Source organism: Camelina sativa, chromosome 16 (assembly GCF_030686135.1).
Source record: "Camelina sativa cultivar CO46 ecotype springtype chromosome 16, ASM3068613v1".
NCBI classification, from domain to species: domain Eukaryota; kingdom Viridiplantae; phylum Streptophyta; class Magnoliopsida; order Brassicales; family Brassicaceae; genus Camelina; species Camelina sativa.
Window position 1 is genome coordinate 27,512,844 of NC_141895.1, and position 259,608 is coordinate 27,772,451.

A 259,608-nucleotide genomic window follows, 5' to 3' on the forward strand; every position below is an offset into this window, starting at 1 on the left:
GATGAATAGAATTGCAAAATGTTGACGTTCAATCTCTCGTTGGGAAGGTGCTAACAACCTGCATAACTCTAAAGAACGTATTTAGTAGTTAACCGACAAACTTGAGATGGAGGGAGTGAAGCTTTAGTCGGATTTTACGGTCATGAAAAACTTACCATAGGAAGTTGTCTTTTCGATAAATTGAATTTTAAATATTTATGATATCTATTTCTTTTCTAGAAGATTACAACTTCTCCTTAGCTGGATTGATGATTTTTAAAATATATGCGATCATCGCAACACTAATGTATCAGATCCTATCAGAACTCCCCAGAAGTTTTCATGTTGCATATATTAAAAAATTCGCTTATTGAATTTACCTTTTTTAAAAAATAATCATAAATCTAAGGTTATTCGATTGAACATTTGTCGAAAATACTCTGTAATTGGAAATCTAATTCATTAAAGGATAAGTTTTTAAAAAATCAATCGATATGGATTGATTTCATTTTTTTTTTTGTCAAAGATTGACTTCATCTTCCAAACTTTAGTTTTAATCATATAGACTTCGGTTCAATGGTCTTCTCGGATGTCACGTTCAGCTGACCAGAGCAAAAAAATAAACAAAAAGAATATGTAACGTTTGAGCGGTAGCTAGTCTAGTCTACATGCATGGTTTTGTAAGTCGATCAACCTTATAATACGTTGGAGATTGTTGGTTAGTGACTCAGTATTTCCCCTTTACACCTCTGACCTCTATACTTGTATGCATTAATCTTTACTGCACCCGTTTTACAAAAAGATATTTATCGATCCGTGTCGTGAGTATCAATGAAGAATAATCTATTTTACAAGATTTAGCTAGCTAGAAAACTGGGTTTTTTAGATTGTCAATATTGGATGGATTTAAAGAATGGTTGTAACTTGTAAACGCTTTGGACTTCTTAAATGGTCGGTTTTGAATACGAGTGTTGGATACACTTTTTTTTTTTCTGTTAACACATGGGTAATCCTAAACCTACATAGGTCCAGACTAATCCCTTGGAGAAATGGCAACCTATGGGTCCCTTTCAGATATTCAAATGAGTAGAAAGCAAGGATCCATACCTATGTGGGTGTCCGAGAATTCGTGAGATAATTCCTTCCAGCAGGATTCGAACTCGGATTGTGTTTGTAATCAGAGCCCATCCTTACCATTAGGCCAGGAAGACCCGGACACGTTGGATACACTTTGTATAGTAGTAATTTGTATTTTATCTTTTCTTTTTTCATCGCCAACACTTATATACTCCTAGTAATTATGAAGCTTAAAAAGGCAGTCTTATCGTCAACACCTATCCACTCCATGAGTACTATCTGCTTGCCCAAATCAACACTGGCTGCCTTAGAAAAAATTTCACGCGGTTTCCTTTGGGGAAGCACATCAGAGAAGCGTAAGCTCCATTTGGTATCTTGGGAGAGAGTGTGTCAACCTAAGAATGAAGGGGGATTGGGGATTCGTACTGCTAAGGATATGAATGTTACTCTCCTTGGTAAGGTCGGATGGCGATTATTACGTGAGACTACTAGACTCTGGATGCAAGTACTACGTTCTAAGTATGAAGTAGGTTTGGTTCAAGACGGCTCATGGCTAGTTCCTAGGGGTACGTGGTCTCCTACTTGGAGAAGTGTGTGTAGGGGATTGAGGGAAGTGGTACTTACAGGTTTGAGTTGGGTTGTTGGTGATGGTAAACGAATCAGGTTTTGGAGGGATAAATGGCTCTTACCTAGGCCTTTGTTGGATGTAGTGTGCGGGGACCTGCCAGACAATTTAAGGGAGATGCGTGTTTGTGATGCTTGGATAACTAGTACGGGTTGGGCACTAAATTTAGTGGGTCCTTACCTGTCGGAGAATGCTTGTCTACAGCTTTATGCAGTGGTTATCAATAACTTAACGGGTGAGTCTGACCGAATGTCGTGGGGTGAGACGTCGAATGGGTGTTTCACTGTTAGTTCTGCTTATGCGATGCTGAGGAGAACAAATAAGCCGAGACAAGACCTGCATTGCTTCTTTCAGAATATTTGGCGGGTTAAGACCACTGAGCGAGTTCAGTGTTTCTTTTGGTTGGTCTCCCATCAAGTCTTGATGACAAATGTTGAACGAGTCTGGAGACATTTGAGTGATTCAAGTCTCTGTTCGGTTTGTAGTAGTGGTGAGGAAACAATCTTACACATGTTGCGTGACTGTCCTGCAATGACAGGGGTTTGGCAGAGGTTAGTGCAGCAAAGACTACTGTCCTCTTTCTTTGGAGCTTCTCTGTTGGAGTGGCTATATGGTAACTTGTCTGATAGTGTGGAACAAGATGGTTACTCTTGGGCGACACTCTTTGCTGGAGCAGTTTGGTGGGGTTGGAAGTGGCGGTGTGGTGATATTTATGGTGGTTTGGGCAAGTTCCGAGATAGAGTTTGTTTCTTGAAGGGCTTGGCGGAGGAGACCTATAAAGCTTTCATGGTTTCGGCCAGTGACAGGGCATAAGTGATTCGAGAGGAACGCTTAATAGCATGGTCTCCACCGCATGAAGGGTGGCTAAAAGTTGAAACAGATGGAGCTTCAAGGGGTAATCCGGGGATGGCAACAGCTGGAGGTGTTGTAAGGGATGGGGACGGTAACTGGATCACCGGATTTGCTTTGAATATAGGGTTTTGTTCTGCACCGCTTGCAGAACTTTGGGGTGTTTATTATGGCTTGGTGATTGCTTGGGAGAAGGGATGTACGCGGATGGAGCTTGAGGTGGACTCTGAGCTGGTGGTAGGTTTTTTGACAGCAGGGATTAATGATTCTCATCCCCTATCTTTCCTAGTACATTTGTGCTATGGCTTTATATCGAAGGACTGCTTGACTAATTATGCTTTTACTCTTCCTTCGGGCTTTCATTATTTGTTTGTTAGTCTTGAATGTGTTCAGGGGATTATTCTTGAGGATGCTGTTGGTTGCAGTAGATCAGGATCAATTCGATTGTAACTGTTTTTTTTTTACTTTTTTAATAATACGAGGAGAGCCTAATTAGTCTCCCCTTCTCCTACCAAAAAAAAGTAATTATGAAGCTTAAATTTACGATCAAATTAAGATGCATTAAACCAATTTTTTTTTTTTGAAAAGCAAACAAATATATACTTATTAAGCTTATTATATCAACATTAATTAATCGTTTTGATTGAAACCATAAAATATCTTTTAAAATAACATGATATGATTTTATATTACGATTTTATTAGATAATTTTTTTAATCTGTCTTTTAATCATTTTACGACAGGGATGGGATGACAAATTTGCAGACCTTTCTTTTTCCGACATTTTAGTATTTTTACAGTTATTAATAATGACAAAAACAAAAACGCCGTGTTCTAGCTAGAAACGGGTACGGTCCCACAAGCCACAATATGTCCGTTTTTGTCAAATTACTGTAATTGGACCATAATGTGTTCACACTGCATCTAAAAGACATCTTTATTAGTCATGTATATGTGTGTCCTTAAAATAAACTAAATAGTCTCTAAATTTTACAAAAAAATATCATTTTTGACACATTTTACATAAATTAAATATATATATATATGTTTTTTTTAATATATAATTAATAGGTTGATTTAGTTCTAAATTAAGAGTAAAATTAGAAAACCTACTTTCTGTGAAACAAGAATAAAACTCTTGAATAACAGATTTTATGAAATAGAAGGAGTATTAATTTTTTTTAAAGAATAACTTTTTTGGGATTTAAAGTGTTTTCCTAAAAACACTAATCTATTCTATTTCTAACCTTTAATTTTACATATTTCAAAATATTGTATTCTGGTTTTATTATTTTTAAATTTAGAAACATCTCATATAAATTACTAATAAGTGGTCTAAAACGGTTTGTGAGACATTTCTGGTTAAATGGGTCATGATTAAATGTTGATTGATACATATGTACTTATATCTTTTTTATATAGAGATAATTTGTGTTGAAACATTCGGGATTTACATGCATAAAATACGGTTTAAAACAAGTGACGAAATAATCACTACGCCGAACAAAGTTTAAAGTCATAGACCAAAAATCAAAACTACAGTGTCATCTTTGTCTCTGTATAAAAGATCTGCTAATATCCGTAAACTGATTCTAGCACAACAACAAAAAAAAGTTTCGATGACCGTGATTTGTTGTAAAAACAACGACGATTCATTTATTTGAGTGGTCACTCGTTTTAGTTTTTTTTTTGCCATCACTTGAGTGGTCTCTAGACTCCCTCGCGAAATCACAAAATAAGTGATTGAAAGGTAGAGACACGTATAGTGCGCTAGTTGCAATAACTAGGCAAGTGTCCGCCATATTATTATTACACGACGAGTTTGCTGAGTTTTTTTTTTTTTTTTGCGAGTATATTGAGATCTGCTATTTTTCGTTATGTGGAGACTGAAGATAGGAGAGGGAAATGGAGAAGATCCTTACTTGTTCAGCAGCAACAACTTCGTCGGACGTCAAACATGGGAGTTTGATCCCAAAGCGGGCACGCCGGAGGAGCGAGCAGCGGTAGAAGAAGCTCGTCGGAAATTTGTAGACAACCGTTCTCGTGTTAAAGGTTGCAGTGACCTCTTGTGGCGAATGCAAGTGAGTTTTATTTATTTATTCACCAGTGAGGTTTATTTGTTTTATCATTACAAAATGCCCTAAAATCTAATTAGATGATTGTGATATTGGCTATATTCATAATTTTATACACATGCTAGTTGGACTAGAACCACATAAAATCTTTTGGACTAAAAGTAGAATTGTCATCAAAACAATCTGATTTATATCGTAAAGGAAAACTGAGCTAGTGTTATTTAACAGTGTCGTTTAGGAAACATTAAAATGATTCGTGTTGACAATTTCAGTATGATGCTCTATGCATGAAAGAAAAAATTAAGCTATAAGAACAATTGAACAAAACACGAAAACTTTGTTTTCTTATAGAAAATATATATAACTGTTCATTCTTTTTGTTCTAAAAATTAATAGAATCTTCGATCTCTCTTTATAAAAGAAACACAGAAACAATTCATCATAATTAATTATTATGGCTCTAGGAAAACCAAATTAATTCAAATTGACCGAAAAGAGTTAATGGGCTTTAAAAGTTAATGGGCTATGTGCCATTACTCATACCATGCTTTTTTAGTTTCCTTTTTCTTTCCTACGCTGATTTTGACTGGTACTGTACTTTGTTGTACCGCACAGTTTTTGAAAGAGGCGAAATTCGAGCAAGTAATACCGCCGGTGAAGATTGACGACGGCGAAGGCATAACTCATCAGAATGCGACGGATGCGTTACGGAGAGGAGTCTCTTTCTTCTCGGCTTTGCAGGCTTCCGATGGTCACTGGCCTGGAGAAATCACCGGACCTCTCTTCTTCCTCCCTCCTTTGGTATGTTTCTTATTCTTCTTCGTTTTTCCTTTTCAATTCTTACTCTATTTTTATCGGCGAATACTCAGTTTGCGAATACTCAATTAGGGTTAGAATTCGAGTTTTAGGGCTTCTATTACGTGAGAAATTAAAGGGATAACGACGAAGGAGGAATCAATGAAACTGAGTAACTTTTGTTGCAGGTATTTTGTCTGTATATCACAGGACACCTCGAGAAGGTATTCGATGCAGAACATCGCAAAGAGATGCTTCGACATATCTATTGTCACCAGGTACTCTCAATTAATGCCTCTGTTTTTTTTCTTTTTCTTTCTGTAAAGAAGAGCCTTTTAACAAGGGAGATCAGAGTAACTGTGTAATTTTCAGAACGAAGATGGTGGTTGGGGATTACACATTGAGAGCAAGAGCATGATGTTCTGCACCGCGTTGAATTACATTTGCTTGCGTCTCCTCGGAGAAGGTCCCGACGGAGGACGAGATAACGCTTGCAAACGGGCCAGGGACTGGATTCTTGACCGTGGCGGTGTGACTTACATTCCATCCTGGGGAAAAATTTGGCTATCGGTAAGCTTTTGTGACCATATCCTCCTAGTTTTAACTAATAGATTACCTGCTACAATCAGCTTTTGATTTTTTTTGTTTGCAGATACTCGGAATCTATGATTGGTCTGGAACCAATCCTATGCCTCCGGAGATCTGGTTGCTGCCTTCTTTCCTTCCAATACACTTAGGTTTGTTTTCCGTTTCCTTTTTCTTTGTTTGTTGAGCTCTTACGAATTGGCTCATTTTGAAATAGTTATTTCCTATCTGTTGATTTTTTTTGGTTTTTGATTTATATAGGCAAAGTTTTGTGCTATTGCCGGATGGTTTACATGCCCATGTCATATCTCTATGGAAAGAGGTTTGTTGGTCCAATAACACCTCTTATTCTGCAACTGCGTGAAGAACTCCATTTGCAACCTTACAAATCTATCAACTGGAATAAATCAAGGCGTCTATACGCAAAGGTATGGTCTGCTATTTTTTTTATCTTGATCAATATATTTATTTCACAATAACATAAACATTACATCGTTCTTCTCGCAGGAAGACATGTATTTCCCACATCCTTTGGTTCAAGATTTGGTATGGGACGCTCTTTACGTCTTTGTGGAGCCATTCCTTACCCGTTGGCCGTTAAACAAGCTTGTCAGAGAAAAAGCTCTCCGGCGGGCAATGAAACACATACATTACGAAGACGAGAACAGTCATTATATCACCATCGGATGTGTTGAGAAGGTAAAACGTTGAGTGACCCTTTATCAAAACTATGCATATTCTTTCTAACTATCGTATGCTTCAATGCTAAAACTTTTGTTTTTTAGGTATTGTGCATGCTTGCTTGCTGGATTGAAAACCCGAATGGGGACTACTTCAAGAAGCATCTTGCTAGAATTCCAGATTACATGTGGGTCGCCGAAGATGGGATGAAAATGCAGGTACCAAAGGATTGAAAATCAGATATTAGGTGTAGTCTAGCAATGAGAATTTCTTATGAACTCTAATTTTATACAGAGCTTTGGAAGTCAACTATGGGATACAGGGTTTGCGGTTCAAGCTATACTTGCTAGTGATCTCTCTGATGAAACCGGTAATGTACTCAAGAAAGGACATGATTACATTAAGAAATCTCAGGTTTGATATCTTTTTCTTATTGTAGTAGTGTTTTCTCGAATTGCTCTAAAGAACAGGTGGATGTGTTTTCTTAAATCAAAGAACATTGCAGATTAGAGAAAACCCTTCTGGTGACTATGAGAGCATGTACCGCCACATTTCCAAAGGAGCATGGACTTTATCTGATCGAGATCATGGATGGCAAGTTTCAGACTGTACAGCTGAAGCTTTCAAGGTAATCTAACCAGTTACTGATGCAAAACAAGTTAGTTGTAGTTTCCTCGAGAGTAATGCCTCAAAGTACTTATTCTGTGTTGTAGTGTTGTCTGCTGCTATCCATGATGCCAGCTGAGGTTGTTGGCCAGAAAATGGATCCGGAACAACTATACGATTCTGTTAATCTCTTGCTGTCTTTTCAGGTTAGGGTGAATATCTAATGCCCCAAAAAAGTATTGGCTCTTAATAAATTTACAACCCATTACTTCATCTAATGTAGAGTGATAAGGGAGGTATGACTGCATGGGAGCCTGTCCGTGCATATGAATGGATTGAAGTAAGTGCTGAAAGAGATAAGGATGCTCGCATATTTTTTGCAAGTTTGGAAGTTCGTAGGAAAAGATTATCTGATGTTGAACCTTTGTAAATGGTGTTTCAGTTACTCAATCCCACAGAATTTCTGGCTAATCTTGTGGTTGAGCGTGAGTATGTGGAATGTACCTCATCTGTTATGAAAGCTCTGGTTCTGTTTAAGCAACTCTATCCGGATCACAAGACAAAAGAGATCAGCAGGTCCATAGAGAAAGCAGTGCAATTCCTAGAAAACGAACAAAGGCCAGATGGTTCATGGTACAGTGTACTACTTTAAAAACAGCTCAGACATATGGTTAAGAAGAAGCCTAACAAAATAATGTGTTTTCGAGTATAGGTACGGATTTTGGGGTGTTTGTTTCATTTACGCGACATGGTTTGGTCTTGGCGGCCTAGCAGCCGCTGGTAAAACGTATCAAAATAGCCAGGCTATTCGTAAAGGTGTTGAATTTTTGCTCACAACACAGAAAGATGATGGAGGTTGGGGCGAAAGCTATCTGTCATGCCCTGAACAGGTATTTACGGGGATCAAGACCTTAATTAGGACATAAACTTCACCAAAATTCTCGAATTAACTGCTGATCTTTCTAACATGATGTATGCAGAGATACATACCTTCAGAAGGGAAAAGTTCGAACCTGGTGCAAACCGCTTGGGCAATAATGGGGTTGATCAACGCTGGACAGGTTCAAATATTTCATTTTGCATCCACTTCTTTATCGATAAATTCAATGAAATTTCTTTGTTTTAATCTATAAAAAAAAAAACAGGCTGAGAGAGATCCAATACCACTTCACCGTGCTGCGAAACTTATCATCAATTCGCAAATGGAAAATGGAGATTTCCCACAACAGGTTTGACATCATCCTCTTTGCTAGAAATTTAGATTATATATGTTATCATAGTACATATTTGATTGAAAGAATGTTATTATCGCATTTGCAGGAAATAGTAGGAGTGTTCATGAAAAATTGCTTGACACACTATGCTACTTACAGAAACACATTCCCATTGTGGGCACTTGCTGAGTACCGAAAGGCTGTGTTCGTTACTCATCAGCATCTATAGAGTTTGTTTCAGTTAGTTTATATATGAACAAAAGAAGAAATAAATAATGTATAATGAGATCACTGCCTGCTCTAACCACGAAACGATCATCAAAATATTTCCATCGAGCTTCTTCGACGGCAGCTCTCCTCTGTGCCGGCGTCCGAATCAAACTCCCATGTCTTCCGATCGAGGAAGTTGCTGATGAACAAGTAGATCTCTTTAGAGATCTTAACTAAATTATTAATCTAAAAATTTGGCGTATTGTATGCATAAATAATATATGTGGGAAAAAGAAGAGAATTAGGAGAAAATTGAATATGATTCACGAGCACGTCCACTCATACATAATTCGTTTTGAAGTTTTATTTATTGCTTAAATCAAAGTATAATTAACTTTGGGTAATTCCCTTTAGACGACGAGGGTAAACTTGAAAACTTTTGGGAATTGAAGGTTAAATCGTAATATACTTGTAATGTCTTATTTAGAGCTGAGTTTTTGGATATTTTCTGTCATTTAAAGTTTCGATTATTTTCTTCTGTATAGTGTACATGATATAGGCAAATTGTTATCATTAATCTTTAGCAAATTGTATATATAGGCATGCAGAAAAAGAAAGTTTGTATATTTTTGTATATTTCATATTTTCGTTTTTACGATTTCTAAAGTTTACTGCCTCTCGTGTCATTTTTGCCTAAGCCTTAGCTCAGCCGCAGCGGATTAATGTTTTAGTGTGAAGCCTTGATGACTTTACTTGAAGTGCATGTTTTTGCTCTAAGCACTTGGTAGTATTAGTATGGCTCTTTGTGGTTAAGATGTTGCCAGGCTCTGAGCTACCGACTCCTAGAGGGACTCGCTAGAGTGAGTGAGCATTGCCTAACACATTAAGCTCGGCAATTCCGCAGCTCTTTGCTAAGCTCAGATTACCGGTGAAAGGACTACCATCTCGCTTTATGGGTGACTCGTGATCTTTATTGTTCTGTTTTCGTGTTGTTTCTTTTTCTAGCTCACTTTAGGGATTCTTTTTATCTTGTCCCAAATCATCTTTTTTAATGAGAATGATGATTTGGTTCAAGAATGTTGTATGTTTTCATGTTATTTATCATTTTTTGGTATGGGATCATGATTTGATTCGGGCTTCACACACCTCTCGTTCGCCTTCGACTCTCAATCGCTAGTCAAGGCTCTCAATTTGAATGCTCCAATCGAAGGATCTTCACGGGATTCAACATGATATTAATTCTATCTCTATTTAGAAATTTTCTTTCTTGTACCTTTAGTTTTATTCTCCGGAACTTGAATCGTCAAGCCGAGGAGCTTGCTCTCTCTCTTGTATGATTACATCTTACCTAATAGTATGTTTGTTCAAAAAAAAAAGGGATCATGATTTGGTTACCCATAATTGTGTATTCTACATTTTCTGTGAAATAAATATTTACATTCTTAGCAAAATATATATATATATATACTTTATTGTTCTGAAACATAAACATAACGTGTTCGGATAAATACACTGGTCACTAAATATGCATACACAATGTATACACGATCGATTGGATCATATATTTCATATAATCCCCCATGTATAATAACAACTTTACGCCATATTAGTTGTATTTTATTAAAACTTGTAGAATCGAAACCTAAATTAATTTTCCAACCTAGAATGCAAGTTGGCAACAAAACTCTTTGTACAAAATGATATATCAAAAATTTAAAACATTCGCAGTCGCAGCTTTATTAATTTTAGATTTGCAAAAAGTTGATTTGTTGGAAATAATTCACTGTAAATATGTGAATTCAATCGGTTTGGATTGAGATCAGCTTCCATATCAAGTCTACGCCAGATATTTCCCCTTTACCAGACATTTCTCTTGTTTTTGTTTAATTATAGTACAATGAGCATACGCTCTAAAATAGAACTAAAACACACATTCCACAAATTTTCAAAAATATCACTATTTAACACAACTAAAATATTTTAAATTAATTTTTTGAAATTTCTTTTTTTTTTTAGGTTTGGTTCTTTAATTGTACATTTAAAATATTGTTTCGAGAGGATATGTTTTAATATTTTGAATTTTGGGTTTAATTTTTAAAAAATAATTTTGAAATATAGTGCTATTTTTTAGTATTTTAGAAGATATTGGGCAAGATTTGGAAATAAAACAATGTTTAGTGCTATTTACTGAATCTCCCTATAAAGTTTGCTTCTTGGTTAACGAACGAGATTACTTTTCTTACTCAAAAAGAGCCGTGCCAACGTTAAGCGTAAACCCTAGCTAGATAGGGTCAAGAGAAGTCAATACATAGATGTATTATGGGGTTCGAAATCATGAGTTACTCAAGGTCATTTGATTTGGACGCCTCCTTTAGCCGTTGGTGGCTGCTGTAAAATCATTGCCTATTTGCCTCTGCCTTGGCAATGGACTATGGCTGACGTTCAAATTCGACTTATCACGAGCCATTTCGTCCAAGAAGCGAATAAGTTGCTCGTGGGCGAGAATCATCTCCTCCTCGTCTTTACAAATGATCTGAGCATGTGATATGGCTGGCCACGGCTTTGAATGCATGGAAGCCCTCCGCTTTGAATAAGGATGTTTTCTCCGCTGGCCGTTGCAGCAGCCTAGCTAGAATCCTCCTCGCCTCCGACGACTTCACATCTCCATCGCTAACGTTCAAAGTCCAAGTCATCGCCTCCTCGTCATGAGTCACTCATGAACGCCATCGACGGCTAGAGGTGCGGTAATTCGATTTCGACAGGATATTGGAATTTTCAGAAAAAAAACACTAGCTAGCTAAACCCGAACTATATTTTCCAATCATTGATTTGGGATGATCTTTTTAAGAAGATTACAACTTCCCCTAATTAGCTGGATTGATGATTTTCTTAATTATATTAAAATCATCGCTTATTGAATCTACCGTTTCTTAAAATCATCCTAAATCAAAGATTATTCGATTGAACATTTGCCGAAATCACTCATTTATTGGAAATCTGATATTTTGGAATCTACAAGTATATTAAAGGAAAAAGTTAAAAAAAAAAATCAATATGGATTGACTCATCTTCCAAACTTTGTTTTAAATCATATACTATAGAAAAAATGTGAGCCCCAATAAACAATTAAATGACTTCGATTCAATGGTCTTGAATGTCACGTTTTGCTGACCATGAGAAATTGAGAACAAAAATAAACAAAAAGAATATACAGTATATGTAACGTTTCAGTTTCAGTGGTAGCTAGTTTGCATGCATGGTGTTGTTTTGTAAGTCGATCAACCTTAACTTATAATAAGTAGGAGATAGCTGGTTGGTGATTTGTCAAGCAACTTAATCTCACCATGTGATTTTTTTTTTTTTTTTTAATTCATAGAACAGAAGAGAAGCATTTTCACTTGACACTTATCAGCCAAAGCCCATAAAGACGTTTCCCAAGTGTTTGTATAATTTGTGTGTCCAGCCTTGCGCCAGCACGTACCTTCTCTAGATACCATAGGCGATCGATATACAGTTAAATCATCTCGTTCAACATATTGAACGATAAGATAAATTGATATGTTACTGAACCCCCATACCTATATTACTTTTGTAAACTTCCATACCTGTATTATTTTGACCTCACCCACCTCTTTTACGAAAGGCGATTTGTACGCGACGTGACTCATGATGAGTATCAATGAAGAATAATCTATTTTACAAAATTTATCTAGAGAGAAGTGTACAAGCTAGAAACCTGGGTCTTAGAAACAATGAATGCATTTAAAGCCCTACGATAAGTATGGTTGTAAACGCTTTGGGTTTCAAATGTTCGGTTGTGAATATGAGCGTTGGATATACTTATAAAGTATATTTTGTATCTTTATCACCAACACTTATATAGTAATCAATTATGAAGTTTAAATTTAGGATCATGCATGATGTGTCAAAAAAATATAGACATACTGTATTAAGCTCATTGAGTTTATATTATTCGTTTTGGTAAAACCGTAACATATTTTTAGAACAACACGATATGAAATATATTGCATTTTTATGTACTAAAATTTTATAACATTTGTATATTTTTCTAGCTAGCAGGGATTGTACATGACCAAATTGCAGAGGTTTTTCTTAACACTTAATGACAAAAAAACAAAAACGCCGTATAAAAAGTTGGAACCAGTACGGTGGCACTTATTGCGATTGACAAAGTGAGTAATATATGTTTCACTATTGTTACGTTGGAACCAATACAGTCTGTTTTTGTCAAATTGCTATTATCTCATAACGATCATGTGCGCCCTCCATCTATATACGGACATCTGTCCACACTGCATCTAAGACGACGGTACGTGTGGCGTTTATGGTTAGGTCGGTCATGATTAATTGTTGATTATATTGATACATATAACTCCGATAGTCCAATTTCTATGTACTTGTATCCGTTTTTTTTTTAATAAGTTGGAACTAAGTTCCATTTTGGTCATTTGTGTAGTAACAGTTGGAACTAAATTACATAAAATACGGTTTAAATACTTAGACAAAAAATCAAAATACATGTGTCCTTTTGTTCTTGGGTATAAATAACTGTTAATGTTGCTAACTGGTTCTAAAGAATAAAAAGAGTTTGAGTAATCGTGATTTGATGTAAAAAACGATAATTTCATTTATTTGAGTGGTCTTTAGTCTCTACACTCCGATATTTATATGTGTGGTGTGTGGTCTCTAGGACTCCCTCGCGAAATCAAAACATAAGTGATTGAAAAGTGTATATATATTTTCATTAATGAAATGCATGATGAACGTCTAAACAGGTGTGGTCCATCCACCAGATCATTAATTACTTGAGTCTGATTTTGGGAGTACTATTTGAGTTCTGATATATATTTTGCTATGGGAACTGATCACTAAAATATATGGTCATATGGAACCTACGAGCTAGGTTTTAGATAATAAAACCTTTTTGAATTATCGAAGTCTTGTGATGAGTTCACTTATGTTTAATACTCCAAAAACCAAATAATACGATGTTACCGCAATAACACGTTGAGAAAAAAAAAAAAAAGAGAAGAAGTACTATAAACTTGTAATTAACTGTAATCTACTTTGAGTTGAAGAGTGTAAATTTGAGGCTTTATCTTTAATTCTGCTGTAAACTATACATATATTTAAGATGTATCATGTACACCTTTTACAATTTAGAAGAAAAAATACATTTGTCTAACCCAAAAAAAAATAAACGTTAGAGATAATAATTTAGTTAATAAAATAAGCGCCCAAATTATTATTATTATCCAGTTCCTCCTCGTCCTGGACCTCTATATAAACATACGTACATGAAACTCTCCAAAGCATAAACAATCGCAAAGGCAATTAAACATCGACGTCGCCAAGTACTCTCTTATCTCTATTATTCTCTCTCTCTATAACATGTTCATTACATAGGGTATCTTTAGTTTTAATATATAAAGACATATATAAGCATGTAAAACATATAGTGTGTATATATATATATATATATATATATATCAGTATATATATTGTATGCATGTCTAGGTACTGGATTATATATCATCGTTTGCATGAAATTCTAAACTCACTAACTATATATTTGGTATATGGATCATATACGTATATAGAGGATCATTCATTATGTGGAGGCTGAAGATAGGAGAGGGAAATGGAGAAGATCCTTACTTGTTCAGCAGCAACAACTTCGTCGGACGTCAAACATGGGAGTATGATCCCAAAACCGGCACGCGGGAGGAACGAGCCGCCGTAGGAGAAGCTCGTCAGAAATTTGTAGACAACCGTTCTCGTGTTAAAGGTTGCAGTGACCTCTTGTGGCGAATGCAAGTGAGTTTTTTAATTTATTCACCAATGACATTTATTTTTTTATTATCATGACAAAATTCCCTAAAATCTAATCAGCTAGATGTTTGTGATATTGGCTATATAACTTATTATTATTATATATAATTCATAATTTATACACACATGTAGGTTAAACTACAACCACATTAAGAAAAATATGGATTTTGGCTAAAAGTAGAATTGTTATCAAAACCAATCAGACTTATCGTAAACTGTAGTATGTTAGTGCCGTTTAGGAAACATTAAATTGAAGGGTAATTTCAGCATGATGCGCTATGAATTCATATAGAAAAATATATGTATAACATTTTGTTTTAAAAGAATCTTCGATTTTAGGCAAATCATTCAAAACAGAAGGACAAAAAAAACAATCAGATAATTCATACCTAATTATAATGGCTCTCGGAAAATCAATAAAATCGACCGAGAAAGAGAACAACCAATCTTAAAAGTTGACCAAAAAAAACGGAAAATTGAACAACCCCAGTGACGAGACGAAATCATAAAATGAAGTTATTTATACTTTTGGGCCCCTAAAAGTTAAGTTAATGGGCCATGTGCAATTACTCATACCTTGTTTGTTTCTTTCCTTTTTTTTCAACGAAAAGTTTCTATTTTTGATGTGAGTTGATTTTGACTACTGTACAGTTTCTGAGAGAGGCAAAGTTCGAGCAAGTGATCCCGCCAGTGAAGATCGACGACGGCGAAGCCATAACCCATGGAAACGCGACGGATGCGTTACGGAGAGGAGTTTCTTTCTTCTCGGCTTTGCAGGCCTCCGATGGTCACTGGCCTGGAGAAATCACCGGACCTCTCTTCTTCCTTCCTCCTTTGGTATGTTTCTTCTTCTTCTTCTTCGTTTTTTCTTTCAATTATTACTCTATGTCTATCGGAGGATGCTCAATTAGGGTTAGATTCAGAGATTTAGGGTTTCTAATTGATAGAGAAATTAATGGAGGGAGGAGGAATCAATGAAAACTTTTTGGCTGCAGGTATTTTGTTTGTATATCACAGGACACCTTGAGGAGATATTCGATGCTGAGCATCGCAAGGAGATGCTTCGACATATCTATTGTCACCAGGTACTCTCAATTGATGCCTCTGTTTTTTTTTTTTTTTTTTTCTGTAAAGAAGAGCCTTTTGACAAGGGTGATCAGAGTAACTGTGTAATTTGCAGAACGAAGATGGTGGATGGGGATTACACATTGAGAGCAAGAGCATGATGTTGTGCACCGCTTTGAATTACATTTGCGTGCGTCTCCTCGGAGAAGGTCCCAATGGAGGACGAGATAACGCTTGCAAACGGGCCAGGGACTGGATTCTTGACCGTGGTGGTGTGACTTATATTCCATCCTGGGGAAAAATTTGGCTCTCGGTAAGCTTTTGGGACCATATCCTCCTAATATCAACTGATAGAAAGGTTACAATCAGCTTTTGATTTGTTTTGTTTGCAGATACTCGGAATCTATGATTGGTATGGAACCAATCGTATGCCTCCGGAGATCTGGTTGCTGCCTTCTTTCCTTCCAATACACTTAGGTTTGTTTTCCGTTTCCTCTTTTTTCTTTTGATATTTTACTATTTGGCTCGTTTTGCAATAGTTATTTCCATCTGTTGATTTTGAGGTTTTTGATGTGTAGGCAAAGTTTTGTGCTACTGCCGGATGGTTTACATGCCCATGTCGTATCTATATGGGAAGAGGTTTGTTGGTCCAATAACACCTCTTATTATGCAACTGCGTAAAGAACTCCACTTGCAACCTTACGAATCAATCAACTGGAATAAAACACGGCGTCTTTACGCAAAGGTATGGTTGGCAGTTTTTTTAATCTTGATCAATGTCACGATTACATAAACATTACATCGTTTTTCCCGCAGGAAGACATGTATTTCCCACATCCTTTGGTTCAAGATTTGGTATGGGACGCTCTTTACCTCTTTTGGAGCCATTCCTTACCCGTTGGCCATTAAACAAGCTTGTCAGAGAAAAAGCTCTTCGGCGGGCAATGAAACACATACATTACGAAGACGAGAACAGTCATTATATCACCATCGGATGTGTTGAGAAGGTAAAACGTTGAGTGACCCTTTATCAAAACTATGCATATTCTTTCTAACAATCATATATGCTTGAATTCTAACTTTTGTTTTTTAGGTATTGTGCATGCTTGCTTGCTGGATTGAAAACCCCAATGGGGACTACTTCAAGAAGCATCTTGCTCGAATTCCAGATTACATGTGGGTCGCCGAAGATGGAATGAAAATGCAGGTACCAAAGAATTAAAAACCAGATATTAGGTGTAGTCTAACAATGTAAACTTCTTAAGAATTCTATATATGCAGAGCTTTGGAAGTCAACTATGGGATACAGGGTTCGCGGTTCAAGCTATACTTGCTAGTGATCTCTCTGATGAAACCGGTGGTGTACTCAAGAAAGGACATGACTACATTAAAAAATCTCAGGTTTGATATCTTCTATTATAGTAGTGTACCGTGAATTGCTCTAAAGAACAGGTGGATATGTTTTCTTAAATCAAAGAACATTGCAGGTTAGAGAAAACCCGTCTGGTGACTATGAGAGCATGTACCGCCACATTTCCCAAAGGAGCATGGACTTTATCTGATCGAGATCATGGATGGCAAGTTTCAGATTGTACAGCTGAAGCTTTCAAGGTAATCCAGCCAGTCACTGATGCAAAACAAGTTAGCCGTAGGTTCCTCGAGAGTTATGCCTCAAAAGTACTTCTTCTGTGTTGTAGTGTTGTCTGCTGCTCTCCATGATGCCAGCTGAGGTTGTTGGCCAGAAAATGGATCCCGAACAACTATTCGATTCTGTTAATCTCATGCTGTCTTTTCAGGTAAGGTTGAATCTTTAAGAACAATGTCCCAAAAAAGGTAGTAGAATTTACAACCCATGAATTCATCTGATGTAGAGTGATAATGTAGGTATGACTGCATGGGAGCCTGCCCGTGCATATGAGTGGATCGAAGTAAGAAGTGAAAGACATAAGGATGCTCGCATATTTTTTGCTAAATTAGAAGTTAGTCGGAAAAGATTCTCTGATGTTAAACCTTTGTAAATGGTGTTTCAGTTGCTCAATCCCACAGAATTTCTGGCCAATCTAGTGGCTGAGCGTGAGTATGTGGAATGTACCTCCTCTGTTATGCAAGCTCTGGTTCTGTTCAAGCAACTCTATCCGGATCACAAGACGAAAGAGATCAGCAGGTCCATCGAGAAAGCAGTGCAATTCCTAGAAAACGAACAGAGGCCAGATGGTTCATGGTATATTACTTTTAACACAACTCATACATATGGTTCAGAAGAAGCCTAACAAAATACAAAATGTGTGCTCGAGTCATGATAGGTATGGAAAGTGGGGCGTTTGTTTCATTTACGCCACATGGTTTGCTCTTGGCGGCCTAGCAGCCGCTGGTAAAACGTATCAAAACAGCCAGGCTATTCGTAAAGGTGTTGAATTTTTGCTCACAACACAGAAAGATGATGGAGGTTGGGGCGAAAGCTATCTGTCATGCCCTGAACAGGTATTTACGGGGATAAAGACCTTAATTAGTACGTAAATTTCATCAAAATTATCGAATTAAGTGCTGATCTTTCTAACATGATGTATGTGTAGAGATACATACCTTCAGAAGGGAAATGTTCCAACCTGGTACAAACAGCGTGGGCAATAATGGGATTGATCAGCGCTGGACAGGTTCAAATATTTCATTTTGCATACACTTCTTTTCGAGAAATACAACGAAATTTCTTTGGTTTAATCTATTAAAGAAAACAGGCTGAGAGAGATCCAATACCTCTTCACCGTGCTGCAAAACTTATCATCAATTCGCAAATGGAAAATGGAGACTTCCCACAACAGGTTAGATCTTTGCTAAAAACTTAGAACATATTATGTTTCATAGCTTCCATTATCTTCTTGGTACATAATTTTGATCTAGAAAACTGTTATAATCGCATTTGCAGGAAATAGTAGGAGTGTTCATGAAAAATTGTATGATACACTATGCTACCTACAGAAACACATTCCCATTGTGGGCTCTTGCTGAGTACCGAAAAGCTGCGTTCGTTACTACTCATCAACTTCTATAGTTTTTATGAACACAAGAAAATACAGTATTGTATTATAATAAGATAAGATTCATGTTATGTGTGGATGCATACTAAACTACGTCAAACACTTAAAAGTTGTGTTTATCGTGAATAATTATTTTACTTATTTCATACCTGAAAAAACCATTTTATTATTTATTTATGTTATGTAATCTTCTTACTTTAAAAAAAAAGTTAAAAGAAAAGAATTGATTATCATTGTACTTATTCAAATGAAAGTTTATCTAGCAAAGTAAAATGAACACAGGCTAATAAGTATATCATTTTACTTATTTTATTATCAATCTTTAAACAAATAATCATTTCGTTCCTCTTCTCTTGTTTTCGTTTCGAGAAAATTAGTAATTATCTCATCTTATAACGTCACTACTTTTCCTTTAACTCTAGTAATCATAATCGTCGTGGGCTCGATAAGACGATGAAAGATCATCTTTAAGCTTCATACTTGACCGTTGAACCATCCGTACAAGCGCCTCCACAACTTCCGACATGGGTGGTCGGAACTCTGGTTCCACCTGTACACATAATGCGATGATGTCGGCGAACCTTGACAATGACGTTGGTGGGTAAAGCCCGTGCAAAGCTGGATCCGCTATATTCGACAATGCGTCTATGTCGTGAAGCTGTGGTGTCGCCCACCGCACCAACGATCTTTCTGGCCTTGGTTTCTCTCTGTTTATAGCACAACCCAACCCATCAAAAAATAACAATTCTTTTAGATATGAAATATCAAACTCATAATCTAAAAATTGAGATTTGATTTAACATGAATGATATTATAGAAATAGAACTGACCCGTCAAATGGAACTCGACCGGTGAGAAGTTCTAACATGACGACACCAAAGCTGTAAACGTCACTCTTTGGTGTATAAGCAGAAGGGTTCTTGGCCTCTGGTGCATTGTATCCTTCTCCTAGCTTTTGACTCGTTCTCTGCCACACCATATAATGACCATTAAACTCAGTCCCAACTTTCTACAAAAAAAGAAGGGAAAAGCATAATGCTCACAAGATAGAATTTTGAGAGGCCGTAATCCGAGAGACGAGGGTTGAGATCTGCGTCTAGCAAAATGTTAGAAGACTTGATGTTCTTATGCATCACTGACGGTGAACATGCCTCGTGTAGGTACCTACACACAAAAACGACAATGTATAATTAATGATCACAAATAAAAGAGCGTTTGCGTTTAAGTTTTTTTTTTTGTTTGGATTTCAGGAACATACTCGACGGCTCGAGCGGTCCCCAAGGCGATTCTGACTCTTGTATTCCAAGTCAACGGTTTACTGAAAGAATCTGACAAATGAAGGAACTCATGGAGTGAGCCGTTTCTGAAGTATTCGTAGACTAACATGTTGTGACTTTGCTCTGAGCAATAACCTACGAGCTCTGCTATGTTCTGATGCCGAATCTTTGAGACGCTCATTACAATCGGCGTTATATCTTCTGATTTACTCGAATCGAACAATGTCGAATCGATCTTCTTAACAGCCAAAGTCTGCATAAAATAGAAAATTTGATCACATATCATGTTGATTGAGTTGTGATTGTTACTTGTATAACACGTTAAGTAAGGGGATTACCCGTCCATCCGAATACTTGGCTCTGTAAACACGTCCGATTGAGCCTTCACCGAGTAGATTTCCAGGTGAGAAATTGGCTGTTGCGCTTTGTAAATCAGAGAGCTCGAATTCCGTAGCGGAACGAGCCGAAGTGGTTCGTTTTGCGTTGAGCTTGTTGGCGAACTCGGTATCGTTGAAAGACATCACACGCGACGAAACTGAATGCTTTAGTCCCTTTGATCCTATCCCGTGGATATTATCGTCATCATCCGAATCTCCACCTTCAATATAAGCTCCTCTCGATCAGTTACTTGCAAAGCCAAATAGGTCAAAAAAAACATCTCGTATACCTTTGTAATCGTTGCCAAAATCGACACGTAGCTCTTGTGCAGATCCATGAGAGGAAAGAGACCTAAACTTTGGGGTTTGTTGACTCCTGTCTTCGTCGATGAAATGAGGAGAGATAGATGACTTTTTCTTGGAGACAAGCGCGATTAAAACGGCAATCAACACAAGAACTCCTAAGCTTGCTCCAGCGATCATCATTCCGGTCACAGCGGTTATACCTCCGCCGTCATTAGAACCTGAAGATTTTCGACCGTATTTAACACCCGGTGGTGGTGGTGGAGCAGTTTCAGTTGACCAGTCGTTGCCTCCAGTCCTTTATCAAACGCAAAAAAACAGAGAGAAATCAGTGGAACTCTTTTATATATCCTCTGTTTTTTTTTTCTTTTTATGTTGAATCTGTTTCTTGTGTAGAAAGCAACCTGTTTCACTTACAGTAAACTGTCTATATCCTTAAGCTCATTAGGTATCCATCCTTCGAACCGGTTGTCTTCGACGTTCCTGTAATCACACAAGAATAAACGAATGTTTTTTTGAGTATCGAGTATGGGAATTGTGTCAAAACCTAATTAGAGGGTTGTTTTTATGCTTACAAATCATCAACGGCAAGGTTCCTGAGAACGTTTATGTCGCCTGTGAAACGATTTTCCTGCAAGTGTCTTGCACAATAACAAGACAAGATCCAATTTTAGCTTCCGAGAAAGAAAAAAAAACTTAAATAATGATTTGTTTCTTATTCCATACAGTTTTTTGAGGCTTGTGAGATTAGCAAAACTCTGAGGTAATTTCCCAGAGAGTTGATTTAACGATAAGTCCCTGTATAAGTAAATTTGGTTGTGTAAGGTCTCAAATTAAATAATTTCTTAAAACATTTTCTGTTAAAAATATAACTAAAGGAATTGTACCTACAGAGTTTCGAGTTTTGACAGTTTCTGAAATATATCTGGTAGATCTCCATTGAGCTTGTTTTGTCCAAGGTTACTGCAATCAAATATAAATTAACAAGTGATAATAAACCCTAACTAACACCAACGATATACTTGATGAAGTTTATTTGCTTTCACTCACATGCTTTGGATACTTTTCATTTGAGATAAGGAGTAGGGCACGTTTCCATCGAGTTCGTTTTCAGAAAAGTCTCTGTATCAGTTAGAAGATTACGATTTGTTTCTTGGGTAATAAGTGATCAAAAAACAAATGTATGAACTTACAGATTAGCAAGGTTGGGTGGGAGTTGATAAGGTATGTTCCCTTTTAGATTGTTTTTGCTGAGATCACTGTACTATCACCAGATTTTAAAACCAAGACTGTTATTTCCTGATTTCTAGTTTTTTTAACTGATTTAAAAGAGACTATTAAATGAGAATCCTCACTAAGTTGTGAGAGATTTGAGGTTGCTTAGTAGATAACCGAGAGATCCACTTAGCTCCAAGCCTGATAACTGTCTGTCGGAGAGAGAAAAAAATGAAAGAAATAAGATAACTTGTGATACAAGTAAGGATCTGAGAGTAGGGTTTTAAAATATATTAGGGTTGTTATTATATACAATTCGGTGACGGAAGAGCCTTTGCATTTGACGCCTTCCCAAGAACCGTCGCAGGGATCACCTCCGCTAGATTTCCAGCCTTTGAGTTTCGACGGTGAATTTAAGCTCGTAAACATCACGTTCAAAGCGGAGACTGCCAAAACATTTTTGATTAATTCTTGATCGGTCTAATCTAGTAGTAATCACATATTAAAACATGTTTTTGTCTAATAAAAAAATTGAGATTTAAGCCTCAATTGTATTTTACCTTCTTGGTTATCGGTTTTTGCTTGAACTAAAGTGACGACAATAGCTAGAGAGACGATCAAGAGGTGTACGAACTTCTGCATCATCTAGATTTGCAAGAAAGATATAAATAAGGATTCGGGGTTAGGGTTATGCTTCCTGGTTTGATTCACGGACAAGACAACGAGGGTTTGAGAGGATGTGCCATTGTAATTAGATTTAGGGGTGGAGACATTTTTGAGGTTTGGTTCAGGGACAAGATATGATCATTCACGACCATTAACTTTCGCAGAACAATTGTTTACTAATTTTGATTTATTTTAGATCTTTGAGGGAGAACGATAGATGCGCAATGACGGTGAAAAAATGTGTGTGTGTGTGTTTAAATTTTTAACCAACCAATTATTAAAAAATAAATTTGTAATTTGTCAAACAATACTTGGGCTGATCTGAGCGTTAGGCTAATGTGTAGTCTCTCTCATATAGCCCAGACAAACCCACTTGTACGCTTAATGTGAGCCTCCTATAAAAATATTTTAAAGCTCAAAGCCAAGACATAGGTATACCATCAAATTAATACACATCTTCAAATCGAAGTTTAGGATTATTATTAACCCAAATACAATTTCTGTAAAATTCATTGCAGTAGAATTACAATATGAGGTATTGGTCATAAAATAACAATTTTGTAAGGGGGAATATCTTTGATCAAAAATTTCAATATGTACTAGTTTGAGAACCCCACACTTTTGTAGAAATATTGTTGACTGAAATATACATATCGAAAATTTTCTTCATTTTACTTTGGATCAAATTACTTAAATGTCTTAGTTTCTGATTCTTTTCTCAGCTAACTTTGCGTTTTTGACAAAAAGTTTATGGGTTTGCATTTGGCGGGAAAATTGTCGGTTTGTATTTTTTGCGGAAAATTTACGGGTTTGCATTTTTGACAAAATTTTACGGATTTGCACTTTGGCGGAAAAATTTACGGGTTTCGGTTTTTTGGTGGAAAATTTATGGATTTTTGCAAGAAATTTGCAGATTTGCGTTTTGGCAGGAAAATTGCGATTTTGTATTTTTAACGGAAAAATTTACGGGTTTTTGTTTTTGAAAAAAAAATTACGGATTTGCATTTTGGTGGGAAAATTGCAGTTTTGCATTTTTGACGGTAAATTTACAGGTTTGCGTTTTTAGCGGAAAAATTACGGATTTACATTTTGGCGGGAAAATTGCGGATTTGCGTTTTGGCGAGAAAATTGCGGATTTACGTTTTTGGCGGAGAATTATAAGTTCAAATTTTTTGCGGGAAAATTGTGGGTTTGGGATTTTGGGGAAAATTATAAGATGATGATGATGACATCATGTTGTTGACTATGATATATATGTTGATATGATGTTAATATGATTATGAAGGTATGATGATGATGATGATGATGATAGTATGACAATGTTGATGATGATGATAGTTACATGATGGTAGTATGATGATGATGATAGTATGATGATGTTGACTATGATATATATGTTGACATGATGATGATGATAGTATGATGATGTTGGTATTATGATGATGATGATAATAATATAATATGATGATGTTGATGATATTACGTTGATAATGAAAAAATTGATGGGTTAGTGATTAACTCATAAACCTATTAAAATCAAACTCATTTGATTCGTGAACTCATTTAATTTTTGAACTCATTAACTCATCAGCTTATTTAACTCATTAACTCATTATAGTCAAAATTTTCAACTCATTAAAATTTATGTGTTGAGTTGAATTAAATTGGCTCATTAATTTTGACTTTTTTTTACATCCGTAAGAAGATATAAAAAATTACACAATAACCTGATTTTACTTGAAACGCTCCAAACTAGTGCTTTTATACCCGATTTTGTTATACGCTACTCGTATGTTTTTGCAACATTTAGAGAGTTACACTTGGTCAAACCTTATTCAATTTATCTTGTACAATAGGATTGCATGTGTAATTGAAAACAGTTTCAGAGAAGGAAAATTTAATATTTCATTGGTACGTAGAACCAAACCATAATATATATATATATATATATATATTTATTATGTTAAATCTGCTAAGTCCTAAGAATTACTGATTTACTATAAATTTTAAATAAAATAATTTCTTATTCTTTTAGGAATAAGTAAATAATTAACTACGTAATTTCTGATATTAAACGTTGGAAATTATGTTATTGGTTGACAAAAATAAAAAGGCATTTAGTTGTTAAGAATACTTTGACTCGGAAGTCAGAATATTCAAATATCACATATATTTCAAATCTTCCCCAACGACATTACAAAATGACAAGTAGCCTTACCCTTACACCCCCATTGAAGTTTTCGACTGTCGAGTAGTATATATTATCCATATTTGCATGTCTGTGTTTAAAACTTAAAAATACTTGCAAAAAGACAAGTATCAATTATTTTAGTTATGATATGCTCATTTCATGAACGTTTGGAAAAAGAAAAAAGAAAAGGAAGTTTGTAGTGATTTTAAAGTGACTAGCGACAAAAGCAGTGAACACATCACCGTGTTAAGTTTTAACCATTAGTACAGATCGAAGCAATATAGATTAATTTTATATCAGTAGAGGTGGGTCTAGGTTTAGTAGTTAAATCTGCTTAATTTTCTATTTGTAATACAACAACTAGGAAGATGAACAACCAATTAATAAAAAAATAAACTATAAATAGCTATCAGTGTTATCAATCAATTACAGTCAGAGTAGTCTTGACTAAACTCTAAATGGTACAACCACACAAGAACCAAGCTCTAGTTAGCTAGTAATATATATATAGTCAATACTATATATCAACTTACATAACAAACAACTTTTTCTAAGTATCAAATTATTTATAATATATATATCAAAATATTTGCGTAGGTGATTTCTCTCGTAAAAATTAGACTTCAACTGATTATATCGCTACATATATAAATATTCAACAATAACAACATGTTTTTATATATTTTTTTGTAACTGGAATTGTTTTATGATGATGATCATAGGTAAACTGCAAGTAGCAAATAGAAGAATCTACTAAAAACATTTGACGGATAAATGACGAGTGCTTTAAAAATAATTTTGTGAAAGAAAGTTTTAATGGTCAATTTAAATGGAACATTAATTTAAAATACAAGGAGGTTGGTTTTATCTGCGTTGGCGGCTAGACGTATTTTGGTAGTGCACGCGATCATTCCAATGACACGAAATGCGTGTTGTCGAGATAGTGCACGCAATGACGCCAAATGCGTGTAGTCGAGGTACGTATATGTGTGTGAATTATAATACTATATGTGTGTGAATGTGATTTTCACATATTGAACGAGAGGAATTAAGTACAAAAGCTATATACGGTATATATATATATATATATATATATAAACATAAACTAATAATTGTGAAGAACATTTGTAGCTAGCATAGTAATGTGTTACTATTTGTTTATGTCGCCATCCATATCCAGTGCTGGCTTAAGGGGAGGGCAAAGGGGCGTGTGCCCAGGGGTCCATAATTTTTCAGTAAAAACTCGATTGAAGTACGTATGTTGTTGGCAAAAGAAAATGGAGTCGGGTAATGTACAAGTATTATATTGAGCAACGTTAATAAAGTAATCGAACAACACATCAGAGAGGTATGATTTGATTAATATTTCTATAGATATATAGTACATTGACTAATATTTCGATAGATATATAGTACATTATAGTATTATACGGTTGAACTATCCAAATGAACCATTTGATCATTTAGGCCTTCTTCGTTTGATCATTTAGCATTTTCATCCAAATGAACCATTTAAATGATACATTTGAATGTCAAATGATCCAACAAACAAAGCCAAAAATTGATTAATATGGGTGATGCATCTTAATGGAAATGTGTTTGTTTGGTTTATTTACATTTTCATCTAAATGGATTTGATTAGATAATGACTAAAATGCTCATATTTTGATCTGATAACTTTTTTAATCTTAACCATATTAATTTTATTTATTGATCTAAAATATATATATATATATATCAATATTATTATTTTTGACATTTATAAATTTTCATTCTCATAAAATATAATTTTTATAAGATTGAAAACATGTTATGACAATTTAGAAAAAATCAGCATCAATATAACAAACAAAAACTCCAAAAATCCCAATATCAATACCAAAAATAATTCCAACAGATTTTTACAATATAAAAGCTCACAAACCAAAATCTCCAAAAGATAACGCAATATTAAAACATGAAAAGCTTCATGATGACAAAGATAAATTTGAAAGAAACCTCCAATCTAATGTCATGCTAGAGGTCATTATAAAGCAGCTACAAGATTATTCCAGTACACCAAAAAGAAGTCTTCTCTACGTCACATTAGACACTCTCTAAACTACCATCAGCTCTCACCTAACCTCAAATTTTCCCATGAAGAAAACAGGACCACACAACACACACTATAGTGCTTTATGTATTCAAGATCTCACATAGAGAACCAAATCTAGTGGTTTGTTTTTCTGAGAGGTAGAGAGAGATCCATACAATTATGTTTTCAAATACAAAGACCCAAGGCAAAACATAATATCACATAAAATGAGGAAAGAAAAAAAAAACATATCCAACCGGAGAACTTGACCACACGAGTTGTATACCCATAATTGATAACGCATGAACTACGAAATTAGGGGTTTTATTTTTTAAATCTTGAGATAATCATTGTCAATAGGTTTAAACACATGAGAAGCCTCTTCCTCAATGAACTTCAACTGTCCTTTCGTAAGGTGTAAGTAAACCATCCAATCTCCGTCGTCCACTGAGCTTGGCATCGGCATAACGTATCCGGCGCTGCCACCCCATGGGAAATGGTAAGATCCAAAAACTGGCGAGCCCCACCCGAAATCCACTTGGGTCACAGGAAAACTCCTCCCGGAAGAAACCACAAAGGCGGGTCCATCGTCAGATCCGACGCTGTAGATTCTTGAAACCGAAGGTGTTGGGCGACGAGTCTCAACCCAATCGATCAAATTCAAAAAATGTTCTTTGGTCGCTGATCTCTCCAAGAATCTGTGAACCTCTTCGGCCACCCAAGACAGTGGCTTGTTAGTCAAGTCATCGATTCTCTGTCCACCAAATGGGATTGAGAGAACGTTTCCGAAGTAAGTATTGTTTTCTTGCTCCATAAGTCTCCTCCTTCCGTCCACGACGATCCCAAGTTTTGAGGTCTTGCACGGGACTGGATGATCTTTCGCTGTTTTCTCTGCCACGATTTTCCACAGAAACGCACTAAATGATTCAAGTTTTGTCCTTTTACCGTTGTTCGAGCTGCTGGCTAGAGTTTGGAGCTCGTCTAATGCATCCGCTTTTATGTAATAGATACGGCTCGTAAGGAGATTTTCTGGATTGGTAGTTTCTTGTGGAGGGGGCAAGGAGGTGACAGGCATATAAATTTGGTCTATAGATGAATCGATGACCAAAGGTCGTCGTGGGTTTAGCAGAGATCTTCGAAACGATGGTACACAAGAGATTGGTACGTCAGACCGTGATATCTCGGCCCACGATAAGAGAAACATGTTCATGGAATATGCGTCCGCTACACGATGATCAAATGTGCAGCCAACAACTATGCTTCCACATTTCAGTTGAGTTACCTGTTCAGACAATTAGACAAAAAGACGAGTTATATATATATATAATGTTGTTGTTGTAATGAACTAGTGTTGTCTTACGCTGAAAGTGTTACCTGAATCGCTATGACTCCATGTTTCTTGATGGGAACAAGCTTGGCAATACTTTCATCAGGATCATACAGGTTAAGCTCTCGAAGCTCCACGTCAGCACCGGCTTCCACAAAATCTACGCCACGATTGTTGCAGAGAATCTCCGGTTCTCCGGTAGTATTAGTGACGATCTCGCCGGCAAAGGCGTAGTAGGAGACGAGAGTCTCTGCCAAAGCCGTCTTGAGGGTTTCATGAGCCACTGTGTTGGTAATGTTAACTGATTTCTTGTAGCAGAAGCAAACGTTGACGTCGAGAGGAGGAAGGAGGAGGTCGAGGTTCGAGAGTGGGAGCCAGTGGTCCTGGAGGGGAAGAGCCGCTGTGATGACTTGATTCCTGGTGGTGGTCACGTGGAAGCCACGTGCTTGCTCCGCCGCTTCTCCCATTTGGGTTGTTGTTTTCGGAGAGAATGAAGAATGTAGTGTGGTGTGGGTTGTTGGAAGATGCTGTCTAGACGAGAATTTATAACAGAGTTTAGGAGTGAATTAGGTGAAACTTTCCAACATTTCGCTTGTTTATTAATTCGAAAAAAAACGAAATTCTCATATGAAGGCTATTTAGGTTAAAAGGTTAGCGATCTATTTGATTTTATCTATTGGCTTGGTTTATCTTCGTAACAATTCTAATTATATTTCTTTAACAAACAAAACAAAATCGATAATATTATCGAATGCCATGGACAATTTGGTTCGAAGTTTCAACCATTCATTAGTTTTGACTTTTTATTACTGCTGTTTTTCAACCAATCAATAGATCCTCTTCTCAAAATATTCTCAATCACCCTTACCAAAAATTTTGTTTTCTGTCACTTAAAAAAAAACAGTGTTTTTGAGTATTTAAACTTTTACAGTCATCTTTAACGATATCGATAGTCTTTTATTATTTCCCCTGCATCGACTATTCGACTTTACTTCTTATAATCTCATTTGTTACAAACAAACTGTTGATTATTTTCACTCAGTTCACGCATAATTAGATTTCTCTGAAATACAGTATATTATGATGATTTAATATAATATAATACATTTATACAACTCTATATATATTATTTCTCATTGTTAAGTTTTGTTGATTCATCACTATTTATACAATATATTGGATAAAAATATCCTACCATGTATATATAGATCATACAACAATATATGTATTGGTCATGCATTATAAAGACATACAACATAATTATGTATTAGCGAAGTGAGTCCTTTTCCATTTATTATGTATTAACGAGAGTTGTTATTGTTTTTTTTCGTCTTTTTGGTTGCTCTCATATATTAAAATAAACTAATGGAGTGAATCTTTTTTTTTTTTGTCAACGAATGAAGTGGTTCCTAATAATAGAATTTTAAATGTGAATTCTCTACAGTCTTTTATTATTTTCCGTCGTCAATCGACCATACTTCTTATAATCCCATTTATTAAAACAAACACTGTTGATTTTTCACACATTGTCACTTTCCAATTCACGCATAATTATATTTTCTATGGAATATATTTTATTATTATGATTTAATCTAATACATCTATTCAACTCTATATATTTTATATCTCAATAATTTTTGTTGTTGTTTTGACATCAAATATATCTCATAATAACGAGAGTCGTTATTGTTTTTTTTTTTGTCTTTTTTGTTGTACTCATATATTAAAATAAACTAATGGAGTGACTCTTTTTTTTTGTCAACTAATGAAGTGATTCCCAATAATAGAATTTTAAATGTGAATTCTCTACAGTCTTTTATTATTTTCCCTCAATCGACCATACTTCTCATTTATTAAAACAAAAACTGTTGATCTTTCACACGTTGTCACTTTCCAATTCACGCATAATTAGATTTTCTATGGAATATATTTTATTATTATGATTTAATCTAATACATCTATTCAACTCTATATATTTTATATCTCAATAATTTTTTTTTTGTTTTGACATCAAATATATCTCATAGTTTAGGTTTTTGATTCATCATTATTTTGTACAATACACTGGATAGAAATATCCTACCATGTATAGATCATACATTCATATATACAACAGCATATACTGGCCATATATTATGTATTAATGAATTTATATATTAAATATTTTGGCTAAAATATATACTGGTAGAGATATGGGCTCTGATTGGTAACGGCTGTTATTTTTGGCTGTAGAGACTTTGACTTTAAAATTTTAGCTGCTGAGATTTTGGCTGTAGATGCTTTGACTGTAAAAACTTTAACTATTAAAATCTGATTGTTTACTAGCAACTTTTAAATTTGTAGTTGTTTTTAAATTATTATTATATATTAATAATACAATTTAATAAATATAAATTATGCCAGAATTTAATTTATATACCAATTTAATAACAACAATAAATTTTATTAATGATAAATTAAAATTTTTAAAAATGTAAGTCAATCAAATATGTGATTTTTTGTTTGAAAATTCTGTTTTTTCTTTTGTTTTTGGTGATTGATTTCATTGATATTAATTGTTTTGTATGTTTTTTTAATTGAGTAGTTATATGAGTAGTCAAAAATCCATTAAATATTAATCAATACATTGTTTTGAATGTTACTCTCTTATGAATTTCATAAACTTTTTTACACTATTATTAATGATGATGATAAAAAAATAAAAGTTATTATTGAAATGGATCTTAAAAGAAAGAGAAAAAAATGAGAATTATTAATTTGTAAAAATATAATATGTAAAATATATATACAAATACTTTGGTGAGCTTTTAAATATATTGGGGAGAAAAAAAGAATGTTTTTGTAACTATTTAGTTTTAAAGTATGATTTTGACACTTTAAAAAAACGAGAAAACAAAGAAGGAAAAAAAAGAAGTAGCTTTCAAAACTTTTAAAAAAATAAAAGCAACAAAAGTCTGAGTGGCTAAAAAATGGCTGTAAATGCTTTAAATGATGTGGTAGACTTTGATCATTGATGGGTACAACATATACAGTTTATACGCTCAGATAATATCGAACATCTAAATGTTATCTCTTTCCATTTTAATTACTACTGATTAATGATTATATTGCTTCTTTGTATGGTGGTTGTACGTACTGTCAATCGTACGTAATTCTATATATTGTAATCTTAATTTGGCCTCAAGTCGATCGGCTGCCATACAAAGGATAAGATTGTGTGTGTTAGTGAACAATTAACGTGGTCTATTCTAGAGTCTAGACGACGATGACCATTTTGTAAATACATACTGCAGTTACCAATACAAGGCATTTATGATATACCTTTCTTAGACAACAACATGCTTATTAAACTATAAGCATTGTCCGTTAATACGTAGTAATAAATTATATAAACACCTCGAGAATTGATTGGTGGCAACTGGCAACTGGCAACTGGCAACTGGCAACAAAGATTCACACGACGTGTTTATATTTATACGGAGTATATTTTTTTCTGAATAATGCTAATTGATTGACATAATAAGTAAGTATAACAAAAAAAAAAAAAACCGTGATATCATTCATGATATGTTAACTCGGACGTGTACGAATGGCACTGTTTCCTACTAACACGTCATTTAAAATCTGATAGTTTAATATATAGATATATAGAGGACCAAGAATCATCTCCTTTTAAAAATAAAATAAAAATCATCTCCTTGTATATTTCTTTCTAATTAATATTAGCAAACAATCCCTTAAAAAAATTAATAATAATTTGATGTGTATGATTATGACCTATGAATGTTACTCCCTCCAATGGGATCATGGATACGTGAGTCCGAGTCGTGAGGTATCATGGATACGTGAGTCCGAGTCATGAGGTATCATGGATACGTGAGTTCGAGTAATGAGGTATCATGGATACATGATCATTCTTCATATACATGTTAGTATGTTACTCCCTCCAATGGGATCATGGATACGTGAGTCGTGCGTGAGGTATCGATTTCTGAACGAATAAAATTCAGCAGTTAAGGCCTTAAGGGACAACAGCTATTTCACGGTCAAATCCAACTCTCGTATTATTAGTTTATGGTAAGAAATCACCAGACAGAAAAAAAAAAAAATAAGGAGAAGTAATTATCATTACTAAAACAATAAATCACTAGATTAAAAAAAAAATACAAAAAAAAAATGTGTATATACTATATAGTAACGCAAAGTGGACGATGACATGTTCGATATTATTCTATGAATTCACATATCTGTTTTTAGATACACTGCAGCTAGCAGTCATATCAAATTAGGTCCATAATCAAAAACGAAATCATCATTAAAGGAGCGAATTTGAAACATCCAAATTGTAAAAATCAAAGTCTCCGGAAAACATTATATCGTTTTCACAATTTTTGATCAGTTGGTCAAATTGGTTGAACCATGGATTGTTTTAAAAATAATTTGGCAAAATAGCATTTATTTTAATCTCAGGAACACTAACATTTTTCTGCGCCATGTTTCATTTTTTCTTTTTGATTAGGAAAAGTGCTATTGGTGCAGAAAAAAAAAACAAAAAAAAGTAAGATAAAATGTTGACGATAGAAAACAAAAAGGCCCAATGGGTAGTATTCGTCGTTTTCTGGCCATGTTTCATATTTCTTTTTGATAAGGACATAAAAGTACTATTGGTGCAGGAAAAAAAAAAAAGTAAGATAAGATGTTGACGATAGAAAATAAAAAGGCCCAATGGGTAGTATTCGACGAAGAAAAATATCAATTTGTAAACCCATTATGCCATATTACTACCTATTGGGCCTTTATATACTAACGAGAAAACAAATTGGCCGACGTGTTATGTCGTGTTTATTTTAGAGACTATCACCAAGCCAACCAACCATGTATCATCGATCGTATAAATTGAGATTATATATCGTGTGCAAACAACTAATCTTTCATTAAGAAAAAAAGAAGAAGACAGAATCTACAAAATCTGAAGATATATATATATATATATGATCAGTTTCATTCTCCTCTGTTGCTGCTGTTTGCATCCTTGTTGTTTAAATCTTGTATATATTCATTCAGGGTCCATAGTCACCATCTCCGATCAAATTGCAGATATCCGAACATTCCACTAAGCTACAAACAAGAATCAGCTCCTCTTGTGTTAAGATCCATGCTTGCTAATTAAAGCAACACAACTATATTATATATATATAAGAAGAAAGTATTATATGTACCAGTAATTACGGCTACGAAACCCTTGCTTGAATACCACTAATGGCCTTTTCAATTACAAGACAGAAAAAAACAATATCAGTGATGAAAGAATATGACCAGAGAGAGAGTGAGAGAGAGATAGAGAGATATAGAGAGAGACTAGAGACCTTCTGATGTTGATGGGTCCTTCTCCGTCTCCACTGCGAATACAAGTGTTGACGCATTTAACGGTACACTTCTCTGCGTTCTTGGACTTGGGTCGTTGAATCCTCTGTTTCTTGCAGTCTTCACCTGATAGCGTCTGCGGTACGTTAGATAGCGTTTCTCCGTCTTGAGGCGGCGGAGGAAGCTCTGCTGAAGCTACAGACACCGAAGCTATCACAACCGCCGCAGCTATGGCCCCGATCGCCGCCGCCTTGGATATACGAAGCACCGCTGCTGATCTAGTTACCAGGCGGCTCTGACACTGAGTTCTTCTTCTACTTTTACTACTAGTCAAGCAATTCGTGCGACAGAGAGAAGGAGATGGACAATTTATTATCATTACTCTTTATCAATTCTCTGTTTCTTGCAGTTTTCTCATCATCAGATTAGATTCTCTCTCTTGTGTCAAGTGAACCATTACAAAGCTAGTGAGTGGTTCTTGTTCGAGACTCTATCTTGTTTACCCACGTGTCAGTATCTGGTGGCTTGGAATTTTACATTCTTCTCCAACTCCACGTAAGCCAGAATCTCCTGCTTACGTGGCTTTGAGATTCGTCTCTAAAATACATACCTTTCTCATTTTTTTTTTTCTCAATACAGTACAGTCACAAAAACTAACTCCAAATTTAACAAACATGCACGTATTAAGTATTAACATCAAAATCTAATGAAAGAACTAAATTATTATATGATCAAATAGTGTGAATACAACAGTTTCATCATCATCAATACAAATAACTAAAAAACAAGGGAGTGGAAGATATAATCTAAGGACAAGACTCTCTATCTTATCTTACTTTGCTTACAAAAAATAAACACGTTAACGTACTGTATATGTTACACTCTTGCCATTCCCAAATCAGAAATGGCAATTTTACAAAAATACAATAAATTACCAAAACAAACAAAAAAAAGTGAGCAAGTGTGTGTGCGTGTGTATGTATAGAATCAGAAGATCATCCAACCAAGCCACCTCATACCTTATACTCAACACTCTTATGAAGAAGACTGGCTTTCCTCTTCTTCTTCTCTCCTTCTGCCTCTTTGACACCCAAACTAACTGATAAATCTTCTGAAAGACGCGTTATAGGTTTTACGCTCCCATGTTAATCCCTGACAGTTGACTGTTAAATACCAAAATCTAAGCTAATTTCACAATCAAGTCTCTCTCTAAGTGGCTCTTCTCCTTTTTCTTCTTCCACGAGGCGTATGAAGATTTTCGGCTCTATATCTTTCTTGTTGTTACCTTTGGGAAAAGGGTGAAGGTTTCTGCAACGTTGACTATGATCTTTCTACATGTACAAGTTTTAATTAACCTGATCCCCCAGCGACTTCTGCAGCTCTTTGTCTCATCATTTCCATTACAGCTGCTCTACGCCGTGAATCTGATTGCTGCTGTAATCTTCTCAGATGCTCCTTCAGGTCCCTGAGCAGAGAAAGACAGAAAGATATATATATATATATATATATATATATTAACAATGATCATTAACACAAAATCATATGGACCAAAAATGTTTCAAGTCTAAAATGAAAGGTTGACGTAATTTCATGAACCATCATAACGTGTGTTTACCTGCAACGAGGTACATGGCACTCTGATTCCTTGCAGGCCCGAGCGTGGAGTTGAAGGAGATACCACATTTTCTTGCATAGAACACAACCTCCCGAAGCACGTACTTTGCACTGTATACCATGTCGGAATAGCCCCTTCACTTTCCGGCAATTAGGATATTGACACTGTGGCGAACGACATTGTGATGCATGTACAAGAAGATCAAGCATTTTCCTAAGCTGCAAATCCGAAAAGAAAAAAGAGCATGTTACCTTTTTTACTTTGAAACTTCAGGACCAAGTTAGAAGCACCACAAGCTTTAGAAAGTAACGGAAGAATAATATACCTGCAAGACTCGCAATTGCCTCGCTTCTTTGTTTTGAGCATTTTGATCAGCTAAAGATGGATGATTAGTCAACTTGTGAGGATGATTAACTCCACCATCTCTACTGTAACAAGAATTGCACACATCGTAGTCTGGACATACTTCACAGCGCCAGCCTTGACCAGTTTCAATGTCAAGATGACAAGCATTGCAGGTCGTGACAAACGCAGGAGCGGTTGGGTTATGTAGATGGTAAAGAACCATCATCGACGAATGTTTTGCCCGCCTTAATGTATCATACTGGTAATGGTTACCTTGACAAAGACTCAGAAATGCTTGCCTAGTGTCGAAAAACTCGCTTTCGAGTATCTCATCTTTGTCCCGCGTATCTGAAGGAATATCTGTAATTTCGACCTGCAAAATCAATACCACAAACATTCATACAACCGATTACAGACAAAGCTAAAGGAAAATATCCCCAACAAGCAAATGCAACTCACAGGATACAACGCATGCTTATCCTTAAAATTAACAGGATGCCTTTCCCTGTCTTCACGTCTCTGCTCAGCTTCATAACACCTGAAAAACGGAATAGCATTTTAGATTGCAGAGAATTTAATCGGTAATAAGGGCAAATAACCCATCCACAAAAAGTATCGGTTGGGATCTCTACATAGTCTTATTTGCAGTACAACAAAGAGAGGATTATAAGAATAGAAGGGACGAATTATTACTTATCACAAATCTGGAAGTGTTTGCACTGGCTGCAGACCCAACGATTTCCTGATACCATCAGCATACAGCAATGAGTGCAAGAAGGCTGCAAGTGGACCATGATAAAGTCTTCCTTCATTGGGTGAATGGTCTCACCGAGCTGGAAAAACAGGTAAATATAATTAACAAGAAAACAAATGAAAAAAAAAAAGAATACAAGGTCGCATATGCAAAGAAAATATTACTTTATGCATTAGCAGCAGATCCTTGGACGCATTCCCAGAAAGATCAGTCTGCCCAGAAGCTTTTAGCGCCCTTTTGGTAATGGTTTTCTTGAGCATCCCTTTCTTATTTCCCTTTCTGCCATCTTCTTCTTGACTCATTTGGTATATAAGATCCTCTGCTGCACCTGGCCAGTAGTCACCATCGAAATACGGGAGTCTGGCTGCTGTAACCTTAGCTTTACATTCACCAGTTTGCATAAAAAAATGGTCATAGAGATTTATAGTCTCTGCAACAATCCCTTCCTTTGAAGCTTTTCTCAACATTGCTAGGTACCTGCGAAGAACAAGATGAGAAGTTGGATGATGTAAAATATCATATGAAAACTAGCGAAGTTCATCCCAAAAAGGTAACTGAACTGACCACTCTCGTAGTTTATCAGATTTTGGCGTCTTCTGAATTTCTGGATGACAATACAAGATATAATCTTCGCCCTTTAGCGGCGGACAAGCCCATATGTAGCAGCTCGTGAAACCACGCAACTTGCAGTATTCTAGGTACCCGATCTAAAAACAGGATCAAACTATACTCTGTTAGATCTTCCATATAGTTTTGAAAATATAACACATATTTTGGTCAATAACAAGGTTTGAGAAGACTATGACTTACCAGAATTTCGTGGTAAACAAAAGTACGCAGAGCCTCCCCATTATAAGATCTGACCTCCGGTCTGAAGTACTTGACAGAATCCAAATACGAGAGATAAACTCGGCGTTGATTAGGAAAAGCGCATTCAGAACCAAATTCTTGGACGTACATCCCAAATAAGCATACTTCCACACCTTCAATCTTTTGGAACAACAGAACTACCTGGAAAAATAAAATGGCGTCGAGAGTGAAAAGGATATTCTTAAGAGACGAAGTCAGAAAACATAACGCATATATGCAGAAAAGACAACTACAATGCGCCTTGATCATCCTTACCTTGGACTTGTACGCAAATTCTGTTGGGTAATTATCCTCCCGAAAAATTTCAAGAAATCGAGGTTTGACTTCCAGCTTCTTGTCAACAGATGAAACAACTCGAATCACAAGGGACTCGGCAGTAGGAATCTGTCAGCATCAAGTCAAAGAAAAAACAATGCAGCTTCAATCTACTGTTTCTAACAAAATAATCAGTACAGGCTGTACAGCAAACAAATAGAAAAATAAAAAATAAAAAAGACATATATGAAATACATGAAAGACATAAAAACGTAAACAAACCACACCCCATGTATACCTCATCAAAACTTTTTCCTTGAGCCCTGGCTCTATCTGTTCTTTCCTGCTTCAGCCTCTTAAACAACCGCTGCTCTATATGGTCACTGAGAATTGTTCGCGGTAGGTCTTTAGCTCCAAGAACAGCACTCTGAGGTAAAGGCTTCCTCTTACTTTGCTCCACTTCTGCTATAAAGCAATATGGACAGGTATACTCAGCCTGCCCTCCGTCATTCCTTCTCCCATTAAATAAAGCACATATCTGATGTTGCCAGGCCTCACATTTATCACATTGGACCCACTGCAAAAATAAAAGATAGAAACAGAATACAGCATGAACTTAAATCCATACCAAAACGGGAGACAGACACAAAACAAGCCTACAGAGTGGATAGTTTTGTACCCATTCTTCAGTCTCTTCATCATTTTTCTTTTTCTCGAGTCTTGCCTTAGGTATAGGCGTCCCTTCAGCAAGTATAGTATCCCCACGGGATTCATTATAACATGGAATACAAAAGTAATGACGAGTGTCACCAGCTCCTACAGTGTAATACATAGCATTTCTCTTGATGCGGGCACCACAAGGGGTACAATAGATAGGTGGTGGCTCAAAGGTAAGCTTCTCCACTGCACATAGTTGGCAGGAATTCTCACTCATAGAATGCTCCATTGCCTGATTTTTTTCTGCTTTGGCTTTACTCTGCAAGCACATGATAGACAACAGCCATCAATAATCAAATATCTATTCAGATAAATATGGACAAGTGTTTAACAGAATAGCTCAATCAAGCCTCAAACTACAGATGAATCATCTAGTACCTATAAGAAGGGTGAACTAAACACAGAAGTCGCAAATTAAGAGATTACTACCAGGTACTCATGTTATTGTGTATTATGTAAACATCATAAGTTAAGAAAATCACAAACCTGGCCAACCCACTGACGGAGACCACGAATATGTTCTCTGACTTGTTCAGGAGTGAACAATTCAGTTAACGAAACACCCTTTATCTCTGGTTTTCCAGATTTTGATGTATGTTCAGTAGGCTCTGGCAGATTTTCTTTCTTAAGTAGCTCAGGTTCTTTCTCCATTTTTGTATTCTCTAGCCGAGGTGAGGTATCAGACAAATCAGGTTTAACAGGTTCACTGACAGGCCTTTGCTTGGGAATATTTTCAGTAATTCCAATTTTCTCCTCTTTGAAACTGGTTCGTGTCTGCGCTGAAACTTCAGAAACCTCAGCTTTCACTTCAAAGTACTTTGAAGATGCGCGTACATCACTGTGCCTATGATCTTTCCTTTCAACATACTGAGATGATTGTGCTTCTGTTACGGAAACAACTGAGCTTTTACAACTTTCTGTCTCAACGTCCACAGGTTGAGAAGACTGCTCCACCTTCAACCGTTTTAATGAAGGTTGCAAATGATCTGAAATATCAGCACCAGGCGAAGCACAAGATATTGCTCCAGCAGAGGTCTGCACTGCATCATTTGATATTTCACCTCCATTCACTGGCCTGGCTGCATCAGTTTCATTTTTTAAACGAGCAAGGGACCGTGCATTTGCTTGTTGCTGTAGGTAGGCCTTCACAGGAATACAGACAGGGCAGTTAGAGTCCTTACAATTTCGATGGTGATTAATCAATGTCTTGGTGGGGCGGCAACGGGGATATGAACATTGAGTGGCAGCACAACTGTCCATATGTTTCCAGAGCTTCTGAACCGTAACACAATTCCGATCAGGACACTTCCCTTCAGGCGCTTTGCAGTTGCGAGCATGGCGTAAAAACAGTAGCCATTTCTGTTGATTTCTGAATCTCGGATCTTGGTTTCCGTTTCCATATCTACAAGTGGTAGCAGTGGGATTTTGGGGATTAGGGGATTCTGACGTAGTGGAGATATGGTTTTGACCTATAATCGACCCTCCAGACATATTATTGGGCTGAGCTTCATCCGTTCCTGACATTCTTTGACGAAAGTCCTCCTGAATGTGCCGTTCGTTTAACATACTATTGGACATTTGTGTCTGTTCGTGTGACTGAGATTGCCACTGACCACGCAGCCCAGATTCTGATTTCACTCCAACAGAGAGGTTGCTAAAACCGTTAATAGAGTCTGAAGCCATACTCTGCGGATGCAACATTTGCTGTATCTGTTGGCTATTTTGAGGAACTGATGTGCTCATATCACTCTGACTTGTAACGGGGAGAATCTGAGAACCGGCATGACGGTCTTCTGCATTGTTCTGGTATTGATTCTGAAACTGAGAAAGCTGGAATTGCTCAGGAGTTTGGGAGTGGATAGACTCGCTAGGGTTCTCAATTCCTGGTTCGTGTTTAACGTGTGTAACCATGTCAGAAGCCACACGATTTTGCCCAAAAGCATCATGACTTATAAATCTCTGTTGCTGCTGGCTCTGCTGCTTTAATTGCCGTTGATGAAGAAACTGCTGCTGCTGTTGGTGAAACTGATTAGGTTGTTGCTGAAACCGATTAGGCTGTTGCTGAAACTGCTGCTGTTGATGTGACTGAAAAACATGGACAAAAGAAGATTACAAATCCGTATTCTCAGATTGAAATAGATTGATATTTCACTGATTGCATGCAAAGTGACTTTCATTGATTGCTTACCAAAGAAGAGCTAGTTCTAGACACAGACTGGAAATTTGCTGTATTGGCATTCTGAGAATTGGTCATCATTCCAACAGATGTTACAGCACCATACATATTTCCCGATCCAAAAGGTTCAGAATTGTTTGTGCCAAATCCTTCACCTGAAACGGTAAAATAACAAGAAAAATTATATATTCTGCTGGACATGCACAATCACAAGAAGTTATAGTGCATATGAAACAAGACAAGCGGAAAAAAGGATGGGAAATAAAGACTTTACCCTGCATTCCTGAACGCTGAAGGTTATCATATGCCTGCTGCGAACTTCTGGTAGAATTGGTGTACGATGTACCTGAATCTACGCTTTTTGCATTCCTTCCAACACCACCATTTATGGAGCTGTTAGACACATTTGACATTTTTTGTTGCATTCCAGGTCTAAGGCCAACACCCATTTGACTTCCATGGTTTTGTAGCATACGACTATTTTGGCCACCAATATCCTGCCTCAGTTGCTGTTGTTGTTGCTGTTGCTGCTGCTGAGGCTGAGGTACCATCATGGGCGCAGAAGAAAATCCAACACTATTGTTGGAAGCTTCAACACTCATATACGACTGGCCATTATTGCTATTGTTATTAGTAATACTGTTGACAAATCCAGGGGTAGGCATCATCTGACCAGTATTTCTTTGAGAGCTCATAGATGACATGTTCCCTCCAGAACCAAGACCAAAGTTACTCGACGAATGCTGGTATCCATTAGACATATTACCTGCAAAGACGAAGTCAAGGTGTTCAGAGGAAAAATGAGTAGAAAATTTCCTGGCCATATTTTATATATAAGTTGTAAAGAAAGAAGCTCCGAGCATACCACCAGAATGTAGCAGGTTTCCAGTGTTCATGTTAGTAGTTGTGATGTTACTACTTCCAGCCATAGAAGCATCAACGGAGGATGTAATCATCAAATTTGGATTCCCCCCACTGTGTTGTAATCCTGGAGTGGGTATCATTGTTCCAACCGAAGACGAATTAGTGTGTCGCTGATTGTAGTTATTCAACTGTCTGCCTTTGATTAGACTTGTCAGCCGAGGCTCAAGGGTTGACTGGTTCATGTAATCTTCCTGCAAACCAAATTGGAAGTGCCAAGCGTTAAAAAAATAAAATAAAATAAAGTACAATAGCCAACATGCTGGATCAAGTGGCAACATTTTAGATGCCAATGAAATACCTTTGAGTTAGCAATTTTAAACAGCCCCTCCTCTAAGCGTCTAGCAACGTCCATATACTTTGCCTTTGATGCATCATCAGCTGGAGATGGTTGCTTTTGCTGTAAAATGTTGAAACTGAAGAGAAACGATAGACGTACACAAATTTCGATTAGTGATAAACGAGGGAAAAGAGTCAATCCAATCAAAATATATTGTCAGCAAAGATCCAAACAAAACAAAACATTTTAAAAGAAGAAAAACCTAACAAACATGCGTTACAACTCTGGTTCCAAACTAGAATATGAGTTTATTTTTCTAGCTTTATTGATCAAATAATATGATTTATTTTATCAAACAGTAACACCCGATTCACTAGTTGTAATTTGTAAAAACGTTATTTTTTCTTTGAAATATAATTTAACATTAAATTAAAAAAAAAAAAAAAAAAAAAAACATACGTTATAACAAGAGTAAAGCGCATAGAACTGTCAATGGAAAGACACCAAAGTAAATATCATAGAGGGGAAAAAAAAAAAAAAAACTTACATCCTGATACGCATGGCCTGGCGAAGTTTTATGATATCACTGTCAACGGGAGAAACACGTGAAGGTCCTAAACCAGCAGGAGGAGCAGGAGCTGAACCACCACCAACTAAATTCTGCATCTGAGGGTTCCCATTCTGCTGGGACATGGTCCCTTGGTTAGGAACCTGACCAGATAGCTGTCCTGACATGTGTGCCTGAACATTCATTTGGTTTAAATCTTGAGTCTTCGTCGCCTTGTCCTAGTTCTTCTCGTAACTAACAGTAACAAGCACAGCATAACTTTCCCCTCCACCACAAGTCTCCAAATTTCATCTCCTGATTAGCACAGAGTTGAATGTCCTGCTAAACAAGTTTGGTGTAATCAGAGTCCAATCCAGTTGGGATAGTAGTATCAACAAACTTAGATACACTACGGAATCAGGTAAACAATGAGCAATGAAACACCCCAAGTGGCCCAAAGTTAATCGAAGAAATATCAAAAAAAAAAAAAAAAAAAAAAAAATTGAAAAACCCTAAAAAATTCCCACCCCCAACCTTTGAATTGATACACAAAGGAGAAAAATTTGACAAGGGGAGAGGCGCAGAACCCAGAGAGGAAATGGACGGAGACCAACCGGTTTGATGATCGAGTGTGTGTGCGCAATGAAACAAAGTCGGTGAACAGCCGATGCGGCACGTGTGAACTCAAAAAAACCAAAGCCAAGTTTAGAAAGTTTAGGATCAATCAAAGAGCAGGGTTTGACAAAATTCCCAGAAAGAAAGATGAGATGTAATTAAAAAGCGAATCAGTTTTCAGGTTTTTCCCAAATCGGGGGGGATTTTTCTGGGCTTAGTTAGAGGTTCGTCGAATTGGGGATTTTCTTCTTTGGACTCGCTCGATTTGGGGATTTTGATTGTCTTTTTTCTTTTTCTTTCCTTTCTAGGGATTCGTTGTTTTTCTAAAATAGTAACCCATAAAATAAAATAAAAATACACATTAAAATATTAATTTTGTTGTCTGAATACGATAATTGGCGCAACCAAAAGGCAAACAAAAAAAAAAAAATGAAAAATTGCGAGCACCAGATCGGACAATTTTGGATAACTAAAACTAGGGTCTTCTGAGTTATGCTCCTGTCCGTCCGATCAAATATGTCTTAATTTATAGTTTATCTGCTTTCAGTGTTTGACCAATTAAAGCTCTCTTCTTCCAAACCGGACAAAACCAAACACTTAACCGGAACTCATGTCGAAAACAAACTCCTTCCTTCAGGTTTGTACAAACAATTCAATTACACAGACAGAACAAAAAAGCTGGAATTACAAAAGAGTTTTTTTCACACGGATATATGATCTCAGCTTTATTTCTAACAGAAGCAACGCAAAATGTTTTCCCGGGGAAATAACTTTGAAGCAAAGACTTGTAGGATGGTTCATCGGTAGAGACTCTCTGACCTCAGATTCTCAGCAATCTCCGTCTCCCAACGATCTCCATTCTCCAGAAGTTTCTCTTTGTCATAGAGAAGTTCCTATGAAAGAAAGGGAACGTTACAGAAGTTCAGATTAATGTGTGACACAAGATTATTAGGTCTACAAAATGTGATAATCAGACCTCGTGTGTCTCAGTTGCGAATTCAAAGTTAGGTCCTTCGACAATTGCATCAACGGGGCAAGCTTCTTGGCAGAAACCACAGTAGATGCATTTTGTCATGTCGATATCGTACCTGTACAACTTTCAATCATCAACAATAGGGTAAACGAGAAAGCATATATATTGTTGATAAATGAGAACTAACGGAATAATGACCTAGTGGTTCTGCGGCTTCCATCCTCCCTCTCCTCTGCCTCAATTGTGATTGCTTGTGCTGGACATACCTGTTGAAAAAGACAGGTATCCCTCACCAAAAATCACAATCCGCGGTAGTTTTTTAATAGATCATTGTCAGCGGATATGAGCATTTCATCAGAACTCTAGCGACTCGACGGTACATCTTACTCAATACTCAAATAAATTTCCTAATTACTAGAATGAATTTCGTAGGCATTAACCTTTGATCCTGAGCTATGGCCCATATCAGAAGAACCAGTTTTACACAGCATAATGGGTTAACAACCTTGTTTAATAGATGCTAGCATACCCATTATCCTGAGATGCCTAGCTTTGGAAAGAAAGAGAACGCTAAATTAAATTAAGGCTCAGTATAGATCCCAAGAACTCACAGCTTCACAGAGTTTGCAGGCAATGCAGCGTTCTTCCCCAGTAGGATATCTTCGAAGAGCATGCTCACCACGGAAGCGAGGGCTCAGTGGACCCTTCTCAAATGGATAATTGATCTGCATACAAGATAGAGTTTCAGAGAATCGAACAGAATTGTAAATTTATTACAATCTAAGTTGTGAAGACTGGGAAAGATGTCACTCACAGTAACTTTGGGATCAAAGAAGTACTTGAGGGTCAGCGACAAACCGCGGACCATTTCAGTGAGAAACAGGGTATTTATGCTCCGCTCAAAGACTGAAAAGTTGCAAAATATCAGGAGGAGGAAGAGAAAAGTATGAGAAACAAAAAGAAAAAGAACTAAGTGTCTAGATCATATGGCTTACCAGTACTCCAGTCCTTGGAAATTTCCTTAGAAAGTTGCTCCGCTTCTATATCATCTGAATATAACATAGGCAAACCATAAGTCATATACGAATCAGAAACATTGTAATACAAGTTGAAAAGGGGTAAAGTTCAGCCTGAATCACCAAAAAAACACCTCAAACAAACAAGAGCAGAAAATATACCTTTGTTACTGCCATAAGAAATACCACGAGACTGCAATCCAGAAAGATGAGATCCCTGCCCGGAAAAAACCTATCCATGAAAAGAACCATAACATACACACCATAAGGAAGCTAATGAAAAGGTTAAACATTTCACAAGAAAAAAAACAGAATAACTAGCAAAAACGCTCTCAATCACAGGAATTAAGATCATCGAGACTCGCATGACAATGGTAACCCATAAGAGTAACGAAGCCCTCTAGATTATTTAATTTGCCTACATGATTCATCCAATCGATCAGGCGGATGGATACTCTACAATCTATAGGAATTTTACAGTTTCATTCCAGTTTCGATTGAGATGTAATCATGAATCCCATCAACAACAAAAAACGAAAAGACAGGTTCTTCTTTGATTCCCAAAACTCCAGGAGACATTCCACATTTCTATGCATCTCTTAAACAACTCCCCCCAGAAGTAAACGACACAGAGATCAGAGATATACACAAAAAAAATAAAAGAGAAAACAAGATTTATACAAGATGTCGAGCACGGAGAGTGCTCAGTGACCTGCGAGCCAGTATCGAAGCCATTGATGGAGCACCCAAATTCGATTTTAGGGTCCTTCTTCACTGTGCGATTTGACGAGCAAAATTGAAATCAGAATCCTCCGACAAAGAAGAGCCCTAAAAAATCCAATTTTTCTCCTGAATTTAATACATTATTACATTTTTGTCCCTGGTACAATATTTATTGGTTTTCTGACCCGGTGATATAACCGGGTTAGGAATCAACAGAATTATTCCCTTAACCGATAAAAACCTGAGGATACATAAAAAACATACAGTAATAGCTCAAGTTTGTTGTTACACTTGTTTTCATCACCATTGGTGATCGAAAAGAAAATTCTTTACAAAGAGATTCTGAAAAATATTTCAATTGAAGTTGGTGGATCGGTGTTTTGGTGCCATGTAGTAAGAGTCTCCACAATTAATGTGAGATTGCATCAACGGATTCCATCGATCAAATATTATCCGGCCACCACGACCAATCCTCCCCTGAAACCGGCTTGGAGGTTGACCCGGAGATGAATCTGGTGCTGGAGGAACGATCCCTGCAGCTGCCAGTTTATCTGGAACCAGCGGTTTCGTGAACAGCATGACTGGTTCATTAGGATCCTAAGGATATCAAAAAAAAAAAAAAAAAACAAAACCATTACAGATTACTTGATGAGTGATTAAGTATAGTAATTAGGGAGAATGTGTTGTAAGAACCAGTTTGTGAAGCCATCCGTGATGCGACTGTCGTCTTCTAACTTCTTGCTTGATTCCTCCCGGTTGAGATGCGTTCATATTTAAGTTGGTGAAACGAGAATTAGGGATAATGGCAGGTCGAGTTCGTACACGGGTGCTAGTGTAATCATCAGAGTCCATCAACTCATCGTCGCTTGAGCCAAATTTGTATGATGTTGTAGTGGGTTGAAATCCAGGCAGAGCCAAGCTATCTTCCAGGAGCTCTGTTTCATGCTGCAAAAAAACCCATAGAAGAAGATTTTAGACCCTGCAAGGCAATAAAAAGACAGCATATGTAAACAAGAGTTTTAGAGGAAGTAGTAGTAAGTACCCTGTATTGGAGTTGGATTCTCTGAAGGCTAACCTCACTGTCCATGACATCCCTCTTCTTCTCTTCTCTCTATGGAACGGCTAACATCAAATTAGTAACTTTGGAGAATGCAATCCGCTTGTTAAGATATGAAATGACGTCTAAAACTCTAAAACTGTCATAAAGAACACCTTAATGAGAGCCTCCAGAATGGTCTGTGCTTGGCCAAGATTGCGTCTAACCTGATAATAATGTATCCCATATATATTCAGAATTCAAGAGAAAATCATAAATGAACCCCTAAGAGATAATTAACAGCCAAAAAAATCAATGTTATCCAGGAAAAAAAAAAGAACACTAATGGAAGCCATTGTAAAGGCAAATTGCACATTGTTTTCAGGTGCAAGAAACATAAAGAGATTCAGGTGCCTCGCTCACCTGTCGAAGCTTTTCAAATGACTGCACATTGTTTTCTCTCCTCTGCATCTGAAGAAGAAGTAAAGCCTTATCAGTATTTTTCTGCCTCCAATTGGATATAAAAATCTATCACAAATTGCGTAGAAGAAGACAGCTTACCCTTCTTGTGTGGAGTCTATGAACTTTCTCCCTTGGCCTAAACACATTGTAGGGATTGGTATCATTGACCGGTGGAGGAGGCTGTTTCAAACAATGAAGCAAAACATCAACTAAATAATCGAGGTAAGATGACTTTCTGACATAGGCCTTGATCGTTTCAAATGGAAATAATTCAAATAATAATGCAAACCTGTAAACGCCGCAAGACAGGCTTCTGCCATCTTTTGCGCTAAGTTCATATAAAAAGAAAAAATGGAAAACGAGACATAGGCATTTGTATTATAATCCAAAGGTAGTCCATATGTGGAACTGATGCATCATTGACAAGGATTATGCACAGGTTTCAAGAACCCAATAATCTGTTGAGCCATCTTTATCTCACCCCGTCAAGTAAGATCATTAACCTATGCAACATAACGTCTATATCCAGAAAACTTGTAACAACAAAAGTTTTATCTCTAACCTTGTCTTTCCAGTAGTTGAAGATAGCCTGAAAGGTTCCATAGTTAATGGACAGAGATTGCAGCGCCTACAATAAGAAGACAAAAATAATCATTGAAATGTTCTGTGCTGTTTCTAAAATGAGTATAAACTGGATGAACAAGAGATATGATAATCCAAAAGACAATAGAACACAATAAAAGCAAAAGCATACATCAACAGCAGCATCAAACTGCAAAAGCACAGGAACCGGAGAACCGAGAGTAGGTGCAATAACTCCAGCTCTTTCCCGCGTCTTGTGATCCAAAACCTCTAGTTTAAAAATAATGCCCTCAAGCCTGTATCAGAAAATTTAACACATATATGTCGCTCATCAAAAAGAATGATTCTTCTTTTGGTATCTATCTCAGTAAGGGTTTGGTTTTTAGCATTTTTAGCAGAATCCAGTCATAAATTGTAGTGAACAGAGCAAACTAATTAAGCTACAATACAAAACTAAAAGACACGGAGAGACGGAATAACCCAATCTGCCCTCAACGATTAAATATATGAAACACAGTATCAGCATGATGCAGCTACAAGATAACAGAAAAAATACTGACGATACTAAATCCTAAAGAGGAGCAATAAAGATAGTTGGATAGGTTACTTTACCTTTCAGGTGAAAGTTCATTTTTATCGTTATCAAACTCATAAAGCCAATCTTCATCCTCATTGTCAAGATCATACTCCACAAATTCTCCAAGCTCAGACCGAGCTGCACAAAAATACAAACTTATATAGTTTCCACATAACAAAAAAAAGCCACCTTCGTAGCAAAGAATACAAAAGTGGTACCTCCTCTTGCACGAAGATAAGAAGCAGGTTGACCAAAAGTCGGAGAATAATCCCTTTCATAAGTATCCACAATAACAAACTGAGGTGTTGGTATTTCTGAAGCTGGTTTCTTGCTTGGCACTGGTGCAACCTGATAAATTTAAGTAACAACGGTTAAAAGTGATCGAATTCGGATGAAAAAAAAAAAGGTAGGAAAAGAAAATATAAAAATTCACCTCATTGTCAACCTCAACGGAAGCTATACGCAGCAACTGAGAATTTCTAGTAGTAGAAGTTGGAGTGTCGTCGTCTTCAAAGTCTTTAAAGGATTTTAAAATAGGAAGCTTCTTGTGTATATCCAATGGCCGTGGCCGGAAAGAGAGCCTACTCATTTCACCTTCTTCCTCACTATTCTACTTACAAGTGTGTGTGTACATATATGTATATATACAGAGATAGATAGATCGCTATGTTTGCTCAATTAATACAGGGGGAGGCAAAAAAACGTCTGTAATATTCAAAAATAGTTCAGAATCCTAAAAACTCGAAAGAGGAATAGACAAGGAAAATAAAATGGTTTCGACAAAATCAGCAAAGCAATCGAAAGAGGATTTTAGGGTTAGGGTTTCGTTCTGAATCCGGATGGAACGAGAGAAAACAGAAAAAATCAAATTCGATGATACCCCAAAATTGGCAAAAGCTCTTCCTCTTCCTCGTACAATCCCAGTTTCTAGGGTTTTTTTTGGCTCAGATGGGTAAAATTGCGGCGGCTACCCGAAAAGAAAACTCTTCCGTGATTTAACCCAGAAGGTCAAAATCGAAGCTTGGAAGGGAAATTATAAAAATTTAATGGAGGTCAGACGTGCTTGATTGATTCCGTCAGTAACATTAACATACAATACAAAGGAGGGAAAACACACTCTGGTAAATTCGGGTTCGATTTCTCAATTTTTATTTTTCTCTGTATTTAAAAAAAAAAAAAAAAAGGAAAAAAAATTATTAAAAATTCAAAACTTTATAAATTTAGTAACCATTAATATTTCTATTCTGAGCTTCTTCTTCTCATATCATATCATCCATCATATTAACTGCCTTTAAAATGTACAACATTGATTCCAGAAAAAAAAAAACTTCTTTCATTTTTCAAGTAGTTGTAATAATACCACACTGAAAAATCCACAGATTCTTTTTTTTTTTCTTTTTCTTTAAGAACAATCCACATAATATGCTATTTACAGAGAAAGACTTTGGATTCACTTGCTGTGAATTCAGTTTTTGGATTCGTGGTGAGCTATATGGAAGTTTTTGTTTTATGGTTTCGGTCAAACTGAATCAAGTGGATGTTCTTCGCCATTGTTTCTTGCTTTTCATCTGGCTTAACTTGAAAGGGCTCCAGCTTTTTCTGCGTTTTGAGGTTTCGCAGAAGAGACCAGAAGCAAGAGCTTGTTGAAGCCATAGCTCAAACTCTTCTTCGTCCTCATCCATCATCTCCACATCTAGATCCCATGGGAACCTACTTGAGTTTGATCTTTGTGTTGTCTTCTCTAAACCAACCATGTTCACATGAAAGCTTGGCCTATGTGTGTTCGGTCTACACGCCATTCCCTATAGTAATGATCAAATCAACAACACATGTTAATTAATGTATCTCAATCATTCATCTTCACATTGAGGTAATAATCCACAACCGAACCGGTAAGAGAACACTGACCTGACAAATGGCCCATTCTGAGACGTCAAAGATTTTGCTTTCCGCGCAAACAAAGGCACGTGGTATTTCAATCTTAAAAGGACCGAAAACAATAAAACGGTTGAGTTGAGGATACTGAGGCAAAACCACATTCATCATTACAAGCAACAATGTGAGAAAAATAAGCTTTTCTATTACCTTGTGTGCTCTCTCAAAGGGTAATGTCCCTTTGAGTTCGACCCATCCATCTCCATCTTTTGCTTGATGATATTGACCACAATCCTACATTTAACAAATTGAGATGATCTGAATGAGCGTTTTGAAATATCAAAAGATGCAAGACGAGGATGTTTTAAGAGTTCCTGAGTTGGTTGGATTCAAACCTGACACCATCTTGCCTTTGCTTTAGTCCTATTGGTGCATACCCATATGTGTGAAGTACCACATTTCGTACAGTGTATCCGCCTCGACTCTTCTGATCGATAATCAGGACCACTCTGCAGATAAACAAGAACACAAAAAATGGAATACAAGACCAGGCGCCAATAAATATCAAAGAGAAGCAAAAGTAAATACTGTAACTAAACCTTATGCGAAGAAGCATGAGATGTCTGGCAAACACTCCTAGTCCTAGATTCTTCTTTTCGTAATTGCTCATCGTAATCTCTCTTCTTTACGAAATCAGAAAGAACCTGAAAGAAGAAAATACAACCTTTTCATGTCTATATATCAAAATACCAAGAACATGAACATCAATATATACAAAATCTAAACTATACATCATTAACCACCTCGTAAGCACTTTGAAGTTTCTTGAATGATTCACTTGCCAATGGACTCCCCATATTTTTATCTGGATGAACCAGCATTGCCTAGAACATATAGCACACACTTCGTTAACCTTAGAGAAATTGCATTAACCTACTCATCATTGGAAATGAGGACAAACCTTCTTTCTATACTCTTTCTTAAGCACCGCAGCATCGATCTTTTTATGCCGAGGGAAACCCAGTGCTTCATAATGATTCAAACTATTCAGTATTCTCTTCATTTCATCAGCTGAACTTGTCTCTTCTATTTTGACTATTTTAACAGTAGAAATCTCCTTTACGCTATTAACAACAGTCGAAGGAGCAGTTGGTTCAGCAGACGACTTATTCTCGTGAACCTTTTTCTCGGTTTCTTCTTCGACAGGAGGAACTGAAGGATACTCAAATTCCTCTGAATAGTCTTCTTCTATAATTGTTTCTTTCGGTTTCTTTGGTTCCTCGTGTTGTGGTTTCTCACTTAAATTGTCACACCATTGAAGAAGACAATTTAATATATCATTGGACAAGAAAGCAAGATTTATTGAGAGGAAAAGACCAAGCCATCCAAGTCTGACTTTGACACAATACATCGCATATGAGGCCGCCATTAGGACCACCACACGGGCATGATTTAAGGAAAATAAATAGCCTGAATCAAACAAAAGTAGAGAAATCAACACCATGTAAATAGTAAAGATCAGGCATAACTCAATAAGTAGTTGTATTGTAACAGTGAACGAGCATAAAAGCAGACTAAGGGACATTGCCCTTCGAGAAAGACAATCCAGCAAACTAATCTTAAGTGGTTGTATTGTAGCAAAGAACGAGCATAAGAGCAGACTGATCAGGGAAATATAGAAACTTGCCTCCAACAATAAACAATGTTCCGGTGATCCAAAAGTTTGCATACATCCATAAAGTCAAAATTCCAAATAGTCCTACAATAAAGAGGCCAGGGGTGCAACCTAAGTTCAGAACAACAGCTGCAGCTGCCCCCTGCAATAATAAATTCAAAGCAATAAGTGAAACCCAACTCAATCAACCAAATCACCAATCTAATGCACACATTGAATAAAAATCTTGAGACCATCAATAGTGGGCAATAGCATCTAGGATTTCAGGAATAAAGATTAGTGGACCTGTTTAAAGATCTAAAATCCAGAAATAAAGATTTCAGGAAAGATAGAAAAAAACAGAAGAGATAATTACCATACTGAGGAGAACATAAAGCAAGCAAGACAAGGAAGTCAAGCTAAGGAAGCAACTCCACATAATGAGAAGCAAAGCAGCTGAACCCAATTTGGCGCTGCAATGGAAACCCCTAAAAATGCAGTCTTTCCAGTACACAAAAGACAAACGAAGTAACCCTAATAGCTTCCCACATCCACAACACACCAACGGCCAGTGACGCTCCACAACCCCTCCCATCTTCTCCCCAAAGCACCGCAGCGCAGAACAAGCATCCGAGCACATATTTTTCTGAGACTGCATCCATTTCCAACCTTGCTTAACCAACCCAATATCCTCCATCACCAAAAACAAAAAAAATTCAAATCCCTAGCCAAGCTTGATTCAACTCACAAAGACAGAAGCAGAGATTGATAGGCGTGAGAACAGAACCAAAGAGACACATCTCATCGACGAAACTAGCTTCTTAGCCAGAACTCCCAGCGAGGCTTCAGTAGCTTAATTCAACAGATTTGCCGCATAAACGTAACAGAGAAGATACACAACAACAACAAGACAGTATGTGACCAGAAGAAAATCCGGTCACGCTGATTCGTTCAACGCAAATCACTTCACATGCAAGTTTCCCCAAAAACAACTGATTAAAAAAAGGCAAAGCGAAGCTCCGTAATATCTGAGAGACAACAAGAACAAAAAAAGGAATCTTTCGTTTCCCCTTTTTCAGCAAAACTCAGTCTTTGCTTCATTCAAAGACATTCCCCAAATTACCCATCAAGGTCCCATTTTTAAAATACCGATCCATTGATCGGATCCACGAAAAATCTGACTAATCCCGGAGAATGAATTAGCTTCGTCGGAGAAACACTACCACCACCGACAAGTATTTCACCTTGAGAGAAAGAGGGAGAGTGATAAACAAAAAAAGAAAGAAAATGAGCTTCTTTAGTTAAAGTAGATTGGAAGGGAGGGGCACTGTAAAGATTAAAGCTTCAGAAAACCCTAAAAGAGCTCGTGAAAGAAAGAAAGAAAGAGAAAAAACAAAACTTGAAAAAGTTTCAAAAAGGTTCTTCGAGGAGAGAGAGACGACAAAGTTTCGCGTATATAGAGAGAGAGAGAGAGACAAGACAAGATCAATCCATCCATGGAGAAGAAGAAGGCAACAGTAATTTAATTAATTAAGTCGTTACTTATTAACATTAGCATTGGGTTTTAGCGAATTAATTAGGAGTTAGTTTTTGTTAATTGCTAAATGAACTTTACTTACTGGAGTTGTATTATATTTCTGGGTCCCATTTTACTTAAAAATCTCCTGCGGTTGGTCATACTATATACTACAATTGAAGCTAAAACCAGAGTTGGTTAAGTCCGGTTCAATTCTGTAAATATTGGATTGGATACTAAATTAATGCAATTTATCTTTATACAATTAACTGTATCAACATCTCTATAACAAACTTAACTCACTGTTTCTAGTTTATTGCATTGGTTTACGTAACGCTCTAAAATTTGACATTAATCTAAATTTCGGTTTGGATTTATCGATTCTAAAAAATATAATACGATTAGGAAAAAAAAGAATGTTCAATTCTTTTATTGGCAGAAACATGTGTTTTTTTTTCCTACTTAAAACTGTTACGAATAGATTTGTTTGTTTTCATTTGACATTATTTAGTAAAGCATGTTCTGTTACCTGTATCCAAAGCATCGTGCTTTGTAGTTTTGGGATTATGTGAATACAGCAAGATGCGAAACTAATTTAAATATATCAAATTATTCTCTTATCCGTATGCAGTCAAAATATATAACTTACTTACAGTTTGATTTAAATAATTAGGGAAGTTTTTATTTTTATTTGCATAAGAAGATTTCAATGTTATTTTAAGGACGGTCAATTGACTGACTTTATAATAACATTAGTCCTTATGAAAAAAAAAAAACAAAAAAAAACATAAATTTGTTGTTGTTGGTTTGGGTCTACATTATATCCACTAGAAGGAGTCATGTGGCGAAAAAATGCTTTATATAAATTTGTGGTGGGTGATATTTATTTGTGATTGGAATATATGAGAATGGTAGCTTACTTGTACCCTTACTCTCATTTGAATTTAATAGTAGTCTTATTGGTTTCGCATCACGACTTAGACGTGTCACTAACACATCGACTGATCAACAAATAGTTATTAATACAAACGACTTTGATTTGTAGTAATATACTCTAGTTGATAGTTTTCTAATGACCAAATCCTTATACATCCCCTATTAGTAAACTACAGACAAATGAGTCCAAGTTTGTTGATGTTTCCAGTAGTGGAAAAGCCATAATTAAAGGTCCGTTAACATATTTTACTAATCTGTCAAACAGCAGCGAGCGATTAGAAACGCTGTATCTAAACGCTAGCGTTTCTAATCAGCTACGAATTTTCGTTTCAATTTCCATGCTTCCCAATTGGGTCTGTGATAAACTAGTGGGCCTGTTTTAAGTAAACTATAATCTATAGGGGCCATCATAATAATAATGATTTAAAATATTGAAAATCCGACGTGGCATTATGAAGCGAAGTGAAAAAACTAAACCTGATCTGACGGATCTGCGTAACCCAGTTGTAGATAACGTTGGTAAGGAAGATATCCCGACCAAAGCCACACAACCTACGCCACGTGTCATAACCACAATCACTTATCGAATCACCGCTCTCTCATATTTGAAGCCACACATGATGCACTCTTGTGTTAGAGAGATCGAGAGATCGAGAGATTGAGAAGTTTGATCATCTTGTGAGAGAACCAATCAATAATGGCTGCTTCAGTAATGTTTTCATCGGTGACCTTGAAACCAGCTGGTTTCACCGTGGAGAAGACCTCGGCTAGAGGCTTACCCTCGCTCACAAGAGCTCGTCCCTCCTTCAAAATCGTCGCCAGTGGCGTCAAGAAGATCAAGACCGACAAACCCTTTGGTTAGTACTATTATGTAATTATTTATACACACATACTTTACCGTTCATGTATAGCTTATATCCGCTAAATCGATGTGTTTGTGTAGGAATTAACGGCAGCATGGACTTGAGGGACGGCGTCGACGCCTCCGGCAGGAAGGGCAAGGTTGGTTAATACATCTAAACCACGACGTCGTTCTATATTTTTTTGTATTGTTATTTGGTGAATCCTCTTTAAAGGATGTCGTTTGAACGCAGGGGTACGGTGTTTACAAATACGTCGACAAGTATGGAGCTAACGTCGATGGATACAGGTGAATAAATAATCTCCATATAACCCTTTTGTTAAAGAACCATGGAATAACTTTGTAGTAGTAGTAAGATGATGATGTATTTAAAATTTGGGTTGCAGTCCTATTTACAACGAGAACGAGTGGTCAGCGAGTGGTGATGTGTACAAGGGAGGAGTCACCGGATTGGCAATTTGGGCTGTGACTCTCGCCGGAATTCTTGCCGGAGGTGCTCTTCTTGTGTACAACACCAGTGCTTTGGCTCAGTAAACCTTAAGTTGTTAGACGCATGTGTACTCATGTTCTATAAATGTTTCTGTGTTATTGTTCTCCTCTTTAATCTTGTAAAACTCAGAAATACTTTTGAATTTATAAAAAACTTCTAGTGTTTATGTATATTCATCTTCCTGTGATTCTCATCCTCCAATTTTCGAAGATTTTGTTGCACAAGAATGATCTTGGATACAACATATATATTGGACAGAACCATTTGGTGTCATCATGAAACAAGAGATGAACATGATTTGGAAGATCTTGGTCTAAAATGTATTAGATCCCTAAGTCTTGGCTAAGTCATTGGAAATCGTCAAGCGAGTCTTCTTCTTCTTCATGATGCGAAGCCGGGGAAGAACTGCTGCTCACCAAAGGAGTTGATCGATGAACTTCTCCATCTAACATCAACAATCTCACTTTCTGCAACACCATTCCAAAAAAAGATAGCATAAAGAGAACGAATTCATGCAAAAAGCTTACGTTTCACATTTGTTAAAAAGGAAGGAATTAGAAATCTACAGAGATTGGTTAAGATTAAGAATAGAGGAAGCAAACCTTCACAATTTCTTCTTGAAGAGAAGGGTTTTCCCTTAAGTGTTGCAGTGCTTTCTCTCTTCCTTGCCCTAGCCTGAAACAATGACCCCAAACACAAAACCATATCTCATACACTCTATCCACTTCTGTCACATAATCAGAAGTCTTAAAAGGATTTCTGAGTTGTCACTGTAGAATCCAAACCTTTGGTCTTCATAGCTGTACCAAGAACCTTTCTTCACCACAACCTCCATTATTTCAGCACAATCAAGAACGCATCCCTACAATTTAGGCTTTAGTTAAAAAACGTAATCAACAACAACGATTATGCGTTGTCAGAGACAGAGAGACTGGTCATCCACAGACGCATACCAGTTTACTGACTCCTTCCCCAAACATAATCTCAAACTCTGCTTGCCTATACGGCCTTGACACCTGCAAAATAGTCAATAAATAGGCAAAATCACTTTAATGTCTAAAATAAGTTGACATTAGACTAAGGACATGTTTAGCCTTGATACTAACCTTGCTTTTCTGCACTCTTACACGAGCTCGAAGACCAATATCTTCATCCCCTTTGCTCTTTGAATTAAAAATGAGTTTAGTTCAAAATGACATAGAAATACACTGCAAAGTTAATAGAACTATTATGCTTACAGATTTGATCTTCCCAGCAGAACGAATTTCTAGCCGGACTGATGCAAAGAACTTCAACGCAATGCCTCCACTTGTCACCTCCGGATTCCCATAGTACACGCCAATCTTAATAGCAAGAGATTAGCACTGTTAGTTCGAGAACACAACATGCTTATACATGAAATCAATTTCATCAAAATGGATAGCATAAAGGGTGAGTGGTTAGTCATAATTTTCACCTTGTATCTAATTTGGTTTAGGAAAATAAGCGTACAACCAGCTTTAGAGGCGTTTCCTGACATTTTACGAAGAGCTTGACTCATAAGACGAGCTTGCAAACCCATTTGCTGCATTCCAATCTCACCCTAAGTACGAAACAGGAGAGGAAACAAATTAACCTCAGGGAGTTTCATACAATACAGAAAGTAGATGTTTGAAAGAGATGATGTCATACTTCAATCTCAGCTCGTGGAGTAAGTGCTGAAACAGAATCAACACAAATAAGGTCAACCGCACCTGAGCGACACATACGGTCTGCAGCTGTGTGAGTAATAAGAAGAAGAACATATTAGTTTCACAAATACATACTTTACATGGCAATTACTATCACAGTACGAGAATTTAGAATGTTTTACTTTCTAAAGCCATTTCGCCATTGTCTGGCTGGCACACTATCAAATTTTCTACATCAACCCCTAAAGCTTTAGAGTATGTTGGATCAAAGGCATGCTCTGCATCCACAAGCATTGCATTGCCTCCAAGCTTCTGCACAATTAGCAAATTATGTTTAAGCGACATACCCGAGATGGTATAAAAATCGAATTGTCTGGTCAGAGTATATACCTGCACTTCAGCAATAGCATGGAGTGCTAGCGTGGTCTTGCCACTACTTTCTGGTCCATATATCTGCAGTATCAAATTTCAAATAGAGGAAAAACTGAGACCAGCGTCACACATTCTATGATCAGAGCTCTGCAACATATCTAAGCAAGATCAATACCTCAACTACACGACCCTTGGGCAGGCCTCCGCCTAAGGCAAGATCAAGAGTTAATATACCACTCGGAAAAGTTTCCCTGCAATACAGCAGACCAACGTCAATATACACAATCATCTTATATTTTCGTAAAGTAAAAAATAACATGGTGTAATCAAGATGTCTAGTGCCATGATATTGGACTCGTTCTGTCACAACACTCTTGAGGAGAGGAAAGTTATACAATAAGTAAGAGAATCTCACACTAGTGCTCCACCAGCACTCCCCAATCTCGTTACACTTCCTTTACCAAATGAGCTGTTGATGTCATTCATAGCTGCCTCTAAAGCCTTTTGCTGTAAACAAGCCAAGAAAAGCAAAGTGAGTGAGACAGAGAACTCAAACAAGAAAAATATGTATGTGAGCTCAAAGAAGAGAAGACACAGAGCAATGTAACCCCAAAAGAAGTGCAAGAAACAGCCAAATGATAGATGAAACTAATCAAAAAAAAATATTTCTTTTAATCCATAAACAAGCGAAGAAGATACTAACTATATCTGTGAGTTACCCATAACTAAAGCTCAGAAATTTGGGGAGACAGTCTCCGAGCCACTGGCAAACTGAGAATTCCAGCTCAAAATGAATTACAACTCTAACACATAGTATAACCAAATCCAATCCCATGAATTAATGAATCAAAAAAAGTATACTGCAGATATGCTTAGGTTCAGCTATGGTAGACGTATTGTTGTTAAAGAGTGAATCAAAAAAAAAAGAAAAGAGAGAGAGGGAGAATTGAAAGATGAAATTACACGGTCGAGGAAGCGGGAATCGGCGTCGGGAGATAAAGCGCCGTTGATTCTATCATCGAATTCAGAACTGACGTTGTGGTTGAGTTTCCTCGCGGCGTTGACGGTGACCTGCGAATAGAGGCGGCGGGGGTAGCAAGAAGAGAGACTGAGCGGCGGCGAATACGAACATGGCGTGAATGGATAGAGCGGAGTAAGAGGAGTGAGGCAAGGATTTAGCTTCAGAGACAATTCTAGGCATGATTCCATTTTCCTGGGTTTAAGCAAAAGAGTCGAAAAGACGAGTAGAAGAAGAGGAAGAAGAAGAACCTCATATGTGGTATTTTCGAATTTTAAATTAAATAATTAATTTAACATTTTTTTTTTCTTAACTTTATATTATTGTAATAAATCTGAAGAATAAAAAATATATTCCATCCATATCTAAAATATGCTGGCTGAGAGTGTGTAATGTATGATATGTATCAATCACAAAGAATTCAATTTTAGAAGAAGAAAAGATGAATTTTGGCTCTTCAATTCTGAAGCTTCAAGCTGAAAATCCAAAAAAGGTCTTGTTCTTGATAATTCTAGGACAAAGCTCAATTACATCTCCTGCAATTTTTCTTGAAATCATATTCCATGAATGGAATTGAAAGATGCAACTCAAATAGTTTAGAATCTTGTCCTAGAAAACTACTCCAACTTCCTTCACTCTGGACAACAACACATACCAAATGCAATGATGTATTCATATTTCACCAAAACTGCACTTCAACAACACAAAAGAAACCATTTTATTCCCTTCAAATCGAGTGAGAGAAAGTGTATAAAAAGATATGCACTACTGGTTATTTGGTTACACTGAGCATTTTGCTGGAGTTATACATAAAGTTGTTGGGATCTTTTGTACATTTTATATTAGACTATATTATACATAATGAATCATGTAAGCTGTTCATCATCATTTCATTACTAGTTGCTTTGGCTCACCATAGCTGCAATATTCTACTCTCAAGTCATCAATTTTTTGTTTGGTGATGAAGCTCGATGATAAGGCAAATCAAAAGGGTATTGAAATTGGCTACACCATAAGAGGAATGAATGAGAGACACATGGAACTGGAACTCAGAAAGTGATGAGACAAACTATGTACCTTCATGTTATTCCCTTTAATCTTCATGTGGTTTTGCAACAACAACAAAAAACAACTGTTGATGGGGGGTGTCATGTGCAATTGATCATAAAATCTGCAAGCGAAAGGACAGTGATCAAACTCAAATTTAGTCTATAGTCCATCCTAATATAGACACAACACCAGATATAGAGAGACAAACACCCTTACACACACACATTGCACCATGCACTCAATAATCATCACACGTATATATAATAGAGAAAGAGAGAGAGAGAGAGAGAGAGCGAAACACAGAAGCAAGCTACCCATAACTAGAAGAACATTAAAGACAGTGTAGGATGTATCTGAAATCAGAAAGATCTTAAAGCTATACAAGTGAAATGATGGTATGGTATAGTAGATCATCAGTATATTACAAAGAAAGAATCAGATACTAGTATTAATCTGCTTATAAAAATAAAAATAACTTTGATGTTGGTAGCTTGCTTCTTTTTTATCCAATCTTTCTCTTGATCAAAGAACCCAAAAAAAAAAGAAAAAGAGAAAGCGAGCGTTGTGATTCTTTGATCAAAGATATCTCAGCTTTTCCGGCGTATATCATCCCGTGGCATCTTTTATCCAATCTTGATCAAACAAACAGCTTATGGCTAGCTGTCTCAATGACCCTTATTTAATGATGATAATCAAAAGAACACCTTATGTCACGTGACCTATGCATATACTATATATTTATGATTTCATACTTTCCAACGTCCAACTTTTTTTTTTTTTTTTTTTTTTAAAGTTTTGTATCCCAAATTCATAAGATGAAACTTTTTGGAATATTCCAGAGAGATCAATTAAACAAATACCATTTAAGAATAGATAAATTAAAAAAAAAGTACCTAGTAGTAGTAGGATTAGTAGACTTAACTAACCTGTGGAATTAGCCGTTTGAGAATCATTTTTTTGATCAGAGAGGCTCCGCCATTGGCTCCAACAGAACAGTGCGAAATACCGTAAACAACCCCGATAGAAGAAGACGGGTGAGATGCACGCGCCACCTGGGGTCGTTTTAAATAAACTGTTGGCAAACCCCTCATCGTGGCCCCCTCCCTAGTAAGTCAGTCGACTCTCCCCAAAAACAAACTCCACAACGCTCCAAAACAAACCATTGTCACTCACTCATCCATAAACCCCCTCTCTCTCTCTTCTCTCTCTCTGGTTTTGGATCTGGCCGTTGATTTTTTTTCCGGCACGGCGATAAGTTTTTTTTGTGCATGAACGAGGGTGATGGCTTCGGCATGTGTAAACAATGTTAGTGTTTCTCAGGAGTTTCCTACTACTTACGGATGTTTCAATCCACGAGCTTCTTTCAGCCGCGAAGACTCCATGGGCTCTGGATCGGCCGCATCTGACACTCAGAAGAAGCAGATTCCGCCGGAGGATCAAGTAGCTGGCGATTTCGAGTTTAGGTTGGAGGAGGATCCTGTCGGAATCCTCCCCGCTGACGAGCTTTTCTCCGACGGTAAACTCGTCACGAAGCAGCAACAGACGACGGTTGAGATCGGCGGCAGGTCGGAGATGGATAATAATAATAATATCTCCGGTGGTGGCGGCGATAATTGCACTTTTTCTCCAAAGGCACCACGGTGTTCGAGTAGGTGGAGAGACTTGTTAGGTCTCAAACGATTCTCTCACAACAGCAAAGCTCCGACGACTACTACTACTACTACGACGACGACGTTTCCTTCGAATCCGAGATCATCTACCTCTTCCTTGAAGCAATTCTTGCATCGGAGCTCTAGATCGTCGTCTTCACCCGGATCCTCTTCTTCTTCTTCTTCTTCTTCTTCAGATGCTTCGTTACTCATGAGCCTTCCTCTTCTCAAAGATTCCGATTGCGAATCTCTCTCCTTATCCTCTTCTCGTATGTCTCTCTCCTCTTCCTCCTCCGGCCACGACCACGAAGATCTCCCCAGACTCTCTCTCGATGCAGAGCGACATAACCTCAACCACAACCACAACATCACCGCGAATCCATTTGCTCCCGCTCGTAGCCTAAACCCAAACCCACCGAGAATGAGGTTAGTCAACCATTCATCAGCAGGAACCGGAGGAGGGAGAGTGGGACGCAGCCCGATGCGACGTTCGGGTGGAGGAGACACAACATCTCACAGAGGAGTCTCTGTGGACAGTCCAAGACTTAACTCATCAGGTAAAATCGTGTTCCAGAGCCTGGAACGAAGCTCGAGCAGTCCAAGCAGCTTCAACGGTGGAACAAGCGGGTACAGACACAGAGGAATGGAGAGATCGTACAGCTCAAACGTGAGGGTAACACCAGTTTTAAACGTTCCGGTTTGTTCAATCAGAGGTGGTTCAGTTGTCTTCGGTCAGTTTTTCACAAACGGCAATAACAACAACAGCAACAACAGAGCTTCTTCGTCTCATATCAATAGAGGTCGTAACTCAACGGATCGAAACTAAATTAACCCGGACCTTTTTCAAAAAATTTGGGAATTTTTCATCAAAATGGTAACAACAACGACACAATGTTCTTGATGCAATGCAACAGTAGCTAGCTAGTAGTAGTAATCATCCTTTTTTTTGTTTTTGTTTTTTTTTTTTTGGGTTTGTTACTTCCAACAAATCTTATTATTATGATTATTATTAACAGAGCTTTTTTTTATGAGATTAGTAAATCCAGTGTGTGTGTACTGTAAATAAAGAATCTGTCTGTCACTGGTTAAGTGTAATTGTTCTAGGGGTCTACTCTAGGGTTCATTTGACATTAAACACTCAAAAAAATGGAACTGGAATCTCCTAATTGTTGCTCGTTCTGCTTTGGGGGATTGAGAGAAAGAGAGAGAGAGAGAGAGTGAGGTTGACGCGTAAAACGAATGCGCGTGGGTCAGAGGAAAAAAAACAGATACTTTTTTTTTTTTATCTCATATGCTCTGTGTGTATTTGCGCTCTCCCCACGTTGAAGCTTATCTAAGCTGTCTCTTTCATGTGATTTTTTTCTTTCCGATAGTTTTATTTTGTCGTTTTCTGAGTTTCGGAAATGATGCAGTGTTCAGAGACTTTAACCACACATTTCTTTCTTTATTTATTGTTTGTTGTTTTGTTAATCAAAAGGAAGGTTCGTTTAAGCATATTAATGTTGGATCTCTTCTTATATTGGTCTTCGGTTTGTTGTTTGAACCACATCACATGTTTTTTGTGTCAGGATTTTTCACGATCTTTTTTTTATTATGAATTATGGTACGTGAAATGTACGAAAGATTACATTAAACTTTTATTATTATTATTTAAGCCAAAATGATAGATTGGACAAGCAAGAGAGATTGTACAAGTACAAGACTCCTCTTAATAAGCTTCTTTCACCTGTCTCTATCCTCTCTGTTCTTGTGTACTTTTTAGCTTCTTCTCTCTTTGGTCCCCTTTCTCCTCCTCTCATACTCTCACTTAAAACAACCCTTAACAGCATTTTTTTGTGGTATAATTCTAATCGAATTCCTTTTTGAGAGAAAAAAAAAAGTGAATATATCCGTCTTGAAAGTTACATCTATGCTGCGACTAGAGTATGCTAAGTTGCAACTAATGATTTGTAAAGTAGCGCACAAAAGAGATAAAAGTAAGCTAGTTTTGTTTGGTTTAAAGACAAAACTTTTGGCAGAGTTCCCGAAATGGGTTTAGGTTTGTGTATGGGATGTACTACTTAGATTTCTGGTCAAAGGCTCGGTCTTCTATACTTTTTCATTACTACAAGTAATTTACTTTTTTTCTTTTATAACATCATTAACTTTTATTATTAACACCCCCCCTTACAAGACACACACACCCCCATCACAATCGTCCACATAATAATAATGAAAAACATGGTCGTTATAGAAAGAAGATAGTGGTTAACCAACCAACGAAAGAAATTTGGTGGCCCATACGAGAAAAGCTTTGTAATCAATAGAGAGAGATGTATCTATATATACACACAATTGGAAAAATAATCTAAAAGGAACTACAAAAGAAAGCCTAGGAGATCCAATCATATAGGCTTCAATCACGTGACCAGCACAGAAGACACGTGACTCTCTGTTAACACACACACACAAATAATATATACGGGGTATCCTCCTCCTATCGATTTTGTCGTCAACCCACGTGACAAGATTTTTATTAAAACGTTAGGATATTATTTTATGTAAAAGCCTTTAACCAACAAAATAGAATTTAAAAAAAAAAACAAAAATAATAAGCAACCCGACATATTCACTTAAAAATTCTGTTTTACATGATTGGGTCGATGGACCCTGGTTCATCGAATTAGAGTTTGTAACGATATAAACAAAAGAAGAAAAAAAAAGATATTTTATTACTACTATAGTAAAAGAAAACAAATAAAAATGGAAAATTGGGTATTCGAAATTAAAAAAAAAAAGAACTGATCTAAGAAAAGCCCAATAGAGAAGCCCGATAACATCAAAACGATGAGCAAACTTGTACATTACATAGAGACACTTTATATTAAAAAAAAGCTCATCACCTCTTTGATTCTCTGCTACCAAACCCGAAGCAGTAAGCTCATCATAATGTAGTATCCGAGGATGTTTTGTCTGCGTTACGGTCATAGTATAAGAAAAACAGAAGTGAGATAAAATAATGAACCAGTAGTAGTACTATAGATATGAAGACGATGATGTAATGAAATTAACATACCTAGGGTGGTGGTGGTGGTGGTGGTGGAGTTGGCAGAGAGCATGTGATCGATGTTATCGATACGCCTTTGAATAGATTTAAGGACAAGATTAAGCGACGAAACTCTTTGTTTGACGCTTGTGATTCTCGATGCGTGTTGTACTATAAACGGCAACGGAGCGTTCTCCAGCAATTGATCTAGCTCTGTTTTTAATATATTCAACAAAATCATCAATTTGTAAAAAAAAAAAAAACTCTTTATCCAATACCACCAACTCGATCGAAGCAATTGAATTGATTTTGTGAAACATTCGGATTGCACGAATCGATTCACGAGTCTTAACACGGGTTAAACTTGCAAAAAATAGAAAATGTCGAGAGATAAGTTTTAGTGTACCTTGGACTAAGCGATCGAGGGAAGCGGAGAGTTTGTCTTGGCTATTGAGCGTATCGAGAGATTTAGAGTCAAAGTCTTTGATGACCGACTCCAGCATCGCTGATAAACCTCGAGCCATTGCTTCTCCTCCACCTTCTACGGCGTTGGAGCTTGTAGTAGTCATCGCATCAGCTGAATCGCGGCGGTCCGATTCTGGTTCCTGCTCCATTTTCCCGGCGTGGTTACGTTTTTTTTTTGGTTTGGGAATTTTTTAAGATCTTTTTAATTAAGTTAAAGGGAAGTTCAGAGAGAAATGACGGAAATATCCCTGAGAAGTTGAATTATTTTCAGTAAAATGATTTTTATTTTTAGGGTTTTCAATATGTTTGTATATATTTGCTTGTTTTAACAACGCCTTCTCTTTCTCTGATTCGATCCACAGCGACAAGAAGATGAGAGCCAAGGTTTGTCTTTGTTTTTTTTTTTTTTTTCCTTTTTTTCTTCTAAATCTTTCGTTACTATTCCTTAGGTTGCCTTGAGTGATTTGATCTGCTAGGGTTTATGTTTTCTCTCTTCATCTTTTGAGCATTGTTTGGAATTTGTAAAATTGCTGTGTATAGCGAATCACTCTAGTGAGATTGGAACCTTGCTTAGATGTAGATGTAGGTAGCACACCAAACTTTACTTATTTGTTAGGATTCGATTGTTATTTTGTATTCATGGAAAAAATGTTGGGAATTTTAATCAAGTTCGGTTCATGTCTGGAAATGTATGAGATTTTGGTTTCTAACAGTTGAATTTTGAGTGTCTCAACCTTGATCACCCTACTAATATGCACATTTTTATGGTTGATTCATCTCTTTTGGTCAATGTAGAAGCCAATTCTGCTTCCTAATTCTATGTGCATAATTTGGTTTTAATACTAAACGGTTTTTGCTACTTGATTTGCAGTGGAAGAAGAAGCGCATGAGGAGGCTTAAGAGGAAGAGACGAAAGATGAGACAGCGATCTAAGTAGACATCATCATTAGACTCTGTTTCTTGCTTCTCTCAAAACATTCTTCTTCTTTTTGTTTCCCATTTAAGTTTCAAGACTATTGTTTAAGATTTTAATGAATGATAATTTCAGACTTTCCTGCTTCATCAACATCTTACTCCTACTATTAAGCTTTTAGGATTCTTTCTCTTCATTTAGTTTCCATCTGTTAAATAGTTCTTATTGATCTGTGGTTCTACAACTGAAGCTTACATAAATCATCGTCCTCATAAAATTGTTACGAACAGTGAAAAAAATGTATACTAAAAAGTTTTACGAAGAAAAAAAAAGAGACTCATGAATCTTCTTCTCCTAACCATCAATCTAAATTGAACTGCATCACAATCCTATCTACTGCATTCTGTCCCACAACCTTACGCGATCGCAGCTCCTCAAGAACTTCCTTGGCCAGCTCCAATTCATCCTCATGAGCTATCCCTTCAACAATGATCGCATACGTTGTCTCATTCGGCATTCTCTTCTTCTCAACCATCATCTCAAACACCTCCATTGCCAAATCTGTCCTCCTTGTCTTGCACAACCCTAGAATCATCGCGTTAAAGTTATCTACTGAAGGTTTATATTTCTCACTCTCCTCCATTATCGACAGTACCTCCATCGCTCCTGTATACATCCCTTCCAGACATAATCCTCTTATCAGAGACGAGTAGGTGTGGGAATCAGGATCAAACCCGCACCTAGTCATCTCGTACAAGAGCTGAAACGCTGCAAAGGTGTTACCTTTCCTGCACAGACTCGTAATTACGCTCTTGTAGAAATCGTGCGTACAGCATTTCTGCTTGTTGCTTAAGCTCTGTATTATGTAGAATGCTTCCTGCACCTTGTTGTTATGCTCACATAAAGAACCTATGGCGTTGTAGGTTCCTTCGTTTGGTCTACAACGCCTGTAAATCATCTCATCTAGGCATTTCACCACAAGATCAACCTTCCCTTCCTTGCACAGACGCGCTATTACCGGGTTGTAGCTCGTGGCAGTGACTCTAAACTGATGATTTCCTACACTCATCTCCTTCAAAACTTCCATTGCCTGATCTGTTCTTCCATGGAAAGCTAACGAATTGATCAGTATGTTATAGGTAACCACAGAAGGAGCTCGATCTCCACCGTCCATCTCAGCCAAGAGCGAATTTGCTTCCTCCCACCTCCCATCACAGCACAAACACCTCAACAAAATGTTATAGCTCACAACATTAGCCTTAAACCCTTTAGCAGGTAACTCCCTAAAGAGCTTCATCGCATCGTCTGTTCTCCCTTCCTTAGAGAAACCAGTCAAGAGCACATTATAGCTAACCAAATTGGGTTCACCGCCTTTGGCAATGATCTCATCTAAGAGCTTGACAGCTTGATCAGTTCCTCGCTCTTTATAAGCAGCCTCAAGCAAGAAGGAATAAGTAAAAGCATTAGGAGCTAAACCTTTCTGCATCAACCTCTCGACGAACTGCAAGCTTTGGTTCAAGCTCCCGAGCATACAAAGACCACGAACCAAGGCATTGTAAGTAACGGTATTGGAAGGGTAACCATGATCCTCCATCTTCTCAACGAGCTGCATCGCGTAACCAACGTTACCTTTCTTACAAAGCTGGTTAACCAGATAAGTGTAAGCAGAGGCATCGGGTATAATCCCGGAGCTAACCATAAGCTCAATGACCCGAATGGCTTTCTTCAATCTATTAGCTTTGCAGAGATCGTACAAGAGCTGAGTAGAATGAGCTACATTGGGTTTACGCCCTTGCGTGACTAAACACTCGAGATGAGAGAAAGAATCGCTCAAACTCGGTTCGTCGCTTCTCGGGTCGTCAGAAAAAGACCCGGAACTGGAATCGGGTTTCCAACTGGATCCGGTAATGGTAAATGCGGAGTCTTTAGGGGATAACGTAATATGGGTGGAAGCTAAAACCCTAGTGACACCTTTATTGACAGAGGAGAAGTGGAGGAAACCGGTGGGGATGTGGGAAACAAAACCTAGGGCTTTTCTCGGCATCGAAGATTCCGGTGATGGATTCGCCGCCATGGATAAGACTGAGTTTAATAGAGTCGACATGGCTGCTTTATAATCAATCGGACAGCAATCAGAAAACTGAAAGATAAGAAATGGAAGAAGATTTCAGAACCCAGACAAGGGCAAGGATCATTATGTACTTTTTTCCCACTCTAATCTGAAATCAAATTTGGTCGAAGGCTTCTTCTCTTTTTTTTTTCTTGTGTTCTTTATTTTTTTTACATCCGAAAGGTTCTCTCTCTTCCTCCGCCTCTGTTTGTTTATCCACGCGATTACACCTGCTCGTTGACAACACGCTCTTTGCCTAAACGAGAAAGCTCTAGCGTGGGATGATAGGAAGAAGAACAAATGAATTCATTACTAACTAAAGTATAATGATAACTCGAAATGTTTTTTGGTAAAACAGAGAACGAAAAAAAAAAGGAAAGAGAATTATCAAAAAAACATTAACAAGGTTTCAAAACACAAAAGAGATCAACTAAGCGAAAGACAGAAACACAAACAAAACATCGGCTAAAGAGGAGTTTTGCAAAGCTAAAAAGACTTTTTTCTCTGTACAGAGAGACCAAACTTTTTCTCTGCTGCTTTTTTTACCTATAAGACACAAAAACAGTCTTGTCCATTTGAAGCACGAATAGAAACTTTGATACCATTCTCACTTCTTGCGGGTATCTGCATGATCTTCTTCTGCTTCATATACAGACTTCCCGATACAGAATCTTCACTTTTACTGCTTCAATCTTTGATACTATCAACCTAATAAGACTGGCTCGGTTTTCTGGCTTCCGTGCATAGACCCTTTGATAAACTCCAATAGTATTCTCTTCTGCTGCTCATCAATGTGTGGGAAACTTGCACGTAGAAGCTCAATTGGCATTTCGCGGGCAATAGCTTGTGTAGCTGCATCAGATATCTCCGTGGCAAAATGCGGTGGCAATTGTGAATTCAAACTCTGCATGATGCTCTCGTATTTGCTTATGCAGTACTTCATCACCAGATTAAAGAACTCGTTAAAGGAAGCGCGCCATAGAGCCATGACTGCGTTGTTGAAATTATTTGCCCTGATAAGTTCGGCAGCTCTGTCGAGTATTGATTTCAGTACCGTGGAAGCTCCGTCTCCAACCGGACTTCCTAAGGGACGGAGCGGTGGCTGCTCAGAAGAACAAGACACCGCTGCTAGACACACGCTTACCGATCCTAACTCCATGTTGTTAATGCACAAGTTTATAACTTTCGCAAGCTTGTTTGTGGTTTTAATGATATCGGCGTCAGATGAGAGGACTCCAAACAATGACCTTAAATGACGGAAAATGGCCATGCAAACTATCCGCATTAGGTCGCTGCCAGGGAAAATAAGCTGAAGATACCTTGTCAGTAGTTTCCGACCCTTTGGAAGAGAGACAATCCTTAGAAAGAGAAAATCATCATGAGACCGGCTTTCCCCATTCTTGGCAAGAGGATCAGCGAGCTGAAGTGAATCTGCGAGGCTCTCCAACAAAGATTGCCGTCTTTGTTTCAACTGGTGTCCTCCGTCCGGGAGTTGGTTAAACTCTAAGTAACGATCTATATCATCAACTTCAAGGAGGAGACAAAGACCATCCTCAATGTACACTCTAGCTGCAAGCATCGGTTCTTGATCAAGGGGCTTATCGGTAGCTTTATGCTCCGCATTACCAGGTTTAGTTGAATTTGGAGGGTCCATTTCAAGAAGTGGCCGAGGCCTGCGGATTGAAGAGAAAGGAACCCTACCAAGAGCTTCAACCTGAAGAAAAGCATGGGGCTCGTTGTTTGTCCGTGCACGCTGTTGGAGGTCCCTCAAATGATTTGGACAAAAATGATGTTTCAGTTTTGCACCCGCAGATTTCTTAGCAAGACAGGCTTGATGATAGTAATCATCAACGTAAGGATCATTGCTGTGTGTAGCAACAAGCTGCATTCTCAGTATATTCTCTATCTCATCAGCTGACATATATTTAGACCGGAACGGAGGCCACCCACTATATCTTCTCTGAACGCCACCATCATAACCCTGTTGGTGAAAACGCATGTTCTGTCTGTTCCCATGACCTGATCCTGGTCTTGCTTCCCTTGGATCAACAAACCCAAGGCTTCCATCATAATTTCCAGAGGATGATGATCGAGAAAGATGGGAGTTAAATAACTGAGGCTGTCCTCCAGACATATGCCCAAGAGGAGGCTGCATCGGATGTGGTAACCTACTCTGAGAACCCTGCATCTGTGGAGGCATCAAACCGTTTTGATGAGGCGGCTGTTGTAGCATCGCATTACCCATGATACCGGAACCATCCCCAGGATGAATATTTTGACGATTCATCCATTGACCTGGAGGGCGATTATTTAGAGGAAGAGCAGGACGAAACTGAGGCATGTTTCCAGCATGCTGCGGTGATCCATGATGCATACCAGGCAACTGAGGCTGCAAAGTTGGAAAAGAAGAGAAGTTTGGGGATCCCATTTGAGGCCCACCAGAATGATATGGTATATTAGGGTGTCCTAACCGCTGATCTGGTGATATGCTGCCTGGAGGAGGGTATGAAACAAAAGATGACTTCGGGACAAGAATTGGTTCGCTGGGTAGCTGTTTTTGATGCAGTTGACGTTGTGGTTCCGGATACAATGTTGTTCTGTCAGGATTTCTCTGCTCAACAAGGTCCAGAGATGAAAAAGGCTGTGCTGACCACACCTTGTCATCTTTAATGGCATCAGAGTCCAGTATTTTCCGGCCGTACCAACTTGGCAACTCCTCCCCATGGGTCCACTCAGCAGCTAAAGGATCTGAGAAAAAAACCATTGAAATGTTAAGCCACAAAGTAAAGCATTGCTTGCAAGACAGATGGAAAACCATGGAAATGAACTAAGAAACAGGGACAGGTCGTTCAAACATATGAATTAGGAGAATGGAATTAAAAACAGCTCACTCGAAATCATAAAGTTAAAAGTAAACTGAAAGACATAGAATTGAAATATAAAAACTCTAATCTCCTAAACCTAAATTATGTACATGGAGAACTAAGAAATTCTATCATATATTAAATCAATGTGAATACACAAAATTGAATTACTCAAGTATTCTTTCACAAGATTAATGCAGATAGGAACTCACTCTGTATTGATCGCCTATCAGTGATTGGCCCCGTATTTCTATAGACATCAGGCTCCCTATTCAACTGTAACAGCAAAGATAAAAAAAAATCTCAGGTCACAAGCTTCTTCAAAGCAATCCTACCAATTCGAAAATAGAACGATACAGAAAAAGGAAGTATAGGATGCAGGTGTGATCACATATCTTAGGTATTAACGCTAACTAACCTTTGAAAAAGTACTAGCAAGATCATCAACGTTGGACAGAGATCTAGAATTTTCAACCTGCAAAAATTGGGGAGAACGGTATGTCACTCCACTAAAAATAAAATAAAACCTGAAACTAAAAATCTAAGAAAAGCTTCTTTTATCTCTGGAGAGTTCCTCATGCTTGCATACAAAGAGTGAAGCTAGCTAAGAGGAAATAAGGTGGGAGATTTTTCACCTCTTCTTTATCAAATGAAAAGTCATCCCCTAATCCAGTGAAAGATAAAATCTCATCTTCCTCTTCCAATCCACCAAGCTCAACCTCCTCGACAACATCATTCCCAAAAAAGGCATACTGAGATGCATCAAACATTGTATTACCTGTACAAAAGAAACCCTTCCAATTAGTCAAAGCCTGAACTAGAGATGAAACTATGAGAGCCTTATGGAAAACAAATGCACAACAAGCTAAGAAGGAAAAAGACACAATAGAATGTTCGTTCACGAAAGAAATAGCAACCAATCCTTTAATCTTCTTCCTCTTCGTATGATAGAAACCAAAAGGAAAATTAATGAGGAAGGAGGTCTAACGAATCAACTAAGAAGCAATTCAGGTTTGATTCACTACTACAGAGTTGAAAGAAGTAAATCAAACTAGATCCAGATTCAAACAAACAAACAAACAAAAAAATCTGGAGAAGAAGAAATCGAATTCAAAAAAGAGAAGAATCAAAGCAGAATCGAGGAAAAAGGAGAAGAAGAGAGACCTGTAGGATTATCTCCAAATTTCTTAAGATCGTCGGTTACTGGAGCATGATTTATACTACTCCCAATTCCAAAAGCGTCCATAATCGCGCTACCAAGGAAACCAACTAATCTACCAAAAACCCTAATTAACCGCTTTCAAAAACTGAAGAATCAGATTGTAAAATAAGGATCCTATCGGAGAGAATCGATTCCTAAGCGATACACGCTACCCTAATTACCAGAAGAAAAGAAAAATCAAAATCAGAATCCGGACTCCCTAAACAACGCTTAGTAAGTAAAAGGATTGGCGATCAGCGCAACGAGGATGGTTCCGCCTCTAGTGAGAAACAATACATATCGGCTCCCGTGACGGAAGCAGAGAAACAGATACGAAGGAGAAGAAGAAGAAGCAACAGCCAGAACCCTAGAGAGAAGATATAGCGATTACCCCTTTTATTTTATTTTTTAATTTTGATGATTGCTTTGATCCAAACATTATATTGCTTCTTTTCTTTTCTTTTCTTTTTTTTTTGTCAACTCCGACCTTATTTATTTTTAAAAACGATAAGTCCGAAAATATTAAAGCCATTTTTAAAAATATTCAGATGATGACCAGATCCACTTAATAATAATCTGCAAATTAATGAAGTATATTTTCAGTTATTACAATAAAAAAAAAAATAGGCTGTCCATGGTCATGACCATTTAGAAATGGTTTTAATGGGCATGGACACTTTGTGGACCATTGTCTATTTGAGACTGTCCAACTTTGGTCCATGCAAAAGAATGTCCAGATGGACTAGCCCAAATGGTCCATGGACGGACCATTTGACAGCTCTACCAATTTGTAGGCCTGCCTCGTTCTCACTCAAGGCCGAGATCACCCTGCAGGTATGGTTAAATCCATGTATGTATATATTTCAATGTTAGCTTTGATACCTGTACATAGTTCATGACTGAGTATAGTCCACGATCTTGCTTTGTCTTTGTCTTATACTGAAATAGAAACTTATGGCTTGGCTTGTCAGTTTCAAGAAACGTTAACCAAACTTATGGCTAACTCTGGCCTTCGGTATCAAATTGCCAAGATCTAATATTTGAGTTCTCGTAGCTACTTACAGAGTAGTGTTTTTTCATTGTAATCGTACTCAGTTATATAGTAAACACTGTAATCTCCTCTTTGGTTCCAAACAGGGGAAGAGGTCCAGCTGGAAGACGTAGAATGTCATCTTACTGCTCTAGTTCTCCAAGCCCCGTAACCGTAAGGTATTCATCAAGATCTTGCTTTGTCTTATTCTGAAATAGATTCTTATATGGCGTGACACACTTTCAAGAAACGTTAGCCCTATATAGCTAAAATGGCCTTCGGTATCAAATTGCCAAGATTATAGACTAGTGTTTGTCCATTGTAATCGTACTCACTGTAATCTCCACTTTTGTTCTAAACAGGGAAAGCGGTCCCGCTGGAAGACGTACAAAGCCTCTTCCTACTCTAGTTCTCCAAGCCTTTTCAGCTAAAGAAATAAAGATATACCTTGCTTAGTTATGTATTGACGTCTACATTGTGTGAACGTATAGGCTCCTTAGAGGATTTAGGAAGAAGCTCCCTGTCAAGTAAATTGTAGGACGCTTAGTTTAGCCCATTCCTCTGTAGGAACACTTAGCTAATTATCTCATTCCTCTGCTTTGCTTCTTTGTTAGTTCTAAAAGCATTGGTTGAGACCTTCACATTACACTAGATATCTTTATGCAATTGGTGTCAAGTGGTGTATGCCTGGTCCCTAGCTACATTGATATCACAACTTTTCTATCGGTGGCTAACATTGAAAAACAATGTAAAAACGTATTGTCATTGTTATCTTGCATCTACACTAGTTCAGGAGCTTGTGATCAAACTTCAACATACAGGAAACTGGATCATCATTTCACTAGAAAATCTCGTATCAATGTTTTACTTTCAAATCTAGTTAAAAGAGAAAGAAACTAATTTATCTTGTGGGACTGTGCTACACGTAGGCCTTTGAGAGGAAGGAGCAGCAGCACCAACAGGGCAACAGGTAGCAGCAAAAGCTCACCGCCACTTCGCAAGAGCTAATAATTGTTTTCCTGCAATCTCCATTAAAAGGAAAAAAGAAAGTTTGAAGTGACCAAAATGAGACTCATGTTCTCATTTACTCTGCTTGGATCGTACGAATAAGACTGATCGGTCTAGTCAAGGTAGGGACTTGAAGTAGGGTCATGTAGTGATAGATTTGTGTAAGTTACTTTAAAGAACAACACATAACCTGTTGTCTAATCTCTCTACTTTTTGATTCAAACTGATTAACCAATTCTTGATTTGGTGAAAGTGAATCAGTGATCTGACAACAACAACCACCACCTTTGTCTTTTGTCTGTTTGCTTGGAGTTAATGTGGTTCATGATCTGATGGTAACAAGTCAGTACATTTAAATTCAATTTCTATGAATAACTCTCCTCGTATTCATATACATTTATAATAATAATAATAAAACATTTATTTCGTATTTTGTCTGAAGGGAATTGAAAGTGGAGGTGGGATCATTATGCATTTTAGCAGAAGATGAGATTGAAAGCAGTAGTGGGAATCATGCAATCTACACATTGGTTCTCTCTTTTTTTTTTTTTGAACAAAATTAAAATAAAATAAAAATTGAAGGGACCACACACTGTCCATAAGCACAACCACACATGACACCAAGTTTAAAGTCTTTTGCAGAACCTCTTCTCTTGTCTCCTAATGGGGCAACAATTTTAAAAATAAATAAATAAATCTTGAAGTTGTGTTATAATTATGAAAGTTATGTTTCGGTGATACGGCTAAGTAAGGTATTTTTTGAAGAGCAAGAAAGAGTGATGGCCCAACACATCTTTAATTGAGTCGGGACCTCTCAAACCTAACTCTTTTTCTCTTATTCTTATGCATCTATCTACCTATCTATCTATCTTCCCAAGATAATTTACCAATAAAAATCAGACGTAATAATTGTCATTTACATCCGATATTTGAGAGCCGATTTATTATTTGAGTAATTGGATGGGTACTTCATCTAGCTTTGAAAATGATATTACACCAATACATCCATCCAATGTATAGGTTGTCACTAAATGTTGAAAGTCATAATGGTCTATATGGTCTGATGAGTAATTTAATAGTTTTGACTTTTTGAGAGAAGACTTCATCAATAACCAAAATATGAAACTCCGTAAAAATCTTTAGATCACAATTCTTACTCTCGGTACTTATGATGATTGTGAGTTTCAATATCCATATGGTGCATTTGATAAGTGTAGTACGTTAGGTCACGAACTTCTCATGTATGGATGGACCATAGTACATGTGATATGTATGCACTAGTAAGCCCCAACAATTAATGAAACACATGTCTTTAATGGGAAGCTTTACACACATCCACTGAAGCCTCTTTTTGAATTGTTGTAAGATCTAGGTGTGTGAGATGATGTTGGAACAAAAGCATAATTAAAGTCACAATTATCAAAACTTTGATACACGAACAATCATGTATACGAACCGAAAGATATATGAGTATATATTTCAAAAGCATGAATTCAATCTTTACAACAAATTAAGTTATAGTGGTTCCTTTAAGGAAAGATGAAGGTTCTAGGTAAGGCACCCTTTAAGATTCTTGCAATGGTTATGGTTATTTCTTTTGAAATGTTGATATCACATGAATAATACCAACACCAACTTTAAGTTGAATCAAATAAGAAGAAAAGAAAAAAAAAAAAAAAAGGAAAGTGAGAATCAAAGTTATAATCAAAAGAGAAAAGAAAAGGATACCATACACCAAAGTCAAGGTGCAATGTCACTTGCTCTTCAATCAAAGAGGAAACTACAATTTAAGATTTCATTGTTTTCTTGTCAAGATGAAGACTTCATATCTTAAATTAGTACATTTGATCAATTGCACCAGACACCCATAGGCCATATAAGTTAATATATCGGCAATGTTGGTCGTCGTCATATAATGTATAACAAATTTGAATGAGCTAGGAGTACAATTAATATTGAAGAATGAAGCAAACACGTATCTAAGTTGTGTGCACCATGGCAAATTGGCAACTCTTTTACTTTACAAAATATACTTTTTATATATAAGATTGGCCTTTATAACACAAATTAAGATGGTGGAAACTTGAAAGCTTTAAAAAGACAAAGGCATATTTGTGTTTAACTTTTTTTTTATTGTGTAGGAAAGATTCAAAGAAAATATAACAAAGCAGCGAAAAAAATGTAAAGACGAAGAAGAAAAAAAATAGAGTAAAAGGGACATAAATTAAAGTAGGAATTAATTCTTGTGTGTTATTTTCTATCCGATATCATCTTCACAAGAACCTGTCTCCATCTCTCTTTCTTCACCTCTAGGTTCTCGTTATTTTATGGATACTTCAGTTTTTTTTTTAACTTCAATTGGAGGATAATTGAACCAATCCAATTGATTCAATTTTTAAGAGCCAAACTTTATCATTCTTTTTTCAAAAATCACACTACTGTTATTTATTATTGTATTGAAATTTAATACTATAATATCAGATTAATATCAAATAAACACATTTTTAAACAACTTAAATATATTATATATTCAATAAACTTAACATTAAATGACAAACTATCAGTATTAATTATTTACTGAAAATAAGTGGTTTCTATTAAATTTTTTTTTTTGTTTGATGATACATTTAAAAGAAGAAGAAGAAAAAAAGGGTCAAAGAAAGGGTCAAACAGAAGTAGCCACGATGTTACACCACGTGGCATCACATGGCGCCAAACTCGTACGAAATAAAAAAATATTACAAACAGAAAAATGGAAAAAAGTAAAGATTTCTTTTTTTACCCATTTTTAACGGACCGTACAAAAGACAATATTGTGGGTCCCAAAGTTACAAAAATGTTCGCCACGCTGGAATGATGATGACATGGCAATACGCATGACTTCTTACACGTGTCATATTTTGATTGCATGTCTTCGAAACAAAATTAACTCCCATCTTTTTTACGGTGGTATATGTCCTAAAATGCCCCTATAATTGCCCTAAATTCACGGTCCAAACCAATCTACACTATTTAATTGGTACGGTGATGAAGTTATAAGAAAAGAGAAAAAGAAAAAAACGAATCCGAGCGTTACTCCTAATAATAATACTAGTATGACCAACAAAAAACAAAATACTTAAAGAAACAATTCAATAACTTTTCCGCCAATTTCGATATACAATTTACCACTTCATCAAAATTATGATAACTGAAAAAGTAGTATATAATAAGAAGATGTGTTGTTTCAAAAAATTTCCACAATAACCGATACAAATTAAACAAGATTTGAATTCAATCACCCAAAATTCAAAGCATTAGGTAACTAATAATAAGAAAAATCCAGTTTCAGAAAGCGTGTTAAGCAAAAAATGAGAAGATTTAAACCAAAAAGGATAAACATAGCAAAAGTCAACATATATCAGCACACCCTAAGAAAAATGGTAAGTTTAACTATAAAAATCCCAGTATGTAAAATTTAGATTTACGTTTGAACAAAACAAAATAATTTAAAATGGAATTCTTTTTTGGAAAGAGATATATTTCTTTTTAACCTCTCTGCCATAAATCTCTCTCTTCACGTTCGTCGCATCGATGTGTATAAATAGGAAACAACCATTTGGTTGAGGTTCGTTTCGATTTGGTCTTCTTTCCTCTCACCAAATTAAAAACCAAAAAAAAAAAAAAAAAAGAACGAAAGGAAAAAAAAAGCAAAGCTCTCTCTCTCTATCTCTCTCTTGTTCACGCACATCAAAAAAGCCACCCAAAAAAACAAAAAACCGAAACGCATGCATTTCTAATTTTCCATCCTTCTCTTTAACTTCCTCTTCTCCTCTCCATCATCATCTCTAAACCTCTCTCTCTCTCTCTCTCTCCATTCTTCAATGGCCGTTGATGCTCACAATCTCTTCCTCTCTCCTCCTCAACTCTTCCCCAACAGGTCTGTGTGTAAATACAACGCTCTCCCTCTCTCTCTCAATCTCTATTTACTTACGATCTCATGTTTTTTTCAACTGAATCTTTTTTATTTTGTATTTGGCAGAGAGTTCATGATGAACAATAACACCACTATGGAACCAACCAGTGGCGGTTTCTGCAATAACAATCAAACCGGTTACGGCGTCGTTTCACCTTTCTCCGTTACCGACGATACAACAACAACCCCAACGCCTCCTTCCTTTCTTCATATGTACGGCAGCGGCGGCGCTGATACTACTACCCCGACCACCGCAGGTTACTACGCCGCCGATGGTACTACTACTGCCACTACTACTAGTCTGGACTGTGATTTCTTCCCTCTACAGACGAGAAAACGCTCCAGAGAGTCTTCTTCTACCAGATCGAATTATTATCATAATCATCATCATCTTCTTCTTCAGAACCAGAGATCATCATCATGCGTTAACGCTGCAACAAGTACAACTCCGTTTTCGTTTCTTGGCCAAGACATTGATATCTCTTCACACATGAATCAGCAACAACACGATATCGACAGATTCGTCTCCCTTCATGTAAGTTTCTTCCAAAGATTCGTCGCATTCAATAAGACTTTTGCTGCTGCTGCTGCTGCAATGTGTGCATCGATCATTGATTTTCTTGTGTTCTGCTGGATTGGGTTTCAGATGGAGAGAGTGAAGTATGAGATAGAAGAGAAGAGGAAGAGGCAGGCGAGGATGATCATTGAGGCAATAGAGCAAGGACTCGCTAAAAGGCTTCGAGTCAAAGAAGAAGAAAGAGAGAGGATCGTCAAGGTTAACTACGCTCTCGAGGAGCGTGTGAAGTCACTATCCATCGAAAACCAAATCTGGAGAGACCTTGCTCAGACCAACGAAGCCACCGCCAACCACCTCCGCACCAACCTCGACCAGGTTCTCGCGCAGGTTAATGACCTACGCTGCGCAGGAGGATCGGATGCTGATAATAACAACAACGAAGAGGACGATGCGCAGTCGTCGTGCTGCGGGAGCACTAAGGCGGCGGAGGGGAGGAAGTTGTGTAGGAACTGTGGGGAGGAGGAATCGTGTGTGTTGCTGTTACCGTGCAGACACTTGTGCTTGTGTGGAGTATGCGGGTCCAGTGTGCACACGTGTCCCATCTGTACATCTCCTAAAAACGCTAGCGTTCATGTTAACATGTCATCTTCTTGACCTGACCCCCCCCCCTTCTTCTTCTTTTTTTTTTGTTAAATGGAAATTATTTTTATTTCATTTTTTTCTATTTTTAAAAACAAATTGTAAGGATACATCAGTTGAATAGTTTTATTTTTTTTTAAGCTAAGGAATCAAAATCATGAAATCTAAACCTTCACTACAAAGAAAGAAAGAGATACATTATCTCAGACTCCCGAAATATCGTTTTTATGTTATTATTATCAATAAGGATAAAGGATAAATTAACCAACCCCATATTATTAAAAAAAAAAAAAGAATTATATTGGTAATATTTGACACATGTATCTCGAAAAACAATCATCCCAAAACTGCAGGAAAGAAATATTATTTTTTTTAAAAGTAAAGTAGTAACAAAAAAAAAAAAACGATAAAATGGGGGTGGGGAGAACAGTAGGAGTGGTAGGGTGTGAAAGACACGCGCCGGCAAAGATGCGTAGAGAAGAGTGGGAAAGAGACAGTGGAAGAGGTAAAAAGCTGACACGTCGGACGCGCGCAAATGTCGCTGTTGTTCGTCTTCCGTAACTCCCCTCCTGACACTTTCTCTCTCCCTCTCTCTCTTTTTTTGTTTTTTTTCAATTTCTCAATTTTTGTTTCCTAGCAACTTTTTTAATCAAGTTACGGAAATCAAAGATTCGATATATGTTTATATGATTATAACGTGAAATTAGAATTTTTTTTTTTTTTTTTAAATGATTCTAGGCTCCGACAAAAAAAAATGCATTGCTGTTTGGATTAGAAAATACTATGTGAATTTTGTATAACACTAAAAATTACATATCATTATCATTACATTTACAGATGAACATTCATTCTTATGTTACAAGTTTAGTATGACAAGACTATCAAAAATGTTATTACTAATATTTTAAAGTTGCTTTAACAGGTGTTTCTACATGATTAATCTGCTGAATAAATATTTTCAAGATATTTATATATATATATATATATATATATATAACTTTTATTTGAAAAGAAGATTTGCATATAAACAAACTAAAGAAAAGCGAAGAGGACACGAGAAAGTGATGTGAAGAGATCATGCCAACATTAAAGAGGATGGATATACTCGTCGCACGAATAAATTAAAAACTCCTAAAGCCAAAATTTTCTGTTTTAAATACTAGTACATGTTTTTTATTTTATTTTATTTTCGGTGCCTAGAGAAAATCAAAACGTGTAAATACTAGTATTATGTTAATCATATTATTCTAATTTAAGTGGTTTTCAGATTTCTATATCATTAGATTTGAGATGTAGACATCTTTGTGCATTCACAGGCGGATCAACCAATGGTGCTCGACTGCTCGTTCATTATTCTAAATCATCACATTTTGAAACGTTCAATATTATCATCTCTACTAATATTTTAAACCATTAATCTTTATTATTGTTTAGAAAACACACACCCCATATACTATTTTTCCAAGGCCGAAAGTGAAAAAAAAAAAAATCTTTAATTAACCTAAGGTTGGTAAAATCTTGCACTATATCGGATGTCATGAAAAGAAAAAACTCCCACTATCGGTTTTGTTAACATTATGTACACACACATTAACATAATGCTTCGACACAGAAATCTTGTAAAACATCGAGGAACATACATGTGAGGTGGTGAATGTGAAAAAATACATTAACTTAAGGCTCCCCTTTGTATGAACTTCATGCATCCGCAAGTAATCTGAGCCATCTTCTATCTCATTTCATTCCGACCATGAATCAAATAGGATCCATGTGTATATATGATCTAAAATTCGCATATCAATCATCTTTTCCAAGTAAAGATTCCAAGTCTTGCTCAACCTCATCCAAAAAGTACTGGTTATAACTATTCGCATTGGGTTCGGGCAATTTGGGACAAATAACTTTATCCAACGTTGAAGAGTATATATCTTTTAAAATTTGTAAATTTCTGAAACGGAGATAAAGAGTATATGAAGGGAAGGAACCAATCGTCACGTACACACTAAGCAACAAATCAAGCAAAAACAAAAGATAGAAAAGAGAGTGACGCTTGACCGATTGATGTTTGTTTTAAATTACTTTATTATTTGGAGACTTTTGAAGAATCTATAAGGACCATTTCCCTACGATTATGCTTTTATTTATTTATATCTAATATATAAGCGAAACAAACGAAGCAAAAGTGGAAGACTTGGTGTAAAGTGATGGGATATGCAAATGTTGTGGTGTTAGGGTTTGTGTCATGCAACTTGTCCACTTCTCATTTTAGATATTATTTTTTATTTTACACCCATTTTCTCCAATATTTCAGCTTTCGTGGGGTTGCTCTCTTTCTTTTTATATATATATATATTTTTTTATTTTACTTTTACATAAGGTTGAAATGATCGTTTCATTTTGATCTATTTTAGACTTTAGACGTGTTTTCATAAAGCAAATTAGAAATATTAGCTTAAGAAAATAAAGAATACCATTCATTTCAAATGGCAAATCCAAATATTTTGTGCATAGAGATAAGTAAATGATAATTCAAGATAACTCCTTATTGAATAATGAACAAATAAATTTGGAATATGTGTCATCAAACCGTAGAAACATAAATTGTCATGTGAATTCAATAATGCATACAACTATAATAACAAAGATACAAAGATTAAATAAAGGGAACATCATCTTTAGGAGTGCAACAAACACTAAACAAAACGATTATATTCCCATATACACGTAAGTGGCAATATACACGATATGATGTAAAAAGATAATAATAGATTACATCAAAAATGTCTTTGAGAATAATTAAAAGTAGAGAAATAGATGTGAGAGGAGGAGGGGTCATGATGGGGAACACCAAAACTTTATAGATTACCTTGTGAAAGGGGGCACTCATGAATTGGTAGCTTTTACCTTTTTTTGTTCTATGTCCTAAGAAAATAAATTTAAATTGAAATTTGATATGATTAATCTATTGTTGTATCTTATTGTTGGGAAATTGGGTCCTACTTATCATTTTTCACCCCTAAGCCATCAATTCGATTTGACTACAAAAACCTATGAATAAATGAGCCCAAATGGGAACAAAAACATTTTGTCACCTCTTTCTTTAACCTTTAACACGCTTGTCAAATGACGTGAATCGGAATCACAATCCCACAATACTAAAAGATAATTCAAATTTCAAAGTGAGGATTACCCCCAAACCAAATCCTTTAAGCATATGACTTTTGTGTTTGTTTGTTTGAAAACAAAAACTCATAACTATTTTTAGTGGCTGAAATTTCTGTAGCAAAGTCTAAAATTAGTGGATCACTATATTGTATTCGTTTCCAGTATATCTTTACAAGCTTCTTTATTTACTTTTCATTGAGAAAATTTAGTGGTGGTAAAGAGAGGATTTGGCAAAGACAAATTACAAAGGGATAAAATTTAAAATGATACCCAAAAAAAAAAGAACTACGAGAGCATATGTTTTTCCTTTTACGTGGGAATATCAGTGACCTACCATTAACCAATGCCAAAGAAAAATGCTATTTCTCTTTTTTTTTCCTCTTTTACGCCGAGTGGATTTGGTGTGAAGTCTTCTGAAAGTCACTGCAGAAAAAGCCACAAGAGATTTGTTTATTTCTCATCATTAGTACCATCCAATTCAAAAAGATTAATAATTTAAAGAGAGTTATAAAAAAGAAACTATCTACATGTAGTGTTAACAATCAGTCTTATCCCACTGAACCACAACACTGCAAAAGCTCATGTGAAAATTAGATTAAGACCTCAAAAAGAGTTTCACTTTCTTTCTCACAAGTCACAGCAATATGAATCATTATGATCACAATCGACCTGCACAGATGTTCCTCTAATTGGGTCTTGTGCAGAATAGATGTCAGATTCTATATAGATATTGTTATTATGTCACATAATTACTTAGAACTTGATTTTGATGATTCAAGAAGAGATATATAAAAGAGTAGTAATGTGGTTATAGAGGAGCATAGACCCATCTGAATACCTATAGAATATGGAAATATGATTGCTCTCTCTCTCACACACACACTCACACACTTTGATATCCCTACAACTATTAACTGTTCATGGATACCTTTTTTTCTCTATTGAACAGAGAAAAGTGTATAGGAAAGTGTTTTGTAATTGTTCTTTCTTGTCTATATTAGGCACCCATACATATCCCGAAGTGTAAAAAATAAATTAGATTTTAAAAGAAGAGAAAGAAAGCCAACTACCCAAATCATTTATGTAGTTTGGTTGGGGTTAGTGGGCAGATATCATATCCAAGATGGAATAGGTTTACATAAAGCATAATGTTATATTATCTATATATACATACGATATATAGTTTAATGTTAATGGTGCATACATGAAAGTCCTCTCTTTTCTCCATGTGGATAGTTATTAGGGAAATCAGATTGGACTATGTCAATTGGAATAAACAAGATATTTTGTTGGGAAAAGGTAACTAAAGTGCTGATGTGGGTATCAAGAAACAATACAAAAGATATGGGTATCAAAAGAAAAGAAAAGAGAAATGGAGAGAAATCAAAAGTTTTGTACAATGTCTATGATTTACTTTTTGAAAATAGCAATGTCTAACAGTAAGAAGCAAAAAAAAGAACAGACATGCATGAGGAGCTTCACGATGAAGATGGGCACCTTTATTCGTTTTAATCAATATACCAATTAATGACCAGAAAAGCAATACTTATTACTAACATAATCATGGAATTAGTTGGGATAATTAGATCAATTATGACAGATGCATTAAGGTGAGATCTAATACTACAACTATACAGAGAAAGGAGTACACATACTTGTGGAGAATGTATTTGGTTATTTTATTGATAACTGAATAAGATTGAAGGGTTTTGGAAATGCTGAAAACGATTTTTCAAAAGTAAAAGCAGAGAGAGAGAGAGAGAGATTTTATCAGATTGGACCAAACAACGAAGGGAAATAATATAAGAGAGATTTGCATGATGTGTTCTTCTGTCCAAAAACAGTACACATATAATTCACAGAAAAATGGTTGGGACTGTAGGACCACTGTTACAATAATGGACCATAGAATTTTGTCCCCAAGAAACCAAAAACCTCCATACATGAAAATGATACCCCTAAAGTTTTGATCTTTTATGTGTCAACTTGCTTATTATGCAATATGCATCATCATCCAAAAGTATCTAACTGGGGCTCCCTTTTGGTTTAAAAAAAAAATTCCTACGTCTTTGTCTAATGTACAGACAAGTTTCCCTGATCAATCAATTAAAACTGTGTCTTTCAGTATTTTACAAGAAGAAAATTCAAATATCAAAGAGTGTGGTTATAAGTCTTTGTCAGTAGTTTTCTGTAACTGAATGCAACATCAGCGTATTGATTCTAATTCGTGGTTGATACGTCGAGGAGATGTTAGCGGATTGATCCTCACGTTTGGTATGTGATTTGGCTTTGTCAAGGTAGAAAAGGAAAAGAGAACCAAAAAAAAATCAAAAATGGGGGGTGTTTAATTGATCTTGATGCTTCAATCAGCCTCAAGATCTTGTCTTTATGCTTTGAATTGTATACCCTTCATTTGGATGAGATGCCAAATGACAAGGACATGAATCCATTTACTTGTTAAAGTTTTAAGAAAGAATAAAAATTTAGAGAATCTGACTTTGGATTTTCTTTTGTGCCAATAGGTGTCTTTTTGATGGATTTCAAATTGATAGGTTTCGACTATATATAGGTTGGTTAACATGTTCAAACAAGACACGGAACCTCACTGAGAACAAAAACAGACAAGTAACTACGCAGTTTATCACGAGAAACCAAATGTCTAATAGTCGTTTATCCAACAAAGCAAAGCAAAATTGATGTATCAGCAGCCTATTACCATTCAACAGTAGACCATGAAAAAGAGAGTCTTGTTGTTTATCTCCAAAAACAATTTTAGAAAATGATGGCTTTCAATGTAGAGAAACAAAAACGGGGCCAGCATAAAAGAACGAGACAGGACTTGGTTGTTATAATGCACTGTGTATTTTACCATAAAACTGTAAAATGATAAATAAAGAGCTACTAATAATGAAAACACTGACCTTTTGTTTTTGAACATGAATGCACTCAGGACTAAAATGGGGAGGGATTGTGGAGTGCGACTTAATTGTCTTTCCCTTTGGCTCTTTTCCCATGATGCCTTCACAAGTCACATGAGTCCTGGACCCCCTTTCCCTGCATTCAAATAAATGTTCCGTCGTGTGTAAACACGAAGAAGATTCCGTTATCGTTTTCTCCAGAAAACCATCAAGAGAGTCGTGTACAGAGAGAAAAAAACAAGTGTATTATAATACGACCTGCATCCACAACCTCCACATGTACAAGATAGTTCACATCACATTCGCAGTACATGGTCAATAAGCCAGTCACATCTCCCATGGTACCATATCAGACGCTGTGACACGTTCTGGCTTTCATCAAGTTAGCACAATCAATCAAGAGATACTATTTACACTTCTGTTTGTTGGTGAAAAGTTAATATCTTAACAAGTACGTTTCTTTTCTTCACATGAGAAGATAATGATGACTCTGAAGAAATGATACAGTAAAATGCTTATAAGGTTTAGGCCCTATAAACTGAGTCTTATTTGCTGGAACATAATCAATGGGTTATATGCCTTGGGGGTACACATCTCGGGCTTTTCGTATAAGATTATATTGAAGACTGCAACTCATGAGATAGGATTGGCTTCTCTCCGACCACAGAGTGCAACAAATCTATCATGGAACAACATCAACGGGCATTTCTCGATCAAATTAGAACCAGCATAAGCTTCTTTGAGAAATACTGTACCCCTTGCTCCTTTGTTAGTAATGTAGAAGATCCCTTGATGCTTTATCAAGCAAAGTATTAGTCTTGATGGAAGCAGATACTCAGAGTGAAATGCATCCAACTGTGCGCAGGTCACTCTCTTCTCCATTGTTAAACTGATCAGTTCATGAAGCACGGCTACAACACGTTTCCTAGCTTTAGGATCTGCAGCATCAAATCTCCTCGCATTAAGATACGGAGATGGGAATTCCATTTTCTGCCACTTCTCAAATTCCTCTAAATAACTAGCGTTAGGCCTAAAACCAGGAGGAAAAGAAACCTTAAACGCATTTCTCCCCAAGAAGTTGCCATCCTTTGTGATCCTGACCTTCTTTCCTCTGTCCTCAATTGGCTCGAGGACTCCTTCACGGAGTAATCTATCCTCACGTGCAGTGACTGCCAGTGAAGAATCCCAATTCTCTAAAACAAGATTAACTTTACCATTGATAACCTTCAAAGAGAAGATTTCAGGGTACTTAGGGATCAATGTAGTCTTGAAATCTTGAGGCAAACCCATTGCAGGTTGAATAAACTCAACCTTCTCCAAAGGCACTCGACAATCAACAGACATCATCAACAACTTCCTAAGATTCTTAACCAGAATAGGTTCCATTGACTCTGTAGCTTCACCTTCCTCAGTTGCAATATTTTTAGCTTTCTCAGTCAGCGTAACAAAAGGAGGTTCTCTGTTTCCACCTCCAACAAAAAAGATGGAAGGGTACTTCTCAATGGCAGCCATTAAGTTCCACTTGTGAACAAAGCCAACATGCTTCTCAAGATCCCTAAGAAGAAGGCTTCCATGTTTCTGGGCCTGAATGATGGATTTCAGTTGAAGTATCAGAGCTGGTTTCTTCTTCAAGTCTATTGCTTTATCAAGCTCATCAACTCTATGATACACTTTCTTCTTGGGTCTCCATCCTCCTCCTCCTCCTCCACCCGACTTGTGTCTCACCTGAAACAATACCAAGTTTTCACTTTCTTCAAACATACTCGTTCTCCGGAACTGAATCAGACCGAATGAGATGGAACTTCTTCTTCTGTACAAAAACGGCTTAGACATTTTATCGAACAGCTTATGTGCACAAATCCCCAAAGAAGTGTAGTACAACACTTCTAGTTATATAAATTGGCAGATAAAAATATTACACACCAAAACAATTAAACTAAGAACAAACTCTTTCCAGAAAGAGTAGTAAGCACAGAGATTTCCCCAGAAAAAAATGTTCTCCGATACAAAATTTTGCCAGCTTAATTTCGTATGGCGAGAGGGAAAGTGAAAAAATCTACCGGGCCTCAACGGGTTATTTATAAGTCGGCCCATTAGCCCATATATATAATTAGTTTCGTTTCTTTTTCGGTGTCTTCAAACTTCTAAAACCGACCACTTCATCTGCACACGTGTGTGTAATGTGTATATAGGTGTCAAATATCATGTTACCGTTGTGACAAATTTCCAATTTCTTTGTAATCATATTTGACATAACATTCTCTTATGTGAGAAATCTAACGGCTAGTGCCACAAAACCCACACACTTTGGTGAAATAATTCAATGGCTGAAATATATAATCCTTTGTTGTTTTCTCTCTCTATCTAACTCTTGTTCTTGTTGAGAAGTCCTTGCAAAGAAATGTATAGATCTTTGTTCTCTGTCCCGAATATCTCATCCGCTTTCCTCAGGGTTTCCTAAGTAGCAATTGCGGAACATATTTAAAATCCATATGAAGCATTTATTTATATACTTGCAAATCAAGAATTCAAAACCACTTTTAATTTGTTTACCTCTCGGGTTTGCCTCTGAGCATTCAGTTCTTTGATGGTAGCCAAGAAGGCTTTGAATTTTTCATATGATAATCGGCTCCTGCATGATGATGAACAGATAATGAAATGTCTGCTTCCTAGTTTAAGGCTAAATTCGCAACATACTGAACCACCCAAGCAAGGGAGAAAAATATAGGATAAATTAAGAGGCAAACCTGACTTGACGGAAAAACTCCTTGCCATCGATACGAGGAGCTGCGCAAGTTTATGCATAACCCATCAGAGAAAGCAAACAAAAAATAAACAGATGAGTACGTAGCCCTATGAACTGAACCTACTAACCTTGAAGTGGGAGGCCACGAGGAGAAGAATTTGCAGCTGATGATCGTTGGCTTGATGTTGAGGGGTACCAACCAGAAGTTCTTGCCTTGGGAGATCCTGCAGTAGAATTAGTTTGTGGAGTGAGCCAGGGAGAAACAGAGAATCTTGGTCCTGTGTAAATGGGAACTGCTAACAAGTAAAAAAATAAAAATGATCAGCATTATTAATATAATTTGAGTAAAGTCATATATATATATTCTGAACTGGAATTGCATCCATAATCCAAAATTACCTTCCTCAACTGGATGATTGGTCATGTCCACGGATTTACTATAAGAATGGTGGAACCTTGTCCTTTGGTCTGCTTTGGCAAAGTACAGTGTGAGATATTTTCAGTGCTAAACAATCAAGTAAACTCATTCACTGTGTGCAATAAGAATTCCACTGGCATCTTTAGTACCTTTGTCCGACTGGTCATATGTCCTGATATCAACAGAATCTGTTTGCTGTAATAAAAAAAAAAAAAAAAAACAAAATGGATAATGCGAAATTACACAAGAAGAACGAATGTTTAGTACTAACAAAAATTGGTGAAACCAATATATCTTTACCGGAGGAGCAATCTCATCATCATTACTTAGGGATTGAATCAATTGCCTCTTGAAGGTCTCCAACTGGTGATAAAAAAAAATACACAAGGATTAGTTGTTTCTTTCTCAAGAAGTGCATGCCACGAGGGAACAGTTAAGTATTATTAGCTTATTCACCTTAGCCATTTCAAGATTCAGGTTCGTTACAGTGGTTACAAGCGAATCGCGTTCCTTTGTGAGATTCATCTTCATCAGAAAATATAAATTAAGAACGTTACATTAGAAATCAAATCCATAAGATCGAAAAAAAAAATGGAGGACAATAGATCTCTCTCTCACATTGTCATGGAGGACAATCTTAAATCTTGAATCAGCTTCTCGGATATCTCTCTCGTAACGATAAGCCTTGCTCTCGAGCTCGTGCGTACACATCTCCAAATCCTGGAGTTTCTGCCTCAGTTCGATTACCTCAGCTTCCAAATGAGACACCTTAGAGGCGATTGCCATGGACGTGATCTTCTTCGCGAGATTCAGCTGCTCGAAAGGATCCGTCGGGATTACCGATAGAATCTCATCGGAAAGCTCTAAATCCAATCTGACTACACCGGAGAGTCCTGACATCGTCACGACAATGTGAATCTTACGATTTCTGAATTTGCAGAGAAATCGAACAGTTTATCTTAAATCTGATGATTCGTCTTCTTCTCGTTGATTTGGCCGCAAGCTCTGTTTTTTTTTTCCTCCCACTTTTTTAAAAAATTGCCTTTTTCCCTCCTAAAAAGTCAAAGATGAACATTAATTCTGTATTTAACTATTTATTTACTCTTTTATAAAAAAAAACTAGTCAAAGATGAATATTCATTCCCAAAATAGAATATAAATAATGTTAGAATAACCTTTAGCTCGGCACTAGTTCGCAGTATTTCCCCATTTGGACCACACAGCTCACGAATAGAGTTCTGCATTTTACGGATACTTACCATTTTATGAAAATAGACATTGTTCATATCACCCACAGTCAGCTAATGAAGCTTAGCTTTCTGTTTTAGATAATCTTCCTCGAGCTCAGCAAGGTGACTCCACATAGAATAAGCATTTGTCTCCTCTTCAACCGCTTGTGGAGTCGGACTAGCCAGAGTTGCAATTTGCTTTTGACAAAGAGTCTCATGAGCCTCACGTGTCCGTTTTGATAGATCACCAAACTTCTCTTTATCCAAAGAACGCAAGCTTGGTTTTAAGTCTTTTAGCTTCTTGGAGAGACGATGCATAGCAGACGTAGAAGGGAATAGTGGGACCGTGCCATGCCAATGGTTGGCAATAACCTCATGAAATTGTGGAAGTTTAGCCATAGCATTAACGAATTTGAAAGGTCTGCGACCACCCGTTGCAACTGCCTCCAGGACAATGCGACCTCTGGCATGATCAGAACAACCACTAGCCTTAAAAACACTATATGTGGAAAGCAATATCCCCAATGCTCATTAATTAAAACACGATCCAACTTCTTACAAATCAGACCCTCATCTCTCTTGTTGCACCAAGTATAAAGAAATCTATAAAATAAAATTTATATAGCTAAAACTCTTATATTTGGCAATCCAAATTTCTTAAAGTTGTTAACAAATATTCTATTTTGTAATTTAACCAAATTGAATGTTAAATGTTTGGAAAATCAACCCAATTTTAGAGAATTTCTCATTTTGCATGATCAACGTATTAGGTAGTTTATCAAATGGTTTAATTTAGCATGACTCATCATGTCAACAAATATTACTTCATATATGAAAGTTAATCAAATGGTTTAAATGACCATGACTACATATGAAAATAAATCATATACCATTTGTTTCCTCTCAATGTATATACATCTCTCCGATAACATTACTATACTATGTGCTCTCTCTCTCTCTCTCTCTCTCTCCCATAGTCCCATATATATACATATATCGCTCACTTCTCCGTCCCTCTCTCTCTCTCTCTATATATATATATATATATCTTTCTCTCTGTGTGTTGTGTCTATAGAATCAAAGAAGATGAAGCCTCTGATTCGCCGTCTCTCGAGAATCGCCGACTCATCATCCTGCAACCGAGCTTGCAGCGGCGACATCCACCATCCGAAGTCTGTTTTCTTGGTTAAGCGAGCAACCGTGGACTCGAGTGTTCCATCCGGCCACGTACCCGTGAACGTTGGCGAAGAGAAGGAGCGGTTCGTGGTGAGTGCGGAGCTGCTGAACCACCCTGTTTTCGTGGGATTGCTGAATCGGTCAGCTCAGGAATACGGATACGCGCAGAAAGGAGTTCTTCATATCCCTTGTAACGTCTTCGTGTTCGAGCAAGTTGTGGAGTCACTCCGGTCTGGTGTGGCTGATGATAGATCGGGGCTCATTGCATCGTTGTGCGGTGAAGATTTATCTACAGAAACAGAGTAGTAGACATGTCTCTGTGTTCTGTTTGTTTTTTTTTTTTTTTTTAAATTTGTTCTTCGATCTTCTCTTCTTTTTTATTTGACTGATCGGAGAATATTTTGTTGATGCTTTTTAGAATGTGATATTTTTTTTTTTCTTTTCGATTTTATCTCCAATTTATCAATTTTAAGAATGAAAAAAAATAAGTAACAAAATGCATATTATTTTTCATGTACCGTACGGATCATTCATCATCAACTATATAATAATTACTTTCTATTCATTTTGAATATTTAAGTCAATGAATTAACTGATAAAATCGTTGTTGATACATGATATCGTCCCAACACCTAACATTTTAATTATTAAATTGGTTAAATAATGTGAGTCTTGCGTTCTTTATACAAAATATACATGCTTATTAGAATTATATATAACTAATTGAGAAAATAGTGAAATTTGCCCACACAAAAATAAAAATTATTTTAAAGTAGCAGCTATCTTGTACATAATAACGAACGACGACTAGAAGAATGTATTAAAAAATTGGTCTAGAACAAACCAAATGTCCCACATGGCCCCATATCTTCCTTGTACGGTTTGTACGGTTGGACTCGTTGTGGGGAACAATTTGCTGTACACAGCTTACAACATATATTAGGCCATCTGCATTCACGGAACCCTCTCTATGTTTTTAACAATTTAAAACTAGGGTTTAATGGAATAGTGGGCTTACATAAGTGGAGATGGATCTTGTGCAAGATTTGTTTTAGGCATGATCTTAATCCACGTGGCACCACTGAAATGGGTGAGAATTATGCAAGAGAAATAAAATAATGTTTGTGTGTTTTTTTGTAGGAATAATATTTGTGTGTTTTTTTGTAGGAATAATATTTTTGTGTTTTTCATTTATATCTTTCATGTTATTTTATTTCATAATAATTTGGAATTGTATTTTGTGTTGGTTTTTATTTCCTACTCAATTTTAATATAAATGTTATTTTTTAAAGTTTTCAAAATTGTAATATGTTTTAGATTATTATATTATTAAATTTTATAATCTTAAACATGTTCTTCCAATAACCAATTTTTTAAACAAAATATCTAAACTAATGATCTTACATTATTTTAATAATATTTTTACTCTAAGAACACCCAAAACAGTTCTCCCAATAGATAAGAGGATAATTTAATTGGAATACACAGTTTGTGGCGAACCGTATCTTTCGATACTAATAGGCACATGTAGGATTACGTTCTTTTTTTTTTTTTCAACCAAACATTAAACTAGAAAATAACTCCAAGATTAGTTGCCCAAACCAGAGGGTAAGAGTTTACAAAAGAAGTTTTAGGATGATCTCGGAATGTTTGACGTTCCGAGAATCGTAAGACTATGTTCTTTTGTTTAACTGATTCGAATTTTAAACTTCGTTGGTACGACTTACTATGAGTTTGTTCGAATAAATAAACCTGAAATAAACGAGAACATCCTCAAATATTCGAAGTTTAGGATTACAAGTTTATACGAGGTGGAATGAAGATAAATAATTCTTTGATTCTTTCTGTTGACAAAATTGCCACTCCAACAAAAGTATACTCAAAATTAGATTTAACAACTTCAACTGATGCGTTTTAGATTTAAGCATTGTATATAAAAGTTGAAAAGGGGGGGAGAGATCAAAAAGCTTTCTTTTTGGGTGTAAGGTTCTTAAGTTTCTTCTTCACCACGTTACTCTGTTTCTTCAATGGTCTTTTCTTTTCTGACTGCAACGCCTCCATTCTAACTCTCTCGTCTTCTTTTATATCTTGAAGAATCGAAAAGTTCTCTTTCAGTTTCTTGCTGAGCTTTTCCATGTCCATTTCCGGAACATCCCTAGCTTCTTCAGGCAAACTATCTCGTTTCCGTTTGTTGTTAAGTTTCCGAGACTCGTTCTTGAGCTCAAACGATTCCTTTACAAGAGAAAAATCTGCAAAAGCCTGTTGTGGAGTCACTGCAGAAAGAAATGTTTGGCTTTGAGAAGTGTTCATGTCGGAGATTGTTGCCGCCATTGTTGAGATCGCCGGATGATAATGTTTGCTCAAGAGACTGAGTTCCCAAAGCACTGTTGCTAGAGCCCCGCTTAGGTTAGGATCTGTTGCATATGGCTGGTATTTCTGCAATCCAGATTTCGCTAACAAATGAGTTATATTCCCAATTTAAATCTGTAAAAAGGGTAAAAAATTTGTGACTTACTGCGATTGAACCAGAAACAGAGCCGCCTCCAGCATCGTTCTCAAGAAGGTTTCTGCATTTCACATTCTTCTGAAGTAGAATTTTCAAGGTGACAAGCGCTATAAGAGAACAAAGATTGTAGAATGAGAGATCATATTTGAACTAAGGACATGTGATGTGTAATTCAACGAGTTTTGTAACGTTTATTACCAGACATAGACTCAGCACATCCAAAGCAAAGCGCGAATGTGGCTAAACGTTTCACAAACGCGGCTGCTTTTTGCATGTCTTGATGTCTGTCGTCACACAACATTATCTTCAGAGACTCAGCCAACACTACACCTGAATCCCTGTTAAACATCACAAAGTGTTATAGGCTAAACTGAATTCAGCTTATGTCGTTATAACAAAAGAGGAAAAAAGTTATAACAAACCTTCCAGGACGGTACTCGAGAATGAGGTTGTAGAGCTGGACAAAGAAGTCTTGCAAGTCAACATTCAAGGCATTTAAGTTGCTCCTCATCACTTTGAAGGCGACAAGGCAACACCTAAGGCGTTCAGATACAGTCAATAGTCTTGCGTTTTTCTGCTTTGAGTTGTTCGACACACTACTGCTAGAAGCAAGCTTCTTTAGATAGTTCATGAGATCCCCAATGTAGTCCAAGTCCAATTGTTGGGTGAATTTTGCCAACCCATCCAAGCATGGAGCAAGCAAAGGGTGTGCTCCAAAGGATCCCGGATTTGAAATTGGGTTTTCTTCTGAGCTGCAATTAGTCAAAATGATGTCTTGAAAAAAGAACTTAAAATAACATTGACACAGCCATAAAACCAGTTTATTTGTGACTGTGAAGCCAAATTCTACACATATATATTCTTTGGAATTTGATTAGAACATAAGCGTTATTTAGATCTTTTTTCGGAACAATTAGAAAACACAATTTTAATTAGCTTTAACAATAAATGAAAATACCTTTCGCCAGTTGTATACATTGTGTTTCTCAGAACACGGAAATAGGTCTCAAAAACAGCAGAAAGTGTCTCTGTCTGCATCTTTCGCCGCTCCTTAGCATCTGGTTCATAGGTAACTCCTTTGTAATCAGCACTAACCTAAGAACAAGTCATCAAAAAATTTCAATTCATATAGCAAACCAATAGCACAAACGGAACTAGTTTTAGATATTATGGTCATATAAATAGTTGTCAATGCAATGGAAAGCAAGATTAAAACATCAACTTTCCCACCAACAAATCTATTGCACAGAAGGAAAGTAAATTACTTCGTCTCTGATTTTAGACATCATATCTTTCTTCGATTTCTTCCTCTCATTTTCCTGCACTTGATTTTGCTCCTCCTGGTTTTTTCTTTTATTATTTTTCTTATATTTTTTATTATGCTCTTCCTCTTTGTTAGGCTTTCCAATATCCTCGTCAAAGCGAATGGACATGAACACCTAAGGACATATATAAAAATGGAAGCAAGGGTAAATGACAAAAACCCAAAGAGATAAGAAATATAACCAGATTGTTTCTGAGTTATTAGGCGCCTTGTATCAGTCTTACAAAATGATTCAAATGAAATCTGAACTTCGTGATCTAGTTTTTCCATCAGGAGCAATTCTAACGCTTTAACTTAGTGATATGGTGCAGAAAAGTGTGGTTCTTAGAATGTTGCCAGTCAATACCTCGATAGCATTAGGATGAAGTTGGCAGTTGTGAGCTTTGACTTGAGCAGCAATCAAGCGTACAGCCTGCACGGTCAGCTCACCACCATGTTTCCCTTCATTTGAGAAAAGAGACCTGACAGTAGAGCAACAGAGTCTCCTGCATACACAAACAGGCGCAACAAATGTATTAGATAGGAACGAAATGGATGCTGTTGCAGTACAATGACATGACTAATCACTCTGAAAAAGGGTTAACATAACCAGGACCTTACGACTTCATCTGGGGAGCTGATATTTCCGACAACAGCAGTTAACAGGTTATCACGGTAGTTGAAGTTAGGAACTGCGTCTAACAATGTACACATGCACCGAGTTGCAATTTGGTTATATACTGGCAGCTTTTCTAATATAATTAACTTCTGCAGGTATGACTGTCAAAGGACATCAGCAGAAAAGGAAAACGTATTACAAAATTATACTCAAAATTATATTCAGAGAAATTAAGAGTCAACTATAACTGAGATGCACACCTTGTACGCTTTTAATAAAGTCGACTCGTAGAACCGGGTTTTCTTCACTTCCTTTGAGACCTTCATCTCGAGCTCCTTTTCTGTAGGAAGTCTAATCCGATAGCTGGCACCACACGAAAATAAGAAGAGCTAAATACCAACATCACTAGGAGGGAGAATGAAGAGAATGTTTAGCAACTAAAATGAGGATAAATGTACATAGAAGATTGATAAAATTACCCAGGAATAATATCTTTAAATACAGCCAACAGAGATAGCAAGCCAAGTTTCACAATCTTCGTATTCTTATCCTTGCAGAGATCTAACATTTCCTTTAAAGATTTTATGTTTGCCTCTGGATCGGAAAGTAGTAGCATTCCCAATTCCGCGAGCCTATTTTGTTTATTTTCAATTGTCTCTTCAGCAGATAGTTCTTCTTTCACTTCTGCCTGATGAAGGAAGAAAATCACTCACACATTAAAAAAATGAATTGAGTATAGAAAACACTTCAAAGCACAGAATACCAAATTTCCAGATGAATTAATCTTTCATAATATGAATGATTAACTCCAAAAAGTTATTAAGAATTCTTTAGATGGAAAGTTATTAGCACAATCAAGATGCTGAAAGCTATCATAAATTATGCTCAGTGAAAAATCATGTCAAACATTGAATATTGAAACTTTTAGCAAAAAAAAAACAGAGAAACTCAAAACAGGCATTACCAGAACAGCGGCTTGGGGAGTTTCTTCCTCTTGTACAATCTCATTAGGTAGTTCCTTCTCTTGTTTCTTTGCCTCCTTTTTGCTCTTTTTAGCTTTTGCTCTCCTTTGAGATTTGTTCAGAATATTTTCATCTTCAAGAATATCCGCCTCTGCTTCATCTGTATTGGCTTCAGCTAGTTTTGACTTCTTTGCCTCTAAACCATATCAATATATACAAAACAGAAACACCATCATTAAGAATGGCAAAACTGAGCCAGAAAAAAAGATAGTTTTGATTCGTTTATTACCTGTTCTATATTGGAGTTTTCCATCTAAAGTCTTGATAGGGAGAACATCAACAGGATCAACAAGAATCTCGCCATTCCCTTTCTCTTCCTGATGTGTCTTCTTCTTTGATCGTTCTTCTTCGTACTTATCCTCCACTGTCTTAACTCTACCACCACATTGCCTACCAACAGCGTAACAAGATATCATCAACACAAACTATTTCATCAGATAGATAAATCTTAGATTGAGAAATCTATTAGCTAAGTCAGAGTGTGAGCAATCACCAACACAGAAGAAATCTGAAGTTAGAACTCAAACTAATTCAATCCTAATATACTCAAAAATCACCTAAATACAAACGAATCACACTAAGACCAAATTTAGAAAAGCACAAAAACGTCGTGAACGCACTTATCGATGGCGGCGGTGTCAATTCGAGAAACGAATCGAGCGTATTCAGTGTTCTGTTCGACGTATTTCAAATCCTCGTCGGAAAACTCGATATCCTCTTCGGGTACATCCGGAGGAAGCTGAGGTGGAGGTATAACCTTCTGTTTACGCCTACTTTTTCCCATTATCCACCGCTCAGAGGAAGCAACAGAGAAGAGGCACACTAACGAAAATTTGATAAGAACAAAATGATAACTGCCTGCACAGAATCGAAGTACCTAAAATTAGGGTTTAGGGTTTTTGTGAAGACAATAATATTATTTTTTTTTGCTTCCAAAAAAAAATAAACGTCCTCAATTATGGGCTTAGGCCTGTTTATGGATAAAACTAAGTTTATATGGGCCCAATAAGATCTTCTCTGTGGAGTAGTTCGGAACGATGTCGTATTGGGGAAAAAAAGAGCTTCAATAATGAAAACATGGATAAGTTAGTGGACTGACCCAAATATTAGATAGTGATTTTTGTTCACATAATTTGGGTATTGACGTACGAATATACACACTGTAGTCACATGAAGAAACTATGAAAAATTCACAAATTACATGCGATATTGTTTTTTTTTCTGCTTTTTTAATTTTAGTTTTTGGGGTTTTCCATGAAAAGCACAGGGATGAGAAAATAATATGCCAAAAATCAATTAATAGTGAGAAGGCAATAAGTCGACACGTTGAATATAAATGGTTTTCGTAAAGGAAATGACCAAAGTTCATAAATGTAGTAGCAAGAGCATTAATTGCAATTTTTATTAGATGTCACGATCCCCCATTAATTATATTTCGTTTCTATTAGGGGATGATGGCTTTCCTATTTTTCTCTTCTTCTTTTTCTTTTCTTCTTTCTTAGTATTTTCCTATCCATAGGCCAATATATTCTAACCCAAAAAAAAAAAAAAAAAAAGAAGATAAAACTGGACATGAAACTATACTATTTTCCCAGAGAAGAGGACACAAATAAACATTTAAAATATTTATAACGTATATTTAATTTCGTAACTGTAGAGAGGTACGAAAAGTATACGCTAGATTTAAGTTTTTGGATAATGACGAATGAGTATCATCAACCATATACTATAATATATTATGTGTAAATGCAACACACACACACAAAAATGTTAAATGCCAAAAAAACTGTACTACCTACGAAATATTGTTATTTCTGGTCCCACTCTAGTATAAATATAAATTCTATCATAAATATAACTCATCTACTCGTCGGGTAGTATATATACTATACAATATACATACACTAGAACCTCTATAAATTAATAATTGATAAATAAATAATCTTTATAAATTAGGTTTTAAGTTGGGACTAATGTAATTTTAAATATTATTCAATAAAATAATAAATTAATAATTTTTTTAAAAATCCCATATAAAAATATGGTCTCATCAATATCATAAATTAATAATCAAATAAACTAGTATATATATATATCTAAGAATATTTAGTGAAATATGAATAGATTGTTGTTTGTTTGTTCTTGAATTTGCATTCTTGTTGGAGAGTATCCCTAATCTTTCTGACTGCATCAAAAACTTCCGGTGTTGTCTTCTCAAATCGCATCCAAAAATTGTAGAGAGTTTTTGACGCGATAATTGATTCTTTATGTGTAACTGGTTCTAAAGGTATCGTCATATCTTCTTCAACTTCATCATCACCTTGAAAAATAGTAGCAGCAATTTCTTCTAAACTCTGAATTTCTGATAAAAAAACCATCTTCATAAATTAATATTTTATTAATTTATTGATAAATTAAAACTTTTATAAATTAATAAAATTTTATGGTCCCGACCTTATTAATTTATAGAGGTTCTACTGTATTGCATTTTTAATTTCCCATGCGTCGTTGACATTTTTATTATTAGTAGTATAAAATAAGTTATCGGATTTTTTTGGATATGTAGGATTTATTACATTACTTGAATATGTGAATATATAAGCACTTGAAGTTAATTAGGTCAGCATAAATTTGAATGGCCTTATGATCAAATTAAATACTCCCTCTGTCTCAGGAAGATTAAAGTTTAGGATTTTACACATATTAAGACAGAGGAAATATATAATTAATTTTTTTTTCTGATAATTTTTATTTTATTTATGATAATCTCATGATTTATTTTTCTAATACTTTTTCACTTGCCCACCTTCCCACTTTTCCACTTTCTTCTCAAGTGAAAAATTAACAAACATTTTGATCCATATACGTAAACCTTTCATATTCCTACTTTCCCACTTTCTTCTCAAATGAAGAATTAACAAAAAAAAGAAAAAAGTACAGACATGCAAACATTTCGACCCATATACGTGAACCTTTCATATTCCTCATTTATCACAATTTTTTAACTCCTAAACATCCAAACTGGAGTAACTAAAATTTTCAAACTTGGAGCCACAATTATTTGACTCAAAAACAAAAAAATTAGGAGGGAGCCAAAGTCACGTAACTCAAAAAAACTGAAAAAAATAAAATGGAGCCAAAACCAAAATAACTTAGTTCCATTAACCTTCTATATATATTGACATAGATTTACACCATTAGTCAAAATCATCAAAATGGCTTTTCATAGTTTTGATCTAAATTTACCACCTCAAAATAATGAGCAAAATATTTTGTTTGATTTGAATAGAAGTCCAAGAGAGTTTACTTCAGGTATTTTTATTAAATTATTTTAGTAAATTTATTTATAGATGTATATTGCTCAATCTTTTTTTTATATACATGTCATAAAGTATTTAATGTTTTTAGTAACTTTAAGGAGATATTTAATTTTGAAGACATTAATCATGTTATTTATTTTAGTAGGATTATGATTTTATTTATAACATATTTTGTTCTTTTTGAAATATTGTGACAGGAGAAACCATATTAGAAAATCCTCAAGAAGCTCATGTTCGTAGGAAAGAAATGACAGATGGTGAAAGATTAAAAGTTTACCATGCTTTGTTGGAAAGAAGCAACAATGGACCATTGAAGAGGACCCATACAAGGGAAGTTGCTAATTTACTGTCTGTACCGTTGCTAACTGTACAACGAATTTGGAAGCTGGCTAAAGATATTCCTAATGGTGAAGTTGTTGATGTCTCGCATAAGAGAAAGGGTAAATGTGGTGGGAAGAATATTGTGTTTGACCTTGATCGAATTGTTGATATTCCATTCAATCGACGGAAAACTTTACGGTCATTGGCGGCTGCTTTGAAAATTAGTCGGACGATGTTGTGGCGATGTCTAAAAAGAGGGCTCATTAAACGACATTCAAATGCCATCAAGCCACGTTTGACGGAAAACAACATGAGAGCTCGACTGCAATTTTGTCTTTCCATGCTCGACAGAACTACTTTGCTCGGTCATCCGAAGTTTGTTGATATGCATAATGTTGTGCATATCGATGAAAAATGGTTTTATATGACAAAAAGGTGAGAAAACTATTACTTGCATCCCAGTGAAGAAGAGCCATATCGTACATGTCAAAGTAAAAACTACATCGGCAAGATAATGTTTTTAGCTGCCATGGCTCGTCCAAGATTTGATAACAATGGAAATGAGACATTTTCAGGAAAAATAGGAGTTTTCCCGTTTGTTACAATGCAACCAGCTCAAAGACGTAGTAGAAATCGAGAGGCGGGTACTTTGGAGTTAAAGCCCATGACTTCCATCAAGAGAGAAAATATAAAAGATTTTCTCATTGGAAAAGTTCTTCCAACAATTCGTGAACGGTGTCCACAAGAAGATTTTGGGAAAACAATATTTATTCAAAAGGATAATGCAAGAACCCACGTTGATCCAAGGGATGAGGATTTTAGAGCAGCTTCTTCTCATCATGGTTTTTATATCCGTTTGATGTGTCAACCACCAAACTCACCCGACTTGAATATTTTAGATCTTGGATTTTTAAATGTCATTCAGACACTACAACACGAGGTGTGCCCAAAGACGATTGAAGAACTTGTTTCTGCGGTGGAAGTTACGTTTGATGAATATCCTCCATATCTGGTGAACCGGATTTTTGTGACATTGCAATCATGCATGCAAGAAATTATGAAAGTCCAAGGATCAAACAAGTATAAAATCCCACATATGAAGAAATCCAAACTTGTGATCCTATTTTAATTCCAGATGTACTAAATTATTTAGATAATTGAGTTGTTGTTTTTTTAAAAATTATTATCTTATCCATCTCGAGATCTATTTTATACTGTAAGATTTTGTTTTATCGGCAAATTTTAGTAGTTGACAAAAGGATTTTGTTTAAACTGAATTGATTACCATATTTTCTCAACGCACGTTCATAACAAGAAGAAGAGAAATAAGGGAAACTAAAGAAACAAAGGAGTAAAATAAACAAAAAAAACCATAGAAGTAGGAAACAGACGAGAGAAATTTAGAAACAAACCAAAATTACTAATAAAATCTAGGAAAATAAATCTTGAGCATAGCTAATATAGTGTCTTCGATTTCCTTCTCTGGATGGATCTCTCCTACATCTTTATAGAATAATTTATTCAAATCAAATGGACGCATGGCCATAGACTTGGAATCGTGAATCCGATAAACACTCCTCGATTCTCTTTGAAGCGGTTGAAAGTTCTTGGCTTCTTGTTCTTCTTCACTATGAATCTGTTGAATATTGTTTGAATTGCCTTCTTCTTCTTGCTTCACTTCTTTTTTAGCTTCTTCATGATTCATTTTTGTTTTGAGAGAGAGAGACAAAGGATTAATAAGAAGAGGAAAAAATGAAATGGTAACTAATTCTTTTACTGATGACAAAAATAAATAGTGACGACGGTCGTTTCAGTTTTTTTGTCCAAAAGTACACTCCTTACACGTTCTACAATATCATTAGTTATTAATTTTTTGTCTAAAAATTTATTAAAAATATTTAAAACATTAATTTTTGTGGGACAAAAAAAAATGCTCTAAAACTTCAATTTTTCTGATACAGAAGGAGTAGTATCTATCATACTTTAACCACACAAAAACTAGGACATTCAATCCTTCCCCAAAAAAAAAAAGAAGGAACAGTTGTCCCATTAAATAAGCGATTTTTAATTATTTTATAATCAATGTTTGTACAAATAAACCGATAGAAAAATTATCTTTTAATAGGTTGAAAAACTTGTTTGTTTGTTGAAGGCATTCATGCAAGCAAAGTGCAAACCAACTTCCTCATAATAGTAGTCATCAATTTTTAGGAAAATCATAACCACTCACATTTGGATCCAATTCCAAGTCCAAAAAAACCTATTATATCTACACTTTTTATATGAACAAAAATAATGAATTCTCTAAGTTTCTAACTACCTTCCCAACCAACCATAGGCTTAATTTGGGGTAATTTAAAAGTAGAGAACCAAGAATTGTAAAACTACTAACATTAGTCATTATTTTTGTTGTGAATCCCAATTTATTTTATTGTTCGAAATAAAGACTACCATTTGTAGTTGCATTTACAAAAATATCATTAACATCCTTCTCTAGTCTTTCCCCATTAAATTTTTTTCTCTTCTTTTTTTTTTTTTTTTTCTTTTTAAATCTATCATTTACAACACGGAAGACCCCCAAAAATAATGAAAAATGTTTCCAATTAAACCCCCCCCCCCCCAAAAGTTGGTTGTTTTAGATTGAAATGTTGAGATCAATCTTAGGCTTCTTCTCCTTGATCTTGGTCATAGAATTAGAATTTGCAGCAGGCAAAGAAACAATAACGGTATCACACCTCGGACATTTCGGGTTGTTCATCATCACCAAAACATACGACAAACATCCAGGACACCCAGCCGCCACCGGCGTCCGATCATGATCATCAGAAAGTACCGTATCGTCCGGCGATTGTCGTTTCTTGAACACAGCCGGAGGATATCTCTCCGCTCTCTCCAGAGCTGATTTCACCTTGTCGAGAGTGCAAACGCTCTGGAAGTTGCTACTACTATTAGTAGCGTTGTTGGGAGATAACGGCATAGGACGAGAAGAACGAGAAGAAGGGAGCAGCTTGAGTTCAAGCGTCGTGGTGTCGTCGAAGAGGTTTAACAAAGGCTTCGGAGGATTACTACTCGAATTCGGTGGGAAATTCAAATCTTGAAACGTCGGTACTGTTTGATTGGATTGTTCTGCGTTTGTTATCGACGATGAGCTCGTTGAGTTACATCGTTGCAAATACACTTTCCCTGACTGTTCACACACACAAAAAAATATCTAATCAGCCCAAAAAAATCGCGATTTACATAGGAGAAATCTAACGTTCGATTTCTCTAAAAATCTATAATTAAAAAAAAAAATGACGAACCTTCAAATCGAGGCGTTTTTCATAACCGGAAGGGACTTGAAGGTCGAGGTCAAGCTCAAGAGAGCGAACACCTGATGATCCTCCTCGTCCGCTTCCAAGGAGGTCGCGAGTCATGAGCGCAGTAGATTTGGCTCCGGGAGATTCTTTTACCACCGCTCGGTCGTCTTTGTAACCGCTAAGTAACCGTACGAGAGAGCTGACGTCAGCGGCCATATCAGAGGAATCTGTGAGAGAGAGAGAGAGAGAGAGAGAGAGAGTAATTGTTGGGAAGGGGGGGGGTGTAATTGTGTATTTGTTTGTTGTGTATACGAAGCGCTATAGTATTTAATGAGGGGGTTACACTTACATTTATCGTTGTACCATTATTATTGACTAGCAATTTTTAACACATTTAATGTTGGTGTTGTTGTTGATGATGATGATCTCTCTAATCTTCTTTCTTCCCCCCCCCCCCCTACTTCACGCACCACACGTTTTCTCACTATTCCTTTCCTTCCCTTCCTTACCATATTTTTTTTTCTGCGTTTTTATTTATGTATGTAATAGTACAACAAAATGGAGCGGTTTACATGTAATTCATCTTATAATTGGACTCCAAGTGTAATTTTTGCTTGAATGAAACGTTTGTTCAAATCAGTCTCGAAATATGCATTTATTATTCTGATAATAAACTTATTTATGTTCGTGTAGTAATTGTTTATAAGGAGGAGGAATCGTCGAATGGAGGAGAGGAATTATAGGAGAACGAGCCAAAGTGTTTTAAATGCGAGATAGAGAGAGATAGAGAGAGAGAGAGAGAGAGTTATTAAACGCATTAATTGCTAAGCGTCTCTCCATAATTACTTTTCAAACCTCCCTTTTTTACGACTTCTTCAATTAGTGATTTTAATGACTTCATTCTTTTTTCTTTTTTCTTTTTCTTTTGCCATCCGTGATTAATGAATGATGACTAATCCTGTAATTCATTATTGCGCAAGAAAAAAAATATTGAAATTATGAAAATGTTATTACTAGTATTATTATTCAATTGCTCTTTCGGGTTTCATTCCGCCGTGTTGTTGACTTTCAAAAACACTACTATTAGTAACACTTAGCTAATTTGTTTTATACCGACATTATTTTCCTGCTGTCAACATTTGCAAAAGTCATTAAGATAATACTCAAACCACAAAAAAAAGAAAGGAAAGAAGATATGGTGAGATATTAATTAATTGGCTTTTTTAGGAAATAGGAAGGTGTATGCATTTAAGAACAGAGAGACCCAAAGAGCTTCGAGCACAGTAGTAGTATTTAAAGATGAAGTTATTTAGGGTGACGAAGCGATGATGCCTCACAGACGATTTCTCATTTAATATAGTACTAGCTTTTCATTAACTTGCACACACACACAGACGAATAGTATAGCATGTGTGAAAGTAATGACATACTTTATCGGGATTGGTTCGATTGACGTCAAGAGTAGTTACTAAAATCATTAACAAAATGATACGTTTTTTGATTTGCATTAAGGTTTACCAAACTTTATATAAAAAATGAGATATTGAATAAATATAATTGTGGTTTCAAAATGTTTATTTTTGGAGGATAGGATACGTATTCCTAATAAGACGGCTGGCCCTAAATGTGTAACCGTACCACCACCAATATATACAGGGGTGAAATTAAATTTGGTAGTATTTATTTATATGGCAGTGAGACTGGTCTTGGGGTTTCAATGCTTTTTAATGGAAGATTGGTGGGGTTTTTCAATTGTAAGTTAAATGATACTACTATTTATAAGTGTAAATGCATATTGTAAACCTTAAATTCCCAGGCCATATTTAGTACTCATTCTGCAGTCGATTTTCTGTTTTTTATTTATTTACTTATGATGAAGTGGAAAATTTTAATGTTCTTTTTTACCAGAAATAAGGTACATACACCTAATGCTACACAAACAAAACTTCAAAAATTTGATATATCCAACTTAGATTATTCGGATACAATGTTTAAAATACGTTACCAAGAAACTATTCACCCCTAAATTAAAAGGAGTGGAGGTCTCATAAAACAATTTGTAAGTGGAACTTTTAAAAAAACTACTATCGACGTTTTAGATGATAAAAACATGTAACTCTGTGAATTGTATAGATTCGATGATTTTATTATTAGAAGTTACCCGAAATATACCAAACATGTGCAGCGTTAAAATATATAATTTGAAAAAAATGCACTCTATATATATTGGCTGTTTCACATAGTCAGGCCTGTTTAGAGTGTCTTGAGCCCAGTATCTAGAAAATCCGGCCCAACTATATTTTCTCGCTTGTTTATCGCGTCCCAGTGAAAATTGTTTAAAGTACTCCGTTAGTTCGTTTTGGAAATAAATAAGCTCTCAATTAGAGGAGAAACGAGAGGCCCTTTAGGGCTGGGCAAAATAACCGATAACCAAATAACCGACCGAAACCGAACCGAAAAAAACCAAACCGAACCGAACCGAAATTCTTCAAATACCCGAATGGTTAGTAAAAATCTATATCCAAACTAACCGAAACCGAACCGAACCGAACCGACAATTAAATGGTTAACCGAAATATCCGAAAACCTAGAAGATATCAAATATTATATACTTAATATTATGCAAACTATAAAATAAACTTAAAATATAAATTATTTCTAGATTCAAAACAATTAAATATTTTAAATAATCAATATATGTAAATGTTATTATTTTGAATTTACAAAGTTAAATACTATTTTGTAAAATTGAATCAATATTTTTCCCTTTTTTGTATTTTTGTTATTATATATTTGGTTAATTTTGGTTATATTCGGTTAGTTTTGGTTATATTTGGTTTATTTGGTTAATGTTAATATAATTTATGTTAGTTATGGTTATTTATTTAAATAACCAAACCGAAACCGAACCGAAAGAAACCGAACCGAACCGAACCAAAATTTTAAAAATATCCAAATGGTTATTATATTACTATATCCAAAATAACCGAAACCGAATACAACCGAACCGAAACCGAATGGTTAACCGAATGCCCAGACCTAGGCCCCTTAATAGATTTTTACTGTCACGCGTTCATAAGTCCTGTTACCACATGATATAAATACTAATTAATCTGATAATAAAACATATATAGTGATCTAGTAGTTGTGACGAATGGCTTGCGAAGTTATGAGACTACTAGGGGTTCAAGTATTTCTGTTGTAATATGGACTAATAATGGTTGACCATTAGACAAATTTATTTGGTATCAGAATCCATATGAGATTTGGACCGTGGTCCTTCGGTTATAAACAACACATTTGTGTTAAAATATACTATTTATATCCTCATTACAAATCCATGTGCGTCATGCATGCGTAATCATTGATTTCATCTGCCTACCTTTTTTAGGTTTTTTTTTGGTGTCGTGAGAGTTATCTATGCGTGATTTTTATGGCGTTATTTTATTCAAATTCGGAATTATTAGCTCTGTGCTTGGACCTAATGAGTGATTAGTTAGGTGATCAGGAAAAAAAAAGTAACCATCACTGTTAAGTAAATGTCCTACACCAACCCAAGGATGGATAATATTATTGTTTGATATCTCATTTTTTCCAAGATTAGGTGTCTTATTTGGTCTCTTAAATTGTCTAGTCCAAATGTCCAACATAAGCTTCTACTTAAAAAACTCTTTTTTAGGTGATACTTAGATGATTTTGATTTTGATTTTGATTTCATTGTGTTTTCCTTTTAAAACTTACTTGTTTTAAATTTATCTTTATAGTATAGCTTGTTATAAATTCTAAACTTCTAACTTTTCTGAAAGATTATATTTGTCATATTTTATCAAACGCAAAAACAAAGCATTTATTTACAAACGGCAAATTATATACTTTTAACTCACGACACTCGTCTAATTAAATCTTTTTTCAAAAAAAAACTAACTTCAAAGTCAGTACACTCAAAACTGATTTTGACGTTGTATTGCCAGTAGCAACAGGTGTGTGCTTTCTTCATAATTTTACAGAATTTAGTTTTAGAAATAAATAATATATTATACTTTTTAATGTCCATCGTTTCGATAAGGTCCATACTCCATATAGGGACGTTGAAATTTTTATTTCAATTTTGTTTCCACTCATTGTTGTCCTTTTTTTCTTAATAAAGGTTTCCCACTCATAGTTGTTTTGTTCACCAACCTTCTTCTGATTACAAAAAGAGACTTATAAAAACGCAAAACAAATATTTTTTTTTGTGTCGATCGTATGGACTTTTATCGATATAATTTCATAATTAGACAGTTTTTTTTTTTTTGGTCACCAATTAGACAGTTTAGAAATATTTCTTCTTTATATTCAAACGTATTTTCTACTTTATTCTTCTTAATAGTTGCTTATTAACGCAACAAAATTGGTGGGGGTTTTACTTCGACTTAATCAAATTCAATTATTTTAAATGCTTAATACTCCAAAAAATGCATGGAGCGTATATGTACTATATATAGTGGTGGATTGGATAGATCGTAATTACTATAATAGTTTTGGATGGTACAGAGAAAATAATTAAGTAATGAAAGGTTTGGTGAAATTAAGTAATTAACGTAGCCAAGTGCCAACAACAACACCAAACCCACCAAACATTTGTTTTAAAAAGTCAAAAAAGACGTAAGTCTTTGACCTCTTCCACTCTCGTTAGTCTTCCAGTTTGGTGAGTTCGTGCACTATGATCACATACACTCCTTACGCTTTTTGTTGTTTTCGGATGTGATTATAAATTACTTTATAAAGGTTTCTTATTATTTCTTCTGTCTCTCGTTTAAATGTTCTATTTAAGGATCAGAAAACGTCTATATTTTTTTCTTCTAAAAGATGACATAATTTTCATTTAAGTGATACAAGTTTATTTAATTAATGTCGACTGTTGACAAAAATATCAGTATATAGCCCATGGCATGACGTATGGAGTGACTGCGTTATTAGCAAAACAGCCTTATTAGTGGGAGTTCATTTTCTCGTGTTATACTACTGTATCTACATGATCGCGGGATCTCTATTATTCAAAAAGTTAGTAATACACAGATCAGTCTGATTAGAGGAGAGGAGACTCGCTGACAGACAAAATAATATATTCAATTCCGATGTATTACCTTAATCTAATTCTTAATTAAACAAGTTGTAGCTTTAGATTCTCATTTAGTCAAAAACACTACCTAATGTTTTGCCACTTTATAAACTCTTAGACTACTCCACATGTGTGATTGAAAATATTTATTTCGGCTGAAATTTTTTAGATTATTTCAATTAACACTTGTCGACATATAATTTGACATATCTATGTCAAATTTGATGAGTTTTATAAGAGACGCTAGTTTTTGGTGATAATAATGAATAAAAATGTATTTTTGATGTCAAAAACAGAAGAAAATACGTACTATTCATGAATTTACTTGTAAAACAAATGTGAAATATTCATGCATCGCTGTTAAAAGAAAATATAAGTTGTGCATGCATCATGTGGATGACAAATCAAGTAAAATATGAGAAAATGGAATCATACCAAATTATATCAACCATACCACAGAGACAACCTTTTCCCACTCAACAAATCTGATTTGACATTTATTAATTCCTCTGTTTACATTCATCTTTCTCATGTCAAGATCACTCTCTTACCTCTCCCATATATATATATAAATCAGAGAACCACTTATATTCGGTAAAAGTGAATCTCTCAATACTGAGTGATATATATATGTAGATACAAAGAAAGAGGAGAGAGGGAGTGGGAGAGAGAGATAGAGAGAGAGAGAGAGAATGGGGAAGGGAAGAGCACCTTGTTGTGACAAGACCAAAGTAAAGAGAGGCCCATGGAGCCCAGAAGAAGATTTGAAACTCATCTCTTTCATTCAAAAGTTTGGTCATGAGAACTGGAGATCTCTTCCCAAACAGTCTGGTATGTTGTTTGCTATATATATGTTGTGTTCATTTTTAAAATGGATCATAGAAATAGGCTTTGCTTTATGATTCTGAATGTGTGTATATATGCAAATGATCAGGGTTATTGAGGTGTGGGAAGAGTTGTCGTCTAAGGTGGATTAACTACCTCAGGCCAGATCTGAAGCGTGGCAACTTCACTGCAGAGGAGGAAGAAACAATCATCAAGCTCCACCAGAACTATGGGAACAAGTAAAATAACTAGGCTTATTAATTAGTATTGTGCTCATGGTGAACCAAAAAACAAAGTGAATTGATATATTGACATTAAGCTTTCTGCATTATGATCAGGTGGTCGAAAATAGCTTCCCAACTTCCAGGTAGAACAGATAACGAAATCAAGAATGTGTGGCACACCCATCTAAAGAAAAGATTGGTACAGAGCGATCTCACTGCAGATGAACCAGCTTCATCACCTTGTTCAAGTGATTATGTTTCTCGTGGGAACGAGAAGAAGTCTCGAGCAGAGGATTCTTTCAACAGAACAACTAATCATGAGTCATCATCGAGGACATCAGCTGTGTCTTCTGGTGGTTCCATTAACCATTCAAACCAAGAAGATGATCCAAAGATAGGCCTGACGTTTGAGTACATAGAAGAAGCTTATAGCGAGTTTAAAGACATTATTCAAGAGGTAGACAAATCGGATATGCTAGAGATCCCTTTCGATACAGATACTGACATTTGGAGTTACTTAGATGCTTCAAACTCATTTCAACAATGCGCTGCAAATGAGTTCAGCTCAGCTTCAAGAGCAGAAGAAGAGTCTGATGAGGATGAGGTTAAGAAATGGTTGAAGCACCTGGAAAGCGAACTCGGGTTAGAAGAAGATGACAGTCAACAACAGAGAACACAAGACAACAAAGAAGAATCATCATCACTACTGAAGACCAGTTGCTACGAGCTCATGATACATTAACTGAAACCAAAAGGCTTATTTTTTCACTTTATGAGTTTTATTTTCAATCCATGACCAAGAAAATATACTTTATTTTGGGAGATATATGAATATTTAATGGAAAGGTAGGTTTAGTAGATAAAAATGTATTCCATATTTTAAATGTACAGTATTTGGCATTTTTCAGTAGCCTGTAGATAAAAACAGAGCTGGTCAAAAGAAAAGATACAACTATAGTAATCTGAAAGATTCTTTCATAGAATCTTAAATTGACTGATAGCTTCTTTGTATTGAAAATTTGGTAGTCAAGTTATTTGAAGAAGAATATTGGGTAGGATTGGTATGAAATATCTCCATCATCTAACAAACAAAACAAGAAGACCAGTTGCTAGCTTTTTGCTGAATAGCAAAATTAATTTTGACGTTGAACTTATCAACGAGTTGAGTTAAGCAAGCAAAATTCTTTGTCCACAACACTAAATTAGATAGTTAATATCAAGAATGTTGCATCTATGAATGTTTTTGAAATCATATAAATCAGGCTTGTTTTGTAAATTTCGTACAAATATCAGGTCTAGTTTGTAATTATGTATAAATATCAGGTTCATTTTGCAATATTTCTTAAAACCTGGCAAAACGACGAAAGCTATCGACTTGATGATACAGTTTTGAGCGGGTCGGGTCGGGTCGGGTCATAGGCATGATCCAGCCGTTTTTTTTCTGCTATACAAGAATCGACTTCGATTTCGCCGTTTGGTGGGTTTGTATAATTGATCGGAATCAATGGAAGAGTCCGTCGTAGTCCGCCGTGAAACCGATGGAGACGGAGAAGCCGTCTTAGCCGTCTTTGCACAACTGAAAGTTCTCTGCACGGAGCTTCAAATCCTATCGCGAAACCCTAAAAGGAATCCGGGCACGATCCCTGCATTGCTCCACCTCCTTCGCCGTACTCCTCCTGCCACTCTCCAGTCCTTCTTCAAGTAATATATTCCTCACGTCTTCAAGTTTTCGCTGTTATATATTTCGCTTGTGGTATATCGTCGACTTGACTGTTCATCGTTTGGGAGGAATGTGTAATATAAGTGGGAACTGTTTTGTTTCAGCTACACTTTGTTTCCATTGCTTCTTCTGTTAGACGCCGCAGTTGCTTGCAGAAGTGAGAAGATAAATCAGCCTAAGAAATTTCCAACTACACCTTATACTTATAGAGTGAGTGATAAAGTGGTGGTAGGCGTAATCCATTGTCTTGAGGAACTTTTAAAGAAGGGTCACATTGGATCCATTGATCAGGTGAAGTGGTTTAATATTCTCACTTACCTTAGTTTGGATAACATAGATATTCTCAGCTTAGTTATAATAGAAAATTACTCCCACAGATGGTTGTAGTTATGAAGAAGTTAATTAGTGGTGCTGCTCTACCCCCATCTGTGGCTGCTGAAGAGTTTCGTGAAGGGATCATCAGATGTTTCCGCGCAATTATCTCTGGTCTGCTTCCATGCTCTGGTGATTTTTGCTCATGTCAGCGCACTGTTGGCTGGCCTCAACTGTCAGATACAAAAGATTATCAAGCTCAAGTTTCAGAGTCTTTTAAGTATGATCTAGACACCGGAGAGTGCTTGCTTGCATTTCTTCAGTCTCCGTCTGCTTTGGCTTCTGTGGGTCATTGGCTTTCCATTCTTCTCAAAGTAACTCCCTTTTCTCCCTATGCTTTACTTTCTTTTTTACTATGGAGTCTTGTAGTTGTATACATTCTAAAGTAAATTAATTTGGATTACTGCATACAGGTGGCTGATGCTGAGGCTTCTCGAGGAGATCGAGGAAGTGCAAACCTTCGAGTTGAAGCCTTCATCGCCTTACGGATACTTGTAGCTAAGGTAACTATTAAATTTCTAAAAAATTAATATGGAAACCTTTTTAAGGAAAAATATCTTCTGGACCATTTCTGACACTTATGGGTCCTAATGAGAACATGTTTCTTTTTGTAGATTGGTACTGCTGATGTGTTGGCCTTTTTTCTACCTGGTGTTGTTAGCCAAATTGCCAAAGTGTTGCATGTTTCGAGAGCAATGATAAGCGGTGCTGCCGGAAGTGTTGATGCATTGGACCAAGCAGTTAGAGGTTTAGCCGAGTTTCTTATGATAGTCCTTGAGGATCAAACTAATTCATTGGCTCTCGGCATTTCTGATGATGATACTAAGTCGCAGAAGCATGAATCTGCGCACTCAATTTTGGACGAACTTCGTTCTCTGACAACAAAATCTCAAGGGCAGAGCGACGAGCTGACAGAAATTACAAACCAAGACATTGTAACCATCAATGTACCTGCAAAACCCAATCTGAATCCGAGTCGGGACTCCTTTCATGTTGAACGTACAAAGGGATGGTTAGATAGCACTACTTCTCACGTGAATAAGCTGTTGTCTGAGACATTTCCCCATGTATGCTATTTTCAACACGTATATCCCAAATCCTTTGGAGCTGTTTTGTCTCAGTACTGATATCGTCGTAATTGGTTTCAGATTCTTATTCACCCAGCCGGAAAAATACGATGGGATTTTCTCGCAGCAATACGTGGATTGCTATCTAAGAGCTCTTGTTCGCTGAAGGGGGCTAGATTAGTGATGTTGGTAGGTTCATAACTAACAACAACACATCAGTTTGGATATTTGATATTCCATTCCAATGATTTTGCCACTGGATATATTTCTTATAATGATGCAGGAATGCGTATGTACTCTGGCTGTTGATGACTCCGATGAAGTTTCTGTAGCAGCTCAGGAATTTCTTGATGATTTATTCTCCAAACGTACAAATCACCACATAGAGAGTGATGTAATCAAGATCTTTAGCAGGTATTGTTCTCTTTGTTGTTATATTGTTTCTTTCTTTTGTATCCGGCTCTCTTAAAATGTATGTGTGTTTTATTCTTCTTCCGGGACTTGTTAATGACAACAGACTGCTTGAGAGGCTTCCAAAAGTGGTTCTGGGGAACGAGGAATTGCCTGCACTTTCAGTGGTGAAGCAGTTACTTGTCGTCACTTACTATTCTGGACCGCAATTTTTGGCCAATCATCTTCAGTCTCCCGTATGTATTCTTTCTCACGCTCATAGGTTTGATGCCACTTCTTTCTTCTATCAGCAAAAATTTAGTTCCAAAAACCAAACATGATCTGATAATGGCTTGCGATATATGATTAATTCTTCTTGGCATTATGTTATGTAGATAACAGCCAGCAGATTCCTGGATATATTTTCTCTCTGTCTGAGCCATAATTCAGCATTCACCGGTTCTCTTGAGAAACTCATCGCAGAAAGGCCTTCATCATCGACAGGTTACCTCCCTTCAATCACAGAATTAAAAGTGGGGAGTCAGGAGACTGGATACAACCGTACTGTTCCAAATTTCACTGAAGCAGATCAACTAAATTTGGAGACATCGTCGGCCACTAGCTATATGTTACCTCGCATGCCTCCATGGTTCTCTTACGTTGGTAGCCAGAAGCTCTATGAGATGCTTGCTGGAATCCTTAGACTTGTAAGATTATCCTTAATGGCAGGTCATTTCAAATTCCTCCGAAACCATTTTTTTTGTAAATTACTCTGCATTAAGTTTATAGATGAGGTGGTTACTGATAATAAATGACCTCGTTGAGTTTGTTTGCTAGGATTTGAAAATGAAGGGCATTTAGCAGTCATCCTGGATATTCCTCTGGGGGTTTTCCGTAAACTAGTTTCAGATATTCGTGCAAAGGAGTATAATGGAGAAGACTGGCAGTTAGTTGGCCAGGCGGCAACTGCTGCTTGTATACTGAATGAGCTGATTTTTGGTCTAACGGATCAAGCAACTGATGCTCTCTCAAGACTGCTTCGGAAGTCAAGAAAGGGAAGTGACAAACTTTCCTGGGAAATCTCATGGCATAAACGTGCAAAAAGTCATCTGATTGATTGCGTTGGTAAAATCTTGTACGAATACCATTCTTCTGAAGTGTGGGATCTCCCTGTGGACCAAAAGACAATTCCTGGGCAAACTGATTCCGATGTTCAACTTTTTAGTCCGCATTTCTTAAAAGACTGTGCAATGCTACACCAAGTTATAAGAGAAGGAGTAGGTGTATTTTCCTTGTGTCTTGGTAAAGATTTTTCCTTGTGTGTTGGGAAATATTTTGTTCCAAGTGGAGAGAGGGAGAGAGAATGGAGAAGGGAAGAGCACCTTGTTGTGACAAGACCGAAGTGAAGAGAGGTCCATGGAGCCGAGAAGAAGATTTGAAACTCATCTCTTCCATTCAAAAGTTTGGTCATAAGAACTGGAAATCTCTTCCCAAAAAATCTGGTATGTTGTTTGCTATGTACTGTGTTGATTTTAATGGATTTTAATGGATTTTAAAATCAAGCAAAGCCTTTTTAGTGGCTTTTCTTTATGATTCTGAATGTATATATTATGCATATGATCAGGGTTATTGCGGTGTGGGCATAGTTGTCGTATGAGGTGGATTAACTACCTCAAACCAGATCTGAAGCGTGGCAACTTCACTGCAGAAGATGAAGAAACAATCATCAAGCTCCACCAGAACTATGGGAACAAGTAAATCATTAGGCTTATCAATTAGTATTGTGATCATGGTGAACCAAAAAACAAAGTGAATTGACATTAAGCTTTCTGCATTATGATCAGGTGGTCAAAAATCGCTTCTCAGCTTCCAGGTAGAACAGATAATGAAATCAAGAATGTGTGGCGCACCCATCTAAAGAAAGGATTTTTTCAGAGCTCAGGAACCGATCTCACTGCACATGAACCAGCTTCATCACCTTGTTCAAGTGATTCTGTTTCTCGTGGGAACGAGGATAAGTCTCGAGCAGAAGATTCTTTGAACATAACAACTAACCATGAGTCGTCATCGAGGAATGGGATGTCTACATCTGTGTCATCGGGTGGTTCCTTTAATCATTCAAACCAAGAAGATGATCCAGCGAGTGGCCTTATGTTTGAGTACATGGAAGAAGATTATTGCGAGTTTAACGACGTTATTCAAGAGGTAGACAAACCCGATCGGCTGGAGGTCCCTTTCGATGCAGATCATGACATTTGGACATCTGTGCCATCGGGTGGTTCCATTAACCATTCAAACCAAGAAGATGATCCAACGATTAGCCTTATGTTTGAGTACATGGAAGAAGATTATAGCGAGTTTAACGACATTATTCAAGAGGTAGACAAACCGGATCTGCGAGAGATCCCTTTCGATACAGATCATGACGTTTGGAGTTACTTAGATGCTCCAAACTCGTTTCAACAATGCGCTGCAAATGAGTTCAGCGCAGCTTCAAGAGCAGAAGAAGAGTCTGATGAGGATGATATTAAGAAATGGTTGAAGAACCTGGAAAGTGAACTGGGGTTAGAAGAAGATGACGGCCAACGTACGAGCTCATGATACATTAAATGAAATTTTTGGTAGTCAAGTTCTTGTTGGGTAGGATTAGTTTGAAATCTCTTTTATCATCTAAAAACAACTGCCATCATAAAACTACAAAACAAGTAATTAACATGTATATTAACGAGTTCAGCAAGGAAGGTGCTTTGTAATTAAATAAACAAAATATCATGTTTATTTTGAAATTATATTTCCTAAATCCTGAACGTTAATGGAGATAGACAAACTAAAAAAACAAAAAGGTGGAAGCTTAGATCTTAGTACTGCCTTGTGAGAGATCGTATAGTTTACTTGGAATAGAAGATATTAGAGAAGAAGATAAAGCAACAATTTTTTTTTTTTTTTAACATTCAAGCTCTCTATCAGTTTGGACGTTGCTATCCGATGCCGTTTCACGTCTACTGAGTTAAAAAAAATTAGGTTTTTTATGTGATAAAAATGTTTGTAGGTTTATTTAACAATAACTGTAAAGATATGAGGTCTGTTTTGTAATTATGTAAACATATGAGGTTTATTTTGCATTATTTCTAAAAACCCTACCTAAAGGAGGAGCAAAAGTCCCGGTTTTATTTTCCGGCCAACGAGAAAGCTATTGACTTGTTACAGTTTAATCGGTCGGGTCTATTGCATCGGGTCGGGTCAGGTCATAGTCTCTACTCCAACGCTGACTTCAATTTCGCGGCTCCATCTCTCGCTCTCTGTTTGCTTACTCGAGTTTGGTGGTTTTGTATAACTAACTGATCGGACTCAATGGAAAAGTCCGTCGTAGTCCGCCGTGAAACCAATGGAGAAGACGTTGAGGGAGAAGCGGAAAGAGAAGCTGTCTTCGCACAACTGAAAGTTCTCTGCTTGGAGCTTCTAAACCTATCGCAAAACCCTCAAAAGGATCCGGCCACGATCCCTGCTTTGCTCCGCCTCCTCCGCCGTACTCCTCCTTCCACTCTTCAGTCCTTCTTCCAGTTAATATATTCCTCACGCAAGTCTTTTTTTTTTTTTTCTGTTTTCACTTTTCTTGCATCTGTTTATCTTCTGCACATGAGCTAACTCTTTCAATTTTTGCGTGTGGTCTACTGTCGACGGTTCATTGTTTGGGAGGAATGTCTAATACAAGAACTGTTTTGTTGTATGTACGTTTCAGCTACACTTTGTTTCCATTGCTTCTTCTGTTAGACGCCGCCGTTGCTTGCAGAAGCGAGAGGAAAAATCAGCCTGAGGAATTTCCAACTACACCTTATAGAGTGAGTGATAAAGTGGCGGAAGGTGTAATCTATTGTCTTGAGGAACTTTTAAAGACATGTTACATTGGATCCATTGATCAGGTGAAGTGGTTTAGAATTCTCCTTTACCTTTATTTGGATAACATTTTGTCAGCTTACTTATAATAAACTGTTTGTTGTAAAATTTATCCGATAGATGGTTGTAATTATGAAGAAGTTGACTAGTGGTGCTATTTTATCCCCATCTGAGGCTGCTGAAGAGTTTCGTGAAGGGATCATCAGATGTTTCCGCGCAATGATCTCTGGTCTGCTTCCATGCTCTTATGATTCTTGCTCATGTAAGCGCACTGTTGGCTGGCCTCAACTGTCAGATATAAGAGATTATCAAACTCAAGTTTCAGAGTCTTATAAGTATGATTTAGAAACCCGAGAGTGCTTGCTTGCATTTCTTCAGTCTCAGTCTGCTTTGGCTGCTGTGGGTCATTGGCTTTCTATTCTTCTCAAAGTAACACTCTTTTCTCCCTATGCTTTCCTTTCTTTTTTCCTATGGAGTCTTGTAGTTATATACATTCTAATTTAAATCAACTTTGATCACTGCATACAGGTGGCTGATGCTGAGGCTTCTCGAGGACACCGAGGAAGTGCTAACCTTCGAGTTGAAGCCTTTATGGCCTTACGGATACTTGTAGCTAAGGTTAATAAAATTAATTTGGAAACCGTTTTGAGGAAAAAAAAATCTTCTGGACCATTTCTGACACTTATGGGTCCTAATGAGAACATGTTTCTTTTTGTAGATTGGTACTGCTGATGTGTTGGCCTTTTTTCTACCTGGTGTTGTTAGCCAAATTGCCAAAGTGTTGCATGTTTCGAGAGCAATGATAAGCGGTGCTGCCGGAAGTGTTGATGCATTGGACCAAGCAGTTAGAGGTTTAGCCGAGTTTCTTATGATAGTCCTTGAGGATCAAACTAATTCATTGGCTCTTGGCATTTCTGATGATGATACTAAGTCGCAGAAGCATGAATCTGCGCACTCAATTTTGGACGAACTTCGTTCTCTGACAACAAAATCTCAAGGGCAGAGCGACGAGCTGACAGAAATTACAAACCAAGACATTGTAACCATCGATGTACCTAAAAAATCCAATCTGAATCCGAGTCGGGACTCCTTTCATGTTGAACGTACAAAGGAATGGTTAGATAGCACTACGTCTCACGTGAATAAGCTGCTGTGTGAGACATTTCCCCATGTATGCTATTTTCAACACTTATATCCCAAATCCTTTGGAGCTGTTTTGTCTCAGTACTGATATCGTCGTAATTGGTTTCAGATTCTTATTCACCCAGCCGGAAAAATACGATGGGGTTTTCTCGCAGCAATACGTGGATTGCTATCTAAGAGCTCTTGTTCGCTGAAGGGGGCTAGATTAGTGATGTTGGTAGGTTCATAACTAACAACAACACATCAGTTTGGATATTTGATATTCCATTCCGATGATTTTGCCACTAGATATATTTCTTATAATGATGCAGGAATGCGTATGTACTGTGGCTGTTGATGACTCCAATGAAGTTTCTGTAGCAGCTCAGGAATTTCTTGATCATTTATTCTCCAAACGTACAAATCACCACATAGAGAGTGATGTAATCAAGATCTTTAGCAGGTATTGTTCTCTTTGTTGTTATATTGTTTCTTTCTTTTGTATCCGGCTCTCTTAAAATGTATGTGTGTTTTATTCTTCTTCCGGGACTTGTTAATGACAACAGACTGCTTGAGAGGCTTCCAAAAGTGGTTCTGGGGAATGAGGAATTGCCTGCACTTTCAGTGGTGAAGCAGTTACTTGTCGTCACTTACTATTCTGGTCCGCAGTTTTTGGCGAATCATCTTCAGTCTCCCGTATGTATTCTTTCTCACGCTCATAGGTTTGATGCCACTTCTTTCTTCTATCAGCAAAAATTTAGTTCCAAAAAATTAAACATGATCTGATAATGGCTTGCGATATATGATTAATTCTTCTTGGCATTATGTTATGTAGATAACAGCCAGCAGATTCCTGGATATATTTTCTCTCTGTCTGAGCCATAATTCAGCATTCACCGGTTCTCTTGAGAAACTCATCGCAGAAAGGCCTTCATCATCGACAGGTTACCTCCCTTCAATAAGAGAGTTAAATGTGGGGTTTCGGGAGACTAGATACAACCGTACTGTTCCAAATATTACTGAATCAGATCAAGTAAAATTGGAGATATCGTCGGCCACTAGCTATATGTTACCTCGCATGCCTCCATGGTTCTCTTATGTTGGTAGCCAGAAGCTCTATGAGATGTTTGCTGGAATCCTTAGACTTGTAGGATTATCCTTAATGGCAGGTCATTTCAAATTCCTCTGAAACCATTTTTTTTGGAAATTACTCTGCATTTTGTTTATAGATGAGGTGGTTACTGATACTGAATGACCTTGTTGTGTTTGTGTTTGCTAGGATTTGAAAATGAAGGGCATTTAGCAGTCATCCTGGATATCCCTCTGGGGGTTTTCCGTAAACTGGTTTCAGATATTCGTGCAAAAGAGTATATTGGAGAAGACTGGCAATCTTGGTGTAATCGAACTGGTTCAGGACAGTTAGTTCGCCAGGCGGCAACTGCTGCTTGTATCCTGAATGAGATGATTTTTGGTCTAACGGATCAAGCAACTGATGCTCTCTCAAGACTGCTTCGGAAGTCAAGAAAGGGAAGTGACAAACTTTCTTGGGAAATCTCATGGAATAAACGTGCAAAAAGTCATCTGATTGATTGCGTTGGTAAAATCTTGCACGAATACCAATCTTCTGAAGTGTGGGATCTCCCTGTGGACCAAAAGACAATTCCAGGGGAAACTGATTCCGATGTTCAACATTTTAGTCTGCATTTCTTAAGAGACTGTGCAATGCTACACCAAGTTATAATAGAAGGAGTAGGTGTATTTTCCTTGTGTCTTGGGAAAGATTTTGCTTCAAGTGGATTTCTTCACTCTTCGCTTTACCTTCTGCTTGAGAGTCTTACCTGCTCCAGTTTCCAAGTTAGAAATGCTTCAGATGCTGTCTTACGTCTTCTTGCTGCAACCTCTGGCCATCCCACAGTGAGAATTTACGATAATGTAATTGGAGTATTCAATCACATCATAGTGTTTCCTTAAATCAAAACCTTGCTGTTTGTTTGACAGGTTGGGCATCTGGTTGTTGCAAATGCGGATTATGTTGTTGACTCTATTTGTCGTCAGCTGCGCCACCTGGATCTTAATCCTCATGTCCCAAATGTTCTTGCTGCTATGCTTTCTTATATCGGAGTTGCTCATGATATATTGCCTTTATTGGAGGAACCGGTAAGGCCACTTGCAGTGAACCGTTTTTTTCCTTTCTTTCATTATAAATTATCTGCCTTTGTTTGATGTTCGCACCCTCCGAATCATGATCAGTGCGTTAAGAACTTTTTATTTCTGTTTTGGGGGATCTGCAGATGCGATTGGTTTCTCAGGAACTAGAAATTGTTGGTAGACAACAGCATCCAAATCTAACTTCACCCTTCTTGAAGGTAGATTCAATCCTTCGATTTTTTCTCTTGTAGTCTTTTAAAATCATTTGTTTTCTTGGTCTAAGAAACATCACAACCTTTGTTGGTACTCCTGGCAGGCTGTTGGTGAGATTGTAAAAGCATCAAAGAACGAGGCTTGCCTATTACCAGACCGAGCCAAGTCTTATAGTGTTCATGTTAAGACCAAAGCATCTGATGCGATAACATCAAGGCAAGAGAGAGGTTCGGATTCTGACAATAAAGTTGATGACGAGGACGAATGGGAAAACATACTGCTTGAACTGAATCGTTCTAAACGATACAGACGCACAGTTGGATCCATCGCCTCTTCGTGTTTAGTTGCAGCCACGCCTCTCCTTGCATCATCAAACCAAGTCTCATGCTTGGTTTCCCTCAGTATAATCGAGGTATTGGATTAGTTTTTTTGTTGATCTCGATCTCTTTCTCTGACATTTCCGCAACTGAACTTAATCCGTAACCTTCCAATCATACAGGAAGGAGTAGTGGCGCTGGCTGAAGTAGAGGAAGCTTACCGAGCTGATACAGAAACCAAAGAAACAATTGAAGAAGTCATTGAGTTTGCTTCACTCTTTCAGCTTAAAGACTACATGAATGCTACAAACGATGGAGCAGACGAAAACCGCCTTTTACCCGCTATCAACAAAATCTGGCCTTTCTGTGTTGCTTGCATACGTAACAGAAATCCCGTGGTACAATCTCTATCTCTCTTCCTATTTTATCTACAGATCTATCTAACGGTTTATAAAACCTTTATCCACAGGCTGTGCGCAGATGCTTAACTGTGATAACCCGAATCATTCAGACATCCGGAGGAGATTTTTTCTCACGTCGTTTCCGCAATGATGGCCCGGATTTTTGGAAGCTTTTAACAACATCTCCATTCCACATTATGACGGCCAAGAACCTCCGGGAAGACAACAAAACGGCTCTCCGGCTTCCTTACAGAACCGTTTCCGAGTCGTCTTCTTCGATTGCTGAAGGTTCCAGCTTGAAAGTGCAGGCTGCACTTCTCGACATGATTGCAGAGCTTTCTAGAGACAAACGCAGTGCTTCAGCGTTAGATGCAGTCTTGAAAAAAGTTGCGGGACTGGTCGTTGGGATCGCCTGCAGCGGCGTAACTGGCTTAAGAGAAGCGGCTTTGAATGCATTGAGAGGTTTGGCTTGTATCGATCCTGATCTCATTTGGATTCTGTTAGCTGATGTGTACTATTCTCTCAAGAAGAGAGATTTGCCTCGTCCACCGTCTCCAGAGTTTCCAGATATGTCTAGGGTTTTGCCTTCACCGCTGCCGGAAGATTGTCGGACAAAGTTTCTGTACGTAGAGTATGGTGGTCGGAGCTATGGTTTTGAGTTGGAGTTTATCTCCGTTGAGACCATCTTCAAGAAAATGCAGTCTCTGGTCTTTGTAGACCAAATGCATTGTTAATAAATTTGCTTGTAAATACTTTTTTCTGAAAACATATGAAACTAAGGATTAATTATTTAATTGAAATTCTGAGGAAGAAAAATACATTTGTTTACTACTAATTAGGCACTAGAAGGGGTTTAATTTGTATTGGGTAAAATATTGAGGGCGAGATGCAAAATAAATAAAAATAGGGGTTTAAATGAAAATTTTAGCATCGAGACCCGACCCGGGAAATCTAAATCCTGATCTCGGGGCCCAAATAAATAAATACGTCGCTCGGTCCCTTGCGAGCCCGTTCGTTCTCTAGTCGGAACAAAAAATCATGGGAAGCGAACGGAGCCTCAAGGAGAAGAAGAGAAGCAGAGGTCGGAGCCAAGATGATTCGTCGTCTTCCGATTGTATGGTTCTTCTTCTTTCCAATCGTTTTCTTATTTTGGGATTTAAGTCATAGCTATTCATTCGTGTTCCCGATTCTGAATTTTGTAGTTTGAGTCGGTGAAATTGTGACTTATTGTTATGTTTGTGGAGGAGGACATGATCTGAGACTGTATATGTTGAAATTGTGTTGTTTATTTATGGACAGACGAAGGGAGAGTAGTTAAAAGGCATCGAGGAACAGAGAAAGATGATGAAAGGGCAAGCAGGAGAAGCGAGAAAAAAAAGAAGAAGGAGAAGGAAAAGAAATCTCACAAATCGAGTTCATGTATGTTGTTACTTCTTTATCCATTTCTGATTTCTCACATGATGACGGTAGTCAACTTCTAGTCATAGCATGTGATGGATGGCCACAATTACCTTGTTTATATGTTTAGTCCAGTTAAGTTTGTGGTATGATAATAAGATTCATGTCTTTGCTTCTTCATCTTGTTGGCTGGTTTGAGTTGTTACTTTGTTGTTGCTGCTGATATCTAATGAGTGATAGTTCTACTCATGTGAGCAGCTGACTCTTCTTTTTCTTGTACGAAACATCAATTTAGCTACCTGTTGGTTAGGGGCGAGCAAGAAAGTATGTTGTTTTGAATAAAACTAAACTGCTATTTATCTCTCATCAGCATGACCTGTATTATGTATCTAAATTGATGTATCTTATATATCATGTATCTTTGCTTTTCTGTATGATCTGTATTTCTTGCTGCTGACATACATTGTTTTATTCTTTTTTTACAGCAAAGTCTAAGGATGATAAGCATAAAAAGAAACACGCCGAAGGTGACCACAAGCTAGTGAGCTCTCTCTCTCTCTCTCTCTCTCTCTCTCTCTCTCTCTCTCTCTCTCTTACAACATATACAAACATCTGATTGTATATTTCGCTCCAACTATATTTTTGTTGGACACTCTGTATGTGTAGGTCTCTTTCTTTTGTTTGGCCATGATTTAATTAAAAAAGTCTCCGTGCCCTATTGTGTAATGTTGGACGGATGATCCTAATTGAGATTCTGATAAAATGTTGTTCTTTTTCGTCTTCTTTTTCCAGAAAGAGGGCATTCCAGAGCTATCAATGGAGGACTACTTCTCGAAGAATAACGAGTTTGCTACATGGCTGAAAGAAGAAAAGCGTACGTACTTTAATGATCTCACAACCGAAGCTGCACGAGAATTGTTCTCACGTTTTGTCAAGAGATGGAACAGAGGGAAACTTGAGTCTCGATACTATGAGGGAATCTCCACTGCCCCACGAACAGCTCACAACTGGATGATCAAGCGTAGGTGAAAAAGCAATACCTTCCTCTTTGGTTACCTCTCTTCTTCCTTCTTATGTATATGCAGCTTGATGGTACCAGAGATACCTCTTTCTAGTTGCTCTACTTAGACCTCTTGTTGCAGTACTTCTTAGATTGCTGTTGAGAGACTTGTTTGTAGTCAAAGCCAGTTTTCAGACGAAGAAAAGACATAACATACCGTTTACAAAAAGTTGCTGAAGAACTATCTTATGTAAAACTAAAACGGTTTAGGTTTACCGCTTTTAGTTGTTCTCTTATTTCTGTTATTGCACTTTTCGAGATTTTGATTTAACGCGGATCGTGTATGTTATTTACCGGCGTTTACAAAGAGATACTTTAAAATGAGTGAATAAAGAGATTCTAAATTGGGTCATTGAGTCTTCACAAATTCCAAAAGTTTTACAGAAGCAAGAACCATAAACTATGTGCAACCAGCCCGCAAAAAAGAGAAAGTGTTGAAATGAAAAATCCGGGTTTGTTGAACGGTTAAGTGAAAGTTTACTCGACTTCAGCCAAGTAGTCATCGATTTCTGCCGGTGTTAGTACCCTGCATATAACATTCTCTTTTCAGATATCGATGGCAATAACAAATATTCTTTTTATTATATTAGTTTGCAGTCTTGAACGTTTACCTGAAAACTTTGTCAGCACCGATTTTGCCAATCTCAATGTTTTTGCTCGAGATTTCTCCCTCGAAACTGTGATAACAAAGAAAGACACAAAGAGGTTTGAGGCTTTTGTAAAATTCTGAAATATAGAAAGAAACTAGTGTTGGTTAAAGTTCTCACCCTTCCTTCAATGTCAATATTGCCGTGTGAATGGCATCATCAAGTTCCATATCTTCTGTGTACCTGATCAGAGTAAAAGATGTCATGACATGGTTCCAAGATCATAAACTCATCATCACAAATGGTAAAATATTACCACCTCTTCTCAAGAAACGTCTTTGCATTCGAAACATTCTTTCCCATTGCCGAAGCTTTCCATGAGAAATATGATCCAGATGGATCCACCTAGTGAAAAATGAAAATCATGAAACATGATGCTATTGATTTATGGATTTTACTTAAACTTTTTTTTAGGATGGTTATATTTTGTTTAATGTGCTGGATACCTGATACAGTTGTGGACCCTTATCATCATACCCAGCCACCAGTAGAGAAACTCCAAACGGCCTAACACCACTATTAACAGGAAAAAAGGAGACAAAAATTAGAAGCCCATTTCAGTAGTCTAGTTTATGGATACAGAATTTCTTTAACAACAATATCTCATGCCTAAATCGATCTTAAAAACTAAGGTTAAAAGAGCAAAGACAAATGCTCTAAAGTTGAAATCTCTAAGCTAGTAACTCCTTTAGCCCTGTTGAGCATATGGGAAATAGTAACCATAAGTAGATTGTAATATACACACTTGACATAGTACTTACCCCGACTGAGTGAACTCTTGCATCACCGTGGCAGTTTCCCTTACAAGTTGAGTAACGGGGATGGGTTCCTGCAACAATAAAACCCCCTTAAAAGTTGAATCACCTGAGCTATAACAGGGTTATGAATATGCAAACTTATATCAACTGGAATTATCAATCCAAACCAGCAAGTATTGAACATTTGTTACTAGATACTCCCAAGAAAAAAAAGAGAAGATATTAAGATTACTTTGTACAGTCGGAGATATTGCTCGGCCTGCTTCCTACTCTTTCGCACAAGAACTCGGAAATCAGGACCCATACCACTACATAAAACGCAATAACCAAAGTTAGCATTGAAATGATGAGGGCACTAAGGGCACACGCACCTAATGAGAGATACTAAGTACCCAAAACAAAATATAAAAAACTCCAATCATCATGCTATGAAACCAAATGCACCATTAAAAAAAGAAGTAGGGATAAGCTGTGGAGAAGAACCTGTAAACAGTTCCAATGTTGGGAGTCAAATGCTGAATCTTTTGAACCTGAAACAGACATCAGATAAACACCAGTGTCATAGGAACTACGCAACCTAGGAGGGAAGTAACACAAGGGAAAGCAGGCAGAGAAGGAAGAGATTATCAAACTTACAGAGGCTTCATCAACAAGAATAGAGGGAAGTTTCTTTTCTGTTGCAATGACAACTCCGTTTGAAGCTGCAGAAAGAACCCACCACACCACAGTGATGATTATATATATACATATATAAGTAGCTTAAAATCTATCTTATAGAAACTTCCAAGAAAAGAGACCTTTAAGTCCCAGAGATGTTTGGCCAGAACCAACAGCTGTTAGGGCATGTTCAATCTGAACCAGCTTCCCTGATGGGCTGTTTCATAAATAAACCAGAAGCTAAATCAAAACCCAGAGGAAAACAGATCCAAATTACTCTGAAAAATGAGATGCATTTTTTTGAAGGATAGACTTAAGTTTATTAAACCTGAATGTGGTGAGAGAAAACGAGTACTGACTGTCACCCATTGCAAAGCAAAGCTACCTTAAGCAAATCTGTAGGTTAAAAATCCAAAAATAAATGTCAATCTTCTAACCAGATTTTGCTAAATAAATAAAAAAAAGTTCAAAGTAAAACCCAATTAGTAAAATAACTTAAATGAAACGAAATTACGTCTGAGCAAGCAAGTACACTGCAGCCATTAAATCTGACATTATACTTAGGAAAAAAAAAACGACAAGATAACTGTCCGAATTAAGAATCGTAAGGGAGGAGGAAACAAAATCAAAATTCAACCCATCAGCTCTCTCTAGACGGAAACTGACAATTAAGATTGAAGAAAAGAAACCCATCAAATCAAGTAAGATAAGATAAAGCATACCTTTTGATAATTTATGTATGGATCGAACAACGAAATGGACGCAAGAGGATGAAGGATGAACCCAAAAGTGAAAAAATTTAAGCTTTCGAAGGATTTCTTGCACAAAGGGTTGTAGTGAGAGAGAGTTAGAAGAAGAAGAATTATGAAACGGCGGCGTTTTACGACTTTATAATTAACTAATTATTGTATGTCTAAAAGTTGTTAATTACGACCGTGTTTTGCTCTCTCTCTCTCTTTCTCTCGGTCGGTCGGTGATTAAATAACAAACCTGTGTCAAATCTATCTCTCCGTATAAAAGGGCTTACTATTATGTTTGATTTCTGTTCTTACAGCGAGCGATTTGCTTTCCCAATACTAATAAAATTTGATTTTCGTTAGGGTCTTTTTTTTTTCAAAAATGTTGAGAGGGGGGGGGGGGGGGGGGGCTACAAATATGATGAGGAAGGTTAATATGATAAAGAAGGCTACTCCGGAGGAGGCTGGGGCTCGAACATTTGTATATTGGGACATCAAACGGTTTCCGGTTCCCCCTGGCTTTGATGCTCGTCGGATCCGTCCTTGCCTTGCACACTTTTTGGAGAGATATGGCTACTGTGGTCCTCTCACCATCAACGCCGTTGGCATACTAACGAACGTCCATGATGACATCCTTGAAGCTCTCTCTTCCACCGGTGTCAATCTTCGTTACGCCCCCTTCGGTTAGTACATCTTCTCATACCTTTCTACCGTAGTAAATAATGGTGGATGGTGAATAGACAGAGAGCTTGAAGTCTTTAGTTTCTTCTGAAACAGGTACCGCCAGCCTCATGGGGCTTATGCATGACTGCATTTATGATAATCCACCCCCAGCTAATATTTTGTCCATATCCAATCCGATGGCTTTCCCTTACGCTAAGAGTGGATTCAACTTGTTTGGGCCTTTTTCATATTCTTCTCTTGAGGAAGACGCCATCAGCTGGATTAAATTAATTCTGTCAGGTATGGTTTTGTTTTTTTTTTATTTTTTTTCCCCTGTCGAGTTGATGAAAATAACTTATCTGTTGCTGAATAACTAACCAGTTTTATTTTTTCAGAGTCAGCTGCACTTGAGGAGAAGGAGGAGGAGAATACGTGCACTGAAACTGATGGAAGCTGGTCTTGCTTATTATGCCGAGATGATTGGTGCGAGTATCTCGGTGGGAGGCTTTAAAAGTTTCTGCCGTCATCTCTCTTCTCTCGAACATTTAGATGAGGTAACAAACCCCATAAATACTTGTTTCCTTTCTCACTCACCTCTTCTTTTGTTTGCCTAAATCTGATGACCCCCATGTTATTTTTTTTCCCACTGGTTGTGCAGAAGTCCACTTTCCCCTCTTTCCAATCACCTGACTATGTGGACTTATCCAGGGAGGAGGATAAGCATCCTCCCACCCTTGTCAGGAATGAACCAAAGGCAAGTTTTCATATCTCTGATAACGCCGCTGATGTTTCTAAATTTTTAAGCTTCAATAACCTCTTACCAGAAGTTTCTTTCTCACTTATGAAGATGGCTTCTCCGGAGGAGGCTTTGGCCGAAACTTTTGTCTTTTGGGACATCAAACAGTTTCCAGTTCCCTCCCGCTTTGATGCTCTTCAGGTCCGCCCGTGCATTACACGGTTCTTGGAGACATATGGCTACTCTGGTCCTCTTACCATCACTGCTGTTGGCGATCTATCACGCATCCCTGATCACACCTTTCAAGCGCTCTCTTCCACTGGAATCCGTCTTTCTCATGCCAAGAACAAGAAAGATTGATTTCTTTTTTCATCCTTATACCTTTTTACATTAATGGACGACTCAAGTCTTTAGTTTCTTATGAAACAGGCGTCAATTCGGTTATGTCTCGGTGGATTTCGGAGAACTCACCCCCAGCTAATATTTTGGGCATATGCGACCCGACTGGCTTCCCTTTACCTCAGAGTGGATACAACATTTTCCGGCCGTTTTCATATTCTTCTCCTCAACAAGACGCCATCCTCTGGGAAACCTTGTTAAAATAACCAGCAAATCTGTTGCTGAACTAAATATTCAGGGGCACTGCATGAAGGATAGACGATTTTATTAAACCTGAACGTGGTGAGAGAAAGCGAGTACTGACTGTCACCCATTGCAGCAAAGTTACCTTAAGCAATCTGTAAAAGTCCAAATTAACTGATGTCACCAGATTTGCAGCATTTGCTAAACCTTAATCCATAAAGACACAATGACCCACACACTCACTATAAAGTTAAGACCAAACACAATTAGTTTAACAACTTAAGTGGAACGAAATTACGTCTGAGCAAGTACACTGAAGCTATTAAATCTGACAAATACTTTAATACTTAGAATGAAAAAAAGGGACAGATGAAAACGACAAGGTAACTATCCGAATTTAGAATCGTAAGGGAATTAAATCGAATCCAACGATCAGCTCTCTCGCTCAAACTGGACGCAAGAGAGAGAGATGAACCAAAGTGAAGATTTTCAGCTTTAGGTTTCTTGCACAATAAGTTGCAGTGAGAAACTTCAAAGAGAAGCACAAAAAAACCGAAACGGCGACGTTTTCCAACTTCACACTTACTGTAAATTACAAAAATACTCCAATATTTAAGATCTAATTACATTTTCGACCACATTATTTATTTACTACCCTACTCTCGCTTCCGTGCCAGACTCAAGAGTCTTGAGAAAAAACTATTCCACTTCTTCTTCTTCTTCTTCTTCTTGTAGCAGTTTCTTAGTTCCGGAAATTGAATGGAAGAAGCATCTGGATACGCGTTTCAGTGCTTGATTTGCTGATTCTTGGCGAAAATTTTGCTCCTTTAATTTCTCCACTTTGTTTATTCAGTCTGGTGGTTCTGTTAATCTCTCGGGATCGAAAACCTTCTAAATGCTTTCAACGAGGAAGAGAGATGTCTTAACGGTTTTCAGATTCTTGTTTATTACTAATTCAAGCTTCATCAGAAACGCAAGTTTCAGAATTCCTTTACCCGCTACTTTTACCACCAAGTGTTCGACGTTATGCCTGAACGAACCTGAAGAATGCACTGAGGATTCTGAGCTCTCGGTTGTATCGTCTAATCACAGAAATATTAGTCCTTTACAAGTTCTAAGAAGATGGGGTTGTGATGATGATGAAATATCAAAGCTTTTTGCTCGCAGGCCTGCTTTGCAGAGAGCCAATGTTGCTCAGCTGGAGTTTAAGTTAAGTCTTCTTAAGCCACTGGGGATCACGTCCTCAGACCTTGTCAAGATTGTTAATTTTCGTCCGAGGTTCTTTAGCTGCCGTATTCACCTTGTCCTTGATGAAAGGATAAACTACTTCATGGAGTTTTTGGGGTCAAAAGAGGTGTTGCGCAGAGTCATTATCAGGAACCCGTCACTCATGTTGTATGACCTCGATGACAAGATCAAACCTGCTATAGAGTCTTACAAAGAGTTGGGCTTTAGTCAACAGGATCTTGTCGCAATGTTGATATCTCGACCCACGTTGATCCCAAGAACAAACTTTAACAAAGACAAGTTTGGGTACATTCAGAAAACTGGGGTCACAAGTGAATCCAAGATGTTTAAATATGTTGCAACACTCATCGGAGTCTCGAGGATGGAGACAATCCAAGAGAAACTTGGAAACTTGGAAAAGTTTGGCTTCTCGGAAGATGAGATTTGGCATCTTTGTGGAAAATGCCCAATTCTTCTCACCCTCTCAGTTGAGAAAGTTCAGAGAAACATGACTTTCGTCATAGCCTCGATGAAACTTCCAGCTCATTCGGTGTTTAAGCACCCCTTTTTGCTTCTCCTTAACCTCGAGACTCAACTAAAACCTCGTGCGGATCTTGTTAAGAGAGTCTTGGAAATGAGTCTAAAGCCACTAATAAAAGAAGTGAACATTTTCACAGCGCTGAGGATGAGCGAGAAACGGTTCTTGAAGGTTTATGTAATGTGTCATCCACAAGATATTGCAGACGAGCTGATGGAGTTGTATGAGAAATCCAAAAACATGAAACGTTTGGCTGAGAAATCCAAGAAATTCATCCGTACAGGATTCCCCTTTTGAATCTCTCTCTTTTCATTTTTTCTTTCTTTCTTAGTTTCTCTGAATTTGTTGATTACAGATGTAACATTGTGTGAAATTTTCGATCTTCCCAATCTTGTAGAAGGTCCACATTGCAAATTATGGTGTTCTTTATATAATGGTAAATCATTTGGTTTGGTTTGATGCGGTTTTTATTGAGGTTATTTTGCTTTTGGTTAGCATTGTGTTTCGGGGTTTATTTGGATATAACAAATTAAATCAGTTGGTTTTCCTTTACGGTTTGGATTTGGTTAGTTTAGATTAATTAAACCGGAATAGAAAAGTATTGAAACACACAAAACGCGACGAACCACGTTTTGCGAAACGGCCGAAGACGCCCTAGACTCGACGTGTCTCTCTTCCTGACCCCGTTCGTGGCGGCAGTGACAAAATCTCTCTCTCTCTCTTTTATTTTTTTTTTTAATAATAAAAACGTTTCCAAAGCTGCAACCTTTTTGCGTTTTTTAGTAGTTGAAGAGAATCAATCTGACCTGACATCAAAAATTTTGGCGTCTTTCTAAGCCAACACAACACATCTCTCTCTCTCTCTCAGTTGAGTTGCATTGTATTTGAGAATTGAGGTAATATTATTATGGCCTCGATCCTTTTCTCCAGAAGTTTCTTGGCTGCTACTCACCGCCTGATTACTCCTCCTCTGTCTTCTCTTCTTCCCCAAACGACCGCCGCCTTTCTCACTGTAAGTCGAAATCGATTTTGATTCGCGATCCATTCTCAATTGTTCATTCGTTTCATAGCTGCTTTAGCTTCTATGGGTTCTGGTCGTTCATCGGATTGTCAAAAGTTTGAATTTTTACTGATAAATCGGAAATTAAGGAGTGAAAATTATGTAAATTGCTCAACTTGGTTCTCTGTATATGAAATCTGACTCTTTTGCCTTTCTTGTGTGTATGTGATGGTAATTGCAGAAGAGAGCATTCTACTCTCATCAATTAGGCGTTGCTTCTACAGCCTATAAATCAACCACATGGGCTCGTCGAGCCATGGCTTATACTAGAGTTGGTACAAAAGCCTGTTACTCTACCTCATCCATATCAACCAGTGAACCTGTTGTTTCTGTTGATTGGCTTCATGCTAATCTTAGAGAGCCTGATTTGAAGGTGACTGACTGCCCTTTGGTGACTGTTTGACTTCTTGAATACTTTTTTCTGTCATACTCAAACTTACCTGTTCTCAATCATGCTCAGGTTTTGGATGCTTCGTGGTACATGCCAGATGAACAGAGAAATCCGATCCAAGAATATCAGGTGAGAGTATGAGCAAATATATTATTGAGAAGCTCTTGGATTTCACAAGTGTTTGTGTTGTCTTCGTTCTCGATTAGCGCAAGCACTCTTAAGTAGTAGAGTTAGTACACTACTTGATACTGACGGACTTACACTGATCCTCTCCTATAGGTTGCTCATATTCCCCGCGCTCTCTTCTTTGATTTGGATGGAATATCAGATCGAAGAACTAGTGTAAGTATCACCATCTTTTCTTTTATGGAAGATGTACCCGTGTTCTTTACTTTGAAGTTCTCACTTCACACTGATATCGACTTTATGAATAAGTGTCGATATATATATATATATATTATCTTCCTTTGCTGGCATTTTCAAGATAGTGTGTATACAGCATATAGCTGTTTCTTTAGTAAGATCAAATGAGAAGTCTTCATTATTAACATATGTTATCATGAGTTTTCATTAAGACATCCTTTTGGCTCGATCTTATTTGTAACACAGTCATCTTAAGTATTGTATGATATATCAACTACTTGTTACAGCTGCCACATATGTTGCCCTCTGAGGAAGCTTTTGCTGCGGGTTGTTCTGCACTTGGAATTGATAACAAAGATGGAGTGGTTGTTTATGATGGAAAGGGGGTCTTTAGTGCAGCCCGAGTATGGTGGTGAGTTATGGTTCTCATTTGTTCTTCAAATCTTTTTGCTTTGTTTGGTGTCTTTTTCAGTTTTTGTTAAAATTGATATGTGCTTCTTTTCTTTACCCTTAAATAGGATGTTCCGAGTTTTTGGACATGACAAAGTTTGGGTACTCGATGGAGGTCTACCAAGATGGCGTGCGTCAGGTTATGATGTTGAATCTAGTGCATCAGGTGATGCTATTTTGAAAGCTAGTGCCGCAATTGAGGCCATAGAGAAAATCTATCAAGGACAAACCGTAAGTTGTTCTTTTGGATAATGGTTCTGTAGTTCGTATTTCTGTAGATACATGATGAGGTTTTAGCAGATAAGATATGTTTTTTCGTCATATCAATATTTTCTCTCGTGATTGTACAGGTTAGTCCAATAACCTTTCAGACAAAGTTCCAGCCACATCTAGTGTGGACACTTGATCAGGTTAGCATTTCCTGAATGGTTTTGTCTTGGCTTTAATGTTATATGATTTGATTATTTCTTCTATCATTTTCTGTCTATTGTACCATAAATTTGAATCTTCTTCGTAAGAGAATCCTAAAGATGACTCAACTTCAAGTTCTTTAATTTGGTCTATATTAATACCCCATCTTTCAGAATTGTGATTGTGACAATATTTAATATACTAGAAGTTTCAGTATGCTGGCAGATTGATGTCTGTAGATACCTGGTTTTGAGTTTGCGTTTGTGTTCTAATAACTTGTTCAGATTCTTACTTTATGTCATAACTCTCTTTGGTGAATTTACAGGTCAAGAACAATATGGAGGACCCGACTTTCCAACACATAGACGCTCGTTCCAAAGCCAGGTACTATGACTTGCCAAGTTATTACTTGTGTGGAATGATGATTTAGTACACTTCTTATTCCCTTGGTACTAAGTTCTTACTCGATGTAGCTTTTGATATTTTACGGGTTTTTTTCGCAGATTTGATGGTACTGCTCCAGAACCCCGTAAAGGAATAAGAAGTGGGCATATACCTGGAAGCAAATGTGTCCCTTACCCTCAGGTAAACCACGCTAGAGAATTTGTTTCCATACCTCACTTCCCCTGCATCTTGTCCCCAGCGTTAAAGTGATAAAAGTTTCTTCTTTTCTGCAGATGTTTGATTCTTCGCAAACACTGTTACCAGCAGAAGAGCTAAAAAAACGATTTGAACAAGAAGGTAAACTATTTCATCATCATCTCCACTTGAAGAATGCTTCACAATCTTATTTTATATATATATGATCTCGCCTTTTTGTTGTAGATGTCTCATTGGACAAGCCTATTATGGCCTCTTGTGGGACCGGCGTATCAGCTTGCATCCTGGCAATGGTAACTCCATTTCTTATTTGAGATTATATGTAAACGGAGAGGAGACTGACTTAGTGACTTTCTCTGTTAGGGGCTTCACCGGTTGGGGAAAACCGACGTGCCGGTCTATGATGGGTCGTGGACTGAATGGGCGACACAACCAGATTTGCCCATAGAGGGTGATGAATCTTCTTCATGAAAGTCTCCACGGTAAAGACTAGCGACAAGATTACAAGCCACAGAAGAAAATAATTATGATGTTTAACTTGAGGAAATGGCGTGAAGTAATCAAAAATCCAATTGCTGGCTTTAAATTTGCCTCAACCCTCAACTAGAAGAGGACTGTATTTATAGAACTTGGTTTTTTCTTTTTCTTTTTTTGTTCTGGATCCATCTTCCGAATAAAATCAAGAAACAGAATATTGTTTATGATTCTCAAACAGAGATTTTGAGGCCATAATTAGGGCTGGGCAAAATAACCGATAACCAAATAACCGACCGAAACCGAACCGAAAAAAACTAAACCGAACCGAACCGAAATTCTTCAAATACCCGAATGGTTAGTAAAAATCTATATCCAAACTAACCGAAACCGAACCGAACCGAACCGACAATTAAATGGTTAACCGAAATATCCGAAAACCTAGAAGATATCAAATATTATATACTTAATATTATGCAAAACTATAAAATAAACTTAAAATATAAATTATTTCTAGATTCAAAACAATTAAATATTTTAAATAATCAATATATGTAAATGTTATTATTTTGAATTTACAAAGTTAAATACTATTTTGTAAAATTGAATCAATATTTTTCCCTTTTTTGTATTTTTGTTATTGTATATTTGGTTAATTTTGGTTATATTCGGTTAGTTTTGGTTATATTTGGTTTATTTGGTTAATGTTAATATAATTTATGTTAGTTATGGTTATTTATTTAAATAACCAAACCGAAACCGAACCGAAAGAAACCGAACCGAACTAAACCGAAATTTCATAAATATCCAAATGGTTACTATATTACTATATCCAAAATAACCGAAACCGAATACAACCGAACCGAAACCGAATGGTTAACCGAATGCCCAGGCCTAGCCATAATAAACAAGTTTTTTTAGCATATGCTTTACATAACAACAACACATTGGAGTAACTAGTAATTGCAAGTGAACCGAAAAGTTACGATATCACAGGGGATCAAAATGTCTAGCATTATATAAGGTACCAGTTAGAAGATTGCAAGAAGACCGCGTGGCCTAATGGATAAGGCGCTCGCCTCCGGAGCGGGAGATTGTGGGTTCGAGTCCCACCGTGGTCGTTTCATTTTTTTATTCAATATTAGTTATGTTTGGTTTTCAAAAAATTCTAGCAACTAATTTTTCAAAATTTATAAGTTTAATATTTCGTATTGATTAAAGTTTCCTACAGAGGTGAATTATTTTGAAGAAAAAAAGAAAAAAACACTAAATGAAATGTCCACACAAGAAATTGATTAAAAAATAAGATTGTTTTGCAGAATTAAGAAATGAATTGTATATCTAAAAAACAAAAACAAACTGATGAGATATTTTGTATAGAATAATTAAATTCAACTATGAGATATTTTTGATGAGATATTTTGTACACAAGAATCACAATTTTTTTATTTATTTGATGAGATATTTTCCACCTCTTTAATGGTCAAATCCAACCTTGTTTGTTTTTTCTTTAAGAGATTTCCGAAATCTTCACATTTCATCCTATTGTTATGACCTACCTCATGCAATTTTTGATATTTCAAAATTTCATCATCTAGTCAACTAATAATTTGATATATACCAACATAATTTGATCCTTTGTGAAAGCGATTATATCAAAGTGGTTGTGTTAAAAAGTTATATTTTACATCAATTTGATCATTTGATTCTTAGATATTACGATTTATTTTTATAATAGAAACGATAAATCATTAAGTTGATCTGAAGTTTTTAATTTGATGATGTGGAGCCATTCATCAAAACAGTATATCCTAAAAAGTAACTGAATGTTAAATTATAAATATAATAAAAGAATAAAAGTATCAAATAGAAGAAAAAAAAATAATGTTTAAATTATGCATACATGAGTTCACCAAAAGGTAATATTGTAATGCAATCTCTTTTTTTTGTTTTGTATGTAAACAATTTTTACCATTTGATTAACGGAACCTTTATAATAGTTCCCTCGTACACAAGCCAACGTAATATAAACGTTCTAGTGTACTATAATAATTAAAAAAAAAAAAAAAAAGAACGATCATAACAGCTCCATGATTGAAATTTTCTAGTGTACTATAATATACGTTATAATTATTTTATGGTGTATAATAAAATATATGATTAATTTAATACATACGATAAAGTCTACATGGCCAAGACGAAGCTTTATGTGGCAGTTCTTTAGAATACTAGAGTCATTTGGTTGATCACGTTATCTAAGCCAAAAGGACTCTGTTTTGATCATAATCATCTGTTGGATTTACGCTTCTTTATGTGTTCTCGAATTTGTTTCATAAAGAACCGTCTAATAACAGGTACTTCACACCGAGGAGGCTCATCACTAGTGGAGTCAACCAATTGATTTGTTATTGATGTTCCATGTAAGTCCAATGCTTTCATTGTGTTGGTACCGGCGAGCTCAGGAGACGTAGTGACATTAATGCAACCACGAAGATACAAGTACTTAAGTTGTGCCAGTTTTTTTAGCGTTGGAGGAAGGTTCATGAGCCTGTCACAGCCAGACATATTGAGATGAAAAAGCTCTGACTTTTCACCTACTGTTGAAGGCACTGCTTCTATTGCTGTTCTGTTCAGATTCAACCATTGTATGTTTGTTCCGACTTCTGGGAATGTTGTTACGTTAGGACAGTTTGCAAGGCTGAGATCAGTGAGAGACTTCAGGTTCTTCATGCTGTCTGGGAGATTCATCAGTCTCTTGCAGCCGGAGAGATGTAGCTCTCTGAGACGAGAAAGACGTTCGATTTGTTGAATAGTTGTCTCGTTCAGAAGCAACTTCTCGACAGTCTCTGAGATATATGGAAACTCTTCCAGGCTAGAGCATCCGTTCAGACGAAGAAACCTGAGGGATTTTAAGTTGATGTTGTTTGGGAGGCTCCTTAGTTTCTTGCAGTTGCTCAGTTTTAGGTGGACGAGGTTGTTGAGTTGTCTAAGGGAGGACTCGGGGATTTCAACCAAGTTATCACAATTGGAGAGTTTCAGACTCTCAAGATTAGTCGCCTTCGAAAGGTCTGGAAACTCGGTAAGGTTTCTGCAGCTTGTGAGGTTTAGGCTCCGTAAGTTTGCAAGTTCCTGCATCGTAATAACATAGAGAAGAAGCATCAGCAAGATTAAATCAAGAGGAGAAGAAGAGAGCTCCTTTGGGTACCACATCAAAATGGTACCTGAGTTCCACTCCAGACTGTTTCTATCGAGCTTTGTGAGAGGTTGAGTTCAACTAGAGAAGTCATACAAAACTGAGATGGCAATGATTTAAGATTATAAGCATCCCACCGAAGATACCGCAGCGTAGGGAGGTAGTCTAGGCCATCTAACATCCTTGTTCTGCTCTGTCCAATGCTGGAATTGGTATAAAATTTAAGTAGTTTGAGATTTGGCATCCTCCTAAAGATTTCAGGGGTTATGTTGAGCTCATTTCCATTAGACATGTCCAGAAATATTCTTTCCACCTCAATTGCTTCATCTCCCTAGAGATAAAATAAATATTCAAATTTCGTGATCCAAGAATGGGACATAAGATTGAGCTTAATAAAAGATGATTAGCGTACCGCGTTGGTGGAGAAAACGTGATTGATATCTTCAAAATCCCACAGCATTAAACGTTTCCATGGCCTTTCATCTCTGCCTTCACATATGATATCCACAGCCATGTCCTGGAGCAAGTCATGGACCCATAGTCGATTTGTGTTTGACCGGCTAATCATACACTTCTCCATCAGAGCTGTAATACTCGGTCTGGTGGGCAACGCTCTGCGCCTGGAAGACACGAAAAACAGGTCTAATACTTTTCTAACTCTGTCCATATTCACTCCGTTGAAACAGAGCGCAATGTAAAGAAAGATCTTCTTTTCTAGGTCATCCAATGCCTCATAACTTGCTCTTAACGCCTTCAACAGTGAGTTATCGCTATTCTTTCTCAGCAAATCCAGTTTGTCTTCCCAGAATTCCAGCTCCCGGCGATATAGAGATCCTCCTACGAGTTGAAGTGCTAATGGAAGACCACCAAGCTGCTTCACAACATCTATTGAAAGCTCTCTATAATCTTCACATGGACGAGGTTGCTTGAAAGCATGCCCACTAAAGAGCTGAAGTGCTTGGGTGCTCCTCAAAGGCATCACTTCATAGGTACGACGTTCCACGTCATGCAGGTCTAAAACACGCCTGTCTCGAGTGGTGATAATGATTCTGCTTCCTGGTCCAAACCACTCAGGACTTCCAGCCAGTTCTTTTAGCTGTTGTATATCGTCAACATCATCAAGAACAAGAAGAATCTTTTTGACACATAATCGTTCCTTCATCACATCAGAATCTCTATTCCATGTATTCATGTCCGATCCTTCTTGCGGAAGATTTCTGACAAGATTTTCTCACGTAAATGCGATGGACCATATCGTTTAAAGTCTCTTTTCACATTCTCTAACAAGGAAGCACCATCGAACTCGCTCAAGAAGACTTTGTAGACATATTTTGCGATGGTGGTTTTGCCTATACCACCCATTCCCCAAATTCCGATCATTCGGACATCATTAGGGTCTACGCTCATCAACGGATATATACTTCTCATGTGTGTACGCATTCCTATCAATTCACCAGTAGCATCATTGGAAGACATTGGTGAGAACAATCTGTCTGAAAGATCTTGAACAAGCTCCTCGATAAGCTTCGACTCCTCGTTCCTAAATCAAGATAAACAGACCCTCACAGTTCAGTTCTCAAACAATGAAATTTGTATGTAAAGTTCACTAGAAGGACTCTAAATTAGCTTGCTCACCAGTTCCTGGAATCCCAGCCAGAGATCAATCCTACTTTGGCCATGGCATTTCTCCATGTTTTCACTGTGTTTGTTTCAGGTCTCTTGTCGTGTTCAGCAAAGGCCTTGGCGAAATTCCCAGATTGTTTCTTCACATGTGAAGGGTCAACACCGAAGAAAACGGGGATGAGTTCGAGGCGTTTCTTCTCGACGTAATCTGTGATGTGCACAAGCTCTTGCAAACACCAGCGAGAAGTCGCGTATTTCTCGGAGAGCACAACGACTGCAAATCTTGACTGCTCAATCGCTTCCAAGAGCGCCGGGCTGATGAAATTCCCACGCTGGAGTTCTGTATCGTCACGGAAAGTGTGGATCCCCTTGTCGGTGAGAGCTTTGTAGAGATGGCTGAGGAATCCTTTGCGTACATCTGTTCCCCTGAAGCTGAGGAACACATGGTACTTCCACAAGGACCGGGACGAGGATGAAGCCAATGTTTCCGCCGCCGGAGAAACACCTGTGAAAGTCACAGGATGTTGAAGCTGCGTTGCTTTTTCTTTTCTTTGAAGAAAGTGAAGGAGACGCCGTAGTCCCAAGCAGACGACGAGGAAAGAAAAAACACCGAAGAAAACAACCACAGCCGTACAAAGATGAAGAAGAGAAAATAGTACTATAGTCGTTCAAGTGACTCACTTATTCATAAAGTCAGATTTCAGATACGGACAGGAGAGGGACCACACGGACATTGACTCTTTGACCGACACGATTAGTTTATGGATCGTTGAAATTTTATTACCCTGTGATTAGCAAAAGCTCAACTGCTCAGAAGTTAAATAACGTAACTGTCTCAATAATAACAGAAGCAACAATCTTAAAAGCGAATGGAATTTGATCTTTTAACACTTACAAAACAGAATCTTATACGTCCAAGACTTCTCGAACAAGACTTAGTGAGGTAAAGTCTTATATGCCACTAATTAAAAAAAAAAAAATCAGCGTTGCCACTATATAATTAGTATGCCCTCATAATATGTTATTCCCTCTTTAACTTTAATGAAATGATTTTATTTTATTTTGTTTTTTAAATATAATCTGAAAAATATGAAAATAAAGAAATAAAAAATCAAATCTCTCTTCCCTCTCCCCCAGTTCCACGATTCTTCTCCGATAATTTCTTCCCTTTTTCAATTCCTTCGATTCCTCTCTCAGCAAAGTGAAACCGATCGAACATAACTCGTCCTCTCTTTGTAAACTGACCCATGTTTTGCTCCTCTCTTACTTAGCTGCTCAACCTCCTCTTTCCTTCCTCCTCTGGTCGTAATGCTCCGAGACGCAGCTCCTCAAGTCGTGGGACGTCGGAAAACTTGGTAAGCTCGCCTACTCCAGCTCTTCTGACGTCGCCGCATCCTAACGCCGCGTGTGGGTTTAGGTTGGCCTCTTTTCCTTATTGTTAGAGAATTTGGGGGAAGTTAAATTAGGGATTTGATATGAAAAGTAGGTTATTTGGAAAAAATGTACAATTGGTTTGATTGTGATGAATTGTGTGTAAATAAGAATTGTGTTTGAATTTATTGTGTTTTATTTTTAGGAGGCAATGAAAAGCATACACATAAACGTTCATTTTGATTATGGAGGGCATTATTCAGAGGAGCATGAATGGATTGCAAAAAATGGTTTATACGCTATATCACTTAAGACCTCTTCTTTGGAGCAAATAACTTTCTCGGTGTTAGTTGATAAGATAAGGAGGAAGATTGGGATAGATGAAACGAAGGGTATGTTGAAATTGAGCTATAGTCTATCTAATGCTCGGAGTGAGTGGTATATTGTAGATGACGAGGACGTTTTGTCTATCTAACATCAGTGGATAAAGAAGGACTTAAACCTGTGTTGCATGTAGAGTTATTTAGCAATTTGGAAGCAAACCAGAGGGTTGCGCAACTTTCAAGAGTAGAGCGAGTAAGTTCAGTTGGTTTGAATTATGGGGAGCTGGTTTCATATGGCAAAGCTGTTGATGTAGAAAATGCTGGCATTCTAACTATTTTCAACCGTGTGAACAACAAAATGAGCCGATTATTGAGGAGGTGTTGGAGAGTTTTGTTAATGAAGAGATTATTGTTAATGAAGAGTGTGAGAATGTAGGACAAATAAATGAATCTGTGGCTGATGTTTCAGATTCAGATATGGATGATAGGCATGAGTATGTAGAGCTCCCATCTAATGTCGAAAAAAGTCAGTTTAAAGAATGGGAAGATGGTACAGGTCTTGAAATAAATCAAGAATTTTGCTCTAAGGAGGCTGTGCAAGATCTGGTTCATAGAGCTGAAAATAAGAACTGCTTTAATATTAAAACATTTAAGTCGGATGCGGACCGTCTTATGCTAAGATGCAAGCAAGCTTCAAAAGGTTGTAAGTGGTATTTACATGTTGCAAGAGTTAAGAATTCTGACTATTTTAGTGTCAGAGTACACAGAAAGATGCACACATGCTCTCGATGTGTCGCGAGTACAAGCATTGGTAAACAAAAAGGGTCAACACGATTAGTAGCATCTATTTTGCATGATGACTATCCAGGTCAATTCGACACCCCTACTCCTAAAAATATCATGAACATCGTGCAAAGAAGACTTGGTTTTCAGTTGTCATACTCTACTGTCTTGAGAGGTAAGAAACATGTTAGTGATATAGACAAGTATCCTTGTGTTCATGTGATTGCCGCAACCAGGAACCTGATGAGGAAGGAAGGAAGAAATATGAATATCCAAATCCATGAGTTATGCTCGATTTATTATTTGATAGAGACTTGGGCATTGGAATCTTATAGAACGATATTTTTAGTGTCGCATGAGTCGAGTTGGAGTGTTCCTGAAGAAAAACGTCAAATGTTCGCCTTACCTCCAGAGTACACTCCTAAAAATGGAAGAACTCAAGAAAAGCGTTTTTTATCTTCGGGAGAACGTTATCGGAAGAAGAGGAACAAGTCTCGGCCTGACATAAACTTGGACAATTGGTTGCAGCCTCCTAAAACCTCTTAATCTGTGTCTTTGCATTGTACTTCGATTTTTTGTATTATGGTAGAAGTAAAACTTAATCTGTACTCGTGTTTGGATTCTCTTGTATTCGGTACAACCAGGTTCTAATAGGTACAACTATGACTTAATCTGTACTCGTGTTTCGATTCTCTATTTTTGGGTACAACCAGGTTCTACTAGGTACAACTATGACTTAATGACAAAGTAGTTGTTAAGTAAAATTATGATTACAAAACAATAAATTAGTTACAATAATAATAACACTTGTACAAGAATACCAATCTGATCCAAAACTTATAAAATAATTCAAATTATGTATTTCAGTAAAACATCTTCCATTTAAACACTCTTAATAATATAAGGAACAATTTCTACAACTTAACCTATTTTATCCAAATGATTATGGAAATTATAATTTTTGAAAATTTATCTTATCCAAACCTTTTAGATGATAATTAATGATATGAAGTAATGTGTCCAACTACATCAGAGTATACATTATTCAAGTCCAACCACAAATACACCAATATCTCTAAAGTCCAACTATAGCGAGCATAATACAACTGTACACCCAGGTACAACTATGACTAAATTACGCCGCCATTTATCAAAGAACCCTACACACCTACACGTGCGCTGTTATTTTATTAGAAAAACGTTGGATATTTTTTTTTTGTTTTTTTTGTTTTTCTTCCAAGTGTTCTGTTTATTCTAAAATCATGATGTATTTGTTCTCAGTTGTACTAATGTTCTCAGTTGTACAAATGTTCTCAGTTGTACCAATGTTCTCAGTTTTACCTAGTTGTACTGCGACCTAGTTGTACCGCGACCTAGTTGTACCGTTTACTCAATTCAACCAAAGTACACACAACTTGCAACAAGTATTCAACGAAAGTACAATACCAATCAGATCAGTTCCTACAACAACATCAGTTTTAACCATAAGACCAAATACTGCGACATAGTTGTACCGTTTACTCAAATCTACCAAAGTACACACAACCTGCAACAAGTATTCAACGAAAGTACAACTGAACGATTAATTCTGTGGGAGGTGATGGTTCTGTGAGAGGATTACTTTCGTTTAGAGCTTCTCCTATTTCTTCAACTGCTCTTTCTGTCGAATCATATACTCTACCACCGTCTCTTACAATAGTCATTGCTAACAACAAAAAGAAACCAAAACAAAACAAATTACATTATGAAAAATACCAAAGAACAACCAAAACACAACATGATAAATCGCCACTAATATGATTACCTAAGACTGAATATGATAGAAACTAACTGTTAAGATGCTAATTTCGACAAAGAAGATGAAAGTAGGCAACCGATCTTACAAAGAAGTTGAAGAACACAGTCGGACCTCGTCGAGGAGAAGGGTCGACGGAATAGATAACTAGCCGAGAGAAGAGTTAACGCTGGACCTTGTCGATTCGCGTTTACTTGTCGGAAAATGGACAAACTTGTTGGAAAAGGGGTTCTGTCAGAATTGGGAGGGGAAACGGAAAAGAGAGGAACACAAGTCGAGGGTCGGCGATGGAGAAATCCTCTCCTCTCTTCTCTGTTACAATTAGGATAATTTGGTGGGGCTCAATTTAGATTTTGGATAAATGGGTCAGATTATAGGTCATATTCCAATTGGGTCAAATAAGTTGGTTGGGTATGTAATTTTGTTTTTTAATAAAAGGTTTTTAGACTCTTTCTTTATTTTTCGTTTAAAAAATATTGTTAAATGAAATAAAAAATAGAAAGGTGGCATTTTTGATCAACTTTTGCGAGATAGTGGCTTTCAAGCCATTCTTCGGACTTCAGTTCACTCGGAGAATAGATAATATACAAAAGCACATAACTGTACAAATTCACTATTAACAAACTTCAATCAATTTCAGTCTACTCCAATCACAGTGCTTCCCATGAATAATTCAGAAACTGCAACACTAGCGTGGGCTTCAATGTGTAATAACAACCGCATCAAAATGAAGATCCTCTTAAGTTCCGAGCAATGAGAAATCATCATTTTCGCAATTGTAGAGGCAAGTCAAAGCAACCACACCAAAGGTCCCATGACTGATCTAGGCGATCCTGTGGTAAGCAGAAAAAGGTACATCAGTGATTTCATTGAAATCAGTATCGTTACACTAGCTTTAACCTAAGACCAAGGAAGTGGAACAACAATCCAGCTACTTATCACTATCAACCTCTTCACCAGCAGTGTGTTCGCAGACTAAACTAAGAATGGTAGCAAAAAGACCACAAAGTTTTAAATCTCACATGAACAACCGACAACATACACAGTCTAACCACCCAACCTCAAAGTTAAGGACCATTATCACCAATGCTTTTCAACCTTCAAAGTCTGCGAACCTTCAGAGGCAATAATACCGAAGACTTTTCTTAATCAAGTAATGACAAATGACATCCGTACCTAATAGCATACTCCATTCTTTGAACAAAAGCAATCCACAGCACAAGATAAAGGCCTGAGATCTGCACATGTTCAAGTCCGGAAATCACAAGAGTTCGGTCAGATCCCGGTTAAGTGTTAAGACTTGCGTCAAGTAATACATGAACCAACGAGAAAACAAGGCAACTAAGATCCGCAAGAGTGAAACAGAATAGACACTTCAATGACCTTTTAACTTCATCCTGTGTCGAAGCTTGTAAGCCTCTCGGAGTCGTGTCTTCCTACACAAAATGTTGAGCAATTAAGCCAATCAGGCACAAAGCTTATATTTTCAATATATATCGTCTCAGTAAATCCGTAAACAACACTCACTTGTATAGCCCCTTCCAGCAAAACATATCACTCACTTACAGGAAAAATATCTCTCACAAGTACTTTACCAAACAGTTGGTATGGCAACACGTCATAATTCAGAAGAACAAAAAGCTTCCATCATTACGTTGCGTTTTCTTAACATATAGGAAACACATCCTTCTTCAGGAATAAAATCAACTTCAGTGAACATCAAAGACCTTCCCATGGAAACTTCACAAACTGCAAACCCAACATAGGCTTCAATGTGTGACAGAGCAATTAAGGTTCAAGAGATGATGAGAATTGAGAAAACATCACTTCCCCAATCGTTGACTAAAAGTAACCAGAATGGAGGTACATTATCTTGATAGACAGAAAGTTTTGACCTGCAAGCCAATACGTCCAAGGAAGAAAGGATCTAGGATTTGGAGGTAACAATCTAACAACATTAGTAATCAACATCTTTACCAGAAGTAGGGAGGTGATGTTTTCAGTTTACACTAACCACCTGAGATCATTCGTAAGAAGATTCCATAAAATTAAGCCTCACCTGAAATCCAACAACATTATGTATCACCAAAACAAAATCAATTGTTGACTTCATCATCAAATGTCAGATGTCAGACGTAAAGACCATTATCATCAAAACCAAGATGCTCTTCACCTTCTATGAGCCTATGACATCAAAATAACAAACTGAAGAGGATACGAGGACCACAACTCCTCAAAAATATTTGCACGTGTTCCCCAGAATCACAAGATTCATTCCAACCAAATTCTGACAATACCAAGAAATCTAATGTCCTGTGTAAGTACCTAGAAATTAACTAAACAACTCATTCTGGCAGACTAGCCTTTTCATGACAAAAATACTGAGGTATCTGATGAAACCTAAAATCCACGTAGTGTACAATAAAAAAGCTGAAAATCTTCAAAAATTCCGAACATTAACCAGATATTGCTGCGAAACTGAGAATCATCATCAAAAGTACAGAAGACTAAAATCCATAGAACAAGTATGGTAACCACACCTTCAGAGAAGTCAACCTACAGAGCTTCAACCATCCTGCACAACTAATCCCCAGAGGCAGAGACCATGAAATAGAAGAGTCACCAAAACAAAAAGGTCTTATACAAAACCGATGAGTGATACTGAAAGAACCTTCGATGTTACCTTGTCTTGCTGGAGAAGAGACCCAACTCATAGGTTAATATACTGGATCCTCAAAATCTGTAGCACATTTCCACTCAGAGAGAAGCAAAAGACTATGAAATCAAAATTAATAGCATCAACTCTGAGAAAATAAATAGCCTCGTAAAAGCAGAAACAAGGAAGAAAGGATGGGAACCCGTCAATTAGTATGGAGGTTGAAGCTCCCTTTTCTTGAATACCCAGTAAACTACAACAGTCAGAAGTAATTCACAAATCAACAGAGATGCGATAATCAGATGCCAAAGAACTCATAACATCTGACCTGAATCTACTTCACAAATTCATGATGTACAGATACGAGTGTAGGCAAGCAGGCCAAAACAGAACTACCACTTTGCAAAATCAAACCCGGATGCAACGATAATGACTTCATCTCAAGTAGAAGCGATTAGTACCAACTATAGAAAACATGCAGCAAACTACAAGCACAAGCAGATAAGGAGGGGAAGATATCTGAGCACGTCTTCATCAAATATAGTGGTCATCAAAACAGAAAAAGGCAAAACACACCAGAGGTTAAAAACCTACTGCAAATTCAACCTTCGATGTCAAAAAAATCAAAAGGGAGTCGGGCTCCTTCGAATCCTCAACACACCAAAAAGCCAAAAGAAACTCCCCACTGTCACAGTCCATGGCTCAGTAAGCGAAACACACTTCAAAATCCAGGAATTGTGAATCAAAAGATTGCAGAAGATCTAAGAAGGAAAGAAGAACGAAAACCTGACTACCAACATGTCTAGCTTTCTGCATAAGAGGAGCTCAGACTGGACGCTGTTCAATTCAAAAACTAAATCCATCAACTAAAACCTGAATCAACGACAGATGGAAGCACCAAATTCTCCCGGCAAGCTGTAAACGTAATTAGCGAAACTCCCGATGCAGAAATACAGGGTAATCCAATAACAGCAGACGTTACTTCTAACCTGAAACATCCAATAACAAACTCTATGGAAACAGAATGCTGATATATACTCAAGGGAGAGAAGAAGGAAATCCTAAATAAACACAGGTCCACCCTTCTGCATCAGAGAGCTCAGACTTTTAGCAGAAATAAAAGACAATCAAAACAAAATCTACTTACAAAGCAAAAGTATTAGAACAAACTCGTTCGGAAGGGAATTTAAGAGCATCTTTCATATGAATGTGTGCAAACAGCAGAGGAACAGAGAATGATTGATGTAGAAAATCTGGAAAACAGAATAAGACACAGAGGACATATCAAACCTAACCAACAATAACCAAAATTAAATAAATCAACCAATAGCAGAAAAGTTTATATATAATAAGTAACCAGAAACTCGTTTGGGAGGACTCTATGATCATCTTTAATCTGAGTTTGTATACGGACATATAATAAAGTGAGTTGTGAAAGAAAAACTGGGAAACACAGACAAAGGGGGAAAATCATACCTCACGAATAATACCCAATTTTAAATAAAACAATCTATAGGTAAAAAGGTGTATAGATGTGAAAGAACCAGAAACACGATATTATTATACGGCACCCATCCTTCTCTCCCAAAATGACTTGAACTTCTACGATCTAAATCGAAAATTCTCCAAAAATAAGAAAAGAAAAAACATCAAGTAATTGGGAAATAAGATACCCTAAAAATAAAACAAAGGGGGATAAAAACCGCCAGAGAGGTAACAGGGAACAACGAGATCAAAGACATCTTTCAAGCGCAATATACCTATAACGAAGCGGAGCATTTCACATATAAAACACCGTCAAAAGCATACGAGAGTATGATCAAACACATAACATATATGTAGAATGAGAGATAATACGAACATAAATAAAGGGGAAAAGAACCAGTTTTTCTCCTTTAGAACCTCACTACCTATAACAGAAGACAGACACTTAGTATAAAACATAAATGCCAATATCACTAGGGAGATGAAACAGACATTACTGTTAATGCAGGTCCAGCCTTCTGTATCAGGGAGGTCAGAATTAGCAGAGCTAAAATACAGAATAACATTCAATAAGAAAACTATTGAAAAAGGATAAAGTATATGAACAAACTCGTTTGGAAGGGAATTTAAGATCATCTTTCATATAAATGTGTGTTACAGCAGAGAAACAGAGAAGCGATTGATGTAGAAAATCTGAAAAAACACAATAAGACACAGAGGGCAGATCAAACCTAACCAAAAATAACTAAAATTAAATAAATCAACCAATTGTAAAAAGGAGTATATATGCGAAGGAACCAGAAACTCGTTTGGGAGGAATCTATGATCTATGCTCATCTTTAGTCTGAGTGTGTGAATTACGAAATGGAATGAAGTTATTGGTGAAGAAAATCTGGGAAACACAGAAACAAGAGGACAATTCATATCTCACCAACAATAACGATTATAGAATTAAACAATCCACAGGGAAATAGGTGTGCATAGATGCGAAGGAACCAGAAATACGATATTATATGCAACACATCCTTATCCAAAAAAAACAAAGTAACAGAGAAATAAGAGACCATTAAAAACAAAGGGGGATAAGGAACCGCCAGAGAGGTAATAGGGAAGCACAAGATCAAAGACATCTTTCAAGCTCAAAATATACACCTATAAAGAAGGGAACATTTCACTTAAAAAAAAAAAACACCGTCACATGCATATGAGAGAATGATCAAACACTAAACATATAAGACAACGGAACGAAACCAGTAAGTAGCCTGACGTTTCTCTCTTTTAGAACCTCCACTACCTATATCAAAAGAAGGGGTCTTAAGCATAACACATAAATGCCAGCATCACTACGCGACACTACTGTTAACCTGAAACATCCAATAACAAATCCAAATGATCTTGAAGAATCCCAAGTGGCGCAGTCTATAACTCAGGAAACAAAAATTCAAAATCAAGGTAGTATATGAAATCAAACAGATTACAGAAATATACCCAAGGGAAAGAGGAACGAAAACCTCAATAAATCACATGTCAAACCTTCTGGATCAGAGAGCTCAGACTTAGCAGGCCTAAAAGACATATAAGCATTCAAAAACTAGTTACAAAAAAAAAGCACAAAGAATATGAATGTATATGTGTGTAGGGAATTTTAAGATCATCTTTCATATGAATGAATGTGTGTGGGCAGCAGAGAATCAGAGAGGCGTTGATGTAGAAAATCTGGAAAACAAATTAAGACAAACAGAGGACAGAACCAACAATATTCAAAATTAAATAAATCAACCAATAGCAGAAAGGTGTAGTATAGATGCGAAGTAACCAGAAACACGAAAATAAACGCAAGCCATCCTTCCCTTGACAATGCCTTCAACCTCAAAGATCTAAACCAAAAAGTTCACCAACAAAAATCAGAGGGAAAACAAGAGTAATATAACAACCCTGAAAAGGAAACAAAGGTAAATAGAAAACCGCCCACGAAGTAACACATCAGGGAGCGACGACACATCCTTCCAAGATCAACTGAGACGGAATAGAACAGAGGAAATCGTGATTATAACAAGTAAGTTCAAAAGCACGAGAAAACAGAAGAAACCAAAAGACAGGTGAGAAAAAAAGATTCAACAGAGCAATCCCGTTGCCTCCACGATCTGCATCAAAGAGAGAAAGAGAGAGAAAGAGAGAGAGAGAGATGTCGCTTATCTAGAAACGAAGAAGAGGAAAGAAACAAAACAAAAAAAAGGTTTAGGAACTAAGAATTGAGGAAGGAGGAACAATATCCAACAGCGTGACAAGGATCAATCAAAACATCACCGATCGATCTAAGACTTCTCCTCAATCACCAATCGAACAATAGTATTATCATCCACAATCTAAATCATCAACAACATGAATTAGAAAAAGTGGAAAATTCAGAAGCGAGAACGAATCGGATCAAAATACGATTGAAGACTTAGCGTAGAGAAAACGCGTGACAAAGGATCCAAAAATTTATATCACGGCGGATCATAGAATCATACACAATCTACCAAAAAAAAACATAACGAGAAGACAAAATCAATTTAGAAATCATAACACTAGGCCTAGGAGTTGAAAGTTTCAGGAATCGAAAGCGATGATCATCGGATCATAATTCGCTACGAAAAAATAAAACAAAAACCAGAGGAAGAACACCATCGAAACCATCCATCACCGACTGATCAAAGCATCGATCCACAATCTAAAAATAACAGAGCGAAAAAAAGTAAATCCACCGATGCAATTTTAGGAACCAAACCCTAGAAAATATCAATCATCAATGAAAAGTGAAAACCCAGAAGTAGGAACGACGATGATCGATTCAGAAAATCTCAAAGACGCGTGCGTTTAGAAGAATCGTCCATCAACAGCGTAGAGAGACGTAACAGAGAGGAGAGACCAACACAAGAATGAAAGATGTGGTTCGGAGAAAAGAGGGGATCACCACTATTTATAGATAAAAGTATAAAAGCTATTGACGGTCGTGATTTTATCGCGTTAGGTTTCAGCGGTCAAGATTATAGTTATAAAGTCGGTCGTCAACCAACTTTGACTCCCTTGTCTAGCTGGCGTTCTTTGACTTTTCCTTTTTTTTATTGTCTTTTTTTCTTATTTCCTTTTACGCCTGGATGTTCGATGACTTTATTGGTTAAATTTGAACCGTTTGATTCATGATCCATCATCTAGCTACTTTTTTCTATTTCCTCTCTTTCCATTTTTATATTCTTTGCTATTATTTTTATTTCTTTTCTACTATCATGGCCGGTCCAGCTAAATTTATGTTTGGGCCTTTGGTGTCTAACAACAATTAATTATTTCACAAGCAATTATTTTTCTTTTTTCTTTTGGGTAAACTAAATATAGTTTTTGGCCACTATGGTTGTTGTTACACAATCCAACAACATATCTTAATGAATGAACCTCTTCTAGGAAAGGGTGATCAATCAATACAATAAAAGTCCTTTGTTTTTCACCATGTGATGACACATCAGCTTTAACATTCAAACTCGTGTTAACATATCGATTAAAATCAATAGCCAACAAAAACATTTGAATTAATACAATTAAGATTTCTAAACCAATAAAAAAACTATGTGACACTAGACATATCAATTAGGCCCAGAGCCCGAAAGTTGGTCCGGCCTGACCCGGTTTTAAAAACACTGAGCTCGGACTTAAATATATGTCCAAAAAATTGGGCTTTTTGGACTCAGCCCGTTCGGGCTTAAGAGTTTTAGGACTTAGTCCAATGGGGCTCGGACCGGCCCGAAAAGCCCGAGAGCCCGAAGGCTGGTCCGGCCTGACCCGACTTTGAAAAACACTAAGCTCGGACTTAAATATATGTCCAGAAAATTGGGCTTTTTGGACTAAGTCCGTTCGGGCTTAAGAGTTTGACTTAACCCAATGGGCTCGGACCGGCTCGAAAAGCCATTATACAAATATAATTTTTTTTTTGTTTTAACAAGATTGTTTCATTGCAATATTTGATTGTAAATAAAGTTTAAAACTCTAATCTTAGTTTTCATATTTACTTAATACCCTTACTTAATATTTTTAAAATCTTTATTTGTGATATTTATATGAATTATATATATATATATATATTTTGGTTAAAGTATAAATATTTATTTGGTTTTAAATTATTTATTTGTTTTATATTAAGTTGGTTTAGAGAGAGGGAGAAAGGGAGAGAGAGAGAGAGAGAGAGAGAGATGTGAAGATGAAGGAAGAAGAGAATAGAGACATAGAGATATCAATTTCTCAAGTAAGTCCCTCCCTAACCACACAATTGTCGTCTGATATACAAAATATTAATAAAATTCACGAAAGAGCAACTTAGGCATGACAAAGTTCATTAACTTCTTTTAGAATCGCAGGTCTAATTGAGGTAAAGATGTCGTTTGTGTAAATTGACTCACCTCTTTTTTGCTGACTTAGGTCTTGAATGAAGATGATATTGAGCAAAATGATGCTTTGGACTAGAACGTTTTTTTTTCAAGGTTTAGTACAAAAATGCTACTTACTACTACTCTAGAACTCTCTATGTGAAAATTATCATTATTATTTCCCTTTCGATCTTAGTAAATTTCAAAAGCTTCATCTTTGATTTGTAGCAAACAACCGATGATACATTGGAATCATGGTTATGTAGTTGCAATATCTAAAATGGTTGGAGGCGTGCTTCAATATATGAGTTATGGACAAAATGAAACAACTAACATATGCCATGTAGAGAACACCATTAAAAACAGAATCGCCACCTTCATATGAGAAAGTGATTCAAAATGTTTGGTTCAAACCTTTGGTTCTCCTAAGCATGGCCAAGACTTCAAAGCTTTATAAAGGATATCTTGTGGAGAAGTTGACAATGATTTAAACGAAACACTTTATTCTAAAATCGTCAAACTAACTAATCAACGTCCACTAATAATACTTACATAGGAAAATCTTATCCCGATTTATCATGTTGTATTGGAAAATTGAACTAAATTGGATGGCTTCATTATAAAAATACGAATACAAAAAAAAATATTATTAATTACTACAACAAAACTTTATTAATTATGATATATTTGATTCCAAACAACATAAAAACAAATAGTATTCCACAAAATACAAAATAAAATAAATAAATAAATAATAATCTAAAACAACCCGTGACGTAGCGCGGGTACCAACCTAGTGTTCTCAATTTTCACTGACTATTTGAGAACATTGGTACACTGACTATTTGAGAACATTGGTAAGAAAAATCCATAAAATTAAGCCTCACCTGAGATCCAACAACTTACCGAACAAAATCAATTGAGGACTTCATTATCAAAGGTCTCTACAGTTGAAATATTAAAGGTTACCTTGTCTCGCTGGATCCTCAAAAGTAAATATACTACTGGATCCTCAAAATCTGTAGCCTCTTTCCCCTCAGTGAGCATGCAACGCAACGAAAATCAATAGCATCAACTTTTCGAAAAAAAATAGCCTCTTAAAAGCAGAAACAAGTCAACTGGTGTGGAGATGGAAGCTCCAGGTTCGTCCCTATTGAGGCTTTGAGAGATAAGCTTGAAATTTTCAGTATTTTGCTTTCTATGAAATCTACACTGGGAGTATCAAACACAGAAAAGCCACCCCACAAGCACATGACGTACAGATACAAGGGAGTGTAGGCAAGCAGGCCGAAACAGAACTTCCACTTTACAACATCAAACAAAAGCGATTAGCATCAACTAAAGAAAAGATTGCAAACTGCAAAATCAGACAGGCATAAGCAAATTATAAGGACATGGCATAAATATAATGGTAACCAAAACATATAAAGGCATTAAACACCACATCCACATGCATATAAGAAAGAAAAACTGCAATCAAAATTCAATCATCGATGCCAAAAAAAATCAAAAAGGGAGTCTGGCTCCTTCACATCCTCAACACACCTACCTATTTGAAGAAAGGAAATTCATAAATGTAAAAGCTAACATCACAAGCATTATATTATATCATTGGGACTAAAAAAGAAAACTAGGAATCAGATGTAGCACACCAAAATGGATAAACAAGGAAGAGAGACCAAGTAACCTTAAAAGACTTAACAAAAAAACAGGCATAAGAAGAAATGCGAATTACACTAGGTTAGCTAGATGAGAGGAAACATTATTACTGTTGACGAGAAACATCCAATGAAAAGTTACACTTATTCGTGTGAAGCTTAAAAAACTTGTTATGCCCATATTCGATTGGTGGGCCTTGGGCCAAATTGCTTTTTTTTTTATAAAAAAAAGCCCAATCAAAAGAAGAAGATTGGGATTATTGCGCCGCCGGCATTGTCTCTCGATCGTTTAAAACCTACCCCTCGAATCCTCGATTCATACCTCTCTCATAAGCTAGCTTTGCGTTGCTCTGATTTCGCCTTCGCTTCTCTCAGTCAGTCTCAGGTTTGTCTCGAACCTCAAAATAATATGTTTAGGACAAGTCTAACTGTACCCTTCTTGTGTTAGTGATAGATGATGATTTATGTATAAATTGGATTGAGTTGATGATGAAGATGGGTGGTGTAGAAAGAAATAAATAAATCTTACTTAAAAAAATCAGGGACTCTGTTCAAAATTATCATCGAATTGGCTTTGTTAGATACAGTAATAATTTATATATGATTTCCCGTCTGTTTGTTTGTTTGTTTGATGAATTGATTTTTATCCTTCTTGTTAAAAAAAATGGGTACGGTAAAAATGATTCTGTCAACGAAGAAGAGGGATAAATATTTTCAGTTAACGATTGAAGAGTGCTCGTACAAAAAAAGTAGATGCACTATGGAAGATGATCAGCACTTCATCACCATCATCATCATCTTCATCTATCCCCAGAACTGCGGAAGAATTAGCTTTCCTGAGTGCAAGGAGGGAGAGAGCAAAGAGGAGGCGTGCAAATATGAAAGCCTTGAAGGGGGACCTTGATGCTATCACGCTTGATATGGGAAGCAACAAGACCTCGTTGCTTGACTCTGCAGGAGATTCGAATGAGAATGAGACTCAGGTTTGCAACCAACGAGATCCCCCTCTCCTCTTCTCTTTTCTTCTCATGTTGCAAAATTAACTTATGGGTTTTTTTCTTCTTCTTCTTCTTCTTCTTCTTCTTGTGTCTAGGCAAATAGGATGCAAGGTGTCGTACATCCTCACAGATCCGGTGATGGGACAGGTAAAAAAAACAGACATCATCATCTTTACAACAAACTCTTCAGTTTTTTTTTTTACTTTACTTTTATGATATGATGCTGCAATTTTTTTTGCTTAGTCCCTACCTTTTATTATTAGTAGTATGCCTCTTGACAGTCTACAACCTCTCTCATACAGGTGCTGACCCATCTTCTGAAGAATCAGAGCGCAGCACAGACACACATGCAAGCCCCTCTAGCGGCTATGAACCGAAATCATAAGCTTGCTTACTAGCGCGATGAAGGGGAATCATATTAATATAACATTAAAAAACTGTGTTTTCTGTTATTATTATTTTATCTGTCAAACAAAAAGCTTGCAACTCGCGGTGCTCATGTCTGCTGACTATTATGGTGTTCTGAACAAAATTGCCATATCTTTGTCATATTAACCAAGCTTCACGTTTCTTTTTATTACAACAAACCCATTCTTCAGAACAGACAACACCTAGCAAGCTTTTTTTTACCAAGTCCTGATTTCTTTCTCATTGGGTTCTCAAGTCTTGTCAAAAAATTTAACTGGAGACCGCTGTGTTTAACGATCTTGTGTTATCTTGTTTAGACATATGGTTTAGAGAGAGAGTTGGGTGAACTGAAATACGAATAGTATTGTTGTAGCTATGATCTTTTAAGTCTTTCCCATTTTGATGTGCCTAAATATAGTAACATTGAATCAAATTCAAACGCAGTATAGAAACAACTAGTGATGCATCTGCAGAATACATTCAAGAACAAACGGACATCATCGATTTGTGATGAAAGCAGATGGATTGAAAAGGAGGAGCCACTCTGTTGCCATTAAAGCTGTTCGGGGGAGTACTCAAGGGACCTCCTATATCAGAGACCAAAACCACATACAGTGGAGAGACAACACTGCAGAGAAACAAAGCTGCCTGCCTATTCACACACTAAGAAAAGTTGATTATCTATGAATGTCTGTTGTCCGTATCGTCGGTTCAGCAAGCCGTTAGTTGTGTTTTCAACAAGCATTGCACATATATCTATATAAGATATGTATCCAACATGCATATATGTAAACAATATATAATAAAAGTTACCTGATAACCCCGATGGCAACACACATCAGCCGTTGTTTCCAGTCAAGCTTTGTAGTCGAAGCGAATTAACCGAGGTAACTCAACAACAATGATTACCTGACAAATGAATACATACCTGAAGATATGAGCAAGAGTTCAACATGGTATCAGAGCTCAACTTGATAGATAGCCTAGGAGCCTGTGCCTGTTAAAGCAAGAAACAAAAAAAAGTGAAGAAGTCAGAACAAGAGTTACCAAAGAAAAAACCAGAAAAGAAAACCAGAGAGATGGCGATAAACCTGCAATTATCTCAACTTGTTGTAGTCTTTGATGGCCAGAATTACGAGTTCTGGTCTGCAAAGATTGAAAACTACACTCATGAATAAAGATCTCTGGGATGTTGTCAAAGATGGAGTACCAAGCCGAACCTACATACAACTCCTAGAGCAGAAAAAGGAAAAGATACTGTAAATTGGAAGGGTCGCTTAAAACCAAAGACATTGCTGCCCTTCAACTCATTCAGCATGCTGTAGCAGACATCGTTTTTGATGAAGTCCTCTCTGAAACTTTAGCAGATCAAGCCTGGAAACTCTTGGAGCAATCCTACCAAGGTAATGAGAAAGTCAAAACTGTTAAACTTCAATCCCTAAGAAGAGAGTTTGAAATCTGAAAATGAAAGAAGGAGAAAAAGTCAAAGCAATATCTGATAGGATCCAAGCTGTAGCAAATGAAATGAGAGCATTAGGAGAAGGCAAAACTAACTTTGATTTAGTTGTCAAAATGCTTGCTTCTATGCCTAAAAGCTATGCTTCCTTATCTTCTCTAAAGGAAGAAACTAAAAGATCTAAAAGACTGTCACTTACGCTGAACTAATTGGCTCCTTGGAAGCACACGGGAATAGAGCTGAATGCAACAGAAACTCAAACCTGAAATAGCAGCTACGGCATTTATTACGAGAGAGACGACATTGACTGTGAGCTGAAACTGGACGAATTAGTGAATGTTGGCACAGACTGATCGCCCCCAGCGAACAACCTACAAATTAAAAGTCACACAAGTTAAAGGTTGAAATATATAATCGAACAAATGAAGTACCTTGACACCAGCATTTTGACAACTATGAGTCTATGAAGAACCATATAAACTCATAAATCAAAATAAAACTGTAAATCATATTACCTTGGGCGTCATCAGACTTATGCCATGTCTAAGGAACTGACCCTCACATAAGAGGAGTAATGACCAAAATATGCAATATTCCCAAGATGCTCCAGAATGGCAGAAATACCAGTAGAAACCAGAAGAAACAAACTGATAACAAGGTAGGATGTTAAGACATGAAAATCTCAAGATGATTTTATGGAACCAAAAGCTGGTCACTTACTTGGGAATCTTGGTTACTAGTGCTCGTGTAAGGGGAGCAATTCCAGCTCCAAAGGGAACTCGACATGTTTGGATATATCTTCGAAATAGTATGCCCATCATTACAACATATACCATGTCTGTCTGTCAACAGAAGCTGTTCAGCAAACAGATATGACAAGAGGCACTCTTTGATGATAGTATCTAAACCCCAAACAAAGACAAAAACATATGTTTAAATTATTAAATAATGTACTCTTCCCCATATATAACCACGCCGGGTCCATAAGCAAGCTGCAAAATGAAGTCATCGATCATCAGAAAACATTATTCACAAGAAATATCTTAAGATTAAGTTTCAATCAAAGATCTGAAGTATGCTCTGCACCTTAAAACAGGAAATTGGTTTCCAAAATGGGACGGAAACCTGTAAAGACAAAACAAAGCAGAGTTATGTTACAAAAAAACATATCGAAAGTAATTTAATCGATGATAAGACAGAAGATGAGTTGTGGCATACGTATCAGGAGAACTGTTGTCAATAAGAAGCTTCTGGAGCTCAAGTGAAATCTTTAAAGCCTCTCATGATTTGGTATCTGAATCAAAAATCATCAAGATCTTTGTAACCAATGTGAGAATCATTCAAGTTTAAAAGGTTTAGGGTGTCAAAAATTGAACAAACCTTAGCATTCTGCAAACTAGGAACCAAGAGAGAGTAGTGATCTGCTGCGTTGTCTGGCTCCAAGCCATATTTTATTAACCTGAAACATATTAACATGTAACTAGAAGGAAAATAGAAACACAGAACCAAATAAAAAAATTGAGAAACAAATAAAAGAGATGTGCTTAGAGCAAATGAACCCATGAGAACGCTTGAGAACAATCAGTGAAAGCCATCAATGATTGATAAAAGCATCATCCTAAAACCTGAAATAACAAAATAGACAAGTAAATATCAACATATAATGAGAAGAAGGAAAAACAGAGAACCAAAGTGAAAGTTCTGAAGCAAATTGAGATGCGAATAGAACAGAGGAACCTGTGGCCAGATGATCATATCATAATTCGCTTCTGAAATACCTGCAAGACGAAGAAATAAACGTAAGGACTAAAACAAAAGCAAAAAACAAAGACAAAAAAAAAGTAAAAGAAGTGTAAAGAGGAAGAACAGAAGAACGAAAGCTACTTGGACTGAAGAATAGACGGAGGAGGACTGGATGAGAGATCACATTATTTATAGAGATAAAATAATCTGTAAAACTAATGGACGGTCATAATTTCATCTCATCTGATGTTTTAACGGTTAGGATTAAAAGTCACAAAGTCGGTAGTCAAAATAACTTGACTCTTTTGTCCACCTGGCGCTCCAGCACTAACTTTTCCATTTTTTCCTATTTCCTTTTCCTATTTTAGATTTTCTTCATATTCCTTCTTTTTAATCGTTGGTTTTGTTGTCTACTGGTTGAAAATACAAAAGAGATATATGACCGTTGCGACGATATAACAATCTATCTAAATCAGCTCAGTTAAATACAAACCAAAAAACAAAATTCATCAAATTAATTGATCAGCAATTATAATTTATTTTTAAATGACAAATTTTCGCTTTTAATTTATATACAAAAGTCAATTACAAAATAGCAGAATGTAATTAAAGACATTCCCTCAAATTATACAATTCATATTAAAAAAAATGTTGGGTAAATCAATTATCATAAAATACAACAAAAAAAGCCAACAAAAGGGTATAAAATTGTTTGATGAAGTCATCACCATCTATTATCTCAATTGCTAAAAATATTCAAAGTCAATGTAATCAGGATCATCACCACCGCCGTTAGACTTACTGCAACCACCACCACCACCTTTATTATTCTTCTTTCCGCCGCCGCCTCCGTCGATAGCTGCCATAGACTCTTTATCCTTGCTTGCGTAACACGTAAAATCAACAGGTTCCGGTACATGCGGCGGCGTTGCACCACGAATCAGCGCCCAGTTCACACCTTCAAAAAACGAATGCTGCTTGATCTCCGTCGCGCCTCGTTTGTAAGCGATCCGTTTTTGCGGCTCTTTAACTAATAACCCTTTGATCAGATCTCTCGAAGCCGAGCTCACATGAGGAACCTCAGGGAATCTAAGAGCTTGTCCGATCACGTTGTGAAGCGTCGCACGGTTCCCTTGTCCTTTAAACGGCGTCGCTCCGTAAAGAAGCTCGTAGATAAATATTCCTAAGGTCCACCAATCTACGGCGCTTCCGTGTCCTTCTCCACGGATGATCTCCGGTGCTAAGTACTCGTGTGTTCCCACGAATGACATTGATTTAACGTTCGTTGGCTCCGCCATGAGTTCCGGCAGTGATCCGTTAACGAAGAGTCCAAAATCCGATTTGGCCTTTCGGTTCTTCTTCGATGACTGTAGAATCCGCGGGAAGAATGTGGACGGTTGGATACATCCTTGCACCGCCGCGTCCTCGTCTATGAGACCGACGGGTCGACCGCTTCCGCTTCCTCCGCCGGCGGCGTGAACAGAGGAGGACTTGACGAGAGTTGGACTGACGGAGCATCGGAGGGATAAATCGAAATCGGAGAGCATAATGTGCCCGTCGTCTCTGACTAGAACATTCTCTGGCTTCAAGTCACGGTACACGATACCGAGCATGTGCAAGTACTCCAATGCCAAAAGCACTTCAGATGCAAAGAATCTGTAAGAGACCAAAATAAAAGAGTTTGTTGATTCATTGATGTCAATAGATATATAATTAGAATTGTCTTTTGTTAGAATCATTTTAATCAATTTTGATTTCCCTGACCTCGCGGCGTCTTCTGTGAAACATTTGTTTGGTTGCTTCTGTCTCAAGGAATAGAGATTACCTCCGCTACAAAACTCCATGACTAAGCAGTAGAATTTATCAGTCTCGAAGTGTGAGTATAAAGTTGGCAAGAACGGGTGATCAAGCTGAGACAAGATCTCTCTCTCTGTTTGAGCTCGCAACAGCTTGTTCCTGCTAGCCAAGGAAGCCTTGTCCATCACTTTCATGGCGAAATAGGTGTTGGATCCTCTTAGCTCGACTAGGTATACACTACCGATGTCTCCATAACCTAGCCGTTTTAGAAGCCGGAAATCGCTGATACCTAGCTGGACTCCTTTGGAGGTCAACATATTCACAGTATCCCACCTTATGTCACCACCTGTGTGTGGCTTAGAAGGATTAGAAGAAGTGCTCTCAATGCTGTTGCTTCTTGAACTCATATTGCTATTGTTGTTACTGTTGTTTTGTTTAGTGTTTAAGTTTGATTGTGACTCGGTCATGTTGGAACCAGGTGAGGATGGGATTTTGGGACTAGGGATTGGACGGTGGTGATTGCTGAACCCAACCGGCTCTGGTTTTATAAGACTCTCCATCTTCGTGTGATCAAACGATGGCTTCTGCATCTCTTTGCGTGGTTGTGGAGTTTGATGAACGATATCTAACGGTGGATAATTCGAATTTGTTGTATGATTAGCTGATTCTTTTGGACCCAAGGACGAGACATGATGATTTGACTGCACAAGAACAAGAAAAACAAAAAAAAAAAAAGATCTCAAACTACAAGTAGATATGCAAACTCCATTAAGTATACTCAGAGAGCAGCCTCGTATATATACCTCTAAGGAGTCAAGAAGCTTCTTTCCAGGCTTGGTTAACATCGCCAGCGAGAAAGCAAGGCGAGTCACACCTAGAGATCAAAGAAACCTGTTTGAATGTTGAAAATATAATAAAAGCTTTTGGTTAGAAAGAAAGGGTCAAAATGTGTTAAAGAGTTCCTTGATCATCCAAATGGGGACATTACTTGGTGTCACGAATGTTAAATCCCTTCCTCATCATGTCTTGTGCATAGAATCTAGCAAAAGGGTTGGTCTGCACGTCGAGGTACGTACGTAATATTCTTTATAATTTTGTTATTGTTTGTAGTTTTGGCAGGAAAATAACTTGAAAGAAATGGAGCAGAGAAAGATTGCAGCATTTTACCTTCCGTGTCTGAAATTTTCGGAAGCCATAGGATGACTTGGAGCAAATTTCACAAGGAAAAGAGAAATAAATAACCCTATATATCTGATTAGTTTTTAGATTTATAATTGTGTGTGTTTCTTTTTTTCTTTTTTGTTAAATTTTGTTGGATGAACAGAAGAAGAGTTTTCTAGGAATAAAGAAAAGAGGGTGGAAAAAGACAAAGTGATTAATTAAGAAAAGAGAGGAAAAGAAACGGACGGAGAAAAAGTAAATATCAATTTCTGAGTTCCAAACAAAGTGGAGAATTGGTGGAGGATGAAAAGGTCTGAGAATTTCAAGACAAAGGAAATTGTGATGTCCCCCTTTTTTATCTCCAACCAAGAAACTTCATTCAATTCTCTCTTCTTCTTTTTTCTTTTTTTTTTTTTTTTTTTTTTTATTGTTTCCTTTATGATCAATCAATCAATATACACTTCCAAAATGGCTAAATCATATCACATTGGTTCCATAAAGTCAATATACCTTCAATTCATACATATATGGAAAACCCTTGGATTGTTATTTGAGTAAAACATTACTATATAACACAAACATAATTACCCATAAATACTAATCTTAGAAAACTCTTATCTCCTTGACAAAAAAAAAAAAAACTCTTATCTACATTTGTTTTTTTTTTCTAAACAATTTATTTTGACAAAGGAAAAAAAAAACTTTCTGATTGTCAAGGAATCCATCATTTATCAATCAGCTAGTTTTAAAAGGATGTTTATCAGTTTGTTTATGTAAAGAGTGTTCAACTTTTCTAAGATGAAAGATTTAATTCAATAACTAAGTAAGTAGTTTTACTTCGGGGGCCTTGTATTATTGGGCCTGCTTTAGCATATTCCAAGTAAATATGATTCACCCACCAACCAAATCAGCTCAGAGTAAGACTCTGTTGTTGTTGTTGTTGTTTCCGGCGATGAATCAGATGGAAGCGCCGCCGCTTCACCCCTTGGTAGAGCCGTTGTCGTATCTGTTGGGAACTTGGAGAGGACAAGGCGAAGGTGAGTATCCGACCATACCTTCCTTCCGATTCGGAGAAGAGCTCCGTTTCTCACATTCCGGCAAGGTAAACCGATCAGATCTCGTTTCATCATCATTTTTTTTGCTAGATCGAATTCGAATCTAACTGAGCTGAGGCCAGAGAGAGAGAGAGAGAGAGAGAGACGACTTTATCCTCGAACTTGTTGTCTATGTAGCCCGTGATAGCGTATACGCAGAAGACATGGAAGTTGGAAACAGGAGCTCCGATGCACGCAGAGAGTGGTTACTTTCGTCCAAAGCCAGATGGTTCCATCGAAGTCGTCATAGCTCAGAGCACAGGTCTCGTCGAGGTCCAGGTAATATATATATAAAATCCCAACTCTTCCAAAATCATGATCTTTATTATGTTTCTGATTATGATTTGATCTCAGAAAGGAACATACAAAAATGGATCAATCTTGCTCAAAAGTGATATTGTGGGAAACGCATCAAAGGTTTTTAAGATGGAATTCCCCCTAGTTACCAATTCCTCTATAATAATGAACTTTGCATTTCTAATTGAGATTTGTTTTGTTTTGTTTTCTTCTTCTCTGACGACAGGTGAAGGAGATAAGTAGAGCATTTGAATTGGTTGATGGAGGAAAACTAGCTTACGTGGTTCACATGAGTACTACCACTATTAACCATCTTCAACCACATCTCAAAGCCATACTCCATAAGATCTAAATTTCATAGTTACTTCCTATGTAGGGATCACGCTGTTTAGTTCTGCAAGTTGTAACAACATTTTGATACTCTCTTTTGTAAGATCAAAATTTCCTTGCAAGTGGGAATCAAAAGAAAAAGGAACAAGATTGGAGTATTAAATGGGCTTTTCTTGATAACAGTTAATAGACCCATTAACGTCCATCTATTAAGGCCTCATAACATACGTTTTTAGCCCATTAGTACGCATCAATTTAAGAATTTTTCACTTCACTAATCACACTACACAAAAATTAAACTTTCAATATATAGCAAGTTCGTCCGCGTATGCTGTTTTCTCCTAAACTATTGGCACACACATTTTATGAACTAAGTCATGAAACACACCCCCAAGTTATTGTCGATGCAAAGTCAACAAATTAATTAAAGTAAGATTAATTTTCTAGACACAACAAATTAAATTATTGTAGATGCAATCTTATAAACTTATTTATACATACGTAATCACACATATAACAACAGATATTTATTTAATACATAAGAAATAAGATAAAAGACGGGAAGAAAAAAGGGCTGAAAAACAAAAAGAATAATATATAGATGTGAAGCAGACACGTTCAGGCCACGGCAATTACAAAACGTGGCACCTTGTAATTCTCTTACGCTCCACAAATTTGGATTATTGTATTAAATAGTTTCATTTGGTTTTTCATTTTCTTGGCTAATTTGGCTTCTTATGTTTGTGGTGTTGACATATATTGTACTTGATCCCGAAGCAACAATATCTAAGTGTGTATATACAAATGAATAGGGCCACTTGATGACACCTAATGAAACAAATTAAAAAAATAATAAAAATAAAAATCAGATTGCAATAATGGAAGCATATCAAATTATCAATAGTATGAGATCTCAATCTCCAATCTAAAATAACATTTTTAAAAATAATCCAACAACAACTGTACCGTATAGGAATTGTTCATCTCTTTTCATCAAAGAAAGAATATATCTAATTTTGTTTACACAAGAGCAAATTAATAATATCTATATATGGTTGAGAAAACTTTAAAAAGTAGGTGGTAAAAACTCTTCGAGTAAAAAAAGTTTTTTTTTTTTTTTTTTTAATTTGTGGTGTTGCTCGGACTCAAGTATACATACATGGAGAGAGACCGAGTCAAGTTCATTTTTGTTCAACTATCTATAATATTATTCTATGCTTTTATTGTATGTCCGACCACAAGAACTGGTCCTAACTTTCATTTTTTTTTTCTTCCATAGAATATAAATATATTCATACTGAAGAAATTATACTTATATTAGAAATAAAATTGAGTTAGTTAATGCTAAATTAAGATTCTTACTTTTATTCAACTTTTTTGGAAGAAGCACTTTGAAGAGAGTTGTGTAAGAATAGATTCTCCAGATGGAAAAGTTGGCAAGAAAAAGAAAAAGATGTTTTTAATTTTTTTTTTTTTGCCTTTGTCGCTTAATCCAACGGTCACTCTTCGTTTATATCAAGAATCCATGACGTGGAAAATTCTCTTCCGTCCATCTGCACCTCTTCCCAACCTCTTTTTTTTTTTTTTTTCCATTCTGTTTTATATATTTGTAACCGAAATAAATAAGAAGGAAGGATTGCAAAAGAAAAAGAAAAATAGAAACAAAAGGTGGAAAATAAAACTCTCTGTTCTTCTTTCTTCTTCTTCTTCTTCGTAAGCCATTACCATTTCTTGTCTCTCTGTTCCGTATCTGTACTTTTTTTTACAAAAATATAAATATACACATATCTTTTGCTGATGTCGTCTTCTTGATAAAAATCTTTTCTAAAGTTTTTTTTTCTAGTTAAATAATTCTTGAGAAATTACAAAAAAACAAAAAACTTACTTTGTAAAACTTTGTTTCTTCATCTGTGTTCTGATTTTTTTTTTTTCCTGTTTCTTACTCAAACACATAAATTTCGTCTTGTACTACTAGTTCGTCTTCGATGACTTCTCATGTTCCAAAATATCCTCGTAAATGTACTCTATCTTTCCCACGCACGCACACACGTGTTTAATCAATCTGTCTGTGTTCTTCTTACAAGTCTTTTTAACTTTTGCGTTTGACCTTTTTTTTTATCTCAATCCTTTATGTGTGTGTATTTACTATTTATATATATAGTGCTCTGTTTCTTATGATTATACTCATATGTCTTATCTTCAACACTACTATATTATATCATTTTTACGCCTGGTTGTTAGTTTTTTTCGGTACGACTAAATATTCAGACATCAGTTCACGTTTGAAACCTGTCTCTTCTTCTTCACATCGATAAGAAAATAAAAGGCATCAATAGATTTTTAATATTTGTTTCTACTCAAAATCCATACATATATATTGTCTTGTGTACTGATTGGTTTCTTGGTGGCTTTCTGAATCTGATCCCTTTGGTAACGTAATTTGTTTATTTGTTTTCAGCTGCTATTGAAGATATGGTGAAGAATCTTAGAGTGGATCCTCTTGCTAAAGTCACTGCTTCCACCACTTCCATGGTAAATTAAGTTTCTCTCTTCTCTGTTCTTTTTTTACAGATGATTGATTCTTTTTTTGGGGGTATAATTAATTAAGGATGATCACCAGTATGTGTTTCTTCTTGTTTTGCAACATTAAAGGTTTCTGCAAAAGAGAAAAGGAATCAGTCAGAGCCGTATTATGAAACTCTTGAGACATATCAAGGCCTGCCTTGTCCTTATGGTGGCTACTACGGATTCTACTATCCAGGTTTTGTTTCCTTTTTACACATCTCATAACATATAAGATAAATTCAAATATGTTTTTGGATGGTCATAAGTCTCAGTAACTTGTGTTTTTATATTCAGGTGTTGATGGTTCTGTTGGAGAAGCAAAGGATAACGGATACTATGGTTATGGAACAGATGTTCAGTACCCGGTAATCAAAACCTTCCTTGTCGAGAGAGAATTTGAGGAGTCTGAGATATTTTTAATGACAATTTTCTTGATCTCGATTGTAAGGTGATGCAAGGGGAAAATGGATCTTTGATCTACTTGATGCCAGGGTTTCAATCTTATGATGCTAGCCAAGCTTATATGCCTATAAGTCCGGTTGGTGTATCGAGTCAGGCGCTTCACTCGCCCATGTATGCAGCTCAGGGTTATTATCAGAACCAATTTGGTTATGGAGATGTTTCATCTCCGACCTATCTATGGGACCCTGTTGGAGACAAGTATGTGTATGGCGTTGCTTCAAATACCCAACCCTTGAAACAGAACATATCTTCTTCAAGTCATAACCATAACAATTATTACTCAAGGAGCAAGAACTCCTTCACCGGTCATAGCATGGGAGATCGTCCCAAAACACCTCGAAAAGTAAACATTTGTCTTCTTCAATTCTTCTCTCTTTTCACATTTTCGAGAAGCTATTACTGATCTTATTCTTTGGCTTTTGGTCGGGGTTAATAGGCGTTACAGAACTGCTATGCTCCACCCCCACTGCATAATCAAGAAAGAGGTGGCTTTGCATACCCGATGGACCCGGTAAAGAAGAAGTCTGGTGCTTTAAATCGTGACGAAACGGACAAGGCGAAAGCGAGGAACAGAGAAAATGGTAACAGCACGAATGACCTAGCAAGTGGTCAAGATCATATTACCAATGGAGAATGTGAGTCTTGTACGTTGGATGCTGAAGGGAATGAAATAAGCAACTGTGTTGGTTCTGTGATCAGAAGGGATCAATATAACCTCCCTAGCTTTCAGACCAAATACGAGGAAGCCATATTTTTTGTGATCAAATCTTATAGCGAAGACGACATACACAAGAGCATCAAGTACAATGTCTGGTCTAGTACTCTCAATGGGAACAAGAAGTTAGACAGTGCGTATCAAGAATCTCAGAAGAAGATTGCAGAGAAAAGTGTAAAGTGCCCGGTTTTCCTATTCTTCTCGGTATGTAAATAGCATTCGTTTTTTTGGGTGATATCAGTATGCATTTTTGATACATCTCCTTGGTCTCTGATCGGTTTTATTGGGTTCAGGTGAATGCAAGTGGGCAATTCTGCGGTGTTGCTGAAATGGTTGGGCGAGTGGATTATGAGAAAAGCATGGAGTTTTGGCAGCAAGATAAGTGGACTGGTTATTTTCCAGTCAAGTGGCACATGATCAAAGATGTTCCAAATCCGCAATTACGACATATAATACTTGAGAACAATGAGAACAAGCCTGTAACCAATAGCAGAGACACACAAGAGGTAAAACTATTTTTTAAGGCTCAAGAAACTGAGTTATTGTCAAGAAGTTATCTGATACTGTTCAAAAAATTTCATCATATATAGGTGAGGTTGCCGCAAGGAAACGAAGTGTTGAACATTTTCAAGAGCTATACAGCAAAGACATCTATATTAGATGATTTCGATTTTTATGAAAACAGAGAGAAGGTTATGGTACAGAAGAAGCTAAGGTTCCCTCCCGTATTAAAGGTCCTGAGTTTCTCCTCTATATATTATCTCCCAATCATTCTCTTTACTTGTATGTATCCTTACGAGAATGATCTTACGCCTTTCATTACAGAAGAAAGAAGAAGAACTGGTTGCTGATTTCAAAAAAATGGAGATATCCAATACAGCCAAAGAGGGAAACACGGATTTAACCGGGACTGTGAACTAACCAAACTAGTAAAATCTGTTAGTGTTTTTTGGTTTGGTTTTCTCAAGGATCAATATAAACCGTCCGATTGTGTCGGATTGATTTGATTTGATAACAAGCGAGTGCCGTCGTGTTCTATTGTTTTGTTGTATGTTGTAATGTTGGGTTTTTCTTCTCTTTTTGGTTTTGTGGGTTTGTGCTTATGATATGTTTTGCAATATGTAATCATTGGCAATGATAGGGTTTGGTTTTAAATACTGAAATAAGAAAATCGAGGGACAAAAATAAAGAGGTTTAGACATGAAATGCGTTCTCTACCGTTATTAACATACCCAACAAAAATCATTGCGGGCTCGGGGATTGTCCACGTCCACCACGTGGGGCTCGACCACCACGAGTCAGCAATCGTCCACCTCCTCGAAGGTTTACAGTTCGACCGCGACCTCTGATGGCTGGATTAGGAGCTCTAGCGGTTCCTCCAAGACTGGCTATTCTTTCTTTTCTTTTCAGTATTGCTCTTTCAGCTAGTGTCACCATAGTTGAACTTTCACCACCTGGTGACGCAGCTCTTTTGGTTTCTTCTGTGTCTGGAGCTCCGCTTAAAGTAATAGCAGAAGCTTGAGTAGAGGAAGTGGGTGGAGCGGTAGATGCAGGGGAGGTTGTAGCTGCTGTGGTCTCTGGTTTGAGATCAGTCTCTGGCACTTCTTGTTGATCATTAGCATAGTTAGGTTTATCAGAGGCTTCGTCAGCTGCATCACCTCCTTCATCGGTCTTATCATCTTCAAGCGGTGTCTCAGTGGTTGTTTCAGCTTCTTCTATTGCAGTCTCCATCCTGGTAGGTGACTGTGTGGGGGTAGCTAGCGTCTCAGGTTGCACTTCTTCTTTCTCTGGACTCCTCATCATGTTTGCTATATCTGTAGCCTCATCCACATCTTCAAGTGTGTCTAGATCGAGCTCTCCTTCCTCCTTATCGGATTCCATATCTGTAAGAAGCTCTTGGTTCTCTTGTTCGGTCTGATCCCTAGACTCTTCTTCAGTAAGGATGGTTTCTATCTCAGTTGGATTTTCTTCCACTGGTTCATCAGCTTTATCCTGCACTTCAGCTTCATTTTCTTGTAGTGCTTCCAGTGATTCCTCCTCTGCATTCTCGGCTTCTGTTTCTTCATTGTCACCATCAGCGGCAGTAGTAGCATCCATCGATTCTTCTATGGCTGGCTCTTTTGCAAGGTTTTGACCTTCGGAAGCATCAGGTTGTGACTCAGATACTTTTGTCTTCTTCGACGCAGGTGGTGCAATCTCAGGACTGGTTTCCCCTCGAATCAGACTCTCTAGTTGTGGCTCAGGAACCAACGACTCAGCCTGGCGTTTACGGACAGGTCGTACAGATGTGGTCACTTGGCTTTCTGTTTCATGGGCTGCAGACTGTTTTCCATCATCACCAGCTCCTTCAGCTTCTGGCATATCAACATCAACTTGGGGAGATTCCTCGGGTTTGACAAGTTGAGGACGAATAATCCTCCTACTACTACCTGGTCTACGGACCTCAGTGCTTGGTTTCTGCAAAGTCGATCTCTTTTCTTTGTTGTCTGTCGCTACTTTGGGTGGCTGCTGGGTTGTTGCCACCGGAGCTTTTAAAGGTGTCGAAGAAGGGGCTCTCGCAATGGCCGAAGACTCAACTGCGCCAAAGATTAATTTCGTCAGTGTAAAATAAAAATATCACAATTTGGGAGTCGTTTGGGTGTGCTTTTGATTACCAGCAGCAGAAGTGCCAGAGGAAGGTTCAGTCACCATATCAGTAGGCTTTGTGCTGACTTGAGAATTGATGGCAATAGACCGAGCCACACGTTCGAAGTACTCTACAGCTGACACGTAAGCGGCAGCTTTGTCATTCAATATGCTTCCAGATAGAACCTGGACAGCTGCAGTACCCTATGGAAAAACAAAAGCGTTTAGAACAAACTGGTAAAATAATCATAAATCTGACCTAACATAATACACATATGTTTATGTACATCCAAATGACATAAAACATGTTACCTCAGGAAGATTGCCATCCGCTTGCTTCAATTTTTCCAATTCTTCAGAGAGATGGGCCAATGCTGTTTGATACCTCTCGAGCTTAGCAAACTCTTCGTCCACTTTGGTTTTCTCCTGATAAACAGATGGTAGGGAATACATGAACTAAAACGTTATTGGGTGAAGGATTTCAAAGTGAAGAATATGGTATATAGTTTCCATTGATTCCTACAAGAAGAGAGTAACAAGACACACAAAAGTGAGGATGGAAAGTATTCGAACCTTTTTAATTTTGGTCAAGGAATCCCCAACTTCCTTCTCAACAGACTTGCGTTCTGTTCTCTCTTTAGTTAACTCCTCATCCTTTTTCTTCAAATCTTCAGTTTTTTTCTTCACCTCCTCTTTCAGTGTATGAACATACTTATCCATAAACTGCAGTAAAATTTCAAGTGTGTAAGAATACACAGAAACACCAAAAAAACAGAAATGCGGGAGCCACATTCAGATACAAAATTTTTAATACCTGAATTCTATGCTCTTTTTCCTCTCTCTCCTTAACGGCCTGCTCCACCATAGCATCAGTTGTTGTTCTCTTTCCAGCTTTCGGCAGCAATAGAAAACATGAGCAGATACATACATAACTTATCCAATCGGATTTAGAAAGAAAGAATAACTAGTTACCTTCTTTGGCTTCGTCCAACTGTTTAGAGAGTGACTGGTTTACTTTGTTCAAATCCTCCTTCTCTTTTTCGTATTTTCTCTTCATGACATAATAAAACATCGCTATTAGAAAAGGTGAAAAATCTATGAGTCGGTAAACAAAAAAACAAAAAATAAAGAATTCGAACCTTGGTCGTATTTAAAGAAGAATAAGCTCTCTTGAACTTTTCTAACTCTTGTTTCTGCTTGTTGAACTCTGACTGCAAAGTAGCCTAACAAAAAGTAACAGAGACAGATAAGTAAATCTACATGGGGTAGTGCTTCTTCACATGTAAAAACTAAAATGAGCTCAGCGAGATTCTCATTCTACCTGTGCTTGCTGAACGTCATCTAACCTCTTCTCTCTCTCACTCAGATCTTTTTTGCAATTTGTTAGCTCCTTCTCCAATAGAGATATCTTGTTCTGCTTCTCTAACAGAAGTTTTTTGAAATCTTCAACATGAGCATCTTTTACTTTCATTTTCTCCTAAAAATCATATTATGGCGTCAAAAAGGATATGAGAACTTAAAACGAAAAGCACAGTGGGACGCTCAAGAATCGAACAAATTATTTAAACATCTGCATAACTCAAACACTATTAACAAATGATTCATCAGATATTCATCAGCCAAAATGACAATTGTCTACACTAGAGTTCTAACTAAGTAACCTTCAGCAGACGGTGGTAACATTCATGCATTGACATTGTAACTAATTTCAAGACAGCAAAATATAGTGAACTTTGGGATATCACACCCTTCGAGAAAGCCTCACTATAGCAGAAATTTCGACAACGCCATATAATCTGGCATTACCTCTAATTGCCGCACTTCATCTTTGAGGCGATTGTAGTCAGCAACATCTATGTTTCTATATGTCTCCCGCAACTTCGCAAAGCAACAAATTGTAAGTACAAACCAGTAACAAAAAGTAATTGAAAATATGAGCCCATAATATATGACGCAAGAAGTTTATAATGACTTGCCTCATCAACCCTCTTTTTTTGAAGATCTGTCTCCATTCTTAGCCTTTCCATCTCTTTCATACACAATTCCAACTCTGTTTGCTTTTTCTTTAAGAGGTTTTCAAAATCTTCTGATTCCATCCTAGCCTTTTGAGCTACCTCACGCAATCTCTGATGTTTTAAAAAAAATTATCAGCTTTCTCTAACAACACTAACAGAATCAGGTGGTGGAAGGTAGTTCAGTCATTCGAGTGACATGAAGGAAAAGAAATCTATGTGAAGGTTCCATTACGAACCTGACACTCCTCAAAATTGTGTTTGTTTTCCTCCCTGAGTTGCATGTTGCTTTCACGGAGCAAGCTCATCTCACTAACCTGCGAGGAGAGCTTTGAAGTCAGAAAACAATAATAGTTTCAACCCAAACAATATATCAGGAATCCAAAAGACAAATTCCAAGTTGGAAATATTGACTTTGACCAGATAAAAAAAACTCAACTAAGAGGAACTGAAGCAGCAAGATCATTAGTTCTTATGTTATATTGTTATCTGATATCAAATAACCCAACATTACCTGAAGCTGAAGAGATTTGATTCCATCCTCAGTCAACAATGAGGCTCTTGTACTGGCGCGCTCAGCATTAAGTGATTCCCGGGCAGATTCTGCCATCTTCAAGGCACTCTCAAGCTAGACAATAACAAGTTGCAAAAAAAAATTTCATACCGCAGCCAAAACTATGTAAAAGTAGAGGAGGTTTTCCCTTTTCATGTGTGTATGGTTGTTACTCAAAAAAGGATATGGTGGCCAAATAATGGATAAGATTGGAGACATCAACTCACTTGCGATTGCAACCGTAGTTTCTCCTGTCTCATTAGTGAGATCTCAGTTTCAGCCTGTCAAATAGGATGTACATGACTTAGATAATCCACCGTATAGAGAAGGGGCAGAAAGAAAGAAACAGCAATCCGACAAAGAATTCTCTTACTATTTCTTTGGTTCTGCGTAGATAGTTAACTACACTTTGCAAACCCGAATCTTCAGGTTGATCTGTGTTAGTGCTCCCAGATGATATTTTTCCAGAACGACTGTCCTTCTCAGCGGAGTTGAGATGCTTAGCCTCAAGTCTACTATGAAGTAATTTGTTCTGATGTATAGAGAAATTAAGAAAAGTGAGTACTTGTAGCAGAACCACATGCCAAAGTAAGCATTGTTGAGCATAAACAGATGGGAAAAAACTATCCTTAACACATTAAATAATGTCAAAAAGATAATCAACGAGAGGTGCTTTTGTCATGCATAGAAAAAAATAAGGCTGCTCAAAATATAATCGTAAGAGATCGGGAGCAGACGCCACCTGTTCATTGAGTTCATGATACTTTTTCTCAGCCAGATTCTTTTGCTGCTCTAGCATCAATTTCTGTTCACTCCACTTGGCATTAAGCTCAGACTGATAAACGCCAAGAAATTGAATCGAAGTGTCACAAATCAGCTATTATTATAGAAATATTCAAAATCACAAATTTAATGAAGTTTTGTAAGGTAGAAGTTACAATTTCAATTCCCCGTGCATCAGCTAGTTTACGTAGTTCAGATGCCTCCTCTTGAAGGGCTGCTAAAGCTTGTGATGTTTTTGTAAGCTCCTGAATAGTTTCAGACTGCAGAATAACCTGTACTCCAAAAAAAAGTAGGAAAAAAAAAAAGAGAGATCGTTGTAATATTATGGAAAGAAAGAAAGAACAGAATCAGTAGATGGCAGTAAGACCTTATGCTATGACAAAACTAACTAACAACCATTTCATGTAATATAAAACTCAATTTAGAAATATCTGATGACAAAGGTGCAGTAAAATAGAGAATCCAGAAGACCACTGTTTCATGAAATTGAAAAACAGGATAAATAAAAAAATCTGGTCAGTATCTAGATAGGATGAATAATAAAATCTAGTCAGTTTCTAGAACCATCCAATAAAAACCAACGCCAACAAGAATATGCACGATGGTCAAATGTTTCTTCAAATAGAGAGCTTTAACCAACCTGTCTTTCGTAATTTCTCTGAGCAACACGCCATTTCTCATGTTCCATCTCAAGGTCATTCTTCAAAGTGGACATTTGGATATTCAATGCTTCCATTTGGGAACTGCAGTCAATCGCACACCATCAATTTAAGAATGAACATGCGTCTGTGTGTCCACGAGAAAACAAGATACTTGCTCTACATAACAGAGTACTTACTTTTTAACTAAGCTTTCTTCTCTCAGACTTGCAATTTCAGCCGATGCTGATACAAGAGCATCTTCTTTTCCTGCAGCAGCAGTGGCTAGTTGCTCGGACTTCTGTATACAGTCATTTTCAAGTTCTGACACCCTCTCTCTAAGAGCAACAAGCTCTGCTTCCAACGATCTTTGTCTCTTTTCAGCCTACAAACAGCCATCAGTTGTAAAATAAACCTACACCAGATCTAATTCTATCGCAGATCCACAAGTGATCATTGTTTCATCCAAACACAACGAACAATACCTCAAGTCTGAAGTTCTCATGGGCAGATTCCATCTGCTTTAACGCAGTTTCATTCACCTGAGCTATACTCTTGTACTGCAAGATGGTTCGCAAGGTCAGTTCCCAGTCACAATGAAATCAAAACCAACTTTTTCATTTCAAGAAGTACCTGGAGCATGTGGCTTTTGCTAGATTCTACGTCTCCACTTAATTTTTCAATTTCGTCCTTCGCGATACGCAATTCTACAGACATCTAGAGGAAATAATCACCACACCCAGAAAAAAAAATTAACAGACCACCTTACACAAACAAATATTGGATTGCTATGCCACAAGTAAAAGGTAAACTCAAAACAATAGCTGAAACAGAAGCCTCAAATCTACATGATAGAATTCATCAAACAGATCCTAAATCCTGCATGAGTCACATGTAATACTTCTAGGAATATAACATGAGCAGCCTTTTTACAAATAGATTGCAACCAGGAAATCGGAACAATACCATAATTACAAAACTTAAAAGTCACATTTCAGAAATTTAAAACTGCAAAGAAATTGACTTCACTGACCTCATTATCCGAAAGAGAAATAATCCCACCATTGTCCATATCAAGAACCTAAGTGAGAAAATAAATCGTTACAAACTAGTAATAGCAAATTCCATCCAGGACTCTGCAGTTCGCAGTTATCCCACAATTCAAAAATTAGAAAAATCAAAAATATTTACCTTAGGATCTGACGCTCTTATCTTCTTCTCCAAATCAGAAAGTCTAGCCTAATTTCGCACATGCAAAGTAAATATCAATTATAATCAGCCAAAAATGATCATGCCAATATGTGAATGGACGGCCCACAGCCGTAAAATAAAGTGGAATGACAATGTCGTGATTTTCTGGTAATTGGTTTGGGCCTATTCACAAGTGGTAAAACTAATTGCCACCAACACAAACTACATGCAAAGACTCCCTTCACAAAAGTACCACCAATGAACAGGAAATGTTGACCTGGGAAAGCTATTAGGGTATGCAACCTAGGAGCCGAACAGAGTAAACGCAGACAGATGCTGGTGATTTTCATGCAGTACGGAATTGATTCATGTATTCATGAGTCTTAAGTTATTAAGAAAGGTGAAATAGACTTGAAACAGTACCTCAGCCACAGAAGCCCTGGACTCTGCTACTGAGACCGCCTTTAAGGAATTAGCCAATTCTTTTCCCATTTCTTCTACCTGCATTACAGCTTTTTTCAAAGTTTGATTGCTGTCCGAAGTAATGTTCCGCGCACTACTCCTTTCTTCTTGCAATTCTTTCTTAGCTTCAGCCCATTCTCTCTGTGAAAATAACGGTAAAAAAATCTGTTAACTTCTACTCGTATGCATGATAATTTTGAAGAAATCTAAAGAATGTGACAGCAAAAGATTAATCAAATATGCTATAAACCTCAGGTTGCTTGATAATAATCAGTCAACTTCTACTCATTTATACATGATAATTTTGAAGAAAACTAACGATTGTGACAGCAAAAGAATCATCAAATATGCAATTAACCTCAAGTTGCTTGATATGCTCCTCTTGTTTCCTTCTCTCGGCAGCTCTTGCTTCCTGTATTGGTAAAGTTATTTCATTTTTAATCGGTATCACCTTCCAGTATATAATTATTAAACAAAAATCAAAGGTGATTTTCTTACCTCACGAACTTCCTCTGTACTTTGTACAGTATCCAAGGTAGCCTGCACAAAAACAGGTCAAGAAAAGAAAAAGAAAAAAGAGTACACAAGATAATATTTGCACTACTCTCATGTTTCCAACCTGAAGACGGTAAACTCTCTGAGATAGAGCAGAAACTTCATCAGAAGCTCTTTTTTCAGCATTTGATAACACCTCTTTTTCTTGTTTGAGAACCGAGACCTATAGATGACTGTTAGTATTGAAGCAAGGAAATCATTAATTAAACAGAGTGATTGATGTACAACCTCCATAGACAATTTTCTGGAAATCTCTTCCGCTGCGTGCAGAGACTCGGAACTCTCGCGCAATTTCCGCTGGTGGTCAATGATTAACTGTGTGAACTCTATGTTTCTTGCCAAAACGCTGTTCATTTCTTCTCTCTACGATGAACACAGATAAGGTAAGAACTTTGAAGAACGCACAAGCTGCTGATGATATGAATTTATGAAAAAGATCACCTTGCGTTCAGATTCTTTCATGATTCCTTCTAGTTTTTCCTTAGCAAAATTTGCCTCCATCGCCACCTTATCTCGTTCAGACCTTACTGCAATTATCTCACTCCTAAAATCCAAAGGAGAAACATGAAAACAACGCAGTTGATAATATTACGACACAGTAATAACAGGAAATAATGACAAAAATAAATAGCTACAGTTTGAGTTTCATGGATGTATATGCTATATTAGATATAACCATTGTTCATGTTGTTTCTCTATGTTTCAAGGTGTATGATTATACTTCATGTAAGTTATATAGGATAACTACACTGGTATTGCAAAATAAACTCAGATAGTATATTCAGCAATCCACCGGCATGTGCAATAACGTTTCACTCTTCACTTCTGATACACTAGTGTTTCCACACTTTATTTCTTTTAATTGAATAGTGTTGGTTTGGGTTCTCAACTTGACTATCCAACAAAATGTGTTACATGTCCAACAAAATGTGTTACATGTCCAACAAAATGGGTTACATGTTCAGCGGCACCCTAGCTTATCTACACAAAAAGTAATAACTTATCCAGTAAGTGAAATATAAAGGCCAAGAGGATGATAATATGTACCTAGCCTTTGCAAACTCTTCCTCGAGACTCCGGATGCGTTCAAAAGCTTTTTCTTGGGCTCTTTTAGTAGCTTCCTGGAACAACCAATCCAGTCAATAAGGCGAGTCCAAACAACTACTTTGAAACTCTTTGAAACAAAGAAGAGGAATGAAAGATTTAGTAATCCATCATACCTCTGAATCCTCAAGCAGATGTAAGAAGTTCTTCCTTCCTGGCACTACAGCTACAAAAACACATCTCTGTCAGCCATTTTAAAGCAAATGTGCGACTGAAATTATGTATTCGATTTTCTGAGCAAAGCATGTAACAGCCTGCAAAGCCTCTTTACTAACACGATAAGATTTACAGAAAGCCACATAATATTTGTGCATACAGCATTATTTTTAATTACTGACAATTGAGATATACGAAAACAAGACAAAAATTTGGTATCTGTTCCAAATGCAGATGCTTTCCAACCTAACTTTTAATAGCTAAGAAAATCCTAATAAACTAACTTTTCGTTTGAATATGAGAACAGCATCAACTATAGTCAAAGATTTCTTACATCCCCACTAAACCTTGACATCTGGGGTAAAATTTGAAATGGCTTAATTCACAAACTGGTGAACATAGCCACGAAGCCAATTATTGAGGGTATTTAAGAATACGTAGTGCAGTAAGCTCATAATGATGCATAGAAGTAGAACCTGGAGACAACTCTGAAGAACGAGAATCAGATGAATGAAGTTTCTGCTCCTCTTCATATAATCGCTTATACATTGCAACCTGAAAAAGAACAAAATATACAATATCAATTATTGAAAAGAAATCCAACCTCAATCTACCAAGTGCTGTAACAGAGAAAATATTTAAAGGGTAGAAATGCTTACAGATGTGTGAAGTGATTCAATCATCTGTCCCTGCTCTTCAGCTCGTTTTAGTATGGTGGCTACCTTGGCAGAAGCTTCATAAGTCCTATCCTTCAGGTCTATCTCAAACTTTTCCTGGCATTCCAAAACTTCTTTTAAAACTTCAACCGTACCATAGAAACTATGCAAAAAAAATCCTCCTTACCTTCAGCTCCATTTCCCTACTTTCAATCTCCTCTGAAAGACTACGAGCAAGACTTCTCAGCTTAACATTCTGCTCAACTAATCCATTTATATCTCTGAACTTTAACTGAAATTTGTCCCAACATGAGGAAGAGCATTAATCATCCACAACTTATTTTGCAAAGTAAAATCTAACACAAACATGACGTCGAGATAAAGAAACAAACTTACAAGATGCTCTGAAATGATTTTGTCAGCTTCAGATTCCCTATCCATCTCAACATCAGATAGCAGAGGATAATCTTCGTCATCATCATCATCCCTGGCAGCTCCACATCGAAGTTGAACGTCACGACACTCCTTAAGTAGTATTGTAACCTAAATAGTGGAAACAAACACAACGTATCAATTGACTAGGCATGCAACCAACCAGGTGCACATCAGTCGGATAAAAGCTCAACTATTAACATAGCAAGTCATGTTAGTCAAGAAACTGAAGACCACCAAAAACATAATGAGCAGCGAAGAATAGATCGTCAAATTACCTGTTTCTGAAGGTCAGATATATCTTTCTGGAATAGTTTGTTTTCACGTTCCCGTCTCCTCAAGTCAGCCTATCAAACAGATAAATGTATAAGAACAGCACAAGAACGCATTTTGAACAACCACAATAATAATGCCAGCCATGTACCTTTAGCTCCAAAATGAACTTCTCCATCTTTGATTGTTCAGAGACAGAATCCTGAAGTTTTTGATTAACTAGACTATACGCTTCAACCATCCTCTCATACTCCCCTGAGAACAAAAACAGATTGCACATACGTAGGTTAGAAAATGAAAGACATCTTTGGAGAGTAAAAGATATGGCTCTAGAAGCACATAATTGGATCATACCTCTTTCTTCTTGGATAAATCCGGCTTTCTCTTCTAATTCAGATAACACCTACAAAGCAGGATACCAAGAATACATTAAAAGGAAACGAAAAATGATATGCTCAAGTCATTAGTGAACTGTGGTTGAAATTAATAGTGAAACATAGAGAGATATAGACAAAACAAAAGTGGAAAAGACTGGCACCTAAATGTTTAACAACGACCTAGTAAGTAGTAATAACAAGATAAGTAAATCATACCCGTTGAAGTATCATCTCAGCTTCCTTTCGACCTAATTGCTCATGCCTCAAGGCATCAACAGCCTCTTGATACTTCTCATAAATTTTGGCAAGCTACAAGATAAAAAGAGGGATTTATACACCACCAACAGAGTTGAAAAACTTTAAACTGAAGGGATATACTAAGACTAAAACTCACACTCCATCCATCACGTAAGAGTGAAGCTGCTAGTGCAGTTCCTGACACACCAGCAGGAACCTTCGAAATTACTGCCTGGCTTTCCTCTATCATGTTGCTGGTCCCACAATCGTCACCGCGTCTGGACCAAAGGTAGGTCAGGAGAAAGATATGAGAATTTTATATGTTGTGTACACACTAGGACAATCAAAATATTACAATATTTGAGTAAAAGTATAATCTACTTCGACAGAGCAAATACTCTTCCAAAAGCACTTCATTGTAAACCCCTAAAAAGTTTTAAACTACGTAGTATTTCTAGCAACAGCTAGAAATTAAAAACCTTAGTGACTGCTGTATTTTTAGTGTTAGAAGACCCACATTTTGGTAAGAGCCTCTTCCTAAGAGGTTATCAACATAAGTTGCAAACAAAATAAGCTGTCTGGAAAATGGATCTCTTGAAAGAAACAATATCACTTATCCCCACTTTTACTCAGTTTTTGCTCGTTTAGTAAGCAACTGCAGCAAATCTGACTAGCGAGTATACAATAATAGAGGCATACCTTGTGAAACTGCTGAAAGGTATCAGATTCAGCTCATCTACTTTCCTACTTTTCTCAATTTCTGTTTCACACTTCTCAAGTTTTTGTTTAAGGTCTTCGTTCTCCTGATTTGCAAAGAAGGAAATAAACTATATCACTAGAAAATAAATTTTAAAATGCACCGAAGAAAGACCATGTAGATCCAAAAGGTAAATCATAGAAACCACTTCTCAATAAAAAAAAAATAAAAAAAAACTTAAAGAAATTTTGAGATCACAGAAAATTTTACTTCTCCTAGATTCTGAAAGCTGAATCAACTAATAACTTTTAGAAAACAATCAAAGAAAATCAATATATCATACTAGCAATTGGGTCTACACACAACACCTTCAGTATAAGTTGAAAAGGATGCTGCCAAAGAAGTTACCAGAGCTAGGCAATAATAATTGATAAAGCAAAAAAAACTGAAGGGTCTTACTACCTTCTCTAACAGCTGTTTTGTAGACACCTCTTTCTCAAGTCTATCTTTGTAACTATTCTCGACTTGGCTCAAGCGTTCCTGCGTAGTCATAATTAGAAACTCAACATGGTAACACAAAAGTTAGAACCCTATGCTCTGATTAGTAATGGCAAACTTACCTCTAAAGCCTTAATAACACCCTCAAGTTCGCCAGCCTTTCTAGACCATTCCTCCGAACTTTCCTTGTACAGCTCAACAAGCTTGTTCGCCTATATAACAGCTTGTGGGTTAGATTGGAAAAACAACACCTATGAAAGTCTATTTCTGAAACTATGAAATGCCACAACAATATTTATGACATACTTATCTCTCCAGTCAGCTAGAAAATATGAAAAGAGGTTCAATGTTTGAAACCATTAGATTTGAAAACTTACAGTGTGAAGTTCAGCATTGTATTGCTCTTCAGTGGTCGTTGCTACGTCTTTACAAGAGCTGAGGTCCTTTGGATACAAAGAAAAAAAAAATAAATCCCATAGCGGATAAAACAATAAGATATAAGACGAAATATTATTATGAGCCATAATTACCTCTTGTAATGAGCTAATTTTGGTTTCCAGCTCTCTCAATCTTTCCTTATGCCAATTTAATGAACTAGAACACTCATTATAATTTTTTTCAGCCTGACAGAAAATTGAATGACACTAAAGTAACTGAACTGCACATAAGAAAAGAAAACAGAAAGAAGTATTAGAAAAAAATAGAATATTGGCCTTACATCTACAAGCTTTCCTGACATGTCAGCTTCAAGATCCGAATGCCTTCTACGGAGTTCAGCGTAACTGTCGACTTTGGCTGTCAACTCCTCATCTAGCCATTTGGCATGCCTTTCCGTGAGTTCTTTCTCCTGTTTCCATCAGAAACCATATGTTATAAACATTGTAAGAGGATCATCACATATTATTACATGACGCTTTAGAGATTAAGGTAAGACTCAAAGTAATTTGGCCTAAACAAAAGGATAATAAGCACTATATAAGAACTCCAAAAGCACAAGCAAGCTACAATCAAATCTTAAAATGCAATCAATAATCTGACCTGAGATAGACGACTGCACATAGCCTGAGAACGTGCCAATTCTGCGTTGGCTTCAGCTAGTCGGGCCTCCTTCTCTGAACTAGTGTCCGTCAGCTTAACCTGAGAAATAGGACAAGAATTAGGGTTACAAGGTTGAAAAGGTGTATACATGTGGTAACAATATAGGGAAGCACTCACAATTTTATCTAAGTAGCTCTTGATGGTGGAATTCTTCTCACTAATCTCGGCATCTTTCTGCTCCAGTAAATCCATCAGTTGCCTCTTAGACTTATGAAGCTCTGACATCTCCGTCGTTATCCTCTCCACCTCTCCATCCTTCTCAATCTGCATCGAAACCATAAGACCAGTATAACTATTAGGGATTCCAAAAGGAAAAACAAATACACTCCAACACATAAAGGAACAACGACGCACCGATTGCAAATGAAGCTGGTGCTTCTGCGCTTGAGACTGAGCAAGCTCAGCTAAACGATCGTCTAAATCAGACTGAAGCTTGGCGTTCTGAGATTCGAGGGAAGAGAAATCCTGAGATAGCGAGAGGTACTTCTGCTCGAGAAGCGAACAGGTCTGCTCCGCCGTGATGGAAGCAGCATCAGCCTTAGCACGTACACTATCCAAATCGGCGTATATCTTGCGTATGTACTCGTCGGCTCTCTCCGCAACCACCGACGCGGCGTCGCTAGATAGCCGCGCCAGCTCTTCGTCTGGCATAAACAAGGGCATAATTTCGTGCCCTAGTTTCAGAAAATAACCGCGATTATATACCTAATGTTCTTCGGTTTCCCCCGACGAATTAGAGACGACGATTTGAATTTCACTTTTTGCGCCGGCGATTTTGGGTGAGAATGGAAGATGAGACAAAGATTGAAGTGCTAAACTTAAAAGACTAAGATCCATCAAAAATATTTACAAATTACAATGTAAATATCAAACAGTAATCTCTGTTACTATTCTAAAGGGTTTATGAGTGAGAAATAAATCAAGAACTAAGTGTTTGAAATCTTTTTTTCCATCAAAAAAAAGAATTTTATTTATGAATTCATAAAGTCAATATACATTTGGTCATATTGACTATATGTTTGGAATCTCTAAACTTGTTTTTTAGGGTAATAAAATTTAAAATATATCCAAAACTGATGATATGAAATCAAAAATTCAAGTATCATAATAATAATAAAAAATTACCATTGAAACTATCAAAAAAATTAGAAAACTTGATTTTAAACAATATATATTAAATTATGAAATCCGAAAAAATAGAAAAAAATATAATAAAAATAAATAAAAATTCAATCCCCTGACGTAGCGCGTCCAACCTAGTTGCTTATAATTACATCATGGCTATTGATGCAGCCCACATCATATAGGGTGTTGAAGCAATGGTGAAGAAAGCAATACTGATAGGGATCAATTATCCTGGAACTGAAGGAGAGCTACTGGGCTGTATCAATGACGTTACGCGGACGCACAAATCACTTGTAGAACTGTTCGGATTCTTGGAGGAGAACATCACTGAGCTGATTGATACTGAAAAGTCTAAAATCCAACCCACTGGCAAGAACATTCGACAGGCGTTTTCGGATCTTGTTGAATCAGCAAAATCTGGTGATTTCCTCTTTGTTCATTACAGTGGACACGGTACGAGGTTGCCGCCGGAGACCGGTGAAGACGATGATACTGAGTTTGACGAGTGTATTGTTCCCTCCGATCACAATTACATCACCGGTACGTAACTGAAAAGATACGTTAGTACGTTTTGTCTTATTACAGGTTTATAAATTTCATTTTCATCTAATCTCTTTGTGTGTTATGGTTGGTTCTGTTGTCAGATGATGATATCAGAGAAATTGTGGATAAGGTGCCCAAAGGCTGCTCCTTTACGTTCGTCTCCGACTCTTGTCATACTGGTGGTCTCATCGACTCAGCCAAGGAGCAAATAGGAGAGAGCTTTAAAAAGAAGCCCAAGAAAGTATTCAAATGCCCCTTTGGACTTTTTAGTTCCAAACGTGTTGTAGTAAAAGAAGAAACATCTACCAAGGCAGAACAGAGAGACGGTACTGAAAACAGAACCAATACCAGAAACAGATTTCTACCACTTGAGACTTCAATCAATATGTTGAAGCAGGCTACAGGGAAAGATGATATCGAAGTGGGGAACATTAGGGCGACGCTTTTCGATGTGTTTGGAGATGATGCATCCCCAAAAGTGAAAAAGTTCATCAAGGTGATTCTAAGCAACTTGCAGGAGAGCATTGGTGAGGGTTTAATGTTGGGAAATATTGGAAAGCTAGCAACAGATTTTCTGACTGAGAAGCTGAATGATGAAGATTTTTTGAAACCCGAGATCCAAACACAAGTCGGGAGCAAGAAAGAGGTCTATGCAGGGGCGTGTAATGGGGAGCTTGGGAACAACGGTATTCTACTTAGTGGGTGCCAAACTGATCAGTTTTCTGCAGATGTAGGGTCCAAAGTAAAAGCTTATGGAGCATTCACTAATTCCATACATACTATACTTGCTGAGACAAAGGGTAAGATCAGTTACAAAGATCTGGTTTTGAAGTCCAGGAAGTTACTTGACAAACAAGGATATCCTCAACGACCCGGGTTGTATTGCAGTGATTGTTACGTGAATGCTTCATTCATATGTTGAAAAAGAACTGTCGTCGTGTTTGTACTTTCCTTTTACAGCATTTGGACTTTGGTGCTGAACAAGTATTTGTGTAATTTTTTTTTTTTTGTATTTTTGTAACTTACATATATTGTTTGTTGTAAGTTTTGTTTGAATGGAAAGTGTTTTCAGTTTGAATCGTATCAGCCTCAAGGTACACATGACACATCGTTTGAGTAAAAAGTTGTATCGATCTGATACTCATCGCATAAGGTGATTAGTGTTCAGGCGGATTTCATTCATTGGCTTTCCTATAACTGTGTGTATAGATTCATATCATATGCTGGACTTCAAGTACTCCAAAAAAACATCCATCATGGAACAGGATCATAATGATATACTTTCACTTGGCCTTACAAATCATCATCACTTTTGCAAACTTGAGTTATTACAAGTACTGAAGTACATGCAGTTCTTTTATTCGATCTCATCTTTTCACAGATTAGCATAAGATGATGACTAGTTTATAAGCTCATTGATGGTCACTTTTGCTGCTTGAAAGACTAAATTGTAAAAGAATCTTAATACATGGTTATCAAAACGTTTTAATACTTAATTACCAAAACTTATATTGTCCAGCCGTCTTAGCTCAGTGGTAGAGCGCGTGGCTTTTAACCACGTGGCCGTGGGTTCGATCCCCACAGACGGCGCTTTATCTTATATTTTTTAAATAAATAAGTCGACAATGTTCACGTGCCGGGCAACGTCATTAAAGAAACATAAAGTCTAGTCCACTAACAACGACCCAATAATGTTTAGTAGTCTATTTATATATTGAAGGGTATATTTAATGATTAGTTTTGATCACAAATCTCAACGAAGAATCGTTAGATCCAGCGGAAGTTTTATCAGACTAAGAAAACTCTTAAAGGTTGCAAGAATGGTGAAGAGAGCGGTAGTGATAGGAATCAACTACCCAGGCACCGCGGAGGAGTTACAAGGCTGCGTCAACGACGCCCGTCGGATGCATAAGTGCCTCCTTGACCGGTTCGGATTCGCTGAGGAAGATATCACGATGCTGATCGACACCGACAAATCTTACACTCAACCCACCGGAAAGAACATCCGTCAGGCTTTGTCGGAGCTCGTAACGCCAGCAAAGTCCGGTGACGTGTTATTCGTTCATTACAGTGGACACGGCACGAGGGTCCCACCGGAAACAGGGGAAGAAGATGATACAGGTTTTGACGAGTGTATCGTTCCTTCCGACTTAAACCCAATCCCTGGTAAGTAGATCGATACTGTATTCGGTAATTAGTATTTTTTTATGGGATGATTTCTTGGTTACATACATACATGATGTAAAAACAGAGTGCTCTGTTTAGGGCTAGTTTTGAATATCTTGATATGTACGCTGATAGAAGTGATGGGGATTGTTTTTTTTTTGTTTGGTTGATATCGACGCTGTTTTGTGTGTTGCATTGCAGATGATGATTTCAGGAGTTTAGTGGAACAAGTTCCAGAGGGGTGTCAGATAACGATTGTATCAGATTCTTGTCACAGCGGCGGACTCATCGATGAAGCTAAGGAACAGATCGGGGAGAGTACCACGACGAAGCCAGATCCAGAACAAAAAGTTTCTTCTTTTGAGTTCGACTTTGGGAACTGTTTGCATAGCGTTTTTGTGAAATTGCTTGCCTTTTGTGGAATCGGAAGTTCACATGTAGAAACGGACGAGATCGCAGAAGAAGTAGGAGACAGTGATGGAGTTGTCAAATCAAGGTATCTGCCGTTGGAGAGGTTCATCGCACTTCTCAAACAACAAACTGGGCAAGACAATATCGAGATTGGGAAAATCAGACCGACCCTTTTCGATGCCTTTGGTGAAGATTCGAGCCCCAAGATAAAGAAGTTCATGAAAGTGATTCTCACCAAGCTAAGGGAAGGAAATGATCAAAGTACGTTACTTGGTAAGATAGAAGAAAGTGCTCGAGGGTATATAGAAGATAAGCTGAACGATGAAGACTACGTGAAACCCGCAATGGAGGCACATGTGAAGAGCGACCGTGAGATTTATGGAGGAGGATCATCAAGCAACGGATTGTATCCAGAACGAGGGATTCTGTTGAGTGGATGTCAAACAGATGAGACATCAGCAGATGTTAAGAAGAAAGGAGAAGCGTTTGGCGCGTTTAGCAACGCTATCCAAATGGTTTTGTCGGAGACCGGTAAAGATAAGATTACGAACAAGGAAATGGTGTTGAGGGTAAGAGAGATTCTGAAGAAACAGAGGTTTACTCAGAGACCAGGATTGTACTGTAATGACCGTTTTGTGAATGCTCCATTTATATGCTAATTAACTATGGTGTGTTGATTGATTAGAGGTTCTTCTTTCACTCAAGACTCTGTGGATTCTAGTAGTGGACATGATAAAAAAAAACAAAGGTATGTAATCTTATGAAGTAACTATTGGTTTATTGAAATGAATTTATTTATTTTCAAAAAAAAAAGAAATGAATTTATTTTCTGAATTATGTTTATTTGTAATAATATCCATCATCTACGCTACTTAATATCCTTGTCATTAAATAATAATAAATTGAACAGTGTATTTTGTTTTGTTCGTTCTAGTGTGAACATCAGCAAGTGGTAATAAATTCCCATATCTTTTTAATAGTTTAGAATAATGTTTTAACTTTTAAAAGCAAGGAAGATAATCTACTTTTGTGTCGAAAAAATATAATTAGCTTGATTAGCAGAAATATAAAACGTGTACATTTATTCGAAACAGGGATAAGGTTGGGTTTAAATATTTGTATTGTTAGAATCAATAAATAAATGTAAGCATTTTTCGTGAAGATAATTTAGATAAAAACTAGTTTGTGTGCAAGTTCCATCAGACTTCTGATACAAGGAATCTATAACTAAGACCTAGGAGACTTTGTCTAGTTGACTAAAGATAGAAGAATCAAGCCATAATAATTGGCCGATTAGCTCAGCAAAGCGACGTGCTTACTGCTTATAACGTGAGATTGTTTGCGCTCTCAAGAAACAGATTAAACTATGAATAATAACAAATTAACAATTATCCTTTTCTTAACATTTTAAAATGATAGTCCGGCAAAATTATGACTATTTCTTATAAGCTAACGAAGTTTCGTAAGTTTTCAAGTAGAAATTGTTACTTATATAGTTATATCTGACGTTTGTGTTCAAGTTAGGTTGTTTGATATATGGTTATTCAAATTTATAAACTTGATTACAAGGAATATGCAACCAAAATGAATATAAATTATTTACATTCGTATACAAATTTGTATTAACTTTGACTAATAAAATATCAATTATCTGAAATTTTACAAAGATATTGATAAAATCAGAGCTTATAATTTTCTAATATCTTCTCGAATTATTATTATTATTATTATTTTAAAAAATGTTATGTCATACAAAAACGGAAAAAGTCATACAAAAAAAACAATAGGGGTCATCCTAATATATTAGTTGGGAAGTACAAATATAAAACTAACCTTAAAATGTGTAAAAAATTACATTCAATTGCCAATAGAAAAATTTAATTAAGATTAAATAATTAATTAAATAAATATTTCTAATTAAAAAAACGAAAATAGGGGAAACATCAAATAAAATAAATTGTAGAAAGGAAAAAAAAATCTGTTAGAATCAAAACTAATTTGTACTTAAGAAAAACTAACAAATAAGATTTTTTTTACATGTTAGTTATATATTTTTACTAACTTCCCAACTATAGTAAAGATTTCATAAAAGTTTAAATAATTATTTTTATTACATGCAAATATTTTATTGACAGGTTTTCAATAAACATTTTTAAGATACAAAAATTATAATATAAGCAACAACTTTTTAATCACAAATCATTATAAATAACAAAATAAATTATTATAAATTTTTATCCAAAAAAGTTCATTCCGCGGGATAGTACCTAGTTAGTTAAATAATAAAGATGATTATAAAAACCCATGAAGGATGAATCATCTCAGGATCAGAAAAGGATTGTCAAGCATAGTTTTGAAATATCATCAATGGCCAAGAAAGCTTTACTGATTGGGATCAACTACGTGGGAACGAAGGCAGAGCTACGAGGCTGCGTCAACGACGTCCGTCGGATGCATATAAGCCTCGTCGAACGGTATGGATTCTCCGAGAAGAACATCAAAATGTTGATCGATACTGATAGTTCTTCGATCAAACCGACCGGTAAGAACATCAGACAGGCGTTGCTGGATCTCGTTGAACCGGCTAAACCGGGTGATGTTCTCTTCGTCCATTACAGTGGACACGGAACTAGGTTGCCCGCGGAAACTGGAGAAGAGGATGATACTGGTTACGATGAGTGTATTGTTCCTTCCGACATGAATCTCATCACCGGTAAGTTAAAAAAAAAAGACTACGCACGTTGACTTTTATTTTTTTCATGTTTACGTAAGAATTTGAACTTTTGCTTTACCAATTTAATTTGTTTGATTTTTGCTTTTTTCACGTTTACGTTCATTATATTTTCTTAAGTCACAATTTTAAGCATGTTCACCAAGTGGTTTAACTGTAAAACCAAAACATAAATAGCAAACATAAGGACCTTTAGTGTGGTATTTGCGTTTGAACTTTAATAACCTAAAATTATGAAACAAAAGAAAATATTTGATATTAGAAATATGAAAATTTACTTTTTGATTTTTTGCTCTCATGTTAACACAAAACCGGAAATTTATGTGTTGAAAAATGGTGGATTATGTGAAAATTTTGGGGGTTATTGTGCTAATTAATATATATATATGTGATTAGGTTTTGAATTAAGATGCTAAGATTTTGCTAACCTTTTGATATTGATATCTGATTATTAATATTTTTATGGGGACTCTGTTTACAGATGATGATTTCAGGGATCTTGTGGATATGGTGCCAAAGGATTGTCCCATTACAATCATATCTGACTCTTGTCACAGTGGCGGTCTAATAGATGAAGCCAAAGAGCAGATAGGAGAGAGCACGAAGAAGAAGGATAAAGACTCTGGAGACTGTTCAAAGATCAACAAGGAGACAGAAGCAGAGATAAATGAAGTGGGAAGCAGATCTCTGCCATTGGAGACTTTGATTGATATGCTGAAGCAAGAAACAGGCAACGATAATATCGAAGTCGGGAAGATCAGAACAACCCTTTTCGAGATGTTTGGAGAAGATTCAAGCCCAAAGGTGAAGAAGTTCATGAATGTGATTTTAAGCAACCTACAAGAGACTGTTACTACTAGTCAAGCTGTTTCAGGTGAGATATTGGGATCGATTGAGAATCTAGCTCAAGAGATTCTTGAGCAGAAGCTTAACGACGATGTGAAACCCGGGATCCAAGAGGTGTATGCAGGTCCTATCAATGGTGCACTTCCTGATAACGGTATACTGATCAGTGGTTGCCAAACTGATCAAACTTCTGCAGACGCAAGCCCACCAGGTCACCCTGAATTGGCTTATGGAGCACTCACTAATGCTATACAGATCATACTTAAGGAGACTAAAGGTAAGATTAGCAACAAAGATCTTGTGTTGAAGGCTAGGAAGCTTCTCAAGAAACAGGGATTTGATCAACGACCGGGACTGTATTGCAATGACGCTTATGTTGATGCTCAGTTTATATGTTGATGCTCAGTTTATATGTTGATAAACAATTTGGGGAGGTTTTTCGTTGTTTGTTGATTTGGTTTCGTGTGGAATAAGTTAAATGATCTGTGTGTTTGTTGTAACATTGTTTTGAATATTTATATGTCAAGTATTGTTTGTTTGTTCATTGGTTATGAAGTTTTCCCAATTCTTTTGTTTGGAAACCAATGAGGTAACATATCAAGCCACCCAAAAAGAAAAAAATAATAAATAAATCACAAAAAGACTACAGAGCTGCTTCTCAGGCATTGGTTATGGAGTTCTATATTTGACAAATATTTTCACTGATTGGCTGATAGCTATTGTTTTTGACAAATATATTCCCTGATTTTTGTAAAACCTAGCTTCATCCATACGATTGTATTGGCAATAAAAAAAGCGATGTGCGACGAATGCGATGATTAATTTGATCATCAAATTTATTAATGTTATAGATGATATATAAGGTGGGATTGTTTGCGGCTTCAGGAGTGGCTATAAACAACAACAAGCGACATTTGCGTAAGTTATTTGGGTAATGTATGTGCGATGCGTAAAATTCTTGCCATTCTCATTCTCACAATCTATACAAGTTTTGTACGTCTTAGCTTTGGTTGGAAATAAGGACAAGCCATAGACGTTTCTTCTTCTTCTTCTTCAAACGGCTATATTTTGATTATTCCTTGATTATATTGAATGATTGATTTCAACAAAAAGACTATTAGACTAATAATTTATTCAAACATACTATATTTGGAAACGAAATTATGACTAATAAAAAAAAATTATACACCATTCAACAAATTTATTAGAGTCTCTTTTGTCTTTTTGGAAACATTATTAATTAAATTAATATATAGTTCTAATTTTAGTGGAAAGGAAACTTTATGACTAATTAAATTCAACAAAATATTTATTAGAGGTTCTTTTGTCTTTTTGGCAACCTTATCAAGGCTTCTTTAATTTTAAAGTAATAAACATTAGTATAAAGGCATGAAGGACCAAATGTAACGCCCACAATCAAAACAAAAACAAAAAAAAATTGTTACGCAGCAGACCTTTTGAGATATCAACATAAAAAAAATGGCGAAGAAAGCTGTGTTGATTGGAATCAATTACCCTGGAACCAAGGCGGAGCTACGGGGTTGCGTCAACGATGTTCGGAGGGTGCACAAATGCCTTGTCGACCGGTTCGGATTCTCCGAGGGAAACATCACTCAGCTGATCGATACTGACGAGTCTTTCACCAAACCTACCGGGAAGAACATCAGACAGGCGTTGTTGAATCTAGTTGAATCGGCTAAATCCGGCGATGTACTCGTCGTCCATTACAGTGGACATGGGACGAGGTTGCCGGCGGAGACTGGCGAAGATGATGATACTGGTTATGATGAATGTATTGTCCCTTGTGATATGAATCTTATCACCGGTAATTATATTTGATGTTGTCCTTTTTTTTTTACTTGTCCTGTTTTTGTTGGAAGATATACTATTATTTGGTTAATATGTAGCGTCAGATTCACTCTTCTATTGGTGATTCTATTGGCAGATGATGAATTCAGGGATCTTGTGGAGAAGGTACCAAAGGACGCACACATGACAATCATCTCAGACTCTTGTCACAGTGGTGGCCTCATCGATGAAGCTAAAGAGCAGATAGGAGATAGCACGAAGAAGAATCCAAAGAAAGAATCTGGAGGCTCTTCAAGATTTGGATTCAAAGGCTTCTTGCGTGAAGCCGTGGAAGATGCACTGGAAACTCGAGGGATCCACACTCCTCACCACAAAGATGAGAAAGAAGAAAGCAAGACCAAAGAGATTGAACTAGAAGATGGGGCAAAAGTCCATGTCGTAAACAAATCTCTGCCTCTACAAACTCTAATCGATATCCTCAAGCAAGATACAGGTAACGATAGTCTCGAAGTTGGGAAAATCAGACCAACCCTTTTCAATGTGTTTGGAGAAGATGCATCCCCAAAGGTTAAAAAGTTCATGAAAGTGCTTCTAACAAAGCTGCAAGAAGGTAAAAGTGAAGGTGGGATACTGGGAATGATTGGGAAACTAGCTCAAGAGTTTGTTGAGTACAAACTAAACGATGATGAAGAATATGTGACACCCGCGACGCAGACACCTGTTGGGAACAAGAAAGAGGTCTATGCAGGTGCAAGCGATGGTTCTCTTGCGGATAACGGTATTTTGATTAGCGGTTGCCAAACTGACCAAACGTCTGCAGACGCGAGTCCTATGGATCATCCTGAAATGGCCTATGGAGCATTTACCAATGCTGTACAGATCATACTTGAGGAGACAAAGGGTAAGATTACATACAAGGAACTTGTTTTGAAGGCAAGGACGCTTCTTAAGAAACAGGGGTTTTCTCAACGACCAGGACTATATTGCAGTGATAGTTTTGTGAATGCTCCTTTTATTTGTTGAACATTGAATATTGGTTGTAATTTTCCTAAAAGCATTCATGTTGAAGAAATTATGTGATTTGTTGTTGTAATTGTAACTATGGCAATTGTATGGCAAGTGTTCGTTGTTCCTTGGCTTTGTTTAATCTCGAAAATTCTAAGCGAGAGACTCCTCTTTAACCAGAGATTTTGGAGTAGGTGTAAAAGAATGGGGTCTAAATTCGAAAGAAGATAATAGTTGGAGGGTGATTGGTGAAAATAAGATATAATAAGGAAACTGGAAGGAAAAAACAAATGGCAATCATGTGAAACCGACTTTGTAATTTCAATATCGACCGCTGAAAACATGTCTGATCACATCCTGACCGTCAATTGCCTTTGCGCGTCATCTATAAATAAAGAAAGCTTCCCCCTCCTCTGCCTTGCTGTGGTCGACTGTATTGGTTCGTGCAATTACAATTGGGGATTTCTGATTTGAAGTGATGGACAATAAAGCCTGCATCACACAACTCAAGGAAGGATATATCAAGGGAGATCAGACGAAACACATATTACCCAAGTTCTTCTTCACACATGAACTACAAAAGGCCGGAGAAGTTCAAGTGGTGCAAGTTCCGTCATGCGACAACTCAGCCGATCTCTTCACCAAATCATTACCGACATCAACGTTCAAGAAGCTCGTGCACCAGATTGGGATGCAGAGACTTAGAGACTTCTAGGGATGCTTAGAACAGGGGGAGCAATGTGTGTTGTACTCTTTTTCCTTCACCATGGTTTTGTCCCAATGGGTTTTCCTGGTAAAGTTTTAATAAGGCAGCACCCCGAGCGTATTGCGCTGATCCATTAACATCGACACGGTTATATCATCCAAGGGGGAGTGTTGTAAAACACTTGGAGTGGATTTCCATAACCGGCCCATTACATGTCTTGGTGTGTACGGCCCATGGTCGAAGGCCCATTACCTATTTCCTATTCCTAGTCGGTTTATGTTTAAGCCTTTGCTTTACTATATATATGTAACATTAATCAAGTTATGAATAAGAATAAGAAGAGAAAACCTCCTTCGAGTTTCTCTACATTCTACGACAATTGGAGTTTCTGTCCGAATTCAAGTATTATGTAAGTCTTTTTTTTTAATTCTTATTGTATATGCAAAGATTATTATGTCTCCGAGTTTGGAATCGTCTCTATGAATGACACTACCTCATCTAATTGTCTTGTTTTTTTTTGTTGTTGTTGTCAGGGCTTTAAAAGAATTAAGGGGTCAAATTAGGGGGACTATGGACATGAGTTTTTTGTGAGAGGCCAACCTGAGCTTTTGGTGAAGATGATGCTCCAAACTGGGAAGAGGAGGCTTGATCAATTTACAGCCAAACGTAGAGCCAAGGAAAAGAAAGCCAAAGCTAAAGAAGCTAAAGCGGAAGTAGAGCGTCGCTTGCTACACTTGAGAATCTGATTATAAAATATCATGTCGTTTTTTTTTAATATGATACAATTAAGCTATATTGTATCAATAATAAAAATTTTGGAATTTTTCTTTTCTTTATGTTCTTGCACATCTCTCTCTCTCTACATGGTTGCCTTGTCTTCTTCCTCTGCATAAAATACTCCTCTCGCCTTTTTCGCAACCCTTGATTCCGAAGATGAATCATCTTCTTCACGTTTCCTTCTCAGACCTGAGAATCACTTAAATGGCCCCACTTTTAACATACACTACACCTTGGTGGAAGCCAGGGGTAGGAGTATTTGACCACAAGCATACAGCTCACCTTCCTCCTCCCCCACCATAACAAACTCCAGAGGTAGATCCTTAGTTAAATCTGCTTCAACTAAAATTTGGGCCTCATCAAAACTAACACACGCCTCCGTGGGTGTACCAACCGCACTAGCCAGGAACTCCAACCTTGTGTCTGCTTATCTTTCTTTGTTGTGGTGGTTATTTACTCTAGATGTCCATAGAACTGCGCACTACAAAGGAAGAAATGGAAACATTGAGAGAAGATGTGGAGTCTAGCAAAAGCCACATCCTTCAGGTACTCCAACCCCGTGTATGTTCTCCTCTGTTGTTCCACAGACCTGAAGCATGGCTTTTGCTAGACTCCACATCTTCTCTCAACTCGATGAAAAACTACAGGATTCTGTATCTGAACGATCAAATATGGAGAAGTACATCATGGAGCTAAAGGTACTTGGTATTTTCATAGTGGTTGTTCAAGATGCATACTCCATTAGTCCATTTTTGTTGGATCTTATACATTTTTTCTGGTAGGCTAACTTGAAGAGACATGAACGTGAAAACAGTTTATCTCAGAAAGATATATCTGACCTACAAAAGCAGGTAAATTTGAAAATCTCTTCTCCTCCTCTGTTTACCATATTATGACTTTATATGCGTGTTTGTTGTTGTCCTCAGTTTTCTTGACTAACATGGTTTGCAATGTTAATAGTTTAGTTTTTAGCTCACGGATATATGCCTAGTTGGCTGCCTAAAGGGTTGATATTTTGTCTGTGAATGCACGATTTAGGTTACGATACTACTGAAGGAGTGTCGTGATGTCCAACTTCGCTGTGGAGCTGCCAGGGATAATGAAGAAGTTGATCCTCATCATTTCAATGTTGAGATAGATATGGAGTCTGAAGTTGAGCAGGTCATTTCGGAGCATTTTGTAAGTTTATTTCGTTTTCCTAGCGCTGTATTGCTCAACATTTTTAAACATTTTGTGTAGGAAGTTAAAAGGTTATTATTGCCTTGCTTTTCGGTTGTTTATGTATTATTACTTGACGCAAGTCTTAATACTTACTTGAGATCTGACCAAACTCTTGTGATTTCCGGACTTGAACTTATGCAGATCTCAGGCCTTTATATTGCGCTGTGGATTGGTTTTGCTCATATTTCATTCAAAGAAGGGAGTATGCTATTAGGTATGGATGTCAAAAGTTCAATGATCCATAAACTAATCATGTCGGTCAAAAGTCAATGCCCGTGTGGTCTCTCCCAGTCCGTATCACGAAAAAACATATCTTTCCTGCTACGAACTACAAAACCATTATCCAAAATAACAACTAACGGTTTGTCCTTGATAGATTTTCACTATAGCCTCACGGAAATCTTGATCTTTGTTCCTCAGATGATTGTTGGGCTGAACTTGCTTTTATGACAACAAGGTATTAAACACTTCTTTTTGATTCTTGTTCTGCAGTTTTACTTGACGTTATCTTCCAGAAGGTGACAAAATCATCTTGGAAACTGCTAAGCTACTGAGGGAAGACTACCTTGTTCAAAAAACGTTTACACCGTACCGTAAGATTGCTTTGTTGGCTCCCTTCGTTTTTTTGTTGGTCTTGATACAGATACATTTGTTGGCTCACTATAGCCTCACATTTTGTCGTAACATAACTCTGCTTTGTTTTGTCTTTGCAGGTATGTTATAAACATTTTCTCAATAATTACAGTACATGTGATGACTAACTTGAGAAACTGTTATAAACTTTGCTCTGTCCACCATACATGGAATCAACTTGAGAAAAGCTTTTTCATATATATATATAATAATTACAATACATGTGATGTGACATTATTTTATTGGCTAATTGACTTGTCATGGTTAACAGAGAAAGGATAACGCTAGTAATTTGTGTGGACTAGTCGTCTAGTCGTGTAAAAAATAACGTGACAAAATCAATGCCACGTCAGATCCTACATTCCAACTACTACATCAAATCAATGAATAAAGAAATAACCTTTAAGCCCAAAATAAAATTATTATACGAACGAGCGATCACTTTTACTTTTTGTCGGAATAAGAAGCTCTTCTTCTTCTTCAAATCGCTGACAGAAACATAAACCGATCAGATTCAGAGTTTTTTTTTTTTTTTTTAAATTCATCAGATCTTTGTCAATGGCGAAAAAGGCGGTGCTTATCGGAATCAATTACCCAGGAACCAAGGCGGAGTTACGGGGATGCGTCAACGATGTTCGTCGTATGTACAAATGCCTCGTCGAACGGTACGGCTTCTCCGAGGAGGACATCACCGTCCTCATCGACACCGATGAATCTTATACACAGCCCACTGGCAAAAACATCCGCCGTGCTCTTAAGGATCTCGTCGGATCTGCTGATTCTGGCGACGTTCTTGTCGTTCATTACAGTGGACACGGTACGAGGTTGCCCGCTGAGACTGGTGAAGACGATGACACTGGCTACGACGAGTGTATTGTTCCTTGCGATATGAATCTCATTACTGGTCAGTTTTTTTTTTTTAAATCTAAATTGTTCTTTCTGATTGATCTGTAGTTTGATGTTCTGATCTCCGATCCGATGATAAAGAACGAAGCTTTTTTGGTAGAAAAGTTAACATTTTGTGTACAAGTGTTAGATCTTGTTTTGGAGATTGATCAAAACTAAAGTTAGAGAATATGGAATGAGAATATACATAGGTTTGTGTTTTAGGAACATGGTATCTGATATAATAGTTTTCCTGTTTGCAGATGATGATTTCAGGGATCTTGTTGACCAAGTTCCTCAAGGTTGCAGATTGACAATAGTTTCAGATTCTTGTCACAGTGGTGGCTTAATCGATGAAGCCAAGGAGCAGATTGGAGAGAGCACTAAGAAAGAGGACGAGGAGGAGGAAGAAGAGTCTTCTTCGAAATTTGGGTTCAGGAAATTCTTGCGCAGCAAAGTTGAAGGCGCCATTGAGTCTCGAGGGTTTCACATTGGAGGGAGCAAGAAGCATGAAGACGAGTCTGAAGAAATCGAGACTAAGGAGATTGAGCTAGAGGATGGAGAAAGGATTCATGCCAAAGACAAATCTCTTCCTCTGCAGACTTTGATCGATATCCTCAAGCAGCAAACAGGAAATGATAATATCGAAGTTGGGAAAATCAGGCCAAGTCTTTTTGATGCGTTTGGTGATGACTCGAGCCCGAAAGTGAAGAAGTTCATGAAAGTGATCTTGGGTAAGCTTCAATCAGGAAATGGAGAAGAAGGTGGGCTTATGGGTATGCTTGGGAAGTTGGCTTCAGGTTTTCTTGAGGGGAAGCTTAACGATGAAGACTATGTGAAACCCGCGATGCAGACTCATGTTGGGAGTAAAGAAGAGGTTTATGCCGGTGGTTCCAGAGGTTCGGTTCCGCTTCCAGACAGCGGCATACTGATCAGCGGTTGTCAAACTGATCAGACCTCTGCGGATGCCACTCCAGCGGGGAAACCAACTGAGGCTTATGGAGCGATGAGCAATGCCATACAGAAGATTTTGGAGGAGACAGACGGTGAGATATCAAACAGAGAAATGGTTACAAGGGCAAGGAAGTCACTGAAGAAGCAAGGTTTTACTCAGCAGCCAGGTTTGTATTGTCATGATGGCTATGCAAATGCTCCCTTTATCTGTTAAAAAATCAGAGGTTTTATTTTATTATTGACGCTTTTTTTTACAACGACCGTTGCTTGATGATTCTTCTGGTCGGGAAATAAGCCTGGTTCTTTATACTATTTGAGGGCATTTGTGTAATTTATAAGTTATTTGTGTTGTGTTTTGTGAAACACTGAAAAGTTTATTCTTGTTTTACTGAATTATGGTTTCTGAATTTATTTTGTTGTTATTCTTTTCTTGTTGATATTCTGTGTATTCTGATTTCTGCACACCTTTAAGAAAAACGAAAACATAGGAATGAATCTTGTTAATTCATAATAATATTACATCTATGTATCTTCTTCCAAATTTGTCATGTGAATATACACAAAAATGAAAGTCAGTATCTTTTTCCTCTCTTTCTTTTAAATAAAGAAAATACAAATAGGCATGCGAACTTGGTTGGGGAGAATTGAGGGGGGGGGGGGGGGGGGGGGGGGGGGTATCTGTTCTTATAAAAATGGTTTCAGTCTTAATCATCAATCTCTTGAACCCATGCTAAATCTGCAAAATACAAAACAAAACGACATGAAGCAACAATCGTCAAAATAATCAATACTCTATTTCTTGTCGGATTTAACCATAAAAAAAGATTGCAATACCTTGTAATACAGTTTCAACAGCTGCATTAGGTATAGAGAGGCCAACTATCCGCTGATTGTCCGTCGTAGTCTCTATGCGTATAACTCGAACTCTCTTGTGGCTATGACGGGACTGCAAAAGATCCGAATACAGTTTTAAGTTTCAATGCCAACAGTGAAAGAGTCTCAGAATTTTTGAGAAGGTTATTTTACTTGTTTCGAGAGAGCTTTCTCTATGGTTCCCCAGATGGGAAGAATGAGGCCACCCACAACGTTTACTTCCTGTACTCTTCGCCCAACTGTGCAATACTCGCCCAGCTTACACTTGGGTCCATGCATACACTGTACTCAGATAGAAACTCATTTAGTGCACAACACTTTATCAATGAAAATGACTCATTTAGTACTCATTTAGTGCCATGACGCTTAAACTTTGACACGCCAGGATGATTCTGTGCTAATCTTTTCTGCTTCGGTTCGATGTACTCTGAACTTTCTTTTGGACTGAGGAAGCTTACCTGTTTAGAAGAAACTTCGTACTCGTCTTCCCAACCAGTCCGAGCCTTCTCCAGAGATGAGAGTTTTCGGTATTTAGTTTTCAACTCTGAAAGAGACATCTCCCTGGAAAGAATAAAACAACAGTTAAGACCAGTTTCTAAGTCAGATATATGAAATGTGAAGGTTCTGCCAACGGTGAACATACCTGATTGACTCTCCTACAGCAGGACGAACAATCTTAAACAACCCGGAAGCCGCACTAGAAATCCAAGATAAACCCCAGCAATGAGATTTTGATACTTTTCTTGATATTTTAATATTTGTATGTTATGAAGGGTTCACATTTGGACAAGTAAATATCCAAAGATTAGCGAGGATGATGATTTACCTCTCAAATGCTAATATGAAGTGTCGTTTTCCTAACCATTCCCTTTTAGATTCATAAAAGCCATCATTAGCAGAACCAAGTCCGTCCCTTCTCTTCCCCTCTAGCATTGAACTTGCAGACTGGGACACAGATCAAATCAAGCTTTTGATTTATTGTAGTCAAATACAACTAATTATTAACAAGAGTGAAAGATATTGAAGTACCTCCCATGTAACACCACGATCCAGAGTAAAAGTAAAGAGCATAGTTGAGGCACCAGACATTTGATCAACATGGACGGTCTGAAAAATTCAACATATTAGTAGCACAGATACACTAAGAATCACTAATCAAGCAAGAGAAATTATCAACCTTTGGAGTGCTCAGCAGCTCAACACTATTAGCTTTCATATCCACAATTCCTGAATCAAAACTTCCTTCGATCCGAGCATTATGTACAAGAACGTCTAATATACTAGTAAACAATTCAAACAACCTGCACAGTACAAGCAGAAAGCGTTAAACGGAACGGAAGATGCTTTGTAAAAGGGAAGGTAAGTTAAATAGTGCAAAGCGTAAATTTTCATTTGACTCATAATAATACCTATTCTGGATATCAGGTGGCAATCCCAAGAGACGATTCAGAAATCGTCCAACATCATGCATGTCAGAATCAATAATGCGTCCTGAAAACTTTCCAACATCTTTCCCATTGGCTGTATCATCATTGATGAAGTAAAGTAAAAACGAGATTACTAGAAATAGAATTAGAATTCAGCACGAAAAAAGTGAACTTACTAGAAAAGCTTACCTAGAACACTGTCCCTAACAATTCCAACCGCAACAAGGGCAGCCCTTGCTTTGGTCAAAAACTCTTTAATTGTTTCGGGTTCATCAACCGAGCATCCAGGAGGAACAACAGGTAGTTTCTCCTGATAATTAAGCCATAATAAATTTAACGCATTATCCATTATCACAGTTCCTAAATATTAAAGAAGCAAAATTAATGAGGAAGACCTGCTCCATTATTCCTCTATACATCACCATCAAGGACTTTTTACCAAAGTTGCTATCATAATTGTAGGCACTCAAAGAAGGCCCGGAGGGTCCAGCCCTGCAATACACCACACCATACTTTGAGACAAAACACTTGGCAAGGTTTAAAGCTATAACAAGCCAAAAGACCAGCAACTAAGAAATAGTTTAGAGAGGAGCATGACTTTCCTGCGGTCTCCCTGTGTTAAAGCACCAAGAGTTTCTAGTCTCTTTGCAACTATAGAGGCAAAGCGGCGTTCCCCACCGAGATTTGTGAAGAGTAACCTAACAGGGCCAAAATAAAGAATTTATCAACTTCAACAACATACTTTTCAAATTGAAAAGGTAAGAACTTTTGCAATTTGACAGATAGAAAATCAAACACACAAACACTGTCATTCAACCTATATTCAGGAGCCGATGTCTGATTCGACCGGTGAGTTCTTCCAAATTGTTGAATTGCACGATCAGCACTCCAGGGAAGCTCTAAAGTCAAGTGAACCCTTCTTTTCTGCAGACAAATGCAAAAAAGAAGAATTCAAATAAACTAATACACCAAAAGCTGAAACGTCAAGTCCTTTAAGGCCATCTTTGACAATGTACTTAGATCTACAGAACAATACAAATACGCAGAAAGACAAAATCTTATTTAGTAAGAGAATTAATAAACTCGACACACCTGATTTATTGCCCTTCTATCTGCTTGTAACGAAACACCAGCTGAACCAGCTTCAGAAATAATGGCAACAAACTTTTTACCATCCATAAATAGTTGTTTCTCGTTCATGTTGACCATTTCCATTGTGATATCCTTTCTAGAGCCAAGAAACACAAGGATGAAAAGTAAATTGCTAGTGCTGAGTAAAATAAAGTACTACAAGAATTGGACAGAGAGTTTTAAAGCTTACGTGTTTCTTGCTTGATACGTAACGCCTTTCCCATTAGATGCTCTTACAAGCATACCTCGCCTGCCTGTTATTTCTGCAACTTTGTCAGGGCCTCCAAGCTTGCATTAGACATAAACAGCAGCAGCAGTTTAGGCACATTATGAAGTTTCCGAAGTTAATTTAACCAAAAAAAAATTAAGCCTTGGAATCATACTACAATCAACGCACCCCTAAAAGCCAAAACTTAAATAAATGATTCATAGATACGGCTAGCGTTATACCATAAGAAGAGAGGAGACTCATGTATAACCATGAGCTGCTTCATACATTAGAAATAACAGACATGCATTGATGTGATGATGGTTACCTGATCGACAATGTCATCTAAAGGATTGTTTGGAAGATTCAGGGCACGGATAATCTCTATGATCTTTAATTTTCGTTCCAACGCTGCTTCATACCTAAGAAGAAACAACATGGATAACCATTCTCAAAAAGAATCTAATACTTTGCTCTATACGAGACACATGTTGCTAATCCAGTGTATAGACCTTTTCTGCAATTCCGCAATGTAGAGACGTCTTGCTTGAATGTACTCCTCTGTCTTTTCCTTGCAAGAATAGCATATCCACGCTTCAGATGGCAAGTCTGTAACTGGAGGAACCACACAGTCCGGATGAAAAAGCTTGTCACATTCGGAACAATGGAGCAACTTCTTCCTTTCCTAGTTTCATTACAAAATAAGTTATTAGAATCCCGTAACCTTAACAGAAATCAAGCTATCCAAGTTAAAGCAACGTACATCTTCTCCACTGCATATCTGACATATCTGGAACTCATCATCAGAATCATTAGAATCGTCAGCAGAGTCAGCTGCATTAAAAACACTACTAATTAGGAGAATGTACGCACGTTGAGGATATAAGATTCGATTTATTAAAGAAATAGCCAGTACGATGCAAATACAGCAACTAGGAGATCTGAGGATAATTGCGTTACCAAAGCACTTTCCAATTACGGAGATCTACTGTAACACATAAGGGAAAAGTTAATAAGCTTATTAGCTGCTAGGTATATTTCCAGCTTAAGAGATACGTTTTGCAGTGCTTAAAGAACTAAATTCAAAACTTCCCATCTTATACTTTTGTCACTACAGCCTAAGCATCAAGATTGTGTCTGTTCAAGTAGGTACCAGAAGACATTTTTCACTAGGAAACCCACCTTCAGACTCCAAATCACTTTCATCATCACTATCTGGTTTCCACTTTGCCATCTTTCTTACTCTTCCTCTAATTGAAACACCAGGTGAAGCTGAATGTCTCTTTCTCTGAAGTTCTTTAACACTATCATCCTCTGTAAAAGTTCAAAAGAAGCATACTATGAACAGGATATAACAAGCCACCAGTAAAAGCAAAAGTTCTTACAGAGAGAATTAAGTTACCTGACAGAGGTTCAGGCTGCTCCGGCAATGGATAATTCTCTTCCACAAATTTCAACAAGAGCTCTCGAGGTCCCGAGACAAAATCATCAAGCTCAAGACCCTATGGCAAGATAAAAAGGGGCAAAGACTATCAATCATGCAGATATTGCTTAGAAGGAATCATAAAAGGATACTTGAAAAGTAGTATGAGGAGAAACACACATATTTAGTTACAGCCTCTTCGGTTCGAGCCTCTCCGGTACTCTGAAGGCCAATAACAACACACTTATTTGCCGACAAGGCTTTCTTCGCTAATCTCACAGTTACAGGGACTTTAGCTGACATACATAAGTGTCTAAAGAAACGCTGCAGTAACATCCAGGAAATAGATCGATTAACCAACAACAGTAGTAACACCGTCTAACTATTGTCTCTGATAAGGTTATACCTGGTGGCTTGACCAGTATAATCTCCACAACTGACTAGAATTTGGTTTCTCGTTAGGGAGAAAAGCACTTGCTGACAACAACTCTATCCGTAGCTCCGCCCAAAATTCTGCAGACTTATTGTACATTGCCTACAGAAGAAAGCAAGTAATACAGCAAAAAGCCCTGCTTTTTAATTTTTCGACAGGAATCACTAAACTACAAACAGGGGAACACTCGACATAATGAACTTGCTTGCCAAAAAGTACCAAAGCACCATTGGAAATTCATTATCACAATAAAGCCTGCTGAAATTTATGTAAGAGCTTGGTTCAAGCTATATGGCATTTACTTGATAGTAGAGCTAAATGATCAATATAGATCTGAGAAACTTTCAAGCAATATAATAGTAAATAGAAGAAAAATTTACCTCCATTCCTTCTTCTAAACGAGCTTCAACAATCTCAAACTCAGCCCCTTTGTAGCTCAGGGTTCGGCATACATACATCCCCCTATTACATAGAAGGGATGTTAGAATAAATTATGAGCAATACGAATGGCTTAGAAGTATGACACAGGCTTGTAAAACCTCGCTTTCATGTCCATTGCAACCAATTCCAACGCTCCTGTCCCACCTTTATCAAGGGCACCTGCACAAGGGTTCTGTTAAAGTTCCATCCCAAGTTATGCAGTGCATAAAGCAGAGTAAAAGAAGCAAAGTAACTATTAGAATTCAGTGAATGCGGTCAAATTTATCAAACTCATTTAATGGAATATTTTGTATATGCTCTAGACAGAAATTAAAACTTGACACTTAAATAATTTACATAAAGAGAAATAGAACGTACTAATTCAAATGCCACAACAATATATTCAACAGTGGATAGAAAAGAAAACAAACCTAAAAATTTGTTGAAATCACTGAAACTTGTTCCAGCTCCCCAAAGACCAAGCCTGACCATATAACCCATGTTTCGTGGTTCTGATGCACCAGTAGCAGAGCAATAAAGAACACGTGCTTGGGGGATCTTATCCTGCATTTCCAAAATTCATAATTTAGAGTCAACTAAAAGAGACTAACCACAGCTAAACTATATTATCTGCAACTGAGAAGAAGTACACTTCAAAAGACAAATCGATATATCTAATCTCTCACTCTTCATAGCCAAGAGCAATATTGAACGCAACATTGATGAGAAAGTGAAGTCAGGCATTCAGTTTTAAGTAGCAGACCTGAATGTCAACAACTGCCTGCCCGATGCGTGTCGGCTGACTCCCAGCTTCAGGTACCAAATTTTTCGCTTTATGGCACTACGAAAGAAAATGATAAAAATTAGTAGCTGCATAACGATAATGTTATAATGATAGAGCTTGGCTCAAAATTGATAGAACCAGTGATCAAGCAATCTACACGACAGGTCATGCTCAAATTGTTCATGGAATTTAATATACATTATTCATGGAATTGCTACCTCATCAAAGATCAAGAGACCATCAAATTCTGGTCCACACCATTGAACAAGCTGCTGTAAACGAGAACGGCCCTTCTCAGAGGAAGCAATGAGGCTATTGTATGTCAAGAATACCACTCCTTCTTTAACACCAACATTTTTTGAGTCAAGCTTCGAATAAGGTAGCTTGTTCAAAGGATTCACTGCACGTAAAATATATCGTCATTTAGTTGCAGACAAAACACAGAAATGATCACCAGACTGGACATTTATTCACTTGTCAACTTATCCGTCGACATGGTTCCGTGTTTATCCATGTCTTAATATTCTATAAAGTTTCCAGGCTCAACCCTATAAGAGGCTAACGAGACTGAGAATCACAAATCCAATTGGACTACTCTAAAGTTACAGTCCAACTTTAATTTAACTGAAATTCATGAACTGCACAAACATCAACTATCCATAACATTCTCTAGGCATGACAGTAAAGTATATAAGTTCTCTATAAATACATCTATACTCCATATCTTAATATTACAGCATGAGTCAATTTATACATTCAGCAAAATCAGAATTTTCTTCTGGTCTAGTCTACTCTATACCATCCACTTTCAAAAAATTTCTATTCAACCATGAGCCAAAAAAAACTTGATATGTAAACCATACGAAGAACTTGTGACCCAAGAAAATAAGCGAATTACAAACTTAATTTACAGCCAAAACAAGATAATACCTCCAACGGATGTGGCACCCACATCATCCAAGTCCCTTCTTGCATCATACTTCAAGTCTGAGCCAATAGAAATCCACCTATGTAAATCATAGAGGAGCAAATACAATTAGAAGTCATCTCATCCTACTTCAAGTTATCTAAGGGACCAAAAAAAGGGACATTGTAGACACAATTATGCAAATGTAGTATAATCATAAGCAGATTGAATTGATTTATCAACATTTTATTAAGGATACAATTGGCGCAGAAGTATCTTCCTACAAGACTTACAAAGCTTTCCTCCTTCCATGTTTCCAATTTTCCCAAATCAACCCGGCAATTGTTCGCCCTTTCCCCACACCAGCACCATCTCCAACAAAAAAGCCTGCTCTGGTACCATCAGCAAGGTGCTGGAGATGCCTCTATAATAAAAAAAACCACCATTGTCATACAAGTACAAGACACGTTTGAGGCCATTAACAAACTTTATGGCATTTAAAAGCAACCTGACAAGCGTAAACTAATGTCTCAATCTGCAAGCACGATAAAGCCTTTGACCTTTCGAGCTCTTCCTTGATTTTGAGATCGTAAGTGGGCTCTGGGGGTTGCACTGCAGATAGAGATGATGTCTCCACAATTGGATCAGGATGAGGAGGTCCGATTGAAAGTTTTGGGGGACGCTTCACAAAGAAACTAATTAGTGTCATCAAAAAACATTTTAATGGCGAAAAGATAACCAAAACGAGTGATCAAGATGAGTCACTCACATAATCCATAAACGTTTCTCCTGCCGTTCCACCTTCATCTTCTTCTCTCTCCACTTCAATAGCTTCCTAGTTTTGGGCCAACGGATGAAGAAGGAAGTTTGACATGTAAAGTTAGTTATGAATCCAACACTAGAGTGTCAAAATATACCCAAAAACCATAGCCAGAGAGTGTCAGATCCACAATTCTACCACCAGAAGATAGAACTGAAACATTACTGATTAACTCATACGTAAAACAACCAACAACACAGCATAATTCAAAACCTATGTCTAACATATATAACGATCAAAATTGGTAGGAAAAAAACCTCATTGACTTCTTCGGGAGGAGGCGGAGGAGGAACGGGCGGGGCAGCAGGAGTAGGAGGGTTAGGATGAGAATGAGGAGCAGTTAAAGAACGATTAAGCTTGGAGACATCAACAGCGAGCTCGACATGGCACTGCGGACAAGAGAAGCGAGTGAGTCCATGTGGCACATTGAGGATAGCCTGACAGTTAGCGCAAGGCAATTGCATCTTGGTCGGATCGATTCCATGTGCAGGAACGGGAGGCCTAGGTAAATTGAGAGGAGGCTTAAGCTGCTGTTGAATCTGAGGCGGAAGCGTCTGAATCGGCTGCGGTTGAGGCGGTGGAGGTGGTTGTTGAGACTGCGGAAACTGCGGCCGTGCCCTAGAAAGAAGCTCCGGCGGCAACATTTGGGGAAGTTGACAAGTGGGACAAGAGAACTCAACAACGCCGGTCTTCACCCTAAGAATCACGCGACAGCCAGCGCACCGAACCTGAACATCGCCTCTTAATACACCACCGGCGGCGGCGGAATGCGGCGGAGCGGGAAGCGGCGGAGGCGGTTGAACAGGCGACTGCGTCATGACCCGCGGCGATTGATCTTGGAGAGATTCGTGAAGGGATCTTGTGGGCGTTGAGGAGAAGAGGGGAGAGATGATTGAGAGATGAAGAAGAAGAAAGTATCAAATTCACTGTAAGTAATGAATTTCGTCAGAGCGCGAAAGGTTTCTTCTTCTTCTTCGACTCCTTTTTTTTTTCCCTTCTCGTTTTTTTTTTTTTTTATTGTTTCAGATTTTCTCCCTTTTATTTTCCTTTTTTCTATTGTTTTTTTTTTTTGGATCATCTAATTTACCAAAGGGGAACTGTACAGTCGGAAGAAACAAAACCACCTCCGTAACCCGGTTGGGTAATGGGAAGTGATGCGGTTGATGGACCACGTGACTTGCCAGCTCATCGTTTGGGCTTATAATCTTATCAATATGACCATATTTTATATACGTTTTGGGTTTCTAACTTACGAGACTACTTCTGAGTTGGGCCAAGCACAACACTACAAAGCGCTGCTTCTAAATTCCATGGACATATTCATGACTTTTTTCTTTTCTTCAATTCGTTAGTTTACTAATTTGTTTTACATCAAAATTTGAATTACATATGAGAGGGTTAATAACTTAATACTGTTGTATATGCAAAACATAAGGCATAACTTGTATACTATATTGGCTTATGAATCTAAAACAAATAAACAATGACAGAACAAAATAGTTGAGTTATGAATAGTTTACTCTATATATTAATTCTTTGGCTAGATGATGTGATATAAGCAATACTTAAAATGATTAACAAACTTGTACAAAACCATCTCTTTAACTAATAGGTACTTGGTTTTGCAAAAGTTTACAAAACGATTTGCGTCAAAACATTTAGGAACGGTCTTATTAAGAGTCTTAAGCACTAATTTTACAAAAGGTTATTGCCTCTTCATTTATAAGATTGATGCCACTTATTTATACCGAACCCAATGAATGCGTTACCTACCAACAAGTGTCCAGGCATTGTATGGTTCGTTCTTCTCATTTACTATAACCACCAACCCCAATAAATGATACTAGTACCTTATGATTGGAATGAGGATTTTGCGTATATATAGGATGACACAAATTCTCTATACAAATTAATTACTTCTATACAGTTAGCAATTTTATGCTGTAGAATGAGATTTGATCCTTTGGTAAAGAAATTGTTGAACAACTAAAAAATAAAGACTGTCCTACGTATTGGTGTAGTGTCATTGAGCTTAAAGTTAGATAAACAAAATGATAATCACGTGATTAATATTTGATTTTACATTAATATAATAAGTTTACATATCATATCATGCAACAATCACCCTATCGGTGATATCGTTTTTGCTCCGCTGATCTTTGCACTCTTCCTCATCCATAGTGTCGCATAGATCACTCCCTCTAGTCTCTGGCAATCCCACCGCAAACAACCCCATCAAACCTATAGCAAGACCGAACAATCCAAACGACCAAACCCCGTTTTTCCGACCAGCCGCTACCATGATAGGGCTGAAAACCCCTCCAAGCACCAACGCCTGCCTAGCCATTGCAATTGCTGAGTTTCTCACACATGTCGGAAACAACTCGATTGTGTAGATCATCTCCATGTTAAAAGCCGAACAAGCGCTAAAGTAGGAAATTAGCTCTAGTGCCAATTGTAACGCCCCGTGGTTCCGGATTCTCATATTCTGTAACGCAAATATGAGAACGCTAGAGATCCCTCCTAACGCCGTAAATCCGATAAGCGCGTTTCTCCTGCTGAGTTTATCGACGAGGAAAAGCGTGATGAGGTTCGCCGGTAAATCCATCAACGCATTAAACGCGGCACTTAAATAGATGTTGAAATCGAGATTCGATAACGCTAAAGGCATCCCGTAATAGACCAAACCAATACCGAACGCAATGGCCATTACCGCGGATAATCTCTTAAGCGCCCATCTCTTCTCCACCAACGCCTTCATGGTCGTGAAGATGTTAACATTACTAGGCTTCTGCTCCTCCTCTTCGAATGGTAAGCTCGAAAAGCTCATGGATATTGCACCACCAATGTTTACATCAGTAGACGACGGAATCGAAGCAACCCTTTTGAGAATCGAAATAGCTTCTTCTCTACGACCTCTAACGAAGAGCCACCTTGGAGACTCACAGACCAAAAACCGAACAAGAACGCAGTAGATTATTGTCGGAATCGACGTCCATATGTAGAGAATCCTCCACGAGCTTCCTCTGTTTATGTAAGCCATCAGGGGAAGAGACAAGAAACCAAGCATGAATCCGAAAAAGCTCATGACTCCGACTCGTCCTCGCCATTTCTTCCCAACCAATTCAGTCGAAAGCACAAGCGCACACGTACCTATCGTCGCTCGACCAAACCCGTTAACGAATCGTAGAACAGCGTAAACCCAAATGTTGGGTGAGAAAACCGTTAGCATCGTTGATATCGCCATCACGAGACACGACAGAAAGAGCATGTTTTTACGACCCAAGGAAGAATCAGCAAGTGTTGAGAGAACCAAACCTCCGATTAAACATCCGACGAAGAAAGAACTCTCCGGTAAGCCTTTGACGAACGAGCCGGCGCATTGGAGATTCCATTCGGATATGACAGAGACGTGAGGAGAGAAATCCCAAGACCATGCGGTTTTGGGGAGGATACAGATGTTGGAGATGGCTTCGTGGCAGATCGAGTTCGAGTCGGTGCAGTGCCACGTGGGTTCCGAGTCTGTGAAGACAGAGATGAAAGTTTGTTGCGCGTCAAAGACGCCGGAGAATGAGACTAAAGCCGCTTGAAGAAACTGAGCCCACCCAAAGCTTCCTATGTATCGCTCGATGGTGTCGTCGAGAGATCTCGGTGGTGGCGAGTTCGAATCATTCAGTAGCCGCTGAGTTGTTTCAGCCATGTTGCACGTACGACAGTTTTCTTCCTCTATTTTTTTTTTTCTTTTTTGTTGTTGTTGTTTGTTGTCTTGCGGTAGCATTTGAGACGGCGAGTCTTCCGTCCTCCTTTTTATAATAGGAAATCACGAAGTGTTTTGACTTTTCCACATGGCAATAAAATGTGGTGTAAATTGTATACAGTGTATATTAAAAAGTGTTTCATGTCTAGCCGTTAAGTTCTTGACTCAATATGGACATAATGGAAATATAAACTCATGTAAAAAAAATACTAAGATTTCTGTGCTAAATTAATTTTAATGCGTACTAACTTATAACTAGACAAATTTTGGCAAAAACAGACATGCATGTAGTAATTTCGCTTTGCATACGTTACGTTACCTATGTAAATTTGTACATTCATCACCAAATTTTATTTTTATTTTTTAATATATGTGGCGATTTAGAGAGTGATGACGATGACATTATTATCTTGTGGATAATCATGCCAACGTTACTATGAATCTTTTGGTCTATATATATAGGAATGACAATATCTTCTTCTTTTTTAGGCAGAATGAAAATATCTAGAGTTTGTTAGATTTTTAGTATATTTTCAAAACATAATTATAAAACTAGTACATGTACTATTTACAAAGAAGGGTGAGTGTGAGATGGAAGACTATAGAAATAGAGAATAAGATAGAACATAGTGTTTTGGTGAAAATTACTTATTAAACCCGGCTGGGGAGAGAAAACGAGATTTTTTTTTTCGCTCAGTTTTTTTTCCTTCTTTTTTGTTTTCCCCTTCCATCTAAAACCTAAAATATTAGTCAATAATTTTTTTTAAAACCAAATTCCAGATAGAAAAAAAATCTATGTCTTTTTCTCTATTATTTGATATGCATTTTGTTTGATGAATTTATTTGTTAATGTTAAATATTTTTTACAAATTTTGTATCCGTACACCTTATCAAGTGTACAGATGTAATCTGTACAATGGTTGTTTAATATTTAAGAGTACAAATGTCTGTACACATTATCAAGTGTACATATGTAATTTGTTTAATTTGTACATTTATCAATTGTACATATGTAATTTGTTTAATCCGTATATTTAATAATGTGTACAGACAACTGTACACTTAAATAAGGTGTACTGATATCTGTACACTTAAAAATAATGTAAGAATAATATAATATTTTTAAAAAATATTAAACAAAATTCATATCAAATTGTGAAGAACAAAATATAGATATTTTTGGTATCTAAGAAGTTTTCAAAAAAAATTATATTAACAATTATTTGAAAAATCAAGAAAATAGGAGAAAAAAGGAGTAGTGGCAAGTTATGTAAATATCAAATGTTTTTGAGAGCTACAGAGTCTTATAAACAGTCGCAAACAATAGTCAATGTACTACTTTGCCAACTATGAATAGTAAACGTATTAGTTTTCAAATTAAGTTTAAAAAATATATGTTTTTTCCTATTATCTCAAATATCTAATTCACTTTTATATTTATATCAGCCCTTGCTATACATGACCGTATGCTGGTATCTCTTTTGGGGGTATATCCAGGATTTGTTTTTTTGTTCATCAACAGCATCCACGAAATGTTTTACCATATTATATAATCCATTGTAGCGTTTAAATTCTCAAGAGTATCATAAGTTCATAACATATAGTTTTGGGTAAATTTCTAGACCTTTGGAATATTGACTATACATAAACAGGCGTTGACTATATTTTTCTTTCTACATTTATTTGTTGTTCTATAGTATTATAACTAAAAAAAAAACAAGAGTTCTACTTCACTCAAATTAAAGCAAATCTTCTGTCTGACTAACCCGTTTGATCGATGTCTCGTAGCCAGACAAAATAATATTCGTATTCCCTTTATCTCTTTTATTTTTGGTGACAAAAACCCATCCAATATGATAAAAGTATAACCACGATCGTAACGTGGCCATGGCAGTGACAAGTGAGGCCAAGTCACATAAATAAATCAAATAATCACACTTGGATCGAGGCGAAGACTCTCGACGATATCGACAAGCAAACAAGAAAAATCGATTCTGTTAATACGATCGCAAACGCACTGTTTAGTTAACTACTGATCTCAAATTCTCAATTAAGTAGTAGTACACAAAAAGAACAATAGTAATAAAATAAGTTACGAGAAGACTTTGGCAAAAGGGTTTCGTGGTGTAGTTGGTTATCACGTCAGTCTAACACACTGAAGGTCTCCGGTTCGAACCCGGGCGAAGCCATTCTCAGGTTTTTTTTTATTAGCACAGATATATTAAAAAAAAAGAAGAATTAAGTTACGAAAAAAAAAAAAAAAAGTTAGCAAAAACAGTTACTTGTTGTGAATCTAGAGAGTTGAAGGATGAAATCTCTTGTTCTTATTAATGAATGTCGAATAGAGGTTACATATATAGTGGAATACAAAGGCCAAAGCCCAAACCGACATAGGACATAAGCTAATAGACTAATGGGTCTAAAGGCCATGACACATGGTATGGACCGTACATGGGCCGTAAGGCCATGTCCTAATGGACTGTGAACGGGCCGGTCTATAGAGTCCACTAAGTGTTTTACAACACTCCCCTTAGACGAGATGACCGTGCCTATGCTGGATGGGATCGATGCAATGTGCTTAGGGGATGCTGTCTCATTAAAACCTTACCAGGAAAACCCAATGGGACAAAACCTTGGTGAAGGAAAAAGAGTACAGCACACATTGCTCCCCCTGATCCAAACATCACTCCAAGTCCTTAAGCCTCCGCATTCCAATCTTGTGCGTGAGCTTCTTGAACGTTGTTGTCGGCAATGCTTTGGTGAAGAGATCGGCTGGGTTGTCGCATGACTGTACTTGCACCACTTGAACTTCTCCGGCCTTTTGTAGTTCATGTGTGAAGAAGAACTTTGGCAGTATGTGCTTCGTCCGATCTCCCTTGATGTATCCTTCCTTGAGCTGTGCGATGCAGGTCGTATTGTCCTCGTAGATTACGGTTGCTTCCTTGCTGTCTTCTAAGCCGCTATCCGTCCGAATATGCCGAGTCATGGACCGCAACCAAACACACTCACGGCTGGCTTCATGGATGGCTAGGATCTCCGCGTGATTTGACGATGTGGCCACAAGAGTTTGCTTCATTGAACGCCAAGAGATCGCCGTACCACCGTGTGTAAACACATAACCTGTTTGTGACTTACCATTGTGTGGATCGGATAGATAACCTGCATCAGCAAACCAACTAAACTTTCTTTGTTATGGTTAGTATAAAATAAACCAAAATCTACCGTCCCTCGCAGGTACCGCAGGACGTGTTTAATACCATTCCAGTACCGTATAGTCGGACAAGAACTATATCTTGCTAGGAGGTTCACAGCAAAGCATATGTCCGGCCTAGTGTGGCTAGCCAGGAACATTAACGCTCCTATAGCACTGAGGTAAGGCACTTCAGGACCAAGAACTTCTTCATTGGCCTTCTTAGGAGCAAATGGATCTTTATCCAAGTCTAAGCTTCTAACAACCATTGGGCTAGTCAATGGGTGAGCTTGCTCCATATTAAATCTCTTGAGTACTTTTTCTGTGTATGCCTTTTGATGCACAAGGATCCCATTATTTCTGTACTCAAGCTGCAATCCCAAACAGAATTTTGTCTTGCCTAGGTCTTTCATCTCAAATTCTTTCTTGAGGTATTCTACAGTTTGGGCGATTTCCCCAGAGGTACCGAGGATGTTTAAATCATCCACGTAGACTGCTATTATCACAAATCCTTTGTTTGCAAACTTCTTTATGAATATACATGGACTGATTGGGTCATTCTTATAGTCTTTCTTAGCTAAATAATCACTTAGTCTGTTATACCACACTCGACCACTTTGTTTCAGTCCATAAAGCGATTTGTCTAGCCTTATGCAGTACTGGTCTCGAGAACCACTTTTACCTTTATGTTCTATACCCTCTGGTAATCTCATATAAATCTCATTATCCAGTGGACCATATAAATAGGCGGTTACAACATCCATTAACCGTAAATCCAAATTTTCTCTTATGGCCAGACTTATTAGATATCTAAAAGTCGTTGCATCCATCACAGGAGAGTATGTCTCCTCATAATCTATGCCGGGTCTTTGAGAGAATCCTTGTGCTACAAGCCGTGCTTTATATCTCACTATCTCATTTTTCTCATTTCTCTTCCTTACAAAGACCCACTTGTGTCCAACTGGTTTAATGGTAGGTGTTGTCCTTAAGATCGGACCAAACACACTTCTCTTCTTTAAAGAGTTTAACTCCACATCAATGGCTTCTTTCCATTTAAGCCAATCTTTATTTTGAGTGCACTCTAATATAGATGTGGGTTCTAGATCCTCATTTATCTCAAGTGCTACCTTGTATATAAATATTTTATCAATGTCGACATTTTTCCGGTTCCATTGTATTCCAGACATTATGTAATTGATTGATATCTCATTGTTATCAATTCTTTCAGGTTCTTGAGGTTCAGCGTCCTGAACTTCACCTGGTACATTAATTATTTCCGCGGCCATGTCTGGTTTTTCTGTAATTCCCTGAACCTCGGTCTGTTTTGCACCTTTAGACTTTCGAGGATTTTTATCTTTGGAACCTAACGGTCTACCTCGTTTCAAACGTGGTTTAGACTCTGTAGCAACTTGTTTATTGTGTTCCTTCTGAACATCAATACGTATTGGTGCATTGCAAACTGGTATGTACGATTTTGTTACTCTCTTTGGGTTAGCAAAGGAATCTGGCAATTGATTAGCTAGCTGTTGTAAATGTATAATCTTTTGAACCTCTGCATCACATGCTAGAGTTCGAGGATCTTGCCAATTTAAGGATGTTTGATTTCATGTCAATTCCTTGACCAGCTTGCTGGTCTCACCACCTAACATAGGGAATTCAAACTCAACGAATTGACAGTCCGCGTATCTGGCCTTAAATAGATCTCCTGTCAATGGCTCAAGATACTTTATAATGGTGGGAGACTCATATCCAACATATATTCCCATCCTCCTTTGAGGTCCCATCTTAGTTCTCTGTGGTGGAGCAACGGGTGTATAAACGGCACAACCAAATGTTTTGAGATGGGATAAGTCTGGCTCAAGACCCGATAATAGTTGGGATGGTGAATATATGTGTTCACTAGATGGCCTGATGCGTATGAGTTCTGCTGCATGTAAGACCGCGTGTCCCCAAGCCGACACAGGAAGCTTCGATCTCATTAACAATGGTCGAGCTATCAATTGTATACGTTTAATGAAGGATTCAGCTAATCCGTTTTGTGTATGGACATGTGCCACATGATGTTCCACACTCACCCCCATGGACATACAGTAATCATTAAACGCTTGGGATGTAAATTCACTAGCATTATCTAGACGTATAGTCTTAAGTGGAAAGTCTGGAAAGTGTGCTCTTAATCGTATGATTTGAGCCAACAGCCTAGCAAATGCTAGGTTCCTTGTGGATAACAAGCAAACGTGATACCATCTGGTTGATGCATCGATCATAACCATGAAATATCTAAACGACCCACATGGTGGGTGTATTGGTCCACATATATCACCTTGTATCCTTTCCAGAAAATGTAAAATCTCTTTTGTGACTTTTACTGGTGACGGTCTTGTGATTAGTTTCCCTTGTGCACATGCTACACAAGTGAGATTTTTAGGGAAAACCTTTTTCTCTTTAAGATTGTGCCCATTTGAACTCTTAATCACTTTACGCATCATGTTCGAACCCGGGTGGCCTAACCGGTCATGCCATAGAGTACTTTACGCATCATGTTCGAACCCGGGTGGCCTAACCGGTCATGCCATAGAGTGAATTGTTCAGTGAACATTTTGTGCTTTGCCAAGTTAGTTTCTATCATGTTTATCTTAGCATGGTATAAACCAGTGGCTAGTGCAGGTATAGTCTCTAGGACCTTCTTTTGGCCATTTACATTTTCTGTAATGTATAGGAATTCTTTAGTTCCTTCACCCTTGGTTTCAACATGATAACCATTTAGTCTTATATCTTTAAAGCTCAATAAGTTTCTCTTAGAGCTGGGTGAGTACAAGGCATCACTTAGTTCAATGTGTGTGCCGTTAGGCAACAAAACGTGAGCCTGATCGTAGCCTTCAATCAAATTAGCTATACCCGCAATTGTACTAACATTTGCACTTTTCATTATAAGATTTATGAAATATCTTTTGTCTCTTAGTATAGTGTGGTTGGATCCACTGTCCACTACTAGTTCACTCATGTCCTTGGCCATTTCTATAAATAGGACATAATTTTGTATTTTAATAAGACAATTATAAAATAAAACCATTGCATTTAAATTTAAATAATCATCCAATACAATAAAGGAAAATAAAGCATAAAAGCATTGAAATTAAACCAAAATAAAACGAAAATCAATCATCAATGGCAATCGGAAGTCTCTAGCAAGTCGTCATTCTCATGATCGAAGTCTCCTTCATCATCGATGTACGCATAGTTGGCTTCCGGATTTTTCTTTAGAACTTCTTGGTATGCATCAATGAGATGTTTGGGAGTTCTGCAAGTCTTGGACCAGTGGTTTGACATACCACATCTGTGGCAGACCGATTTGGCCTTGGTGTGTGGTTTAAAGGACACACGGCCCCTACCACCACGTCCGCGGCCTCCTCGGCCAGCCTGTCCGCCACGGCCACCACGTCCTCTGCCACCACGACCTTGGCCGTAGTGTCTTTCTTTGTGGACGTAGTTGGTCTCATGAGGCTCTTTTGGCTCCTTAGACTCTACTGCAGTTTTCTTTCCCAAATCAACTTTATTTGCTTCCGGTAATGGGGCTGTACCAGGAGGTCTCATAGCACTGTTCATCAGCAACAACTCATCATTCTGCTCAGCTAGCAGTAAACATTCGATGAGTGCCCCATAGTCAGCAAAACCTTGATGTCGATATTGTTGCTGAAGAACTCTATTGTTAGGGCTGAAAGTAGACAAGGTCTTTTCTATCAGCTCCCTTTCAGTCACCTCTTTTCCACATAACCTAAGGAGTGAGACAATCCTAAAAAGCTCAGAGTTATACTCCTCCACGGATTTGTAATCCTGGATCCTTAGGTTCTTCCAATCAAACTCGGCCTTTGGAAGGAGCACCGTCTTTTGGTGCCCGTAACGGCGTTTAAGCTGTGTCCAAAGGACGAGAGGATTGTCTATGAAGAGGTACTGGCTTTTGAGACTCTCTGCAATATGATGGTGCATATGTTGGAGACACTTATTCTTTCTCTTGTCAGTGCTCTCAACTTCCTCATCAATGCAACCGGCTAGGCCGTTTGACCTTAGATGGATTTCGGTGTCTTTCACCCATTCCAAGTAGTTCTTTCCAGAAGCTTGCAAGATGGGATAGTCTAGGCTCTTGAGGTTTGCCATCTGCATATAAGATAGACAATCGATAGTTAGCATGCGATATTTGAGATCGAATCATGCAACACATATTGATTCAGGTCATACGGTATTTAAGACCGAACCATGCCTTAGGCCATGTGGTATTTGAGACCGAAACATGCCTTGCCTATTATAGATTTCGTTTGGTTTAAATTCATGCATGCAAAGACAACAAAAGCAAATATGTATGCATGCAACAATTTCCTTATTTCTAGATAGGATTTCCTTTTTCTTAAATTTCCTTTTCTTTCTAGGATTTAGTAAATTTGTTTTAAGGGTTTTAGATAATTACTATAATTAATTAGGAATTTATCCTAACCAATGTTTTAATTTCCGATTTCAAAAGTTTTAGTTTTAGAAAATTAACAATTTACTAAAAGCTTAATCGGATTCACCCTTAACACAAGTCTATCAAATTCGGATTTTGAGTTTTAACAATCCTAGAGATTAAATTCATGCAGCCGAAATTTACATGAACAAGTTATGCTTAAATAGATCCTATCTTATACATGATCCGATTTCAGTATGATGCATGAATGATTCAAGTTTCAATATCCTAGAATAACTTTAAACAACAAAATATTTCTAGGTTCTTATGCATCACAACAAGCAACAAACAACCAAATTTAATTCATAATATAATTGGTTTTAATTCTCAAGAAATCTAACAACCTAAACACCAACCGATTTTTAAGTTTTAGGTTTTAGAGATCTTAAACTTTGTTGGTTGTGTACTTGTTTGTTTTAGTGGTTCTATATGTTTAAGTCCAAATTCGGTTCATAGGGTTTTAAGAGGGTTTCAGATTTGTTTTACCTTTCACCGGTTTGGATCTGACTGGATGTGAACCGGGAGCTAACAGACCTCGGTTGTACCTCTCTCTCGTTCACGGACCATGAACAGAACCACGAATAGCTTCCGCGAACAGCTACCACGAACCACGAACAGCTTCCCACGAACTGCTCCTTGTACTTCTCTCGTCCGGAATCACGTACCGCTTGCACACGAACTCACCCCCGAACACGGACCACGAACCTCGATCAAGTTATCGATAGAAACTTGATCACGAGCTTAAGGTATGCTCGTGAACAAAGAGATCTTCGAACAGAAAGATGTTTAGTCTCGGATGGAAGTAAGAACAGAAAGCGGTTTAGGGTTTTGGGAGAGAGAAGAGGATCAGCGGCTGCCTTAGGGTTTTAGGGTTTTAGAAGCGGCGGCTGCTTTTAGGGTTTTAGGGTAAGAGGCTATCGTGCTGATAACGTGTTGTGAAACTAGAGAGTTGAAGGATGAAATCTCTTGTTCTTATTAATGAATGTCGAATAGAGGTTACATATATAGTGGAATACAAAGGCCAAAGCCCAAACCGACATAGGACATAAGTTAATAGACTAATGGGCCTAAAGGCCATGACACATGGTATAGACCGTACATGGACCGTAAGGCCATGTCCTAATGGACTGTGAACGGACCGGTCTATAGAGTCCACTAAGTGTTTTACAACATTACTGACGAAACAAAATATACGATGGATAAAGCAAGTGTGGAAGTGGAACCTTTTATTTTTAAAAATGTTTGTTTTCTTTTCGTTCATACAAACGTGATGTGATTATACACTGTTTTGTTTTATTTTATTTTCTTTGGCATGGGCAAAGATCAATAAAATTGTCCGAAGACAAATTGATTATGTGGGGACACGTGCCCATTCCTTACCTGCTGGCACAGTAGTCTGATCCTTAATACTTGTTGGGCCATGATGGAATTTATGGACTGAGAACAAAGTTTCTTTCAAGTCACCACGGTAGTTCTTATAGATGACACCCGTTACAATACGCTTCAGCATACATAGTCCTCTTAAGTACATCCCTCTCGTAGCAGCTCAGCAGGCTTTGTCATACTGCATCATCACGTAGCAACACGAATCAGGTAAATTCCTTATCCTATCAAAGTTCCTTTGCTTATCTTGAACAGAGGTTTCATCATTCATGTTTTATGCCTTTGAACTCTAGATGTGTGTAAATATTCTTTTTATAGGAATATTTGGAGTTAGAAGCCTATTCTTTATTTAATTAGATAGTTAATGCACTAGTCCTTATATCAATTTATATCTATAAAAATTTACATAAGCTATATGAGAGTTACAAAATGCAATAAATACATAACAATATATTTTAATATTTATTATGTTTCTAATTGTTATTAGTCATTCATTACAATACTAATAATATTATGGAAGTTATAGAAGTGTCAATATATAACAGAAGTAAACAATTTCAATTAAATGAAATTTAGTACCTTAAAGATGGATATGATTATTAATATGAGAGTTACAAAAGATGTGATAAAATATGAAATTTACTAAAATATGTAAGAAGATTCACCAAAAATACATTTATTAGTTGTTTTGAGTATTAATTTTTTAGTTGATATAATTATAAATATATGATAGAAATTTCAACCTAATCAACTTAATATGAGAGTTACAAAATATGTGATAGAATATGAAATTTAATAAAATATGTGAGAATGTTCATAAATAAATACATTTTTTTTTCAAATATAAATAGTTACTATGACTAATAATATATGATAGGAATTTTAAGCAAAACAAATTGTAATTATATATATATATATACACATTCATTTCTTTCTTTAAATGACACATACTTTAGTTATTTCTCTCTAAATATTATATTCAGATATATATATATATATATATATTTAAATATACTTTAGTTTGTTTTAGTTAGAATCAAATTGAAAAATAATGTAATATTCATATCATGTTAATTATTTCTATTAAAGTTAAGAAATAAAAGACAAAATCATTATTTTGGACAATATTCTACATAAAGAAAATAATGGAATAATCATATCATGTTAACTATTTATATTAAAGTTAAGAAATAAAAGAGAAAATCATTATTTTGGACAATATGCTACATAAATTAAAGAATAAATTGAACATCTTATAATGTATAATATCAAATTATATTTTGTCTTAAATATAAATAATATAATGTATGTCATATAAAGTCATTTGAAAAACATATCATGTTAATTATTTCTATTAAAGTTAAAAAATAAAAGAGAAAATCATTATTTTGGACAACATACATAATTAAAGAATAAATCAAACATCTTATAATATAATATCAACTTATATCTTGTCTCATAATTAGAAAAATATACTTAAAATATTAAAGAGAAAATAATACATGTTACAAAACTAAAGTCTCAAATGAAAACTTTTTAGAGTTTGTCAAAAAAGACCTTACTTTATTATATAAGATATAGATTTTTTTTTTGAACAACTATTATATAAGATATAGATATACACAAAAATTATAACTAAGTAGAGATCATGGATTATTATTTGAATAATGTTATCTTCTCGATTGTTCTCACATTTTCTATCTCTCTCAATATTTTGTTTCTCATACAAAGCGCTGTAGACCGTTTTTTTGGTGGTCGTAAGCAGCTGCCTCCATGCCCACGAGGATTTCCAATCATTGGGAACTTAGTAGGAATGCTCAAGAACCGACCAACCTCCAAATGGATAGTTCGTGTAATGAACGATATGAAGACGGATATAGCCTGCTTCCGGTTTGGTCGTGTTCATGTCATTGCCATAACATCTGATATAATTGCTCGAGAAGTCGTTAGAGAGAAAGACGCAGTTTTTGCGGACAGGCCAGACTCTTATTCTGCCGAGTATATTAGTGGCGGGTAAGTATAACGAATTTTATAACAAACTAGATAACAACTCCTATTATGTGTAGAATTAAATAATTATTAAATAATTTTACTGTAATTTCTATTTATAAAATCTATTATACTTATCAGTAAAAATACTATTTGGAATATAAAATTTAGTTTGTGTAGTATATATTTTTAGTTTTATATGAATATGAAAATTTTTGTATAATCATATGAATTATAATAATATCAATCATATGAACAAAAAAAAAATCATTTTAAAGATTTATGAAAGTGTAATTAAGCGATATAATTAAGTTAGAAATAGATTTTACAAAACTCCTATCACTTAGTTTAGTCCAAGTTTTTTTTGCTTCAGCGGGGGTAGAGCAGTTTGGTAGCTCTAATATAAGAATTTAATTTCTTTTATTATTTACTTTTTCTTGGACAAATACAATGTTTGTAAATATAAATATTATTAAAACTGAAGACAAATTAAAAAATAGTCTATCCGCATGTTACGTCAACATTTTTCAGAGAATGTTTCTTTATTAATATATAGATGATCTGAAATGGTCAATATAAAAAATTGTCCAAGTTACATAACAATTTATTTTTAGAAAAGCTTATAATTCTCTTGACTCGACAAAATATTATTATTTAACTAAATTAAGAAAACGTGTTAGTTTAATAAAGGTGAAAAACAAAACACTATCATTTTCCTCTGATCATCTTTCCCAGATTATGATTTCTTGTCAATTGAGGGTCAAATTGTCTCCCGGAAACAAATTTTGTGAGTTATTACTATTTTGAAATGGCGGCAAGTGATTTGATTAAACCTTTCATAATTTCTTAAATAATGCATATATAAATTGGATCCACCCATGTGTAAACGCTATAAAGTTCTTAGGTACAATGGGGTAGTGTTCGACGAGTACGGAGAGAGGCAAAAGAAGATGAAGAAAGTGATGTCGTCAGAGTTAATGTCTACAAAGGCTTTAAACTTATTACTCAAAGTAAGAAACTTAGAATCCGACAACCTCCTCGCCTATGTCCTTAACCTATACAACAAAAGTGAGTCCAAGACAAGAAACGGAGTTGTGGTGAACGTGAGGGAGATCGTGTGCACTCACACACACAATGTGAAGATGAGACTCTTGTTTGGTCGGAGAAATTTGAAGGAGGCGACGATTGACGGGAGTCTCGGACTTATAGAGAAAGAACATTTTGACGCCATTTTCAAGGCTCTCGATTGTTTCTTTAGCTTCTACATAGCCGATTACTACCCTTTCTTTAGAGGATGGAACCTCCAGGGAGAGGAGACTGAGTTAAGAGAAGCCGTTGATGTTATTGCTAATTACAATAAGATGATTATCGATGAGAAGATAGAGTTGTGGAGAGGGGAGAATAAAAACTGCGATAATGCGAAGATCAAGGATTGGCTCGACATCCTCTTCACCCTTAAAGATGCGAATGGGAACCCGTTGCTTACCCCGCAAGAAATCACGCATCTCTCTGTGGTTTGTGATCATAGAAATATACTCACTATATATACCAGTTAGTTTTGTAAATATATATTTATTGATAAGTACTTATGGTTTCTTTGCGTTTTTAGCAGGATCTTGATGTAGTAGGGATTGATAATTCAGTGAATGTAATTGAGTGGACACTTGCGGAAATGTTGAACCAGAGAGAGATTCTAGATAAAGCGGTGGAAGAGATCGATATGGTTGTCGGAAAAGATCGACTTGTTCAAGAATCTGACGTACCAAATCTAAACTACGTCAAAGCTTGTTGCAGAGAAACCTTCAGACTTCACCCTACCAATCCTTTCCTCGTCCCTCACATGGCACGGCACGACACAACTCTCGCTGGATATTTCATCCCAAAAGGTATCTCATTTTTTTTCTCTATCCCCCAAAATTTATGCAATTGGTTAGAGGCGTATTAATTTGTCTTCAACCAGAGCCGGCCCAAGACAGAAGCTGTAAGCATCAGCTTGCGGTGGAAAATTATATAGCTCTATAATCGGCTCTATTTTGTAGAAAGTTTGTTTAGCCTAGTGGTATAAGTAGTGGAAGATGTTATGAGTTGTTTAGCTCTGTCTTCAACTCCTATATATACCACATATACTAATATATTTTCCATAATATTTATTCCATTACTATTTTGGATAGAAAATAAATAGATTATGAGTATACAAAATTTCTTATTATCCATCACTCCTTCAATTAATTATGTAATTATTTGATTGTTTATTTAATTCAATATAAATATTGATGTTGCAGGCAGTCATATTCTAGTGAGTCGTCCTGGTGTTGGTCGAAACCCTAAGACATGGGATGAGCCACTCATCTACAGGCCCGAGCGCCACATAACCGGCAAGGAAGTGATGTTGACTGAACCAGACTTACGACTTGTTTCATTTGGAACTGGTAGGCGCGGCTGCGTTGGAGCGAAGCTTGGAACCTCCATGATTGTTACGTTGTTGGGTAGGCTTCTCCAAGGGTTCGACTGGACCATTCCTCCTGGTACGACGGACAAAATCGAGCTAGTCGAGTCGAAAGAAAACTTGTTCATGGCTAATCCTTTGATGGCTTGTGTGAAGCCCAGATTAGATGCCGTCATGTACCCGAAACTCCGGACCGGACCAGTTTGATCCCACCGGTTAACTGTTAGTGTTATTTGACTAAACTCCCGAGTTTGTAGGATTCGTGGCAGTTGAATTGTTCTCCCATATTTCTTAGTTGTAGAAAATCCTCTGTATGATAATTAAGGAGGTGCAGTTTTTTCTTGAGTTTGGCTATTTAAAGCCCTATGAAATAAGAACCAAGATACGGTTTTGCTCTGTTTTCAACATTAACGGCGCCGAATTTATTGTTATTGTCATGTGATGTATGGATTAAATTTGAATTAGTTAACACCGGTTGTATATTATGCGGCCATCTGATGGAAACCACTGCACATATCTTTTTTTCAGTGTCCTTTTTCACAACGAATCTGGGAGGCACTAGCCAAGAAGCTGCTACTCAACAAATACACCGTAGGCTGGCAAGAGATCATGGCATTGCTTGGAAGCGAAGAGCTCCACAAGACCACAAAGCTTATTACCGGTTACGCTTTTCAAAACACAAGACATTCCATTTGGCCGGAGAGAAATGCTCGTCGACATGGAGACCAACCTGCTACAGAGGAGAGGCTAATAAAGCTCATTGATAAAAATATCCGCAACAGACTTAGCACAGCATCCAAACATGGTTTGCTGCAAGATTCTACTAAAACTGTTTTAACTGTTTCAATTATTTCTCCAAACTGTTTTAAGAGGGTTCTAACAAAAGCTTTGTAAAACCTTTATGTTTTTTTTTTAATCTAATTTAACATTATAGTCAAAAAAAAAAAATTGAATTAGTTTTCGTGATGTTGTCGTTTGTTTCGTTGGTCTCTGAACTGAACATGACAAAAATTTAATGGCATGCTTTTGATAATATTTTTTTTTTTTTGAAAAAATGTAAAATTGTATTCAACCAAAAAACGTTTGTACAATAAATGCTTCAGCGTTTGAAAAATGAAATACCGAACAAGTCTGAAACAGTATACTGATTGTCTTAGCAAGAGGATGGACGAACGTGAACTCTTGTAGAGAACCAGAGATGCAGGCCTTCATCGTATCGATGATCGTGTAACCTCAAGATTGAGGTGAGACGATTGCGTACATTTTTGTCAAGGAGCTTTATGATTTGAGCCTGCGGGGAAGGGGCCTCTCCATGTCGTCGAGCGTTCCTCTCACGCCAGAGATGATAGACAGTTGCTTGGAAAACATACTTGAAGAGAAAACGTGGGAGAGGTGATAAAGTCGGGGAGGTAAGCAGCGTGAGCAGAAAGCTCCAGTCTGTTGAGTAGTGAGTCGAGAGCAGTGACTGTGTGAGTTCTCTCCAAATAACTGCAGAGTAAGGACACGAGAAAAATAGGTGATCCCTTGTCTCTTCCGCGCCGGAACAGAGGACACATGTGACCTGTTGCCCCGATGACCAGTGTTTTATGCGATCGCCAGTGTCTAAACGGTTATGAATTGCCAGCCAGAGGATAAACGAATACTTAGGGGTGGAGTAAGAGTACCATACCCCTTTGTACCAATCGACCTTTGCGTGACAGCTGCGAACATTATGCCATGTATGTCGAGAGGAGAAGGTTTTGGAGAACCTGTCACCCTGAGATCGCCATAACAGGGTGTCAGCAGCATTTGGTTGTCGAGTAGAGCGACGTGTAATAGCCTGAAGGGTGTTTTCTATATCATTTAAGACAGCAAACCGATGATGACGAGGCCTGTGCGTGGTTATGGCCTCTTGGACCGTTGCACCCTGCGTAATGCCCAAATCAATGAATCCTCTCGGTCCCACTAGGTCAATTAAACGTCCCGTTGGCGACCATATATCATACCAGAATGATGTTGAAGCCCCGTTATTAACCTCCACCTTAAACATTGTTTTTGCCATTTCCCGATACATTGTTAACTAACCAAAAGGATTCCTTCGGTATTAGATATGTCCAAATCCATTTTACCCAGAGGGTATCTTGTTTCTAGAGGATTCGCCATATTAACTTCAAACAACTGACCTTATTAGCATCAATAAGGGATTTCAGACCCAAACTTCCCTCTTGCTTCGGTTTATAAATTTCAGTCCAAGCTATCTTTGCCTTCTTGGGGTTAAGGTCCGGTCCTGACCACAAGAAAGCAGCACACATTTTCTCTATGTCCCGGAGACACCCTACAGGTAGACGATAGGCATCAACAAGGGATTTCAGACCCAAACCTCCCTCTTGCTTTTGATTATTAGTTTTATAAATAAAGGATTGATAATAAATTTGTGATGATGCGGTAATCTAATTCTTATGCTGGTATAAAAAACCAATGAGAATTACAAAAGAAAGTTTATATATAATTCCTTCCAAAAGAAAGTTTATATATATATATATATATATATTTTCCCGGCACATAGGGTTCCCTTTTATATAGTCAAATCAATACAGTAAAAGAACACGTGTTTTTTGTTTTAAATCATGTGTTGACACCTCATTAAAAATATCTATCCTATCAAATTATAACATTAATACACCTCACCTGATTTTACTCCTACGTGGACTAAACAAAAGAGAAACGAATGAGAGAATATTTCTGCCAGAAGGTCTGCAACTGCAAATATTTCGGATCAACACGGTTCGGGTTTCTCGGTTCTCGAATTTACGGGTAATGAAAAATGTTGCCGAACTAACCGTTAAAAAATTTCGGTTTGGTTCGAATAGGTTTTCGGGTTTTTTGAGTAATGGAAAAAGCTTCTGATTTTGAACCGAATCAACCATGAAGACGATTAGATGATGAAGACCTCGACTGTTGGATGATGAAAACGATGACAGAGCGATGATTGTTTTTGATGAATCGGTAACCTGTTTGGTTATGCATAACATAACCCAACCGAATGCATACCCGAACTACTTGCAGAGATCTTTCCAATTGCAATCGATCAATAACCAAACCCGAACCGATTTGTCCAATTCTCGGTTCGGTTCAGTTCGGAAAAATCGGTTCAGGTAAAAGTCACAGGGCGAGGTGTTGACAGTTCAAATATTTATCCATTAAAATTATAACAATAATACATATCACCTTAATATATGTTACTTGTCAACATTTCAATTATATGAAATATTCCAAAAAAAACAAATAGCGATATTTCGATATTTGGGCATTATTCTTCTTTCCTCTGTGTGTTCTAAAATATGTAAGAGACATGATGATAAAGATCAATCAAACATTCCAGCTATCTCTATCTTTTACAATAGATCTTTCGTTTCGTTTCCCAAATCCCAGTTAGATATTTGCTTCGAAAATCTGCCTTCAAATTTTTGTAAAATTAAATTCTATTATTTTGTATAGATTTGTATTTTAGACCTGCAAGGAGAAAGCTTATGTGAGATGAAGAACAAAGAAGAAGCTCATGATGAAGAAGAAGATGACAAAGAAGTGTTTTGTCAATGACAAGTGTTAATGGACCGTAAGATTGGTCAAATTCTAAATAAAGAAATGTGTTGTGTTAATCATAGTAGCTTCTATTTTGCGGTGTAGAACATATGCAACAGAAGTTCAGTTATAGCTATGAAAAAAAATTTCTAAAAATGTGTAATTGAAAGATTGTTGGGTATAAGTTGGTCTGTCTGGATAATTTGCCGAATCACCATAAATTTCTTTAATAAAGAATACAAAAATGAAGTAGGAGTAAAATTTTCATGTAAAATTAATAAGGCAATAAAATAAACCAAGTGAGAGCTCGAGGCACACATTGAATTGGTATAAGATTGTGACTTTTCTGGAGAGGTATGTTGTTTTCTTTGGGACAACATAATCATTTTTGTTATAACATATTTTTGTGTGGTTGTGAACTTATCTGGTTGTTTATATAATTATTTTTCAGTTATTACATTATCAATATGATTTTCACGAAAAGAAAAACAATTTATTTTCAAAAAATCTCTATACATAACAAAGAATTCATAAAGTATCTATTTTTTATAAGGGAAAATTAAATTAAGAATTTATTTAAATATGTATAATGATAACTATATATTAATTCAGTTACTTTATAAATTTTAAAATGCGAAAAATATACAATAAAATTTGAACAAAAGAACAATACTAAATTTCAATTCTTCAAGCTTTTTAATTGTTCAATCTTATTTATGAATTATGAATTATTATTCGTGTGGACATACATCAGTCAAAAACAAAAAACAAATACAGCAAATCAAAACCACACAATAAATCATATACAAAACAATTCACAAATAAGATGCTAAAGATATAATAAATTTCTAATCCAACACAAACATATAAAAATACAAAAAAAAAAACCACAAAGAAACGTACAAAAATCCTTCCGCACGACATAGCGCCGATACTATCCTAGCAACGAAAGTAATAAACATTTCATGAATGAATCAGACCATAACGTTGTTAAAAAAAAAGAATCAGACCATAAACGTACATAAAAGGCCCAGCCCAGTATTTTCCCGCCGTTTAATTTCGGTAAAGTAAGCTTCAAGAAACGGGTGGAGTGCAAAAATGGAGATATTAAACTTGGAAACTGAGATTAGCATAAGAAGAGAGTATCTAATTCCATCTTTGTTCACAAAGTCATTCTTTTTTCTTCTTTTTTTAAGAATGAAATGATATATTTATATCCATCTCATAAGATCTTCAGTGTATATAATATATAGTTTCATTTTTTCTAGGTTTCGGTACTCATGAGTCATGAGGGTCTATAGTAAAATATGAAGTCCCCATCTGGCCGCGTAAAAACTAGATAACAATTAGTGGTTGACATAAAAAAAAATTAATGATCGTTGCCGCGTAGAATGAAAATAAATAAAACTTAAATGACAGTGAAGCAATAAAATGTTTTATTGGGTGTCTTGAAGAGTAGTCTTCTTTAAATATTCCAGCAAAGAAGGGGGAACAAAAAAAAAAGATTCTATCATTATCAAGAAAAAAACATATTTCTGAATTCGAATTCGAAGAAAGAAGAAGAAGAAAGGAGATGACTATGGGAAATTTCTTAAAGAGATTTGGAAGTGGAAAAAGCAAAAGCAGTCGGAGTATGAGTATAGGAACGACGTCGTCTCAATCTAATGAACCATCACCGTCGGATGCTTCAAGTTCAATCTCCGTTGCCGACGACAAGACCAACGCCGCCAAGAAGAAGTACGCTCTCATCCCTGATCGCTTCTCTTCCCTCGACCAGGTTCTTGTTTTTTTTTTTTTCCTTTTGTTCTGTTTTTTTTTTGTGTTGACTTGACTTTTGGTTCACAATGGTTTCTGCTTCTTTGATGTTCTTCAAAAGGCTAATACAAGAGGCGTATGATTTTTTATTTTTCTCTTTACTCCTACATTGGGACATATTTTGATTTGGTACATTTTCTAGTAGATATGTAAAAATTTCTTTAAAAACCATAATTAGTGAGGAGTTTGTTCTTGAGTGTGATAATTATGGAATGGTGTGGTGGTTTTAAAAGGTATCAAAAGCTCTAAGAGAAGCTGGTCTTGAATCATCCAATCTCATTCTCGGAGTTGATTTCACTAAGAGCAACGAGTGGACTGGTAAGTAGCTACAATAAATACAAACTTAAATTGTAAGTTCACATATTTTGATCAAAAATGTATAAAAGTGTGGTTAACGTGTTCTGTTTCAGGGAAAACTTCTTTTGATGGAAAGTGTCTGCACGCGCTCGGGGAAACACCAAATCCATACGAAAAGGCGATCTTTGTAATCGGCCAAACGTTGGCTCCTTTCGACGAAGACAATCTCATCCCTTGTTTCGGCTTTGGCGATTGTGAGTGTTTTTGTTTGTTTTTCCCCTGAAAATATCATCTTCGATCTCTGTTTCTGAGACTCTGTTTTCTTGCATTATCCAGCAACAACTCACGATGAGGAAGTGTTCGGTTTCCATAGCGACAATTCTCCATGTCATGGCTTCGAAGAGGTCTTAGCATGTTACAGGAGAATTGCACCCGTCTTGCGTCTTTCAGGTCTTTCTTTGAAAATCTATATATACCTTCCATAGCTTTATTACCAAGTCACACAAGCTTCCGTGTTCAAAAGGGCCAACGTCGTATGGACCGCTCATTGATGCTGCCGTTGACATTGTGGAGAAGAACGGTGGACAGTTCCATGTTCTTGTGATCGTCGCGGATGGACAGGTAAAGTTAAAAGCTTTACAAAGAAAAAAGTAAACAAAATACGACACCAATCTTAAAAGGGTACATTCTGAATGCTAAAGGTAACGAGAGGTACAGATATGGCCGAGGGAGAACTCAGTCAACAAGAGAAAACAACCATCGACGCTATTGTAAATGCAAGGTAAAACAAATGCCGATTCAGTTTTATTCATTTTTTCGCAACTCGGTTTTGTGGAATCCAAACAGACCATTTTCGCACCTCCTTTTTCTATCTACAGCTCGTATGCTTTATCGATTGTTTTAGTCGGTGTTGGAGACGGACCATGGGAAGACATGAGGAAGTTCGATGATAAGATCCCTAAGCGTGAATTCGACAACTTTCAGGTATCTTCCCGGTTTCTGTGTTATTTTCCATCTATATGCTCTGCTTCGAGTATCTTCTTGATCTTTATCTTCTCTTCTCTATGCGTAGTTTGTGAATTTCACAGAGATCATGATGAGAAACTCACCAGAGTCTGCCAAAGAAACTGCCTTTGCTCTTGCTGCTCTAATGGAGATTCCCTTTCAGTATCAAGCAGCCATCGAACTCCGCTTACTCGGGTACTTCCATAAGTTTTCACTTCTCAACATAAATAGAACTTTTGTCTTATTGCTTCTTTTTGTTTGTCTAATTGCTTCTGCTGGTCCTTTCTAATTCTGCACCTGTCTATAAAGGAACCCGACGGGCTCAGCTAAGACAGTAGTTCCGAGACCCCCACCAATTCCGTACACGCCTCTAACTAATGCTGAACTACCATCAACTGCATCACCTACATCACCTGAACAAACCCAGGTCTCATAAGTTGCATACTTTACTAATTTTCTGACTTGCCGAATCAACTTCAGTCTCACTCATATGGTATTCCGTTTAACAGAGTTGCCCGATTTGTCTGACTAACCGAAAAGACTTGGCTTTCAGCTGCGGCCACATGGTTAGTTTCACCAAGGAATTTTAACTGCTTGCTTTAAGTTTACTCAAACCAATGCCCATCCATAAATAAACCAGTTTTTAACTTACCTTTGCAATTTCCTTTTGCAGACTTGTGGAGATTGCGGATCCAAAATATCAAGTTGCCCCATCTGCCGAGTACGGATCACTAGCCGGCTACGGCTTTACACATGATGAATGCCCACAAACTGATTTACTGCTCACGGTGTTACACGTGATAAATGCCGACAAGCTTTATTTATGCACATAAGAAACGGTTGCACATACTGTCCTTCCCCTTTGTAAAATCTACAGTTTGGTTTGCCAACTGTCTCTGACAATGTTCCACAATCAGCATGTACAATGCAATTTCGTATGTACTGTAAAACAATAACCTTGCAAGTAAGAATGAAGAAGCAATGTACAAAACATGGGTTTTACACAGTTTTATTCATCATAGCAAAATGTTTGTAGTGACTGAAGTGGCAGCAGTTGGCATAGCACAAAAGCTGTGTCGCTAGATGCTAGTTACAAAATAAAAAAAAACATTACAGCCAGGAAACATGCCATCTTTGCATCAACGAACGAAAGATTCAAGTGAGGGTCATCCACTAACACTGACTCTTCAAAGAATTCATCCTTACTGAGCTTTGGTTGTCACCGTGTCATCTAGCTTTGGCACTGGTTGGATTCTTTGGTAAGGCTTCCTGGTAAGAGTCTCTCCCCTTAAAGCAGCCACGTATCTGTCGTTTGTATCCTGCTTCTGTTTCAACTCACCGAGATACTCAGCTAGCCTCTCTTGGTTTACTTTACCCATCATCTGCAGAAAAGTGTTGTTCATCAGCAGAAGATAACACAAAAAAGATAGAAGCTTACAAAAACCAAAAGTAGTGTCAATAAAGGATTTTCATATGCGGTTCATGTTTAACAATCAGCCTAAGGTTGACATACGACTAAACTTCAACTGAATCGACATTGTGAAGCAGAGCAAGAACAGAAAAACAGAACCCGCAAATGCCTAACTCATCAATCCACCACAACAACTCTAGGGACTCAATCCCATAGGAGGTTTGCAAAGTAGCAGATAACAATTGATTTTAGATCTTCACATAACAAAAGCACGAGATACAACAATCATCAAGATGTTCCACTCATACTCCAACAAAAGTTCCACACATCAAGGTAAGCTCAAGTGACTATGTATGAACAAATTGTAACCAATCAAGCTCAAGAATCTAGCCATCCTATGAGCCTCAATAGAAGAAGACCAACTACATATTTCTAATTTCAAACATCTATCAGGTTCATGAAACATCTTTAAGATCCGATGATTAGCGGATACATTTAACAGGTCAGGAATCGCATCAACGACCAATCAAAAATGCTTAAAGAGAAGAGCACAATCACAGGGAACAATCAGGAAAGGTCTTCGGTAGAGAGATACATACGAGGGTGTCGGGGCGAGCGGATTTACGGAGGCGGGCTTCGAGCTCCGGGTTACTGGAATTGGTGACCTGCATAACACCATAGCCAATCACGCCGGGAATGACACCGCACAAAGTAGCGAACGTGAAGAAGAAGGATCTGGAATCTCGCGTCTTCATCACTAGCCATCTCCATGTGTTGCTCTTCTCATACATGAACGACATCTCTCCTTCTCTCTCTCTCTCCGACTCACCGTTTTTTTCTCGCCGGGGGTTTTCTTAGGGTTGTAGATTTCGTGGTCTCAACACATTACAGGTAGGCACTTTTGCGTATATGCAAAAAACCTCCCATATTTCTATATATTTATTTCTGGGCCCCAAATATTCTTAATATTCGGATCTTACACCTGATAATTTTGATATTATATTTAGTCCCCTCTAATTTTTTTAGTTATGTCAGAAACACACAAGGTTTGTGTTTGTATCAAGAACACCCTATATTTTTGGGGAGTTTGCGAACATATTAATTTGTGGAAAAGAAAAAAATATGAGATAAATGTCCAAAAATATTAGTAAAGAATTTTACTTACGCAAAATATCCCATACTTTCATTTTACTAGCATCTGTGATATGTTTGGAAAATATTATCTTTTTATCACAGACAATAATATCATCTCATATGTTTTGAATTTATTTTCTGTTGATTGACCGGATGATAACCAATTCATCAGTGAATTTTTTCGTAATAGCAGTTCGTTGATTACAGTCAACTTAATCCGCTTTTCAAGAAAAGAAAATAGAGGCATAGAGTAATTGAAGGATGGTCAAGTAATTGTAAACCCATATCAACTCCAACCAAATGTAAAGTAATTAGTTTTTTTTTCTAAATTACTTTAGGAAATTATATATTCTTGATTTATAAAACAGTTTCAGTTTCTTTTTCCCCAACAAACGATTTTTTCTTTCTTTCTTAGTCTTCTTCTCATCATCACGTTTGAAGAATGCTCATGATCATCGAATCAAGAAGAAGAAAAAGATGGATCCAAAGTTATTGTTTTGCTTACCACAAGGAGATGCATTGTTCAATCCCCTTAATACCATGTTTATTCAAATGGCTTGCATTCTCGTCTTCTCACAGTTGTTCTATCTCCTTCTTAAACCGTGTGGCCAAGCTGGTCCTGTTGCCCAGATTCTCGTAAGAATATTTTATTTCTTGCGTTACAAGAAAGACTCAGTTTTTAGGGCTGTGAAAAATTTCTAACAATATTTTATGTTTTGTTACCCATCTTTGGGTTTTTTTTTAGGCTGGGATTGTGTTGAGTCCTGTTCTGCTCTCTAGAATACCTACAGTGAAGGAATTCTTCCTCCAAAAAAACGCAGCAGATTATTACTCTTTCTTCTCTTTCGCTTTGCGAACATCTTTCATGTTCTTGATCGGTCTTGAAGTCGACCTACATTTCATGAAAAGAAATTTCAAGAAAGCAGCAGTGATTACCTGCAGCTCATTCTTGGCGTGCGGCCTCCTGAGTTTCGCTTTCTTATGGTTATTCATCCCTATGTTTGAGATCAAAGAAGATTACTTTACGCTTTTCTTGGTTCTTCTCATTACCGTCTCTAACACGGCATCTCCTGTTGTATTCCGTTCAATAGCCGACTGGAAACTAAACACATCTGAGATCGGACGGCTAACAATCTCATGTGCGCTGTTCATCGAATTAACAGACGTCGTTCTCTACACTGTAATCATTGCGTTCATCTCTGGATCTATGATAGGTGATCTCGTCCTATTTGTTTTCGGGACTGGATTCCTAATTTTGCTCAACAGGTTCTTAGCTCCATGGCTTCCAAAGAGGAACCCTAAAGAGAAGTACCTCTCAAAGGCTGAAACTTTGGTTTTCTTCATCTTCCTTCTCATCATCGGTATAACAATCGAATCCTACGATGTCAATTCCTCGGTTTCGGTTTTCGCCATCGGCATAATGTTTCCTCGACAAGGAAAGACTCACAGAACGTTGATTCAACGGCTTAGTTACCCGATCCACGAGTTTGTTCTCCCGGTTTACTTTGGCTACATCGGCTTCAGATTCAGCATCATCGCGTTAACCACACGCTATTACATCGGTCTAGTTATTATAGTGATTGTAACCTTAGCTGGGAAATTTATTGGTGTAATAAGCGCTTGTATGTACCTCAAGATCCCCAAGAAACATTGGTTTTTCTTACCCGCCATTCTCTCTGTTAAAGGCCATGTGGGTCTTCTTCTTCTCGACTCAAACTATTCCGAAAAGGTACGTCTACATAATGTTCTAGAGTCTCATATTTTTTTTTTCAAGAAAATATAAGAGTTACCATAACAAATATTGAACATAGCTTACAATATTATTGAACTGATTCATCTTCATGACAATATCAATTATCCTTCAAAAACTTATTGTTCTTTTTGTGACAATGTTTGTCTGAATCTACCTGTAGAAATGGTGGACCACAACAATCCATGATATGATGGTGGCTGCTTTGGTGATCACGACGCTAGTAAGCGGTGTTCTGGCGTCTTTCTTGCTTAAAGGAAGAGAGAAAGACTTTGCTTACGAGAAGACTTCGCTTGAGTCTCACGACACCAACGAGGAATTACGCGTTTTATCCTGCGTATACGGAGCCCGTCAAGCTCGCGGTGCGATCTCTCTTGTCTCGGCCTTGAGCGGTTCTCGCGGAGCTTCGAAGCCGTTCTCGCCTCTGCTTATGCACCTTGTACCGCTTCCCAAGAAAAGAAAATCTGAATTGATGTATCATGAGCACGACGAAGATGGAGCCAATGCGAATGGAGATGACGAATTCGGGACCAACGATGGTTTAGAGATCAACGATTCGATTGATTCGTTTGCTAAAGACAGCAAAATCTTGATCCAACAGGTGAAACTCGTGACGCAGATGCTTAACATGCACGCAGAGATCTGTAATGCAACAGAGGATCTTCGCGTTTCGATTGTATTTCTTCCGTTTCATAAACACCAGAGGATTGATGGGAAGACTACAAACGATGGAGAACTTTTAAGACAGATGAACCGGAATGTTCTAAGGCACGCTCCGTGTTCGATCGGTATTTTCGTGGACCGAAACATAACGGGATTTCAGCAGCCGCACGGGTTTGACTCGGTACAACACGTTGCGGCATTGTTCTTTGGTGGTCCGGATGATCGCGAGGCTCTTGCTCTGTGCAAATGGCTCTCGAACAACGCCCTAATTCATCTCACAGTTATACAGTTCGTGTCGGAGGATTCAAAGGCAGAGACTCCGGTTGGAAATGCGACAACACGAGATAATAACGAGGTTTTTTTGGATGTAATGGGAAGGGATCAAACTGAACAAGAAACAGATCGGAGCTTCTTAGAAGAATTCTATAACAGGTACCTTATTTATACATTGTTTTGTCACTACTCTGTTTTGTGTACTTTGTTTCTGATAAGAGCTCCGTTTCCCGCCGCTACTTTGTTTCGTTGTCTCTGGTCTGAGTTTAAGGAAACTGTAATTTACAGAGTTAAAAATTGAGTTTCCATCAAAGAAACGACTTTTGATATTATTTTTTGACTGTACAACAGATTTGTAACGACGGGAGAAGTGGGGTTCATAGAGAAGCGTGTGAGCAATGGACCGCATACGCTGACGATTCTAAGAGAGATCGGAGAGATGTATTCACTGTTTGTGGTCGGAAAGAGCAGAGGAGATTGTCCTATGACGCTGAGGATGAAAGATTGGGAAGAGTGTCCGGAGCTAGGAACTGTCGGTGATTTCTTGGCTTCATCTTTAGATGTAAATGCGTCTGTATTAGTAGTTCAAAGACAAAGATATTCACACGATAGCTTTTTAGATGATTAGCAAACGTTTTTAGTTTATGGAAATTTTATTATCAGAACCTAAACCTAAAAAACAAAATGATTCAGTTTATGAAGAATTTAAGACATGCCATTGTAGGTGTCACATATGAATTACTCTGAAAATTTAACAGATGGCTTGATTAACCGGAGCTTAACGGTATTACCGGAATTAAATGGTTCTGTTCAGAGACAATTATATATGGAAATTGAGTAAAAGAATATATAGGTTTCTGAAACTCTGTTTTCAGCAACTATGGCTACTCTTCAAGGCTTGGTCTCTCTGCTCTTGTGCTTCCATTGTATCACATAGACTTGACCCTTTGGTCTCAGGAAGAAGCAAAACGAATAACCCTACACCTGACATCGTAAATCCAAAAACTGCAAAAGATAGTGACGGAAGATTTCTTCCAACCGAAGCAATGATTGGACAACAAGCTCCTCCAACCACAAGCGCTTGTCTAAGCATCGTTGTTGCGCTATTTCTCACGCATGTAGGGAATAGCTCAACCATATAAACCGCCATTAAATTGAATCCAATCCTAGCGCAAAAGAAAGAACCGAGTTCGAGAGCGAATGCGATTTTTGTTCTCCCCAAAAGGCTCATAACGAAACATAGCACTCCTGATGCACCTCCAATTAAGCAATTTACAAGCATAGAGCTTCTCCTGCTAAATTTCTCTAGCAAGATCGGTGTGATAACAAACGTCGGTAACTCCACCATTGCGTTTAGGGCTTCGCTCAGATAGATGTTCACTTTTATGTCTCTAACCGCTAATGGAACTCCATAGTACGACATTCCCAACCCAAACATTATGATCATAACAAGTACGATTCTTCGAAAAGCCCATTTCCTGATGAACAAGTCCTTGATAGAAGAGCTTGAAGTTAGTTCTAATGTTTCTTTTGGAGGTAACCTAGAAAACGCGGATTCCAAGTAACCTCTCTTTGCAGGTGAAATTCTTTTGAGCACTTCAATGGCTTCATCATTCTTCCCTTCCAAATGGAGCCAGCGCGGCGACTCTAGGGCAAAAAAATAGATGAAAATACTGTGGATTCCTGCAGGAACGGATGTGCATAGATAGAGAACTTTCCAGGAATCGTGTCGGACAAGGTAAGCGATTCCAGATAGCGACATGAACCCTAACACAAACAGAGTAAAAGGAATCATAGTAGCTCGCGGTCTCCATTTAGTGGAAACTCGCTCACTTATCAGAACTAACGCGTATGTACCAGTCTGGGAACGGGCGAATCCGATCACGAACTTTAAGAAAGAGTAGATCCATATGTTGGAGGATAAAGAAATCGAGATTCCAGTGAGTGACATTGCGAAAGTCGAGAAAAAAAGAAGTTGCTTCCGTCCCAAGGTACCGTCTGGGATCATAGCCAAGAAGATTCCTCCAACTATAGAACCCACATAAAAAGTTGAACTAGGTAGACTTCTGAGAAGGGAGCTCGAGCACTCGAGATCGAACTCGGAAATGACTGATTTACCCTTGAAACCACCGTCGTCCCACTCCCAAGCTGACCGGGGAATCTTACAGATATCGGTAGTTGCCGGATTGCAGATCGTGTGGTCGAGACAGTGCCACGTAGGATATGCATCTGTGAAGACGGTGATGAATATCTGGTGGGAATCGAAGGTTAAGGCGAGTCCAACAAGAACTATCTGTAAGAACTGCGAGAATCCGAAATCAGACAAGCTTTGTTCGAGGATCTTGCCGAAAGTTAGAGGCGACGAAGTGTCTTCATCTTCTTCAAGGTGTGTCAACAATGGTGCTGACGAATCCGCCATTGTTGCTTACTTTAATCGATCTTGTTGAGGTCGTGAGAATTATTACATCAAAAATTAAAACAATCAAACTAGTGGTACTTGACTCATATATAATCTGAAAACCAACATCTCGCATTTAGTGTGTGGTCAAGAGATCTGATCTCTATAATGATCGATCAGTGATTGAGATTTGTATTTTATTTTGTCTTTTCGAACAACTGTTTAAGATTTGTATCTTTGTGGCCCTTCACCTTTTAAGTATTAAATAGCCAATAATTGAAGCACAATATGAATAAAATACATATTTGCTGATGTAAGTACGTGCGACTTACCACCACCATGGATACTTCTGCTTATAAATTAATAGTGGGCCATTAAGTAAAGCCCAGTATAAGGTTAGCTCAGACTCAAATTGTAAAGCCCGGTTTGTTATACCTCGCACGTGTGTCCCACGTCGACAGGTACGTTGTGTTTCCACTTGTTGCAGAGCATGGGTGAGAGACATGACCACTTGTCACTTGAGTCTTAACGTCTCGCCAAGAAATTATGTAATTTTTCTTTTTTTTTTTGAAGATTATACAACGAATAAAGCAAGGGGACTATGAAATCGAATAGTGTTATTATAAGCTTGGATTATAAGATTTCTATATCTGCATCTACCGCTACCATTCTCACTGGTGACTTGCCACCTTGTGTTAGATATATATATTGTTAAAATGAATATGCATCTCGAATAATTGAAACAAAAGAATATGCACATTCGAACGCAGTGAATTGTGCTTATTATACATTTTTTTAATATATAATTAGGGTTATGTAGTTATTTTTTGTATGAGTTAAATCTGTTAACCACTAAATCAATAATCAATATTAACAAATACTCTTATATAATTGTATGCATAACTTTATGAATCCAAATTTATATGAGATATATGGAAATTTTTGTGGTCAATATTTTGGTTTCTCACGACGAATTGAACTATTGAAGAGTTCGAATCCCAAAGACATCCGGAGAATAAAAGGGGGATAAAGACTGAAAACAAAAGATAAAAACTGTATTTGATATAATCTTTTGTAATGGGGACTTTATTAAAAGACACAACATTTGACAAAAAGAAAACTACAACAGTATTAAAAATTCATTAATCGACAGTAATATCACTGGTTGTAGTGTCATTTTCCAAGAAAGATCATACCTAGAGATCGTAATTACAACTACATTAAAACTGATTAGCATAGATATCCTCAAAAGACAAGACAAAGATCATATGGTAATCGAGTTAATATGATATTCAAATTTAAAGGACCAAAAAAGTGTGTGAATTGATCGAAGACTCAAAAGGAGAGCCCATAATGTACAAAAAGAAACTGCACGGATCGGATCTATTCACATGACTCGGATTTCATTCCATGTTATTAGCTTGCTAGTCGTTGTTCCACATTTCCTTTCCACGTATGACTAATAATAGATACATTGTCTCTTCAAGTTAGATAGACAACATTTTTGCCGAAAAAAGATAGAAAGAAAAGCATTTGTAACATAACTCTTGATAATTCATACGACAAAAATAAAACCATATTATAGTCTTTAGATTCAAAAAACTACAGTCATATAAAAATTTAATTTTGTTCACGTATATATACAACTGAATGGTGAATATATAATATATAAATAAATTTCTCATCAAGCGGAATCGTAGAATACACGGTCTTTAGATGTGTAGTAACATTTAGTAATAGATTCCATTAGTTAACTGAATTATTCAGGAATTCTTAAAATCCAAATTAAGTTTTGTTTATTGTCAATATTTAATTTGGACTAACTATAAGCTTCTTTCCATGTAATTAAAATTATAATGTTAAACTTCTGGGACCGCTATACTGATAAAATGTCCCTTTTGTCTCTCTCTCTACACACATATACATCTCTATATATACAAATATGCCAATAATCTCTTTCCATTACAAAACCATTCTATTAGATATTCCAAAAAAAAAAAAAAAAAAAAGAAAGAACTCACAAACATCCCACTTATATATCATCATCACTCTTTGATAACAATGAGCAACTCAAAATCATACTGGAGAAAGCAAAGATGGGGAACGCCGCCACAAGCCCTAACACCGTTAATGGAAGGACCAGATCCAGATATGCAAGACGAAAGAACCAAGAAGGAGAGCTCATGGGAAGCGATTAGGGAATGGTTCAAGGTTCATAAGGGCATATCTGGAAATATGTCATCTCCGTCGGTCCAACCACTTTGCAACAGTTATGACGTCCCGGCCAAGGGACAAGACTTGAGGCTCTTGCTCGGGGTCTTGGGTTGTCCTCTTGCTCCAATATCCGTTCTCGTCTCCGACCTATTTCCTGATGATCCTCTTCTTGGTTCTTTCCAAATCAAGAATGTCCCATTTGTGAGTATTACTATTTAATCTATCTTTTGGTTTATATTTCTATTTATTTACAATGCACAACTTTTATTTGTGTTTCTCTAATTAATATTTTCTTTAAATATATAACACAATCTAAAAAATATAATAGATTAAGTATATATATATGACATTTATATATAGTTGAGTGGAAATCTTATACGGTCGGTTAATTCTTTGAACTGGAGAAAAAGTCGTTTGAATAGATGTCTTTGAGATAAGATTGGTTGAAAAAATGCTCAAAGGTACGATAATGTTTTTTTGGGGCCAAAAAACATGTGAAATAACCATGTCAAACTCTTAAAATTAAACATCAAAGGTAAACCAATATTATTCTTTCCCATTTGATTATGCAAACTGCAAAATACTTAGTATGATGTTAGGTATATATTCATCATTTAGATTGGTAGTTAATGATACATACATATAAAATACAGGAGACGTCGACAGCGCATTATATAATACAACAATACTTAGCGGCGACGGGATGTCTAAAGAAAGCGAAGGCGGCCAAGAACATGTACGCGACAGGGATAATGAAAATGAGTTGCTGTGAGACGGAGATCGCCGCCGGAAAAAGCGTGAAGACACTAGGCGGCGGTGGAAACGGTCGGAGCGGAGATAGTGGTTGCTTTGTATTGTGGCAGATGCAGCCTGGAATGTGGTCTCTCGAGCTTGTACTCGGTGGTACTAAACTCATATCCGGGTCAGACGGTAAAACCGTTTGGCGCCATACGCCATGGCTCGGCACTCACGCAGCTAAAGGCCCTCAACGTCCACTTCGACGCCTAATCCAGGTAATAATTTCATATTTTAAAACCACAAAACCTAACTTTAGTTTTAGAAAAAAAAAACAATTAAACTATGATTTAGAAGCAAATAATTGCATAATGCTTGGCAAAAGGAGACAGATGACGTAACGAGATTGTCCGAGAGATAAGGACGTGGAAGGAAAAAGAGTGGTCGCTGTCCAATAAGAAACCAAAGCTAATGAGAAAAAGAAATTAAAAATATACTAACCTGACAAGTGATGGAGAAGCTGTCTCCTCTTTTTTCTTGCTTTCTCTTGAAACTTCAAAATCAAACCAAACCCCTCGTTCCATTTACCCACCACTCTTGACTCTTCCACCACCGCACGTGGTCTCTCCTTTCCTGTCACGTGACGTCATCTGTTTCCTGAGTCGTTAGATTTGGTTTCTTGTTCTTTAACTCTTTAAGATTAATCCGTACTTACTATTTACGAAATGTGTTGCTAATGTTGAAATTTTACTTCCTTATTTAGTAAGGTATGAGGTTTTTGTCCTAGATTATTATTGTTGGGGGGGGGGGTTATATTTATATTTCTAATAGTATTATAAAAAGATGGTGAAACTAAATTGTAGTGAATATATGATAGTAATACTAGTATGAATGAAACCGTATGTAATGAATATGCTTCATCATGAATACGATCTTACATTCAAAGTGGGGGGAACTTCTTGGGATTATCAAAGTTTGTCTTTCGCTTTATCTTTTTTTTTTTGTTTCTTTTAAATCTTTTGCTTTATTGTTCTTGTCGTTCAGACACCAACGAATATTTGCGGGACACATTTTTCTTGAATATATTTTAAATTAGTAGTAATTACTATAAATATTGTGAATATTAATTCACAAAGACACGTTTGTTTTTGTGATTGGGCTACAGGGCTTGGACCCAAAAACGACAGCAAGCCTATTCGCCAAAGCCCAATGCTTAGGCGAGCGAAGAATCGGCGATGATGACTGTTTCGTCCTCAAAGTATCCGCGGATCGTGACTCGTTGATTGAACGGAACGACGCCGGAGCTCCGGCCGAAGTTATACGCCACGCACTGTACGGATACTTCTGCCAAAAAAGCGGTCTCTTGGTGTATTTAGAGGACTCGCACCTCACTAGGGTTATCACGATCTCGCCTGAAGACGAGGCGGTTTACTGGGAGACGACAATCGGAACTAGCATCGGAGATTACCGTGACGTCGACGGAGTAGCCATCGCGCATTGCGGACGCGCCGTGGCGACGGTGTTCCGATTCGGGGAGACGTCGTTGCAAAATAGCAGGACGAGGATGGAGGAGATTTGGAGGATAGACGACGTCGTTTTCGATGTGCCGGGTCTCTCGTTGGACTCCTTTATTCCTCCCGCGGATATTTTTGAAGATACTAATTATAATAATTATAACATTAACATCAATGTTAATTCTCGATAATTATTATTTTGGACTTACTTAATATTGGTGGGTTAGTTAGTGATGGTATATGTATGTACATGTTTTGTTTTATAAAAAAAAAAATCTAAAAAAACATGTTTTTTTTTTTTTTTTGTAATTTGGGTTTGTAACTTGTAACTTTGTAATATAATGACGAACTCTAATATTGGTTTAACAAAAATCCATGTGTTTCTGTGATCAAAAAAGAAAAGATAATGGCTTATATATACAATATACTACTGTGTGACCAGAAAAAAAGAGAGACTTATTTGTACTTCTTTCAAAATGATTCTACTTTTTTTGGTTGTTCTTTACATTTCTAGAGAATTGTATTGATACTAATTAAGGTGTATAATTACCGAATTGGGAAAATCAATCCATGTGTATTTTTCTTTTCTTTTTATGGCTGTACAGTCACACACTAATCTGACTACTACTAGGTCGACAGTCACCAAATCAACCATATTTACAAAACAAAAAAAAAAACAAAAAAGTAAAAAGAAGAAAGAGGAATAATATGTAATTTGGCTTAATGCCTTAATCTTTTGTTGTTATCGAAGTCTTTTATTAAAGATTCTGTGTGGGTTACATAATTTAGGCCCAAAAACATTTTGATATTTCTAGTTGGGCCTGGTCCTGGTGAACAAGTAATCAAAAATAGCAAAAGAATATAATAAATACAAATTTTGGTAAGAATTAGGGGAGTGTGTGAAAAAATTCAGGCGAAAACATTTTTAAAATATATAGTGGTGAAAAGAGGAAAAAACAACCTAAGATAGTAGCAAAAAGGAAATTAGAAGCCGTTAAAAAAAGAAAATAGCAAATACTCTCAAATTGTAAATAGGAACTAGGAAATCGGAAAAGGAAAAGCTGAAGTTTAATCTAAACCATTGAAATCTCACATAAGATCAAATCACGACCGTCAATTTCTTCTATAACCTTATCTATAAATACTGACACCTACTCTTTCTTTATTGTCACCTAGCCACATCTTCTTATCTTCTTTGTTGTTTCCCTCTGCGAAGTGCTAACGCGTTAGCTAGTGACGGGGTGATGATTCTTCTAACCGCGTGCGTCTTTGAGATTTTTCTGAATCGATCATTGTTCCTATTTCTGGGTTCTCATTGGTAATTGATTTTTTTTTTTTTTTTAGGGTTTGGATTCTAAAATTGCATCAGTGTCTTCTTTTCCTGGTGTTTTTGTTTTCTTACTAACACGTTTCTTCTGTCTTCTTCGCAGGTGTTTTTGGGAGAGTATTATAACCTAATTATCGCTTTCGACTCTGAAATTTCTAGGGTTTGATTTTCTAAATTGGGTTTGTCTTCTCGTCATGTTGATCTGAGAAATTTTTCACTTTTCTATTCATGTTATTCACTTGTCGTTTTATTATTGTTTTAGATTATGGAGGATGCTATCTATGAACGATCGGTGATTGAGGAGATCTATCGAAGGTGATGGTTTGATTGTTTCCATGGATTGTTGTTGTTTCTATCTGTTACGTCTCTACTCGTTTTCCCTCTTAACTTTGTTTTTTTTAGATAATCGTGGAGGAGGACGCTTTCATAATCGCTCGGTGATGGTTTCGATGGATCGTTTTGTCTTCTCTGGGATACATCCTCTTCAGGTAGTCTTCTTCCTCTTAACACGTCTCTGATATTTGTTTTATTCCCTAAGTAAATTTCTTCGTCTCTCAGGTTCTTGGAGTGTAGAAGCTGCTGAGGAATTCTAAAAGGGAGTCTGGACCAAACGTATCATTTTTATGATTCTTGTTTTTTCGAGTTTTTATTGCCTCTGTTTTGTTTGTGGATTTGGTGTGTTTGTATCCCTCCTAAATTTGTTGCAACCTGTTTGATTTAATATCTTTGTGAATAATTTTGTCAATCAGCTTGAGGAAGACGACGAAGTAAGGGTAATTTTGAGCCCTTTCTTGTGTTCTTTCATCTACATTGATGATGGGTTTTTGGATAAACTGAATCTTGATGCAATATTTTTTGTATTGACAGGATTAGATATTTTGATTGGAGCCACATTCGTTTTTGTTGCATCAGGCTCAAGGATTGTCAAATTTTCTCAAGGCTACCCTGAGAAAGGTTTCGGTGGACATGATGATGACTTGCTTAAAGCGCAACACCATTTATGGTTCAAAGTTCAAACACCTATCCTCCCACGAAAGGGAAAGGGTTTCTGGTATGAAGATGCAGATTTGATATTTGTTCTTTGTTGCTTAGATTTTCCCTGCTCACTTTCTGATAAGGCGTATTGTTTTTTCCATTGTTTTTCATTACAGAGGTTTCTTTGGTTTGCTTGCCATGATCTCACTTTGGTCATTTTGATGGTTGCTGCAGTAGCGTTTTTAGCACTTGGGATCAAATACAGAGGTATGTAATTAATTAGAATCTGGCTCTTTCCACTTTCACAAGTGTAATGTCAACTGCAATTTAACCTTTCTCTTACATAATATTTGCCTATTTGGAAACAAATATCCACAGGGTATCAAAGAAGGATGGTATGATGGAGGGTTCATTGCATTTGGAGTGATTCTTGTCACAGGTAATTTTAACTTGTTTCACTTTATATGTGAAATTTGATAATTTCTCTTAGTGTTGTTCTGATGCTTTCTTCTCCTCTGCAGCTCTCAGTGACTACAAACAGCCTCTCCAGCCTCATAACCTGAATGATGAATAGAGAAACATACATCTGGAGGTATAGATTTGCACCAATGTAAGTTTTTTCCCCTCAATACTCTTTTTCTTGTTCCCTCCTTTGTCACACACATTAAACCTGTGTTGATTGCTGCACAGGTGACAAGAGGTGGAAGACGAGTGAAAATCTCAATCTATGACATTGTGGTGGGTTATGTCATACCTCTCGACATCGACAATCAGTTGGGTGATCTATTCTCTCCTTTTCATTATGGTTTTGTCCATATATGATATCAAGTGTCTAATCGAAATTAATATTTATCTATAGGTTCCTGCGGATGGAGTGCTAATATTTTCATGACTGGAGAGAGCAAAATGGTTTGTTTCTTGTTTCCTATCATAGTGAAATTGTTGACCTTCTCGACTTTGGTATAACTCCCCTAACAGTCTGACTTCCCTTCTCTTGCTAGGTTAACAAAGACTCTAACAAGGACCCATTCGTATTTTCTGGCTGTAAAGTGGCAGATGGAAATGGTGTTATGTTGGTAGGATTTCACACAATTTTGTTCTTGTTCCATAGTAGAACTGATATCTCAGGAGATAGCTGTTATATGTATGCTCTTTTTTTATTTATTTGGATCGATCATTTGAGCACTCGGTGGTGGCTTTGATGGATTGTTGTGTTCTCTCTGTTCTGTCTTTACGCTACTTCTTCTTCAGGGGTCCTCTTTTTCCTCTAATTTTTGTTTTCTTACTTACGATTCTTATGTGTTCTTCCTCTGGTTTTTGTTACCTTACTTACGTTTCTTCTTCTGTCTTGCAGATGTTTTTGGAAGCGAATCATTATCAGATCATCTCTTTCGATTCTGCAATTTCATCTTCTTTTAGGGTTTGATTTCTATATCAAATTATTTATCCGAACTTCTTATTCGCTTCTGATTTTTCACTTTTCTTTTCATGTTAATCCAGATTGTGGAGAATAATACTATTGATCGATTTGTGATTGATGAGGAAGATATTAAGATCTTTCGGTGCGGTTTGATTGATTCTTGTCATTCCTTTCCTCTGTTGGATTTCTTTTATTGGTCTTTCTAACCAGCGATATCTTCTCTCTCTTTGATGCAGGTTTTCTTTCTTTTTTCTCTCAGGTTGGTGAGAACCCAACAACGTCTGGCTGAGGAGATTTTGGAATTACTCCGGAACAGCTTAGCATATTGTTGTCATAGGATCACAATATGGAGGGGGTAAGTTGCAGTCATGAGGCGTGCTTATTATGTATGTCTGGTTATTCTTTATCTCTTGCCCCTAGCTAACTTTGGTATGCGTGTTTTTGTTGTTGCATCAGCTTCAAGGATTGTCATATTTGCTCAGGACTACCAGAGAAAGGCATCAGTGGAGTGGAGATAATGATGATGATTTGCTAAAGCGCAAGACCATATATGGTTTCTGGTATGAAGATTTGTTATTTATTCTGTGTTGCGTAGGTTTTCCCTGCTCACTTTCTCATATGGTGTGTTGCTTTTTCTTTGTTTTTCATCACAGGTTTCTTTCGGATTCTTGCCATGATCTCTCACTTTGATGGTTTCTTTCGGAATCAGGTGGGTGATCTATCCTCTCCTTTTCATTTTGTTTTTGTCCATATATACTACCAGGTAGGTGTCTAATCGAGATTAATATTTATCTTTAGGTTCCTGCGGATGGAGTGCTAATACTTGGGAGGATGACTGGAGATAACAAAATCGTGTGTGTTTCCTATCATAGTAAAATTGTTGACTTTCTCGTTCCGCTTTGGTATAACTCCCCTGACAGTCGATTTCCCTTTTCTTGCTAGGTTAACAAAGAAGACCCTTGGCAGATGGAAATGGTGTTATGCTGGTAGGATTTCTCACTTTTTTTTCCTAGTTCCATAGTATTACCTGATATCTCAGGAGATAGCTGTTATATGTATGCTCTTTTCTTAAAAAGGTTACTGGTGCTGGAGTCAACAATGATTGGGGATTGCTGATGGCCTGAACTTCTGAAGAAAAATAATGGTGAAGAAACTCCCTTTCAGGTTAACTTTTTAGATCATTGCTAATACAATCATTTAATTTAAAATATTAAGCTTATCTTTGACTTGCTTGAACCAGGTGCGCTTAACTGGGATAGCTACCTTTATTGGTTCCATTGACTTGGCATTCGCTGCTACTGTGCTAGTGATTCTTCTGACTCGGTATGGATCTTTACTGGTTATTATTTTGGAACTCAGCCATATCTTCATCAATTCGTGAGAACAATCCTACCTGACATGATGCAAAAATCTCTGTACGTTGTCCGTTTTGTTTCAGATATTTCACCGGTCACACTAAAGATGTAGGTGGAGGTCTTCAATTTTGTTAAAGGAAAGACAAAAACTGGTCATGTAGTTGACGATGTGATCAAAGTTGTTACCGTAGCGGTATGTGTCCTAATTAAACATCTTAGTCTGATACGGAGCTGGCAGTAAAATTTTTTAATTTTCTATAAATACTAATACTTGGCTATTGCTGCAGGTTAAAATTGTCGTAGTGGCAGTTCCTGAGGGTCTTCCATTGGCTGTTACTCTAACGTATGTGTTTCCTATCTTGGCTATACCCGACCCTTTCACTACTTTCGTGTTTTCATATTGAAAAGTTTACTTCTCTTTGCTGATAATATTTTATTTTTCTTCTATTTTGTTTTCTTTCAGCCTTGCCTATTCAGTGAGGAAAATGATGGCAGATAAGGCTTTGGTATGATTGTTTTACAATCTCTCTCAATCTTTCTTCTTTTATGGGAGGGATCAATATTTGATTGGTTTATCCTTTCTACTATATAGCATGAAAAAAAGTTGATGTGCAGGTGCGGAGCTATCTACTTGTGAGACAATGGGTTCTGCCACCACTATTTGCAGCGATAAACTGGAAGACTAACGTTGAATCAGGTGTGTTCTGTGTTTACAAATCTGGGCTCGCTCCATGTTTAGAGTAAGACTCAAGTGAACAGTTTCCACTTGATATTACTAAACGTAACTTATGTTATTTTAAAAGTAGTTGATGATATGAACACTGTGGTGATGAATTTTCTTGTGACTGAAGGATATGTAGAGCTGCTGAGAAATTCCAAAGGGAGTCTGCTAAGTCTGAGCTCCTCTGATGCACAAGGTGGTTTATTCAGGTTTGCGTTCCTCTTTCCCTTTTGTATATAATCGAAACTTATCTCTCTCTCTCTCTATCTCTGTTTGATGCAGATCGTCGTCGAGTCGAGGCACTGGGACTGCTCTGTTGAATCTTATCTTCTCGTTTATCATCATCTGTTTAGGCAGGTTTCTTCTGATATCTCGTTTTACATCTTATTCTTCTTCTTCTTTTTTTTCCCTAATGATTTTCTGAGATTTGCTATTGTTGGTGACGAATGATTTGATCTCCTGTGTCTTATTGTGTTTTCCAGATTCTCTTGCTTTTGTTGGTATACTTTCGATATGTTTGTTTTTAACATAACTCTGCTTTGTTTTTGTCTTTATCTCTGTTGGTGTTATCTTTCATGCTACATCTATTTTTAGTGTCTGTCTCTGATCCTACTCTCACATGCTTGTTACGGTGGTTTTATGTGAAGTGCTACCTTTCTTTATAGGTCTATATTGAGGAGGCTAGTTCTATTCTGTCTCGGTTTATATTGAAAGATGTCTTTGATCTCGTGGTTTCCTGGTACCTCCCTTTGTTTTATGTTTAGGGTTTTTAATTTCCATATTAGATTTTTTTGCTAAATCTCTCATTTTCGATTTAGACTGTAGAGGTTCAAGGCATTTTGGGAGGGAAGGATCGCTTGTGTATAAGTCAGTGTTTCTGGTTACTTCGCATCTATACATTGTTTTATTTGATATATTGAAGATTTGATTAGTCTTCTTTGTAACCTCCTTGGTGGTTTCTTCCCTTGTCCTTGGAGATTTGATTAGTTTTTTTTCCCCTTCTCTTTTTGATTTTATGATTTTATGATCTGCATTTTTTATAGGGTTTAAAGGCTTATCACTTCTGCTTGGCATGGTGTTTTCTCTTTCTATATGAATTCATATTTTTGGATGATGAAATTAGAGGTTTTGTTTCGACCTGTTTGCGTAGGTTTCCATGTATTTGTGCATCGGGAGTTTTGTTAATCAAGTCTACAACTTGGAGCTTCCATCATTGGTTGATTCAGGTTTCATGAGCTACTTTTTGCCTGTGGTTTGATTCTTGGGTATCTATGCCGTGTGGTTGTTACACCTCTTTCTATTTTGTGATTTACTTCTGATTGTTATAGTTTATTGGTTATTCAAGAGGCTTGAGTTGCTCACTGGTTTGCCTCAAGGACTGATCTCATTTGGTATACGTTTCCGTTTTCTTATTAACTCTTGCAGTCTACTCGTAGTCAGATGAGAGATGATCATAAATTCCTTTTAAATGGGTTTGTAAGTATTTTTTTTGTTCTTTTCATGATGGTTATGTCTACCAACATAGTTTCGGTATTGAACATCTTCAAGTATTTTAGGGCTGTTCAAGTCTGAGCTACTCTTATGCAGAAAGCTGCTTGGATCTTTTGCAATCTGTTGATTCATCCTTTCTGGAGTTGAAGTGTGTTTCGCTTATTGAGTTTCACATTATTGGTACTTGTCATTGGATGTTTCCCGTCAACAATAATGTTCCTCATCTTCCTAGCTATGCACGCATTTTTTCTTAGGCCTGATCTTTTACTAAGTCTTTATCAAAGATATTCCAGGTTACTACTTCGTCTCTTATTTGTTTATCCATTTTGGTGTGCTACATCTATTCCTAGTCTTTTTTATATATATCCTAATTGCATATGCTTGTGATTGTAGATTCTCTTTATATGAATTACTTCCCTTCAATATAGGTATGTTAATATGGGCGCAAAGGAGGAATTCTCCATTTATATAGATATACATGTTGTGTTTTTTTTTGTCTTTTCTGTTTTCGTTATGTGATCTATTTTCAGCCCTTATCTGTTTATGCCTTTCTGATTTTGTAGTCTGCATATGTTCTATGGTTAATGCTAATCACTTCTGCTGGATATGAAGTCAGTATTATGCATAGGAGTTTGGATGTTACATAGTGGAGGTTATGATTCGTCCTGCTTGCCTACACTCCCCTGTATCTTTACATCATGAGTTTGTGAGGTGGTTTTCTTTGTGTCAGGTGAAGAGGTCGATTCCATATGTTGGAGAAATAAGAATCGGGTTCAACAAGTTGTTGGATTTTTGGTTTTGTTTTTCTTCTCCCTTAGAGAAACAAATGTTTTTACTAAACTCCATGGCTGAATGACTCATCATGGTAATTCAGCCATTGAAGCACCATAGTGAACTTTTATCATTCTAGTGTGGAATTCATGCACGGTCTACAAGAAATATAATGTTGAAGCCAATAGCTTGGAAAGACTATGTTTGAAAACACGAAACTTGTCTCCTTCAATTGCTTTCCGGTTCCCCCACTCTCTGATAGAGGACACCTTGCACCTGTTGTTCAGTTCTCTAATAGAGGACATATGTGTTGGTGAAAAAGATGGCAAAGAAAGTCTACAAGGCAAGAACCAATTCCAGATGGCAAAGACATTACTTACCTTATTAACACCTGATATCCGCGAAGTAAACACAAAATGACTTGCAGATGATTTCTCATTCTTTTGATTCCTTCCTACTGAACCTGCAAAAAGAGAATTCACCCAATGATTGTTAAATTGACAGAGTTATTTCTTACTGTATGCGTTAAAGAAATCCACAATTATGGGCTGACATGGAAATGCGAACGAGGATCTCTTCCATATATAAACATTCTTAAACCTTTCTAATGGGCATTATAAGCAGCCCAGTCATCTAATGGGTGTGTGAGCGTAATAAGTTAGTGTCATTCTTCAGCGTAGACAAATCGATACAAATATGGGATTTTTATCTTTCCTGTTTTTTTGTTTCTTTCAATTTTGTTGTTTTCTTCGAAAGGTATTAAATGCTTGGTTTTTCTTTCTTTATTTCCCTAATAAAAATGTATGAATAGTATATGAAACTTTGTTGGAAAATAGGTTAAAACTTACAACTAATGAAAAATTATACTAGAGAAAGAAAGGACAAAACAAAAAAAAAGATTCTTGGGGAATGTACTTTGTTAAGAGAGCATTCTACATCAACACATACCAAAAATAAAGTATCATTTCAAAGATATAGAATATCAAAAAGAAGTATATTATCTTCTTCTTCTTCTTTATTATTTTTTTTTTTTCGAAAAACAGAAGAAGTAAGGGAGGATAATGGAATCCAAGGTCGAGATCGTAATGAGGTGCCTACAGAGGATTTGTATGGAAGAATGTGCATAGACCATCCAAGACCGTGTTACCTTTATTACTTTTATTTATTTGTTATACGTACTTTAGTTTGCTTAACAACCATAATAATTACCATATGATATGTGTACAAACATTAACTTTATTATTAGCCTATTTTAAAATAATGATATACAAGTAAAGCTATACGATCACATGCACGTTTATGCATGTGAAATGCGAGACAAAAAAAAAAAAGATAACAGAATGAGATGTTCAGATGGTATATAAATATATTAATTAAAGCACTGAATAGTTATAATAATTAACTTGTGGTAGGTGTGATTTTATAGTGAATGAATGAATATTTACAAAACCTGCATCATTATCGTCATTTCAGATCCACTTTGTATATAATGCATCTTCACAAAGACATTGATTATTGAACCATAACTACTACTAGTTCCTTCTCTTTCTTTTTATAACATTCTACTACTAATTCATTAGTAGAGTATATGATATTTCTATTATTGTATATTTGTATCCCTAACTAGAAATTAATTTTAGTTATATCTTATTTTATTATTTAAAAAATGAATCAAACGATATTTCTTATATATATTTTTTATTGATAGAAGTTGATGTTCTATTGGTATTGATCTTTTAATATCATTCCTCCTAGCCTCACTGAAATTAAATCCATATATGTAATGTACCGGAAATCACAAAAGGGATCATGTGACCACAACAACAGAGGGTAAGATATATATGTTTCTATTAATACAGATAAAATCATATAAAACATATACGAAATGTAAAATTAAAAAATTCGGATGAAGGGATGAATTAAAAGATGGGTTCAAATCTAAGTATTAATAAAATAGAAGAAAAAATCAGAGGAACGTAATTAGAGGGAATTTGGGTGGGGGCGTACGTAAAAGGGGGAAGAGAAGCTTCCTCGAGAAGTGCATACATGGGAGTGCGTTTATATCTCTATGCTTCTCCTTCTTCTTCTTCTTCAATCCTCTTTTTGCCTTTTGTTTTCCTCAGCTTTTTGAGAGAGTGAGAGTGAGTGAGAGAGACTGAGAGAGCTTTCTCTTTTACTTGCCAACTTGCAGTGATGACCAGGATCATCTTTGTATTTTCTCTCTCTCTAGAACCAACAAAGTTGATCAATAAAAAAAATAGATAAGCCGTAATTTTTACGAAGTTATGACTAAATCAGTCGTTTTTTTTTAAAGAAATGCAAGAGGCTGTTTAATTAAAATAAACTCAATGCATGACAGACAAGTACTTTATACAATTCAAATAATTAAGCTCTTGCGAATTCAATTAAGAATGAATCAGTGTATTAATTTTCTTTTTGTATATAAATATATATGTTCTAACTAATTAGTGGTCATATGAAGCAGAAAAGAAATAAAAGAATAAAGAACAAAGACATATACGGAAGGAAAGATAGATACTGAGTGTCGGTTAATTTTTTTATGACAACTTCTTTTATTTTCTTTTGAAAAGTATCTTGTAGCTATCAATCTCTACATACACACTTACTTACACTTGCATGTATATATAGTTTTGATGCAGCTATAATAAATGCATACATATATGTATTAATGTATATATAGTATCGTACAAAATCAAGTGACTATATATACATTTGAATCAAAGTTTACAGCTTTTTTTTGCTGTTTGCATGTGGTTTTCCCAAAACCCTAAAAACCTTTTGCTTTGATGGGGATCATCATCATTATATAACTTGCGCTGTCCTTTCTTTTTCTTATTCACTTATGAATTTTTTACCACACACTTTATTTTTTTTATTCCAAGTTTGATTTGAAAATAGAGTTTCCCGATGCAGATATCCCATTTTAGCGTAATCATATATAAGGCATCAAGTACAAACTAACTTGAGATAGAAATAAGTCAATAACTAACTCATATATGAAAAAGCAAAGGGCCCTTCAAAAGCTGTAAAATATCGTACTTGCCTTCAAACATGATCAATCTCTTACCCATAAATGTCCATTATTTGTCCTATAAACAGTCACGTTCATGCATGACACTAGTCAAGGCATCTTATATGTACGTAATATACTACATTCTACATATATACTGGTTTAACATATATCCTTATGTAGATATATACTTTAGTACGCACATTCACATTTTATAGGCATAGCTCTAATTGGCAAACTGTCAAATATGAATATCGTACAAGTATGTACATACGAAATAAAACTGCGGATTTATTATAAAAACTACTTATTAATTTATAAAAAAATAGGCAAAAAAAAACAAAAAACAGATGCTATCAAACATAGAATATCAAAATAGTTTACTATACAAATTAAGGTAATAAAAATTTACGAGCGGTAAAAGAATAACAAAATCATAGAATTATTCGGCCATTGTACTGGCTGACCCCTGTGAGTAACAATAATGTAATTAAAGATCAATAATCACACGATTATAAATAAGTAACAAATAAGTACAAAATACATAGACCCTAAATATTGTAAGAACAGCAATAATAAATAGTTCCCGTACAGATTAAACACGAGCAAAACTAATCCCATAAACATAACAAAGTTTATAGTTTTGTTTTTTGTTTGTTTGTTTGTTTTGTCTCATCTCTAAACCCCTACTTCAAACTCACAATGACAAAATATTTATCTCTCGTTCTTACGTACCCATGCATCACATATATTATAATTAATTATTGTATCAGCCAAATGGAGAGTTTCTTCCTTGTATTAATCCACCATTAGGGTTCATCATAGGGCTCAATGGTGATCTTCGAGGCGATGGCCTTTCCAGTAATTTCCCAACATTATTCCCTTCATCACCTGATAGACCTGATTTCCTTTCGTAGATCTCCGACAAAGAATCCAAATCGGTGGAGACATGTGTAGCCATCTGTATCTGAATTCGATGCTCATCATCGATCGGTTGGTTAGCGGCAAGATCGTGATCTTGATCAGACCACATCATTAGTCCTTTCCTTACATCGTTACCAAAATTAGGGTTAGGTCGCTTCTTCCCCAAGTAAATATTGGTGTCTGCAGCATTGTTGGCCGTGAAATGGTTCTCTATGTTTTGATGATGGAAGCTATGATGGTCGAGGACTTGGTCGGTTGTGTTCCCATAGATGTTTAGGTCTTGAAACGGAGGGAAACTAAGAGGATGAGGAGGTGGGCCTACCGCTGCTGAAAGACTCGAACTTCCTAAATTACTTTTGTATCCTCCTCCGACGGCGGCTGCTGCGTTGGCGGCTGCCATGTTCTCACCGGCTAGGGTTTGGCAAGCTCTCTCCAATATAGATTGCATGTACTTTCCCTGTGCTTCAATCCTCAGTTGTAGATGTCTCTGCACCTAATTAAACAAATTAAAATGCAACATTTATAACGATGAATATAGAAATTGACTTAGTAAGAGTTGAGGTATCACAGAATATAGATATGTTAATTAATTACCTCTAGCTGTTCGTGCAACCTTCTTTGCACTTCCATTTGCATCCTGATCAAATATCAACCTGGTGTGAGTTGTTGCTCATGTGTATATATATAGAAAATGACAGTTGAGAAAATAAACGAAATTTGATGAACACATACTCATTCATGTTGCGACTCATCATGCCGGAAGAAGAAGCTACGTTGCGCTGAATATCCATGGCAGAAGCTACACCGTAAGATAAATTACAAAATTTAGACGAAGACGGATGAAAGGACAATATATATATATATATAACTTAGAAGAAGAAAAACCCTAATTTGATAGAGAAAGGAAGATATTGGAGTGGTCACCTCTTGAACCTTCCTTTGTGGAGTGATCTCCGTACTCCTTGTGCGGCTGCTTTCCAAGCCTAAATTTCTGCACCCATAGATCCAAATACGAAGTTGTTATACTTATATTATAATATTAAGTGAAAAAGAATAGAAAAGATAAAGAGAATGAGAAAATTTAAAGCAAGGAAAGAAAAAAAACCCTAATTTATATTTGTGTACATACCTGAAGATGGCTCTTTAGGTGGTAAAGAGTAAGACCCTTCACACCCATAACTCTCATAATCGTCTTTGGAGTTGCTTCTGCAAACAAAAATTAAATTATCAAAAACTTTGAGAAACACACTTCTATATATATAATTTGGTTAAATGGATGGATGAAATATATGTGAGCTTACTGTCAGGGCCGCCGAGCTGAGCGACGGCGTCGACGAAACGCTCGTGGAGTTCGACGGTCCAACGCAAACGCGGTTTAGGATCGGTGGTGAGGACGAGGCCTGAATCGCCTTGAACGCACATAGCTCTGTTCTCATATGAACCATTCATACTTGAAGGTTTCTTAGCATGGAACATTCTCTCTCTCTCTCTCTCTCTTCCTCTCTCTCACTCTCTCTCTCTCTCTGTAAGAGGGGATTCAAGAAACGAATGTGATGCAAAAATGTGAGAGAATACGATGCGTTTTTGAAGAGATCAGCTGACGGCTTTTTCTCTCTCCCTCTCTCTCTCTCTCTCTCTCTCTCTCTCGTCTTTGTTTTGTTTGTGAATAATTATTAATTAATAACTGGTTTAGTTAAAATATGTTTTATCGTTAGTATGGAAGAGAGAATTAAAGTTTCAGACTAGTAGTACGCAGACGTTCCTTTGTAAAAAGATACTGTCGCTATCTTTTTCAATTGTTTTTTTGTTTATCCTCTCAGCTTGAATACCTTTGAATTATTTTTTTATTATAAAATCTGTGTAAAAGCACTATGTATACGTCTACATGAAGTAATTCATGTCTGTTGTCTCAGATTATTAAATTAGTACTCATATTAAAAATAATGAATCCAATGTAATACATATATATATATATATATATATGGATATGCATGTATTTTGTTTTGGGAAGAAATTCACTTTTTAACAATGCAGATCTTAGGAATTTGTTAGTCACATATAAAAAACGGGTATGGATCGGAAGCGGACTATGTAACAGAAGTATCAATTTTTACAAACTTTGGAGATTTTTTTCTTCCTTTGTTCGATACGGAAGTTCTATACTTTTCATTTTACTTTTTTTTTTTTGCTTGATGTATATAGATTTGTAAATAATTTATTTATAGGAACATATAAACTCTCGACGGTGAATATTTTAAATGTCCATATATATTATAATTAAAACCGCGCGAGGATAGTCGTATACTAGACTTATATAGTATGTCTACATCGTTAGATATCGTAATTGGACACAAACGTAAAATAATGGAAATATCTAACCGGAAAAAAAAATTGCACTAGGGGGTTTATCATTTATGGTAGGGTAAACCTTTTTGGTTAATAATGAGCTGAATATACAAATTCTAAGCAATGATGAGTATCGTTTTAAATTAATCGACCGTATATTTTGGAACAAGTTTATTATAGCTCCTGGTTCCTGCTATACCGTTAGGTGGGAATGGGATATATATTTCTAACAATAAAAACGTTCTCATCGATTAGTTAAACATTGTGGTTTACATCTACAAACGAGATAACTAAAACGTTTTCATCGAGTACGGACACTACTAGTATACGCAAGCAACTTTTTTTTTATATTTTCCCTGAATTCAATTGCACTAGTTATTCATATAACTAGCTCGCTAATCGCATGAATTTCTTATTTTGTTTTTTTTTTTTTTTTTTTTTTTTAATTTGTGAATATGTACAAATATGTAAAATGGTCAACCTAATATATATGAGTGGGAGGTCCCATGGCATATTTACATAGAATAAGAATAAGTCAATGAATTATAGCTGAGGTTGTATGCACACACACACACACACAAAAGAAGAGAATATTGTCTAAATGAATCAGAAAATTATATATATTATAGGTTTCATTATTAAGTATGAAGGAAAACCATGCAATGTAGCTCGATATTTGTCAATGAATACGGAAATAAAACGAAAAATAACAGAAGAATATCACACATACACGGACTATTGATACGTGGAGAATTATGCATCAATGTGTAAAGATAGTGTTAATGTTGGGGACCTCTTCTTCTACTTATTAAAGCTCTTTTATTCTTTATTTTTAGTTTTTACCATATGTTTTTCCTTCTTTTTTCCATTAATTTTTATTTGTTTATTGGTTAAAGCTTGCTGGGGCTATAACCCTTTTTGGCTTTTGTAGGACTGACGATGTGTGCAGCTATACATGGTAATACATTTTCCAGATATTAATTACTTTGAGTAAATTAAAACAGTATATGTTTCTTTGCCAGAAACGTTAAATCTTGGATGTTGTATATAGACGAACTATTTGTATAATAAAAATAATTAATTATCGCACACAAATCTGAGTTCTGAGTATGATAAAATAAGAAAATGGTGTTAGCTTTTAGATTTAAAATAATAAATCAAAGTTCAAATTGCATGAGAATTGGAATCAATTCTTCTCCTCTTTGATGAATAAAGATAGATTCTTATTGCGCCAACAATATTAAAAAATGAAAATAGAACTCCCGCGATAGATGCTAACCGTATAAATCTTGGCCAGCCACATTTACATAGTTTACTAGACTTTTTTCCCTTACTCCTTTTTGAAGATACACACATGTTATTCCTAATTATTATCATATATTTTTTTTTGATCGCAATCATTATCACTATTATTTACCAAATTTATTCATAGTGATATGAGGTGGTACATTATAGCATTAGCAAATCGTCCGCCTTAAGGTCATTTAAGTTCTTATCTTTCTTGATTAATATGTTTTTAGTGATGATTATAATCTAAATGTTATAGTGTGTTTAAATGATAAGAAAGCAAAGTGTTTGTTTTTATTTAAACCAAGTAAAGCTGATGTTTAACTTTTAGCTAATTGTTGTTGAAGCAAACTAAGAGCTTATGAAAAAGAAAGAAAGAAAGAAAATGAATTTAGTGACAATAAAGTAAGTCGGCTTATAAAAAAATAGAGGCCACAGTTGCTTGAACTTCAAGCATCTTTTTTTGATGGTGCTTTCGAATTTCTTCTTCGAAATGAATATATTCCTTCCAACCTTCTTATCTTTTCCCCATATTTTTTTTAAAAGATAAAGAAAAATAAAATCCCAAGTTTGGCAAAGAGCCATGTAAATCTATCGCTATTTTGAAACATAAACGAGCGAATTTTTTTGTTGAATTCATTAATATTTTAATAACTGGCATTAAGTTTGATATATCGACTGACTGTTGTGAGTTATAGTCCTCCTAAACATTGTTTGTTGTCACATGAAACATATAAGTCTATAATATATGAGAAGATACTAATTAAAAAGAAAAATAAACCCAAATACACATCGACTTGTATAAGAATTGGTAATAACTGAAGCAAAGAACAACACCGCCTTTTTACTCTTTTGGCTTTTATATATCGCAAGCAAAAATGTCGGAGTAAAAAAATATTACACAGATATTTCACGTAAAACAAAGATAAATAAAATGGAAACCCCAAAATATTATCTAAAAACCATGCTGAAACTGTGAAACATTTGAACCTTTATTTCATAATAAATATCCTTCAAATCCTTATTATGTTCCACAGCAAGAAAGAAAACCCAAGGGCTGAGCTTTTTGATTAGTAGAAGGATGTGAGTGGAGCCATGGAGGAGACGAACTTACAATTTCCATGCTTTCTCTAACACACCAAATCAGTGTCTATTCATATCTCCCAAGCATACGTATTTGATCTGTGTCAAAGCCAAGAGCCAAGACTCAACATACGAAAAGTAATTTGTACAACTTTATGCTAAGAAAGAATTCAAAAAAAAAAAAACATTTGGGAGCAATCGGAAAATGTAAAACTAACCACCTATATAAGGCTAGCCTTGCATACTTTATTACGTCTTCATGTGGGATTTCTAATATTATATAAGACCAATTCGATCCACTGAAGCGTAGTTCAATAAGAGATAAATAGGTGTTCTGAGTTACCTCAAGGTATTCGTCCATACCATACTTGGATCCTTCCCTTCCAAGACCAGACTGCTTCACTCCCCCGAATGGAGCCACCTGCAATCAAAAGATATAAGCAAATGCCTGGAAATAATTAGGAGAACGTGATTCTTTCATTTCTGGTCTTACCTCTGTTGATATGAGTCCTTCGTTCACCCCTACAAGTCCGTATTCAAGTGCTTCAAAGACACGCCAAGATCTTTGGACACTGTTTGTGAATATATACGCAGCAAGTCCTGCACACACAACACATCTCCACTTATTTTGTTAGCCCAAGACTGGACATATACAAGGAGAAGGTTACTAATATTACATGAAGACAAACCTGCAATTGTGTCATTAGCGATTCTGATAGCGTCCTCCTCTGTTTTGAACCGAATAAGGGGAGCTACGGGTCCAAAAATTTCCTCCCTAGAACAAGCAACACATGCAGTTCTTTTGATCACAAAAATGCGATGAACAGTAGATGTTTCTAGTTCATTTCTTTAGAGAAACAAAAGCTATAACACTACAATTATGTGAAGCTTTAAGTACTTACTTAGACATAATCATGTCACTCGAAACATCACGGATAACAGTAGGCTCATAGAAAGTCATCCCTAGACTATGCCTTTTGCCGCCAAGAAGGATTTTTGCTCCCTGTAAGAAGAAGACAACAACAAATAAGATATTTCATCTAGTGTTCATATTGAAGGAATACTAGAATTGTGTCTTAATGAATGGTATACAATTAGAAAATATGAACTGCCTCACTTAGAAATCAAGGATTGCAAGAACGCAAATGAGAAAATACAAACCTTGGAAACTGCATCTTGTACGAATGACTCTACCTGAAATTATTATGCATGACGAGTAAGTAAGACTACATCAAATATAATTGTTGTACATGGAAACCAAAACAGAAACTGGAAAGTACAACTAATGTACCTTTTGCACTGCTGCATCGTTTATAAGTGGACCCTATAAGAATGTTGAAGCGACATATAAATTTACAGCAAAATAAAAGGGCAGACAAGAGGCTTGGGATGCTAGTTGACAGAACGTAGAAACGAGGTACCAATAGTGTGATCTGATGACTGGATTTGATAGCAAATAGCCTAAATTCTCAGAAGTATAAGATCGATAAAGGACTTACCTGAGTTGTCCCTTCCTTAAAGCCATCTCCTACTTCTAACTTTTGAACCGCTTCAGAAAAGGCCTCAGCAAATTTATCATAGATACCTGTTGAAAAGATATAACATGTTATGTTAATACCGGATGCAAGATCCAGGAGGGGTGTGTCGACTATCCCAATACTTACCATCTTGCACAAGTACTCTGTTCGCACAAACACATGTCTGACCACTATTCCTAAATTTTGCTGCAAGCTGCAATCACAGATCAAATAGGTAAATAATGTTTTATGGTATTGGAAATCCCTATAGAGCTCGGAAAGGTGGAGTCTGGACGTAATTAACCAGATAAAAAGTAAGACACATCTCATATGGAAAAGAACCAGGATATTGTCACTTCCGAGTAATTTTTCCAGATGGATCAACATTTTGCATCTTTTATAGAAATCAATGCCCTAACACGCATGACCAACACTTACCGTTCCCTTTACCGCTACATCCAGGTCTGCATCATCAAATACTATGGAGGGTGCGTTGCCGCCAAGTTCTAGAGAAACCTACACAAGAAAAAAGTTGAGATACCAGTGATACATGATCTGGAGAATATATTTTTAAATAGCATGATATCGTTGCTTAAGCATACCTTCTTGACAGTAGGTGCAGCAGCTGCCATCAACTTCTTTCCAACTGCTGTTGATCCTGTGAATGTGATTTTCCTCACCTAAGTAGCACGAGAAACAAAACAGTCAATTGGTAAGGTTACTTACCATGAATCATTACTAATGGCATATATATACAAATAACAGCAACAAAGATAATTAGAGAAACCTTTGGACTTGTAAGTAAAGCATCCCCAATTTCAGGAGCATTTCCCATGACTACATTAAGTGCACCCTGTTGAAAATACCATTCAAATGAATCATGAAATGTTACAAATACAAAAAAAAAAAAAAGGGAAAATTCCAAAGAGATGGTCAGGCCAGACAGTTCAATAGCACAAAAGAAACATTGTTAAAAACTAGCCTTCAAGCCACACAGTCATACATCAATGGGTCATAAATCAGTTTAGGAGCCACATTGACAAAAATAGAAACGCTAGGTTAAATCAAATCAAATGTTAAAACGGAAGACAGCATTTTCAAACTTAACAAAATATCAG

The 259,608-nt window shown here is 36.9% G+C and overlaps 51 protein-coding genes, 8 long non-coding RNA genes, 3 other non-coding genes and 5 pseudogenes across 155 annotated transcripts in view; 37 read left to right on the top strand and 30 right to left on the bottom strand.

Annotated features, from left to right (window-relative positions):
• Positions 1–4,123: 4,123 nt before the first annotated feature.
• On the top strand, positions 4,124–8,810 carry LOC104752324 (beta-amyrin synthase 1). 12 transcript variants are annotated; one of them, XR_015583449.1, is made up of 17 exons: positions 4,124–4,611; positions 5,221–5,406; positions 5,589–5,678; positions 5,773–5,970; positions 6,053–6,137; positions 6,247–6,413; positions 6,493–6,684; positions 6,771–6,884; positions 6,961–7,036; positions 7,172–7,294; positions 7,380–7,478; positions 7,556–7,612; positions 7,715–7,905; positions 7,985–8,162; positions 8,253–8,333; positions 8,418–8,501; positions 8,593–8,810. XR_015583449.1 is itself a non-coding variant. In XM_010474431.3 (17 exons), the coding sequence occupies exons 1-17, from the start codon at positions 4,408–4,410 to the stop codon at positions 8,713–8,715; spliced, it is 2,292 nt and encodes a 763-aa protein (XP_010472733.2). In that variant the 5' UTR covers positions 4,125–4,407; the 3' UTR covers positions 8,716–8,810. The 12 variants fall into 12 exon arrangements, 6 of the variants coding, with proteins under 6 accessions (XP_010472733.2, XP_010472735.1, XP_087345961.1 ...); XM_010474431.3 differs by having other exon boundaries at positions 4,125–4,611; positions 6,961–7,080; XM_010474433.3 differs by having other exon boundaries at positions 4,125–4,611; positions 7,137–7,294.
• A 5,225-nt stretch (positions 8,811–14,035) lies between these two features.
• LOC104752323 (beta-amyrin synthase 1-like) lies at positions 14,036–18,882 on the top strand (annotated as a pseudogene). Its single transcript, XR_015583443.1, has 18 exons — positions 14,036–14,071; positions 14,318–14,534; positions 15,201–15,386; positions 15,545–15,634; positions 15,730–15,927; positions 16,007–16,091; positions 16,193–16,359; positions 16,431–16,621; positions 16,708–16,821; positions 16,896–17,015; positions 17,102–17,225; positions 17,312–17,410; positions 17,486–17,542; positions 17,645–17,835; positions 17,918–18,095; positions 18,188–18,268; positions 18,350–18,433; positions 18,538–18,882. The product of XR_015583443.1 is annotated as a beta-amyrin synthase 1-like (transcript).
• A 55-nt stretch (positions 18,883–18,937) lies between these two features.
• LOC104754022 (protein STRUBBELIG-RECEPTOR FAMILY 5-like) lies at positions 18,938–22,697 on the bottom strand. Its single transcript, XM_087489839.1, has 15 exons — positions 22,382–22,697; positions 22,135–22,267; positions 21,962–22,033; positions 21,800–21,865; positions 21,657–21,728; positions 21,498–21,569; positions 21,333–21,404; positions 21,182–21,247; positions 21,024–21,089; positions 20,594–20,904; positions 20,265–20,524; positions 19,908–20,179; positions 19,693–19,813; positions 19,480–19,616; positions 18,938–19,356 (listed from the first exon to the last, which is right to left on the bottom strand). Exons 1-15 carry the CDS (start codon positions 22,464–22,466, stop codon positions 19,068–19,070), a joined length of 2,094 nt encoding a protein of 697 aa, XP_087345965.1. The 5' UTR covers positions 22,467–22,697; the 3' UTR covers positions 18,938–19,067.
• Positions 22,698–25,690: 2,993 nt separating this feature from the next.
• Positions 25,691–26,029, top strand: LOC147926023 (uncharacterized). The gene is made up of 2 exons (XR_015583645.1): positions 25,691–25,748; positions 25,859–26,029. It is a non-coding gene; the product is annotated as an uncharacterized LOC147926023 (long non-coding RNA).
• An 865-nt stretch (positions 26,030–26,894) lies between these two features.
• LOC104752326 (coniferyl alcohol acyltransferase-like) lies at positions 26,895–28,589 on the bottom strand. The gene is made up of 2 exons (XM_087490219.1): positions 28,127–28,589; positions 26,895–28,034 (listed from the first exon to the last, which is right to left on the bottom strand). The coding sequence occupies exons 1-2, from the start codon at positions 28,544–28,546 to the stop codon at positions 27,084–27,086; spliced, it is 1,371 nt and encodes a 456-aa protein (XP_087346345.1). The 5' UTR covers positions 28,547–28,589; the 3' UTR covers positions 26,895–27,083.
• Positions 27,406–28,742, top strand: LOC147926024 (uncharacterized). Its single transcript, XR_015583644.1, has 2 exons — positions 27,406–27,542; positions 27,760–28,742. It is a non-coding gene; the product is annotated as an uncharacterized LOC147926024 (long non-coding RNA).
• Positions 28,743–32,988: 4,246 nt separating this feature from the next.
• Positions 32,989–34,140, bottom strand: LOC104752327 (uncharacterized). Its single transcript, XM_010474436.3, has 3 exons — positions 33,446–34,140; positions 33,299–33,343; positions 32,989–33,197 (listed from the first exon to the last, which is right to left on the bottom strand). Exons 1-3 carry the CDS (start codon positions 33,820–33,822, stop codon positions 33,140–33,142), a joined length of 480 nt encoding a protein of 159 aa, XP_010472738.2. The 5' UTR covers positions 33,823–34,140; the 3' UTR covers positions 32,989–33,139.
• A 7-nt stretch (positions 34,141–34,147) lies between these two features.
• On the bottom strand, positions 34,148–43,038 carry LOC104754023 (histone acetyltransferase HAC1). 4 transcript variants are annotated; one of them, XM_087489841.1, is made up of 18 exons: positions 42,538–43,038; positions 41,924–42,265; positions 41,398–41,512; positions 41,041–41,290; positions 40,450–40,941; positions 40,188–40,330; positions 38,486–40,084; positions 37,962–38,258; positions 37,581–37,859; positions 37,283–37,411; positions 36,968–37,168; positions 36,722–36,864; positions 36,322–36,634; positions 36,097–36,236; positions 35,863–35,941; positions 35,384–35,776; positions 35,059–35,276; positions 34,148–34,908 (listed from the first exon to the last, which is right to left on the bottom strand). In XM_087489841.1, the coding sequence occupies exons 2-18, from the start codon at positions 42,127–42,129 to the stop codon at positions 34,794–34,796; spliced, it is 5,112 nt and encodes a 1,703-aa protein (XP_087345967.1). In that variant the 5' UTR covers positions 42,130–42,265; positions 42,538–43,038; the 3' UTR covers positions 34,148–34,793. The 4 variants fall into 4 exon arrangements, with proteins under 4 accessions (XP_087345967.1, XP_087345968.1, XP_087345969.1 ...); XM_087489842.1 differs by having other exon boundaries at positions 41,924–42,262; positions 42,458–43,034; XM_087489843.1 differs by having other exon boundaries at positions 42,458–43,032.
• Positions 43,039–43,149: 111 nt separating this feature from the next.
• Positions 43,150–45,395, bottom strand: LOC147926025 (NADH dehydrogenase [ubiquinone] iron-sulfur protein 8-A, mitochondrial-like). The gene is made up of 8 exons (XM_087489845.1): positions 45,209–45,395; positions 44,690–44,759; positions 44,507–44,560; positions 44,326–44,417; positions 44,123–44,236; positions 43,710–43,777; positions 43,515–43,626; positions 43,150–43,431 (listed from the first exon to the last, which is right to left on the bottom strand). Exons 1-8 carry the CDS (start codon positions 45,260–45,262, stop codon positions 43,336–43,338), a joined length of 660 nt encoding a protein of 219 aa, XP_087345971.1. The 5' UTR covers positions 45,263–45,395; the 3' UTR covers positions 43,150–43,335.
• Positions 45,396–45,459: 64 nt separating this feature from the next.
• Positions 45,460–49,111, bottom strand: LOC104714186 (uncharacterized). Its single transcript, XM_010431469.3, has 12 exons — positions 48,341–49,111; positions 48,126–48,255; positions 47,943–48,045; positions 47,503–47,626; positions 47,311–47,376; positions 47,038–47,076; positions 46,848–46,928; positions 46,710–46,757; positions 46,463–46,513; positions 46,293–46,361; positions 45,944–46,195; positions 45,460–45,847 (listed from the first exon to the last, which is right to left on the bottom strand). Exons 1-12 carry the CDS (start codon positions 48,494–48,496, stop codon positions 45,605–45,607), a joined length of 1,362 nt encoding a protein of 453 aa, XP_010429771.2. The 5' UTR covers positions 48,497–49,111; the 3' UTR covers positions 45,460–45,604.
• A 106-nt stretch (positions 49,112–49,217) lies between these two features.
• On the bottom strand, positions 49,218–52,980 carry LOC104752331 (uncharacterized). The gene is made up of 10 exons (XM_087489844.1): positions 52,185–52,980; positions 51,813–52,088; positions 51,470–51,599; positions 50,744–51,252; positions 50,586–50,666; positions 50,382–50,486; positions 50,178–50,291; positions 49,993–50,076; positions 49,816–49,887; positions 49,218–49,709 (listed from the first exon to the last, which is right to left on the bottom strand). The coding sequence occupies exons 1-10, from the start codon at positions 52,239–52,241 to the stop codon at positions 49,437–49,439; spliced, it is 1,701 nt and encodes a 566-aa protein (XP_087345970.1). The 5' UTR covers positions 52,242–52,980; the 3' UTR covers positions 49,218–49,436.
• A 1,543-nt stretch (positions 52,981–54,523) lies between these two features.
• Positions 54,524–55,410, top strand: LOC104752333 (photosystem II 10 kDa polypeptide, chloroplastic). The gene is made up of 4 exons (XM_010474442.3): positions 54,524–54,745; positions 54,832–54,890; positions 54,983–55,038; positions 55,137–55,410. Exons 1-4 carry the CDS (start codon positions 54,586–54,588, stop codon positions 55,282–55,284), a joined length of 423 nt encoding a protein of 140 aa, XP_010472744.1. The 5' UTR covers positions 54,524–54,585; the 3' UTR covers positions 55,285–55,410.
• On the bottom strand, positions 55,383–58,674 carry LOC104752332 (DNA repair protein recA homolog 1, chloroplastic). The gene is made up of 13 exons (XM_010474441.3): positions 58,246–58,674; positions 57,698–57,789; positions 57,458–57,533; positions 57,301–57,363; positions 57,093–57,222; positions 56,912–56,997; positions 56,697–56,822; positions 56,479–56,583; positions 56,347–56,403; positions 56,194–56,256; positions 56,026–56,102; positions 55,843–55,915; positions 55,383–55,707 (listed from the first exon to the last, which is right to left on the bottom strand). The coding sequence occupies exons 1-13, from the start codon at positions 58,489–58,491 to the stop codon at positions 55,588–55,590; spliced, it is 1,314 nt and encodes a 437-aa protein (XP_010472743.1). The 5' UTR covers positions 58,492–58,674; the 3' UTR covers positions 55,383–55,587.
• A 342-nt stretch (positions 58,675–59,016) lies between these two features.
• LOC147926026 (uncharacterized) lies at positions 59,017–59,968 on the bottom strand. The gene is made up of 2 exons (XR_015583450.1): positions 59,378–59,968; positions 59,017–59,305 (listed from the first exon to the last, which is right to left on the bottom strand). It is a non-coding gene; the product is annotated as an uncharacterized LOC147926026 (long non-coding RNA).
• Positions 59,969–60,148: 180 nt separating this feature from the next.
• LOC104752334 (uncharacterized) lies at positions 60,149–61,947 on the top strand. The gene has a single exon (XM_010474443.3). The coding sequence runs from the start codon at positions 60,632–60,634 to the stop codon at positions 61,823–61,825; it is 1,194 nt and encodes a 397-aa protein (XP_010472745.1). The 5' UTR covers positions 60,149–60,631; the 3' UTR covers positions 61,826–61,947.
• Positions 61,948–63,587: 1,640 nt separating this feature from the next.
• On the bottom strand, positions 63,588–64,687 carry LOC104752335 (uncharacterized). Its single transcript, XM_010474444.3, has 3 exons — positions 64,431–64,687; positions 64,055–64,237; positions 63,588–63,951 (listed from the first exon to the last, which is right to left on the bottom strand). Exons 1-3 carry the CDS (start codon positions 64,636–64,638, stop codon positions 63,923–63,925), a joined length of 420 nt encoding a protein of 139 aa, XP_010472746.2. The 5' UTR covers positions 64,639–64,687; the 3' UTR covers positions 63,588–63,922.
• On the top strand, positions 64,625–65,551 carry LOC104752336 (uncharacterized). The gene is made up of 2 exons (XR_761910.3): positions 64,625–64,873; positions 65,361–65,551. It is a non-coding gene; the product is annotated as an uncharacterized LOC104752336 (long non-coding RNA).
• Positions 65,552–65,611: 60 nt separating this feature from the next.
• Positions 65,612–67,660, bottom strand: LOC104752338 (pentatricopeptide repeat-containing protein At1g79080, chloroplastic). The gene has a single exon (XM_010474445.3). The coding sequence runs from the start codon at positions 67,504–67,506 to the stop codon at positions 65,764–65,766; it is 1,743 nt and encodes a 580-aa protein (XP_010472747.2). The 5' UTR covers positions 67,507–67,660; the 3' UTR covers positions 65,612–65,763.
• A 139-nt stretch (positions 67,661–67,799) lies between these two features.
• On the bottom strand, positions 67,800–72,144 carry LOC104752337 (protein PAT1 homolog). The gene is made up of 5 exons (XM_087489846.1): positions 71,541–72,144; positions 71,012–71,154; positions 70,795–70,851; positions 70,589–70,652; positions 67,800–70,260 (listed from the first exon to the last, which is right to left on the bottom strand). Exons 1-5 carry the CDS (start codon positions 71,620–71,622, stop codon positions 68,216–68,218), a joined length of 2,391 nt encoding a protein of 796 aa, XP_087345972.1. The 5' UTR covers positions 71,623–72,144; the 3' UTR covers positions 67,800–68,215.
• Positions 72,145–72,359: 215 nt separating this feature from the next.
• On the top strand, positions 72,360–74,330 carry LOC104752340 (uncharacterized). Its single transcript, XR_015583451.1, has 6 exons — positions 72,360–72,411; positions 72,715–72,786; positions 72,970–73,062; positions 73,537–73,737; positions 73,869–73,957; positions 74,058–74,330. It is a non-coding gene; the product is annotated as an uncharacterized LOC104752340 (long non-coding RNA).
• A 927-nt stretch (positions 74,331–75,257) lies between these two features.
• On the top strand, positions 75,258–109,818 carry LOC104752347 (transcription factor MYB63-like). Its single transcript, XM_087489848.1, has 4 exons — positions 75,258–75,300; positions 108,447–108,700; positions 108,804–108,933; positions 109,033–109,818. The coding sequence occupies exons 2-4, from the start codon at positions 108,562–108,564 to the stop codon at positions 109,658–109,660; spliced, it is 897 nt and encodes a 298-aa protein (XP_087345974.1). The 5' UTR covers positions 75,258–75,300; positions 108,447–108,561; the 3' UTR covers positions 109,661–109,818.
• Positions 75,258–128,038, top strand: LOC109129551 (uncharacterized). The gene is made up of 6 exons (XM_087489849.1): positions 75,258–75,360; positions 126,183–126,502; positions 126,597–126,782; positions 126,878–127,036; positions 127,141–127,236; positions 127,330–128,038. Exons 2-4 carry the CDS (start codon positions 126,202–126,204, stop codon positions 126,991–126,993), a joined length of 603 nt encoding a protein of 200 aa, XP_087345975.1. The 5' UTR covers positions 75,258–75,360; positions 126,183–126,201; the 3' UTR covers positions 126,994–127,036; positions 127,141–127,236; positions 127,330–128,038.
• LOC104752341 (putative BOI-related E3 ubiquitin-protein ligase 2) lies at positions 77,081–78,866 on the top strand. The gene is made up of 3 exons (XM_010474447.3): positions 77,081–77,534; positions 77,637–78,105; positions 78,217–78,866. The coding sequence occupies exons 1-3, from the start codon at positions 77,479–77,481 to the stop codon at positions 78,739–78,741; spliced, it is 1,050 nt and encodes a 349-aa protein (XP_010472749.1). The 5' UTR covers positions 77,081–77,478; the 3' UTR covers positions 78,742–78,866.
• LOC104752342 (protein WHAT'S THIS FACTOR 1 homolog, chloroplastic-like) lies at positions 82,022–86,879 on the bottom strand. The gene is made up of 2 exons (XM_019238314.2): positions 84,813–86,879; positions 82,022–82,314 (listed from the first exon to the last, which is right to left on the bottom strand). Exon 1 carries the CDS (start codon positions 86,640–86,642, stop codon positions 85,443–85,445), a length of 1,200 nt encoding a protein of 399 aa, XP_019093859.1. The 5' UTR covers positions 86,643–86,879; the 3' UTR covers positions 82,022–82,314; positions 84,813–85,442.
• LOC104754024 (uncharacterized protein At4g15545-like) lies at positions 87,033–88,982 on the bottom strand. The gene is made up of 9 exons (XM_010476184.2): positions 88,592–88,982; positions 88,430–88,498; positions 88,274–88,336; positions 88,123–88,168; positions 87,955–88,023; positions 87,684–87,848; positions 87,557–87,596; positions 87,363–87,441; positions 87,033–87,266 (listed from the first exon to the last, which is right to left on the bottom strand). Exons 1-9 carry the CDS (start codon positions 88,871–88,873, stop codon positions 87,174–87,176), a joined length of 906 nt encoding a protein of 301 aa, XP_010474486.1. The 5' UTR covers positions 88,874–88,982; the 3' UTR covers positions 87,033–87,173.
• Positions 90,258–90,783, top strand: LOC104754025 (auxin-responsive protein SAUR40 pseudogene; annotated as a pseudogene).
• Positions 92,196–96,794, bottom strand: LOC104752343 (nucleolar complex-associated protein 3). The gene is made up of 13 exons (XM_010474450.3): positions 96,449–96,794; positions 96,058–96,218; positions 95,771–95,964; positions 95,286–95,494; positions 95,067–95,169; positions 94,804–94,967; positions 94,555–94,693; positions 94,150–94,323; positions 93,843–93,979; positions 93,307–93,636; positions 93,083–93,222; positions 92,894–92,991; positions 92,196–92,814 (listed from the first exon to the last, which is right to left on the bottom strand). Exons 1-13 carry the CDS (start codon positions 96,610–96,612, stop codon positions 92,338–92,340), a joined length of 2,490 nt encoding a protein of 829 aa, XP_010472752.1. The 5' UTR covers positions 96,613–96,794; the 3' UTR covers positions 92,196–92,337.
• Positions 99,984–100,598, top strand: LOC104754026 (uncharacterized). Its single transcript, XM_010476187.2, has one exon. The coding sequence runs from the start codon at positions 99,984–99,986 to the stop codon at positions 100,596–100,598; it is 615 nt and encodes a 204-aa protein (XP_010474489.2).
• Positions 101,873–103,354, bottom strand: LOC147926027 (uncharacterized). The gene is made up of 2 exons (XM_087489743.1): positions 102,772–103,354; positions 101,873–102,656 (listed from the first exon to the last, which is right to left on the bottom strand). The coding sequence occupies exons 1-2, from the start codon at positions 102,982–102,984 to the stop codon at positions 102,105–102,107; spliced, it is 765 nt and encodes a 254-aa protein (XP_087345869.1). The 5' UTR covers positions 102,985–103,354; the 3' UTR covers positions 101,873–102,104.
• LOC104752346 (uncharacterized) lies at positions 110,105–115,253 on the top strand. 3 transcript variants are annotated; one of them, XM_019238135.2, is made up of 12 exons: positions 110,105–110,619; positions 110,743–110,929; positions 111,016–111,324; positions 111,424–111,513; positions 111,625–112,077; positions 112,159–112,266; positions 112,361–112,491; positions 112,595–112,724; positions 112,863–113,196; positions 113,305–113,969; positions 114,092–114,221; positions 114,312–115,253. In XM_019238135.2, the coding sequence occupies exons 1-10, from the start codon at positions 110,423–110,425 to the stop codon at positions 113,871–113,873; spliced, it is 2,508 nt and encodes an 835-aa protein (XP_019093680.1). In that variant the 5' UTR covers positions 110,105–110,422; the 3' UTR covers positions 113,874–113,969; positions 114,092–114,221; positions 114,312–115,253. The 3 variants fall into 3 exon arrangements, with proteins under 3 accessions (XP_019093680.1, XP_087345973.1, XP_010472756.1); XM_087489847.1 differs by lacking the exons at positions 114,092–114,221; positions 114,312–115,253 and having other exon boundaries at positions 110,291–110,619; positions 112,595–112,750; positions 113,305–113,814; XM_010474454.3 differs by lacking the exons at positions 114,092–114,221; positions 114,312–115,253 and having other exon boundaries at positions 110,291–110,619; positions 112,863–113,174; positions 113,305–113,814.
• LOC147926028 (transcription factor MYB63 pseudogene) lies at positions 114,121–115,068 on the top strand (annotated as a pseudogene).
• On the top strand, positions 115,531–121,378 carry LOC104752348 (uncharacterized). The gene is made up of 15 exons (XM_010474457.3): positions 115,531–116,027; positions 116,207–116,387; positions 116,482–116,790; positions 116,890–116,979; positions 117,080–117,532; positions 117,614–117,721; positions 117,816–117,946; positions 118,050–118,179; positions 118,319–118,652; positions 118,763–119,397; positions 119,482–119,640; positions 119,775–119,849; positions 119,948–120,256; positions 120,344–120,559; positions 120,631–121,378. Exons 1-15 carry the CDS (start codon positions 115,819–115,821, stop codon positions 121,294–121,296), a joined length of 4,005 nt encoding a protein of 1,334 aa, XP_010472759.2. The 5' UTR covers positions 115,531–115,818; the 3' UTR covers positions 121,297–121,378.
• Positions 121,509–123,372, top strand: LOC104752349 (style cell-cycle inhibitor 1). The gene is made up of 4 exons (XM_010474459.3): positions 121,509–121,676; positions 121,862–121,981; positions 122,446–122,501; positions 122,753–123,372. Exons 1-4 carry the CDS (start codon positions 121,601–121,603, stop codon positions 122,987–122,989), a joined length of 489 nt encoding a protein of 162 aa, XP_010472761.1. The 5' UTR covers positions 121,509–121,600; the 3' UTR covers positions 122,990–123,372.
• On the bottom strand, positions 123,342–126,073 carry LOC104752351 (proteasome subunit alpha type-2-B). The gene is made up of 12 exons (XM_010474461.3): positions 125,805–126,073; positions 125,411–125,478; positions 125,223–125,299; positions 125,062–125,126; positions 124,909–124,955; positions 124,658–124,733; positions 124,429–124,496; positions 124,114–124,183; positions 123,927–124,012; positions 123,788–123,850; positions 123,632–123,697; positions 123,342–123,546 (listed from the first exon to the last, which is right to left on the bottom strand). The coding sequence occupies exons 2-12, from the start codon at positions 125,449–125,451 to the stop codon at positions 123,498–123,500; spliced, it is 708 nt and encodes a 235-aa protein (XP_010472763.2). The 5' UTR covers positions 125,452–125,478; positions 125,805–126,073; the 3' UTR covers positions 123,342–123,497.
• A 291-nt stretch (positions 128,039–128,329) lies between the features above and the next one.
• On the top strand, positions 128,330–130,022 carry LOC104752352 (transcription termination factor MTERF8, chloroplastic-like). The gene has a single exon (XM_010474463.3). The coding sequence runs from the start codon at positions 128,696–128,698 to the stop codon at positions 129,860–129,862; it is 1,167 nt and encodes a 388-aa protein (XP_010472765.2). The 5' UTR covers positions 128,330–128,695; the 3' UTR covers positions 129,863–130,022.
• A 165-nt stretch (positions 130,023–130,187) lies between these two features.
• Positions 130,188–133,552, top strand: LOC104752353 (thiosulfate/3-mercaptopyruvate sulfurtransferase 1, mitochondrial). Its single transcript, XM_010474464.2, has 12 exons — positions 130,188–130,577; positions 130,807–130,998; positions 131,086–131,145; positions 131,296–131,358; positions 131,667–131,791; positions 131,898–132,060; positions 132,180–132,239; positions 132,566–132,624; positions 132,744–132,825; positions 132,918–132,981; positions 133,066–133,133; positions 133,204–133,552. Exons 1-12 carry the CDS (start codon positions 130,473–130,475, stop codon positions 133,309–133,311), a joined length of 1,149 nt encoding a protein of 382 aa, XP_010472766.2. The 5' UTR covers positions 130,188–130,472; the 3' UTR covers positions 133,312–133,552.
• Positions 133,553–134,362: 810 nt separating this feature from the next.
• TRNAR-CCG (transfer RNA arginine (anticodon CCG)) lies at positions 134,363–134,435 on the top strand. The gene has a single exon. It is a non-coding gene; the product is annotated as a tRNA-Arg (tRNA).
• Positions 134,436–135,447: 1,012 nt separating this feature from the next.
• Positions 135,448–139,379, bottom strand: LOC104752354 (protein SUPPRESSOR OF npr1-1, CONSTITUTIVE 1-like; annotated as a pseudogene). The gene is made up of 5 exons (XR_015585049.1): positions 139,274–139,379; positions 138,143–138,788; positions 136,920–138,047; positions 136,536–136,838; positions 135,448–136,443 (listed from the first exon to the last, which is right to left on the bottom strand). The product of XR_015585049.1 is annotated as a protein SUPPRESSOR OF npr1-1, CONSTITUTIVE 1-like (transcript).
• Positions 139,380–139,658: 279 nt separating this feature from the next.
• LOC147926029 (uncharacterized) lies at positions 139,659–141,215 on the top strand (annotated as a pseudogene).
• A 1,696-nt stretch (positions 141,216–142,911) lies between these two features.
• Positions 142,912–149,480, bottom strand: LOC104752355 (uncharacterized). Of its 15 annotated transcripts, none has more exons than XR_015583455.1 (15): positions 148,032–149,480; positions 147,838–147,907; positions 147,608–147,695; positions 147,154–147,435; positions 146,206–146,311; positions 145,845–146,047; positions 145,653–145,743; positions 145,387–145,543; positions 145,086–145,311; positions 144,943–144,985; positions 144,420–144,461; positions 143,930–144,329; positions 143,786–143,838; positions 143,579–143,640; positions 142,912–143,235 (listed from the first exon to the last, which is right to left on the bottom strand). It is a non-coding gene; the product is annotated as an uncharacterized LOC104752355 (long non-coding RNA). The 15 variants fall into 15 exon arrangements; XR_015583453.1 differs by lacking the exon at positions 147,838–147,907 and adding an exon at positions 147,795–147,837 and having other exon boundaries at positions 147,908–149,480; XR_015583456.1 differs by lacking the exons at positions 147,154–147,435; positions 147,608–147,695; positions 147,838–147,907; positions 148,032–149,480 and adding an exon at positions 146,535–146,672.
• A 3,371-nt stretch (positions 149,481–152,851) lies between these two features.
• Positions 152,852–154,183, top strand: LOC104752357 (uncharacterized). Of its 4 annotated transcripts, none has more exons than XM_010474469.3 (4): positions 152,852–152,983; positions 153,296–153,581; positions 153,692–153,743; positions 153,899–154,183. In XM_010474469.3, the coding sequence occupies exons 2-4, from the start codon at positions 153,366–153,368 to the stop codon at positions 153,979–153,981; spliced, it is 351 nt and encodes a 116-aa protein (XP_010472771.2). In that variant the 5' UTR covers positions 152,852–152,983; positions 153,296–153,365; the 3' UTR covers positions 153,982–154,183. The 4 variants fall into 4 exon arrangements, with proteins under 4 accessions (XP_010472771.2, XP_010472774.2, XP_010472775.2 ...); XM_010474472.3 differs by having other exon boundaries at positions 152,858–152,983; positions 153,317–153,581; XM_010474473.3 differs by having other exon boundaries at positions 152,869–152,983; positions 153,413–153,581.
• Positions 154,184–154,347: 164 nt separating this feature from the next.
• On the bottom strand, positions 154,348–155,646 carry LOC147926030 (uncharacterized). The gene is made up of 3 exons (XR_015583466.1): positions 155,559–155,646; positions 155,096–155,399; positions 154,348–155,001 (listed from the first exon to the last, which is right to left on the bottom strand). It is a non-coding gene; the product is annotated as an uncharacterized LOC147926030 (long non-coding RNA).
• A 668-nt stretch (positions 155,647–156,314) lies between these two features.
• On the bottom strand, positions 156,315–156,970 carry LOC104752358 (uncharacterized). Its single transcript, XR_761928.3, has 4 exons — positions 156,841–156,970; positions 156,679–156,754; positions 156,547–156,585; positions 156,315–156,452 (listed from the first exon to the last, which is right to left on the bottom strand). It is a non-coding gene; the product is annotated as an uncharacterized LOC104752358 (long non-coding RNA).
• Positions 156,971–157,738: 768 nt separating this feature from the next.
• On the bottom strand, positions 157,739–160,701 carry LOC104752359 (serine/threonine-protein kinase AGC1-7-like). 2 transcript variants are annotated; one of them, XM_010474474.2, is made up of 5 exons: positions 160,168–160,701; positions 159,989–160,056; positions 159,804–159,891; positions 158,968–159,701; positions 157,739–158,859 (listed from the first exon to the last, which is right to left on the bottom strand). In XM_010474474.2, the coding sequence occupies exons 3-5, from the start codon at positions 159,843–159,845 to the stop codon at positions 157,950–157,952; spliced, it is 1,686 nt and encodes a 561-aa protein (XP_010472776.2). In that variant the 5' UTR covers positions 159,846–159,891; positions 159,989–160,056; positions 160,168–160,701; the 3' UTR covers positions 157,739–157,949. The 2 variants fall into 2 exon arrangements, with proteins under 2 accessions (XP_010472776.2, XP_087345978.1); XM_087489852.1 differs by having other exon boundaries at positions 159,804–159,874; positions 160,168–160,344.
• LOC104752360 (peroxynitrite isomerase Rv2717c) lies at positions 160,578–162,045 on the top strand. The gene is made up of 4 exons (XM_010474476.3): positions 160,578–161,263; positions 161,394–161,534; positions 161,610–161,672; positions 161,779–162,045. The coding sequence occupies exons 1-4, from the start codon at positions 161,048–161,050 to the stop codon at positions 161,902–161,904; spliced, it is 546 nt and encodes a 181-aa protein (XP_010472778.1). The 5' UTR covers positions 160,578–161,047; the 3' UTR covers positions 161,905–162,045.
• A 1,020-nt stretch (positions 162,046–163,065) lies between these two features.
• Positions 163,066–166,830, top strand: LOC104752363 (uncharacterized). 6 transcript variants are annotated; one of them, XM_010474478.3, is made up of 9 exons: positions 163,066–163,901; positions 164,341–164,414; positions 164,535–164,643; positions 164,742–164,812; positions 164,896–165,252; positions 165,346–165,828; positions 165,918–166,130; positions 166,215–166,358; positions 166,450–166,830. In XM_010474478.3, exons 1-9 carry the CDS (start codon positions 163,868–163,870, stop codon positions 166,543–166,545), a joined length of 1,581 nt encoding a protein of 526 aa, XP_010472780.1. In that variant the 5' UTR covers positions 163,066–163,867; the 3' UTR covers positions 166,546–166,830. The 6 variants fall into 6 exon arrangements, with proteins under 6 accessions (XP_010472780.1, XP_087345901.1, XP_019093437.1 ...); XM_087489775.1 differs by having other exon boundaries at positions 163,249–163,550; XM_019237892.2 differs by having other exon boundaries at positions 163,487–163,595.
• On the bottom strand, positions 166,768–180,960 carry LOC104752362 (nuclear-pore anchor). Its single transcript, XM_010474477.3, has 48 exons — positions 180,326–180,960; positions 180,089–180,235; positions 179,912–180,010; positions 179,592–179,720; positions 179,404–179,496; positions 179,251–179,316; positions 178,996–179,085; positions 178,838–178,915; positions 178,378–178,481; positions 177,836–177,956; positions 177,658–177,750; positions 177,419–177,467; positions 177,216–177,319; positions 177,070–177,138; positions 176,756–176,902; positions 176,547–176,651; positions 176,363–176,476; positions 176,180–176,258; positions 175,664–175,713; positions 175,491–175,564; positions 174,885–174,987; positions 174,672–174,806; positions 174,508–174,606; positions 174,387–174,428; positions 174,247–174,300; positions 173,850–174,029; positions 173,427–173,474; positions 173,269–173,316; positions 172,869–172,952; positions 172,721–172,795; positions 172,436–172,620; positions 172,238–172,340; positions 171,753–171,869; positions 171,557–171,649; positions 171,188–171,346; positions 171,042–171,095; positions 170,776–170,889; positions 170,501–170,578; positions 170,226–170,375; positions 170,056–170,127; positions 169,571–169,726; positions 169,389–169,472; positions 169,222–169,300; positions 169,064–169,140; positions 168,823–168,972; positions 168,562–168,675; positions 168,279–168,453; positions 166,768–168,200 (listed from the first exon to the last, which is right to left on the bottom strand). The coding sequence occupies exons 1-48, from the start codon at positions 180,632–180,634 to the stop codon at positions 166,867–166,869; spliced, it is 6,282 nt and encodes a 2,093-aa protein (XP_010472779.1). The 5' UTR covers positions 180,635–180,960; the 3' UTR covers positions 166,768–166,866.
• A 330-nt stretch (positions 180,961–181,290) lies between these two features.
• On the top strand, positions 181,291–182,561 carry LOC104752364 (metacaspase-5-like). The gene is made up of 2 exons (XM_010474481.1): positions 181,291–181,636; positions 181,741–182,561. The coding sequence occupies exons 1-2, from the start codon at positions 181,291–181,293 to the stop codon at positions 182,559–182,561; spliced, it is 1,167 nt and encodes a 388-aa protein (XP_010472783.1).
• Positions 182,562–183,157: 596 nt separating this feature from the next.
• TRNAK-UUU (transfer RNA lysine (anticodon UUU)) lies at positions 183,158–183,229 on the top strand. Its single transcript has one exon. It is a non-coding gene; the product is annotated as a tRNA-Lys (tRNA).
• A 180-nt stretch (positions 183,230–183,409) lies between these two features.
• LOC104752365 (metacaspase-7) lies at positions 183,410–185,139 on the top strand. The gene is made up of 2 exons (XM_010474483.3): positions 183,410–183,805; positions 184,007–185,139. Exons 1-2 carry the CDS (start codon positions 183,460–183,462, stop codon positions 184,873–184,875), a joined length of 1,215 nt encoding a protein of 404 aa, XP_010472785.2. The 5' UTR covers positions 183,410–183,459; the 3' UTR covers positions 184,876–185,139.
• A 1,318-nt stretch (positions 185,140–186,457) lies between these two features.
• Positions 186,458–188,337, top strand: LOC104752366 (metacaspase-6-like). Its single transcript, XM_010474484.2, has 2 exons — positions 186,458–186,929; positions 187,429–188,337. Exons 1-2 carry the CDS (start codon positions 186,521–186,523, stop codon positions 188,190–188,192), a joined length of 1,173 nt encoding a protein of 390 aa, XP_010472786.2. The 5' UTR covers positions 186,458–186,520; the 3' UTR covers positions 188,193–188,337.
• Positions 188,338–189,092: 755 nt separating this feature from the next.
• Positions 189,093–190,734, top strand: LOC104752367 (metacaspase-5). Its single transcript, XM_010474485.3, has 2 exons — positions 189,093–189,618; positions 189,739–190,734. Exons 1-2 carry the CDS (start codon positions 189,273–189,275, stop codon positions 190,623–190,625), a joined length of 1,233 nt encoding a protein of 410 aa, XP_010472787.1. The 5' UTR covers positions 189,093–189,272; the 3' UTR covers positions 190,626–190,734.
• Positions 190,735–192,622: 1,888 nt separating this feature from the next.
• Positions 192,623–194,220, top strand: LOC104752368 (nuclear-pore anchor-like). The gene is made up of 6 exons (XM_010474486.3): positions 192,623–192,788; positions 192,873–192,941; positions 193,129–193,269; positions 193,453–193,525; positions 193,804–193,904; positions 194,025–194,220. The coding sequence occupies exons 1-5, from the start codon at positions 192,687–192,689 to the stop codon at positions 193,863–193,865; spliced, it is 447 nt and encodes a 148-aa protein (XP_010472788.1). The 5' UTR covers positions 192,623–192,686; the 3' UTR covers positions 193,866–193,904; positions 194,025–194,220.
• Positions 194,221–194,290: 70 nt separating this feature from the next.
• On the top strand, positions 194,291–196,192 carry LOC104752369 (metacaspase-4). The gene is made up of 2 exons (XM_010474487.3): positions 194,291–194,848; positions 195,093–196,192. The coding sequence occupies exons 1-2, from the start codon at positions 194,503–194,505 to the stop codon at positions 195,995–195,997; spliced, it is 1,251 nt and encodes a 416-aa protein (XP_010472789.1). The 5' UTR covers positions 194,291–194,502; the 3' UTR covers positions 195,998–196,192.
• Positions 196,193–196,264: 72 nt separating this feature from the next.
• Positions 196,265–205,312, bottom strand: EMB1135 (RING/FYVE/PHD zinc finger superfamily protein). Of its 3 annotated transcripts, XR_015584100.1 has the most exons (33): positions 204,467–205,297; positions 204,159–204,224; positions 203,898–204,071; positions 203,683–203,813; positions 203,413–203,489; positions 202,701–202,882; positions 202,462–202,539; positions 202,130–202,262; positions 201,818–201,878; positions 201,659–201,740; positions 201,252–201,380; positions 201,026–201,169; positions 200,825–200,924; positions 200,605–200,736; positions 200,339–200,410; positions 200,186–200,256; positions 199,935–200,107; positions 199,751–199,844; positions 199,405–199,502; positions 199,176–199,311; positions 198,901–199,007; positions 198,682–198,781; positions 198,479–198,575; positions 198,273–198,393; positions 198,066–198,177; positions 197,834–197,957; positions 197,686–197,763; positions 197,483–197,601; positions 197,300–197,353; positions 197,115–197,217; positions 196,810–196,938; positions 196,618–196,729; positions 196,265–196,519 (listed from the first exon to the last, which is right to left on the bottom strand). XR_015584100.1 is itself a non-coding variant. In XM_087490847.1 (32 exons), exons 1-32 carry the CDS (start codon positions 205,025–205,027, stop codon positions 196,488–196,490), a joined length of 3,906 nt encoding a protein of 1,301 aa, XP_087346973.1. In that variant the 5' UTR covers positions 205,028–205,297; the 3' UTR covers positions 196,265–196,487. The 3 variants fall into 3 exon arrangements, 1 of the variants encoding a protein (XP_087346973.1); XR_015584099.1 differs by lacking the exon at positions 200,339–200,410 and having other exon boundaries at positions 204,467–205,312; XM_087490847.1 differs by lacking the exon at positions 200,339–200,410 and having other exon boundaries at positions 198,479–198,574; positions 198,685–198,781.
• A 935-nt stretch (positions 205,313–206,247) lies between these two features.
• LOC104754028 (organic cation/carnitine transporter 2) lies at positions 206,248–208,074 on the bottom strand. The gene has a single exon (XM_010476189.2). It carries the CDS (start codon positions 207,985–207,987, stop codon positions 206,320–206,322), a length of 1,668 nt encoding a protein of 555 aa, XP_010474491.2. The 5' UTR covers positions 207,988–208,074; the 3' UTR covers positions 206,248–206,319.
• Positions 208,075–210,081: 2,007 nt separating this feature from the next.
• TRNAV-AAC (transfer RNA valine (anticodon AAC)) lies at positions 210,082–210,155 on the top strand. Its single transcript has one exon. It is a non-coding gene; the product is annotated as a tRNA-Val (tRNA).
• Positions 210,156–218,669: 8,514 nt separating this feature from the next.
• CYP79C1 (cytochrome P450, family 79, subfamily C, polypeptide 1) lies at positions 218,670–221,877 on the top strand. The gene is made up of 4 exons (XM_010476190.3): positions 218,670–219,050; positions 219,931–220,540; positions 220,639–220,912; positions 221,309–221,877. The coding sequence occupies exons 1-4, from the start codon at positions 218,686–218,688 to the stop codon at positions 221,677–221,679; spliced, it is 1,620 nt and encodes a 539-aa protein (XP_010474492.2). The 5' UTR covers positions 218,670–218,685; the 3' UTR covers positions 221,680–221,877.
• A 748-nt stretch (positions 221,878–222,625) lies between these two features.
• On the bottom strand, positions 222,626–223,513 carry LOC147926031 (uncharacterized). The gene has a single exon (XM_087492840.1). It carries the CDS (start codon positions 223,511–223,513, stop codon positions 222,626–222,628), a length of 888 nt encoding a protein of 295 aa, XP_087348966.1.
• Positions 223,514–226,242: 2,729 nt separating this feature from the next.
• RGLG4 (Ca(2)-dependent phospholipid-binding protein (Copine) family) lies at positions 226,243–229,141 on the top strand. The gene is made up of 11 exons (XM_010474490.2): positions 226,243–226,810; positions 227,082–227,166; positions 227,259–227,399; positions 227,482–227,595; positions 227,669–227,766; positions 227,847–227,926; positions 228,024–228,129; positions 228,218–228,345; positions 228,460–228,577; positions 228,660–228,716; positions 228,824–229,141. The coding sequence occupies exons 1-11, from the start codon at positions 226,607–226,609 to the stop codon at positions 228,905–228,907; spliced, it is 1,215 nt and encodes a 404-aa protein (XP_010472792.2). The 5' UTR covers positions 226,243–226,606; the 3' UTR covers positions 228,908–229,141.
• On the bottom strand, positions 229,133–230,543 carry LOC104752372 (uncharacterized). Its single transcript, XM_010474489.3, has 2 exons — positions 230,161–230,543; positions 229,133–229,532 (listed from the first exon to the last, which is right to left on the bottom strand). Exons 1-2 carry the CDS (start codon positions 230,359–230,361, stop codon positions 229,353–229,355), a joined length of 381 nt encoding a protein of 126 aa, XP_010472791.1. The 5' UTR covers positions 230,362–230,543; the 3' UTR covers positions 229,133–229,352.
• A 465-nt stretch (positions 230,544–231,008) lies between these two features.
• Positions 231,009–234,092, top strand: CHX2 (cation/H+ exchanger 2). The gene is made up of 4 exons (XM_010474491.2): positions 231,009–231,331; positions 231,441–232,424; positions 232,609–233,540; positions 233,733–234,092. The coding sequence occupies exons 1-4, from the start codon at positions 231,173–231,175 to the stop codon at positions 234,007–234,009; spliced, it is 2,352 nt and encodes a 783-aa protein (XP_010472793.2). The 5' UTR covers positions 231,009–231,172; the 3' UTR covers positions 234,010–234,092.
• LOC104752375 (organic cation/carnitine transporter 5) lies at positions 234,075–236,009 on the bottom strand. Its single transcript, XM_010474493.2, has one exon. The coding sequence runs from the start codon at positions 235,798–235,800 to the stop codon at positions 234,253–234,255; it is 1,548 nt and encodes a 515-aa protein (XP_010472795.2). The 5' UTR covers positions 235,801–236,009; the 3' UTR covers positions 234,075–234,252.
• Positions 236,010–237,699: 1,690 nt separating this feature from the next.
• LOC104705082 (C-type mannose receptor (DUF620)) lies at positions 237,700–240,614 on the top strand. The gene is made up of 3 exons (XM_010421072.2): positions 237,700–238,194; positions 238,647–239,006; positions 239,894–240,614. The coding sequence occupies exons 1-3, from the start codon at positions 237,841–237,843 to the stop codon at positions 240,431–240,433; spliced, it is 1,254 nt and encodes a 417-aa protein (XP_010419374.2). The 5' UTR covers positions 237,700–237,840; the 3' UTR covers positions 240,434–240,614.
• Positions 240,615–241,406: 792 nt separating this feature from the next.
• On the top strand, positions 241,407–248,498 carry LOC104752378 (uncharacterized). Of its 50 annotated transcripts, none has more exons than XR_015584124.1 (35): positions 241,407–241,560; positions 241,673–241,748; positions 241,832–241,884; positions 241,972–242,057; positions 242,128–242,181; positions 242,319–242,336; positions 242,509–242,620; positions 242,721–242,811; positions 242,923–242,983; positions 243,066–243,154; positions 243,235–243,317; positions 243,404–243,453; positions 243,546–243,620; positions 243,899–243,964; positions 244,045–244,106; positions 244,201–244,319; positions 244,421–244,524; positions 244,618–244,673; positions 244,763–244,818; positions 244,907–244,950; positions 245,041–245,108; positions 245,205–245,287; positions 245,403–245,512; positions 245,607–245,662; positions 245,783–245,825; positions 245,935–246,016; positions 246,171–246,236; positions 246,323–246,397; positions 246,706–246,779; positions 247,191–247,266; positions 247,466–247,516; positions 247,597–247,824; positions 247,925–247,959; positions 248,095–248,183; positions 248,262–248,498. XR_015584124.1 is itself a non-coding variant. In XM_087490848.1 (32 exons), the coding sequence occupies exons 25-31, from the start codon at positions 245,805–245,807 to the stop codon at positions 247,783–247,785; spliced, it is 573 nt and encodes a 190-aa protein (XP_087346974.1). In that variant the 5' UTR covers positions 241,407–241,560; positions 241,673–241,748; positions 241,832–241,884; positions 241,972–242,057; positions 242,128–242,181; positions 242,319–242,342; positions 242,437–242,620; positions 242,721–242,811; positions 242,923–242,983; positions 243,066–243,154; positions 243,235–243,317; positions 243,404–243,453; positions 243,546–243,620; positions 243,899–243,964; positions 244,045–244,106; positions 244,201–244,319; positions 244,421–244,524; positions 244,618–244,673; positions 244,763–244,818; positions 244,907–244,950; positions 245,041–245,128; positions 245,205–245,287; positions 245,403–245,512; positions 245,607–245,662; positions 245,783–245,804; the 3' UTR covers positions 247,786–247,824; positions 247,925–248,136. The 50 variants fall into 50 exon arrangements, 4 of the variants coding, with proteins under 4 accessions (XP_087346974.1, XP_087346975.1, XP_087346976.1 ...); XR_015584122.1 differs by having other exon boundaries at positions 244,763–244,816; positions 245,041–245,128; XR_015584123.1 differs by having other exon boundaries at positions 241,673–241,729; positions 245,041–245,128.
• Positions 248,499–251,820: 3,322 nt separating this feature from the next.
• Positions 251,821–253,975, bottom strand: LOC104752379 (myb family transcription factor APL). Its single transcript, XM_010474495.3, has 6 exons — positions 253,559–253,975; positions 253,387–253,463; positions 253,182–253,248; positions 252,990–253,056; positions 252,852–252,894; positions 251,821–252,750 (listed from the first exon to the last, which is right to left on the bottom strand). Exons 1-6 carry the CDS (start codon positions 253,731–253,733, stop codon positions 252,103–252,105), a joined length of 1,077 nt encoding a protein of 358 aa, XP_010472797.1. The 5' UTR covers positions 253,734–253,975; the 3' UTR covers positions 251,821–252,102.
• A 2,756-nt stretch (positions 253,976–256,731) lies between these two features.
• The window catches only part of ALDH5F1 (aldehyde dehydrogenase 5F1), a 5,170-nt gene continuing 2,293 nt past the window's right edge, over positions 256,732–259,608 (bottom strand). For both annotated transcript variants that reach the window (XM_010474496.3, XM_087490855.1), the window contains exons 9-20: positions 259,278–259,343; positions 259,093–259,170; positions 258,929–259,006; positions 258,638–258,704; positions 258,473–258,558; positions 258,265–258,297; positions 258,135–258,167; positions 257,876–257,976; positions 257,663–257,748; positions 257,467–257,573; positions 257,317–257,394; positions 256,732–257,072 (exon numbers count right to left, since the gene is read on the bottom strand). In XM_010474496.3, the coding sequence (XP_010472798.1) occupies positions 257,034–257,072; positions 257,317–257,394; positions 257,467–257,573; positions 257,663–257,748; positions 257,876–257,976; positions 258,135–258,167; positions 258,265–258,297; positions 258,473–258,558; positions 258,638–258,704; positions 258,929–259,006; positions 259,093–259,170; positions 259,278–259,343 (852 nt within the window). In that variant the 3' untranslated portion in view covers positions 256,732–257,033. The remainder of the gene's footprint in view (positions 257,073–257,316; positions 257,395–257,466; positions 257,574–257,662; positions 257,749–257,875; positions 257,977–258,134; positions 258,168–258,264; positions 258,298–258,472; positions 258,559–258,637; positions 258,705–258,928; positions 259,007–259,092; positions 259,171–259,277; positions 259,344–259,608) is intronic.

What these genes read in the sequence shown, in the direction of transcription:
- LOC104752324 (XM_010474431.3), top strand. Translation starts at nt 4,408, where the DNA reads ATGTGGAGACTGAAGATAGGAGAGGGAAATGGAGAAGATCCTTACTTG. An exon ending in ACCTCTTGTGGCGAATGCAA is followed by an intron (nt 4,612 to 5,220) that starts GTGAGTTTTATT and finishes TGTACCGCACAG; the next exon opens with TTTTTGAAAGAGGCGAAATT. An exon ending in GGTTGATCAACGCTGGACAG is followed by an intron (nt 8,334 to 8,417) that starts GTTCAAATATTT and finishes AAAAAAAAACAG; the next exon opens with GCTGAGAGAGATCCAATACC.
- LOC104754022 (XM_087489839.1), bottom strand. Translation starts at nt 22,466, where the DNA reads ATGATGCAGAAGTTCGTACACCTCTTGATCGTCTCTCTAGCTATTGTC. An exon ending in ATGAAAAGTATCCAAAGCAT is followed by an intron (nt 21,570 to 21,656) that starts GTGAGTGAAAGC and finishes ATTTGATTGCAG; the next exon opens with TAACCTTGGACAAAACAAGC. An exon ending in TTTTGGCAACGATTACAAAG is followed by an intron (nt 20,525 to 20,593) that starts GTATACGAGATG and finishes CTTATATTGAAG; the next exon opens with GTGGAGATTCGGATGATGAC.
- LOC104752326 (XM_087490219.1), bottom strand. Translation starts at nt 28,546, where the DNA reads ATGGGAGAAGCGGCGGAGCAAGCACGTGGCTTCCACGTGACCACCACC. An exon ending in ATGGAGTCATAGCGATTCAG is followed by an intron (nt 28,035 to 28,126) that starts GTAACACTTTCA and finishes TTGTCTGAACAG; the next exon opens with GTAACTCAACTGAAATGTGG.
- LOC104752327 (XM_010474436.3), bottom strand. Translation starts at nt 33,822, where the DNA reads ATGATAATAAATTGTCCATCTCCTTCTCTCTGTCGCACGAATTGCTTG. An exon ending in GGACCCATCAACATCAGAAG is followed by an intron (nt 33,344 to 33,445) that starts GTCTCTAGTCTC and finishes GTAATTGAAAAG; the next exon opens with GCCATTAGTGGTATTCAAGC. An exon ending in TTTCGTAGCCGTAATTACTG is followed by an intron (nt 33,198 to 33,298) that starts GTACATATAATA and finishes TCTTGTTTGTAG; the next exon opens with CTTAGTGGAATGTTCGGATA.
- LOC104754023 (XM_087489841.1), bottom strand. Translation starts at nt 42,129, where the DNA reads ATGAATGTTCAGGCACACATGTCAGGACAGCTATCTGGTCAGGTTCCT. An exon ending in AAACCTGCTACATTCTGGTG is followed by an intron (nt 40,942 to 41,040) that starts GTATGCTCGGAG and finishes TCGTCTTTGCAG; the next exon opens with GTAATATGTCTAATGGATAC. An exon ending in AAGGAAAAAGTTTTGATGAG is followed by an intron (nt 37,412 to 37,580) that starts GTATACATGGGG and finishes TGATGCTGACAG; the next exon opens with ATTCCTACTGCCGAGTCCCT.
- LOC147926025 (XM_087489845.1), bottom strand. Translation starts at nt 45,262, where the DNA reads ATGGCTTCGATACTGGCTCGCAGGTCACTGAGCACTCTCCGTGCTCGA. An exon ending in GGAAGCCGCAGAACCACTAG is followed by an intron (nt 43,627 to 43,709) that starts GTCATTATTCCG and finishes AAAGTTGTACAG; the next exon opens with GTACGATATCGACATGACAA. An exon ending in TCGCAACTGAGACACACGAG is followed by an intron (nt 43,432 to 43,514) that starts GTCTGATTATCA and finishes TTTCTTTCATAG; the next exon opens with GAACTTCTCTATGACAAAGA.
- LOC104714186 (XM_010431469.3), bottom strand. Translation starts at nt 48,496, where the DNA reads ATGAGTAGGCTCTCTTTCCGGCCACGGCCATTGGATATACACAAGAAG. An exon ending in CATTTGAAAAGCTTCGACAG is followed by an intron (nt 46,514 to 46,709) that starts GTGAGCGAGGCA and finishes CATTATTATCAG; the next exon opens with GTTAGACGCAATCTTGGCCA. An exon ending in TTCTGGAGGCTCTCATTAAG is followed by an intron (nt 46,362 to 46,462) that starts GTGTTCTTTATG and finishes GCCGTTCCATAG; the next exon opens with AGAGAAGAGAAGAAGAGGGA.
- LOC104752331 (XM_087489844.1), bottom strand. Translation starts at nt 52,241, where the DNA reads ATGAGATGTGTCTCTTTGGTTCTGTTCTCACGCCTATCAATCTCTGCT. An exon ending in CAAAGGCAAGATGGTGTCAG is followed by an intron (nt 50,077 to 50,177) that starts GTTTGAATCCAA and finishes TGTTAAATGTAG; the next exon opens with GATTGTGGTCAATATCATCA. An exon ending in CAGAATGGGCCATTTGTCAG is followed by an intron (nt 49,710 to 49,815) that starts GTCAGTGTTCTC and finishes TCATTACTATAG; the next exon opens with GGAATGGCGTGTAGACCGAA.
- LOC104752333 (XM_010474442.3), top strand. Translation starts at nt 54,586, where the DNA reads ATGGCTGCTTCAGTAATGTTTTCATCGGTGACCTTGAAACCAGCTGGT. An exon ending in CAAGACCGACAAACCCTTTG is followed by an intron (nt 54,746 to 54,831) that starts GTTAGTACTATT and finishes GTGTTTGTGTAG; the next exon opens with GAATTAACGGCAGCATGGAC. An exon ending in GCTAACGTCGATGGATACAG is followed by an intron (nt 55,039 to 55,136) that starts GTGAATAAATAA and finishes TTTGGGTTGCAG; the next exon opens with TCCTATTTACAACGAGAACG.
- LOC104752332 (XM_010474441.3), bottom strand. Translation starts at nt 58,491, where the DNA reads ATGGAATCATGCCTAGAATTGTCTCTGAAGCTAAATCCTTGCCTCACT. An exon ending in CCAAGGGTCGTGTAGTTGAG is followed by an intron (nt 57,364 to 57,457) that starts GTATTGATCTTG and finishes TTGATACTGCAG; the next exon opens with ATATATGGACCAGAAAGTAG. An exon ending in TACAGCTATGAAGACCAAAG is followed by an intron (nt 55,916 to 56,025) that starts GTTTGGATTCTA and finishes TCATTGTTTCAG; the next exon opens with GCTAGGGCAAGGAAGAGAGA.
- LOC104752334 (XM_010474443.3), top strand. Translation starts at nt 60,632, where the DNA reads ATGGCTTCGGCATGTGTAAACAATGTTAGTGTTTCTCAGGAGTTTCCT.
- LOC104752335 (XM_010474444.3), bottom strand. Translation starts at nt 64,638, where the DNA reads ATGGAGCAGGAACCAGAATCGGACCGCCGCGATTCAGCTGATGCGATG. An exon ending in CCTCGATCGCTTAGTCCAAG is followed by an intron (nt 64,238 to 64,430) that starts GTACACTAAAAC and finishes TATTAAAAACAG; the next exon opens with AGCTAGATCAATTGCTGGAG. An exon ending in CACCACCACCACCACCCTAG is followed by an intron (nt 63,952 to 64,054) that starts GTATGTTAATTT and finishes ACCGTAACGCAG; the next exon opens with ACAAAACATCCTCGGATACT.
- LOC104752338 (XM_010474445.3), bottom strand. Translation starts at nt 67,506, where the DNA reads ATGTCGACTCTATTAAACTCAGTCTTATCCATGGCGGCGAATCCATCA.
- LOC104752337 (XM_087489846.1), bottom strand. Translation starts at nt 71,622, where the DNA reads ATGGACGCTTTTGGAATTGGGAGTAGTATAAATCATGCTCCAGTAACC. An exon ending in TTTCATTTGATAAAGAAGAG is followed by an intron (nt 70,852 to 71,011) that starts GTGAAAAATCTC and finishes CAATTTTTGCAG; the next exon opens with GTTGAAAATTCTAGATCTCT. An exon ending in TTGCTAGTACTTTTTCAAAG is followed by an intron (nt 70,653 to 70,794) that starts GTTAGTTAGCGT and finishes TTGCTGTTACAG; the next exon opens with TTGAATAGGGAGCCTGATGT.
- LOC104752341 (XM_010474447.3), top strand. Translation starts at nt 77,479, where the DNA reads ATGGCCGTTGATGCTCACAATCTCTTCCTCTCTCCTCCTCAACTCTTC. An exon ending in CCTCAACTCTTCCCCAACAG is followed by an intron (nt 77,535 to 77,636) that starts GTCTGTGTGTAA and finishes TGTATTTGGCAG; the next exon opens with AGAGTTCATGATGAACAATA. An exon ending in ACAGATTCGTCTCCCTTCAT is followed by an intron (nt 78,106 to 78,216) that starts GTAAGTTTCTTC and finishes ATTGGGTTTCAG; the next exon opens with ATGGAGAGAGTGAAGTATGA.
- LOC104752342 (XM_019238314.2), bottom strand. Translation starts at nt 86,642, where the DNA reads ATGTCTAAGCCGTTTTTGTACAGAAGAAGAAGTTCCATCTCATTCGGT.
- LOC104754024 (XM_010476184.2), bottom strand. Translation starts at nt 88,873, where the DNA reads ATGTCAGGACTCTCCGGTGTAGTCAGATTGGATTTAGAGCTTTCCGAT. An exon ending in ATATGACCAGTCGGACAAAG is followed by an intron (nt 88,024 to 88,122) that starts GTACTAAAGATG and finishes TTGCCAAAGCAG; the next exon opens with ACCAAAGGACAAGGTTCCAC. An exon ending in TCGTGGCCTCCCACTTCAAG is followed by an intron (nt 87,597 to 87,683) that starts GTTAGTAGGTTC and finishes AAACTTGCGCAG; the next exon opens with CTCCTCGTATCGATGGCAAG.
- LOC104752343 (XM_010474450.3), bottom strand. Translation starts at nt 96,612, where the DNA reads ATGGGAAAAAGTAGGCGTAAACAGAAGGTTATACCTCCACCTCAGCTT. An exon ending in CTCGAGTACCGTCCTGGAAG is followed by an intron (nt 93,223 to 93,306) that starts GTTTGTTATAAC and finishes GATGTTTAACAG; the next exon opens with GGATTCAGGTGTAGTGTTGG. An exon ending in CTGTTTCTGGTTCAATCGCA is followed by an intron (nt 92,815 to 92,893) that starts GTAAGTCACAAA and finishes TCTGGATTGCAG; the next exon opens with AAATACCAGCCATATGCAAC.
- LOC104754026 (XM_010476187.2), top strand. Translation starts at nt 99,984, where the DNA reads ATGTTTTTAGCTGCCATGGCTCGTCCAAGATTTGATAACAATGGAAAT.
- LOC147926027 (XM_087489743.1), bottom strand. Translation starts at nt 102,984, where the DNA reads ATGGCCGCTGACGTCAGCTCTCTCGTACGGTTACTTAGCGGTTACAAA. An exon ending in AAAAACGCCTCGATTTGAAG is followed by an intron (nt 102,657 to 102,771) that starts GTTCGTCATTTT and finishes GTGTGTGAACAG; the next exon opens with TCAGGGAAAGTGTATTTGCA.
- LOC104752347 (XM_087489848.1), top strand. Translation starts at nt 108,562, where the DNA reads ATGGGGAAGGGAAGAGCACCTTGTTGTGACAAGACCAAAGTAAAGAGA. An exon ending in ATCTCTTCCCAAACAGTCTG is followed by an intron (nt 108,701 to 108,803) that starts GTATGTTGTTTG and finishes GCAAATGATCAG; the next exon opens with GGTTATTGAGGTGTGGGAAG. An exon ending in CACCAGAACTATGGGAACAA is followed by an intron (nt 108,934 to 109,032) that starts GTAAAATAACTA and finishes CATTATGATCAG; the next exon opens with GTGGTCGAAAATAGCTTCCC.
- LOC104752346 (XM_019238135.2), top strand. Translation starts at nt 110,423, where the DNA reads ATGGAAGAGTCCGTCGTAGTCCGCCGTGAAACCGATGGAGACGGAGAA. An exon ending in ACTCTCCAGTCCTTCTTCAA is followed by an intron (nt 110,620 to 110,742) that starts GTAATATATTCC and finishes GTTTTGTTTCAG; the next exon opens with CTACACTTTGTTTCCATTGC. An exon ending in TACGGATACTTGTAGCTAAG is followed by an intron (nt 111,514 to 111,624) that starts GTAACTATTAAA and finishes TTCTTTTTGTAG; the next exon opens with ATTGGTACTGCTGATGTGTT.
- LOC104752348 (XM_010474457.3), top strand. Translation starts at nt 115,819, where the DNA reads ATGGAAAAGTCCGTCGTAGTCCGCCGTGAAACCAATGGAGAAGACGTT. An exon ending in ACTCTTCAGTCCTTCTTCCA is followed by an intron (nt 116,028 to 116,206) that starts GTTAATATATTC and finishes TGTACGTTTCAG; the next exon opens with CTACACTTTGTTTCCATTGC. An exon ending in TGCCTTTATTGGAGGAACCG is followed by an intron (nt 119,641 to 119,774) that starts GTAAGGCCACTT and finishes GGGGATCTGCAG; the next exon opens with ATGCGATTGGTTTCTCAGGA.
- LOC104752349 (XM_010474459.3), top strand. Translation starts at nt 121,601, where the DNA reads ATGGGAAGCGAACGGAGCCTCAAGGAGAAGAAGAGAAGCAGAGGTCGG. An exon ending in ATCTCACAAATCGAGTTCAT is followed by an intron (nt 121,982 to 122,445) that starts GTATGTTGTTAC and finishes CTTTTTTTACAG; the next exon opens with CAAAGTCTAAGGATGATAAG. An exon ending in CCGAAGGTGACCACAAGCTA is followed by an intron (nt 122,502 to 122,752) that starts GTGAGCTCTCTC and finishes TTCTTTTTCCAG; the next exon opens with AAAGAGGGCATTCCAGAGCT.
- LOC104752351 (XM_010474461.3), bottom strand. Translation starts at nt 125,451, where the DNA reads ATGGGTGACAGTCAGTACTCGTTTTCTCTCACCACATTCAG. An exon ending in AACATCTCTGGGACTTAAAG is followed by an intron (nt 125,127 to 125,222) that starts GTCTCTTTTCTT and finishes TTCTTTCTGCAG; the next exon opens with CTTCAAACGGAGTTGTCATT. An exon ending in GGTGCTGACAAAGTTTTCAG is followed by an intron (nt 123,547 to 123,631) that starts GTAAACGTTCAA and finishes TGTTATATGCAG; the next exon opens with GGTACTAACACCGGCAGAAA.
- LOC109129551 (XM_087489849.1), top strand. Translation starts at nt 126,202, where the DNA reads ATGTTGAGAGGGGGGGGGGGGGGGGGGGCTACAAATATGATGAGGAAG. An exon ending in TCTTCGTTACGCCCCCTTCG is followed by an intron (nt 126,503 to 126,596) that starts GTTAGTACATCT and finishes CTTCTGAAACAG; the next exon opens with GTACCGCCAGCCTCATGGGG. An exon ending in GATTAAATTAATTCTGTCAG is followed by an intron (nt 126,783 to 126,877) that starts GTATGGTTTTGT and finishes TTATTTTTTCAG; the next exon opens with AGTCAGCTGCACTTGAGGAG.
- LOC104752352 (XM_010474463.3), top strand. Translation starts at nt 128,696, where the DNA reads ATGCTTTCAACGAGGAAGAGAGATGTCTTAACGGTTTTCAGATTCTTG.
- LOC104752353 (XM_010474464.2), top strand. Translation starts at nt 130,473, where the DNA reads ATGGCCTCGATCCTTTTCTCCAGAAGTTTCTTGGCTGCTACTCACCGC. An exon ending in CGACCGCCGCCTTTCTCACT is followed by an intron (nt 130,578 to 130,806) that starts GTAAGTCGAAAT and finishes TGGTAATTGCAG; the next exon opens with AAGAGAGCATTCTACTCTCA. An exon ending in TTAGAGAGCCTGATTTGAAG is followed by an intron (nt 130,999 to 131,085) that starts GTGACTGACTGC and finishes AATCATGCTCAG; the next exon opens with GTTTTGGATGCTTCGTGGTA.
- LOC104752357 (XM_010474469.3), top strand. Translation starts at nt 153,366, where the DNA reads ATGATCAGCACTTCATCACCATCATCATCATCTTCATCTATCCCCAGA. An exon ending in CGAATGAGAATGAGACTCAG is followed by an intron (nt 153,582 to 153,691) that starts GTTTGCAACCAA and finishes TCTTGTGTCTAG; the next exon opens with GCAAATAGGATGCAAGGTGT. An exon ending in CAGATCCGGTGATGGGACAG is followed by an intron (nt 153,744 to 153,898) that starts GTAAAAAAAACA and finishes TCTCTCATACAG; the next exon opens with GTGCTGACCCATCTTCTGAA.
- LOC104752359 (XM_010474474.2), bottom strand. Translation starts at nt 159,845, where the DNA reads ATGTTAACCAAGCCTGGAAAGAAGCTTCTTGACTCCTTAGAG. An exon ending in AGCTTCTTGACTCCTTAGAG is followed by an intron (nt 159,702 to 159,803) that starts GTATATATACGA and finishes GTTCTTGTGCAG; the next exon opens with TCAAATCATCATGTCTCGTC. An exon ending in TTCACAGAAGACGCCGCGAG is followed by an intron (nt 158,860 to 158,967) that starts GTCAGGGAAATC and finishes GGTCTCTTACAG; the next exon opens with ATTCTTTGCATCTGAAGTGC.
- LOC104752360 (XM_010474476.3), top strand. Translation starts at nt 161,048, where the DNA reads ATGATTCACCCACCAACCAAATCAGCTCAGAGTAAGACTCTGTTGTTG. An exon ending in CAGGTCTCGTCGAGGTCCAG is followed by an intron (nt 161,535 to 161,609) that starts GTAATATATATA and finishes ATTTGATCTCAG; the next exon opens with AAAGGAACATACAAAAATGG. An exon ending in TTGTGGGAAACGCATCAAAG is followed by an intron (nt 161,673 to 161,778) that starts GTTTTTAAGATG and finishes CTCTGACGACAG; the next exon opens with GTGAAGGAGATAAGTAGAGC.
- LOC104752363 (XM_019237893.2), top strand. Translation starts at nt 164,057, where the DNA reads ATGATTATACTCATATGTCTTATCTTCAACACTACTATATTATATCAT. An exon ending in CTGGTTGTTAGTTTTTTTCG is followed by an intron (nt 164,133 to 164,340) that starts GTACGACTAAAT and finishes ATTTGTTTTCAG; the next exon opens with CTGCTATTGAAGATATGGTG. An exon ending in GGTTCCCTCCCGTATTAAAG is followed by an intron (nt 166,359 to 166,449) that starts GTCCTGAGTTTC and finishes CTTTCATTACAG; the next exon opens with AAGAAAGAAGAAGAACTGGT.
- LOC104752362 (XM_010474477.3), bottom strand. Translation starts at nt 180,634, where the DNA reads ATGCCCTTGTTTATGCCAGACGAAGAGCTGGCGCGGCTATCTAGCGAC. An exon ending in ACAATGCTGAACTTCACACT is followed by an intron (nt 179,086 to 179,250) that starts GTAAGTTTTCAA and finishes GCTGTTATATAG; the next exon opens with GCGAACAAGCTTGTTGAGCT. An exon ending in TGAAAGAATCTGAACGCAAG is followed by an intron (nt 174,807 to 174,884) that starts GTGATCTTTTTC and finishes TGTTCATCGTAG; the next exon opens with AGAGAAGAAATGAACAGCGT.
- LOC104752364 (XM_010474481.1), top strand. Translation starts at nt 181,291, where the DNA reads ATGGTGAAGAAAGCAATACTGATAGGGATCAATTATCCTGGAACTGAA. An exon ending in CGATCACAATTACATCACCG is followed by an intron (nt 181,637 to 181,740) that starts GTACGTAACTGA and finishes TTCTGTTGTCAG; the next exon opens with ATGATGATATCAGAGAAATT.
- LOC104752365 (XM_010474483.3), top strand. Translation starts at nt 183,460, where the DNA reads ATGGTGAAGAGAGCGGTAGTGATAGGAATCAACTACCCAGGCACCGCG. An exon ending in CGACTTAAACCCAATCCCTG is followed by an intron (nt 183,806 to 184,006) that starts GTAAGTAGATCG and finishes GTTGCATTGCAG; the next exon opens with ATGATGATTTCAGGAGTTTA.
- LOC104752366 (XM_010474484.2), top strand. Translation starts at nt 186,521, where the DNA reads ATGAAGGATGAATCATCTCAGGATCAGAAAAGGATTGTCAAGCATAGT. An exon ending in CGACATGAATCTCATCACCG is followed by an intron (nt 186,930 to 187,428) that starts GTAAGTTAAAAA and finishes CTCTGTTTACAG; the next exon opens with ATGATGATTTCAGGGATCTT.
- LOC104752367 (XM_010474485.3), top strand. Translation starts at nt 189,273, where the DNA reads ATGGCGAAGAAAGCTGTGTTGATTGGAATCAATTACCCTGGAACCAAG. An exon ending in TGATATGAATCTTATCACCG is followed by an intron (nt 189,619 to 189,738) that starts GTAATTATATTT and finishes TTCTATTGGCAG; the next exon opens with ATGATGAATTCAGGGATCTT.
- LOC104752368 (XM_010474486.3), top strand. Translation starts at nt 192,687, where the DNA reads ATGGCTTTTGCTAGACTCCACATCTTCTCTCAACTCGATGAAAAACTA. An exon ending in AGTACATCATGGAGCTAAAG is followed by an intron (nt 192,789 to 192,872) that starts GTACTTGGTATT and finishes TTTTTCTGGTAG; the next exon opens with GCTAACTTGAAGAGACATGA. An exon ending in TATCTGACCTACAAAAGCAG is followed by an intron (nt 192,942 to 193,128) that starts GTAAATTTGAAA and finishes TGCACGATTTAG; the next exon opens with GTTACGATACTACTGAAGGA.
- LOC104752369 (XM_010474487.3), top strand. Translation starts at nt 194,503, where the DNA reads ATGGCGAAAAAGGCGGTGCTTATCGGAATCAATTACCCAGGAACCAAG. An exon ending in CGATATGAATCTCATTACTG is followed by an intron (nt 194,849 to 195,092) that starts GTCAGTTTTTTT and finishes TCCTGTTTGCAG; the next exon opens with ATGATGATTTCAGGGATCTT.
- EMB1135 (XM_087490847.1), bottom strand. Translation starts at nt 205,027, where the DNA reads ATGACGCAGTCGCCTGTTCAACCGCCTCCGCCGCTTCCCGCTCCGCCG. An exon ending in CATTAGTTTACGCTTGTCAG is followed by an intron (nt 203,814 to 203,897) that starts GTTGCTTTTAAA and finishes TTTTTATTATAG; the next exon opens with AGGCATCTCCAGCACCTTGC. An exon ending in ACATCGGCTCCTGAATATAG is followed by an intron (nt 198,782 to 198,900) that starts GTTGAATGACAG and finishes TGGCCCTGTTAG; the next exon opens with GTTACTCTTCACAAATCTCG.
- LOC104754028 (XM_010476189.2), bottom strand. Translation starts at nt 207,987, where the DNA reads ATGCTACCGCAAGACAACAAACAACAACAACAAAAAAGAAAAAAAAAA.
- CYP79C1 (XM_010476190.3), top strand. Translation starts at nt 218,686, where the DNA reads ATGGATTATTATTTGAATAATGTTATCTTCTCGATTGTTCTCACATTT. An exon ending in GCCGAGTATATTAGTGGCGG is followed by an intron (nt 219,051 to 219,930) that starts GTAAGTATAACG and finishes TAAAGTTCTTAG; the next exon opens with GTACAATGGGGTAGTGTTCG. An exon ending in TGGATATTTCATCCCAAAAG is followed by an intron (nt 220,913 to 221,308) that starts GTATCTCATTTT and finishes TTGATGTTGCAG; the next exon opens with GCAGTCATATTCTAGTGAGT.
- LOC147926031 (XM_087492840.1), bottom strand. Translation starts at nt 223,513, where the DNA reads ATGGCAAAAACAATGTTTAAGGTGGAGGTTAATAACGGGGCTTCAACA.
- RGLG4 (XM_010474490.2), top strand. Translation starts at nt 226,607, where the DNA reads ATGACTATGGGAAATTTCTTAAAGAGATTTGGAAGTGGAAAAAGCAAA. An exon ending in ACCCGTCTTGCGTCTTTCAG is followed by an intron (nt 227,596 to 227,668) that starts GTCTTTCTTTGA and finishes CGTGTTCAAAAG; the next exon opens with GGCCAACGTCGTATGGACCG. An exon ending in ATCGAACTCCGCTTACTCGG is followed by an intron (nt 228,346 to 228,459) that starts GTACTTCCATAA and finishes CTGTCTATAAAG; the next exon opens with GAACCCGACGGGCTCAGCTA.
- LOC104752372 (XM_010474489.3), bottom strand. Translation starts at nt 230,361, where the DNA reads ATGTCGTTCATGTATGAGAAGAGCAACACATGGAGATGGCTAGTGATG. An exon ending in CCGCTCGCCCCGACACCCTC is followed by an intron (nt 229,533 to 230,160) that starts GTATGTATCTCT and finishes ACTTTTCTGCAG; the next exon opens with ATGATGGGTAAAGTAAACCA.
- CHX2 (XM_010474491.2), top strand. Translation starts at nt 231,173, where the DNA reads ATGGATCCAAAGTTATTGTTTTGCTTACCACAAGGAGATGCATTGTTC. An exon ending in GTCCTGTTGCCCAGATTCTC is followed by an intron (nt 231,332 to 231,440) that starts GTAAGAATATTT and finishes GTTTTTTTTTAG; the next exon opens with GCTGGGATTGTGTTGAGTCC. An exon ending in TTAGAAGAATTCTATAACAG is followed by an intron (nt 233,541 to 233,732) that starts GTACCTTATTTA and finishes ACTGTACAACAG; the next exon opens with ATTTGTAACGACGGGAGAAG.
- LOC104752375 (XM_010474493.2), bottom strand. Translation starts at nt 235,800, where the DNA reads ATGGCGGATTCGTCAGCACCATTGTTGACACACCTTGAAGAAGATGAA.
- LOC104705082 (XM_010421072.2), top strand. Translation starts at nt 237,841, where the DNA reads ATGAGCAACTCAAAATCATACTGGAGAAAGCAAAGATGGGGAACGCCG. An exon ending in AAATCAAGAATGTCCCATTT is followed by an intron (nt 238,195 to 238,646) that starts GTGAGTATTACT and finishes TATAAAATACAG; the next exon opens with GAGACGTCGACAGCGCATTA. An exon ending in CACTTCGACGCCTAATCCAG is followed by an intron (nt 239,007 to 239,893) that starts GTAATAATTTCA and finishes ATTGGGCTACAG; the next exon opens with GGCTTGGACCCAAAAACGAC.
- LOC104752378 (XM_087490848.1), top strand. Translation starts at nt 245,805, where the DNA reads ATGATGGCAGATAAGGCTTTG. An exon ending in GAAGACTAACGTTGAATCAG is followed by an intron (nt 246,017 to 246,170) that starts GTGTGTTCTGTG and finishes TTGTGACTGAAG; the next exon opens with GATATGTAGAGCTGCTGAGA. An exon ending in GCACAAGGTGGTTTATTCAG is followed by an intron (nt 246,250 to 246,322) that starts GTTTGCGTTCCT and finishes TGTTTGATGCAG; the next exon opens with ATCGTCGTCGAGTCGAGGCA.
- LOC104752379 (XM_010474495.3), bottom strand. Translation starts at nt 253,733, where the DNA reads ATGTTCCATGCTAAGAAACCTTCAAGTATGAATGGTTCATATGAGAAC. An exon ending in ACCTAAAGAGCCATCTTCAG is followed by an intron (nt 253,249 to 253,386) that starts GTATGTACACAA and finishes CTATGGGTGCAG; the next exon opens with AAATTTAGGCTTGGAAAGCA. An exon ending in GGTTGCACGAACAGCTAGAG is followed by an intron (nt 252,751 to 252,851) that starts GTAATTAATTAA and finishes TTGTTTAATTAG; the next exon opens with GTGCAGAGACATCTACAACT.